The sequence below is a fragment of the Chionomys nivalis genome, chromosome 24, assembly GCF_950005125.1.
Source record: "Chionomys nivalis chromosome 24, mChiNiv1.1, whole genome shotgun sequence".
NCBI lineage: Eukaryota > Metazoa > Chordata > Mammalia > Rodentia > Cricetidae > Chionomys > Chionomys nivalis.
The window spans coordinates 6,200,657-6,489,014 of NC_080109.1; the positions used below are offsets into that span (position 1 = coordinate 6,200,657).

Sequence of the window (288,358 nt, forward strand, 5' to 3'; positions counted from 1 at the left end):
ACATTTATAAAAATGCAGTAACACATGAATGACTAAAATAATAACTTGAATAATATTTTACAAAGCCCTTTCTTACCCATTATCTCTACAGTCTTACACAAAGTAAAATACTGGTCTACAAATGGCTAGTAATACCTTTAATTTGCCTTTTCACTTGGATTTTAAGATAATCATTACTACAAAGATGTAGAGTTTTAAAACGCGTCTAAGTACAAATGTCATGGGGGGAACTACTTTGCGGCATAATACACCTTGAAGTGGGCTCCGCGTGCGTGAGCGTTTATTCTCTAAGATCAGAAGTCAGGGCTGAACTCATGTCATTTGTCCAGAAAGTAAAATTCCTAACCATCAATGGGAATCTAGGTGTGATAAAAACCCGGGGTCCCAAAATTTTCACTTATGGCAGCCACCATTAAAAGAAAAGGCCATGAGTCTTGTGGCACCCTCTAAGTGGTACTAGGAGGGATGGCGTCTGAGCAGGGGAGGGAGATGGTCAGGGTTAGAGGATGGGGCTGGCAGGCTGGTTTCTAGCAGACAGAAGGAAAGACTCACACGGTCTCTTTGTGGTTGATTGTAGATGTTCAAGGCATGGTGCTTGACTCCAGGGACTGACTTTAGAGGCTCTCTGGGGTCAGACAATGGGTGGGAGACATGCCAGACAGTGGTTTTAGTCACAGTGAGGCCTGTGGAGACCCACAGTTAAATAGCAGGGATTCATCCAGGTGCCCAGGGCATGTCACAATCCTGCCTCAGGTAATATCCAGATTCCCGCAGCCCTGACTGTGGGGAAAAAAAGCAGGCTTTTCTAAAATTCTAGTAATGTTTGTACTTTTCTGAGAGGGGCCAAGATAGATTTCAAGTTTTATCAGCTAGGACAGATAAGAGGATGGACTCAGAGTCCATAGTGATATCTATCTCTCAGCTCCTCAGGAGGCTTGTGAGGACCAAAGTCAGACTGGAGTATATAGCATATCCACCCCCAACCCACCCCCAAAGCAGAAAAAACAAATACATAGAAAAGGGAGAGGCAAAGAAAGAAAAGGTATTCAGGAATTGCAACTTTAGTGAGGCCTTCAACTGCCAGGATGGGGAAAAGCAGGGTGTAGATTCAGAGACCCTAGATCACTGTAGAGGGATGCTTCTCAGCTGGTCTAATGATTACAGCTAACACTGGAGTCTAGTAGAAATCTTTGTCCTTGCTGTCAAACCTGAGGAGTTAAAGCACAGCTGAGATCAGAGCGTTTCTGTAGACTCAATTGTTCTAGCAGTGAATCCACTTTCAAGAGAACCTGGTCCAGAAGTGGGAGGGTTAGCACTGGGAAGCAAAGGGTTAATCATACAGCTCACAACGCTTGCCAAGCATGTGCTGGACTCCCAGTTCTATCATCAGTACTGGGTAGGGAAGAAGTCTTGTGGAACAAATAGGAAAAAAAATGATTATTTTCCTAGACAATGGGATGAAGTCAGTGCTTATAATAATCCCTTAGATAATACCTTAGAGGCCCAAGTCAGTTAAAGGCTTGTTCCCTAGCATGGGACTATTAGGTAATGTAAATGAGACTCACTCCCATCAGCTCACATATTTGAATGCTTGATTGCCAGTTGATGGAACTGTTTAAGAAGGATTAGGAGGTGTGTGTCACTGGGTGGGCTCTGAGGCTTTAAAAGCTCAGCCATTCCCATTTAGCCTTGTCTTATGTTTGTGGCTCAAGATGCAAGCTCTCTACTACTGTTCCAGCACCATGCCTGCCTGCCTGCTGCCATGCTCCCTGCCATGATAGCCACGGACTCAGTCTCTGAAACTGTCAGCCTCAATAAACTCTCTCTTCTGTACGTTTCCTTGGTCATGGTGTCTTCACAGCAACAGAAAGGCAACTAAGGCGGGGGGGGGGGGGCAAAGAACACTTCCTGAGCCGGGCCTTAGCAGGTGTTGATTCCTCTGGGAAGCTAGGACTCTTGTATTTTCCTCACTTCCTGGATGCCATGATACTTCCGAGATGGCAAGCTGCTTAGCACAGACCCAACTGAGCATGGACAAAACTCCACAGCTAAGAGCCAAAGTAAAGTTTTCTTCTTCATAATCTTCGTAAATTGATTGTATCAGTATGGGGGATATATAAAGCAGAAACAGTGTGTGTGTGTGTGCGTGTGTGTGTGTCTGTAGTGTCATGGCCAAATATTCTGTGTTGCACATCACTGTGTTTGCTCTACTCAAATCTGAGCAGTAAGCACTTAAATCCATTTACAACTACATCATCCTAAGCAGGTCATACTTTGAGGTAAGACAGCATTATGACTCAGCTATGATGTGATAGGTGATAGGAATTTTTCAGCTCCTTACAGCCTTAGGGGACCACCACAGTAGGTACAGGCTATGACTGATGGAGAAGTCACTAATATGCATATCACTAACTATCTCTTCCCTTGGTGCCGGGAATAGTACCCAGGACCTTGTGTATGCTCAGTATACACTCTTCCACTGACCAGTCCCGGCCCCATAATTGCTACTGCTTCGTCCTCACCAGAATCCTATGGCCTAGAAAGCAGCACTGATATAGATTTCAAACTAAGATAATTGGCTCTGGTTACCATATCAATTGTTGCAGTGTTTTTCCTTCCTTAGTACTTGGAGCCACTGTGTTAAGACTCCCATCATGTGACAGCCGTTATGGTGGGACGGAAACTTGACTTACAGGGTCCTGATTGCTACCTCCCTTGTTCAGTTAATAAATTTGGCCATTGGATTTTTTTTTTTCAAGAGACTCACCCAGGTTTGGTTCCTAATTTCAAAGCCCATGCTTTCGACATGTTCATTTTACTGCTTACCAAGCTGAGTCAAGGGTAGTGTCTCAACTCTTAGCCACCCAGTCATGACTGGTTTCAGAGACGACTTGTGACATGGTGTTTCTGTGTCTCTGCATTTGCTCTTAGTTCATTTGGGACAATTGCAGTTTTAGTGGTCTGTACCCTTTAAAAAGTTGGCAAAAATGTATCAAGGCATTACCATTTGGTTTAAGTTTAGCTCTCTCTCTCTCTGACTCAGCCCACAAAGATAATTACAGAATAAAATTTTAGGGTGGCTTTGTAATGCAAGTTTCAGTGCTTTCGTTTTAGAGACCAACAAAAGGATGATAGAGAGCAAAAATAGGAGGCTCGCATGATGTAATGAAGACTCTCCTGACTCAGGAGATGAGTTAGTTTGGTTGTGATCCAAAAATAAACAAACTGACTTTACGAGTGGTATTTTCCTTGTCTTTTGCCACTGAAGTTTGTTCCGTAAGCCTTAGTTTTCATCTACTTATTTAAGTAGCCAGAGTGTTAACTCTGATACCTGTAATTCATCAGAATGTGTTAGCAATGAGTTGATAAATAAGAAATGAATAGCGAGATGAACAAAGAAATGAATAAGTGTTGAATCAGCTAATTATTTTGAGCAGGGATTTTGAACAATGGCCGATGCTCAGAGCACGAAACTCTTTTTTTGTATTTTTTCTATATTACTAGAGCAAAAGGACCAGGTGATGCTATCACACTACCAGAAAGCTTTAACACATGTCAGATAAATTATCCATAACAAATAAATATCTCTAAGAAAGAAGCGAAGCTAGCATGGCAGAACATGACTGGAACCCCAGCATTCCAGAGACTGGGGTAAGAGCCAGGAAAGCCCCAGGTCAACCTAGGCTACAAAGCAAGCTCTTATCTCAAAAAATAACAAACAGCAATAAAACAAAATCCTTCACCACCAGCAAGAAGTTTGTAAGGAAATTGAGGTTGTGTGCTACAAGCTTCACTGTGGTTCTGTCTCAGTGCCCACGTCAGTGTTTCAAAGGACCGTGTCAATTTCTTCTATGTCTATTTTCATTAGAAAAAGATAGCAGGTGCTGGGTGTTGGTGGCACATGCCTTTAATCCCAGCACTCGGGAGGCAGAGGCAGGTGGATCTCTGTGAGTTCAAGACCAGCCTGGTCTATAAGAGCTAGTTTCAGGACAGCCAGAGCTGTTACACAGAGAAAAAAAAAAAAACAAAAACAAAAAAGAAAAACAGCAGGCCAAGCAGGCTCAACAAAAATTACTTGAGAAAATCACATTTTTGTGTTAGTGATTTGTGGTGATTTGAAAGAAAATGGCCCCCAAAGGGAATGGCACTATTAGTGGGTGTGACCTTCTTAGAGGAAGTGTATCACCATGGAGACAGGCATTGAGGTCTCATAGATCCTCAAGCCAAGCTCAGTGTCTCAAACCAATTTCTGTTGCCTGTGGGTCAAGCAGTAGAACTCACAGTTCCATCTCCAGCACCATGTCTGCCTGCATGCCACCATGTCCCACCGTGATGATAATGGACTAAACCTCTGAAAATGTAAGCCACAACACCTAAATATTTTCCTTTATAAGAGTTGCTGTGGTCATGGTCTCCTTACAGCAAACAGAAACCCTACCTAACACCGTCATTTTCTTGGAATTCTACACTGTGTCCTGTTTGAAACACTGAAAAACAATTATTTTTCTTAGTTTACTAACAGTGAAGATTGAAGTATTTATTTTAAAAAACATTACATGCTTTTTTGTGTTAATGCTTCCCTATTACTAACATGATATGATATATAACATCTCTTTCTCTAAATTCTATTTTAATGTTTGAAAAATAATGAATAACCCCAAATTTATAAAAGTTGCAATAGATATTTATATATTATATATACATAATATATTAAGAGTATTCATATATATGTGTGTATGTGCACACACGTGCCTTGTATATCTTCATGAAAAGGTCTTTGTCTATCTCTTGTAAAGTTGTATAGATTTTTTTAAATCAAGTTTCTGGAGAAGATACACATGTGCACTGAAATGATAAAGGAGGCATTGATTAGCCCTGCAGTCACATTAATGTAACACAGCCTTGGGATCCTACTTGCTTCCACGCCTTTGCATTAATAATGCATGCACATATTTGCAAACAGAAGTTTTGCAATCCCGGGCTGCAGGGTTCTTGGCAGAGACATTTTGGTTAGGACCTTTCACCGTGTTTCACATAATACCAAAATTGTATATAAATTTGGACTTTTATTTTGGTCAAAGGTGCCTTGCCAGGTCTTTTCTAAACAAATTTTCTAATAGAACTCACAGCTAGGCAGTATGTGTGTATGCACACGTGTGTGCTTGTGTGTGGGTGCATGCGCACACGGAAGCCAGAGGTCAGCAGCTGGTGTCCTCCTCTGTGGTCACCTCTATCACTCAGCATCATTTCATTATTTCTGTGTAGGGGATGTCCTTTCCACGTTGTGCGTGTGGAGGTCCGAAGACAACATTCCTGAGTTGGTCTCTCCTTCTACATTTATTTATTTTATATAGGTTCTCAGGCCCCCTTGCTTGTACAGTGGCTTTCCTGACTGGACCAGCTCCCTAGCCACCCCCCCCCCAACTCTTATGTTTCGGAAATAAGTATCCTGGACATCTATAAAAACATTTTTTTGTTCGTGTCTCATATCACACGGAAAAGTATCTTTCTTTTCATCAGTCTTGTTATTAAGTAAAATTGAGATGTTACAGTGTTTCTTCATTTAGCTGACTTTAAAAGACAAATTTCTGTACAGAATGGGAGATTTTGCTCTGTTTGCTGATCATGAAGATGCAGACAAGCATCCTGCACCTCCATCTCCAGCCTCTCGCCTTCTCCATCATGAGGGATCATGCCTTGGCCTCATGAGCTGAAACAGATCTTTCTCCTCCTCAAAGAAAAGCTTCATAATGAAAGTTTTATATGAGAGTATTTGTCCTTTAGAGACAGAAAATATTCAAGCGCCAAACTGTTTCCCTTTTTCTTTTCATCTACTTGAAGTGAATTATGACACATTGATATATGTTTAGAAATAATGTAAATTCTCAGCCAAAGAGTGCTTTTATTTGTATATTCATTGTAATTCAGTGTTTCAATTGAAAACAGCTTCAAAAGTCTACAACATTAGGGAAAAAAAAACAAGTATTTGCTGGGGACTTGTGCTGTCTTCTGTCTTTCACAACAGACGATGAAAAAATCTATCAGCAAAGATTTTTTTTTGAACCAGCTCTGGTGACACTGGCCTTTAATCCCAGCACTCAGGAGCCAGAGAGAGGCACATAGATTTCTGTGAGTTCAAGGCCAGTCTGGTCTGTATAGGCAGTTAGTTCCAGGACAGCCAGAGCTACATACTGATACTCTATCTAAAAAAAAAAAAATGCTTGAAAAGACTGGTTTCCGGGTTTTATAAAGTCAGAGGATCACTTCTTGTATGGCACAGGCAAAGCTCTACATGCCCCGGGGAAGGGGAGTGTGCATGAGAACAGCCTTCTGAAGTGGGGCCTCTCCTTCCACCATGTGGGTTCTGGGGATCAAATTCAGGTTTTCAGGTTTGGTAACAAGTGCCTGTACTCGCTGGGTCGTCTCTCTGACCCTTCTTCAGCGTGGAGAAAAATGTTCCTTCTGAGTAGAAAAGACGGCAATGAGCCCCAACAGCATTGACCTGCCTCATTCCGATGGCAGTTTTCTGAGCTGCTCCAGCTTGTTGCTTCCTGGAGGCTGCACAGACCCGGAGAATAACCAACAACATCCTGCCTGCTTCTCCCAGCAAGAACCTCTCACATCCTATACTCTAGCTTTTGTTTGTTTGTTTGTTTTTGGTTTTGTTGTTGTTGTTGTTTTTGTAACGTCTCCCTAATGAGCATCCTCGGATCAACTCCTTGCAGCCGTCTGATAGGCTATGAAAGATAATTGCGTTTGAAAATGAGGCCAGATTGTTAAGCAATTAAACATTGCTTTCCCAAATAAGATGGTGCATAAAGAGTTCACGTCTCTGCTCCCCCGTGTTGGAGCAAACTCCTTCCCTCATCACCCGGAGAGTTACCCAGACTATCTCAAACAAGTGACCACAAATCGCGTACAGAATCTCTTTATGTTTTGTCCCTTTCCTCAGAGCAAGGGGTTGCCATGGAAACGGGGACTGGCTAAGTTTGGCTAGGAATATCTGCTGCTCCATGTGCCTCACATTAAGCACAGAGCTTTCCTTCCTTCACAGAAGGAGCGGTGACCTGAAGACAATATGCTTGCACCTATGTTTACTGTTTGCTTGTTTCTGTCCCGCTCCCTCTCTTTGTCCTTTGTTACATTTTTATTGCCCCAGCTGGGCTCTAACTCATGGTCTTCCTGTCTCACTCTCGAAAGCACTAGGATTACAATGTGGCCCCACTCCTAATCCATTCTTAAAACATCATTTTAGATTTACAGCAATTACTTTTAAAATAATCTTATAAACTTTATTGTTTAATTAAATCGTTGCAGATGAACAAAAGCATCACTCACCAAAAATAGCCAGACCCTCGGTCTGCACACTGCCTTGAACTCCTAGACAGCATAGGCATTCGGCCCAGAAGCTGCGGAGGTTCATGTTAAATTTTATACTTTCAATATCAAATATGTCTTATGCATGCACCATCCGCCACCAATAACAAAACAAAAATTTATGACAGAATTAGAACTAGAAAAAAATAGCTTTATATTCCTTTCATAACCAGTGTCCATCCTTGCATCTGTCCAGCACAATTACAAGGGTCTTAGATTGAGATTTTCCTATATTGGATGTCATTCCATCTTACAGATACGGAGATAGACTGTCAGATGTTAAATGATGTTTCAAGACCACTGATGTGCTAACATCAAATTAAATGGAGAGAAACTCAAAGCTATTCCACTAAAATCAGGAACACGACAAGGTTGTCCACTCTCTCCATACCTCTTTAATATAGTGCTTGAAATTCTAGCAATAGCAATAAGACAACATAAGGGGATCAAAGGGATTCAAATCGGAAAGGAAGAAGTTAAACTTTCATTATTTGCAGACGATATGATAGTGTACATAAGCGACCCCAAAAACTCCAGCAAAGAACTCCTTCAGCTGATAAACGCCTTTAGTAGCGTTGCAGGATACAAGATCAATTCCAAAAAATCAGTTGCCCTCCTATACACAAAGGATAAGGAAGCAGAGATGGAAATCAGAGAAGCATCACCCTTCACGATAGCCACAAATAGCATAAAATATCTTGGGGTAACCCTAACCAAGGAAGTAAAGGATCTATTTGACAAGAACTTTAAGTCAATGAAGAAAGAAATTGAGGAGGATACCAGAAAATGGAAGGATCTCCCTTGCTCTTGGATAGGGAGGATCAACATAGTAAAAATGGCAATTCTACCAAGGGCAATTTATAGATTCAATGCAATCCCCATTAAAATCCCATCAAAATTCTTCACAGATCTTGAGAGGACAATAATCAACTTTATATGGAGAAACAAAAAACCCAGGATAGCCAAAACAATCTTATATAATAAAGGATCGTCTGGAGGCATTACCATCCCTGACTTCAAACTCTATTACAGAGCCTCAGTATTGAAAACAGTTTGGTATTGGCATAAAAACAGAGAAGTCGACCAATGGAACCGAGTAGAAGACCCTGATTTTAACCCACAAACTTATGAACACCTAATTTTTGATAAAGGAGCTAAAAGTATTCAATGGAAAAAAGAGAGCATCTTCAACAAATGGTGCTGGCAGAACTGGTTGTCAACGTGTAGAAGAATGAAAATAGATCCATATCTATCACCATGCACAAAACTCAAGTCCAAATGGATTAAAGACCTCAATATTAGTCTGAACACACTGAACCTCATAGAAGAAAAAGTTGGAAGTACTCTACAACATATGGGTACAGGAGATCACTTCCTACGTTTATCCCCAGCAGCACAGACATTAAGGGCAACATTGAATAAATGGGACCTCCTGAAACTGAGTAGCTTCTGTAAAGCAAAGGACACTGTCACTAAGACAAAAAGGCAACCCACTGACTGGGAGAAGATCTTCACCAACCCTGCAACAGACAAAGGTCTGATCACCAAAATATATAAAGAACTCAAGAAACTAAACTTTAAAATGCTAATGAACCCAATAACAAAATGGGGCACTGATCTGAACAGAGAATTCTCAACAGAAGAAATTCAAATGGCCAAAAGACACCTAAGGTCATGCTCAACCTCCTTAGCGATAAGGGAAATGCAAATTAAAACAACTTTGAGATACCATCTTACACCTGTCAGAATGGCTAAAATCAAGAACACCAATGATAGCCTTTGCTGGAGAGGTTGTGGAGAAAGAGGCACACTCATTCATTGCTGGTGGGAATGCAAACTTGTGCAACCACTTTGGAAATCAGTGTGGCGATTTCTCAGGAAATTTGGGATCAACCTACCCCAAGATCCAGTAATACCACTATTGGGAATATACCCAAGAGATGCCACATCAAATGACAAAAGTATCTGTTCAACTATGTTCATAGCAGCATTGTTTGTAATAGCCAAAACCTGGAAACAACCTAGATGCCCTTCAGTGGAGGAATGGATGAAGAAAGTGTGGAATATATACATATTAGAGTACTACTCAGCAGTAAAAAACAATGACTTCTCGAATTTTGCGTGCAAATGGATGGAAATAGAAAACACTATCCTGAGTGAGGTATCCCAGACTCAAAAAGAGGAACATGGGATGTACTCACTCATAATCGGTTTCTAACCATAAAATAAAAGACATTAAGCATATAATGTGTGATCCTATAGAAGCTAAATAAGAAAGTGAACCCAAAGAAAATCATATAGTCATCCGCATGGAGAGGGGGAAGTAGACAAGATTCCAGGGCAAAAACTGGGAACTTGCGGGTGAGGTGGCATGGGGCAAAGGGGAAATGGGATGAGAAATATGAGAAGGGGAGGATGGGAGGAGCTCGGAGGATTGGGATGGTTGGGATATAGGAAGGATGGATACGGGAGCAGCGAAGTATATATCCTATCTAAGGGAGCCATCTTAGGGTTGGCAAGAGACTTGACTCTTGAGGGGTTCGCAGGTGTCCAGGAATATGTCCCCAGCTGGTACCTTGGGCAACTAAGGAGAGGGAACCTGAAATGACCCTATCCTATACTGATGAATATCTTGCATATCACCTTAGAACCTTCATCTGGCGATGGATTGAGGTAGAGACAGAGTCTCAATTTGGAGCAACGGTCTGAGCTCTTAAGGTCCAAATGAGGAGCAGAAGGAGGGAGAACATGAGCAAAAAATCAGGACCACGAGGGATGCACCCACCCACTGTGACAGTGGAACTGATTTATTGGGAGCCCACCAAGGCCAGCTGGTCTGGGACTGAATAAGCATGGGTTGATTCCGGACTCTCTGAGCATGGCGGTCAATGAAGACTGATGAGAAGCCAAGGACAATGGCACTAGGTTTCGATCCTAATACATGAACTGGCTTTGTGGGAGCTTAGCCTGTTTGGACGCTCACCTTTCTGGACGTAGATAGAAGGACCTTGGTCTTCCCGCAGGGCAGGGAATTTGGACTGCTCTTCAGTAACGAGAGGGAGGGGGAATGGAGTGGGGGGAGGAGAAGAGGAGTGGGGATAGGGGGAGGGAAGTGGGGGGAGGGCAATATTTGGGAGGAGGGGAGGGAAATGGGAAATGGGGAGCAGGTGGAAATTTTAATTAAAAAAGAATAAAAATAAATAAATAAGTAAAAAAAAAAAAAAAAGACCACTGATGTGGTTTGGACATTGCTTGAATGAATTCCTCGATGGTGTATGTGTGGAAATTTAATTTCTTTTTTGAGATGAGATATTACTACCCTGTCCACAGGCACTGAAACTTTTTCACCCAAGACATTTTCCCAGTTAGTTTTCCAAGTGTCTGGGGGCAACTATGTTATGCATTGAAATTTAATTCTCATTGAGAGATGTTACGAAGGCAAACTGACTATGATGGTTAGAGGTGGCTTTTCGGGGTGACTGGGATTGGATGAGGTCGCAGTGTGGCGTTCCCTGACAGAGGAGACACTGACTCATGCAAGCATCTCCATCTCTTCCCGTGGCACTCATTGCAGTAATCCAGGGCTCTGCCAGCAGGAAGGGCACCACCAGAGGCAGCCTCTTGCCCTTCATCCTGCAAGGCTGTGAGCTAAAATAGACAAAACTCTTTTCTCTAAGACTTGCCTGGACTCTGGAAGCTATTAGCAAGAGAATCAGACAAACACAGTTACTGAGCAAGGACTCAGGTACAGGTAAGGCTGATACCAGAATGTTCTGCATTCTGTGGCTACCAACCATTCAGGCTGCACACATGTCTTCACTACCTTCATGGTCCACTCCCCTCTCCATTTTTCTAGGCAGCTTTTATCTTTATAGTTCTACAGAAGTTGACTTATTCAAGAGTCTAAAATTGTTTTTGCAAAATTGAAAACTTTTCAGTCTTCCAAAATTGTGGTGATATTTTACATAACGTTCAATTCCCAGAAATGTTGCAGATTACATAACTTGAACAATATTTTGCTACAAAATGCCTGTCAATAGAGGGAAAATAATTGATGTAAGGCTGATTTCATAAGTGTCATCAGCAGGAGACAGGAATGCAGGGCCACGCATATGGGGGTTACAGGGACCGAGTTCTATGCAGAAGTGGCTGGTACAGGGGAAAGTCCAGTAATATGAATTTAAGTGTCTCCAGGAAGTGAAGCTTTGTACAAGACAATGATCCCAAATCAATCCCTAGCATGAATTCGGAATGGTCAAAAGGCAATGGCTATGCTGGACATAGTGGCAGATGCCAGGGCTGGGTAGGTGGAGGCAGAACAACGAGATATATGGCTACATGGTGAGTTTGAGGCCATGCTGGGTTAGTAAGACCCTGCCTCAACCAAACAGAACACAAACAAACAAAGCAACGGCCTCAGTGAAATTGTAGACTAGTAAATGCAAACACTCTGTCACTAGTTACACCCTCAGCCTCAGGAGCAAGCATGAAGGTCGCTTTTGACAGCCCAGGCTAGCCTGGAACATGTTCGTGGCCTCGTCTGGCCTCAAGTTCATAATTCTGCCCGAGTCTCACATGTGCTGGAATCAGAGTGTGAGTCACCATACCCTGCCCGACAAATGCTTACTGACTTCCATCTTTTACAGCAATACCAGGCCTGGTCTATTCGCCACACAGTCAACCAGGTGTGCTTGTGGTTTGTCCCTCTCAGAACTTGCCGGTGCTGTCTTTGCCTCTTTTGCACATCTGATACGAAGTCATTCTGTTTGTCTCATTTCATGTCTTGTCCTTTACTAACATAGAGCCTTGTTTTAGGTGACAGTAAAGCCAAGATAAAATATTTTATAACTGTATGGGCACCTTTAAACACTGAGAACTTTGTAAGAGCTGGGTGTGTACGTCACGCATCTGACACACACTTGTACATATACACACACATTGCACTTTTACATGAAGATAAAACCTGTCCTGGTTGAATGGATTTGTCAAGGAAGATAAAGGAAAAATTGGTAGATAAAGACAAGGGAACAAAAAATGGTTTCGAATCCCAACACCAGAGGCTGCTTCTCTTTGTTCATTTGTTGTTCTGGGTTTTATCTTACTTTCCTAACTGTGTTAAATGTCCTTTGTGATTAAAAAAAAAAAATGAACTAATACCTTCTGTCACGTTTGCCACCTCCTCTGATTACATACAAGGTAAACATCTCCAGGAATTTTCCTCTTGTCTAAAGTAGATCATTTTGGGAGCTACCTCTTTAAAGATTATAATGGTTCATCTCTAAGATCTTTCATTTCCTATGTACCCTCCAAATCAGTTCGTTGTAGGTTTTTTTTTTTTTTTTTTTTTCCCTATTCTGGTCCCTTTCTCTTTCTCTTGAAATGATTTTGATTTTAGTGTTGTATTGCTAAAATAAACACTGAAGTGCTTTTGAAATTGTGATGGCAGAAGTCTCTAAGGAATATGAATTATGCTTTTAACTTACTTCCTATCACACTAAAAGTAATATACCTGGCTGAAATATCAGCATTTTCCTCACACATTAGAAAGTTATAATCAGTGGAAATGTGATATGTTGGTCTTTTCATGAGTTTTCTTTTTCTTAATTCCTTTAGATGCAGACATCTGAGAGGCATATTGACCAGTGGAGCATTCTTGACTAACCACTTAAGTGACACCTCCATTCTGTTGGACTTAGACCTGAACAGGCCTGGCTACCCCTTGTCATAAAGCCTGTGGCAAGGGTTTAAAGCCCCCAGAACAGAGACTGTGTACTTAGTACAGAGAACTCAGCATGCCATGTTCTAAGCATGTCAGTTTTCATAACCCTCATAGAACACTGGCAAGAAGGTGGTAGACGTGTGTGAGTGTGTGTGTGTGTGTGTGTGTGAGAGAGAGAGAGAGAGAGAGAGAGAGAGAGAGAGAGAGAACAATTAATCACAACAGAAGGACTCAGAGGCAGAAAAGAACAGATGACTCTTGTTCCATTCTACCCCTAACTACAATTCCCATTCCTTACCAGAAATAGGACAGGGTACCAAATGACCTAAGATAAAGATCCATACTATGTTTATGTCGCCGAATTTTTTAAAATCACAATGTAATGAATACGGTGAGAACACAGAGAACGAAAGCAGAAAGAGACCTGATAAACCAACGGTCACCGTGGATCTAAGCCGAGGGTCTCAGCAGAAATACAGATGACTAGGAAATATTTTAGAAAGGGTTCACCATCTTTAGGCATCAGGGAAATGGAAATGAAACCTGCTCTGCGATTGTATCCTACCCCAGTTAGAATGGCTAAGGTTGAGAAAACAAAAGATAACAGATGCTGGCGGGGACTCTGGGCATGAGGATCCTCCTGCACTGTCTGTAGGAAAACAAACTGGCGCGGCCACTCGAAAAATCAGAGTGGTGGCTCCTCTGGAAACCAGAAGTAGATCTAGCGTATAACTCAGCCAGACCACTCTGGGGCACATGACCACAGGGCTCTGTTTTCTGCTGCAGAGACCCATGCTCATCCATGTTCATGGATGCGCTGTTCACACAGCAACCTAGATGTCCATCAGCTGATTAATAGATAATGAAAAAGGTACACACAAGATGAGGGGATTTTATGCAGCTGTAAATGAAAGCGAATTTTCGGATCGACGGCTGGAACTTGAAAACATGCCAAACATGAACACGAGACAACCCAAACCCAAGGAGACACATGCTACGTGTTCTCACTCACATGTGAACCATAGAATCAAATCTCTAGATCTGTATGTCTAACCTGGAGTACCGGTAGATTTAGGGAACTGGAAAGGGACCATTGGTGGGAGAAGAAAGAAAGATCTTAATACGGAGGAAATCTTAATAAGGAGGAGAAAGGGGGAATAATAGGGAGGAAGGATTAAGTAGAGAGAGAGAAGGGAGAGGCAGGATGGGAGGGGATGAAGAAAGGGATAACTCACCCTAAGGGTGTTTGAAAAAGCCATATATGGAAACTTAGTATTTCAAAAATATACACACACAAGGGGAGGGGGAGTTAGTTTTCTTTAAGAGTAGGGCCACCAGTAGGTCAACCAGACTCCGGAGGATGCCCTCATGCCCAGGAGAATATCATGTAGCACAAATTAGACTCTGTGGTATTCTTAAGAAAAGAAGATATAAAGCCGAGCTGGTAAGTTGGAGTGGATAGGGAGCTGGGGGTGGATCTAGGGGAAGCTAGGGAAGGAAGGGGGTGAAAGTGTTCTAAACAAACTATATAAAATCCTCAAATTAATGAAGTACTTTAAATTAAAAAAATTAATAGCCACCAAGTAAGTGATTCACAGGTGATGCAGAGGTGGCAAGTGACCATTCTGGACAATTGTTATCTTAAGGGACTCGAAGGTATGGCTGCCACATTGTTTAGCACCATCTTGACAGTTCCACCGTGAATGCTAACGACTGCTTTAAAGTTCATGCAACTCTGACCCACACATGGCAAGCTTTTCCTAATGATTAGACTTCACGCTTCTCTTTCTAATCTATCCCCCAGAGATTTGCCGATGTAAAGGCACGTGTGTGGTTTAGAAAAACCTAAATCATTAATAGCAACCAGGCGTGGATGCGGCGAAGACGTTGGTATTTTGCAGACATTTCTCACCTTCTTCTTGTGTAAGGTCTCTAAATTTGACTGGTACAAACATAAAACTACTTATATATGGTAGGAGGGGAACGTGTGATATTTTGACACACGTATGTGTTATGCAACATTTGAACATACTTCTCCTCAAGTGTTATTGTTTCTCTATGGTAAAGGCAAAGTCCTTTCTTGCGGATTTTTTTGGATGTATAATGAATTGCTGCGTGCTATTTATAGCTACTTCTTGCTCTTATCTAACTGTAAATATACAGATTGCACTGGGTTATGTTTAGGCATTATATAACTCATTTGGCATATATGGAATGGTGCTTTAACATCTAAACTGAAGGTGGAGAGATGGCTCAGCTGGTCGAGGCACCTGCCGCCAAGTCTGGTGCCCTGAGTTCGAGACCCAGGCCTAACTTCTGAACATTGTCCTTTGACCTCCACCCATGCTCTGTGAAATGTGTGTGCCCCCAAAGAATGAGACATAATAAAAATAAAACTTCAATATAATCATTTTTAAAATTCTAAACACAATGCTTACTTGTGTGTGTGTGTCAATACACTCAGAATTTCCAGAACACGGAGAGACGAGAATGGTAACCATGTCAGAGAACATACACTTGGGAGGCAAATATTGTTATTTATGAATGCTTTAGGTGGAGAAGATTGCTAAGAGAAGTCCCATCTTCTGAGAGGTCTTGGCTCGCTAGCCAACTCTGATGACAAGTCCTACCAGCACTGTGGTTTTCAGGAAGAACGGTCTAAACAGATTCCGTTTGTTATCCTGTGGATTGATTCCAGGGAACATTTCCGTCTTTGGATGCTCAAAGCATAGTTTGATAGACTAAGAATGCAATAATTGTAATAACTAGCTGATAATTTTGCAGGAAAGAAAAAAGTCATTAGTTCCTATTAATTTCTCTGCGTGCTAATGATTCGGGGGCATGGGGAGGTGGGGAGGAGGGAGAGGAACTTCAGAAACTTGTTTAAAAATGCATTTCAGTGTTCCCTGTAGCTTTGGTTGCTGGAAGTTGTATGTTAGTTACATTGTTCAAGTCCTGGGACCCTGCAGCTGCTGGACCTGCTTATGGTGGCCAACGTGGCCATTGGGGCCACTTAAAGTGAACCTGCCCTTGAGGATAAAGGACAGATTCTTCCGTCTTTCAACAAGAAAGAAAAGTCCAAACACTCACCATCTCTCACAGAAGAGCAACACAGCTATGTCTCTCAAACTAAATGAAACACAGGGCGAATAGGTCAGCATTCAGTTGCTGTGATAAGACAAGATGACCAAGGCAACTCCTATAAGAGAAAGCATTTAATTGGGACTTGCTTACAGTTTCAGAGGTTTAGTTCATTATCATCATGGCGGGGAGCCTGGCTGCACACAGGCAGACACGATGCTGGAGAAGTAACAGGCAGCAGGAAGAGAAAAAGATACTGGGCCTGACTCTGGCTTTTGAAACCTAAAAGGGTGCCCCCACAACTCTCCTCCCCGCCCCCCTGCCTGCCCAGAAACACTTCTTCCAACAAGGCTATACCTACTCCAACAAAGCCAGACCTTCTAGTCCCTCTCTAGTGCAACTCCCTGATAACTAAATACTCAAATATAGGGCCATTTTTATTCAAACCACCACAGTATGCCATTGGAGAACTTAGGCACCTCTTTTGGAAGTTCTTGGTCTCATACATGAGATACTTTACAGACACAGAAAACAAATTTCCTTGACTAAGGCCAAGTCAATGAGCTCTGGGTATAGTGAGAGGCTATGCCTCAGTATATAACATGGAATGATTGGGCTAGACTCAGTGGCAACCTCTGGCCTCCACATCCATGTGTGCACATGCACCTGCACACACATGCATGCAGACATACCAGGAACATGCCTAGATACATGCATATCACAGGCATACACACATAATTTTTTTTTTTAAAAAAAGAAATTAGATGCTTGCTCTTCAGGGAGACTTTGGATTCTTTGTCATCAGAGCAATGCAAATATCGAGGTCAGAGGTTATGTCTGGTATTTTCTTAAATCACTCTTTACCATATTTTGTTGAGACAGGGTTCTCGGTACACCTGGAACTCAACATTTGGCTACATTTCTTGACCAGTCCCCATGTGCCTAGCACAGTTGTTACAAGTATGTGCTGTGACACCTGCCTACTTAAAGGGGTTCCAGGGATTCAAATCGTGTCTCTTGTGCAGCAAGCACTGTACCCACTGAGATGTCTCCCCAGCCCTTCTTTTCCTGGGCTAATGGGACTACAGACCTTCTCATGTACACATGCACAGGCTGATCTGGAACTGGCTATGTAATCCAAATCTGCCTCGAACTCCTGATCCTCCTGTCTCTACCTCCCACTTGTTGGAAAATAGGTGCTTGCTGCCGTTCCTGAGACATGGGGCTTTCATGGCTGTATGAAGCTGGAAATTACCTATATAATTGAATAGGGTTTCATTTGAGCTTCTGCTTCAATGGATGTCCCAAGCGCTGTCTGTATTGGTGGTTTGAAAATTGTTACTAATAACATCCACTTTTTAAAAATCTTTTTTTTTTGGTTTGGTTTTATTCCTTTTTGTTTTTAGATATTTAGACATGATTTGGAGGACACTGTTTTAAAAATAGTCCTTCTCTAGCATTTAAATTCCACCTACAGTCTCAAAAATAATCATTTGTTCTTAACACTATGTCTCATAATTATCAAAGTAGCAACTATCAGTTATATGTTATTATATCAAGATCTGTGAAGAGCTTGAGTCAAATTCCTTTTGACTGCTAGACACATTCCATCCAAAAAGGTGCACAAGGCACAGACTGAATGGACTCCCAGACTGATTTACGAATGGGCAGTAAACTATCCTAATATTTGGATTGATGGTAACTAGAGATTGGAGTAGTGTTGTAAGGAGGGCCCACTTGTTCTTCCCAGCCACCCGACTAGCTTAGCCCTGAAATAACCACACAGAAATTGTATTAATTAAATCATTGCTTGACCCATTAGTTATAGCTTCTTATTGGCTAACTCTCACATCTTGATTTAACCCATTTCTATTAATCTGTGTATCACCATGTGTCAGTGGCTTACCAGGAAAGATTTGGCATATCTGTCTCTGGCAGCTCCATGGTGTCTCTCTCCTACTGTCTTTCTTCCTCCCAGCATTCAGTTCTGTTTTCCCCGCCTACCTAAGTTCCACCCTATCAACTAGGCCAAGGCAGTTTCATTATTCATTAACCAATGAAAGCAACACATAAACAGAAGGACCTCCCATACCATTGGGTGCCAACTGATGATGTAAGTCGCAAAACAATCCCACATCTGTTCAGAATTATGGATAATAAAAGGGTTATTTATTTAGGGGAAAACTTACAGATCACTGTCCTAGACAACAGTCCTCTGAGCAAACAGGAACAGAGTCTAGCAGCTGGAAGCAGGAGCTGGAAGGAAGAGAGAGCAGGTGTGTGTTTACAGCTGCTTTTTACAGTATAACCCAAGTGGGCTGTTATCTTAAAGGCTATTGGCTGAAGGAGCAGAACGTGCGCTCACAGTACTTCCCCCTTTTGTTTAAATAAGAGAGTTCCAAACCCAATACAAAACTATATACACTAGGAACAGATATCAAATATAATTAGAATTACAACCAGCATAAACAATATTAAGCAAGGAACATATGCCAAATGTTTTAATAAACATTCTACCCTATGAAGTCCAAGTCTTGTATAGGAAATGGGGCTTGGCTAGATCATAAGAGTACAGTAACTATGACTATCTAATCTTCAACCCCATCGAAGGCCTGAAAAGGGAGATAATATTATTTGAGCAGACAGGAAATACAATCAAGTAGCTTCCAAAGTGAGCAACAAATGACAGAGACAATTAGCTACCTGAGCAATCACCCAAAGTCTCGTTTTGCAACGTTGAGGCAACTTTGATTAAGGCCTAGTGTAACTGACAGGCCATTTTAAGAGGCAGGAAAATTTTCAAAACTGTCTTACCTTGTCTTGGCAAGATTTGACAGTCCTGATTATCCATTTCTGGATACTATGTAACTTGTCAGTGGTTGAGGCATTGTCAGTTCCCTGCCCAAAGACCAGTTTTGGCAAGAAGAAAACAAACTCCAAGTGGAGTGTCTTCAGTGCTCAACATTCTCTTAGGAATAGATTGGTGCTGTCAGAAGCAGATGTGTCTCACTGTCATGAAAAGTTCTAAGTTCCTAAAACATTTTAAGCACCATATTTTGAAGGACTCTGAAAGATTTGAAGAATACCCATCTAACTGAAATATATCTCTATACATCTAGAAAATCTAACTAACATGGATAGAAGCTTAATTATTATAGATGACTATCTATTAACCTATATTTATTAATTATATATTACATTTTATAAACAAGCTACACAAACATAATACCTTAATCAAGATCAGAAATATATATATATATATACACATATAATAAGCAGACCTTAAATTTGTATCAATAAACCAAGATTCATACCAATGCAAATTATTCATATCTATATCAGGGTAGGGAAAACCAGCAGACTGAAAAGGGACAAGAAAGTCCCAGAGACCTGAAAGCTATTCTGAGATCCTTTCAAGTAAGCAGGATTTTATTAACATCAGCTCAAGTAGCCACAAACACACAAATGCAGAGTTACATACATGCATACAAACTTCAAAAAAGATTAATAAAGCAAAGGCAGCCACTGCCTGTTAACACCTGGATATTTCCTTATGATGAGAGTCCTTTGCGCTCTTCCTCCTATTTCTCTCCCCCCTTCCCTCCCTCTTTCTTTTCTTCCCTTCTCCCATCTCTTTTTGTGTCTCTTCCAGCTTAGGGCTCATCACTAGCACTCACAAATGCTAGGCAAACACTTTACTAGGTTTATCATTGTAAACTTAGGTTTGGACTCCCTCCCTCTCTATACTAAATACAATGTAACCAGGTAGTGTTATTGTTAAATGAGCTTGAAAATGTGATTTGGGTAGTTCTGTAGTATTCCATTGTTTCGGAATTGTTTGTTTATTTATTTTGTTGTTTGGGAAGTAGGATCTCACTACGTAGCTCTGACTGTCCTGGGAATCACTACATAAACCAGGCTGGCCTTGAACTCACAGAGATCCGCCCGCCTCTAATTCCCAAGTGCTGGAATTAATGGCGTGCACCACAGTGGCAATACAAATTATTTAGTTAAGGCTTTAATTATTGATTTTTTTTAAATTGTTACCACTTTTGTACTTCTGTAAGCGTTATCTTCAGCTCTTATTTATCGTCAGTATGTAGAAGTATATGGAAAGTCAAGAAGGACTTGGAATTCCATCTTCTCTCATCCAGTCTCAGCAGAAGACAACAGTCGTTTACTGAACCAGGTCCTCGGAAGCACTCCCTAAAAGCTGTGCTTCTAGTTTAATTAAGAGATAAAACGGCAGAGAAAAAGTAGAGCAGAACAAAGAATGCCCTTCCTTGTCTCCCTCTGTGTTTTAGATCTGAGGATGAGGACTGACCACACAGGAGCATAGCAAAGATGAACTCAAGGCTGGGGTTGGGCAGAGGTGTGCCTGTTAGAAAAGTCCAAAGTTGAGCTGAGAGTACCAAAATGGTAGCTTCACATAAATTTGGACAACTTTTAAAATGACTTAATTACTTTTTTCTTGCTTTCTTTCTTAAATTATGAGACAGGTTCTCCTGTATTCCAGATTAGTGTCAAATTCCACAAGTGGTTGAGGCTGACCTTGACCTTGTAGTTTTCCTGTCTCTGCCTCCCTAATGGTGGGTGTGCAGCTAAGCATTCTGTACCCTATATGCCTGCAGGGGATTCAAGCCAGGCCTTGATGCCTGCCAGGCAAGCACACTCCCAACTTTGCTACGTGTCCAACCTCAGCCAGACTCATTTCCGAAATGTAATTAATCTGACAATAAATGGTTACAAAGTTTCAGAAATCCTCCTGGCTACATAGGGGAAGATAAGGCATTGATTGAACAAGGGAAGTGCTTATCACACGTGGACTCAGACTTTGGGCTTCCCTCACTCTTCTGTAGTTTGTTTGACTGCCTGACAGCATAATTGGAACTTAATTTTTTTGACTCCTGGTATTTTAAGTTAGACTTCTCTTTAAGTGCAGCTTTTGATGTTTATTAATCATTTGGGAGATGGATTCACAATGGTAATTTCCTCCCTAAATTGATGCTTAGCAGTCATCATGGAGAACAGCATCGCTATGTGTGCATATCAAAGTCAGACTCCAGATAGGCCATGTCTTGGGGGATGAGACACTGCTGATTTCTCTCTGGCAGAAACTACCTAATGCTTTCAGATTTCAGTGATGCAGCAGAGTCCCCAGTGTAGCCTAAGTATAAATTACCGTGTAATTTTTGAGATAAAAATTGTCTTTTCTCAATATTCATTAGACTCTGAAGCCGTAGCAGAGCTGGCATATTTTGAAAACATGTCAGTTTTTGCTGTGCTCTCCACCCTTCTCAATTCTGAGAAGTCAAACTCTGGAAAGTAGGACAAGTCGACTTTAATTAAATCCTCATAATTCTCTCCAGAGTACATTGTGATTTTCCATTACTTTAAAGGTGCTTCTGCAGTCACGGGGGACTCCCCACTCTAACTGCATAGTTCCAAAGGGGTACAATAAATATTGTTGATGCTGACTTTGATATGCACACATAGCGAAGCTGTTGTTGAAAACATAGGCACAGGGTCCTTTGCAATTGCGTCAGAGAGCCTTATGTCAAGTTGACACAAGCTAACATCATCTGTGAGAAGGAACCTCAGTTAAGAAACTGCTTCCAGGCTGGAAAGTGGTGGCACAAGCCTTTAATTCCAACACTAGGGAGGCAGAGGCAGGTGGATCTCGGTGAGTTCAAGACCAGCTTGGTTTACAGAACAAGTTCCAGGGCAGTCAGGACTGTTATATAGAGAAAACTTGTTTCAGAAAACAAAGACAAACAACAACACAAAAAAAGAAAGAACGAAAGAAAGAGAAAAGAAAGAAAGAAAGAAAGAAAAGAAAAAGAAACTTCTTACATAAAATTGGGCCATAGGCAAGTCTGTAAGGTATTTTCTGAATCAGTGATTGATGGGGGAGGGCCTAGACCACTGTGGGTGGTGCCATCCCTTGGCAAGTGGTCTTGGGATCTAGAAGAAAGCAGGCTGAGCAAGCCACAATGAGCAAGCCAGTAAGCAGCACTCCTTCATGACCTCTGCATCAGCTTCTGCCTCTGGGCTCCTGCCTTGCTTGAATTCCTGTCCTGACTTCATCCACTGATGGACTGAGATGTGGAAGCATAAGCCAAATCAACCCTTTCCTTTCCAACTTATTTTTGGTCATGGTGTTTCATTGAAGCAACAGAAGCCATAACTAAAACAGAAATATAATGTTTTTATGAATGTATTACGTATCTTCATGCTTTAAGAATATAGATGAAAATGAATTCTCTGTATGAAATAAGGAAGTGTAACATATTTAGGGGGGAGGTATAATTATAAAAGTTAGTGGACTGCATATAGTGCAATCATTTAGTTTTGATAATATGAGGCTAAGTCACCACAAGAATTCTGTCTTCAAGTTCCTGCATCCTAGAACCAGAACACGGCTTGACACTGGGTGACATGACTTCATCACCATGGATGTGCTAGACACATTGCAGCAGCCTTTCTATTGCACTAGGACTGCGGCTTCCCTGTTTAAAAAGTGTACATTTAACCTTACATACTGTTCTGGCTGCTAGTTCTCTCCCATTGCGGCTCTCAAAAAAGAAAACATGACTCCAATCACAGTTGATAGAGAACAGCCCTGTCTGCTTTTTAATCTCTGGCAAATTGTCTCTCTGTAAGTTCCTGCCACAGCCAACTAGCATTAATTGCTGGCTCGGAAATCTTATACACACCACTCTTCTCACTGTGACAGGACTGCTTTGTAAGACGGCGTCCAACAGCTTCTGATTACTTTTTTCGTGTATGTGTTCTTCCGAGATAGGGTGTCTTAGGGTTTCTATTGCTGCGATGAAATCCCACGACCAAAAAGCAGGGTGGGGAGGAAAGGGTTTATTAGGCTCACACTTCAGCATTGCTGTTCATCACTGAAGGAAGCCAGGACAGGAACTCAAACAGGGCAGCGTCCTGGAGGCAGGAGCTGATGCAGAGGCCATGGAGGAGTGCTGCTTACTGACTTGCTTCCCATGGCTTGCTCAACCCACCTTCTTATAGAACCCAGGACCAGCAGCCCCAGGAGGGGCCACCCACTGTGGTCTGAGCCCTCCTGCATTGATCACTAAGTGAGAAGATGCCTTACAGCTGGATTTCAGGGAGGCGTTTTCTCAACGGAGGTTCCTTCTCTGACTTTAGCTTGTGTCAAGTTGACATACAAAACCAGCCAATACACTATGTTTCTTTATGTAGCCTTGGCTGTCCTAGAACTATTTTTGTAGACCAGGCTGGCCTCAGACTCACAGAGATCCACCTGCCTCTGCCTCCCAACTGCTGGTATTAAAGGTTTGTGTCATTAGCATTCGGCTTCTGATTACCTTTTAATGTATCCTTTGGTGTGCTTATTCTTTTTCTTCTTTTACATTCTTTTACTTCTCTTTCATCTATTTTTGCTTCTTTCTTTCCTTTGGACTATCTCACTATTTTTAAAATAACTTGTTTAGCACGGTGGCTCATAGCCCCGCAATCCTAGCACTAGGTAAGCAGCACAGGAGTTCAGTCAAGGCCAATCTGAGCTCCACAGCAAGACCCTGGCTCTACTCACCTGTCTCCCCCCAACATGTGGCCCAGAGGCTTCCAGGAGGTATGCAATTTGCCTCTAGATAAGCAGCTGCGCTGTGGGAAAAGCTCTAGGTGAGAGGTCTTTTCTTGCAACATGGCAAGGGAGCAGACTCCCAGCTACAGCAGGCAGAGTCAGGACAGGACAGCCATGTGGAAAATTGCTTTTGGTGTTTGACAGAGTATCATTTGAGAAGGATGCAATTACAGTTGTAACCAAAGGTGGCATTGTGCTTCCAGAAAACTCTCAAGGAACAGTATCGTAGGCAACAATTGTTCTGTGGGGTTGGGCTCTAAAGGAAGGGATGGAGAGATTCAAACAATGGCTGTGAAAGGTGGAGATGAAGTTTTTCTTCCAAAATGTAGAGGCCCCAAAGCAACGCTAGGCAACAAAGATTCACTCTTACTTAGAGATGGAGCTACTCTTGGAAAGCATGTGATTGAAGTTACTTGGTGGTGTCACAGGAAGCTTCCCATTCTGCTGAAGTTCTAATGTTTCATCAGGTAAATACTTTCCATGCCTCCCTTTTGCAATCAATGATGCCATCTAAACTAATGACCAAAGCAAACAAAACAGGCAGAAAACCCTCTTAGGAGACCCCTTTGATTAGGTAAGTCTTGCACCCAGGAGAAAACCATGGGCAGGAAGTGCATCAACAAGACATTTAGGAATTAGGGAATTTGGCAGATCCTCAGAGGCCCAATTATATAGAATAATTGGAGTAGAAAATTATGTGGGTGGCAAGTGCTGGGGAGAAACCTAGATAGGGGTCCCTGCAGCGAAGAGGCGCTGGCTTCTTTATTTTAATTTTTGGTTTACTGGAGTCAGTGTTGGGAAGCCACTGAAGGACTTTCGGCCTTAGAAATATACACAATCATAACTGCCTTTTAGAGAGAGGCCTCTGTAGAAACAGATGCAAACAAGACTGTGCTTGCCAAAGCAGATACTGACGAGAGCAGAGCCAAGGCCAAGGGCCAGTCAGGGGTGGCATCTGTGTTTGGGCCGGAGGCAGCTGATGGAATAAAGGGTCTTCCTTCTTATTTGTGATCTCTCAATAATTTATGGGTCTCCTTCTGACAGGATAATTGCAACCACATCTTCTGATGGTAAACACACAACCCATCTAGCCAAGATGTTTTAAAGAATGTTAAAAACATGCCAGTTGGACAAGTGGTACCCAGACCAATGGTTTCCTCTGATACTCTGGTCTCACGTCTCAGGTGTTACTTTGGGTGGACTGAGCACCGGAAATGAAACTCCAGGAAAGAGGGTTGAGCTAGGTCAGTGGTAGGAGAGGCGGGGCCGGGGGAGGGCTGGCCACGTGAATCAACATAATGTCACCAATTGAACTCAAGAACTGAAAGTGAGACAATGAGTCAGAGGTGACGGCCATGGCTGGAATAAACGAGTGGGTGGTGGTGTCACATTCTTGCACTGGGGAGATTGTCCCCCTTAGACGGTTTCACTCTGAAACACTGGCTGGTCGAGAACTCATTATGTAGAACAGGCTGGTCTCAGGGGTCTCCTGGTCTCAGGAGGGCTGGGATTAAACATCTACACCACCCGGGGTGCATCAGAGGTGTCAAAATTCTTAGAGCAACATTTGTTGAAAAAAACTGTTCTTATCCAATAGCAACTTTGTCAAAAATCACTTAACACCCCCCCCCAAGTCTAGATCTTATACTTCTTTTGGGATGTCTGTTAAGCCGTAAATTCATAGGTACTGGGCTCCTGTCCCTGAACTTTTCCCTCACTGTATTTCTCTAGAGGACAAAGCCGGACTTCAGTTAAACACAGGCTCTTTTATGTTTGACTTCCTTCTTGCTACCTGTTTTTCTTTCTTTCTTTCTTTCTTTCTTTCTTTCTTTCTTTCTTTCTTTCTTTCTTTCTTTCTCTTTCTTTTTCTTTTTTTCTCTGTGGTTTTGGAGCCTGTCCTGGAACTAGCTCTTGTAGACCATGTTGGCCTCGAACTCACAGAGATCCACCTGCCTCTGCCTCCTGAATGCTGGGATTAAAGGCGTACGCCACCACCGCCCGGACTGCTCTACCTGTTTTTCTTTCCCTGTTTCAGAAGCCACCTCATTTCTCAGGGGACTCGACATGCTCAGGACAGACTTTAGTTCTCCGGGAAGAACTTTGCCTTTGACCTGCTTGTTGTCAACCATACCAACAGCATGTTGAGTGACAAGGGGATCTCCCATTTTGTCATGGTAACATTAAGTAAGTCTTAACTTAATTAAGAGTGGGTTTTAACAGAACCTAGTGCCGTGATTTCTTTGGTATCATATATACATAGGTTTGCATATCTGTGGCCAAGGGAACAGCCCTCTGTTTCCTAAAGGTCTAGAGAACATACATCTGCTGCCTTGCCTCTTTCCCTTCGTTTTTGTCTGTTTGGCCAGCGTTGGAAGACAGCAGATGAGCATATTTTTATGGCCTTTCTATTTTGTCCACTTTTCTGCCAAGGTCAAACTGTTTTGATGAATGTAGCTGCATAGAAAGTCATAAAAAGGGTAGTGCGAGATCTTTAATTTTGAAGAAATGAGTCTTATTAACTTTCTCTCTCAGTAGTTTGTTCTTTTTCATGAACTCAAACAATTTTTTTTGTGCTGTCAACAAAGGCAGAGATGCCTTCAGATCTCAGATACCAGAGCTCTTCATCCGGCCCGTGGAACATCTGCGGCTTGCTGAGGAAAGCCAGCTCTGTCCCGCTGTGATAGTGCTCAGTGTTGTGAAATACGAATCACCCAAGCTTGGAACTACGGGTCCAGACAGAGAATTATTTACACTTGAGACTGAGTCATTTACCATAAATGAACTTGCATGCTTTGGTTCACTAAATTCAATGTTCCATAAGGCTAATTAGATAGGCTGATAATATTTTTAGCCTAAAAATTTTCCTAGAAACATTCAGGGCTGGGTGAATTGGGCCACATTGATTCTCCATGACTAAGGCAGCTCCTGTGTGGGGAGAAGAGAGAGATGAGAAAGAACACTCACGGTTGTTAATCCCAGTTCCAGTCATCACCTAGCAATCTAGCCACAAAGATACTGTCAGTCACACTGACAAAAGTGTGGAGACTAAGGCTCACAGAGTTTAGTTCCTTGCTCAGGATTCCAGAGATAGTAATGGGCTTCTTCATTCAAACCTGTCTGGTTCAAGAGACCTCCAGTTTATCAGCATGGATTTGTTTATGCCCATGGAAAGAAGAGTTAAGCCCACTAATAATGCGGATTTGCTCTCCGGTAGCAACGTGACAAACCTCTGTAACTACAGCCACTTTACCACTACGGCCTTTGTGCCAACAGGACCATCAGTGGGCATGCAGCCAGGTTGGGTGTGGAGCGCTCTGAGTTTTTATTGGTCTGTAATTTGGTTTAATTATCTCTGGATTCTTACAGAAAGGATGTGATGACACAGACCCATTCCTTGTAGGTGAGATAAGCATCAGGTGAAACCAAACTCTGTTTTAAATGTCTTACCAGCTCTTGACCATATTTATTTTATGTGGTAATTACCATGCCAGTATACGAAAAATCTCAAAGAGAGTTAGTCCCCATCATGTCTGCCTCTGATGGGCTGGGACTACTGTATTCTTCTGATTCCAGTCTAGGGTGTTGTCTTGACTTAGTTACAGTATTATCTCCTGCTTGTCTACTTGACCACAATGTAGAATTGCCTGGGAAGTGAGTCACAAAGAGGGACTCTGTAGGTCAGATTGGCCGGTGGGCAGGTCTGTAGGGGGTTGTCTTGATTGTCTTAATTGTTGTGAAATTAACTTGAAAGCATGTGGTACCGTTCCTGGGTTTGGGACCCAGCCTGTGCACGTGTAGAGGAAGACTGAGCATCGAGCATGGGGGCATTTATTTCCTCCTGCTCTTAGTTATGATGTGACTAGCTGCTTCAAGGTTCCACCGACTCCCCTGCAGTGACAAACTGTAGCCTGGAATGTGCACCCTTCTTCTCTTAAAGATGCTTTTGTCAAGTCTTTTATCACAGCAACAGAGGTGAAGCTAGGACATCTGCCCACTGAGCAGCTTGTCCCTTTCCGTCACTTGCTCCTGCTCTCCTCCTTTCATGGAGTGACGTTTAAGAGTTCCTCTTTCCATCTCCGGAAAGGCCAAGCTCTTTCCTCCTTCGACTATCTTCTTTTAAGATTTTGTGTTGCAACATAATGGATCTTCTGTTAGTTAAGACTAAAATAGCAATACAAATAAAACAGCCTCGTTTTCTAAGCAGGCCCTCAGCGCTGTTCCCCATGCCCTTGTTTGCCCTTCACTTCCTTTGCCTAACTTTGATTTGTAAGCTCAACGCGTAGGCTCTTTTTCTTTATTTATATACATATGGTGCCTAGCACTAGCCCCGGATTTAACAAATATTAAACAAGCATGACTCCAGGGTGATTATTAGTACCGCCAGTTGAAAATTCACAGCTGGCCAAGAATACATTGTTTTTTGTTGTTGTCATTGTTGTTGTTGCTGCTCAAACGACTTTGATTTTGAACCACTTCGGGTAGGCAGCTGTACTACAGCGCATCGCGTTTTCCCTTGAACACCACCTGGAGACCAGAGCTGGCAATAGATGAGGTGATCTTCTTCTTTGGAACTCATACAGATCCTTGCTCTACATTCTTTGCCCTGCATTGCCCGGTTTGCACAATTTCACTGTGTCTCTTCACCTTCACACAACTTGTAAACCTAGACATGACCTTACACAATGTTTAATTATGAAATGATTGCTTCTAACTTTGCATGCTACAGATGGAAGGATTATTTTTCCTTTCTGAATTACCAATTTGTACATGCTCAATCGTGGCTGTCAAGATGGCTCAGTGGATAAAGGCACCCGCTGCTGAGCCTGATATGAATTCATCTTGAGTCCTATGTGGTGAAAGGAGAGAACAATTTCTGTAAGCTGTCCTCTAACCTCTACATACAAAACATAAATAAATAAATAATGCAATACATTTTTAATGTACTCACTCATCGCTTCAATTTATTATTCTGTGGCATTTATGCTAGATTTTTAACACTATCCCAATTTTACTTATTTTCAGGCTTGAAAAGACTTCAGTTTGCACATCTTGCTTTTGTTTGTGGTTTATTTATTTACTTTTTCTTATTTGAGACAGGGTTTCTCTCTGTAACAGCTCTGACTGTCCTGGAACTTGCTTTATAGACCAGGCTGACCTCGAACTCACAGAGATCCGCCTGCCTCTGCCTCCCAAGTGCTGCGATTAAAGGTGTGCACTACCACATCCGACTCACTTTGTTTATCTTAACTAAAGCATTTATTAGTTCCTTTAAAATTGGCAAAGTGATTTTGCTATACATTATTTGTGTGTGTGTGTGTTTATGCATGTGCGTGTGTGCATGCATGCATGCACATGCATGCTTGTGTACGTGAGTGTGTATGTGCATGTGTGCATGTGTGTGCATGTGTGTGCATGTGTACTTGAGTGTGTGTATGTCCGTGTGCATGTGTTGTGTGTGTGTGCATGTGCGTGCATGTGTGTGCGTGAGTGTGTGTGTGTGTGTGTCTGTGTGTGTGTGTGGAGGTGTGACTATAATATGGAGAGTGGCTGAAAATCAGAGGATTAAACCCTAAGGAGAGAGTTCTTCCTTCTGCTGTAGATTCTAGGATGGGAACTTCCTTTCTGTTGAGGCAGGGTCTTACATAAGCAAGGCTGGCCTCAAAGGTATTATGTAGTCAAGGGTCACCATGGACTTCTGATCTCCCACGTGCTGAGATTACATGAGATTATAATGCTCTATGGTGTCCAGTTGGTTTCTGTAGTCCCGAGGATCAAACCCCCAGCTTCAGGCATATTAGGCAAACACTGCCAAATAAGTCATGCCCCAGGCCCAACAGACTGATTTGGAACCGCAATTCCATGAGCACTTTATAAAAATCGATGCTAAACACACGGCCATCAATAGAAGGCATGGCTTGTGGTCAGAAGTATAGCCCTCCTGAAATGTTAGCCCCCACCCTCCAGCTCTCTTACAGTAGAAAGAACCAAGTTTTTCCGCCTCAGTGCTCCGATATTTCAGATCCAAAGAAAGCTAGGACGGAAAGCAGTTGTGTCAGCATGAGGGATTTAACAGTGTGACCGAGCAGAGTGCTTTTGCTAGTTTGTATGTTGTTTGATTTATATTTTTAATTAATTTTATGTGCAGGTAGAGCCATGATAAAACATTGATGAGTCAGGGGAAAATGTATCTATGTGACATGTTATTCTGATCCGTGGGACAGCCATCCTTCACTCTGAACTAATGACACTTCTAAAATCAAACCCAGGATTCCGACTCTGATTGTGCCTTGATATACTGTATCCAACCCCTCTCAAGGCCTCTAGCCTGAGACCAGCCTTACTTCCCCGGCTGTCAGTCACTGCGTTCCCCATGGAGACCCTCTGGATGCTGCTGGCAAGTGCATTCAGTGTTTGCTGGTGGAGCACACAGACTGAGAATGACTCAGGCTCTAAATTAGCTTCTGCTCTCCTGAGATCCTACTCATCTGACCTTAACGGTTAAAGGAATTGGAAAAGTGCATATTTCTGAGGAAGGAGAAAGTTTGAAGAATCAAGCTCTCAGACAGAAACCTGGCCTTATGAGGGTTACACAGCTGGGCAAAGGTGGAAGGCAGAGGAAGCTCTATTCTAGTAGAGCAAGGCAGCTTTCTGGATCTTTCCATCACCTCACCTCCTCCGTGGAAAGGCAAGTTATTTAAAATAGTGCCTGGCATATGACACAAGCAGCTACTCATCTGTCTGTCTCTTTGAAGGAACGAGACAGTGTGCAGTCTGTAGCAAACAGGCAATGAATAAATATTGAACTGAGCACTAGGTTCTGAGAAGGTTTTAATGAGAATCTCTCCCAATCTTCTGTTGTATGTAACCAGACTCCTAGAAGCCTAAAAAAGCAAAACCCCAAATGACTCAGAACACCTAGCCTATACAACATGCTTAGGGATGTATTAGAAAAAAACCATTAAGGCTATAAGTAGATATTATCTTCAAGCCAGATCTTGAAATACTTCTCTGGACCTATCATCACATTTTCTAGATGGATGAATGAGCACAGGACAGAAAGCCCCTCATTTTTACACCTGCCAGTCGGAGGCAGCATAAGAGATGACGTGCTTCGATTATGGGTTGCTTGGTGTAGGAGTACTAGCTGGCATGTTGTCAGACCCGTGCTTGATTCTGGCTAGTTACACCCAGCACAGCCCTGATGCTCACACGTTAGAGCAGCATTGCACTGCAAGGATCGGGTGTCCTGGATTCCGAGTGGTTATAGCTTTGTTGACATATGTAGATAAGTAGATTATAAATAGCGAGGATATTGTCTTTAATTGATGTTAAATGATGGTTTAGAAGTTGAACCCGAGTTAGTCATTTTGTTGGTGCATAAGGCATACTATTAGGCCTTACCTAAAAGGTCATTGGTACAGTTCAGTATCATAGTGGAGTACCAAGAAGGGAGGGGAGGGGAAAGACAGAGGGGGGGGAGGGAGAGAGAGAGAGAGAGAGAAGAGGAGAGGAGAGGAGAGAGGAGAAGAGAGGAGAGGAGATGACGTTTGGAGGTGGGATTCACAATATTCTGACTGAGATTTGGCTGAGGATGTTGCAGCCCAGGGGGTATGTTTTGCAGGTCCCTCTTTGCATATCATCCTTTCCCATGAGACAAGAAATTCACCAACTCTCAACTCCTGCCTTGCTACTTTCTGTCCTTACCAACCATAGCTACGGAGTGTCCCAGGGAGAGGCTGTGGGTGACGTTTGTGAGGCAGGTGGGATGGTTTAACTGCACACTTGGCTGACTTCAAATGTGTGAGTCCTGGTGAAGGGGAAGACGCAGGAGAGGCAGACTGAAGAGGAGTACGGTGTGCAGGCCAGCAGTCAACGCTCCCTAAACCCAGACTTACCTGGTTCAGTTGTGGCTTTCAGAGTTTACAATAGGGAATAGGAGGCCCCTGTGTTAGCTTGCTCCAGATCACTCCAAGGCTAAAGGCAGGTCAGGAACTAGGGCAAATCACAGCCCATTTTATTGCCAGTTTCCCCATCTGTAAACAGGATGATAATAACTGTCCACAAACCTCAAAGGGTGGGGATGACGAAAATGATCTTAAGAATAACAACCCTCTGTTGATCATACTATGGCTCAAACACCAGGCAAGATACTTTGCATGCGTTGTATTTGATACTCATAAATCTTCAGGGCATGTAAATGCTTTCTTTTTGTAGAACAGAAAACAGTCTCAGGGGGGTTCGTTTCCTCTTGCATTCTCTACTTCATGTATCTGATAATATTAGTTGATATAGTAAGAATATAGCAGTCAACAACATAAGTAAAAATTATTGACTTTCACAGCTGACATTACAATGGAGGGGGTCAAAAATAATAAATATAATATGTGGGATGTGAGGTGGTAAATAAAGCCAGGAACATAGGCTATCCAACTATGGGGAAAATGACATTTGACTAAAGATATTTGAGAGGAGAATAAAGGAGGTGAGAAACAACATTCTGACTGTTATGTATGTTTTCTTTTTCTCTGGGTGGAGGGGGTAAAATGGAGAAGGTAGAGAGAACATGGCGGTAGAAGGAACAGCAGATGGGAGTCCCGGAGACCAGAGCTTACTCACGTCTCGAGAAACAGCATGCAAGCCAGGAAGCGAATGCACCCAAGGAAGTGCGTGGGGAACATGGTAGCTGTTCTGCAAGGCCAGAGAGAAGTCAGGACAGGGGACTATGCTGAGGGTCCACTCATGATCACAGGGGCTTAGGCTTTTGGGGTGAATGCCATGGAAGATAAGCAAAGACTCAAGTGGGGTGAGGACAATCACTTTGGCCGCTGTGTTGAAAATGGCTCTTTGGAGGAAGAAGAAGAACAACACCAACAACAAAAATGGGTACAAGACGTGACTATTGCAAAGTGTCCTCGGAGGATAATACTGCTTTGGACCAGGATCGTGGTAGGAAAGGTGGTAGAGATTAGAACATCTATTAGCATTTTGAAAGTTGAGCTAGCAGGTTTAACCCAACTTTGTCGCATAGAGGAGAAAGGAATCAAGAAGACTCTAGGGTGACCCCCCACACCAGGATGGTGATAATAGCACAGGTAATAATAGTGTGTTATTAGTTGGGAAGGTGAAGGCTATGGCTGGGGTATGTTTGGGGAAAGAGAAGTGGAACCAGATTTGCACACACTCTCTGCAATGAATGACTCCAGGTGGGGATGTCAGGTCTATTTTTTCACATCATTGTGTCTGAATTCTTTTTCTGTTTCGTTGCCTTTTGTTTGTTTGCTTATTTTTTTTCAAGACAGGGTTTCTCTGTAGCTTGGGAGCCTGTCCTGGAACTAGTTCTTGTAGACCAGGCTGGCCTCGAACTCACAGGGATCCCCCTGCCTCTGCCTTCTGAGTGCTGGGATTAAAGGCGTGCGCCACCACTGTCTGGCTGTTGACCTGGCTGACTCTGCTGAACAATGTTTGTTGGTGATCTACTACCACAAAGTAGGAAGCAATTGTAGCAAAAGCAATACAAAAGGATCTGTTAGATACACTTTGCAACTTAGACTCAGTTCTCTAAGATTCGCACGTAGGTCCTTTCTTTTAGAAGCTATGCAACTTGCTTAGGGCAGTGTAGGTGACTAAGGACCCCCCTCCCCACCCTGGTATCTGACAGCCTGTCCCAATTGGTTACAATAAATTGGGTGCTGAAAAAGCATGCTTTTTTTTTTTTTTAAGTTCAATGTAGTAGCTCCCAAGTAAAAATAACAATCGTCTTTAGTCTCCGTGCAGATTTCAAAACACAGCAATCTGACTTCAGGCTGACGCTGCACACTTCAGCCTGGACCCAGAAGGATGAACCCGCAAGAACAGGGAGATCTTACCACACTAATATAGGCTTTGTACAGGGCAAGTCCGGATCGGAAACTCGAGATCCTGAGAAGGTGCTCTGCCCAGTGGGAGGCAAAGTCCAGTCTAGTAATAGACATTCCTGATTATGTTAGAGAACTTGCCATCGTGGCCTCTCGCTCACGACGGGCTAACCTGTTTGCCAGTCCGAAGTGGTATCAGCTCTGGGGTCGGAAAGCAGCATTCCTGTCTACCTAACGCAGGGGTCATTTAAGGGCTTAGGTGTCAGTGAGCGCGGAAGGCGGGAGGGAGGGCAGCACTGTCCTTGCAGTCATAACAAATAAACAGACTCCAAGGAGGGTTTTTTTTTTTTTTTTTTTTTTTCCACCGAAGCAAAAGCCCAGTCCAGTCCTAGGCTCAGGAAAACCCGCCACTGCAGTAGAGTCGCCGCGGGGACCTCTCCCGGGTGGGGTCAGCTTCCAGTGCCGGGCGGGGAGGGAGAGAGGCCACGCAGAGGGTGGGCAGGGTGCATCGGGACCAGGGCGGCGGGGTGCGGCTGCTCAGCTACGGGATCGGCGGTCGCAGCAGCCTCGGCTGCCACGGCGCCGGTCGCACCTGGCCCCGGCCGAGAGCGGCTCGCAGCGAGGGCGCGGCCCCGCCAGGCCAGCGAGGAGGGCGGGCCGGCGCCACGGGGCGCTCCGCCCCCGATGATGCGGCGGCCTCCGACTGGCCTCCGGCCCGTCACTCACTCCTCACCATGGTTGCAGCACAAAGCAACAAGCCCCGGAGGCCGCTTCCTCCCTGAAGAGCGGCTCGGGCGGCCGCGGAGGCGCTGGAGAAGGAAGAGGCGGGGAAGAGGAGGGCGGTCGCGGCTCGGCAGACGCTCGGCGGGGCTGCGCGCTCCGCTCTCGGCCTCGCGCCCGCCGGGGACCCGCGCCCGGCCCGCCGCGCCCGCCGCGCCCGCCCGCTTGCACGGACGACGCAGAAAGTTGCCAAGAGCGCGGGGGCCGCACGGGGAGCAGCCGCGCTCGGGCGCCGATGGGGGCGGGCGGCCGGAGCTGCGCGGCCCGCGGGGATGCAGCAGCAGTCGGGAGGCGCGGCCGACAGTAGACGGAGGCGCGGCGCGGCCGTGGCCGAGGCCAGCGGGCTCGGTGGCGCCCGGACCTGAGGCTCAGCGCGCGGCCCTCCCGGGACGCGTCAGAACGAGCGCGGCCGGAGCGCGTCGAGCTAGGGCCCCGCCGGAGAGGCCCCGCCCGCCGTTGCTGCTTGCACCTCCCTAAAAATAACTCGGCCCGCCGGGGCCAGCGCGAACGGCGACGGTTCCCCAGCGCAGCCCGGCCGTCGCCGAGTCCGGCTCCACGGACAGCGGGCCGCGAGGAGGAGAGCAGCTCGGGGCTGCACGGACCCTCGTGCTGTCTGCGCCCCGGCCCCGCGCCTGGGCTGCTTTCCCTCGGGCAGTGGCGCTCGGCCGGGAGGCCGGCGAGTGTGTGGAGCGGTCCCGGTGCGTCCCGCAGGGGGAGATGGCGTCCTACGTGGATAATAGCTTCCGCCAAGCGGTGATGAAGAACCCCGCCGAGAGGACCCCCCAGGTGAGACGCGCGGCTAGCCGCCGAGGGTTGGTGTCTGCAGACTGCGCCCTTCCAAGGACCCTGGCACCGCTGGGCTGGGGAAGCAGCCCATTTCCCCATCCAGGACTTCCCCTGCCCCAACTTCCAAGGGCATTCTTTTCAGACCGTCCTGCGATTGTTGCCCTCTCCTTTGCTGTCCTTTACGCTGCGCTCCCTGTGACTGACCTTGCCCATGGGTCTGCGGGGACGAGGTGCTGACTCTAGGGCTTGTTTCTCTCGGGTCCCACTCTCCCGGGCCTCTGAGTCTTGGGGTCCGGTCTTACCTCCTCGGCCACTCAGGTACTGTTTCTCTGTCTGCAGGCTCAGTTATTCCCTTGCATCTCTCCCATCTTTAGAGTTTAGGTGTGTTTCAGGAGCGGTTAGAAGGAACTGTGGTGCAAAAGTCTGATCGTTGTGAGCCTTATAAAGCGAGACACCGAGGCTCCTGTCTTTCTTTCCCACTTTTACTTTCTTGAAAGAGGGATGCTGCTTTCCACCGAAGGGAAGAAGTTGACAGCTAGGCTAGCGCTTTAAATTCCATTTGTAGACATAACTGCAGAACGGGCGTATTCAGTTCTCTCTTCCTCTCAGTGCAGATTCTTTGGATTTACACAACCTTGCCAAAATTAGATAAGTGGTTAAGCTTTATACATTTGTTGATCCTCAGGTTTCTTTTATTTTTAAACGGAGACATTGCTGGTGGGTTGGACTTGATTTTCTTAGGTTTGGATTAGCGAGGGAGGAGCGTTATAAAAATGTGGTTTGATTTCTTTTGCTTACTGAATAATGTTGGGGTGGTGACTTCAGGGGATCCTGCTTGCCAGCCCTGTAGGCAAATAAATAAGGTCTACAGATCCTTGGGGCCAGCAGTAAATACAAGGAAGATCTAAGAGTTGAAAAAAGTTGCTTTGCTGTGAGGCGTTGGATGCCATCTGTCAAAAAAAAAAAAAAAACCTGTCTGTTTCTAATGATGATTATTTTAATGGGTGAGGGAATAGAATAAAGTAGAATCTTCCACTGGCTGCCTTTGGACCAGCACCAAGAATGGCACCTGGTCCTGTTTTGGTGGTTCTCTTTTTGCTGGATGGAGGTGTCATGTGTGGGAAATGTGTCTAGATTACATATTTGCCAAACCCGTGGAAGATGGGCTGTAATTTGACAAGAACGTTCATTTACGTGTCTTTAGAAGTGCCTCTGCTAAAGGGCAGTTTTTATCCAGCACTGGGCATGCCCTCCTTTGATTCTGGTGGCGGTGCCGCTGCCCTTTTTGCGCTTCCGTCATCAGTGTTGGTGGAAACCATCGGTTGTACCCGTTTTCTACTCTGGAAAAGGCACTCCCAGTTGACTGTGTAGACAGAGCTATTTTCCTGAGATCTCCCAGTTCCTTTCAAGAACAGAGTTTGAAGTGCCAAGTGAAATTACACACGCAGAGGACCTTAGAGCCCAGCAAGGCTGGTCAGAAAGTGATGTCACAGGCCTGGAGTAGGAATTAGAAGGGGGCATGGTGTGCATGGTTGACTTAAAATAATAACAGCGAAACCTCTTATCAGGTGTGTCCCTGTGGAGGGCAGGGAGGTGGGGGAAGAGGGGCAGTCACCAGAGCAGTCTGGAAGAGACAACATTTGCTCTCCTTTGACAGCCTGTGGTTTGGCCAAGTAAATGGGCGGTTGTTAGGTTTCCTTGCTGCTCTGCCAGTGCTGTGGAATATAGAAACCAACCCAGCAGAGGACTCCTGGCCCAGCGAGAAAGTGGGCGGTTACCTGCAAGCTGAAAGCGCCATTGAAGACCTGGGAGCTCCACAGGTCTTTCCCCACCAACCTCAGGAGAAGCAGAGAGAGAATCCTGCCAACTCAGCAGTGAACATTCTCAGTCGTCAGCCTGCTAACTTGGGTGTTCATTTTTACTAGTGCAAACCCGCACCTTTGTTTATCGTCTTCAAGAGAAATTAGTTAGAAATATGGGTGCTTTCCCGTCCTTACCCAAGTTGTCAGAGATAGTTTCTCTAGAATTGGCGATCTCCTTGAGTAGAAAACATGCTGTGTTGGCACACCAGTGGAAGGTGTTCCTTGTGCAGTGCGTTCTCATGGAGGCTTGTCTTTGTAATATAACTAAGACAGCCTCGTGGCATAGCTTGAGATGACCGGAAGAGCAAGAACTAGGGAAACTTGGCTGTGGACTCTTGTGCTTCTGAGGGCTGACTTGATAAATGTGTCAGGCAAAAGCAGAAGGTGCTTGAAAAGAATGAAAGAAAACATTACTTATTCATACTTGCTGGAGTTCGCTCCCCTCCCTTGCCTCCTTAGCCCTTTACCAGACTCTGAAGACAAGTTCTGTATGTGGGTCAGTCAGTTGCTTCAGAGTCTTTTTGACAGCTACACCTGTGCAGTTAAGCAGTCGGTGCCTGGCGCATCTGGGGCTGGAGAGTCGTGGGGATTTGACACGTAAGAACTCTTTGCATGTATCCGTGAGGTGGCGAGCCACTCTAGGCATGGCCCTGGAAAGCAGGGAATGGGAAGGAGAAAAAAAAATGATCACCTGAGATTTTAGCCAAGAGGCTTCCACTGTTTCACCTGATATTCTTAGAAGAGGAAAAGTCTTTAGTCCAGTGTTTACTCTGTATTGTGTGTCTGGAAACTTGTCCTCCTTCTTCTCAATGGGGCACTGTGTTCTAAAATAATGTGCTCCCTTGAAAAGAATGAGCCATAAGCATTCTATTGATACCAGTCAATGCACCTCTGTTGAAAACCCGGATTGCTAAGTAACTGTGTTAGCCAATGATTTGGGTTTATGTCTTTAATCACCTAAACGAGAATTTTGGTCACCAAGGCAATTTAGAAAAGTTTAAAAGGTATAAATAAATTACAAACAGCATTATACCCCAAGGCTTCATACAGTAAATTTTTTTTGGTTAAACTACTTTTATTAACTTGTTGAATTCAGACCCTTTGAAATTGCTTCTGTGGTGTGTTTAAATATTTACTTTCAAAATGGTATGTGTAAAATAATTCTCATCCCATCTCCTCCTAGATATTAATATTTATTTTTCAGTATTAAACTTTTTTTTTGTTGCAAAGTGACTCAGTGGAATTCACTGTGTCTTAATGACAGCTGAAACAAAATAAAGTAGGCCATCTTGGTAAATTGAAAGTGTATTGAATATACCCATCCCCACAACCCACTACTGCCGAGTATCTGCTGTTTACCTTCAGATGGCTGCGGCCTGGGAGCTTCCCAGTTGGAAGAATAACGTAATGTATACTGTGGTTCAGGAAAGGTCGAAATTCAAAACCTACTCAATAATTTGTAATTGTAAGTAAAATAAATAAACAAACAAATAAACCCCCCAAAGCCCAAAGAAGACAAAACCCAAAACAACAAATCTTATTGAACCCCGAAAGTCGGGGGCCATCCGCATCTGACTTATAGTTATGCCACGTATAGTAGTATTTCTTGAAGTGGTTTCTAGACAGCACTGTTGGGAGAGGTGGGGGTGTACTGAAGCTTATGAGGTGGAAGCCTACTGACTGCCGGTGATACAGTGTAATAGTCTACTGACTGCCGGTGATACAGTGTAATAGTGACTGAAGCTAGTGTTGGAGAACAGTTGTTACACTCTTCCTTTATAAAGAGAACGCTCAGCTGAAGAAGTACATGATTAGGTAGGCCTGCTGCTTTTTAGGGCCCTGGTGGGCTTCAGATGGTGATACAGGGACACATACCCATCTTTTGGTCAGGAAGGAGCTGGTGACCTTGGAGACCTCCCGTTGGATCCCCAGCTCTTGCGCCTGCTACCACCTCCCAGTTGTGCTTCACTGGAACAAGCCTTCAGCAGGCCTTGAGGGACCACTCAGCATCCACGCTATAGCTGTAGCACGCCACAGTGCCATGTGTTGCTTAGCTAATGTTGGCACAGTAGGAGGGACAGGAGGGATTCGTAGCACAGGTATCACCCTTTGGTTGCTCTATCCTAGCTAGAGGTTAGTGCGCTGTAGCCGGCCAGCATATGCTACTGTGTACATCCCTCCCCTTTGTGGGTAGAAATGAGGCCTGCCATGTTAATTGTGACGGTTTTTATATTTTTGAGGGGAAAGGAAAACTTTTTTTTTTTCTGCGCTGACACGATAATCATGTGCTGACCTGGGTGAATGTGCCACTTGCTGCCGGCTGTCAGGTCTGTCTGTTTTCTCCGTCCGTCTTTGAAAAGTTATGCTTAGCGCAGTGTTGGTGGGCTTTGTGGAGAGGCAGGTTGGGATGTCCAGTGTTCTGAGAGTGAGGCCAGTGTGTCATCTGCAAATGTGTTGGGCTGCATTCTTACTTATCTTGGGGTGCATGGGACCTGCTGCTGGCTGCAGGTTGGTTTTGTCTATTATTACATCATGGGTTTCTGTTTTTTGTTCTTGAGGCCAGGGCTTTACTGTGTAGCTCAAGCTGGCCTATAACTCTTGATGCTTCTGTTTCCACTTGTGAGTTGAGTGTTGGATGTGCCTCCATGTCTGGCTTCATCTTTATATTAAACTTCTTACTTGGGATGGTTGTACAGTGTAGAGTGCTGTGTGGCCGTTTGTGAGTGGCGTCTGGTGAAGCTATAGTGCGGTGTCACCCCTAGGATTGTGGTGTGATTCAGTGACCATACAGAGCGATATCTTCATGACAGAGGAAACAAAGGATCTCCTCTTGTCATTTGTTATGGTTTTTTATTTTTTGAGACAGGGTCTTGTGTAGACCACGCCGATCTCAAGATCACTACATAGCTGAGGGTGAGCTTGCCATGCTGATGTTACAGGCATGCACTGCCGTCCTGCGATTTCTTCATGTTTATAATAACTGCCTACTTCTGGTAACCAGTAATCTGCTTTTTTTTCTATAATTTTGTTGTTTCAAAACATTACATAGATGAAATCATTCAGTGTGGGACTTTCTGGGACGGACTTCAAATTGCTGCGATTGCCACTCAGTGATTTGGCCTTAAGTTCCTAACGTACCAGTGATGTCTGGGAGATGGATTTAAATCGAAGGGGGAATTATAAAATGTTCACGAAACAGAGACCTAAGGTCATGTCTTGGGTGAGCCATAGTTCTCATCACGTGAGGATGTGGGATGGCTATAGAATGCCATGATTTATTTTGGTAGCAATGCAAGTAGTAAAAGTAGCCTTAGTCATTATGGGTCTCTCATTCAGGAAATCACTGGGTGTACATCAATTGGACTTTAGAAGAATCAGAAGGAAGTCCTGTGGATATAGTGTAGGCCTTATTTTTCTATTCAAGACCCGAGAGGATGATTAGAACCATGGATAGTGCCTCACCTTTATGTTCCCCTATACCTTCACACCTATAATAAAACTTAATTTATAAACTGGGTCCAGAACGAGATCCACAATGATAATTGTGATAAAACAAAGCAGTTATAGCAATATGCTGTGATAAAATTGCCAACATGGCTACTCCTGTGCTATGGGACTGCTATTAAGAAAAGCAAGGTTTCCTGAGGTCAGATGCACTGACTCTCACCCATGGTGTGCCTGAAGGAAGAGCTTTGTGACTACAAACCCTGCATTCGGCAGCTGATCTGGTTATCCAGTGGGTGCAGGAACAGGTATACCCAACAAATGGTTACTGTGTGTGATTCCTTCTGGTGGTCGGAATTGAGAGGCTCTAGCAATGAGCTCTGTGTCCACTGTTGCCTTCCTGATGAGATGCACGGCGTTGGACACTCACGACCCTGAAGAGGCTGAGTGAGGCTGGGACGTTCCCCCCAGACTAGATGCCAGCCTGTTAACACGCAGCAGCCAGCCAGGACTCCTGAATGACGATTCTGTCTCAGAAATCCCATGAAACTAAAGAAGACTCAATTTCCAGAGGCTCAAGCGATGGTTCAGAGTACTTACTGCTCTTGCAGAGGGCCAGGGTTCAATTCCTAGCACCTACGTGGTAGCTCCCAGCCATCTGTAACTCCAGCTTCAGGGAATCTAGTGCCCCCTTTCCACCACCATGGGCACCAGACTTGGTTGCACAGTTACTTACAAGCAGGCAAAACACTTATATGCATAAAAATAAAATAAAAATCTTAAAAAAAAAGAAAAAACCCTTTCAATTTCAGAAAACATTAGGTAGATCCACATTTGATGTGAAACATTTGGGCACTACTTTCTGGAAGTGCTGGAGGTGTGGATACTGAAGAAATGCACAAGGTGTCATAGTTTGGAAAAGAATAGAATATCATGTATAACCAAATGCAGTATGGAATTATGGATTTTGGACCACAAACACAAAAAATACTGAATGCTATCAGATGGAATCTCAATATTTAATATTTAGTTAATAATTAAATTTTCTTACGTTTGTTTTAGATGTTACCCTAAGGCAACGGTTCTCAACCCTTTAACAAAATTTTTCATGTTGTGACCTCCAACCATAAGATTATTTTGTTGCTACTTCATAACTTTAATTTTGCTACTCTTATGAATTGTAACTGCAGAAAATTTTGATATTTGACCCCCAAACGAATTATGACCCAAGGTTGAGAACCACTGCCCCAAGGGGACCTCTGTGTGGTGCGCATGGGATCCCTGAACTATTTTATAGAACTTTTTCTTTGGTTTTAGTTTGTGTGTGTGTGAGTACTTGTGTGTGTGTGTGTGTCCATGAGTACACATGACTATGCAGGAGTGTTTGTGAGGAGGTCAAAGGATCACTCCAGGAGTAGCCTGTCCTTCTCTCTCACCCCGTTTGAGGCAGGGTCTTGTCCTCAAGCCTCTGGTTATTCTCCTGTACTCCTCTCATCTCTCTATGGAAGCAGCTGGTTTATCATGGGCTCCCGTGGCTTTCTTTACTTAGCTTTACGTGGCTTCTGGAGATCTGAACTCAGGTCCTCACACGTACCCTCCTTCTAGCCCTTATAAAGCTTTTTTAGACTAAGCTTTTCAAAAACTGAAAGTTAGAGAAAGGATGTAAAATGTTTGGAGCACCTTTGTGACCCTGGAAAGGAACTACCAAGTTTCAAATAATCTTTTTCCTGATGGGTGATTTACTCTTAATGAGGAATCCAGGATCTTTCATCTGGATTTTTATTTTTCTGTTTCTGTAGTGCGGGGAATTGAGTCTTCTAATTTGGTACCTTGTGTCTACAGTGCAAACACTTTACTACTGAGCTGTGTTCTGTATTCCTACCTCTGTGTGTTTTGTTTGTTTGTTTTGTATTTTTGAAACAAGGTTTTACTGTTCAGGCTGGCCTTAAAGTCACTGCTGTTGCCCAGGCAAATATTCAATTTATAGTCTTCCTGCCTCAGCCTTTGGAGTAGCTAGGATTCATAGGCCAGGGCCCGCAGGCCTGACTAGTTACAGTTACTGTTGTTGTTTTTTAGGTTTTGTTTTATTATGTTTCGTATGTGTTTGTCTGCATGTATGCATGTGTGCCATGTTCATGCCTGATGCTCATGTATGCCAGAAGAGAGTGTTTGATTGCTTGGAACTGGAGTCACAGTTTTTAGTCATCTGAGTACAGGGTGTGAGACACCATGCTAGGCTCAAGTATATATATATTTTAAATATTTTTTGTTTCGTTTATACTTGATAGTTCTAATAATTACATTTGAGAGAAGAAATGAAAAAGAAAATTTCAGGTCAGGTTTTGAAGTGATTAAAATCTTACAAAAACTGAAAACTGTTATAAACATCGAGCTATGACCTAAATCTATTTAACATGTGATTATTTTGGTATAATTATTTGGATTCTACCAAGCAAAACATTTTGCGGTGTTCCCCCTGCCTCTATGCTACATTACACAGGTTTGCAAACTTCATTTGTAGGTATACAGTCTCACTGTGTAGCTCATACTGGCCGTGAACTTGTAATCCTCAGCTCAGCCTCCATCCACAATGCTGCAATTACTGGCCTGTATGACTGCAGTAGTTTTACCCTTGTGAGTAGTATTGGGAATTGAGCACAGGGCTTCTCCCTTATTTAATTTAATTTTATTTATTCTTTATAGTCTACATAGCAGAGATGGGCCTCAAATTGATCATCTCCCTCTCAAGCTCTGGGATTCCCAGCATATACCCCATGCCCATTTTTTTTAAAAAAAAAAAAAAAAACACATTCAAATTTATTAGGAAATGAATGTAAAAAGTATTCGAGTGGTATTCTTGATTACATTTTTTAGATACTGTATTTGAAACCGCTTGATTGTATTTAAACATTTCCAAACAAGTAGAAGCGAGTATTGAAACACTGGTGAGTGGAGAAACTGAAGCACAGTATAGTAAATACCAAGAGTTGAGGTAAGGGAGACTGCGGCCCTGATGTTCCACTTACTGGTATCTGATCCCCCACAGTACTTTGCGTGGAGCTGAAAGAAACCGATGCTCTAGCTCTGGAGACAAACATCTTATGCATGCTTATTCCTTGGACTTGGGATACCACAGACTTCGTTTAGACGTAGCCAGTGTACTCTGAGAACCCCAAATTCCTTATTCCTGAATGTGAACCTCCAATCCTAATCTTCCTCAGAGACTTTGGATTGGGGTGGGTGGGAATTCCTGTCTCGATTCCATTTTCTCTGGTGTGGTTTCAATCTATAGCACAGTTAAGAAAACTGGCAGGCGTCGGAGTCAAACCGTTTCACTTTGAAAGTCCTCGCTCTTAGCTGTGAACTGGCACGGCTGCTTTCCCTTGTAATTAGAAGCTTATATCTTTAATTTGGTTCGTGGGATTGTTGCAGTGTATTTCTTCCTGTCGCAGGGCGGTTTGATTCTGGACCTGTCAGCATCCGGGTTTATGGCTCCAGCCAGCCAGTCACTTGGCCTTGGTGGGGCTCAGGCTTTGGCACTGCAGGAACTCTAGTCTCCTAACACAGTGTGGCCCTGACCTTGGCTGGCCGCGTGCGTGCTTTGCCATCTAAGCCTGTCGGAGTAAGTGTAAGCTTGAGAGTCTTTATTTTCATTTTACTTTCAGGCTTTATAAAAGCAGATGATAACCTCAGAGTACCTTGTTAGCTTTGTCTCACCTTGCTAGCTGTGTTTTTGTCAAAGGCTTTTAGTCTTAAATACTGCATGCATGCATGCATGTGTGTGGCATGTTGCACGTGAGTGAGAAGAGAGTGTTGTCTCCTCTGAAGCTGGAATTACAGGCATTGCGAGAGTCTGACGTGGGTGCTGGGAACTGAATTCCACTAAGTGTTCTTTCTAGCCCTTTGTTAAAGATGAGGAAAAATTTACAGTGGACAGAAATAACGATGTCACAGACTCCATATTGTTGTCTCCGGAGTGGAGCGTGTCAAACGTGTTTGCCCTTATTTCTGTTCCTCAGCATTTGGCACTTAGCACTCTGGCCATGCTTTTTCATAGATGACCTCTTACTGTCATTTTATCATAGTTTATCCTCCTGAGTGGTTTATAGTAAGTTGGTTAGGTAGGCTGGAGCATAGCCTTGATTACATTAGAATTATATTAGTCTACAAATTACCCAACACTGACCATACAGTGGCTGGTGGCCTGATAAGAAATCTAAAGCTCAGTAGTGCTAGGCTAGGCTTAGGGTGTTGCTGAGGATCACAGGGTGACTTAGTCCTCAAAGGCGCAGGTTCAAGTTTGCACTACCGACTGGGAAAGGGAAGGGGTGAGGATGCTTTTGGCAAAGGTTCTGTTCCATCATCCTCCATATTCTCATGGATACCCTGCCCCCATGCATGGCCTCTCTTACCACTGAGGCGGACCCCTAGCCCTGTTTTTATTTTGCAAGGGTTTGTGTAAGTTTTTGTTGCTGGCCAGAGCTTTGCCTGATGCTCTTGTCTTGCAAAGGTTGTTGGATATTTGAGTGTTTTAGAGCCTCTCAATACAGAGCGGCAGGGAAGAAAGAGAATGAGATTAATGGCCACTGTGAGCAGATAGTATTTGTCTAATTTACTTTGCATAAGAAATAGATGATTGTAGAACATTTATGTAGCGATTCTCTGGAGACTGCTCTGAAAGTCTTATTGGATTAAAGAGCCGCATTAATGTAGCTCAGTAACAGAATCGTGTGGATGTATTCAACTACTTGATTCTCATAGGTATACGCTTGCTTTCAGAATTTCAGCCTCTTCTTTAAAGATATGAATACATACACTAGTAGATGATCAATATCTGTAAACATTTACTTATAAATCATGGCCTGTAACTATAATTTCTGTGATAATTGGGCTTTAAACATTTCATATATTGTTTTAAAAAATACAAAATACAGATTTAGGGCTGGAGTAATGACTCAGTCAGTAAAATGTATACACATGAGGATCTGAGTTAGGATCCCCAGCACCCACATTAAAAAAAAAAAAGCCAGGTTTGGTAACATGTATTTCTAACCCCAGTATTGGGGAGGCAGAGACAGGCAGTTCCCTGAAACTCATTGGCCAGCCATTTTAATTGAGTAGATGACTCAAAAAATAAGGTGGAGAATGGTCAAGGGGTGTGCCTGAAGTCAGACTCCGGTCTCCACACACATGCGCACATACTCATGTGAACATGTACATGCACTGTACATGAACACCCAGTGTGTAAGCTGTAAGCTTGTTTGTTACAGCTGCCCAGACCTGAAATAATCACACAGAAACTATATTAATTACAACACTGCTTGGCCAATCACGTAAGCATATCGCTAGCTAGCTCTTATATCTTAAATTAACCCATTATCATTATTTTATATTTTACTACAAGGCTCGTGGCTTACCGGTAAGGATCCAGGTCTCCCTGACTCTGCCTTCTTTTTTCCTCTATCTCTGCTTGGAATTCCTGCCTTACTCTATTCTGCCCTGCCGTAGGTCAAAGCAGCTTTATTCATTAGCCAATAAAAGCAACACATATACAGAAGGACTTCCCACACCAGCTATACATGAACACACAGAGAAAATACGGGCTTATGGTATTTCTAAAGCAATTCCTTTTGTTTCAAATTTATTCTCTTTTTAAAAATTGCTACTCCCATCTTGTTCTCTCCCTATTCTGTCTCTATGTCTCCCTGTCTTTATCCTTGTCTTCTGCTATGGTTGGCCCTGAGGTTTCACACATGGTGGGTAAACGTTCTACTTAGTATATCGTCAGCCACCTTTTTACCTTTTATTTTGGGACAATTTCACTGCGTTTGCCCATGCTGGCTTACCCTCTAGCCCAGTCATCCCTAGAACTCACCATCTGCCTGCCTCAGGTTCTGAAGAACCCTGTTCTACTCAGCCTGAACTACTTCCCCCTCCTTCATCTGTGTGTGTGTGTGTGCGTGCGTGTGTGCGTGTGTGTGTGCTCCTGTAGTGCATCCTGCCATAAAGGTTTTCCTGACATATAGATAAACTGCTCTTGGCAGTTTGTAGTGGGATTAATTTGCTATCAGAAGCCAATGGCTAGGAAGGGCTACTGGTAAGAATAGAAGCCTTAGTCTTCACGAAATGTTTGTCTAAACAAGGACCATGTTTCTAGCATATCCTAAGCCCTACCAAAACACAGTCTTTGCAAACAGAGTATGTAAAGAGGATAAATGGCCTCTACTCTTCCCTAGCATGTCTTGTCTTTAGCAGATTAATTTGAAGCTCACCAATTAGCTTTACTAGACTGGCGCTTATTGGGCCGGGATTAGCATTCATCCCTAAGGCTCGGTGCTGAGCACCTCTTAGGCGCAACTGGAGCTAATACATGCGTAAGGACTCAGTCTTGCTTTTCTTGAGAGCTGATGGATGCAAGGAAGATACTATTATAGACTTATTTATTAATAGCAACTTAAAAAAGAGCCAAGAAGGAACAGTAATTTTTGGTTCAACTTCTATTGAAGTACTCTCCCCTAGAAACAGATGGCAGCAGGGACCGAGGAGATGGATTAATAGTACAGTGTGAAACATAGACAAACATTACCTAGAATACATTCATTAAGATTCATTTTTAAATACATTTTAAAAAATAATACAAACCAGTAAATAACCTAAAACTTCTTTGGGACATAATCAGTATATTTCTGATAACCCTCCCATTCATAATACATGTAAATCAATCTACAATTTAAAGGGTCTTCAGTAGAAAATGAACCAAAGCAAGCATGAGAGCCTGGGTTCAGGTCTCCATCACCCCTGTACACAGATGGGTATTGCTGTGATCCCACAGCTGATTAGGTAGAGGCAGGGCTATTGGGCAGCTAGTCTAGCCCAGGTGGCAAGCTTCAGGTTCAATGAGAGACTCTTAGGAAATAAAGTTAAAAGAGTGAAATTAGTACTAAGTATCACACTAAGTTGTTTCTCACTAAAATTGGTAAAAAATAAAAATTACCTAGAATACATTTTATTAGGATTCACATCTTTACAAATAAGTATAATATATATTTTATGTATTATATAATATGTAGTATGTATCAAGACATTTGGGGCATGGCATTATGTTTCTGATTAACCCCCCATTAATTTAAAAGGCCCTCAATATCGAAATGAACCTTGCAAGGCTTCATTCTTTAAAAACCAACTAGAAAGCTGAATCTAGAAACGAAAACTAAATTTTCTAATTTAGTTATGTTATTAATTTAAAATATTCTTTGTAGCAATCAAAATATAAAAATAGTTTTGCAATTCTGAAAGATAAAACAGAAGGGTCACAGGAGGCCAGAACTCCCTTTTCATTAGATGCTGGTGGAACTACCCTGTGCAGGACAGTTTCGAAATATCTGCACCAAGTTACTTTCAAGGAGGTAACTCCTTAACAAGTAACATCCTTTTGGTCCACAGTTATTTATTCTTGTGTCCACATGTTCATGTATGTGCGCACGTTTCTGTAGGTGCAAGTACATGCGGAGGCCAAAGGTTGGAGTTGACTCTCTTCCTCTGGCGTGCTTCCACAGTTTACTGTTACTAGAACAGAGACATTCATCACTAAAAACAGATCTGAAATCCCAAATCTAGTTTGGAGTCCTGAGGAAAGGAAATAAATACCAAAGGTAGATTAAGGGAATTTCTCCTTGTCTTTGGAAAGCCGTCAGGTGTTGGAGAATGAATTAACCCCTTTGATGGAGTGGGCAAACCCCGAAGCGCTGTCTGTGTGCAGTGTGGTTAGGATTCTTTCTCCAGTGGCTGCTCTCCCGCTGCAGAGACTGAACTGAGCGGTGGACGAGCCACGCTTGCCTCTGATGTCCCAGGGAATTGTGGCTTGGGGGTTACTCCTGAGCAGTGTTTCCAGTCCTGCACCCAACGTGGAAAATTCCTTCATGTAATTGATGGGGTGAGGAGTGGGCATGCCCCAGTTGAGGGTGGCTGGCTGGTGACTGGACTATCAGAACAAAGCCTTTCTTTGTCTTCATTTCTGAGTGTAGTCTCCATAGTGTAAATTTGTTCTTGGTGCAATCTGCTTATTTCCGTCCCTTAGTTATCTCAGGGCGGCTTAACATGATAGAAGAGTTTTTGTTTGTTTTTCATTTCACTGAAAACAAATTTGTTGCCTTAGAAATAGACACTTGTTGACTGGTTAATGTGATATATTCAGTAGTAGGAAATAAAATTCTGTGCATACATTAGCTTTGTTTTCTTAAATGCCTTAAAAAAGAAATAAGTAATTTTAGTCCTTCATGTTCCCAATAATAACAGTAAAGGCTTATGAAACATTTGAGTATGCAGAAGTTACCTGTTTAAAGGAAGGGAATTCGTGTGTGTGTGTGTGTGTGTGTGTGTTTGTTTTTTGAGACAGGGTTTCTCTGTAGCTTTGGAGCCTGTCCCAGAACTAGCTCTGTAGACCAGGCTGGCCTCAAACTCACAGAGATCCGCCTGTGTCTGCCTCCCGAGTGCTGGGATTAAAGGCGTGCGCCACCACCACCCTGCAAGGGAGGGAATTCTTAGCAAGATCCATGTTGCCTTGCTGACAATGTCATTTCCCACATACAGTAATTTTAATCAAAATACAGATTTGGGAGGGAGAGGAACCAGCAGTGGCTCAGGTTGTTCTCATTTTGTGATTGTGAGCGAGCTGTGAGGGAAGGATGGGCACTTGGGCATCTTTGTGCTTGTTACAAGTGAGATAGTCATGTTGTAAGAGACTGGTTGGGGCCAGTGAGGCGGGAGTGAGTGAGGAAGACACGGGGCCGAGGATAGGAGGATAGTTGTGGATTGCTACAGTCTTGTTTTGGCTGTTGTTTTGTTATCTTGCTGCTTTGACTGATGCGGCGCTCTGGTATGTAGCCATCTTCTAAACTAGAAGCTTGAAATCTGAGCTGAGGAGCTCTCGGACAGGATAGAGGGTCATGACAGAATCTCACTGTTGTTTAGACACAGCAGAGGTGAAGCTCTTTTGTCTTCTTCAGTTACTTTTCTTCCCAGATATGGCCAAGGAACCACCAAAGCTTTCATAACTCTAATGAGTATCTCTTGATCCATATTGTAGATATATTGCGGGGAAGGGGGAATTGATTTCCAAACTAGCATCATATTGCCTTTATTATTATTATTGTTAGTATTTATTTATTTACTTATTTATTTATTTATATACATAGTCTAGGTAGCCCAGACTGGCTGGAATTCTTCATCCTCCTGCCTCGGTTTTCTGAATGCTGGGAGTACAGGTGTGTACCAAAACTCAGATTCCTCAATCTTTTTATGAACAAAACTGTAAAAGCTTCTTAATGACATCAGGTGTCGATCTATCTATCTGTCCATCTATCCATCCGTCTATCATCTCTGTATCTATGTATTGTATCTTTTGTGTCTATTTATCTACCTGTATATCTAGTCGACAGCCAGTGTGGTTTTTTCTGGCTCATATACTTTTATTCATAGAAAGGAAACGTTTTTGTCTAGGTTATTTGCTGCTTTCTAGTCTTTCTTAAACTTATCTAGGTTTTCAAGAAATTTAAAAATAAGTGAATGGTTTAATACAGTTTCCTGAATTAGGCTTTCCTTAATAAACAAACAAACAAACAACAATGAGTTGTTTAAATCCACCCCATAAACCAGGCTCCGTAAATCTGGCATATACCAGTTGTTCTCTGCTCAAGATCAATACTGTGCTGTACTCTGCAACCCTCTAATTTTCGTTTCTCCCGTGTTCAGGTATTTTATAGCTGCTCAGTTATAAAGATTGTAGGTATATTGTCAAGACCTTGAAATTGAACTCGGAGGTGAGAATTTGCTTTTTATTGCATTGTTTGCATTTCTCTGTCTTTTTTCCAAGACAGAGCCCCCCTGAGTTTATCCTCTGTTGTCGTGTGCCGAGGAAGCGTGCCGTCATTATGTGCCGTGAGGTCTGCACAGTGCTACTTCTTGGCAGCCACAGTGATGTCCTTTAAATCATTAGCATTGTAATTTGCGCAGCCGTGCCAATTAATTCTATCAGTAGATGTCAAGATGAGAGACAGTTCTGGTGGGATTCGGAGACTAGAAGTGAAGTGGCTTAGTTGAGAGGATGGGCTTCGTGATGGCTGGGGAGAAACACTGATAGATTGGCAGCCACAGAGACCAGCCATGGCGAGTCCACCCCACGGCAGACGCCAGGGAACTCGCTGCGGTGTCCGGAGTAAAAAGCCAGCATCCGTAAACATATGTTCCAGCGTTTACCTTCCTTCCAGCCTGTCTGGGTACGGCTCATCAGCCTTCATGGACAGCACTGAAAACTGTTCTGGCTTATGCCTCACCTCAAGTGTGCGGTGGCTTTTTGTGCATTTCTGCTAATTCCTTTTAAAGGCTAGTAATAAATATTAAACACCAAATAAGTTTTCAGGAAGTTGAGTGAAATAATACAAAATGGCCTCTAGAGAGAGGAACCCCCCTAGCTTTTCTAGTAAGTGAGGTATGAGACTGCCTGCCACTCTCATCAAGCTGAGTGGAAATTCTTAGGAGAGATAAGGAGGTCTCGGTCATGTCACCTCTAATCTTGCCACTCACTTTCCTGCCCCTCTTCTCCACTGCCACCATAGTACTTTGCTTAGTTTTGTGGTACCTGGGTTTGAACTCGGCAAATCCTCTACCTCTGTAAGCCAGTCAGTCAGGCCTTAAACTTGGACTCTCCTGTCCCAGACAGCTGGGATTACAGGCCTCTGCCATGCAGTTCTTGTAGTTTCCATAATAGATGGGATATTTTAAATGATTTTGATTTCACCCTTTTATTGTCTGCTTCAGAAGGTTATCAGAATTTCTCCACGTTTTCTTTTTAACTTAATGGATAAACAGCTGTTCCTCCACTGCTGATTAAAAATAGGAGTCTACATGTATTCTCCTTCCTCGCTAACTATACTTTCAGGTAAGACAACGGTTTCTGTTTTGCTTTTCCGAGTTGATTAGATAGATGACTGTAGTTGCACCAACAAATGTTTTTTCAGATCAGTGGGGACGTTGTGTTAGAGACAGAAATTCCAAAGCTGTGTTTCTCATTGTCAGATGAGCCCCATTCATGTGGCTGGGAATTACTAAGAGTCACACTTGTGGCTGAGGACAGTGGTCCCGCATTGCCTTCTGGGCACGCTGCTGCTGGGGTCGCTTTGATTTCTGAAGGGATGACTGGAGTTGGTGAGAGATGGTGTTAGCTTACTGTCCATTCGCCACGCTAATGCCGGCTCTCCTGGGTCTCTAGTGCCAGCTAACCTCAGCAACTTTTAAACCGTTACTATCCTTAGTGCAGCCCTCTCTCCTCACTCTGTGTTTCTTTTTATCTTACTTATTTCCAGACAGGATCTCACTATGTAACTTTAGTTGTTCTGGAACTTGCTATGCAGACCAGGCTGGCCTCGGATTCACAGAGATCCTCCTGTCTCTTGACACCACAGTGCTGGGATTGAAGGTTTGTGCCACCGTTGCCCAGCTGATTTGCTCCTTCTTAAAGAGTTGGCATACCTTCTGCAGGAAGCATTCTGGTCGTTTGGCTTCGGGGTTTGTTGCTAGATGTTTCTGTCCCACCCGGTCCTGCAGCCGTTTAGTTCCAAATAAACAGTTTATTAATTATAAACTGATTGGCCTAGTAGCTCTGGCTTCTTACTAATTTTTATAACTTATATTAGCCTAGCCGGGCGGTGGTGGTGCACGCCTTTAATCCCAGCACTTGGGAGGCAGAGGCAGGCGGATCTCGGTGAGTTCGAGACCAGCCTGGTCTACAAGAGCTAGTTCCAGGACAGGAACCAAAAAGCTACAGAGAAACCCTGTCTCGAAAAACCAAAAAAAAAAAAAAAAAAAAAAAAAAAAAAACCAACTTATATTAGCCCATAATTCCTGTCTGTGTTAACCACGTGGCTTGGTACCTTTTTTGGTAGGCAATCACATCTTGCTTGCTCTGTGTCTGGCTTTGTCAGTGTCTGGGTGATAACTGCAGACTGAAACTTTCTGCCTATACTTCCTGCCTGATTGTCCCACCTATACTTCCTGCCTGGCTACTGGCCAATCAGCGTTTATTTAAAATATAAGTGACAGGGTACAGACCATTGTCCCACAGCAGGGGTTGAATTTCATTTACGAGATTCTCCTATACTATTGTTTTGTGTTTGTGTTCATGTGTGTGTGCTGGTGAACTCACCCATGTGCATGTAGAGGCTAAAAGGTCTGTATTGTGTATTCCCCTATTAATTTTTAGTCTCTACTGTGTTTTTTGAGAGAGTGTCTCTTTCTGAAAGCACTCCCTGTTTTGGGTAGTCTGCCTGATGGGGTTCCAGACCGTGCCACCATGCCCAGCTCTTTTTATGTGGGGCCTCAGCTTTATGTTACCAGTTGGGGTTTCAGCTGGTGATTTCCAGGTTTTTTGGGTGTCTGCTGAAGAATGAAATAGGCACACACAGAGTGTAAATTTGCAAGGAAACTTTATTCAGTTCAGAATATATTGCCACAATGACAGCAGCCACGTGAATGAAAGTACTCAAGGATCTCGATTTTTATTTGGCGGGGGTTTCCTTTTACAGTGCTCAAGAGGACAGGGACGTGGTTGTGAAGGGGTGTGTCATGGTGGCTCTCCGTCGTCACTGGCAGACTTAAATTACATAAGCCATTGTTTCCTACTTCCCATGGTGCATCTGATTTTAATCATATACGTTCCTAACTATGCATAGGCATAAGATGGTAAATAGTGGGTTTCCCTAAATGTTCGCTCAGCGGACAAAGCTTCTCTTTCTCTGCACTGAAAACTAGTCTAGGCTGGATTGGCTCCCTGCTTTTTACAAATCAACGCCCACGAAAGGCGAATTTTTGATGGCTTCAAAAGGAGGAGAAGCACTATATGGCTTGGAGTAGGGCTTACACACACCATAGCCTGGGCACAGACAGGGATCCTAGGTTGCCAACAGTGTGCTGCTGTTCACTGTTTGCCCGTTTCACTCACGTTTTCCCGGCAGCATCTTACCCATCTCCCCATTCTGCTTATGGGATTCGTATGTTTTAGTTTGCATTTATCTCCTGGTTAGTGATTCATAATTATTAGATGTACACATTTAAAAAATTTCTTTTTAATTTACTGGCCTTCCACATCTTCCACTAAAAGTTAGTATGTGACCCTCAGAAGTCTTTCCCTGGTCCCCTAGTCCCTCAAACTGTCCTATTTCCAACCCACTCCTGGCTCTGTCCCTCTCATCCCTGGAACTTACGAGTCCAGCTCCAGGGTGCTGCCCATCTGTGCTTCCTCAAGTGACTGTATTTGCGTGTGCCATGGAAATGGTCCCTGCCCTTGGGGACGGTCCTCTGCATCTCCGTCTTAGTTACTACCCCTTGCGTGGCATTTCTTGACAATATAATGGCCTTCCTGGCCTCTGTGAGCTTGAACGAATGTTCTTGACTCATTTCCGGAGTCTCTTATCAGTTTCTCATAGCAGGACCTCCTTGCTGTGAAGAAAATGTTGACCTTCTCTTTGTAGCGTATTTGGACTGGGTATAGTCTCCTGGCTGCTCCTTTAAGCAGCAAAATTTCTTGAGGGGAAAACCATGTTATTAATTTTGTGTTTCCATGACTTGCTATAACGCTAGAGCAGTATGTAAACATTTAAGTGCATGCAGTGTGCGTTAGAGGTTGGTATGAGCAATACTGATAGTGTTCAGAGTCGTTTTCTGCAATGTAAAGAATGTAACTCTTAGGAGATCGAGCCAGGGCTTGGTGCAGGCTATGTGAGTGGCTCTGCCACTGGGTTATATCTGGAGCCCCGTGATCACATGGACCTAGTATTCGTGGTTCTGATTATCTTAAAAGTGAGTCAAAACTGATTTGTAGAATTGCCTTGTTAGTGATAGTGATTCAGATTTTACTTAGTTATCATGGCTCTTGTAAGTCGCAACTCTGGTGATGCTCCTGACTAGAGCTTGTCCTATGGGTTATATTTAGGTGTGCTGTCATTGGCTTTTATTTGACTCTGACACCTACATTGTAACCTCCCCTCAGACACAGCACCGAAGTTGGGAGATACTAGGTTGTATAATTCACTTTCCTCTAAGATCTTGGGAGAAAATCTAATTGAGATTAATAACGCCTTGATTTCCTTTTGCCCCCATTTTGTAGTTCATTTCGTCTCCAATTCTACCCAGGAAAATCTGCCCGAAGGAGAGACTGGCGGCCTATCCCAGACTCTGTCTGATCATGACAGAGTTCACTAGGTCTTAGTTTTCTCAACTGCAAAAGGAGTTGTATCAACTTTTCAGGTGGTCATGAAGTAGATCGAGCATTTGTCTGCGAAAGTGTTTTGCAAGGGGAAGAGTCTACGTGAGTGTAGTCAGGTCTCCCCATCATTGACACGAGAGCCTTAGTGCAGGTGGGGATCGCGGGAGACGCTTAGAGCAGTGTGCCGAGTGTTTTGGCGATCCTAGTAGCTTTAGGCAAGTGCGAAGCAGTAAAACTGTTTTAAAATGATTTATTTGGGCGGTTGGTTTAATACTTACCAGGATTAGTTTTAGCATAGGTTTCCTGTGGAGTATTGTTAAGAGCTTTAGTGTTTTCAGGCTTCAAAGAACCATCTTATTTAAACATCTACACTAGTGTATTTCAAGTAGGTTGGGTCATTTTGTCATGAAGCTGGCTCTAAAGTTTCCCATCTTCATGAGTGGCTGGATCTCTTCATACGTGTAGCATGCATTTGTGTTCGATTTTAAGTGTGTTCTTTGGAAGACATATTTCTAGGATAAAATATTTGTAATTGTGTGGTTTGAAAGGATATAGTTTTCATCTGATTGTTGCGATCTCTCAGGTTTCTGTATTCAGATTTGAATGTTGTTCTTAGCCATGGAGCAAGAAAGGATCAGCAAAGCTGGGTGTGGCAGCTCATGCCTTTGATCCCCGGAGAGGCAGGTTGACCTCTGGGAATTAGAGGCCAGCCTGGCTACATAGTGAGTTCCAGGATAGACAGCACTACAGAGATGCTGTTTCGAAAAAAGAAAAAAGGATGTCAGCAATCCAATATGGGATAGGCTTCTTTGTGTGCATGTCTGCGTGCTGTACATGCCTGTGTGCTGTGCATGCCTGCGTGCTTTGCATGTCTGCGTGCTGTGCATGTCTGCGTGCTGTGCATGTCTGTGTGCTGTGCATGCCTGTGTGCTGTGCATGCCTGCGTGCTGTGCATGCCTGTGTGCTGTGCCTATGCACTGGCTGGAACTCAGGGCCTCATGTGCTCCAGACAGATGCTTAGCACTCAGTCACAGCCCCAAACCTGAGGAATCTGGTAAGGACCTGAAATTGCTTTCATACTGTCTGTTCGCCAGCAGTGCTTAGATCTGTACCTTGGGTGTCAGGTGGTCTTAAAGCTACCTTAAGATATAGTTCTTTTGAGACTGTCTGCTGGCTTTGTCGGGTTGATGCTCCTGTAACAGTGTGTACTGCTTTGATTTGTCCGATTCTTCTTCCGTGTTTGGTAGCATATAATTCAGGAAGAGAAGTCAAGGAACGATGGAGAAAAGTGATTGACATTAAGCTTTTGTTCTGTGCCAGGAAATTGGTAGCATGTTTCTTTACAATTGAATGGTTATTTTTGTAGCATTAATTCCACCATTAGGGGTTTTGGCCTGTTGAAGAGAAATCTAAAGTCCAGTTGAGTTGTTCAGGCTTTGGTTCCTCGGGCTGGATTGTTGGTCACTTTTTTGGTTGTTCTCTGTATGTGGTAGACAACCAGTTTTTCCTGCAGGTCAGCTAGCCAGGAGTCTGGGATTATGGGGAACACAGAACTGGCAGGCTTCTTATTTCCATTCCTTGTGAGGTGTCAGTGTGGACTTCCCTAACGCTCTTGGTGTAGGGATTTAGCTGGGGTTCTCGGCTTTCAATCCCAGACTAAAAATGCCTCGGGGAAGCCTCTCTCACCCAGGAGCCCGCTGCTTTCTGGCTTGACGTCACAGCAGGAAACTGGTTGGCCTGGGAGAGTGAAACATTCCTGGCATTCCTGACCTTTGCCTGGAGGACAGTGACTTCACTCGTGAGCTAGTCTGTTGTCTGACAGGCTCTTCTTTCAGAGAGTGGGATTAGAATTTGACCAGGATTGAGAAACATTTACTCGGTATCCTGAGTTGCTCTAGAAGATTGCACCTCACAGAGGAACACTGTTCAGATTCTCTCAAGTTATGTGACTTGAGTGACACTGTGGTTCCCTCCCTCCCTCTCTCCCTTCCTGCGCCCTTCCCTTCCCTCCTCTCCCCTCCCTTCTCTTCTCCCTCCCCTTCCCTCTCCTCTCCTTCCCTCTCTTCTCCCTCCCCTTCCCTCTTTTTACACAAAGCATTGCTCTGTAACTCACTGTGTTGCCCTTGCTCTTACCCTCTTGCTTCCACCTTCTGAGCACTGGGATTACAGGTGTGTGTGCATCACCACGCGACTCCAACATCCCTTTGTGATTGTTCCTCACAGTCTGAAGAACAAAAGGAAAGACAGATTTAACTTGGCATGTTTTGGAATGTGAGATTTTAAGGAGTTCCAGACGCTTCTGAAATACTAAAATAATCCATTCTGATGTTTGATTGTAATGGGTGTGTATGTTTAAATATGTTGTCGAGTCTTAGGCTTGCAGAATATTTGTGCCTGTCTGCGCTAAAATGTCTTGATTTGTTTCTCTGGTTCTTCTGGTAGCAGTCAGCACTTTCACCACTTTGAGAGAGACTGTCACAGCACCTCCGGGTGGAGATCTTTCAAAGGTGTAGTGAGTTCTTGCCTTTTCTGTGTGATATTTCTTATTTGTACTACCCCCTCCACTTAAATTATAGCTTCTCTTTTCAAACGGTTCTTTGTTCTCCATTTCCCACACTCCTTATTTTCTTCTATTTTTGTGGGATGCTGGGTCAGAAAGGAAGGTTAAGTACACAGTCTGCTACGTGGGTGCCTGTTTTCTTCTGGTAATTGACAGTTAGCTTGCATTCTGAGTGCACATGGTCATGATTTCTGTCTCTGGAATGTTTTCAGGGCTTGAGAAGTGCTAATCACTTGTACCTCCACTATATATTTTTAAAATTAATATGTTAAGTAAGTTTTTTGTGTTTCTTTATTTTGTTTGGTTATTATTATTTTTTTGGTGTGGTTCACACGTAAAGAATATAAAGGGTGCATGATAGAAGGTTTGCTCTGTCTCCTGGAGGCACCTGCTCTGTTTCCAGTCCCCTTGTGTTGATGGCACTTTCAGTGCTTGTTTATTCTTCTGGAGATGTCCTTACCAGCCAGATTATGTCTACATAGCACTCCAAATGTACCTTGCTCGTGTAACAGAACATGCAGTCTGAGCTTCAGAGAAAGCACATTCTAGATTTCTCATAGTGCTGCGATGAGAACCCTCATGCACATCCTGTTTCTGCAGGCCACAGGGCCTTTCTCGTTTTCTGTGTTTACAATGCTACCATTGAATTGGGGGCATTTTCTTTTTTCTTTCTTTCTTTCTTTCTTTCTTTCTTTCTTTCTTTCTTTCTTTCTTCTTCTTCTTCTTCTTCTTCTTCTTCTTCTTCTTCTTCTTCTTCTTCTTCTTCTTCTTCTTCTTTTTCTTCCTCTTCCTCTTCCTCTTCCTCCTCCTCCTCCTCCTCCTCCTCTTCTTCTTCTAAATATAACATTTCAGCTAAATTGGTTGCAGTTTGTGGAAAAATCTGATGTAGTTTACATGTGTTAAGATTCATTGTGGTGTGTGTGTCCTGAGGTTGAACCCCAGTACCTCATATGTGCTGGGAAAACATTTTGCATCAGAACCATATCCCCAACCTCTTACACGTTTAAAAGTCTATTTAATGTTTGGTCTTGGGAGAGGGTTTGAGGTAGGCCAGACTAGCCTTGAACTCACTATGTAGCTGGTAGTGGTTTTGAATTTCGGACTCTCCTTTCTCCCCACCAAAGCAATAGAATTATCGCATGTACACTGGGATTGAACCCAGGGCTCCATACTTTCTAGGCAAGCATTGTAAAGCGAGCTACATTCATGGTCATCTGTGTTGTGTTCTAGCAGCTCAGCAACCATATAAAGACACCTGTCATAGCTGAAGACATTCACATTGTCCTGAAAAATCTCCAGTGCAGCTATATATATATTTTTTTTAACTTAATCTTGCCAAGCCCTGCCTGATAACCATTGATCTGATTTCTGTCCCTAGAGTTCTGCCTTTTAAAAAGTGTCATGTATGCCAGGCTGGGGAGATGGATAAGTCAGTAAAGTGTCTACTGCACAGGCTTGAGCACCTGAGCAGCCTGGTGCCCTGTGTGGCCCTAGCCCAGCCCTGGGGACCTATGTACAGAAGGCTCCTGGAGCTCCTTGGCCAGCCAGTGAGCTCTAGGTGCAGCAGGATCCCCTGCCTTGGAACAGTAAGCCCGAGAGCACCCAGTGACCGCTGATAGTTGGTTTTCAGTATATTTGCAGAAACACAACTATTGCAGAGGCCAGTTTAAGAACATATTTCATCGCTGTGAAAGGAAACCAGCCATCAGTAAATAGTTCTGTCTGCAAATTTTTTCCTATTTCTGGACATTCCTGTAAATGGAATGATTTACCACAATGTTTTATGAAATAACCAGCATTTGCTCATGACGTATTGACTGTGGAGAACATAGCAGCAGCAGCTCACTCCCTTTAAAGGCCCAATGATATTTTAGTATGTGAATATACTATATTTTATTTATATACACACCAGTTGATGGACATTTTGGGTTGTTGCTGCCTTTTGGTTTATAGGAATAATGCTGCTATGAACATTCGTGTCTGAATTTGCGTTTTCTTAATGATTAGTGATTAGTCTGGCCGGGAGAGTATAGAGGCTAGTGGTAGAAGGTGTGCTTAGCATATATGAACCTCTGCACCAGAAAAACGGGTGGTAGAAGGTGTGCTTAGCATACATGAACCTCTGCACCAGAAAAACGGGGAGGTTAATGGCTGATGGCAAGAAGCTCCTGTGGACTTAATTATGTATCCATATTTCATTGGTAAATGTCATTTCAAATGTTTTGGTCTCTTAATTTCTTATTTTGAAGTACGTTTTGGGTTGCAGAGAAGAGTTGCCAAGGTGATGCGGATGCCTCTTGCATGGTTTTTCTGCTGTTATTACTGCAGAGCATAATTACCAAAAGAAAGAGATGAATATTGGACTGGTAGTGCTGTTCTGCTGAGTTGTAGACTTTATTTGGTATTTAACAGTTCTTCTGGTGAGCGTTTGGGAGCTGGTCACTGTCTTTTGGGGATGTGGCTGCTGCTAGGTTGCGTGCACCCCAGAGGATAGTCCCACACCCCATGTCAATGTGGGGAGCACTAATTGGACTCAAGGGGCTGTAGTCACCACAAGAAAGAAGACAAGGAGCTGGGAGGGTGGCAGTGTAGGGGACACTGGGGGGGTCGGAGATGTTTTTGATCAAAATACATCATGTACGTATATGTGAATTTTCAACAAATAGATAAAATGCTACCTTAAAAATTTTGGGAGCTGGGTATGCCTATAATCTTTGCACAGAGGCAGGGGATTGATAGTTTCAATGAAGCCAACCTGAAATACATGGTGATGTTTCATGTAAAAAGTCAGAACAAAAATGTTGGGTGGTTTTCCTTGATTTTGAATTTTTTTTTAAATTCTTGATGCAGTATGTTATTAGATGAAAGGCTACTCTTAAAAACAGAATTTAATTTTATTTTATACGTATATGTGCATGTATATTTGCATGTCTTTGTGTTTGCCACATGTGTGTGCATGCCTGAGGAGGCCAGAAGAGGAGCTGGGGTTACAGGTGATTGTGAGTCACCTGACATGGGTGCTGGGAACTGAACTCAGGTCCTGGTCCTCTGGAAGAGCAGCAAGTGCTCTTAACCACTGAGCCATCTCTTCAGCCCCCAAAGGCCAGTTTTTAATTAAAAAATATTTATTACTATTATTTAATTTGTATGGGTGTTTTTCCTACACGTTTGTCTGAAGCATGACTAATAAAAACCTAGAGACAGATACTGGGGTTCAAGCTGAAGATCAGAAAAGCGAAGCAGCTAAGCCAATAGAGAATTCTTACCTCTACCAAGGCTCAGACAACTAAAGAGGTGATCCTGTCCTCAATGTTACCGCAGACTGCAATGTTCTCCACCTGCCTTATTTACCTCCCTCTGCCCGGCCATATCACTCCTGTCTCCATCTCCCTAGTGCTGGGAACACCTTTGTGTGAGTTCTATTTCTCTTTTTAGGTAGAGTCAATTTCCTGTAACCCAGGGTGGCTTTGAGTCCTGGGGTTAAAGGTGTGGCCACCACTCCCTGACCTCTAGTGGCTTAGTTCTGCACTCTGATTTTCAGGCAAGCTTTATTTATTAAAACACAAATAAAATATCACTGCATGTGTATGGGTACAACACATGCATGCATAGTGCCCTTGGAGGCCAGGAGACAGTATCAGCCTTCAGAACTGGAGTTACAGATGCGCTGCCATGTGGGTGCTGGGAATAGAATCTGGGTCCTCTGAAAGAACAGTCAGTGCCCCTAACTGCGGAGCCTTGTATCTCCCCCCAATAAAGGCTACTTTTCAACTTGGAAAAGTCTGGAAAGATTTTTATTTGTATAGATTATAATGTTTTGAGTCAAAACAAAAGAAATCTATACTTTACATGTTGACTTATGTTACTTAATATTAAAGGTGCACAGTTTTCTTCATGGTGCAGTAAATGAATTATGTTTTGAAAGTTGTAAAAGGAAACCCTTCCTCTCATTTACCTCTTTTTTTTTTTGCCAGTGTATTCCTAAGAAAACATTTTCTCATGTAAATGTTGTTTGATGTGATTTGTTGACAACATAGAAGATCCATGGAAACCACGAGGCTGGGATGCACATTGAAGCACCTAAGGCTTGGGAGTGCAGCTCAGTAGTACATGTGTATACCATGCATGAGGACATGTGCTCAGCCCCCAGCACACATATATAAACTCTGTAAGATTGCTGTGGGGAAGGCATCTCGTCTAGAATATTGGTACGTTTCTAATTTTTTTCTTTTACTGTGAATGTCACTACAGAAATGTTTGTACCTTGGCAGATGATAGTAAATACTTGCTACTCCTATGAGTTATTGTAACAGAATGGTCACAGGGGTTTTCTGTGTGCCATGGTGTGTTGTGGCTGCTGAGGATACAGATGTGAATAGCAGAGGCCCTCATGTAGTGAGTGCATGGAACCTAGTGAGGAAGCCACACCTGCGTGAGCTGTGTAGCCTGACTGATGGACCTGCAAATCCCTTTGAATGTCTTGTTTAGTGCTGCTTTAGGACGTACGTTGGTTTAATAAGTGTACTGTGTTGTTTTGTTTGGGTCAGCATTACAAAAGTGCCGTGAGGTGGTTGGCTTAAACAAAAGAAACTATTTTTTCCCGGGTCTTTGGAGACTGGACTCCCCGTGCAGGAACCATGTTGTAGAGAGGGCCTTTGGCCTGGCCTGGGGATCACTTCCTTTTGTGTGGTTACATACCTTCTCCTTTGCTTGCAGGTCGATGGAGGGAGGAAGTGAATGAAGGAGTTTTCCAGTGTCTCTCAAAAAGAATAATCCCACTGAATGATTGTTCTGCTATTATGACCTCAAATTACTCTCCCCCACCCTGGCTCCTGCCTCCACATGTGATCACTTCAAATATGATTATGCAGTTAGGACTTCAAAGAAATGGGAATTTGAGAGGAGTACAACACAATTTATAAATACCGTGGTGGCAGTTTTAAATATTGGGATTCCTTAGCATTTCTTGTGTGTAAAGTGAACCAGTGGCATCGATGGCATTCTTTTTAGAGGTTCATACTTAGGTGCTCTTATAAGAGTTAGTGAAAAGCGATGGGTCATGGGTAGGCGCCCTAAATTCCTGACATGCTCACAGTGAAGACTATTTGAGAAGTGTTGGCAATTCATTACCTATAGACACAGAGAACATTAATTCCTAACATTTCTTTATTCTGATTGAGCTGATTCAATGAATTAAGAAATTGTTCACTTGTAATTAGTGTTCAGCTAACGTCTTATATTCTTGAGTAGGGTAAAGATACCCATGTACAGATTCATCTGTGCTATTAATTTGCACAGCATTTTTATGCTGTAATTGGCTTTCACGCACACTGGATTACTAATTAGTGTAATGATGATGACTATAGTTCAGTTTTATCACAAAATGTGGCTTGTTACATCAACTATGTTTCCTCTGGGGAGATAACCCCCCTTTTATTGAAAACAGATTTTTTTTCTCATATAATGTATCCTGATTACGTTTCCCCTCCCTTACTCCTTGGGAGATACTTGAATAGGAGGTGTTGTTCTTAGAGCTTTTATTATTGTTTCATACTACTCAATACCCTGCTGATCTGGGATGGATGGTGATAGGTACACCCCACTATGCATGCACATAGGTATGAAGTGCGTACGTGTGCATTAGAACATCTGAAAACAGGTGTACAAAGGATCTCCTCTATTTGCTTTTATTTTTGAGACAATAATTTACGTAGCCCAGACTGGCATTGAACTTTGTGTGTTGCTGAGGATGACCTTGAACTTCTGACCCTCTTGCCTCCACCTCCCAAGTGCTGGGATTATAGGTACCTGCTGCTGCACTGGTTTAACGTTTGTAAACTTGTCTTTCTTTTGTTGTGGGGGGGCAGAGGGTGTTTCTCTGTGTAGCCTTGGCTGTCCTAGAACTAGCTTTATAGACCTGGCTGGTTTGAACTCGCAGAGATCCACCTGCCTCTGTGGATTACACAGTAATCGAGCGCTGGGATTACAGGCATGTGCCACCACCACCACCACCTATTTTATTCCACTGTTCAGAGTGTAGGAAGGGAAACTTTTCAGAGTGTAGTTTCCCAAGTTATACAGCTGAAGTTGTGAGCGCTGGTCTGTTTAGTTTGGTTATAGTTTTTTGTGCCACACTGAATATATTTTCATCTTTCATCATTTGAAATTCAAGCAGGTATATGGAGAAGGAGTAAGGATGGTGAACCTGCTCAAATTCCCCTGTGTAGTCTCTGAGTAACGGACCTTCTGCTTTAGCCATAAGAATGATTTCCCTGGCAGCGAGTCAGCTGACAGTGTTAGGAAATGGGCTTCCATGGAGGAGTAGAATTTCTAGGTCCATATGTGTGCCCCATGGGCATATGAAGTTGGCTAAGATCACTCAACCACAGATAGCAGGGTGAATGTACCCGTCATGCAGTCCTTCATTAGAGTTCATTCATATGCATTTCAAGAATACCTACTCAATCACCACAAAAAGGAAATTTCCAAAATCAAAAGAGGGCAGGATACTGTAAAATTTCCATGAAATAAAAGTCCTAAGCCACTTGATGCATCTGATTAAGCGGCAGGTCTTAGTGAACCAGCATTAAGTCTCAGCATAGCGATCTAGGAAGTGTACATCCGAGACCCCTGCCACTTGCCAAGCACTCGTGCATGTACCTGTGTGGTAGGCAGTATTGCTGAGAGCATAGCTTGGTGCCAGGAGCCTGTAGCCCAGGACTCTGCTTGCAGGATCGTACCTGCAGCAGTGAGTGGTGCAGTGGTGCTCTTGCAGGATCATACAGTGTGGGGGTGCAGTGGACTGTTGCAGGACTGTGCCTGCAGCAGTGTGGGGTGCAGTGGTGCTGTTGCAGGACTGTGCCTGCAGCAGTGTGGGGTGCAGTGGACTGTTGCAGGACCGTACCTGCAATAGTGTGGGGGTGCAGTTGTTCTGTTTCAGGACCACGCCTGCCACAGTGTGGGGGTGCAGTGGTGCTGTTGCCGAAAAAAATAGTGCCTCAGAATGTAGTTTTTGACACCAAGAAACTGGGTCTGTGAAATGAATCGTTGCCCTGGTCTCTGGACTTGGTACAGTCTTATTTCAGATGACTCTGTAACAGTATTGTGAAGAGCAGAAAACACGTTTAAAGGTTGACCGGCAAAAGAAGATGCTAGAGAAGTTTGTGCAACATTTCCTTTACTAACAAACATTTATGCCTTACCCCCCTTTTCTCTTATCGTGCTTGTGACCTAACCCAGGGCACTGAACTACATTGTACCCCACGTGGTGGAACACTTCACTTTTTTTTCCCTTAAAGATTTTACCTTGGTAATTCCAAGTCCTTAAGTTGCAAGGACATTGAGCTCAATAGTTATCTGTTGGTGTTAGTGAGTGGACCCGAACAAAGCTGCAGGTCCCTGCCAGCTGTGAACAACTCGGCATCCTGTTGATTGAACAGAAATTCCTCAGTGAATGTGTGTGTGTGCTGAAAATAGATTCCTTCAGGTTTTTGGTTTTGTCCAAATAGGGTGGAGTCATTGAACAGGAAGAAAGAAATCCGGTAAACAGGAATCTCTGCTGAGAGACGGATCGAAAGGGAAACGGGAGCTCATGTGCCCCGAATTTAGCCTTGTGAGAATGCTTCACCAGAGCTCTTCCATCACCGCCGTGGGAGGAACGCGATGTTCGCCGGTGCTGCCAGTTGCAGCTGACAGGATTGGGAAGTTAGTGTAACCGGTCTTCACCGTCAGGCCGTTGTGTTTAGTTTGAATAGTCTCGGCATTTGCACTGTCGAGAGATACTGTTCATCTTCTTAGCTTTTGAATAATTTCTTTTATTACTTTTTTTGGTGTGTGTGTGTGTGTGCACGTGTGTATGTATGGTTGTATGAGGCTCTCGTGGAGGTCAGAGGAGAACTTGCAGGGTTGGTTCTTTGCTTTTCCCACAGGATGGACTCTGGTCGCCAGACTTGGTGATTAGTGCCATCAGGTGCTGAGCTTTGAAACATTGTCTTGTTATGTAACTTCCTGCTGCAGCCTTCCAAGTGTGCCTCTATGCTTGGCAACTTCATGTTTTAGTAAAGATACTTTTAGTTTGGTATGGTTACTACAGTTTCAGTAGTGAGGTAGCCATTTTTTTTTTAAATGTTTACATTCATGTGTTCAAGGTTGGGAAAGTGGCCTGTAAGATAGTTAAAAAGTAATTTCTCTTCCCAGAAACCAAGCAGACAAATGGTGTAAAAACACCAAGAATTCAGGGTTTGCTGCAGGCTGGGGAACACCTGGATAACCGAGGTGGTGCTGTAGGACTGTTGCCATTATGGTGAGGTGCCACCGGAGTCCGCTACAGTAGATGGGGTGGAAAACCCTGCTAAGAAAGCCCTGTTAGTATCGGAGATATGAGAGGAGAGAAGAAAGCATTGATGATGTCATCTCGTCGGTTAAGGAAATCTGCCAGCGTTGATGTTGAGTCAGTGCGCACATACGCACATACGTATTCTCACCGTCCAACAGAGGTCTATCCAGGAGTATTCAGACCCATTCTAAAGCTAGCTGAAGAATGGCTCCCTACTGCGCACCCATTCCAAAGTCTCTTGCGGACACGCCTCCTGATGCTAGTTAGTTACTGGTTTTAAGTAAACAGGATCGCTCTATATCAGTCTAGATCAGGGAGCTCTCACCTTTACTTCCCTGTTTCTGTCAGCTGATTTGAGTCAGAGGTCAGCCTCGTGCTCACAGGGCATTCCAACCATTGTAGATAGGATCCGCTGCCAGCACACACCCGCCACTTTTCACCAGCACACTCCTAGACAAATATCAGCCAGTCAGTAAGTCCTGAGCCTTAGAAATCCCTCAGCCCTACCTTTGCTACTATAAAAACCCAACCGCAACTGAGCTCGGGGCTCTCCAAACACCCCAATACACTGGACACATGGAGAGACTGCGTTTGCAAACTTGTGTAAGAATACATACAGGACTCGATCTCCTAGTTGGTTCTGGGGGGACTCCGTGATCTGGATGTACCATATGCATGTTGTTTTGGCAGTCCTTAAGGTTACGGTGTGCAGACTCCGTGTCTCCTTACACATAATGCGGTGTTGTGAATACCGCCATGCACATTTGTAGATTGCCTTGGTCACTGTTTTCTGTTGCTCTCAAGAAACACCATGGCCAAGGTCACTCTTAGGAAACAAAGAATTTCCCTGAGGACTTGCTTATAGTTTCAGAGATGGGTCCATGATGTTCATGGGAGGGAGCATGGCAGTATACAGACAGGTGCTACAGCAGTGTCTGAGACCTGCGCATCCTGGTCTGCAAGCAGACAGACAGAGACAGAGAGACCTGCATATCCTGGTCTGCAAGCAGACAGACAGACAGAGGCAGAGAGACCTGTGCATCCTGATCCTGGTCTGCAAGCAGAGAGAGAGAGACAGAGGCAGAGAGACCTGTGCATCCTGATCCTGGTCTGCAAGCAGAGAGACAGACAGGTAGAGAGACCTGCACATCCTGGTCTGCAAGCAGAGAGACAGAGGCAGACAGAAGTAGAGACCAAGACCAAGTGAATGACTGGGCCTGACGTGGGCTTTTGAAACCTCGAAGCCTACCCCAAGTGACACTTTCTTCAACTGTTCAATCCTTTTAATCCTTTCAAACAGTTCTATTCCCTGGTGACCAGGCATTCAAACACATCAGCCTAAGGGGACCGTTCTCATTCAAAGCACCACATAGATCGCTTGTGTGAGATGATTATGGATTCAGTTCCTGGTAGTGGAGTTAGTGAATGTGTGTGTACATATTTAATATTTCAGTAGATATTGCCAAACGGCTCATGGAAGAAGCAGTACCTATTTATATTTTTACTGACAGTTCGTAAGAATCCATTCCTGCAATGAATTTTTATTAAACTGCGAATTTGGCTGATCCGAGAAATATGTTAGTGTTTGGTAGCATTTCCTTGGTTATGAGTTTGAATGTGTTTTCCTATTTACACTGACTGGTATTAAAGGTAGTTTGAACAGTTTTGTTTATTTCACTCAAAAATACTGAATATTAACTGGAGGGACAGACTGAAGAACAGTGGCGTCCTGCAGCCTAGGCTGTATACAGAGACTGCTGTACGGACAGTTTTAAAAAATGACTCAATGTGGATATTTATTTATTTTTCTTTGCTATCATGTTGCTTAGAATCCCACAGGTCATAGTAATATCCTGCTTTATTCTTTTCTTTTTGTTATTGTCATAAGACAATGGATTTGGGGACTGGAGAGATGGCTCTGTGGTTAAGAGCGCTGGCTGTTCTTCCAGAAGACCCGGGTTCAATTCCCAGCACCCACATGGCAGCTCACAACTGTCTGTTACTATAAGATATGACACCCTCACACAGAGATATACATACAGGCTAAACACCAATGCACATAAAAGTAAATGAATTATTCAAAAAAGATAATGGATTTGTAAAGTTTGTCAAGTATACCCGAGAGGCCCGTTTTCTCAGGTATACTGGATCTTCATAGATTTCTGATGAAACCAATAAGCAATTTATTTTGGAAATAAATTAAGGATGGAAAATCCTACAGGCGTACTGGCAAGTGGTTTGGGACAGATGATCAAATATTTCAGTCCTGTGTCTACATTTCGTGAGTCAGTTTCACACAGCAGCTGCTGTGGGGAAGGGCTGACTTAATAGAGTATGATTTGTTCAAAAAGTCAGACAGAAGTGCATTTGGATCCTTAGAGATGAAGTATATTGCTTAATAAATAAGAGATCATTTAAGATGTGTCCATAATTTTGTTTTTTATTTTCACTGTGTTAAAATAGTTTTCTATGTTACAAACGGCATTCCTTGACAGCTGTATGAGCTACTGGCTTCTGTCGTGCCAGGCCCTGTGGGTGGGGTCACCTGTGCTGTGTGAGGGGGCCTTGCCACCGTTCAGAAGCATGGAGGGCAGTCAGGCCGAGTGCAGTGTGCAGAGGTGGAGCTGGTGGTGTAGGCCAGGTGTGGTGGTGCCCCTCTTGACCGAGCATCTGGATGGTTGAGGCGGGGGGCTAGTCTGAGCTCCATGGTGAGACCTTGTCTCAAAGAACAAACCAACAAATAATCAAAACCACAAACCAAAATGGCACAAGCATTGTGAGAATTGCTCCAAGTGATAGGAAAGGATGTGCATTGTTTGTCTTTTGAGCCTATTTTATTAACGTAAATATTTATCTTAAAGCAAAAATCCTTCTGCACTTTTCAGTAATTCAGGAGGAATTTTTTTTCTTCCTATAGTTAATCCCCATTTCCCTTAATGTTGTTTACGGAAAATGTTGGTGTCTGTTCTCAGTGTAAGCCTTTCTGTGTCATGTTGGGGATCTGTTCAGTACTGTAGATTACGGTTTGTGTGAGTGGCTGGGGAGTTGGCTCACTGGAGAGTGGCTTAGATGACCCCTGATGTGCATTTCAGAGCCCTAGACCCTACATAAAAAGCTTGGCGTGTGTGCTGCCTTCCTCTATCCTGGCACTTGGGTAGAAGAGACAGGGGACCCTTGGGACTTGCTGAGTGGGCGAGCTGCAGCTTTAGTGAGATACTGTGGCTTCAGTGTGAAAAGCGGCAGATTGCTGTGAGTTCCAGACCAGTGTGGTCTGCAGAGTGAGTTCCAGAACAGGCTCCAAAGCTACAGCAAAAATCCCGAAACACACACACACACACACACACACACACACACACACACAAACAAAACCAACCAACCAAACAAAAAAAACCAAAGAAACAGCAACAAAAACCCCAAATTGTATGCTACTCCCTAACTTTTATGAGTTCACATTTGGTACAGAATGCAAAATGTTAAAAAATAAACAAAATGACCATTGACAGATTTTTGTTAACCAAGCTCCTGATGGTATTTATTGAATTCCATTGCTTTTTAAAGTAGTTCATCCTTGTGCTCTGTGCCCTTCAAAATGCCACATGTCTTCAGTGCCTGTCTCCTAAGACGTCCCTTCTGACCTGTGCTTTCCTCGACAATTTGAGGATTAGTGGTCAGCCATTTCGTAGATAGCCATCATTTGGCATTTCTCGGATGTTTTTCTCCCGGTTGGCCTGTGGTCATGGGTGCTCCTGAGATCACGGATACAAAAAAACCACTTCCGTTACACCGTTGATGTAGACCTTGCTGGCCAGGCTGAGTTAGCTCTTGTCAGGTCTCTTTCTGAACATGCCCTTACTGGAGCCTCTGTTGTGTGCACCCAAGGGGTGGGGAGCTAGGCTTCCTTCCGGAGGGAGGGAGGAGCACCTATCTATACAGAGGCAGCAGGTATTTGAATTCTGTGAACCAGATTTTTTCATTCCTACCAGTATGGATTCTTTTAGTTTCTGTGTCTCAGCTATTCCCTGCACTACAGGCTCTTTTCCTCACCCACCCCTGTAAGCAGGCAGTTCTTGAAGAACCCAGGGTCTCTCGAACTGCCCTGAGAATCCAGTGCCTGGGCTGACTTGCTGCTGCGTCTGGGATGTTTCTCTTGGCACCCTCAAGAGCAAGAGCAAATGTGTGTCTTCTGACACACGTTAAGTGGAGCCACTTGTGCTGTCAAGACACACACGCCACTTCCTTATTTTTAGTTCTGTGGTGACAGGTATCCAGTTCAGGACCTCACCCGGTGGCAAGGACTTGTCAGTGAACTGTAGCCCCAGACACTGACCAGACTGGTGAAAAGCTTCCCCAGGTGAGGATTGTTGTATTGGATGCCGGAATAACCTTAGCCTCTCATGAGATGGTGAAGTTTTTTGTTGTTGTTTATTGGAATTATACATAGATGAGAAGAAGCTGAGAAGCTTAGCATTTGAAGCCCAGTATAAACTCCTTCTAGTTCATCCAGTACACTCAGGCGAATGTGATGCTTTGTGTACGTGGCTGTTGGCACCTCAGGGAAATCAGTGAATTATCTGTTTGGTATGTACTGCTCCAAATAGCAAAACAGATTAATACAAAGAGATGCTATATAAAACAGACATTTTTTTTGTTTGTTTTGGTCTTTTGGTTATGAACCCAACCTTTAACAACTGAACCATCTCTCCACTCCCCCAAACCAGACATTATCTAAAAAAAAAAAAAAAGACTTTCAGTGAATGTCCTCCCTCTCCTACTCAACATCATGGTGGTCCTAGGACCTCGTTTGAGAAGCAGAGGTCAGAAGAAGGATTCAGAAGTTTCACTTGGCACCAGTGGCTGAGTGTCGGAATTAAGCGTAACCCAGAGCTTTGGCAGAAGGGTGCGAAGCAAGTTCCAGGGCCAAATCCTGGGGCTTCGTCTTGGTTATAGAACGAAAAGAAAACGGCGCTTGCTGGCTGCTCTGGGGCCTCTGGAAGCTGCTGATCTACAGAGCCAAGGAGCTGTAACCACTCTTGACATGTAGCCTTACTGTTCTCAAATCACACAGATTTCCTCCAAGACCATGGAGGCCTGGAAAGAGCAGCTGGGCCAGGCATCGGTCACCAAGCCCAGTGTCTAGCTGCATGGTAAATGCAGTGAGTAGATGTCTCAAACACCATTGTCTTTCTGCCTCAAATCACAAGAACTCCTGAAGGCATAGCAGAGGAGAAGTCCATCCAGTGGATTTAATCTTACATCTTGGTCGAGAGTCAGCTGCTTACTCATTTCTCTATTTCCTTTTCCTTGTTTTGTGAAGGTCTAGGAAAATGAATGTTTTGGCATTTCTTCTGTTTGGCCTTGAACAAAGATGGGAATGCCTGCCAACGTCAGCTTGTCTTGAGCAGAGTTAATGGAAAGGGGGATAATGGGCGTCTTTGTAAGACATTTCCAGGTAGGGAAGCACAGGCGATGCTATCTGTGTCTCTGGAGGAACCGTCACAGGACATTATTTTATTGTCCCCTACCAAGTCAAGTCTTTATTAAGGTCAGAGAAGTTCCTGGAATCTGTTCGTGTGATACTGCAGAAGGCAGGAAAGTTCCCCGTGCATCTTCCATAGTTTTCAGGGAACCAAACCACGGTGACTGTCTCCTGGCAGATCTGGACCCCAGTTACTTAGTAAGGACCTCTGCTGCACAGGTGACCCCGTAAAGAGCAGTGTGTGATTTTGGTGAAAAACAATGTATTTGATTCGTCAGGTGTAGTGGATGTAAAGAACAGCTTCGGAAGCATTACCTTGGTAAAGGCGTTGCTCTGGAAATGTGAGCAGTGCTCATAGGTAATACGAGGATTTTATTTTTCTTAGGAAGCCAACAGTTTACGTTATTGAGTAGAATCACTGTCGTTCATTATTTCTCCTTCCTTGCTCTCCCAAGATTTGAACCTAAATGCACCCATTATTACCACGTGAGTTTTTGCACTCAGCCAAGCAACAGGAACTTGCATTTTTAGTGTGCTGGAGCAGCAGCAAGCAGAGGCAGGCCAACTGCCAACGCTTGCTCCTAGGTCACCGTCCTCTCGGTGAAGAGCAGTGGTATGCTGTGCCCTGCCAGACGATGAGTACATGTGCGATTATGTTGACTAGAAATACAGTTGTCAATAATAAGGATAGGTGCCATAGGCAGAAAGCATTCTAAGCCTGGCGGTTGAATTTAGAAAAAAACTTTACATAGAATTGAAAAAAAAAATAAGTGTGTTGGCTAGACAGAGCGGGATATCTGTGAGCTATCAGATAGAATGGATGGGTGGCTCAAAGAGGCAGTTCTGTGATTTGGACTGAACAGGACCTAACGTGTAAGACCTAATTGAAATTTGTTCTTAATATAGAGAATCCCAAGTTACAGAGTCTGGAAGGAAAGGAGTGAATTTCATTCTGGGTATTTGTGTGCAGGAAAGACCCAGTTTATGGTAGTGGTTCAGAATGCTATAGTTTCTCCATCTCTAATGGTGGCTCTCAGCCTTCTTCGTGCTGGAATCCTTTAACGCGGCTCCTCATGTTGTGCTGACCCCAAGCATAAAATTATTTCATTGTTACTTCATAACTGTGATTTTGTTACTCCTATGAATTTTAATATAAGTAAATGATATGTGACCCCCAAAGGGGTTTGCAACCCACAGGTTGAGAACCTGTGTGATTTGGGGCAAATTTATCTATCTGAAGTTACATATTTACCTGCAAAATGGGGCACTGAAAGAACCTACCTCATAAGCTGCCTCCACCAAGATCAGCAAGGCTTCTTTTCAAAGAGGTGGTGTTTGAGTTCAGCACCATTGAAACTGTTCACCCACGGTGGCCTCTGCATTGACACCACACAGTGTACTAACGATAGGCCTATGGCTGTAGTTTAGGGGAGAATCTTGAGAAGAGTTGTGTGCAAGAAGGAAAAATCCTCAGCAAATCTACTTGATCATGCAAATTTTTTTTTTTTTTTTTTAATTTTTCGAGACAGGGTTTCTCCGTAGCTTTTGGTTCCTATCCTGGAACTAGCTCTTGTAGTCCAGGCTGGCCTCGAACTCACAGAGATCCGACTGCCTCTGCCTCCCGAGTGCTGGGATTAAAGGCGTGCGCCGCCACCGCCCGGCCTGCAAATTTTTGATAGAAAGGGAAAATGCTTACATGTGTTAATTTTCTCTTGTTATTGGTGCGATAGCCACTCCCTTTCTTTATGTGGTTCTGGGCATCGCACCCAGGGCCCTGTGCAAAGCGGGCAAACGTGTTAAAACTATTCTCAGTTCGTTTCTCCTTTACGCGTAGCGAAGAAACCATGAAGACATTACTCATTTTTATACAGTGCAACCCAGCAGCCACACTTTGAAATCCTTACGTCGGTTACTGCCAGTGTGCCTCATGTAAACAATGTCTGCTCTCCTAAAATGAGTAACAGACACTAAAGCGCATTTATTAGCACACGCATTGATCTCAGCTGCTAGGCTATGAAAATTCCTTATCTCAGCATTTCCCTGTAACTGGTTTATGGCAGCCTTGCACACTTATGCTGCCTGGAATAGCTATAGAGTTAACCTGTTGTAACAAGGGGGTGGGACGAAGGGTCTTGCTTATTAGTAAGTAGCCCTGGCTGTCCTGGAACTCAGAGATCCACCCATTTCTACCTCCCGAGGGCTGGGATTAAAGGTGAGTACCATTAAGCCAGGAATTCTTTTTTTTAAAATGTCTGATCTGAAGAAGGAAAAGTCTCAGATCATGAGACCACATCACAGAATTAGCAAACACATCGGGAAGGCAGAACCTTTGCCAGGCCACCCACTTGAACCCTTCAGGAATTCAGTGATTTCCTTCAAAGGTTCCTTATTTTTGTTTCCTAAAGGAGGAGAGTTCGTAATGTATACAGATTCCAGGGCTGAAGATCACTGGTTTAGTAGAGAAGGGTGAGGATCTGTGTAACGAAGAGGCTGCACGGATGGCCACAGTGCTCAGTTGCCTGAGGAGGCGTCAAGCCCCCTTGGCATGCAGCTTGGTTCATGGCTGTTCACTTTGAGTCTTCCAGACTCTCCTGCTTATCTGTCCCTCATTCCAAGACACTTGGAGATCTGTAAGTGCCGAGAAATTCACAGACACCATTAATCACGAGGCCAGGACTGCTTCTCTGCCCTTTCCTTGTAAGAGTCTCAGTTTCATATGGCTAAGTGGTGTGTGTGTGTGTGGTGTGTGAATAAAATTGCTGTGTCACACTGGTGGAAAAGCTGGATTGTTGAGTAGCAGCTGAAACAAAGCAAGAAAGCCATCTCCCTGGGTTGTTAGCAAGGAAGTGGAGAGAGCCCCCGGTGCCATCCGCGGCTGAGGACACACCCCTGCTGCCTGTTCATTGTGCTCTTTCCCTTTTCTGGCTGGGAGTCGGAAGCTGACAATGTCCTTACAGGTGCCAGAGCCACGCCTTTGGTTTGACCACGTCTGGGAGCCTGAATGAGTAAATAGCTTTGGAAAAGAAAGTGTTTTTACAAGACCACACGTGTTGCATGTGACTTCTGTTATCTGTTTGTGGAAAGGAATTCTTCACTAGTCCTGTCATCGGAGGGGGGAGAACTCCGGAGACAGCAGTCGCCATCTCTCTCTTGCCAGACTTTTCCTCCAAATGGCAACTTCCTTGTTTGACTTTCTCAGACATCGCAGTATTTGTGCTGCTAGAGGTGTGTTGTCTAAGGAGGGAAGTTCACTGAGTGATGGGTGCAGTTCTAGCGTTTCTCACGGTGGCAGCCGTGTGTGCACTGGGCGGTGACCTGGCTTGGAATGTGACGGTGAAGCAGGACCGTCTAGAGAGGCCTGGCTCACACCTGTAGCGCGGTGTTTGCGAGCCAGAGGCAGGAAGCTGCCAGAAAGTGTGTGAGGGGGAGTAAGGCAGGCAGGGAGGGAGGGAGGCAGGTGGGGGCGGGGAGGGTGTGATGGGGTGGAGAGGAGCCATAGGAGGGGAGGAAGAGTGTACTAGTTAGTTATTTTGTCAACATGACTCAAGTTGGGGTCACCTGGTAGAGGGAACTTCCACTGAGGAATTGGCCTCCCTCAGACCTGTGCATTTGTCTGGGGCTTTTTTTTTTTTTTTTTTTTTTTTTTTTTTTTTTTTTTTTTTTTTTTTTATTGATGTGGATGGGCCCAGGCCATTGAGGGTAGTGCCAGCTGGTGGTCCAGTTCACAGAAGTATGCTGAGCAAGTCGTGGAGAGCAAGCTGGGGAGGAGGAAGAGGAAGGAGGGGGGAAGGGAAGGGAAGTTTGCCCTTGATCCATTCCCAAAGTTCAGTTACCTCAGTTGGGTTGTTTGAAAGACAAGCATTTGCCAGTTCTGAGTCACGTGGAAAGCTAATAGTGTTCTCTTTTCCCAGTAGATAAACATTTACCAAAATTTTAAAATAATTTTTATTCTTTATCATGTCTGTGCTGCATTTTTGGCAAAGGGGGTGGACAAGGAAATATCTCCTTCCTCCACAGGAGTGAGTCCTGGGAACTGGAGTGTGAGAGTCTTCTGTTTCTGTCCCTTACGTAGGTCCTGGGGTGAATGTTGACTGTCTGGGACAGACGTGCATGCCTGCTTCTTTGAGGCTTCAGGCGTAACTGGCTAACTTGTCTTCCTAAGTTTCTGCCTGAACCATCTTTGTTGAGAGCAGCGAATCTTAGAAATCATGCAACAGCCTCCCAAGTCTTCTGCTATCATTTACAAAGTTCTTTCTGGAATGCTCTGTTTTGGAGGAGTAAGAAGTAATTAGGAAGAATTTCCTGGTCACGAATGAAACAATAGAACAGTTGAGTGGACTGTAGCCCCCTCTTCAGGACAGGGCCCAGAATGTCTTGAAAAGCAGGGTCAGGTTGTGGCTTCTGAAAGTAATTTTCCTCCCTCTCTCCCTCCTTTGAATCCCAGGCCTCCGTATTAGATGAGCTTGTTAGTTAGTTTTTTTGATAACTTGATAGGAGCAAGAATCTTCAAGGAGTGGGGAAGGCTGAGAAAAAGGCTTCCACAGGATTGGCCTGCCGGCAATTCTTTGGGGATATTTTCTAGATTACTGATCGATGTGGGAGGTCCTAGTCCATGGTGGATGGTACCATCTGGGTAGGTGGTCCATAGTCGTTAAAAAAAAGCAAGCTGAGTGAGCCATGAAGAAACAAGCCAGTAAGCCCATTTCTCCATGGTCTCTGCTTTAGTTCCTGCCTCCAAGTTCCTGCCTTCAGTACCTGCCTTGGCTTCCCTCATTGATGCATAAGCTAAGTAGAGCCTTTCTTCTTTCATGAAAGTTGCTTTTCATGAGTGTTTTATCCCAGCAAGAGAGAAGCAAACTAGAGAATGAGGCAAGTGCTATAATACTGCTTTTTATTTGGCTGAATTTGTGCAATAATACCTCATTATTACTGACAAGAATGAAATTTTACCAACAGTGTTTTCTAAATTGGATCTGACAGCTTGAAAGAAACAGAAATTGTCCTCGACTGTTTTAGCTCAGGTTTCCAGGTGTTTTTGTTTGCTTTTTGTCTTTGTGTTTGAATCTGGCTAATGGCCCCTTTAGTAGTACAGTAGCTGTAATTGGCCAATCCTACATGCTTCATGGATCTCAGTTCTCTGGGTCTTCACAGCAATGTTATATAGCAGGCTAGTTATCACCCTTATGTATCCACAGCTGGATGTAGGGATGGAAGTGGGAGAAAGCTCTCCCTGAGATTCTGGGCAGTTGTCAGAATTTCACTGAGCATCTGTGCAGTGTGTTTCCTCCCAGCTCCTTCCTGCCACCTCTGCTGTTTGGTGTGCACGAGTGTAGTACTTTGCTTACACACACACACGGTGTGCACGAGTGTAATATCTTGCTTACACACACACACGCACACACACACACATATGTATATATGGGTGTTGGTGCGCTTGTTCTGTGGAACCCTTGTGGAGGTCGGAGGCAGAGGAGTTGTTCTTTCCTTCTCCCACATGAGTGGGTCCTGGGGAACAAACTCAGATGGTCAGGCTTGGTGTCAAGTAGTTTTATGCATCTAGACACCTCTCCAGCCCTTTCCTTCATCCTTTTCTCTGGATCATGCAGCTGTTTACATCATGAGATCTGTATTTAGTAAATTCACAAGCTCAGATTATTACACTATATGGCAGATATGTCTGGGCATAAGTATCTTCTTGGGAAGATTTCTTTTGATGGGGTTGTTCATAGTAGTGTCTACTTACAGATGTTCCCACAGAGACTGCCCACAGTGGCATTTGTTGTCCGAGACATATAATGCACACATAGATATACGCATATGTATGAAATTGGCTTGTTTCCAGTGCTGGGCACCAGGCACAGTACCTTATACATTACAGGCTAGTCAATCTACCACCAAGCCCCAGCTCAGTCTAGCCCATGAGCTCTAGTAAAACATATTTTGAATTGGTTTTAACCACTGAAAAATTGCCCATGTAAATACAAGAGATTAAATTTCAGCAGCATTGTTTTCTAGTCGTTTACAATTACAACAGTCTGTTTCAAAAGGATTATGCATTGGCTCTGTGGATCTGCCTATTTATTTTTCAGCCCATTCATCAGTTTCTGTGGTTTATTTTGCTTATCCTAAGGCACTTGCTTGTGGCCTGGCCAGTTTTTTTTTCTTTCCTTCCAATTGTTAGGATTCAAAAATTGTACAACTTGATCACTTCCTAGAAGTGAAGTACTGCCAGGTGGTGGTGGCTCACGTCTTTGATCCCAGCACTTGGGAGGCAGAGACAGGTGGATCTCTGTAAGTTCGAGGTCAACCTGGTCTACAGATCAAGTTTCTGGACAGCGAGGGCTACACAGAGAAACCCTGTCTGGGGAGAGGAGGGGCGGGGCAAAGGTGGCGGTGTGATGGATGAAGAGGCTCTCAGCTTACAGACCAGCGTGCTGTGTCCTTTCTTTCCGCTTAGGACGAGCTTCTTTGTTCCAGAGCATCAGGAGGATGCTCCTGCAGGAAAGTAGGAGCCGATTATTACCATCCCTCTCCCTCCGGCCAGCGGGGCTTTATTCATCCAGGAGGGGCCCTCCAGTGCTAGCATCTAAATCTGAATGTGGCAGAGAATTTATTGGTCATGCACGACTTTTGTTTTTCTGTCCAGTCAAATGGGATCTCACCTAGGATATCAGATATACAGTTAACTACAGAGATGTCTTATTTGAAGTCATATTTTGTGAAGTTTACCTTTTATATATTAGTCTCTCCGTTCCCATTAACAGCTGAAAATTGTGCTTTTATGGAAAATGTCAGGAGTAGCTAATATTTAGGGAAAGACAGACAGACATCATGCTTCTTACGTCACATTTTTATCTTAGTTCTCTGCCAAACCCAAGAACCTCAGTGACTCATTTTACAGAGCAGGGAGTTGACATAATTGCCCAGGGCTAAACACTGATAAATCCTGGGACGAAATCCCGCCTCACACCACAGGGATACCCTTGTTAGTGTTGACAGTGGCCGGAGATTCATTTATTTTCATTAGCAAGCACGAAAAAAGTGTACTTCAGGCTTTTCCTTGACCAGGGCTGAGTCAGGTACATGTTCCTAATGTGATGTCCAGTTTATCCTTCTCTCCGTGTAGCGGGTTTGTGAGTGGATGTCTGTGTAGCGTGTGTTCTACAGTAGTGATTTCAGAAGGTGGAGGACACAGCTTCGTGGTTTGCCCTGTCGTATTTTTGTTGTGCTAATTCCGTGTGATCAGGCTTGGAACTAGTGGATGTGAAAGCTGTTTGGGGTGACAGCTTCTGACCGCTTTCGATGGCAGGTGTTGGGAGTGGAAGGAGAGCTGAAATATGAGAGAAGAGGACAGGTAACTGCAAGGACCTTGCTTTATGTTTGATGTACTCTGGGTACGGTGTGAACCAGTCGTGTGTTACGCTGAATTCTAAATATTCTGAGATGTTTGTATGAATTTGTTTTCAGGAACTGGATGTTCAATAAGAATTAAAAATTGTTAGTAAAACTCAACGTTAGTGAGTTTTCTGTGGTGCTGGTTTTAGGAAGCCTGTGAGCAACACAGGTCTTCACTGTGTTTGGAATTCATTTTCGTCAAGGATAGTTTAGTTATATTTGAAGGTTTGTACCATAGGTAATTTGTAGTCCCCTGTGGTTTCTTTCTGTGAAAGTGTTCTCAGAATTAGAGAGAGAGTTCTGCCTGTGATGGCAGTTGTAATAATTTGTTAACTAGAGCCATATGTAATTGCTTATCTTCATATGTATTAAATTTGGCTTGATGTGGTTGGCTTGAGAAACAAGAACGGTGTCTTTGAAGGGCCTTAATTTTGCTTTTAATAGAGTTCAAACTGTTTCTTTCTGTTGAGAGCTGTGGCCCTTTGGACTCTCCCCGGGATCCAGTCTAAGCTCTATGTCTTCTACAGCACAGGCTGGGAAATTCTGAAAAGAAGGAGCTGCAGAGCACAGCATAGAAACAGCGAGGCATGCTGCGTTCCGCTCCTTCGTAGGGCAGCTTGAACAATTCTGTATTTTCATTTTATTTTCTTGTGACCCGATGGTTCTCATTAGGGTTGTTTTCGGTAACACACACAGCTCACCAGTGCCTACACGGCTGAAGAAAATGTCTGTCCCTTGCCCATCAACCATTGTCTGCATGGCAGTCTTCAGGGAGAGTGGGTCCCTTGAGTCCCTGCACCCTCCACAGCAGGAGCAGCCCGGTGCAGATAATCCTAGCTGGAGCGACTGAACGAGTGCCACAGCTACATCATGCCATCCCTAACACGTTTTTCAGTGCTCATGAAAAATTATAGGCAATCTTAATACACAGTTACCGTATTGATGCTCACAGTTAAAATTGTTATGAAAATATTTTCTAATTTCCAGGGAAACATGTTTCATGTTAAAGTTCTGAGCTTTATGGTTTCTTGGGCACATTGATGAGCATGATTTTGGAGCCCACCAGAATGCCAGCCACAGCCACTGCCACATCTATCAGAATCGCATCTGAGGTTCTGGCTGGCTTTCTCATTTAATTCTCCTGAGGACCGTGTTTAGTGAGCATTAGATTTACCACCGTGTTTCAGCAGAACTCTTGCTAGTCAGTAATACAAAGCATGTGAGAGGCAGCGCTTTGGGCTGTACTCAGCTGGCTCCAAAACTCAGCCTTATTGATGTGGAACGTGGACCAGATACGCTTCCAGGAGTCTCTTTAGTCTGTTCGTCCATCCATCCTTACTTCTCTGTCTGTCCGCCTGTCTGTTCTTCCATCCGCCCTTCCCTCCCTCCACCCCCACTTTACTGTGTGTAAATGCACGCACACATGCACACTGGGCCATCTCTCTGGCCCACTTTGTTACCTCTTGCAATGTTTCCTCGTATATGGACAGTAGGGCTGGGAAGTCCTAAGTGTGCACTCAGTCTTCCTTCTGTTTCTTGCTCCTCTCTTCCTCCCAGGCATTTGTTCCAAATAGAAATTGTTTCTGATAGACATTGGGTCTCATGCTGGGCTGTGTAAAGGACTTCATTGTAATTAAAACTTCTGTTTTCTATCATACTATTTCAGAAAAGATTACGGCAGGGTAATCGTACCTCCAAAAGTTGTGAGAGTTTGAGATAAGTAGCTATTTTATTTATGGATTTAAATGCAAATTGTTCTAAAATTTTGCATATTCTTTATTTTACAGCTCTCTAAAATTATGACAGTTATCCAGTTGTAGTGTTTGGGGCCAGGATCCAGTCCCATTCTGTTAGTTTTTCACATGGCGACAGACGATCCTGGTGATATTCTACTGTGAGAAGTGTGTGTGAGCTGTGAACATTGGAGCATCGGGTTACATGTGGATGCCGTGTGGGGGACCAGTGATGCTGAGGGCATAAAGCAAACAAGAAAGAAGTAAACCGTAGGGAAATATAGGAGAATATTAAAAATTTAAGTCTATTTTTAAAAGCTTTATTGGGGAAAATAATTTAGACTTAAATAAGAAAAATAAAAGATATGATTTAAAAGTGATGTTTACCCGCAAGTCAAATCAATTTGGTAGGCTAGGGCATGTTAAGAAAACTTAGTACTCTGTTAATCTGTTCAAGCAATTTGGTGATAATCATAAACAGACCATTTTCAGTGAATTAGAAGGCCTGGTTATTCGTCGATTCAGCACATTTGACTTGAGGGCTTACTATGTGCTAGCGGGTGTGTGGTTTGAAACACTGCCGGGAAGACTTCAACTGAAAGAGGACCTAAAAACCTGAAAAGCCAGTGGACACACACAGCCAGCAACATCACACGAGGAACGGGCTGGTGGGGGCCATGTCCTCGCACCGAGGAGATGGGTGAAACTTTATCTTAGGCCGTTGTAGTTGTCACTTAGCTTGTTTCAGGGTCTGCGGTCGTTCATGCAGGATTTCGGCCATTTCTAAAAATGATATGCCGCCACTGAACTGGTCATTCTTCCTAAACTGCTGCTTCTGAGCATGGCCTTCATCTTTGTTCTCTGCGGAAGTGACAGTTAAGATTGTGTCGTAGTCAGAGCAGCAAATTGTAACCTGTGTCACAGGTTTTTTTTTTTTTTTTGTCTTTCTCTTTGCTAAGGGGGAGGGGAGGGGTTGACTGTGAATGATACAAAGTATAAAGACTGTAAGTGGGAAGTACGCAGGAGAATACCGTGCTTGGAAACTTCCCGTAGCAGATACCAAGTAACTATCATGCTTATTGTGGAGGGAGGTGTGTGTGTGTGTGTATGTGTGTGTGTGTATGAGAGAGAGAGGGAGAGGGAGAAGCGGGGAAGGGAGAGAGAGAGGGAGAGAACTGTCTTAGAGACCTTTCTTTTTAGTGAAATTTACCATTGATTGTAAATTACATAATAAGGATATTTTCTTACGGAAAAATATCTCTAATCCAGTAGGTGTGTGGTATGTATTATGTAGGTTTTTAAAATTTAAATAGATAAGTGACTTTGCATGTAACCTCAGGATATGATACATTAAATAGCTTACATAATTACTTGAAGCATGGGTTTGAAACAATTATTCCCGTTGTTAGATTGTGCTATTCCTATAAAAACAGCTGAGCAAAATATCAAGGCATAGGAATAGTAAACTTGACACCAGAATTGTAAACATGCGTGTGGCCAGGGTGTGCTCCGGTGTAGTGCAGCTGGCTGTTCTTGCATTAGTTTAAAGCCTTTCATGTACACAGAAGACTGCAGAAGCCTTAGTATCTTGCTGCTGAAACCTTCAGTGTTGGAGTTGACTCAGCAAACTGGAAAAGCTCACATAAAGAGCTGTCTGTGTTTCTTGAAGGGGTTTTTCCTTTTCTGTGGGGGAGGGGGAGGGTGTGCGGGGCAAATTTATTTAATATGATGTCAGTTGCGTAAAGTCAGCTGTGAATAATTATCTTGATATTTGACTTTTAGTCGTTTTCTTGAACTGATACTGGTTCTAAGGTCTTTGGCTACTACTGAGATAATTCGTTGTAAAGGGTTCTGTTTAATATAAAGCATTTGCATACATCGCTTGCTGCATAGTTTTTCCCCCACCCTAAGGTAACAAAGTTGGTAGATTTTGAACACAGGAAAACATATTGATATGATTGCTGGTAACTTTCTATGTATTTTATCTCTGTGTAATCATAGGTTCAAATTTATCTTTCTTTTCTAAGTGTTTTATTGATTTTAATTAAAAATTGACACAGAATAACAATATGTATTTATGGGGTTTTGCCTAAAGGTTTTTTATTTATTGCTTTTGAAAAACTTTTTCATAAAGTTTATTTTGATCATATTCTTTCCCCTTCCCCGATTGCACCCAGATTCTCCCATCCCCTATACACACAACTTACGTTCTTTTATTAAGAGAAATAAATAAACAAATCACCCCAAATCAAACAAAAGAGAAAACACCAAGCTGAAGCAAAACAGTGACAGCCAAAGTGCCCCACAAACTGTGGAGTCTGCGATGTGTTGGTCGTCAGCATGACCGGAGTTTGGTTCACACTGCATTGGAGGAAAGCGATTGCCTCTTGGTTAGCGGGTGGGACTTTGTGTCTTCCTTCTCTTCTTCCTGAGACCTCCGGCTTGGGGTTGTCCAGGCCCCGAGGATGCTGCCTAGTCTGTGAGTTCATTTGTGCACCTACCCTGTTGTGTCTGGAAGGTGCTGTTTCCCCGGGGTCATCTACCATGCCTGGCTCTTAGAATTGCAGCTTGGTGATGGTTATGATTACCTTTCTCTTCTGGTAGTGTGTGTAGTACCTCCTAGTACCAGGAAAGCTAGACAGTAGGGGTGAAGCCTCTGGGTGGATATCAGCTCTGCCTGAAAGTTTTTGATCAGATTATTCATGAAGAATTTTATGTTGAATTGAGTACGGAAGCAGGTGTTTTCGTTGCAGCATGTTGATATTGAACATCAGTCATCCCTCAGCGGATAATTTGGAAAATAAAACAAACAAACAAACAAAAAAAAAAACGAAAGCTGAAAAGAAGAAAAAAAGCAGTTGAAGTTTGTAATGTGTAGTAGGGGTTGCTGAGGCGATGGGTTAGTCAGTTGCTTGTCCTGAAGTCTTGAGTTGGCTCCCCAGCGCTGTGCTAAGTCAGACCTGGTGCCTCACTCTGGGTGAGGGGAGGCATGCAAGGGGATGGTGGCACAAACAACTGGAGACCAGCCTGTCTTGCCAAATTGGTGGCCTTCAGGAGGTTCAGGATGCTCAGGCTGCTAGAGGGAAGCTGTATTTGTTTTGCAGATAATAAACATTGGCCCAGTGCGTATTATCTCTGCCTTGGGACAACTTTACTGTGTCCCTGTTCTCCTGGGGGCTCATCGTTTGCTCCGGAGCTGCCCAAGTTATAGGATGCAGCACTTTTAGACGTTTTCTAGGGCATTGGGAAGTAGAGATACAAACCATAGCTCCCGCAGGATCACTGTCAAATAGTGTCTGTCTTGTCTTAGTTCTAGTATATTTCATATATACGTTAAAATGCTATAAAATTTTGAAGTATGATGCACAAATAAATAAGGAGAGTAGAGGAGCATTGACCCTGATAGGGCTCAGAGGCTCAGTTCTGTCAGGGTGGACTAGGGGCTGGGGAGGGGCTCTGGGAGAGCCTGAGACTGGTGCATGCTTGTTCACTAACACACATTTAGTAGCACAAAATTCCAGGATATTCAGGGAGGGAGGAAAGAGCCCAGAATGCTATGTTGGGTTTCTTATTTTGTTGTTGTATACGATAGAAAATAAGACATCTTGAAACTGTCTATGCCACCAAGAATGCCACAGGAAGTGCATGAGATTAAAAAGACCTGACGCGTGCTCAAGCAACAGCTGGGAGGGACATTTGGCTGTGTTGAGAAAGTAGGAGACGTCAGGGATGTGACTGTTTGTTGGTGTTTGGAAATTCAGTGTGGGTTTTCATTGAAGAGACCCTGGGGAAGGTGGAAGGGCAGAATGGTCGGGCTGGTGTTCCTGCACAGCTGCACATTCCTTCCTCTTGCGATTGCATTTTTTTTCTTCTTCTTTCCTAGTAGATTATCATAGCCAAACAGTGAGTTTTGTCTTTGTGTGGTAATAGATTCTGACAGCTACAGTTTAATAAGTACAGAGAATAGCACCGCTACATTAAAAACATTATTATGTAATTTCATGTGCGATCCCTGTGCATTTCATACAAAACATACAAAAGAGATAGAAGAGGAAAAAAATCACTCTTTCTGGCTTTCATATTTTTTTGATTTGTAAAGATTTAATTTTTATACAGAGTACTAATAGCGCAGCACCATCCTATGTGTTTGGGGAAGGGGACTGTAAAATTGATGGCCAGGATAACTTTCCCTCTTGCACTTCAGATTTTTATATTTTTTACTCCCATGATAGTTGTTTTGGAGTAAAATATGTATATTTGATAGAATTTTCACTATCAAAGTTACATGTATATTAATGTATACGGTATAGTTCTTTCATTTCATAAAAATAAGAAATGAAGCAGTATTTGCTTTATATTTAAATAGATAATAGATGACACACCAATGCAAGTCGTGTAGTGTATTTAATTAGTGATGGCTGTGTTTTCATTTGGATCCCCATCGTGAAGTGAAGTTTAAAATTATGACTGTGCATGTGTGTTACCCCTCAAATCTGTCATGTTACTCCAAAGTCTGTAAAGCCCTGTGTGGTGCTTTGAAAGAAAATGGTCCCCAAAGGGAGTGACACTGGTAGGAGGTGTGGCTTTATTGGAGTGGGTGTGGCTTTGTTGGAGTAGGTGTGGCTTTGTTTGGAGGACGTGTGTCACCGTGGAGGCGGGCTTTGAGGTCTCAAGCTTCCCTCGTTGTGATATCTGGACCACTTCTTGTTTGTTGCCTACAAGATGTAGGACTTTCAGTTACTTCTCCAGCGCCATGTCTGCCTGCATGCCATCATCTTGTCCCACCATGATGATACTGAACTGAACCTCTGAACTGTAAGCCAGCCACCCTGATGAAATGTTTTCCTTTGTAAGTTGCTGTGGTCACGGTATCTCTTCACAGCCATAGAGACCCTAATTAAGAGCCTGATGCCATTGGTTAAGACACTTGGAGAACTGCTTTGGGGTCATTAGTGGAGCTGCACAGTTCCAAGTGGAGTTATCTTTTTATATCATTGTGTGGTGTTTTGGGAGCTGCATGAATTTAAAATAAACAGCTCCTCATGAAGCCAAGATCCTGATGAGTGTTGGGCATTTTCACATGCCAGATTTCCTAGGAAGGGAAAAGGATTGCTACCAATGAAAATATCCAAAAGAATGTGCTGTGGTGTCCAAAAGCCCACACATGCTTTCTGTACACATTTAATTCACATGCATTCAATACCTTGGGCAACCAGTGTTTCAGGGACCCAGTACTGTACACATCTAGTACCACACTCAGTTAGTACACATGCGGTCAGCGCTGTACACAGTCAACACTAGAACATCATTGTGGGTGACCAGTGAGTAGGGAGAGCCAGTCCCGTTCTTTCCTGTTCCTTTTTCTCCTTCGAGTGTCGTTTGCTCTTGGTCCTGCAGACAAGTGTGCTTGAGGCACAGGGCACTGGAAGTAAAGGTCTCCCACATGTTCAGTGCAGTCTGGTTTTACAAGCTGTGTTTCATGTCCAAGGCCGTGCAAATTTATTAGTACCGTATTAGTATTATTTTATCAGTATCATAGTTTTTATTCCTAACCATGTAAATAACACAATAAAAACACACATCGGAAACTACCTTACTTCTGTAAGGACCTGGTGCTAAATGCTGGCTGGGTCTGATCCCACTTCTTAATTTGCGGTAGGTAATCAGTAACGAGTTGTTAAGTAAAGGGAAGGAGAGCTTTTGGTTGCTTCCTGCCTTGGCTGTTGTGATAATGCATCAGAGAGCAGGAGGTGCATTGTCCCCTCAACTTGCTAACTTCAGTTCCTTCGTGTGCAGGCACAGTACTGGGTCTTGTAGTCGTGTTCTGTTTCTGGTCTTCACCCTGCCTTCCATAGGCCGTGCTAATTTATCTCCTCCCCCTTCTCCAGAGCCTCCCTGTTCTTCCCCAGCTCTTGTTAGCATTTGATTTTTTGCTGACAGCCACCCTGACAGCTCTCCTCTGATGACCAGTGATGCCAGACACATCCGTTAAATACCCATCAACTAATTGTATATCTTTTAAGGAATGTCTTAAATTCAGGTTCCTTGCCCCTCCCCCATTTTCCTTTTGACTTGAGTTTCTTAAATATTTGGAATACTAACACTGATGTGAACGATGTATCTGATTCTGCAGTGGGCTGCTTCCTGTGTTTGATGGCTGGGTTCTAATCTAATGCTATCCCATTTTTTCTCTTTTTCTTTTTGCTGTTGTTTTTGTGACCTGTGCTTGTAGGGGAGACCCATGGTGTCATGTTCAGGTCTTAGAATCTTTTGTTTGTTTGGAGTTGTTTTCTTTAGAAGGGTCTAATTTCACGACTCCCGTTATTTTGGTGCATCTTGGGATTGATCCAGGGTCTCTCAAGTGCTAAATGCTAAGCAGGCCTCCTGTTACCGTTCTCGGCCTCTCTTTCCGTTTCCTGCTGGTGGACATTACTTTCCCCAGCATGGTTTACGGGTGCTGGTCTCCTTTCTCCCCCTTCTGGGTTCGAATACGCTTGAACTAAGTCAGTCGGTCATGTATGTGTAGGTCCATCTCTAGCCCCCTTTTCTGTTCAGCTAGATCTCTGCCTCCTAAACTTTTCACGAGTGTATTTTACTGTGAAATACCAGAAATTAGCAAAACACAAGCACCATGCTGTTAGAAGCAGTGTTCTTGAAGTACTTTGCAAATCTTAACTCGGACCCTGTTATCGCTAGTTTATATCTAAAGAGATGGAGTCTCATGCAAGATTGAGGGACATTTAAGGACAGGCAGTAACAAGCAGAGTTAAGGACAATACAGTGGCTGGGTGGTAGAGTGCACCCTGGCACGGCTTATTCAGTCTGAATACCTACCCTGCCTGAAATATTGCCCCACATACTCTGTTCCAAACCTCAGAATCCTGCCTCTAGTTTCCACATGTTAGAGGGTTCTCAGCGTTAAAGAAGGAAAGGAAGTCTCCAGATCTCTCTAGGCAAGAGTCTACCGTGGATGCTCTTTCTCCATAGTTGTTATGTAGAAAGTAAGAGGTGAATATTCTCGCATCTCCTCAGCCTTTCTACTCCTGCATCAATAGGATTGCCTGGCTGGGAACAGACATCATAGTTTGGGGATTTCACTAAGCAAGACTGGTACCTTTTGGATATCACTCAGAAATCAGGATACCAATGTAAAAACGGCCATTAAGGCTATCAGACAGGCTGTGGACTACCTGGTACTAATAACCTCAGGTGAGGGCATTGTAGGAACACCAGCAGCAGAAAGAAGTTTATGAGCCCCAGATAAAGGTGCGCTTTTAAACCCGAATACAATTTTAGCCTCTCAAGATCTTGCCACGTCGTCCTGTCTTCTCAGTTTGCCGCACTACAGTGAAAATCTCCCCCTAGATCCACACGTGGAGCTCCTGCCCTAGTCTCCTTTGAAATTGTTCTTTAGTAGGAAAAGATTTTCCGTTTTCTACTTCCTCCTTCCTGCGTGGATCCCGAGGTTCCAGCAGCGACCGCTGAACAAACTCGGCCACACTTTAGAACCCTGATTCCAGAGCAGCCCACACCTTCCCCTGCTTGAGAATTCTAGGCCCCGTGGAGCAGGGCCATCTTCCCTCCTCCTCTCCTCCCTCTGCGCCATCCTCTCTGCAGTGAAGGCCTTCCCAGGATGGGGCTCTCCGCTCCCAGGGCTCTCTGCTGACTTCTGGAGACGCCTGGTAATGGTCACCTTCAGAGGTGGGGGAGGGGGAGGCTAGGATTCGGAAGGGTTTATTTGTGAATGGGGTGAGATCTGTTATGTAGAAGGGCACACTGGATCTCCTGAGTGGGGGATAGCCGTTTCCAGTACTGTGGTGGTAAGGGTTAGACTTGTGCTTCAAGGCACAAAGTCATGACTGTGAAGGAGGGATTCTTCAGAACCAGCTTATCTGTCATGTCAGTGCAGTTCTTAGTTTAAAAAGTGATGGTTCTTTTAAAGGTCTCCCGTTCTCCCAAGATCCAGTGGTGATTCCCCCCATCTGCCCCCACCTGCTCTCTAGATCTGCATGTGCGGTTCTGCTAACCCTCTCATTGCTGCTCGCTTTCATGGGTCAGTCTGAAAGAGACCAGACTGAACAGTGTCTGTTTCTGTGGTCCACAGCCTCTTTCCGAGATCCACTTGAGAAATAAAATGTTCGGGGATAAATAATACTATTGGTACTTGAGACCTTGCAAATCACTCAAGATGGGAGAAACAGATGTTGAATTATTTTTGTCTTTTGTCCTAGAAAAATGGCAGCAGTGAAGATTTCTATATTTAAAATCTGCTTTCTTCGGAGAGCGCGCACTTTTATTTGCTGAGAGGCGGTGAGGAGCTGAGTCGTCCTCAATGACCTGCTCTGCTCTGCCTTCATTAAGACCCCTGTCTGCATGGCACCGCTGTGGGGCTCTTGAGTAAACCTCTGGAGTTAGGTGGTGTCCTAGGGGTGCTGGGTGGACCACACGATTTTTGGGGGAGAGATGGAAACTCAGTGGCGGGATGTGTGACCCCTGTGGTCCACTTGAGCTCAGAGAGGTCTTACAGGTGTAACCAAGGGCCTGAGCAGACTGTGAAAGGAACTTGCTATGTGGATGGAGGCCAGTGTTCGGTTGACTGTTAAAAATCAAAAGTTAAGGTTGTCTTGGAATCAGTTTATTACAGTGGTGTGTGTGTGTGTGTGTGTGTGTGTGTGTGCATGCATGCATACTTGCATAGTGGAGTAACCTTTTTGGAGGTTTGTGTGTGTGTGTGTGCATGCGTGCATGCTTGCATAGTGGACTAACCTTTTTGGAGGTTGGTGTGTGTGTGTGCATGCGTGCATGCTTGCATAGTGGACTAACCTTTTTGGAGGTTGGTGTGTGTGTGCATGCGTGCATGCTTGCATAGTGGACTAACCTTTTTGGAGGTTGGTGTGTGTGTATGTGTGTGTGCATGCGTGCATGCTTGCATAGTGGACTAACCTTTTTGGAGGTTGGTGTGTGTTTGTGTGTGTGCATGCTTGCATGCTTGCATAGTGGAGTAAGTAACCTTTTTGGAGGTTGGTGCTTGCTCAGATGTTTAAATGTTAACCAAAAGATCATTGTTCATCAATCACCCATAAAGATGGAGAGAGCACACAGTTGAATGCAGGTAGATTTACTGGTGTGTTAATTTATTCTCGTGGCATTAAAATTTGAATACTTTAAAATGAAGGCATCTTTCGTGAAGCTTGTTTTCTTCACGAGGGAGAGATTGGGGCTTCTGGGAAGCAGTGGGTTTGTGGTGTTCAAGGCACGGTGCTGAAGAGATTCTTACCAGCAGGAACTGTAAACTGATTTGAACACGCTTCTTGTTTGTCCAGAGGATGAGTTTTTGGTTAAATATAAATCGTTGATTTTTTTTTTTCTGGAGAGAAATTTTAAATCAGTGAAAGTAACTTGCTCACGTGATGCCCCCATGGGCACAGCGGTGCACATTGAGTGAACATAACTGCCTGTGGCTTCTGGGACAGCGCATCACTTAGCTCCCGAATCCTCCGGCCTTGGAGAGTGACACTGTCATGTCTCTTTCCCTTCTTGCTAATGCATGACTGCTCTCAGATCCCAGATACCAGCTTCGAGTAGAACGGGGCAAGGGTGAATTTTGTTGTAGTTCTGAGGTTTCTAGTCTCCATGTTAAGGAGGTAATTGTTGCGTTAGGGTGACTTTAAAGACACTTCATTATTGTTGAGTGAGTAGGTTCAGGCACGTGGGATAACAGGACAACTTTGGGGAGTAGGTTCTCCAGTCTCTATGGGGTCTTGGGGAATGAACTCAGGCACCGGACCTTTGTGGAGAGTGCCTTACTCACGGGGGGGGGGGGGGGGCATCTCACTAGCCCTGGATACTCCTGTCTCCTTTCAAACCTGTTTTTTTTTTAAAAGACAAAAAAAAATATAAATGTTGCCCTTCTCTGTGGGAAATATCCAATTGAACATTGATCTCCATTCCCTGAGTCTCATACAAACCCAAGGTTTGAGGTAAGCCTTAGGCTTAGGAGCCATAGCAGGGCCTCGGGCAGGTGACCAGCGGCACAGTTAGCAGGCTTCCCTGGGCTTCGGGTGAAATCACCACCCTGGAGGATTGATTTCCTTTATGTGTTAATTAACAACCTTGAAAAAACAGTATTTTGCTTTCACATGATGTAGAGTTAAAATAGCTATTCAGGAATTTTATTGACGATCCTGTGCTGTGGATTTCTTTGCTGCCTTTTCATTTTAGGCATGTGCTCTTGTCTTAAGGACGTGAGTGACTGGGTGGCTCTCGTAGGCTGGTGACCTTAGCTTTGGTTCTCATTGCTCTGGGCTGTGTCAGCTCCGTAGGTAGAGAGGCGGGTTAATATACTTCATCGCCTTATCACCCAGCAGGGGTGCTGGGAATTAAGACACAGGGGGCCCAGTGGAAGTGTTTCCCCCATCGGCAGCATGACAAAGGAGCCATTATCCTCTCCTTGATTCAGCCCGCCCCAACTTTTGCCATCCCAAGTAAGGGCTGTTGGCCTATTCTGCCACCATGTGGCCATTTCGAGGATCGTCCCAGCCCATTACGGGGCCTTTTCTTCTAATGCTCTGAAGATTCTGAAGGGCCGTTTCTTCTGTCTTCTCAGGAGTGCTAGGGGAGCTCATGGCACGCCTGTGGAGATGGCACCTTCTTCTTTCTTTGTATTTCCTTTGCTCACCGGTCAGCTGGTAACCTGTAGATTATGGGAAGGTTGAAGAAGGAACAGGGGTGTCTTGTTTAAGGTGACTGTGCCCTGATGGAGATAAAATACAACCTCTTGGGAGTGACTGCACAGAGCTCCCCTGCAGGCTAAAGGCAGGGTAGCCGTGTCCAATGTCATAAAACGTGGCTCAGGAAGGAGATTGTGTCTGTGGGTAAGTGGGGGCTTTCCACTGGGGAGAAGCAGCTTGTGTTTTCTAGACTTTATTAGGTTCGCCCAAAGGTCCCTGGTCACGGCATAGAAAGAGTGAAAGAGGTTGCTGGTGTTCTAGATGAAGGGGGGAATCCATCCGGTGTGGGCCGGCTTGGAAGTGAGCTTGACTGCTTTGTAGAGACAGTGCGAAGACATACTGCCAGGTGGAGGCACCCTTACCCGATCCAGACAGCAGGGTTGCTTCCCAGCTGTGGTGATGGCTCTGGACGCTTCCTGTATGACTTCCATGTCGCAGTGGTCTGTGAACCTCAGGCATCGTGCGTGCAGTAGTGTACTAGCTTCTGTGAGCCACGTTTTGGCAAATACTGCCAGCAGGGTGTTGACGGAGTAGCCGTCTGTGGAGCGCAGCTGCTGTGCTGATTGAACCACGCAGGGCAGTAGCTTCCTCAGTGTCTTGAAACCGCGTTGTTCAGAGAAGAGAATTTCAGAAGAAACCGTATACCACCCTGAATTTCCAGTGTCATCCTCAGATGAGGAAATATCCAGGAATGGCAGTAAAGGGGACTGCGTCTTCAGGCACAGTTTCAGTGTTTGCAGTGTAGATTTTAAACATCTAAAAGATTAAAATGTAAATATTTTAAAAGGTTTTTTTTTTTTGTGTGTGTGTGTGTGTGTATGTGTAAAAGTCTGGGTTCAAGTATAAATTAATGGCATTCGTGCAGGATTTAAGAAAGACTTGTGAGAGTTTGTATTTTGATGCCAGGATGGGACCGTGGGTCCCGGAGCCGAATGCTGAGCAGCAGAAATGAATTCTGTCTTTCGTGTTGTGCGACACTCTTAAGCTGCCAGAGACGCAGCCTTGCTGTGTGCTGTTTAGCTCTGCCAGCCTGAAATATGTTCCTAGCTGCTCCACATTGGAGGAGAAATTAGGTAGCTGTTTTGAGAAATCAAGAATTTCCTTCTCCTCCTCTTTCAGACCTCATCATTCGGAGCTATAGTAGTTATGGATATAGTAAACTGTGCGCTGGTCACATTTCACTTTAAGCCTGAGGATACAAAACTGCGTTAGGGTTAGGGAATTTACCTCAGTGGTAGACTTCATGCTTATTGTATATGGGGCTCTGAGTTTAGTCCTGAACCAAAATACGGCAGCAGCCTGAACAAAACAGAACAGACAACTCTGAGTCCGGTGTAGTGGCGCACACCTTAATCCCAGCACTCAGGAGGCAGAAGCAGGTGGATCTCTGTGAGTTCAAGGCCAGCCTGGTTCACAGAGTGAGTTCCAGGACAGCCAGAGCTACATAGTGAGATCCTGTCTCCAACCAAAACAGCAAAACAAAATAAAAAACAGAAAACTCTAGGGACCCTTTGTAAGTTTTGTAAATATTTCATTTGACTTTTTGGGGCCTAGAGATAGTTGCCGACGAAAAGAGTATATTGTAAAAGTTCCGGTGGACATGCATGTTTAATAAGTATTTGGGATTTTCCACCAGGAGTGTCATCGCCCTGATCTCTTAGGTGATAAACTCAGGAACTGTGCTCTTTTGATGAGGCACACACTGTATGTGCCCTGCATTGCGAGGGAATTATGTGTAGTTGTGGCCACACAGGCTGTCTTGTGCGTTTATTACTTTGCTCCACAGAAGTGATTTCTCTCACATTCCAGGGTCACAAACTCCTGGGAAAGGAGAAGGAGGACTTGGTTCGACCCCAAAGATTCATATTCATATTCCTTTCCCTCCTCCCCCTCCCTTTCTCCCTTTCTCCCTTCCTTTTTCCTTTTTTTTTTTTTTTTTTTTTTTTGAGAAAGTGTTTCTCTGTGTAGCTTTGGAGCCTGTGCCTGGAACTCTCTTTGTAGACCAGGCTGGCCTCGAACTCAGAGATCCTCCCACCTCTGCCTTCCGCTCACCACCACCACGTGACTTCCCGTTTCTTCATTCTTAGCTGAACTGTTGCATATGTTGTAGTGTGGAATAGAGCTATCTTGTAAAGAAAACTTGGAAACCGAGCTGTCATCTTGGGTGACAGAGGCATTTGCGCTGCTTGATTCGTTACTTCTTTTCTCATTTGATGTGAGCCTGGGCCTTGAAAGTGTAACTCTTATGCTCCTGATGATGCTGGAGACATAGCTCTCTAAATCGCTGCTTGTGAGCATTTGCGCAGAAGGATAATTACATTTTTGCCCGAAAGCTACCCAATGGAGAATATGTTGTCATCAGTATAATTTCTGGCCCGTGACCACTGCCTCAACAAGGGGATACTCCCCTCTCCTTCCCCTCTCCTTCTCCTTATGCCCGAGTTGGTAGACATTCATCGCTTAGGTCTAAATTGGCACAGGTTTGTTAAGTGTTACACCATCTTGGCCTTCGTTCCCTTGAGTTGGTCCTCAAAGGAGCCAACTTACTACTCCTAAATATGTTAAAGCACACAATAAATATGTTAATATATTACTAAACATATTAAAGCTAAACCCCTTTAAAGGAAAAACATTTTTTCTTAGTAATGTAGGTAAAATAATTCTCTTCATTTTAATCATCATTATTTTTCTTTGAGGCCCAGGGAGTTAAGAATGCGCACCAGTCCCTGGTGGAGCACGAGGTGGAGGAGATCCCCTTCCTTAGTGGTCCCAAGGTCATATTACACTGTACTGTATGCTGTTGCTGCAGTCTTGATGCTAGTGTACAGAAGACATTAGAAACCAGCTTTAAGTGAATTGGACGTTTGCTGTGCTGGCCTGTTGCATTAAGATGAGTCTTTGGAGCAGTGAGTGCAGACCCCTGGGCGTGGAGACGCTGGCCTCTGTTCCTGTGGGGATGCCCTGTGCTTGCAGGCATTGAACCATAGCTTTTAAGGATGCCTTTGTCTTTAAAAAAGGGACTTTGTTTGTCATGGGAAAACTTCATCCCAATTGCCCTGTCAGTCTCATTGTCTGCTTGGTTGCAGTGGTTTTAGGGCTTTACTCTCCTTTGAAATGGTGTCTATTTTTGTAAAACGGATGTCCTTCATAGGGTCGAAGGAAAGGCTTATTGTTCTAAAAAAAAAAAAAAAGGTTTGCTTCCTGGTTACTGCAACATGTTTCTGTTTATGCTCAGAGGCCAGAGCATTTTGGGGAAAATAGCTTATGCCTCTAAAAGGGTCTTTAGTGAGGGTCTTGTGGATTTTGTCTTAGGAATACAGTCCAGGAGGTTAGCAGTGTCTCAGGTGGCATCAGTTTCCTGAGAAAATGGCAAATGGTGATTTAGTGCCTCTGCATTTTGTTTTCTACAGAAAAAGTTTGTTGAAGTAGAACTTCACCCGCTGACTCTAAGTAGAGAAAATGAACATTATAACCCAAAAGTATACTTTCCAGAAATCCGTCCATTCTCTTCTGTGCCTTGGATAAAGTCTTACTGTGGAATGCTGCAGGCATGCTCCAGCTGCTGATATAGGTTCCACTGCTGATTGCATCCTCCTGTTGCTGGCTGCAGGCTCCACCTGCTGGCTGCACGCTTCTGCGATTGCTGGCTGCAGGCTCCAGCTGCTGTGAGGAACTGGGGTGCTCAGTCCCTCATCTATTCTACCTGCCTCTTTCCCTTTTCTTCCTGGCTAGTTCTGGAGATGAAACCTTGGTCAAACAGTATCTACTGGATTTTAGCAAAGGCTGTCAGCTAAGAGGAAGTAAATGGTGAGAACTCGGCGAGAAGCAGTTAGGGCGGCAGATGGGCAGGACTTCCACCGAACAGCTCTCTTTCTAGGGCAGTTTGAGTTTTCTTTCATCCTCCTGGAAGCCTCAGACCATTTAGAGGTTGTCTTGGACTGTGGCGGTGCAGGGGGATCACGGCCAGTTCCTGCCCCTCAGTTATCTCAGCTGCAGTCCTTAATTGGTAGATGTAGCATTTGAGAAACTCAAACCTGAATTGCTCCTTCCTCTGATTTGTGTTCTCTAGCTCACCTGCAGCCACGTTTCTCTCGTTTTCCTTGGGTGACAGAGCTACGGTCCCTGATGTGCATCAAGTTGTGTTTAGGGTCCAGGACACATTGCTTGCTGGTTGGCAGCTAGGGAGGCACTCATTTCTTCCACACAGTCAGGAAGCTTCAGGTTCATAGAGAAACTACTTGGTAAAGAATCTAGTTAAAGCTCGACAGCGTCACCTTCTATGTAGGAGAATGTAGACTAGCTCTGCCATCTTCTTATAAGCTCCTTGAGCACAGACCCTTTAAACACATTTCTTTTGAGACAGTTGCTCTAAGAGTAATAGAAGAAACTAGATGTGCAGGTTGAATTGATTAAAGGTTTGTGATCCGTAAGATACACAAGACAGCTGGTGAGATGGCTCCGCAGGTAAGGCACTGGTTGTCCTTGCAGAGGACCTGGGTTCGATTCCTAACACCCACGAGGTGTCTCAAACCATTCATAACGTATCACCCCCCACCTCCGGCCGCTCTGGACAGTGCGTGATTGTAGTCTCCATAAATACATGCAGGCAGAACACTCATGCACATAAAATACAACACATACATCTAAAAACAAAAAACCCCAGAAGTACATGAAGCAGTTATACAGGATTTTATGGTCATGTGTTGCTTGAGTGGTGTTCATTTAAAACTACCCCCCCACAAACATCATGATTACATGTGGTATTTAATTTGTACAGTTCTATACGTTAGAAGGGAATTCTGCTTTAAGAACTAATGCCAGTTGTGAGTAGTGTAAAGCCTTCGGCCCATCACTTCTTTCCTGTAGCCTCTGTTTTGTGTGGCAGCCTCAGTGACAGCTGTCAGCACATTCTCTTACGTCACGGGACTATATCCCGTGGTTCTCTATGTATAAGCTATGCATATTGTCTCAAATAAATACTGGTGGTAATTATTCGTAGGTTAGATACTCTACGTCTCACGCACGGGCACTCAAACTTTTAAAGTCCGTGTATATCATGCAAACATACATAGTACATATGACCCCGGAACAGCTGTGGCGTTTGGTCCCTGAACTGACTTTTTCTATGGGTTCACAGCGTTTAGGTGAGGGAGTGCTGCACAGGCCTGTGCTCTGCCAGTGCGCTGCAGTTGCCGTCTTTGATTCTGTCTGAGATCCCAGTTCTTGCTTCTGTTATGTGTCTTCCAGGCTTCTCTTTCCTAGACGTGATCCTTTCTTACACTTGTTTGGGCACTGAGTGTGAACTTCCTGCTTGATCATGCAGGTGGGTAGTTTTGTGTGCTTTCCTTGACAAAAGCAGTACAGGTCTTCAGGCATATTGTCAGAGGTGACTCAGTGGGAAAAAGTGATGGTGTTTGCACTACTTACCGGCCGGTCCGTGTCTTGTTCACTTGAGAAGGGTCAGCAGCGGGACTGAGGGGTTGTCCCTTGTTAATTTACAAATGCCTTGCAATCCCTTTACGCTACGTTTTGACAGATTTAGAGGAGAAATTCTCATTCATCCTTCTTCCCATCCCCTCTGTATCCTCGGTGTTCACTGGAGCCCTGTAATGCTGGTTCCTTTCTGGCTAGAAACAGGACTGCGCATCTTTACCTATCTTCAACTTTTTTTTTCCCCAAAGGCAGGGTTTCTCTGTGTAGTTTTGGAGCCTGTCTTGGAACTAGCTTTGTAGACCAGGCTGGTCTTGAACTCACAGAGACCTGCCTGCTTCTGTCTCCCGAGTACTGGAATTAATGGCGTGCACCACTACCGCCTGGCCTATTTTGAACTTTTATGAATGACTTTGAATCTTTTTTATTGTGACCTAGAGAAAAAGAAAGAACTTTAAAACTAAATATAAGACACTTTTTTAAGTATGGAAAGTTAAATTTATACTTGATTATTAAGTGATTATAAAATAACATGCATTAATATTGAGAAAATAATTTGAATAATCATCCTACTGGTAATTATCCATGACTTGAAAGAAAATACTTTGCTTGCTATTTTGATGTAAGTAGCAGAAAATACGTAGCAAAGAACTGCTGGTGAAGAGTTTGCTTTTATGAGGTGATGAGTTTAAGTAAGTTTATTTTATTATTCGAAAGCTTTTGTGCGTGTTCTGAAGGTAGTCATAAAGAAAAGCCTTTGCACATGCTAGATTTCCTTTGAAAATGTTAATTTTTAATATCCAAGAAGAAACATATTTTTAAAAAGTACAGTTTAATTTATAACATGTTATTTTAGAAAAACTTTTTTCCCTGACAAGCCTAACAATTCTATTTTTTTCTTTGGAACAGGACCTGGAAATAGTGTATTCCTATTTACACGGGATGGAAGCCTTATCAAACCTGAGGGAGCACCAGCTAAGGTGTGTATCGATTTTAATAATTTCATAGTGATAAAGTGCGTTTCTGTGTCCTTCTGTTAGTAAGAGTTGAGCTTAAAGGATGTTTAACACATGGATATTCTGCTTGGTGTAACCCCTGCACTTGCTGTGATATGTTCTGCAAGGTTGAATTCAGTTGTATCGGTATACATTTTAATATTTCTGTACAGTAATATATTGTACTTCCACCCAGCGTCTGCCTCCACTTCCTAGCAGTAACAAGCTTCTGTTGGTACAAACACTTAAGGGGGTGTTGTTTGCAATTCCTCTTCTTTTAGATACACGTCTATGCCTATGGACAGCTCATCACTCAGATGTATTTTAAAATATTCAGCTGGTGACTAGGCACATTGCTCTGGCATGTCTAGGTCTCTGTAGGGATATGCTTACTACGTTAAGTATATCGCTGGCCCCTCTGTGGCCGGTACAGTGTTTATCACACTGGCTCCAGCGCAGTGTGCTCTTATAAACATATTCCTGCTTCTGTTGTGCAATGTGCTAGCTTCATTTGTAGTTACGCAAATTTCATAAAACAGAAGTGACTTGGTCTTCACTGCAATAGGAAATATAAAGGACCCTGAGAAGATTGATGCCAAGATATAATGAGGTCTTACTTCTTTCTATTCTGTCTAGTTGTGATGCCAACCATTTTTAATTATGAAAGGAATACCCTTTATGCACTAATTAATTTGTGAGCATGTCAGTTTCATATTTGTCTGTTAATTGAAAAGAAGTATCAAGAGGGTTGAATGTTTCTGAAATTAATTTTTTAATGAAAATCATTTAAGTTAAACTCAATTGTAGACTAAGTGTGTAAAAACCCAGACAGTTTTTATTAGAAAGGGCAGAGCTGGGGATTTTGGAGATGACTGAAATTGTAACGAGCCATAGCAGTTTTTAAATTGTATGACTTTTATTTGACATTTTGTGATGCCAGTCTTCCTAAGGAAAAAATTCAGAAGTATGAATAATGCAAAACAGACCACAAACCTGTCCACAGACCCAACAGCCAGCTTTAGAATTACCTACTTCTTGCCATTCCCGGGGTGATGTTGAGGTGGAAATGCCTGATTAATTCAAGAGTATAGCTGAGTCCATCCTTAGAAAGCATTCTAAGCTTCGTGTAGACTGTCTGTTGGCAGCATTGCAGGGGCGGGCCCTTCGCATGTCCAGCTGTTTCTGCATGTGCTGAGCCGTCTCATTCACAGCCAACAGCCTAGACTGAGTTTATCTTTAGAGCAGGATCATAGCTGAATTACACACAGAAGTAAGGTTCGTGTAAACTACTGACTGACTGGAGTAAACTGCTTTTATAATACTCCCATTTCTGGGAAAACACACATTTCCTCTAGGTGGGTTATTTTCTTTACATTTTCTTAAGTTTTTTTGTTTGTTTGTTTGTTTTTGTTTTTGTTTTTGTTTTTTGTTCTGGTGATTTTTAAGGAAGAGCCAACTGACACTTGTTTTTAACTCAACTTTCCAAGTGTACAGGATAAAAGGCTCCAAGGGAGATTTGCTTTATTTGCTGTAGCATCACTTGCGCTGACACCTGTGACATGGAGGTGCCCTGGCCTCTCAGCAGGTGGCTCTGTCTTGCTGTCAGAGCCAACACTTTGTGCCCTGGCCCTGCAAGTCTTCAGGTTTTTTTCCCCCAATACAACTTTAGTTTTTCTGACGTTCCATCCATATAGACCAGAGTAGAATATTTGTCGAGAGGAAATGGCAGTGAGAGCTCTGAACTCAGAAACTTAAGAACAGAATCACCACTTGAAGATACTTAGTACTGTTCATCCCCTCCTCTCGCTGTGCTAGGACTCAAACTCTGGGCCTTGTGTGTAATAGGCAAACTCTACCCCGGAGGTATATGCCCAGCCACGTTTAGTGTTGGAAACAAACATACAGTTGAAATACATTTATAATGCTCTTCCTTAGCATTATAAATTACCGATTATTATTTTGGAAACAAACAGATCATGGTTGTTACACTGGTTCTCAGGGAGATCATTGCGCTTTTGCTTAATCTCTTCTCTTTAGCCTCTGCTTCCACATCTGTAAAATGCAGTAATGGCGATGACCAAGTTGTTTCCTTCTTGCCCATTTGGTGTTTGTTAGAAGCTTGCAAATGAAATTTGGTAGAACTCTATCCTATTGCATAAAATAGCCCTATTTATGGCAGTGCTGTAAACATTAATTTTTTTTCCCACTACTTCGTGGAAGGAATCCAATCACATTCTGAGAACAATGTGAAAGACCCATTTCAAGGAAATCTGTGACGATCCTTTGGTGAAGCAGATAGTCTTTATAGTACAGATGTTAAAAGTTGAACACGTACAGAGAAGATAAAAAGAAGAAAAAATCATAACCCAGTCTATTAAAAGCATTGATTCTGCTTCTGAATTAAGTGGCTTCAGGAGATCTAGTTCCAAGGAAGAATAACGTCCATGATAGAACTGTAGTCCTGGTGGCAGCAAGCCTCGTGGGCCTGGGAGAATTAGGTCAGAAGTAGGGGACTCACAGCGTTTGGGACAAAAGTGACTTCATTCCGGTTAGACTGGACTTGATTTTCCTTAAGCTAACACCCAACTCTCTGTCACTTAGCTGACTCTAATGTCATCTGGGTCAGTGTTGTGCAATTCCATATCCCACTCAAGTGGTTTTGAATGTTTGAAGTACGTTGAGATATTGCATCCGGCGAAGCAGAGCAGCCAGGGTTACTTAAAGGCAGTCATGGCCATTTCGATTCAAGATGGCTGTAAACCTGTCAAGCTGAATCCCTACATGGGGGGTGGAAGGAAGACCAAGGTGAGTGAGCATCCAAGAGTTTTTGTTGGGTCAGCAAACGGAAGCTCAGTGTTCTCTGGTCAGGGAAGAGCACTTGTCCACAATGAGGGTGCTGTTAGGGTGTCATGCTGCGGCAGCTTTTCATGATAGGAAACTGTCACAAAATACATCCCCGTGTATTTTGGAAAAATTGATTGGTATTCATATAATAAGATGTTTCTCCATGCTGCTGCTTTTGAGATAATTTTGAATATTTAAACATTATTCATATTTTCACAACTTTTTTCATCAGGGCTGTATCAGCTGAAATAACAAACCCTTCAGTTCTTAAGTCTCCATTTGTCATTCCTCATAAAATAGTGCGTCAGTAAAAGCCTACATTGGCTTGAGATTCCGTCCTGCTCAGTGACGGTTAGTGCTGAGCTCTGCACAGTGTTACCACCTCTTAAATTCATAGGGTTTCCTTTCTGACTTTTGGGTTCCTGTTCCTCCTTGAGTGTGTTTATTCCGGGGAACACACTTTGTCTGTCACTTACAAAGTGTGGAGCAACCTCTCCGTAAAGTCCACGTGGCAAAGCTTGGCTTCTCGTAGATGCTTTGTGTTCTAGCACACAGGTGGGACAGATTTTAATTTGTTGTATCCAGTTGTAACTCTAGCGCCATCAACATCCAGTTGAAAATAAATAATTTAGATAAGCCTGTGAGCATATGAAGTCATAAACTTGGAATTCCACCCCATGGCTCATTCAAGTGTCTTAGCTGTGTTCTTCTAATGGCGAGTGTTGAACTTACTGTTGTTCTCTTTTACAGGTTAATGTGTGAAACCGTGAGATACGAAAGACATGAAGCAAACGAAGTTTTATACTAGTAGGTATTCCTTTCTGTTTGTTTGTTTTTTTTTTTTTTTGGTTTTTCGAGACAGGGTTTCTCTGTGGTTTTGGAGCCTGTCCTGGAACTAGCTCTTGTAGACCAGGCTGGTCTCGAACTCACAGAGATCCGCCTGCCTCTGCCTCCCAAGTGCTGGGATTAAAGGCATGCACCACCACCGCCCGGCTGTATTCCTTTCTGGTTGTATGTTGTATGATGCAGTGGCCAGCTCCTTCTGCTATCACTGAGTGCTAGCAGCAGCTGGCTCAGTTAACTTGGCCCTTTGGGAGGACGGGACTTGGGGAGGTTAACTTACTTCCCATGGTTTAGAAGTTTGAGATGTTTGAACTGTTTGCAATTTTAAAATGGCCAATTCACGTCTGTATTTTTACCTATGGTATTTTCCTATGGTAGAGATGTGACTTTGGGTTGTCAGGTGTTCGCTGTTCTTGTCTTTGTGAAATATGAAGTAGCTCACAATCGTCTGGGCTTAACAAACAACAAACAGACCTTCCTACAGCCACAAAAGGTGAGCTGCCTACAGTAGCCCAGGTACGAAGCTCAGTCTAGGAACAGCAAAATGAGCTTCTAGATCTTAGGTAAAGTTTAATCTTAAAATTGTATAATGCCGCTTTAAAGATGTGGTCTCTTAAAAACTAACATCTGACTGTTAAAGAATGCGATAAATCCAGAGGAAACCAATGCTGGGATTCTGAGTATGTGAGCCGCTTTGCAGTATACACCAGTAGATAATGTTTACTACGATGATCGCCGCCCTGACTCCGTCTAGTTTTTCAGGCATATTATGGGTAGGTAGTACTTACTGAAAGAGAAAAAAGACAGCTGCTCTCTGAAGGAGTTTGTCATTTTTAGAGGGATGAAGCAATGAAATAACAGGAAAAATGACGCAATTGGGATACTTGGGAGCATAAAGATGGTTGAGGAAGAGAGAGGGATCCTGAGAGATATTGGTAATCTACAGAAACCTTAGAGGGGCATTATAAACAGCATGTCAGAGATGCAGGTGGAACAGACAGAGGGTTTAGGGGTGCAGCTGGAAGGCCTCACTCGACACTTGGATGCTGTGGCAGTTGTGAGCCACTGTGTGGGTGCTGGAAAGTGAAGCCTGAGGTCCCCGCAGCTCCTGAGCTCTCTCTCCAGCCCCTGTAGGTCTCATTTAATATGTAGCATGGTGGCTGGTTTTCAGGCAAGAAAGCAAGTTTGACCAAATGCCCCCAGCCCTTCCTGTACCCACAAAGGCAATACACGTGGATGCATGGAAGCAAGCAGGTTCTGTCAGGGTGAATAGTTGTGAAGGGAAATAGCTGAGGAGCCAGCCGCAGGACTGTGAAGGAGGAAGAGCCTAGACATGTCAGCAGGGTTAGGGTTTGGAGAAGCTGGCGGGTGGGAGTTGGCGGAATTCTGAGGCCATTGCATGTGAAGCTGATTGTTGTTCATCCAGCTGCTGTAGATGTTCCAGCGAGAACTGACCCCAGAAAGAAGATGCTTTTAGTGGAGTTCTGGAGAAACTGAGGCGGGAGGAACTGCAGCCCTTGCCTCCTTTTTGAACCCATGGAGCAGGTGTGCAAACGCCCAGGTGGAAACCCCTGTGAATGCTACTGAAGTGGTTCCATGAAGGGCGGCACTAGCTTTCTGTCAGTTTGTCCTTCCCCTCAGACACGTGATTGGACAGGCAGTTCGTGCATGCCCCAGTAAGAGCTTGACGGGCATTGATTTCTTTACTGTTTGGAGATGTGTCTTGGTCAGCTGTTCCCATCACACCGGTTCTCCATTCAGGAATGGAGCTTCAGGAAGATCAGGCGTTCATCTAGCACCTGCCGCTTGGAGTAGCATCAGGACTTGAGCACAGATCTTGGGGTTTTGCAGCTTCTCCTCTTGCCTCAGTCGCCAATATTTTTTGCCCCTTTTATCCTAAAAATAATATTGCATATGATGGTGAACACTTAATCAGCACCTATCGCCGTCCTCCCGAAGGTCTGATGGTAGCCACTGGAACCCACCAGCACTCCTGCCTGCACAACCGTAGTTCACTAGCAGTGATTAGTTATTACCCTTTTTATTAGAGGTGTGTCGGTGCCTTTTCATGTTCCGGGTATTAGTTTTTAAACACCTGCTGACAATGCCCAATACATATCCTAGTTGTCTTGAATGGCGTGTGTTTAGAACTAGGAGCCAGTGGCAGTGAGCAGTGAAAAGTCTGGATGTAGACTCTGTAAATCTTGATTTCACAAGAATAAAAATTCATAGAGTCTAACTGCAGATCCACATAGTTAGGCTGCTGGTATTTTGCTGATGTACTTACAAAATGTGAATGAGGTATTTTCTTCTGTGGTCCTGCAGCAGGCACATGTTTGCCAGTTTGTGTAAAGCGTATTTTGAAACCTAAAGAACAGCTGTGTTTGTAGTTTATGTAAATCCATGATACCTTAATAATACCCCCTTTTGGGAAGCTGCTCTGAGGACCTTGGAGTCCCGTTCTTCCCGGAGCTTGGTCTGAAGACTAGTGTAATAGAATATCGATGACTTTCAGACTCTTGGTTTTTTGAGACAGGGTTTCTCTGTGAAGCTTTGGTTCCTGTCCTGGAACTAGCTCTGTAAACCAGGCTGGCCTCAGCCTCACAGAACTGGCCTCTGCCTCCCGAGCTCTGGGATTAAAGGCATGCACTACCATTGCCTGGCCAGATTTTGCTTTTATGAGCAAGGGATGACTAACCGTTTCCCTTACTATGTCTGTGTGCTATACTTTTAGTAATTTTCACCAGGTAAATACGGTATTCTTTTGATGTAACACTATACTACGTCTTCCTCATCTACAGAATGGAAACAGCAATGTCATTTCTTCAAAGTGCAATAGATGTACGTAGTTTTTTGACCAACGTGTCTACTCAGGGTGCATGCACCTCTACTGAGGGCATGGCTACCCTTTCTGAGGGCTCTTGCATCCCTCCTGAGAATGTGTGCACCCCTACCGAACCTAGAGACATCCCTTTTGAGGAGGTGTGCCCTTCTGATGCTTTAACCCTAGTGCTCAGGAAGGAGGCTGATCTGGGGAGGAGCTAGGAGGCTGCTAGCCTGATTACAGAGTGGCGCCCTCTCTGGCAAACAAAATAGAGAGCAATGAGGATCAATATACCGTCACATAAGGGGAGGGTCATCAACTGAGAATTTGCTGATAAATTCTCTGACCGGGCTGTTTTCCCAGCACAACGCTATGACCGAGTTCTTAGTCAGTGTGCTCTGGCTTCTCCTAACTGGCACCAGCCTCGTCATTTGCGTTCACTGGACAAAGTGTTAAAAACCTGTATCAGGAAGTCGGTGTACACACACATTCTTACCTATACCCTTAAAATACCCAGCTATGCCTCTGTGAGCCTTTCCCACATGCAGACCTGGTTGAATGCTTTGGTTTCCGGAAGAGTTTCCATAGCACCTGAAGGGTTTATCTCTTTATTTCAGGAGAGGAATTTGTTCCTCTGTGAAACAGCTGCTTTGAGACTCTTCAGTTTTGCCAAATCTGTAAATGCACATTTTAGCGAGACTAGCTGGGCGTTATCTGCTTTTAGCAGTTTCCCTGGTGGCTTGACTTGACTTTCTGGTTGTAGGGCAGACACCTCCCATTGCTACCCTTTTTAGTCTACTGCTTCTGGTGGCCTGGGGCATTACTTTCTTCTTTTCTCCAGCACTTGCTATCTCTGTCTCTATGGCCTCTGTCTCTCTCCTGCCCCCAGCAGGAAGAGAGGTCCATCTCTGACACCTCCCTCCCCTGCTCTTCTTACAGATCAGGGTCTCCCGTCATGGACAGATTTCTCCTTTGACCTCTTTAATAATTGCATAATATAGTTTTTCTTCTCTGGACTGGCTGACCTTTTATTTTACCTTACAGTCTGTAAATTACAAAGTTCTTTGTGTGCCATTTGTTTTGTGTTGCTTTACGTCTCTTGCAAGGCTTTGTTTCCTTTCTTACCCAGAGATACGTAACTGCTATTTGAAATAATCTCTCTCCACGTTTTAAGTGTTTTAACGTGTGTTTATGTGCATACAAACAAAATGCCAAAACAGGTTTTATTTGGTAAAAAAAAAAAGTCACTGTTTAGCCTTCAAGTAGATGAGGCTGTTCTTCTGCAAGTCAGCATGTTTACTGAAGGTATTTTTGTTTCTAGTTTCCTATGAAACCGCCTGGTCAATACCAACCATTCTTTAATGCTCTTCGATTGATGAGGCTTACTCTGTATGCATTCTGGTTGTGTGGACCGGGAATGCTCCAAGCTAGTGTGCAGAGACAGATTGGGCTTTGAGTTAGAGCTCTCCGGGTGTATGTAGGTTCTCCTTAACCTTTCAGAGAGCCAAGTTCCTCTCTTACAATTATAGTGTGTAAATCATGACTCTTAGCAGCTTCCAAGTCATTCAGGTTTGACTGCTTGTCTAAATTTGATTGTTCCTCGAGCCCTTGGATGTATCCGTCTGTGCTGACTGTAACTGAGTCATTGATTTGATTTATTGTAATGCATATGCAGTTCGTATCATCTTTCTTGAAAAGAACGTTCACTGAATAACTCCATAACTCCTAGTGCAATGCTCCATTTCATTTTCAGGTGAGTTCTGTTAACTTAAGAACGGCAGCATCAAGAGCCCATGGAATGTTTGGCTTTGCCAGTTCCTTCCTGTGTGTGTTCACGCTGCTGCTTAAGTGAATTGTTACTCGATGTCCCCATTGTCTTCTGCATTTTCAGCATAAGGCTGAAAATCTTAGTGCTGCCCTCAGTTTCTCACTTCCCCTGAATGTTACTGACTTTGTCGTTTTTGAACCTTTCAAATGGTGCTGCTTCTGTTCCTTTGGTTAGTCAGATTGATTTATTCATTTACTTTGGAGACAAGGTGTCATTCTGCAGCTTGAGTTGTACTAGAACTCCAGGTTGATCTCAAAACTGCAGTGATCCCCTGCCTCAACCTCTTGAGTGCTGGAAACACAGGTGTGCCACTCCCAACTTCTACACCAGCTTTTAAAAGTGAAGTAGTTTCCTTGCTGGTTAGGACTTTGGGGAAACAGGAATTGCCTTCTACCTTTTAAATGTTATTTGTTTTCATATCATGGGCACTGACATTTTTACATTTATTTTTGTATAATGAGCTGTATTATTTTATGATTAAACACTGCTGTTCTGAAGGTGGAAAGTGAAAATGCTGAAGTTTTTTTTTTAATTATTTCGCTTTATTAGAGTTCCTTCTGAAATACATAAATGGCTGTAATGAAGTGATGTTCGGCTTGCTCAGTTGCTCCGCTGTGTGGCAGGAGATTTCTCTAATGAGCTCTAGCCTGTCTCATTAACTACATAAAAGTAATTGATAGAAATTTTATCTTTGGGTTTATAGCTCAACATCTTATCAAAGGAGCAAAAGAAACACAGTTATCAAACTTGGTAATAAACAGTAATAGACGTCCTATGGTGAGAAAGACTGAAATTACTGTGTATCTGGAAAGCCATCTGCATGCTGGCAGGCAGCCAGGACCAGAACTTTTGAAAGTGTTGGAACAGTGTGTTCACAGGAAGCCCTGCCCAGCTCCAGCAGTAGCCTGTGCGGTTGGAAAAGCTGCCAGGGCTCTTGGTCTTGGAAACCTCTGACTGGAGCAGTCTCAGGATGATTTTTCATACATAAATGAAGTTATTTTCACTGCAGTTCCTCCCCCCACCCCCGCCCCCTTTACAATCATGTATTTGAGTGTACAAGTCTAAGCCGGTCAGAAGACCAGAATCACAAAATGAGCAAAATGCCATCTCCCTGCTTTCTTTAGGGCTTCAATTAAGGGGACCTGTCTGTGGGGATCCCTCAGTGTGTGGGTGTGGCCCTGGGCAGTGGAGCTTTCTATTTGGCTGATGTCACCTATGGAGCAGACAGTCAAGGAAACAGGTGCTTTTCTGGTTTTGGTGGCTGTTGTCTCCACTTGCTGTGGGGCCCTTTAGATTTCTGTTGACTTATATATGAGTACGTTATGGTCGTATATTCAGGGGAGCACAGTGCATGCTTGCTTTCCAGTATCCCCCACATTGATAGGCGGTCACAGTTGTACCATGTGACGGGCGAACATGGTACATGTTCCTACCTGCTCTGACCCCCAAATGTGGCACACTCTCAGGCTTCACTTTCTGCTGCTCTGGTCCAGCTGTTCAAATGCCCACTGAAGTACAGAGAGGTACTTCTTGGATCGCTCTCGCTGATGCCAGACAGTGTGAGTCTTACCTCAGAGAACTCTGGGTTCCGTTTGACTCCTGTGATTCTAGCCTGTCCCTTTCTCTGGCTGGCAGTGTTGAGCTGAAGGCCCTGTGAGCCGCACTTCCCTGTTCTCACAGGCCACTCCTGCTCCCCTCTTCTCAGCCTGTGTGTTGTTGCTGAGCCGCCTCTCCTTAGACTGTCACTTTGTATTAGCTGGTCAGTAGACTTTTCAGAAATTATCTTCTGGCCTGATAGTGATCCCTCCCCAACTTGATCAGTTTTTTTTTAATTAGCATTATTATGTCAAGATACTGCCCCTCAGCATGAACACTTTGGGTGGGATGGCTTCCTGCTCTAGCAATGTGCAAGGTTCTCTCCTGTGGAGACACTGCCACCATGTGGACCCGGAGGGTATTGCCAGGAACTTTGAGCTTCACTGTAAGATCGAAACTGTCAGCTTTGATGAGGAGTTGCTTGGTCTTGTTCTGTTCAGAAAGAACACACCTAAATAAATGACCTGCAAGATGGTGTAGTTAGTGAAAGCGTTTGCCCCCTAGGCTGATAGAACCTGAGTGATTCTCCGGGTCCCACGCAGCAGAAGGAGAGAATCTGCTACTGTAAGATGCCTTCTGACCTCCATACACTTCAAAATACTTTAAAAAAAATGAGACCTGTTAAAAAAAAAAAAAACCAGCCAGTCTAACCAGCAAGCGGGCATCATAGTGTGTGCTTTGGCAGTACTGATGCGTTAGAGACGCTAGTGGGGGAAAGCCTGAGTAATCACTACCTTGGTGGCTGTGCCACATGAACTCAGGGAAGCCCGGAAGATGAATCACTCTACCAGAGGAGCTCAGAGAAGCTTGAGTGTCTGAAAACTAAGTCTAACAGAAAATCTGCTGCCAAAAGCGGGGACATCAGGTTATTTTCAAACCCTGAGGTATGGGTAGGAAAAGAGCATTTTGTGTTCGGTGAGTGTCAGCTGGCAGGACAGAGGTATGAAAAGGATTAGTGCTCTTTTTCAGTCTGCTGGCAAAGGAGCTGTTGTTTAAGACTGAAGTAATGTTGTGGAGAAGCTGATTGAGGACCCAGAGCGGTGTTTCTCAGTTCCTCATGTGGTGGTGGCCCCAGACATAGAATTACTTTCATTGCTATTTGTAACTGCAAATTTGCTACTGTTATGGATCATAATGTAAATATCCGTGTTTTCCCATAGTCTTAGGTGACCCCCGAGAAAGGGTCATCGGACTCCAGGTTGAGAACCTCTGACCTAGAACCTTATTATTTAACTTCATTAGGATCGTGTGACCAACAGGAGGGCGATCACCAATCTGAGCTTCCTGCATGTGGTCTGATCAGGATATTGAACCCTGTTTCATCAAAAAAGCTGTGACGATAATACAAACATGTCATGGTCTTGATTACCTGAACTTTGATACTGACTAGATATTAGATGTTGCTAGGTGAGGCACACAGTTCTGCTCAGTGGGAGGGGCCATGTGTTAGTCAGACTTTCTATTGCTATGCTGAAACACCATGACCAAAAAGCTAGCTCGGGAGGAGACGGTTTGTTTGGCTAATACTTTAGCATTGCTATTCGTCACTGAAGGAAGTCAGGACAGGAACTAAAACGGGGAAGGAAACTAGAGGCAGGAGCTGATGCAGAGGTCATGGAGGGGTGCTGCTTACCTATTTGCTCCCCATGGCTTGCTCAGTCTGCTTTCTTGTAGAACCCAGGACCACCAGCCCAAAAAGGGCATCACCCACAATGGGCTGTCCCGCCCCCCCTTAGTCACTATTTAGCAAATGACTTACAGCTGGATTTTCTGAAGACATTTTCTCAATTGAGCTTCCTACCTTTCTGATGAATCTAACTTCTGTCAAGTTGATATAAGATAAGCCAGCACAGGCCATGTTAGTGCAGCTCGGGGAAGAGACAAAGCTGGAATGGGTATCATAGAGAGACTTGTATCAGCGTGACACTGGATGGCATAGGTGCTTTGGTGTTCACAGGTCCCAGCCACTCAGTAAGGTAACAGAAATCTGGGAGGCGGGACAAGCAGCAGGCTTTGCAGCAGAGTGGCGGAGTTGTAACGGAGCAGACTGGGAAGCAGCCAACACACTGTGGCTTATATTAGCACAGTAGAGAATGACGTAATGCCATTCCTATTGTGGGCTTACCACTGCAGTTTGACTGAGCATGAGGCAAGACAGGTCATCTGCAATGGATTTCTGTCTGATTATTCTGGAAGGTGACACGATCGCTTTGTGATCTGCTTACATTTCATTTTGCTGGACTTTATTATAATTTCCCTACCTGTTGATGACAAATGAATCCAGGAAGCTTTTAGAATGTCTTGTCAACCTCCAGACTTCGGCAGCTTTTATTTTGTCCATTGCAGGATGGGTTGTGTTGGAATCAAATAGGGGATCGGCGTAGTTCTTGTTCTTAGACCCCTCTGTAAATTGTGAGTCTTCCCAGCATGTGCTCTTGGCTGACATTTGAAACTAGTGACAACAGCTTTGCTATTTGGTGTCCTTAGTTTTCCTGTCTTTCTTTTCTGCCCATCACTGTTGGTAACATCCGCAGTTATTCAAAAATGGTCGGACTATCTTCCATGGCAGTCTGTGACTCTTCCACAGCCCTTCAATGTGCCTCTCAGCTCATCATTTTAAACACAAAACAAAAAATTAAAATGACACTGATGGTATTTAGTACACACCTGTGTGACTGCAGGATACCGACAGCAGGCTAGGTTTCTTTTGCTTCTTTGCTATGGGGGTTCAGTACTGAGATCTTTGGTGAAGGGCCTGTTTATAGCTATCTTCTAGTATATTTGTTTAAAAGTCACTTCAATCAACTGTTAAATAAATGATCAGATATGAAGGAATTGAGTGGGATTGGTAATCTGGAAAATTAGCATCGTGGATAATTCATGAAATTTAAGAGCAACTGGGTTAGTCCTAAAAACAGTGACGTCATTGTTGCTACTGCTACTACTGCTGGTACTGTCAATATTCTGTTAACTAGATTCATTGCCAGTGTGTGCAGGAGAGATCTCAATTTTCTTTTGTATATCTGTCTGTTTATCTATGGAGGCAATGTCTCTCTGTGCAGCCTTGCTGGCCTAGACTCTCCTGCCTCAGCCTCCTGGAGTGCACCCGCATATGTGCCTTGATACTTTGTAAACCAACCACGGTGTGCACGGGCATGCGTGCCTTGATACTTTGTAAACCACGGTGTGCATCGGCATGAGTGCCTTGATACTGTGCAAGCCCAGAACTGTTTCCTGCTCCTTCTGCAGTACTGCATTGTTCTTACAGCTCCGGTTTCATTTTAAAAGACAGACTTCCACTCGACACATGTCAAAGTCAGATCCTCTGGTAATAGCTGTTCTAGGCATTGACTGTAAGACCGGAGACTCAGAATGACTGGTGTCGTGGTTTGTAAAAGTCGGGAGGATTGAACAGAAACAGATTTTTGAACATGGTGTTTTGCAACAGGGAATTTTCACAGTGGAAAGTGAACCCATTCTGTAGAGGGTGGATAGCGAACAAAGCGGAGGGTTTGTGTTTTGCTCACACTTTCTAGCACATCATTAAAATAGGATTACTCATTTGTATTCTTAGCTATTATGAGTTTACTGTAGTAAAACCTCACATCTTAAGGAGGCAGTGCAACATTAAAGAGGTCGTGTCTGTCCTGGAGCAAAGTATGTGGTTAGTATACTCAGGAAGTACTTGTTGTTGGAATGATCTGTGGTGCTTTCTCAGAAAGCATGACTTCTGCAGGTTAGCCCTGGAGTCTCGTGGGAAGAGAACAACTCGTCCTTATTACCTTTATTTCATCTGCAATGGACCCTGCAGTTTGATGCCTTTGAGTTCCGTCAGAGATAATTAGCAAGAAGAAGGCTTGTTTTGTCTCACATTTGCTCACAGTCACTGCCTATGGACCATGGTGAGCTATTCCCCTTGGTGGCAAGAAACAAAGAGAGACCAAGTCCCACAGCCCTTTAGGGACACAACTCTGGTGACCTAATATCCTCTTTCTAGACCACAAATATTAAAAGTTTCATCACCCCAGCCGCACCAGGGTCTCAGGACAAAACCTTCAACATACGGGCCTTTGAAGGATACTTTATCCAAACCTGTCAGACAGATGCAAGTTGGTGATAGTGATGGAGACCCATTCCTGACTTTCATACCCTTAAATCTGCCCCACAGAGTTCCTGATAGGAAGAGTCAAGCCTAATTACAGGGTAATCAGTGGCTATTCAGGGTGCTTGAATACTCGCTGTCGAGGTATATCTTCCGTTTTGAACACAAGTTGCCTGTCAGTTGGTATGTGTGTTTTATGACAGGTGACAGGAAGACCGTGTTGATAAACGTCACAGATACTTTGTATTAATTTGCCTTTAGAGGTGACAGATGTGAAATCACTGAGAAGCCCATCACGACTTCAGTGTCTGTGTCACTACAGACCTTGGTGTCATATGTTGTGCTTTTCAAAGATGGAATAATTATTGTTTGTACGCAGTTGTCATGATCCATTTGGTCCTGTTAGCTTGCACAAGGCTATGTACTTGACAATAAACCTTAATGTCTTATGTTTTTAAGATTGGATTTCCCTGGGGGCTGGGTGAGATGGCTCAGTGGTTAAGAGCACTGCCTACTCTGCCAAAGGTCACAGGTTCAGTTTCCAACACCCACAGCTGTCTGTGCCTCCAGTGCCAGGAGATCCAACACCCTCATCAGGCTTCTGCGGGCACCAAGCTTACATGTGGCTCATGGACATTCATGCAGGCAAAAGACCTGTACACATAAAATCATTAAAAAATTTTTTTTAAGCTTAAAACAAAGATTTTATTTTTCTGTATCAACCTGTTTGTGATCAAGGTAACATTGTGAGAACAGATTAAGGTATATTTACAAATCTTCCTTGTTTCTCTTTTCTAATACAGTGCTTTTATCTTTTGTTATCAGAAAAAGTTGTAGCTAGTTTTGAGCCTAGTAACTGGTAGTCTTTTTACTTGGCACAGACTAGAAGATAATAATAACGCAGTTGCCGTCTATTGCGGAAGATGTCATGATTAATATTGCCACCTTGACAGATGCTACCTACGTGGTCAGGATGATTTAACAACCCCCACCCCAACTGCGTATGGTTAAACTGAAATGACCACCACTAGGGGTGGCTTGTGTCGGGCAGAGACACAGGCACAGTGGAGTCTTTCCATCGGAAAGATTCTTTCCACTAAGGAAAGGACGTTCATAAGATTAGCCTACTTTTTTTTTCTATGACGGAGTAAATAGGCATCTAATTATGTATGCACGTATTCATATACGTGACGGTACTCAAAATACTGTGTGTGATGGAGAAGTGTGAGGAAAAGGTAGACAGGGAAGGGCTTCATTGCACTGAGTTCCATGCAAGTGTGTGTTCTTTGTTTCACTGAAGCAAGGGAAGGTATTTCTTACTCAAAAAATTAGACAGAAAAACCAAACCTGGAATGTCAGGTGCTGATAGATCTAAGGAAAATTAAAAATATTTAAATAATCCAGTGGGTGTCTTTAGCTATGTTTTGGTGATGATAGTGTTTAAGAACACCTCTGATACGTAAGGTAATGTGCTCCACCTGTGCTGTATGCTGGCGCCTTTTGTGACTCTGTGTGTAGCAGCACGGATTGCTGTACCATCTGCACTGTACATACATACATACATACATATGTACATACATACATACATATGTACATATATTGTTGCTGTGGATTATCATCTGATTTCTGTTTTCTTTTTCTTTTTCCAGTCCTGATGATATTGGCACCTGCTGGTATATACTCCTTTCTGGTTCCGTGTTCATTAAGGAATCCATGTTTCTTCCGAGGAGCAGGTATGTTGTAGACAAGCAATGCAATGATCTTGAAGTTCTTTCTGCAGAATTGAATTACTTTACCGAATTAGTCTGCTGATATGAAGCAAAGCAGTGCTTTGGAGTTGTTACACATAACGTTTTTGTTTTCTGTTTTTTTTTTTTTTTAAATGCTTGTTTTATGTCACAGATACCATTCTAATTTCCTTAGCAAGGGATGGGTGAAAACATGCTGGTGACATGAAAATTTGTTAAACGGCTATGTCGGCTGTGTTTTGGGACATTTTTGTTCATAGCAATTGAGATTAGTTTCAGGATGACTTTGGTAAAGAAGAACTAACCTATGGGATGCAGTGATATAAACATCTGAGGACAGCTGAGAATGTTCTTTGAGATCACAAGGGACTGGAAATGAAGCCAGGAACTGATGTTGACTCCACTGCCCCTATGGACCATATGGCCTCTTGGTTTTGCATCTGTCTGTAGATTGGCTTTGTGCTTCCTCTCCCCGTGACTTTGGCGTGTGTGTGTTGACTGTTGATTTATGACCTTGTGTTGCTAAGACTTATGCTGTTTGACTGTTTTCCTTGGATACTTTAGGATATAATATGATTGGCTCAGCCGGGGCAGGTATGCACCTCTGGTCCAATTAATTGTGGCTGGAAAGGCTCATCTCCTGAGACATGCCCACTTGTGTTAAGGTTAGTTACTGTGTTTCAGGAGAGATTTCATTCTGTTTTTTCCTTACTATGAATTTATCACAAGTACCCTTTTATTTGGTTTTAACCAAGTATTTTATGTTATTAAATGTTTAAATTGGTTAAAATATAACCTCATCTTTCTATCACCTAACCTCTCTCCATTTTGAAAGGATGAGGGTAATGTTAAGAATTTACTTTAGAGGCTGGAGAGAACACATGCTGCTCTTTCAGAGGACCAGGTTCGATTTTTAGCACCCATGTCAGGTGTTCCCAGTCACCTGTAACTCTATCTCCAGGCGATCCAACACCCTCTTCTGGCATCCATGGGCTCCTCTACTCAGGTGCACATGTGTGCACACTGTGTCCTGTATGGCCTGGTCCTCAAAGTCTGACTGGGGTGACCAGGGAATGAACACAACAACCTGGAAATCGTAGCGTGTGTATTATGTACAGCCTGGGAGTGAGTCGCTGTTGGGGAAGAGGGCCACGTTGCAGTCATCTGTGAGGAGAAAACTGCTGTTACTAATTTTTGCACACACTGGTCAATTGTTTTCACTTTTACATGGATCCGAAGGCTTTGACAGTTCCACTAAGTCTGAGGCATTGGTTCATTCAGTGCATCATCCACTCCTGACATGTTACATACTCTCTCAAGGCTTCCTTTGCTCTCCACACTTTGACAGAGATAGGCATACACATTCACATAAATAAATACTACATGAGTCTTGAAACATTTACTTTACTTTCCTCTCATGAGAAGTCAGATCCAGTAAAATCCTGGAGATAGGTGGTTTTACACTATAGATTAGGGCTGGCCTGGGTGAGGTGCCAGAAAGGGGTGGGATGAGCCTCGGAGGTCAAAGGGCAAATAAAAGAAAGTGAGGTGCGTGTGTGCCTCTTTTCCTTCTGCTTCCTAAGGTCAGACAGTCAAGCTTGCTCCTTTGAGAAAATGATCCAGTGGAGGTGGGAAGCCTGTTTGTTGCTGTTCTTCTAATAGCGAGAGTCATAATAATGAGGCTGGCATTGGTAGTACAGTACTGCTTGTAACAATAATGTCATGGTAATAAAATGATTTTAAAAGAGCCAAATAGGAAGAGTTTTATACTGAACCTGATTTGCTAGGAACCATTTAAAACACTTGGCTCTGTGAGGTCGTTGGATCTTGCCGTTGTCCTTCAGGTAGCATTGTACAGGCGGGGGGTGCTTTGGTTAGTGGGGCTTTACACCTTCTAGGAGTTAGCCTAGAATGCGTGTGGGCTCCAGGAGCAACTCTAGGAATTCTCCTCCCAGAGGAAGGGCAGATAGCACAGGACATGACATTTTATTCCTCAGAGGATCTGCTTGCCTGACATTTCTAGACTAGTCCAGGAATACCCCAGTTAAGGGTATTTGTAAAAATTATGTGATTTTGGTATAGAAAGAAATTACAAAATGAATAGCCCTACATTTCCAAACGAAGGGAGTCTGTTCCTTGAACTCTCATCCAAGGTTATTCTTTCATGTTGTGATGTTTTCCATTCTAAACCTCTTTGTGGGTATGTGGGGTTATATGTGCACAGGTGGGCCCATAAGCAAGAGCAGTCTTGACATACAACCATCTTTTCTATCTTGTTGGCATTGGTTAAAAAATGTCTATGCACACAAATACACACACACACAAATACATACACACATCCTTATGAAGGGTTTTTCTTGATAACTTTCAGTTTCCACAGTGTAGTTCAGTAACTGTAAAGGGTAACTTGTAAATTTTCATCCCGAGTCCCACTGCGATGAGTGGGCTTTGGAAGGGCACCAATTAGAGGCTGCACCGTTGCAATCATCACGGTGCAATTGCCACTGCACAAATGAAGCTTGTAGACGACGCTCTGGAGCCCGGGGGAGCCTCTGATGGCGTCTTCCCAACCGCCATCAGTCAAGTGACAGCTTGTTCCCACTCCTGGAAGGAACCCAGTGTTCAGAAAGGCTCCTGCTCTGCAAGAACGGGGACTTGCAGTTCAGACCTGTTCTGTGAGCACATTGGACCTGGAGTCTTCCAACGCATGGCATAAGTTACTCTCTGGCTGGCTGCATGTCAAACGCTTGTGAGTCAGGATTTTAATGGGACGAAGGAACAGTCTTTCAGACCGAGTGACAGGCTGGAGCTATATATAGGCTGTTCCTTCATGTTGCACCTGGTGGCATTTGCTCTGCCCGAGTTGTTTGTTTCCTTGGGTGGTGTTGCCTTAGGAATAGTCCCGAGGTGGTTTTAATAGGAAAGCGGCCGTGTGCCGGTGCTGTAATGAAGTTGCCGTAGCTTCGTGTGTAGTTCTCTCCCTGGAAAGGGTCAGTGTGGGAGAGACGCTGACCGCCCAGTTTTTATGAACCTGGTTTTCAGTCAGCTCTTTTCACGTACACATCTTTTTTCCTGTTTCAAATATGTTTATCTTTTCTGGGGGTAAAATTATTAGAAAGGTCGAGTCAAAATAATTTCAACGATAGCGACACATGCAGCATACAGACTTTATACAAAAGTAACAGGTAGAGTAAAGCAGATACTTGTAGGAAGGAAAAAACTACAAGAAAATGCATCTTGCCGGGCGGTGGTGGCGCACGCCTTTAATCCCAGCACTCGGGAGGCAGAGGCAGGCGGATCTCTGTGAGTTCGAGACCAGCCTGGTCTACAAGAGCTAGTTCCAGGACAGGCTCCAAAGCCACAGAGAAACCCTGTCTCGAAAAACTAAAAAAAAAAAAAAGAAAATGCATCTTTAACAACTTAAAATAACCGACTTGTGTTGTACTTAGCTGAGCTCTGCTGCTGTGAAGAGTACAGCTCACGCACAGGTATGGAGGAAGGATTTGTACATTTAAGTGATACCAGCTGCACTTCATTTTCGTTGTTCTTTTGGAAGAGGTTGTCCAAAGAGAAGGATGTGACTCTGGCTCGCAAATCATGTAATTAGCGCATCCCAGACCATTAGACACCCAGTCTCCCTGCTCTTCTTCAGACATCACATGAGTTTTTGGTGCTTGTTTGGAGAGTCCTCTGCATAACATGACACGCTGGTACTTGTCGTGCTCTTTGAAGTACCTGTCCGAGTGATAGATCTTCTCTGGGCCTCTTGCTGGTGCGTGGAGGAAAAAAACAGGAGCAGGAAATGCGCAAGTATGGCCAGTGTGACGACTCCTCCTACACGTCTTTTAGGGTCATATCCATTGGTATATAGTCTCTTTCCTTTCCTGCTTATGCTATGGTCAGAGTAGAAGCTGTAAGCTTGGTGGAAGAAAAGAAGCCCATTAATGACATTAACCTTAGATCTTGGGTGTTGCCAAAATGATTGCAATGAAAGTGAGGAACAAGAGTGTCTCAGGGTTTCTGTTGCTGCGAAGAAACTCATGACCATGGTAACTCTCACAAAGGAAAACATTTGGTTGGGGTGGCTTGCTTACAGTTCAGAGATTCAGTCCAGTCTCATCATGGTGGGGAGCATGACTGTGTGTAGGCGGATGTGGTCCTGGAGGAGTAGCTTTGAGTCCTACACATTGCAGGCAACAGGAAGTCAGCTGAGACACTGGGTGGTATCCTGAGCATAGGAAACCACAAAGCCCAACCCCACAGTGACACACTCCCTCCAGGGCAACCCCCACTCCAGCAAAGCCATGTGTGTGTGCATGAGCGCACACACGTGGAAGCCAAAGGGTGATTGTTGGCTGTCTTTCTCATCACCTTGTATTTTGAGGCAGGGTCTCTGCTGGCTATGGCTACTTTGCTTCAGTCCTCTTGTCTCCCCACCCCCAGCCCTGAGGTTATGGGATCTGCTGCAGCAGGCTAGGTGAACAATCCGTGCAGGTCCTCCTGCTGATGCGGCACACACTTTACTACAGAGCCATCTCCCCAGGTCTGACAGTTGAACAAATCCTTCTCTGGAACAGACTGCCTCTGTGGTGGCAGAATCTAGGCTGGGTAGAATGCTGATTTCAGACATTATGCCACCCAGTTCATTGTCACACATTTTCGCTGGAGCAAGTGATTCCAGCTCGTAGTTCAAGCTAATGATAATGATAATGCAGTCAGTTAATGATAATAGTGGGGGAGGTGAGAGGATTTTATTTTTAACTTAAAAATGGTCAGTTTGATCTCTGTCTCTAAGAGTATGTATAAGTGAGTCTGTAATAGAATCAAAGTCTCATGTGCGTATATAAACCAGTTGTTAGTGTGAGTTTTTGTGTCGGTTGGCCCCCAGGTCAGAGCTGTTATTTTATTCCTCCCTCAGTGGCAAGTTTTGAAAACCGGCCTGCTTGCCTTGCATTTTATACAGCATTAGACTTTGTAGGTGAAGAATTAGGTTTAGCAGATAGTTGTTAAGAATCTGTGTTGCATCTATTGTCCTTCTGAAATAACAGCAACACCCGCACACATGAAGTGTTCGCCTTCTTTTTCAGGCTTCAATTGAGTGAGTAGGTATGCGATTTTACATTTGGGGTTCACCATTTGGAAGTTCTGAAAAGGGGCGGGGCCGAAAATCGAGCAGTCACCTAAAAATAAAGCTTGCTGAGTCCTCTGGATTCAGAACTAGGTCGTAAACTGTTCTGTCCCCTCCCTCCAGATTACTTTAAAAATATTTAAAGCAGTATCATGGTAACATTGCCTTTCGGGGTGGGGGAGACACATTTCAATGACCTATGTTTGTTGACGCCAGAGTTACATGGAGAACAAGCAGCAAGAGCGAGAGGGAGAGGGAGGGAAGGAAGAGGGCTGGTGAGAGCTGAGCCGCTGGGGTGGGGGAAGCCCTCTAGCTCCTGCTCAGTCCCCTTTAGACACGTGGAGTAATAATGAAGTAGCAAAGTGGAAGAGAACTGGGGGATCTCACAGGAAGTGGTTGGCTTTGTCTTGCGCTGAGTATCCTACCAAGCGTCAGGTAGTTTCCTGTGTTGGTTACAGTGTTGTTACATAAATAGGGCATGGGGACTGTTTTCTCTTGGGTCAGAACCCCGGCATGTAGATCCAGGGTAGTTTTGTAGTGACAGCATAAACAAGAAAGCATCAGGCTGTTTTCTTCCCGGGCTGTTGTTAGCCTGTGGGTTCTAAAGAGGCCAGAGCTTTGGTTTCATGTCTTTACTCAAATCTCTAAGCAAGAAGAAAGGGGAAAAAAAAACCCAAGAAATTTACTTTTCCCATGGTGGTGCCCAAGCTAAATGCCTTAAGTAGACTACAGTCACATGGCCTTCAGGCCACCCAGGACCCCAGGATTCTGGGATATGTAGTCGGTTACTCTGCAGTGACACATGGCTAAGGAGTAGGTGACCGTGTCTCCTGTATGCGTGTTAGGGTTTCTCTGTCTTGGGTATTCTCTTCACTGTCTTCTCTACTACACTCAGTCCGTGTCCATGCTTCTTGTCAGCTTAGCACACTCTCCTAGGTCTTGCCTCATCCCAGAGTCCTCTGGGTCCTGCCTAAAGTTGACCAACTCCTGGTGTTCCCATGGCAGGCACATGGTCAAGGTATATGCTGAAGGTTTCAAAGAACTTCAGGGAGGGAGTTCCTGATGAGGTCAAGATAACAATGAAGCACACGTAAATGTGGTTTGAGAAGAGTTAACTTAATCCCAGTTGTGGTGTATCTAAAATTAGAAATCAGATTCATTTCTACATCAAGATGTCAAGCAAATACATAGAGACTCCAGTGCATGCATATATTACAACAATCCTTTGGATATTAGTGTACTTTTTTGCTTTAGTATTAAAAAGTCCTGAAATGTTCAGAAATATTTCACATTATTTGAACTGTTCTTTCTCCTTTGAATTGTATTCTGAGGTGATACCCAAGGCACGGAGCAAAGCTCTCCTCTAGGGACAGAGTTCAGTTGCTGGATCATCAGGCTGGGAATTGGGTTGCTATAACTACAGCATACGGATGTGCTGTACATATAGATACAGGCTTTTGTGGTAGTTGAATCCTGGCTTTGGTAGTTTCAAGAAAGTGGCATTAAAGAACAGGACTCTCAGGTCTGTGTGTGTGGTGGGTGCTGTGCCAGTTGTTATCACATGCTTGAGGCCAGGGGATTGCTCCTGCTCACCCTTGATGGAAACGTGTGAGGATTCATCTTGTCACAGCCGTATTTCTCTTACAGAAAAGTATTATGGTATTTATGAAGGTCGTAAGGTCTGAGATATATAGTGAAACACAGTATCGATTTCCTCCGCTAAATGTTTGAATCTTGTGTCCGCTACTACTTGCAGAGGGGTTCACAGCTCTGCTTTGTGTTGGCTGCTTTCAGAGGCATGATAGAGGGATGGTCAGGTCCTGTGTGACTTGTTTGAGTTTAAGGTATGTCTAATATGTATGTAGAAACTAATTTTGTTTTTAAGGAAACAGGTACTTTTTACTAGATATTCTAATAGGAAATAGCATTAGTTAAGGATTTTGCTAAATTCCATGAAGTTGGAATATCTTTCATAAAATAAAATTTCCAGTTAAGTGATAGTTCTGGGAACAATATCTTTCATTGTTTTATGAATTAAAGGATGTGTTAAAGTGTCTGTAATATATGCCCCACTCAATTTTCTAATATGCTGTGAATTGTCTGAAAGCACCAGTTGGAATGAGTAAAGAGAAGCAATGGCTTAGATGTATAAGTGCTTTCTATATACAAATTTAAATATCGTGGGTTCTTAATGTGCTCAGGTATCAATTAGAACTGTGTGCTCACTGTATTAGCACCATTGCCCTGGTTGTTTCTTAATTTGTTATGATGATAGGATTTATTTTTTACAGTTAAATGTAAAATAGCAGAAATGCTATTTAGTGTTCATAAATCCTTTTTTAAATTATATTTTTGTATTAATAAGGGTTCTTTAGAGGAGCAGAACTGATAGAGACAAAAGATAGAAATAGATATTCATTCTGTCTGTCTGTCTGTCTGTCTATGGAATATTTTAGGGTGGCTTACAGTCTATAGTTTAGCTAGTCCAACAATGGTTGTCTACCAATGGAAAGCCCAAGAATACAGTAGTTGATTAGTCCATGAGACTGGATGCCTCAGCTGATCTTCCATATATGCTACAATCTTTCTTTTTTTCCTTCAAAACAGGCTTTGGAACCTACTGTGGAACTAGCTCTTATAGACCAGGCTGGTCTTGAACTCACAGAGATCTGCCTACTTCTGCTTCCCAAGTGCTGGGGTTAAAGGCGTGCGCCACAGCCAGGCTATGCTCCAATCTTGAAGAAGTAGATTTTAATGCCAGTGAAGGAATGAACTTGCCAGCAAGAGTGAAGGCAAGCATCAAAGAGAAAGCTTCCTTCTTTTATATAGGCTGCCACCACCAGAAGGTGTGGCCCAGATTTTGCTGGATCTTCCCATCACAAAAGATCTGGATTAAAAGTGGGTCTTTGTTGCAAGGAGAGGGCCCGCTTGTTTGTCTCGGCCGCCCGGCTAGATTACACCCGAAATAACCACACAGAAACTATTAGTTTAAACACTGCTTGGCCATTAGCTCTAACCTCTTATTGGCTAACTCTTACATATTAGTTTAACCCATTTCTATTAATCTATGTATCACCACCTGACTGGTTTTTACCGGCAAGATTGTAACCAGCATCCGTTTCAGGCAGAAGATCCATAGCGTCTCTCACTCTGCCCTTCTTCCCAGCATTCAGTTCTGTCTTCTCCGCCTAAGTTCTGCCCTATCAGGCCCAAAGCAGTTTCTTTATTCATTAACCAATGAAAGTAACATATGAACAGAAGAACCTCCTACATCAGGTCTTCCCATTTCAAATGATTTGGTTAAGATAAAATCCCTCACAGGTATACCAAGCCACTTTGGTTTTAACTAATTCTAGATATTGTCAACTTAACAACCAAAAATAGCCATTGCAGGTTTTATCTTAAGTTTTTAAGTCAGATATTTTGGAATACATTTTAATTTTTTACCTTATTTATGTTTTTATAATGATAAACTACTGAGTTTCTTTAATGTGTAATTTCATTTAGATAACATTTTTTGTTTATGCATTCTTTATTTGTGCGTTTTGAGATACGGTTTTGTTAGGTAGCCCTGGCTGGCTTGGAACTTGCTATGTAGACTAGATTGACCTTGAATTCAGAGTTCCTTCTGCCCATGCTTCTGCCTCTTGAGTGCTGGGATAAAGACATTTGCATTTAAAAATGGGAGCAGTGATCAAATTCTGTAAAAACATTTTCCTTTGCTTTATTGTATTATTTATGGCTCATAAAGATGAACTTAATAAATATGTTACTGAAATTAATTTGGTTTACAAATAGAAAAATAACAGATTAAGATTATTCCATTTTGTTACTTTAAACTAGCTGTGTATCTCAGGTTGAATGGGAAATGATACATAGAGTCTTGTGTTTTCTTGTCACAGTGGTATAGGAGCATCTAAGGAAACAGTTGACTGTAATTCAGAATCTCGTTACAGGTTTTTTTTTTATTGTCACTTGATTGTGAATTTAACTTATATAATTTTTGGAGTCTCAGCTCTAAGAGTTATTGTGAAAAAGGTCTTTTACTTAGGTTTCATACCAGTCCTTAGCTCATGTAAGTTACATGTGTGTGAAAGCATCCTTGTGTCTAAAGCAGATTTCTCACCGAATACTGTGTCAGTATGAAGTAACCATAGTCTTGAGACATTGTAGAGGGGAGGTATCTGCTAACCACTCCCACCAGCAAGTGACTTTTGAAGAATGCCTGAGGGCCATTAAGTCATTGGAATGAGGGTTTCTGGGAGGTTGGGTTAGTTGACACGAGATAGCATGCTCACAGCAGAGGGTGCTGTAGTGATGGCCCCAGCTGGCATTCTTTGAGGACAGAGATAGATGGGCCCTTGTGGCAGACAGAGTAACTTATCGGATGCCAACTGATTGCTTTGAAAAACAGTCATTCACTGTCACAGACGAGAAGGACTTAGAGATGGTTCTGACATGTTTAACATGGTTGTCTGGAGAGCTATGGTGCCTTCAGCAGCTCTAACAAATATGGAGAAAGTGAGGTACGTAGAATGAGCACAATTTGTTTTAGGTATATCGAGTGACGCATGCTGACAAATAACAGAACCAAGCATGTGAATAGACAACTTGGTACTGGTTCACTTTAAGCCAGGTAGAGGGAAGTTAGGTAAACATAGAGACAGCTGTCATATGTGGAGGAAGAGGGATCGATATAGTTCTGTCTGAAGGCCACAGGCCAGACTTGGGCAGCTTTAAAACCCTGCCTTCCAGTCCATCCCAGTGCAGAATTCCCTCCCTGCCTATCTCAGCAGGCCAGTGCCAACCCGAGGGCCAGATTCCCTGAGCACATTAAATTTCATAAACGAGGTAGTACAGATCTCCCACAAAGCACTGATGTACAAATAGTAGATTGGATCGCTTCTGCTTTCATCTTCTGTGAATGTTCGTGAATATGTGTCCGTGTGGACAGTCTGTTTTTGTTGCTTCTTGGTTGCTTTGGGGTGGAACTGCTGTGTTTCGTGATGTTTATTGAACTGTGTTGTGAACAACCGCGCTGTTTCCCACAGCGGCTGTAGTTGTTTGTGTCCATGATGGCCACTGAGATGTCCGGTCGCTTCCTATTGTCTCTACTGCTGTACTGTCAGACATTTTTATATCAGCCATTGTTGTCGTGGTTTGTTTCAGAGCTTCTGCTCAAAAAAAAAAAAAAAGTATTGGATATTTATTTTTGACTTGTAAGCATTTTGTGTATTCTGGATACAATTCTTTTGTTAAATATATTTTAGAAAAATATTCTCTCAATCATTGTCATATTGGCCTGCATTTTTCTTAGCTAAAAGCCAAGGCTTTAAATTAAAAAGACAGTATTTATGTGTGTGTGTGTGTGTGTGTGAGTGAGAGAGAGAGAGAGAGAGAGAGAGAGAGAGAGAGAGAGAGAGAGAGAGATTTGCATGTGCAAAGGTACAAGGAAGTTATAGAACAGCCTGTGGGAATCAATTCTCATCTTCCACTATGTAGGACCCAGTGACTGAACTCAGGTTTTTTAACTTGGTGGTAAACATCTTTATCTCCAGCCGTATTGCTGGCCCTAAATAGGAGGCTTTTAGTTTATTAAAATCTTTTAAAATCAAAAATCATACTTTGGGTGTCCTGTTTATGACCTCTTAACCTGGATGTCGTAAGTTTTCGCAGGCCTTTTCCCCCTAGGAATTTAATATTGTCAAGTTTTCCACTAGTGTCTGAGATTCATTTTGAGTTAATTTTTCTGAATGGTTTGAGGCTTACTGTTTTCGCCTGTGGAATGCAATAGCTTTAGGAAAATTCATTGAAAGAATGTAATCTTTTCATGTCTGTATGTATGCGAGGTCATATGTGCCATGAAGCGTGTGTGTTTAGTCAGAAATATGACTTTGTGGAGTGGGGTTTCTCCTACTTTTCTGTGTGTTCCGGACATGGAACTCAGGTTACCAAACTTGCATGGCTCCTGTCTGAGCCATCTTGCCTGCCCCGAAGGAATATTTCTTAATTTATTGAATTATCTTAACATGTTTTAAAAAACTCACTGAATTCATTGTAAAACATTTACTTAAAATGCTTAATTAAAAATAAGAAAATCAAAAACAAACCTGAAAACCATTTACTCAGATCTGGAGTCCCTCTGTGTGTTTGTCTGTGTGCACAATTGCACATTCGTGACAAACACCAATTTTGTTTTTTGTCAGAATCATTTCTATAGCTCCACCTTCCCATATCGATTTAAATCCGCTTATCAGTGTCAAGAATGCTATTTAGGATCGGATTGGATTGCCTGGACTGCTGCCAGACATCAGCTCTCCAGACCATGAGCATGGGTATCTTTTTATTCCAACCCTTAGAAAGTTTCCCTTCAAACATGTCTCATATTAATATAATGCTTAACTTTTAAATGGTAAGCCACAGGATTTTATTATTCAGTCTATCAGGGAGACTCTGAAACAGATTTAAACAGTATCATCAGTGTTGCCTTTTGGTAGAATTGGAAGGAACAGTCAGTTTACTCATGCCACAAGCATGTGATTCATGAGAGAAACCTCCATTTCCCTCAGCTGAGTTAAACAAATTGGCATTTTATTACTCACTCACTTTGTAGTAAATTATATGTATGTGTGAATATTCTTTACCTTGTTTCAGACAAGTTTTGCTTAGGTCCTGACTTCCAAAGACATTTTACCTCCTGAAATGAGCTAGCTTTGCTAGTTGGCTGTGATTTGAAACCGTTCATGTAAATGTGTTTCTAGACTGAGATGTTTGGTTCTCATTCCTGAAATGATATTAGGTTCTTATTGCTTTATGGCCAATCTGAGTCACCCACCGACTCAACTGCCCCTTTTAATTAGTGAACCATATAGTTCTTAATGTATTTTTCTCTTTGTTTCTTCAGGCACTTTTATAAATACTAGTGTGTAGATAGGTACAACAGCTGAGTTGCCTTCTCTATTCGACTCGATGTGCCCAGCTTTGCACAGTGAAATGCTGAGCAGTAAAAAGCCATTTTCGTTACGGGATGCTGAGGGGGTGTCCGCTATGGACCATAACTTTTAAAGAACCTGTCGACTGGCGGCTGTGCCGAAGCGCAGCCATCAGCAGAGACCTGTCTGTGCCACTGTGTGGACTGAAAGCAGCAGATAATTTAGCTGAGCTGTCTGTCGAGACGGGTCACGAGGACATAGACACTACCAAAGTGTAGCTCTTATGCCACTGTCCCGGGCTGGGTTAGATTGGGGCAAGACAGGAATCTGCTCTGTACAGCCTAGCACGGCTGAGGTAAGGACATCTTTATCTCTGGAAGAGGGAAAGCAAGAGCCAAACAGCCTCCTCCTCCAGCTCTGCCCATCGGTAATGATGTAAATGTATGTCAGTCTTTACCACACTAGTCCCTCAGGCCGGTGTGCATACAGTTCAGCTTCTTTCTGGTGGAGAGCAATCAGTTCTTAGCACTGCTTTCGTCCACGGTAATAACAGAAATTGCAGCTGCTGGTGCATGTTAGCATTTGACCTTGAAGACTCAAAGGAGAACAGACGCTGCCGATTTCCTTACTTGTCCTTGATTTGCAGGAGTAGATAATGAATTAATAGAAATTGATAAAGAGTGTCTGTCAGGCAGCTGCTGAGGTCATGAGGCTGGTATGCGGAAAGAGTGTGCCCATACAACATGCGTAATACAGAATGCAGCCCCGAGAGGTGGGTGGGTCATGGAAGCAGGAAACGAGCCTCAGAAGGAATGTTGGCTCAGCTAGAGCCACAAGCCAGGAGCACATAGGCTCGCCGCCCGCAGCTAACAGGAACATGGGAGCGCTTGCTGCTGCCGGGACGTCTCCCATAGACGGCGGCAGCGCTCTTGCCGTACTGGGGCTTCAAAGACATTGAAGACAGTGCAGGTTAGATTTTTAGAAATTGAAATGTTCATATTGCAGATACCAAATGCTTAATATTTCTCCTTAAGTTGATAAGACAGCTGAGGGACTCACCAGAGGGTGGGACAGTACGGGGAGCACAGTCAAGAGCCCTTCCTTGTTATTTTTGTATGTGCTGCATTTGTAAGTAAGGGCTAATGCTGGGCTTCCCTCTGCCATTGAGTGCTTGGAGTGGAGTGTTTCTAAGTTAGCCTTGGGAGGTTTCTAGGATGCTGTAATGTATGTCTAGTTTCACACCCCCCCTACAGTTTATATGTTACTTGATGGATGGTTTCATTTTTAAGTACTTGTTATTTTTGAGTAAAGCTAAACACTAAAAAGATAAAGTGAATTTTTATGGCAAGTTTTTAACCTACTTTCCTGAGTTTTCTTGTGATAAAATTAAATTTCTTGAGGATAAAATTAATGGCTTCACCTGTTGCTTAGGGGCTGACTACTTGCTACCGTGCTTTGTACAGATGATGGGATATACTGCTCCCCGCCCCAGTCATCAGTAGATAAATTGATTTTGGTTTAGAGGCATCAGTTGATTATTTACATTTTGTTTACAGTTAGTTAGATTTTTAAGGAGAATAATGAAATTTAGCAATTATTTCCAGAACTGAAGAGATTAAAAAAAAAGTCTGTCTCATAGCCTGACAGTTTTGATCCCTTGGTGAGCGTGGTGTGCCGGTTTCACCACCGTCTGTGATCTCCTGGTCATATACCCCGACATGAGCAAGTTTACATTCCGTGCAGAACTTGCATTCCGCCAAGCAGTTCTGACGCACACGAGAATGTGGAGGCCCATACACAGGGCAAGGTTAGGGACACTGGTAGAGGAGGCTCTGTACCTAGCTGCCGCCTTTTCTAGGACACTCAACGCTATTAGAAAGTGCTCTTGACTCAAGTTGGGAAAGAGCGGGCTGACAGAAACCCAGGGTCGGCTGCCTGGAACAACTCCCGCTGTCGCCTGTCCCGTGCCTTGCTGCCTGTGGGAGTTCACACAAACTAGGTAAGACTGACTTTCTCAGACGTGTGCTTTCTGGTTATAAACTTGAATACTAGATCTAGCAGGCTGTCACTGACAGTGATTTTTGGTTACCTCTTTTGGATGCTAGGATGTCGTGTTATTTGTACCTGTAAAAACATTTCCCATTGGTGTATTTTGGTTTGAAGAACTGACTTAATTTGTAATTCTTAATTTTTAAATTGTTCTGTGCAAAAAATATTCAGGCGGGCTGAAACTGTGGACTGCTGTACCATGCACTGTTGTGCAGGTGGTCTCTCTGTGGACGGCTGGTGGGGTGGACTGTTGTACCATGTGTTGTGCAGGTGGTCTCTCTGTGGACGGCTGGTGGGGTGGACTGTTGTACCGTGTGTTGTGCAGGTGGTCTCTCTGTGGACGGCTGGTGGGGTGGACTGCTGTATGGTGTGTTGTGCAGGTGGTCTCTCTGTGGACGGCTGGTGGGGTGGACTGTTGTACCATGTGTTGTGCAGGTGGTCTCTCTGTGGACGGCTGGTGGGGTGGACTGTTGTACCGTGTGTTGTGCAGGTGGTCTCTCTGTGGACGGCTAGTGGGCTGGACTGCTGTATGGTGTGTTGTGCAGGTGGTCTCTCTGTGGACTGTTGTACCGTTTGTTGTTGTGCAGGTGGTCTCTCTGTGGACGGCTGGTGGGGTGGACTGTTGTACCGTGTGTTGTGCAGGTGGTCTCTCTGTGGACGGCTGGTGGGGTGGACTGTTGTACCGTTTGTTGTTGTGCAGGTGGTCTTTCTGTGGACGGCTGGTGGTGGGGTGGACTGTTGTACCGTGTGTTGTGCAGGTGGTCTCTCTGTGGACGGCTGGTGGTGGGGCTTACATGTTTTATTTTCAGAAGGAAGAGAGAACCCAAATGTGGACCTGTGTAGCTTTTATCTGTCATCTCGTGGCTGTTTAATACTAAAGATGATAAGGATGTTCTAGAATTACATGAGGTGAAGAGTTGGCAGCAAAGTTGTGCAGTGTATTTATATAGAACAACCTAGAAGGATTTAAACAGGTTCTAGTGATTTCATGAGCATTCTTTAAACACACACACAAACACACCATACTTTTTTTCATTCTGATATTTCTCTTTACAGTCACCTGTCAAAAGCCAGTGTCTATGAAGGAAAAGGGCCAACAGGTTTTTTTGAATGTTAAAGCCAAGGCTTATCAGCAACTTAACTGACTGTGTACACCCCCCCCACACACACACACACTGATTTTTTTAGTTTTGTTTTACACACAGGCGCATATAAATACTGAAACCATTACAGGACTGGTATGACTTTTAAAGTATTTTAATTCAAATTTAAATAAAACAACCCAATATCTTCACAATTCAAAGCAACAGCAGTCAGCCCTCCTGAAGGCTGAAGCCCTGGCAGTGGCTGCCCAAGGACACTTGGCCTGCATGGATTTGACATTCAGATCCTTGAGTGTTTCCGTATAACCTAAGGCTCTTACTGCATGTGTGATTTTGCTGAATTTGAATTGCTCCATCAATTACAAATGCTGAGTGGTCTTTTTCCCGCTCAGCCAGCTGGTAAGTGGGCCTGGCCATTGATACCTCGCTCTCACTGAAAGCCAGTTCTGACTGCTATTGGGTTGCAGCTGTTTGAATACTCATCTTCCATTGACTGTAAAGTACCTAATAGTGGTCATGTTTTAGGAATATATTGTAAATTCTTACGTTTAAAGGGCCTGTGCTGGTAATACTGATTTGTGTTACATGTCCAGTGAACACCCTAAGAGGAATGGATAGCAAAGTACTACACATGTAAGAAATAACACGGGAGAGTCTTAGGTATTGGCCATGGACAAAAGGGAAATGGGGTTACGCCAAGTTAAAGAAAACACAGGTATAATTGATTGCTCAGAGTGCTGAGTGTTTGTCCTGTGTGTGTTTGCCCATTTCTTCCCGTTTCTTGCACTTCCGGGTGCTGTCACTCGGCATTATGTGACGGGTGGAAAGAGGTGGCTTCAGAAACTGAGTCCTAGCTGGTAAGAGGATTTGCAGTATAGGATAGGACATGGGGGCATGGGCACAAGGACAGTGCATACCAGTGCCGATGGTGTGCTCTGCTGACATCACAGATGGGGCTCCACCGTCACTCGCTGAAGTTCGAACAGTTTTGTGGCGGCATGCTTTGATTTCTCTTATCAAGTATTTTTTTTCCTTATCAAGTATTATAGGAACATTGTCTGCACCACAAATATTTATGATTTCTTTACTGTGCTGCATTTTTGAAAGAAGCAATCGGGTTTATACAATTGTCCAGGCCTGAAATGGAATAAAATCCGACAACTGAGAGTCTCACAGTTGTGCTTTGGCTGGCTTGTTTATTTTGAGGTGCTGGCAGTCAAACCTGGGAGTTGCTCGTGCTAATTACATACACCGTTCTGAGCTGTACAACAGCCGCTCTCATCCACTTTCAGATTTTAATGTCACACAACTTAGTAACAAACCTTAAACAGACAATATACATTTACCTCATCATGTAACAAACCTTAAACAGACAATAAACATTTCCCTTGTCATGTAGTAGGATCAAAATGATGATATGGTAAAATATCCAGGTTATTTTTTCACGTGGTCGAATGCTATGAAGCCCTGAGACTGGTGGCTAGAATTACTTTATTCTTTGAGAGACTGTGCCTCTAAGTCAGTCTCAGAACTCTTAAATGATGGCTACTCTCTACTAGCCAGCCAGCTCTATGTATCCTGTGACCCTGCTTTCACCAGCATACCCATGCAGCATTTCTAGTGGATCCTGGGATTTGAACTCTAGTCCTTTTCCTTGCAAGACTTTAACCACTAAGCCAACTTGCCAGCTCATTGGCAGAATTTTTCTACTTCATAAGACACACTGCACTGCATATCTTCTAGTATGTCTGAATGCATGTTCAAGTGTTTTTAAAAAGTATGATTCAATGGTGTTACCCATGATCCTGGTTTTGATCTCCCATAAAGCCAGTCTGAAGCCCAGAAGAACATAAGTGATGACTCCATGTGAATGAGTCAACAGATGAAGTGGTTGGAGCGACTACTGATCACACAGAATGCTTTCCTGCTTTCTTCATTCTCATAGCTTAGTTCCTAGTATATGAAACACTATGTGTCATGGTATAAGGACCTTATAATAGGAGCAAGAGTTTCCATAGAAATAACTCCGAATGCTTAATTAACCCGGGGGTGGAGTGGGGAGGTGTTCATTTAAAATTAGTTATTGGTTAGAATCCTCCCCCCTTAGAAGGATGTTGTGTGTGCACTGTGGACTTTTCATTGTAAGAAAAATAGATGTTGATCATTTGAACAAAGGCTGGAGAACTGGAGATTGTTGTGTTGAGTGCAATAAACCAGTCTCAGGCAGGTGCCACATATTTTCTCTCAGATGCAGAATCTGTATTCAAAGAACAAAACACAAGAAAGTGGGAGGGGGACAAGAGGAAGCAGATCAGAGGGAACAGGGAAACCAAGGGCGATAGGAGGACAAACAGATAAAAGTCATAGATGTGTGTGTAGCGGTATAGTGAAGCCTAGCTGGCTTGTTTGTTTTGTTTTATAGTTACTTTGTGTACTAGGCAAACTTTATAAATAAAAAGATTACTAAAACACATACATGTAACATGGTGAGCTGTACATTTAGTCTACACGGAAGCTTTTGAGAAATTGTCTGTGTTAGAGGGAAAGTAGTTTTTGGTGTAGGTGGGTAGAGACAGGCAGTTCGTGGATGGAGAAGGCGGGTCCGAATCGCCACGACACACCAGAGTTCTAGTTTGTAAACAGAATGTCAAGAAAACAAAACAATTTAAAAAACAAAAAGCAGTCCTCTCTGGAGTTAAAGGGGAGTTCACGGGATGGGGCAGAGGAACCTGTCTGAGTTCCCAGGTAGAGCTTTCAGGAAGATAGTCTTGCACACGTCTGTGCACACCATTTGGAACTCACAGAAGAGCAATCCTGTGGTGTTGGCATCTTTTTCTTAAAACGTTTGGAATAAATTGATCAGGAAAATTAGAAAATAAGTACATTCCCATATAAAAGTAATATTGAGTCCAAGCATGTTGACTTAGAAAAGGGGATTGACTTTAACATATACTTCCTTTATAAACATGTTTGTAGTTCACAGTTAGACCATTTCTATCTATATTGAAATATTCCACAACTTCACCTCATTAGGAATGGTTTTAAACAGTCCATCACAGAATGTGTTTATATCAGTTCTTCTTTACTTTCATGATTAACTTGCAAACAAATTTCCAGAAAAACACGATTGGAATTTAGGAATTTAAATTATTTTGTTGTTTTTCTTTGTATAATAGTGACTAAAGACATCTTTAATGTGCAGCTTTTATAATTAAAATTTTTTCTGTGGTTGGAGGTTAGCTTGAATTCCTAATTCATGATTCTTGGTGTCTGAATCTGTTGTTGTTGTGTTTTTTTTTTTTTTTTACCCCTTTCTAGTTTTGGCAAGCGTTCTGCAGGAAGCTTTAGGCGTGGCTGTGAATGCATTGTGTTAGAGCCTTCTGAAATGATTGTGGTAAGAATATGTCTTCCTGAACCTTTTATTTTCATAAAGTATTTTTTAAAAATAAGAGCTCTTTCACAAACTATTCTTAATAAAGTATTGTGTTTTTGTAACATATTTGTCTAATAATTATGAATTTGAGTTCATAATTGTAATTATTTACGAAACTCAAAAATAGGAGATAGAAGATTGACAAGAGACAGTATGTGGTGTTTGAACTTTATAATTCAATCAGTGGTTATGTCTTTTAACTGAAATTTGGGGGACTTTGGGACTGCAGAAGCTTACCTCTGAGTAGCCTTTGAACAAGTTCCTTGAAGTGAATTCCATTGATGTATTCAGGGAGCAGTTAACATGAGGCAATCCTGGAAATTCCTTTAATTGAATGAAAAATTAGAGAACCACCTTGTGAATTTAAAGCCCCTGACACCTCAATCTCACAGTGGTGTGATTTAAGATACGTTAAGATAAGGCATTGCATGGAATGGAAACAGCGATTTTAGCAACCTAACTATTTTCATTAAAGCATTAAAGGAAAAGTGTCTGTGGTACTTAGTCCTTACTACTTAAAAATGATTTTAGGAGAGGATATTGGGCACTCTTTAAAAATAACAAAAGCAAAGACGTGGGTGGGGAGGGTAAGGTACCCAGCCCTGGTACCCACTTTTTGTGTGTCCCCATCTCCCGTCCTCTCCAGGAATGAAACTTGTAAGATAAATGATGGCCATGAGTGGTAATGGTGGAACTTTTTTGATCACATTTGATTAAATATTTGATGGGCAACTCCAAGTCATTTTTTTTCAGAGACTGGATTTTCCCCATGATACTGGAGAGGAATTTTGTCAGCAGTAAGAACTTCCTCTCTAGACTTAGTAAAAAGTTGGGGCCAAATCTCAGAAAGTAAGAAAATAGGATGGTAGCGGTAAAAATTTAGGATTATGGAAAGTATGGATGGACTATAGAGCTTTCCAGTGTTTCAAATTGGGATTTTTTTGCCCCTCATAATATTGTTTTGGGATTTTGCAGAACTTTCTTTTTTAAGCTCCTGGAGTTTCATACTTTGACAGTAATAAAAGAAGTAGTGAGTTTGCTCCTGTGAGTGGAGTCTGAGATTGCCTCTGTGTGAGCTACCCTGAAGAGTATAATTGATGAATCAACTGACTATTCTCTGTCGGTGTATTCATGAGAAGTTTTTACAATGTTTAAAAGGAGGATTTTTTTTTTTTAATTACTAATAAGCAAAAAAGGAAGCCGAAAGAGGAACCTTGACTTCCTAGCGTGGTTCTGCTGGCAGAACTGAATCATTCAGGCTGAAATGGCTGACTGAATCATTCAGGATTACAGGGGATTTTTACAGATTTTCTTAAATGGATTTGATTGTGTGTGTGTGTGTGTGTGCACGTGTGTGTGTGTGCACTAAAGTTACCAGCAGCGGCTGCATTCATAGAATGTGGCAACATATCCCATGACCTCTCTGACTCATAAGTCAGCACAAAGACTCCTTGAAGTTTCTTCCCCTGAAACCACAGGGACTTGAAGAGTAACCCAGATTCTCCTACGTGGAACTGAGAAAGCCTCTTCACAGAAGAGTGGCTGAAAGCCAGTTAGCTTCAGAGAGGTGCAGACTCGGTTAAAGTTTGTCTGGAGAGACCCGCAAAGTGTGTGGATGTAGACGGTGTGTGAGTTTATTTTTGCACCTACTGTTGATGTACCGCGTCCTGACTGGAGAAATGAATGACCTGCGGGGTTTGCTTTCAGGTGGACTATATGGATGAAAATGAAGAATATTTCCAGCGTCAAGCCTCCCACAGACAGTCTCGAAGAAGGTTTAGAAAAATCAACCAGAAAGGTGAAAGACAAACCATTATTGACACCGTGGATCCCTACCCCGTGGGAAAGCCCCCTTTACCTAGAGGCTACCATACGGTAAGTTACAAAGAATTGTTGCTTGTCATAATTCTGTTTGTGGGTATGGGTGTATAAAAACATGGTTAAAATGCCCAGTTTGATTATTTTTGCATTACTTACTTACTTGCTTATTTTGAGACTGGTCTCCCTGGGTAGCCCTGGCTGACCTGGAATTCACTGTGTGTAGACCAGGCTCTCCTGGAACTCGTAGAGCTCCACCTGCTCTCTTTTCTTTTCTTTTCTTTTCTTTTCTTTTCTTTTCTTTTCTTTTCTTTTCTTTTCTTTTCTTTTCCTCTCTCTCTCTCTCTCTCTCTCCTTTCTTTTTTTGAGTTTTGCTTTTTCTTTTGGTGGAAGCATACATCATGTCATCTAAATAGATTTCAGAAAGTATTGAAACAAGAAGAGACATTGCTTAGCTCTTTTTTTTTTCCTTAAACTTTTCTCTGAGATAAGCATGTCACATTTGATTAGGTATTTTTTTAAGTTTTGTTCCCTTAATTCAAGGAATTAGTTTCCTGCGCTGCACCCCTCTCTTGCCTGTATCATACCTGCGTTTATTTAAGAAGTAGATATGCGTAAAGCTTCCCCATTACTTTTGTGGGTTTTTGCTCTATTGTGATGCTGTTACCTCAGCTTCCTCAGTGCGGAAAACGGAGACGAGAATGACTCTAAACAGTCTCAATGAGAAGATGCTCTGCAGTTCTTCTGCTAACCAGGTTTAAAGACCTTTTCAGTGCTGGGACCCATTTTGTAGACATTTGATAAGCAAATTGTCTTTCACATTTGAAGAAGCCATGGCGCAGATGGTGGCTCCTTCGCTATAAACTTGTATGGTCCGTCCAGAGCCTCAGTTTTCTTTCTTTCCTTGGTTTTCAAAACGAAAGGACCCCGAATTCTAATGCACAGGTCATAACAGAGAAAGGGTTTAAATGTGCATGGATACAGAATGTGGCCATTATATGAAATTAGCCTATAGCTTGGTTACCTACTTTGTACTTCCCAGTGTTCCTTTCTGCAGGCAAGCGCCATGGAAAATGTGTGTAGACCAGACCATTTACTCAGTGTTAGTTAACTGTAGGTTGAGCACCTTTTATGCCTGCCTGTCCACACACTTGTTTCTTAGAGAGCTCATTGTAGTTAAGTCTTTAACAGGGTTTTGAACACCTGTGGTCGCCTGTTCCATGCACTTTTTCAGTATATCATGGAGAATCCTTTGCTTGAGTTCTCGGTGAAGAACTGAGTTTTGTTTACTATAAAGGCAGCTCCATTTGTCTGTTGTAGAGACTTGGGTATCAGAAAGAAACTGGGAATGGTGGTGCCTGCCTGTTATTTTAGCACTGGGAGGAAGCCAGAGGCAGGAGGATTGCTGCAGGCTGGAAGTGCACCTGTTCTACATAGCAAATTCCAGGCCAGCCAGGGCTTTAGACCAAGACCTTGAGTAAAAAAAATAAAAAGAAGGCTGAGAGAGGGAGGGAAGGAGGGAGAGAAGGAGGGAAAGAAGTTACAAATTGTTTTTCTAAATTCCTTTCCACCCTAAGAAAGTCAGGCAAGTGCAGATTTCCCTGCTCAGTGTTCACCTTGACTGGATTACCCTAATGGGCATGTGTGGGGTGCTTAAGTCAGAGGGTCCTATTATAGCGGTTTATCTTGTCTGCTGTGTCTTGTCTTTTATGAAATATTTCATTACCCTTCCATATGTCATTTCCCTTCCTTGGCCTGTTTTTTTAAAATACAGTTTTTTGTGTTGCTGTGAGATTTTTTTAAAAAAAGTATTTTTAAACAATATATTACTTTTAGAAACAATTCAATATTAAAATAAAAGTTTTTTATCAATATGTGACCAATTGGTATAAATTTTACTAAATGAATTAAGAGTGGCAATGTCATGTTTATAATTCAAAATACTAGGTCTTTTTGAAGTATAAGTTGTATTTTAGTTTTATATGTATATGTATATGTATATATATGTATATATAAAATTTATTTGACCTAAACAGATTTTAACAAGGAAAACAAAATTTGTTTTATATGTTTGATAGACACGGTAGAAAAAGATCTAAATGGAAATGATCGTTCTTCATTTGCTGTGAGTCATATTGTTCGTAACAGAATCTCTCAGAAAGAAGTTGAGTAGTGGTGGGCTAGGGCGGAAAGCTGGTCTCAGAGAGTTGGGTTGCATGAGTGTTCTTGGGGCGACTCACAATAACTGTACAGTGCATGGCTAAAGAACACAGCGCAGTACATGCGGCCGGCCCTACGCTGTCAACCACACTGATAGAAACGTGATCTTCATTTTGGCAGATGCAATGTGTAGCATGTCTGACTTTGTTCCTCTTTTCCTTCCCTCTTTTTATGGCACTCATTTCATTCTGGCTCAAAGGAATGCACTAAATCCCAGGTATTGTAATCCGTGTGGTTTCTTAACACTAACCGCAGTCTGTACGTGAGTTTGCAATGTTACTAATGAATTGTAGTGCCGATGTCGTTTGCTCGGTCTTGTCCTGCCGTGTTTCGCCTGTTGGGGTGAAACTCGTGCACACCTTCGGAGTGTTGGTTTAGGTGGAAGAAGCGCAGGAGGCTTCACTTGTGCTATCTACAGATGTGCTGGTCCTTACCTGAAAAACACAGTGCCATTGATTTTTAAAAATGAATGGAACATTGTTTTCTGTTAACTAGTTTTGCAAATAAGAAAAGACATAATTGGGAGTACCTTGCTTTTTTTTTTTGTGGGAAAATTCATGGGAAATTCCTTAGAAACTTACGTTTTAATTGTTCAAGAGATGAAAAAGCAAGTTTAGAAACCCCAGTATGAGAGCATTTGGGGAATATACTGGGGAAATTTCAGTTTCATTAAGAAACAAAAACAGGCTTTGTTAAAAAAAAAAAAAGAAACTGGAACTTAAAATGTTTTATTGTGTTTTCTTATTTGCACCTTAATTATAACCAGATTTCATGCTTTGGTTTGCCTACATTTTAATTAAGAGTCTGTAATACCTATCTTGTTTCTCAGTGCCTGTGATAACTAATCTGATTTGGTCTTCTGAAGGTGTAGGTCATGGTTGGCTTAGGGAATTTGTAATTATGGAAGAAAAACTGATGAGTCTCTGGGAGATGGTTGAGTGATAGTAACACTTATGGCTGTGTTACTGTACAGGACAGCGGTCGTGACTAATGAATTGTATTTACTTTGAGGATATCCACCATTAATATACTTGGGTACTGTCGCAGCTTTACTTCAAATTACAGGCTATATGAACTTTCAGATTAAATGAGACAACTCCTTTATATTCCCTGCAAGGGGATACATGTCTGTGTTCTACAGGTGGCATGGTTGGTGTAGTATTGTTTAGAAACACTGCTAATTTGTATGTGCTTTGGTGGCATGGTATATGTACACATGTGTACGTGGGTGTATGAGTGTGTGGAGCCCAAATATGATATTCTTTATGACTCTCTGCTTTGTTCCTTTGAGGTAGGGGTCTTGCTAAACCTGGAGCCTGCTTTTATCAGTTGGGCTGTCAGCCAGCAATCTCCTCTGGTCTGTGCCCTGAACAGTGCTAGGGCAGAGGTGTGCTTCAAACCTGCTTTAAAATTATTTTGGATGATTTTATTTTAGGTGTATGAGTGTTTTGCCTGCATGTATGTAGGATTATTACCTGGTGCCTGGAGAGTTCAAAAAAGGGTTGTCAGATACCTTGTAACTGGAGTTAAAGAACAGTTTTGAGCTACCGCATGGGTATTTGGGTATTGGGAGCTAATCATGGGCTCTCTACAAGAACAGCAAATGCTCTTAACTGTTGAACCATCTCTCCAGCTCATACACATGCACACATGCACGCACACACTCACGCACGCACACACAGACACTCTGCTGTTTCTTTGGGTGCTGGGGTCTGAATTCTTGTCCTTGTTTTTGCTCAGCAAGCATTCTTAACCTTCGAGCCATCTATCCAGCCCTGACCCTGCTGATTTTGAATGATGTGATAAATCTCAAACTTTTATCCGACTTTTAAGCCTGATGGCTGTATAATTTCTTAGTCATATGACATTTAAAGACCATTAGTGTCTTCAGGTTTTACCTGGAAAGACAGTACTTCAAAAATACACAATTTAATAGCTAAAAAATAATCCACAATGTAATTTTTTCCTTTTAATCCACAATGTAATTTCTCTTCTTCTGGCATGAGAAATTAAGAACCTAATTTTTATTTAGAACTTGAATTTCAAGCACATGCCGTGATGTATACTTTATGTTCTCTTTTAAAATTAGATGTGTTGTAATGGTTTAGAATAGACTCTGATGATTTCCTCAGTCATGAAGACCGAGTCCACGTGGGGCGTTTTCAGGATGCTTCGCAAGGCGAGTGTGCGAGGTTTGCAGAGAGAAGGAGCGCTTTAATATGCAGTGCGAAGAGAACGCTCACTAGCGTTTTCTAACATTTTTATGAGTGGAACTCATCGCTGCTGTTAAGGTCACCGAAAAGTCTTGAACGTTCAGCCTCACCGCGTGTAGGAGATTATGGAATCGAGTAACATTGTTCTTGGTGGAGCCTGGTAATTTGGAGTCAGCTCCTATAAAGGCTTTCTTGGGACGCAAACCAGCATTGGTTTACCTTGAAGAGTGGGGTAGGAAAGAGAACTTTGCCCTTCATTGCTTCGGGCCGTTTCTGGATATTCCTGTGGCAGGGATACTCCAGGTCCATGGTGAAGATGGAGAGTACAGGTGGCAGAGTGGATCTCAGGAAGCCTGGTTGGAGTGATGTTGAAAGTTGGCACGCACCTCTTCTTCTGTGTTTTATTCTCTTACTGTAATGTGCGAAAAAGGGAGCTCTTTATTCTTTCCAGGTTGGAAAGGACAAAAATGGTGCAGAAAGAAATCAGACTGGAGACCAAAGAAAGCATCTCTTACATATGGATGCTATGTATTCCCGCCGAAGCTTGAGGGGCCTCTAGCTTCCAAGGCTGGTTAGAACATTAAAATGTTCTCAACTCTTGACGTCCTCATTGACACTCTTCCACTACAGTTGGCTCTCTGAAACATACCCCTCCTTCTCACGACTGTGAATATAGGTGCAAGACAAGGCATTCAGATTCTCAGCGAAGAACATTGAGACGATGAGAACCTGTCAGCCATGGGGAAAGATGTTTCACATGCATTCTGGTGGCTTTGGTTTTCTACAAGCATTGTAGGTATGGAGCTTTTTAATAGGTCAGGTTTAATTTCTTGATTGTGGGTGTGCGAGAGTAATAGGAAATATTACATCGTATTAGTGTGTTGACTACAATGTGACCTTAATGCTTTTTATTGCCAGCACCTGTAAAGTGTGATGTCAGTATAATAAGATGGCACATGTATGAGACTTTGGAAGACCAGCCCCCCACCCCTTTTGAGATCATTGATCTGCCTGTCTCATTGATTTTTTTTTTTTTTTTTTTTTTTTGGTTTTTCGAGACAGGGTTTCTCTGTGGTTTTGGAGCCTGTCCTGGAACTAGCTCTGTAGACCAGGCTGGTCTCGAACTCACAGAGATCCACCTGCCTCTGCCTCCCAAGTGCTGGGATTAAAGGCGTGCGCCACCACCGCCCGGCCTCATTGATTTATTTAGAGACAGGAGCTCACTGGCTAGTTTGGAACTCAGCGTGGTAGATCAGGCTGGCTTCACCTCACAGAGATCTGGCTGCCTTTGTCTTTTGAGTACTGAGATTAAAGGTATATGCTACCATGCCTGGCTATGAGTATTTTTATTTGTTTTTTTCTTTCTTTTGTGTGTGTGTGTCAGTTAAGTCCTACTTTTTAAATGACCATTTACGATATCACTGTTCTAGCATATATCTTGCATATTTCTAAATGATATTAAAAATCTTTTCCATGTTTTAAAAGTTAAATTTATTTTTAATCCACACACAAAATTGACAATTAGACATGCTCATGAATACTTTATAATTTTTAACATGTGTATTCATTGTATGATGTCTGAATAGGAGAAATATGACAGTGTTCTTAAACATACGTCATCATTTTATGGTTTTTTTTTTTTTTTTTTTTTTTTTTCGAGATAGAGTTTCTCTGTGGCTTTAGAGCCTGTCCTGGAACTAGCTCTTGTAGACCAGGCTGGTCTCGAACTCACAGAGATCCGCCTACCTCTGCCTCCCAAGTGCTGGGATTAAAGGCGTGCGCCACCACCGCCCGGCTTTTATGGTATTTTTTAAAAAATAGATTTCCATAAGAATTTCTTGGTTGGTTTAGTTTTAAAAGTTATTACTTATTGAAATAAAAAGTTGCTTATAGCAGTCATTTTTATACACATTTTCTATTTGGGATGAGTTTTTTGAATGAGCTACTCTTAAATTAGACATCCAGGTGTTTTCACCTATTTCATGGCTTTGCTTTCTCACTTCCTAGCTTTTCAATGCTTCCTTAGTTTGATGTAGTGTCTGTCTCCTGCTTAACTGTATGAAAATGCATTCTAAGTTAGATGTCAGTGACTTCTATTTTTAGTAAATTTCTTGGAATATTAAGAACTTCATAGTTTACCTTAGCTCATGTCTCTCCTGACTATAATTAATTATATATTTAAAATGATTTTTAACACACATAAAGTTATGTAAATGTAGGGTCAGTGTTATAACTATTTCTTTAAACATTTATCCCCTTATTGATCCCCCAGCATCCATTTGCTCGAATGAAGCAAAAGCGTCTGTTCTTACTGCTGATGTCACTGTCTTTCTGTGGGCGCAGTAGGGTAGGGCTTCAGAAAACTGATAGACTTTATTTCCTTTGTCATCCAGGAAAAAAGTCAGTTGTTGGATGCCCGTTTTTCAGATCTGTGTCAGAATCTAGTGATTCGTCCCCTTGACCTAGCAATTTCACAGAGAAATACAGGTAATAAAAATATAGGAAAATATAGGGTGGAGGGATATGCACTGGGCACATTGAAGAATCAGGAGTGGTCTTCATGTCTATCAGTCGTAATGTTGTAGCCAAAGGAGAAATAGTTCACGTGAAGAATTTCATTTGCTCAAAGACTAAGGCTGTGGGGAGAGTCTCCCCTCCCCCCAAAAGAAGTGGATTCACTTTGGGGAAGCCATGTTGAGAAATGAATATTAGAGTGGCCAGAGAAGAGGCTTTGACACCCTAGTGCTTACTTTTTATTTATTTGTTTGTTTGTCTCAAGACAGGGTTACTCTGTGCAGCCCTGGCTATCCTTGAACTTGCTCTATAGACTGGGCTGGCCTTGAACTCACAGAGATCTACTTGCCTCTGCCTCCTGAGTGCTAGGACTAAAGGCGTGCCACCCTACCTAGAAGTTCAGTTCTTGATAAACTTACCTGCTCCAAGCTGGAATAGGGATGACCCTAAGGACCTGCTTGAGCTGTAGTAGTGGAAATAGTATTTGAACTTGACAACTGAGTTAAGAACTAAGGGTGAGGATTCGAACTGAAAAAAGTAGAAATAGGGGCTGGAGAGCATAGTAGTTTCTCATCGGACCACCAGCCCACAAATAATGACACTGAGACTTATTATTAATTATGAAAGCTTGACCTTAGCTTAGACTTGTCCCCAAGCAGCTTTTATATCTCAAATTCACTCATTTATATTAATCTATATTTTCTTGTGGCTACTTCTCTTCCATCTTGTATCTCCTGTAGTAGGGCTTACACTGGGCTCCATTCATGTAAGCTAGGCATTCCAACAACTGACCACATCCTTAGCCCAAAGCAAATACAAATATCAAATCGTGAAGAAGGATCAAAAAGGGTGTGGAGTGGGAGTTAGTGAGGAGGAGCATGTACAACACTACCTTGCTAAAGCTGTGCATTTTAGGCATGTGGATGCTTTGGGTTTCACTGGTGAAGTACCCTTTGCATGCTCCATGCCAGCAAATTGACTGATTCCTCTTCACTCAGGTCACGTTGCATTTTAAATCCCCTAGAGAGGTCCTGATGGAAGGGTCTCTAAACAATCGGTGGAGGAAACCTTACCCTACAATCTCTGGCAAGCTGCAGACAGTTAGAGCTGCTGGGTTGCTGTCACTCTCCTGTTTTTTAGGGAGGGACCTTTTCTCTTTTTGCAGTTGAAATCAGGTATTTGTGCTGATTTCATTAGTATGGATTAAGAAATTAAGCTATAGAGCATAGATAGTGAAATGTAAATCACAAAATAATTTAAAGCATAAAATGATTTCTCACGCTATTAACAGCCTGCATTGCAAACTCACGCAAGGCAGTTGAGAATAGCCTGCAGTGTGCTGTTTATCCAAGTTCCAGCTTCTGCTGGAGGATTTCTATTTTTGTGTATTACATCATCTCTGCTAGAGAACTCCGGTGTCCACTGGGATTTACTGTTCTTTCATTGCATTCGGAAAGGGAGCTTGTATTGATGTCATAATTGGACCTATCTTTCGGTTGAAAGTAATAGCAGTGTTGTGTAGCAAGTCATGCAATATTTCAAGCAATTTGTTTGTCAAAAGAGATCAGTGGCACTTTGTCCTGCCTCTCGCTGTGACCATGGGTAGCTCCCTCTCTCTGCCCGTGTGTGTTTTAAATAGAATTGACTAAAAATCCGCTTTGCGTTACCACAGCAAAATTTCCTTTCATCTCTGCCAGCTTCAATTTTCATCGTGTGCCCCTCACCCCGCCCTCTTTCTGGCCTTGGGTTTTATAAGCTGATTGGAAAGCTCTGCACTTTGGACATGCCAGCTTTGGTATCTTCTGTCAGTTCTCAGTTGGTCTTGTTCTAATGGCTATCAGTTGCAAGGAGTCTGTTTTCAGTGTAGAGAATAGTGAATAATTAGAACTGTTCTGAGTTTGGAATCCAGTGTTAAAACAATAGTGACAGCCAGATGATATTGTTACCCTCTGGGTGATACTAGCTAGCATTTAATGGAAAGTGCACATGCTAGTTTTTTAAGACAGTTGTGAAATGAAATAGTTTAATTATTTATATAACCATGATTTTAAACCATTGGATGATCTGCATACCAGTGTAATGAATATGTATATAAATATGTATCTCTATATAAAATTTCTCCCTTATTCTCAAATGATTTAGTATCTGTCAGTTACATCTATTTGTGATTTTAACTGATTAGGAATAAGCCTCTGATACATTATTTTTAATAATGACTTTATTGAGGTGTGTTTTACATACTACAGTCATCTGTTTTGAAGTCTTTTTCAGTGGTCTTTCTCACTTAAAATAAGCATCATGTGACATTACATTTGTCACCTTACTGGCTTTAAACAGATGTCGTGATAAAGTAAGTCAGTAGTGGATTGGGAACTGGTTTTGACTTACCCATTTCTTTGCTCTGTTTCCTGATCATAAAATTTCACATAGGCTGAAGAGCAGGAGGTCTGGGGAGAGATGGTTGTAGGAGGTATTGGGGTACTTGCTATAGCAGTACTGTGTGGCTCAGGTCGAAGGCAGGTGATGCCTGGGTGTGATGTGTGTGGCCTTAACTAGAAGTGAAGGTCAAGTGGCCCTGAAATGGGAATTTCGGGTTTGGTTGAGGAGAGGAATAACTCAGATGCGGAAGACTGGAGAGTGTGGGAGAAAACCTCCGAGGACAGCGGTGGTAAACATGTTAGTTCCGGAACAGTCTAGAAGGTATTTTGAGTATTTAAGAAACAGTTAAACCTCAAAATGTAGCATTTCCTTTTCATTAATTATAAACATATTTGCATTTTCTGTAGGAAGTTTAAAACCAAACCTTTAAGAAATTCTGCAAATTATCAGGACTTTGGTAACTACCAAGGGGAGGTTTTAGAGAAAGGGTGATTTTTGCTTGCCATTTGTTGCTCTGTGCAGTGAATATGTCACCAGCCCACCTTCCTGTCCCTGGCATTGGCTTTCCTGAACTGGGGAGCACTTGCAGCTTCAGTTTGTTTTTCTCTGGAGTGACCTTTGACCTGACACTTAGCATGCATGTACCAGCTTCCATTAGACCAGCTAACCTTTCATCCGCTGGTCAGCCTGAGGGTTCTGAGCCCAGCGCCCTCCATTCCAGAGATCCACAGAAACTGTTACTGTGGGTTGTTTCAGGGGGCCAAGAGGCTGCTTGTTGTCTGGCCATAGCCCTTCTTAAGCTGCTTTCATTTCAGACTCTTCTGCCCTTGAGTCTTACTCAGGCCTCCCAGGAGCTTTTGATAACACTGGTCTCTCCATGTCATCCTCCATCTCATTGGAAATTTAAAACAAGGGGAAAAATAAAAGCCTGGCAGTGGTAGCATGTGCCAGTCACACCTTAAATCCCAATGCTCTGAGGCTGAGTCAGGCGGATCCCTGTGCTTGAGATTAACCTGGTTTACAGAGCAAGTTCCAAAGTCACCCCGAAAAACCCTGTCTCTAAAGACAAGCAAACACAAATATGAGTATATAGTTACTCATTGTAAATGGAGACTGCTCTTCTGTTCCTGGCCACCCTGACTCTAATAATCACACAGAAACTATGTTAATTACAACATTGTTTGGCCAATAGCTTAGTTGCATTCCTAGCTAGCTCTTACATCTTTACTTAGCCTATTTCTGTTAATCTGTGTATCACCACAAGGTTGTGGCCTACCAGCAAGATAAGGTTCCAACAGGCGTTTTTCTTCTTCAGTAGCTGTATGGTGTCTCCTTGACTCCGCCTGCTGTCTCTCTGTCTCTCCCAGCCTCTCTATATTCTGCCCTGCCATAGGCCAAAGCGGCTTTATTTATTCAGAAGGACATCCCCCATCAACTCATCAGTTTAAAAAAGAATATTAAGGGGACTGGAGACACGGCTCAGCAGCTAAGAGGGCCAAGGTTCAGTTCCTAGCACCCACCTGGCACCTCACAGCCACCCTTACTTCCCCTTCCAGGGAATCGAGTGACCCCTTGACCTCCTCAGGCACTGAATGCATGTGGTGCACAGACACACCCGCAGGCAGAACACTCACACAAATGAGTAAGAAAAATCAACAAATCTAAAAGCAGTGTCTAAGGGGAAATACGCTGTCAGTTGTCAGCATCATTGTTCTTCTAAGAGATACATAAGTACTTTATAAAACAAAAATAAGAGCAGTGATATATATTACTAATATGTCCTAGCCCAGAAAAACTTGCAATCACTATAGATGAAGAAAGTAAAGAGAGTTGATGATAAAACCAAAGAACAATCCCAGACCAGCAAATAAAAAGAGGACACATACACAGACTTCCCACAACAGCAAAAGAACAGGAGTCAACAAACACTGTCATTGGTATCTCTCAGCATCAGTTGTCTCAATTTCCCAGTTAAAAGAGACAGACTAACAGAATGGATACAGGCGGGATCCATCTTTCTGCTGCATCTAAGAAACACACCTTAATACCAAGGATATACATCACTTCAGAGTCAAAGAATGGAAAGATATTCCAAAGAAATGGTCCTAAGAAGCAAGCTGGTGTGGCCATTTTAATATCTGACAAAATAGACTTCCAAACCAAAACTAATTGGTAGAGATAGAGAAGGACACTACCATGAGGAATTTTAATTCTTATGCAAGTGTATCCAAATTCATGAAAGAAACACTACTATAGCCAAAATCACATACTGAACCTCACAATTGATAGTGGGTCATCTAGACAAAAACTAAACAGAGGAATGTGGTAGCTGACACATAATTAACCAAATGGACCTAACATATTTATAGAGCATTTCACCCAAACACGAAAGGATATATCTTCTCACCAGTTCATGGAATTTCCTCCAAAATTAACCACATACAGACACAAAGCAAGTCTCTACAGATATAAGAAAATTGAAATAACACCCTGCATTCTGTCTGATGATGAGGGATTAAAGCTGGATATCAACAGCAACAGAAACAACAGAAGGCTTACACACTCGTAGAAACTGAATAGCTCAATACTAAATGAAATACAGTTCAAGACAAATGAATAAAGAAAGTAAAGGCTTCCTAGAATTGAATGAAAATGAATATACAGCATACCCAAACTTATGGAAGATAATGAATACAGTTCTAAAAGATGAGTTTATGGTATTAAGTGCCTACATTAAAATATTGTAGAGATCTTATACTAGTAACTTAATAGCACACCTGTAAGCTCTAGAACAAAAAGAAGAAATCATATCCAAAAGGAGCAGACAGCAAAAGATAATCAAAATCAGAGCTGCAATCAATAGAATAGAGACAAAGAACAAAAAGCAAAGTTCTTTATGATATAAAGTATATTATAAGGATATACTTTAAAAACCTGTGCTCTGCCAGTTTGGAAAATTCAAAAGAAATGGATTATTTTCTTGAAGCATACCACTTTAAAAAGTTAAATCAAGATCAGAGAAGCAATTTAAACAGGCCTCTAACCTTAATGAAGTAGAAGGAGCTATTTAAAATTTCCCAACTAAAAAAGCCCAAGGCCAGATGATTTTAGTGCAGAATTTTACTAGACTTTGAAATAAGAGCTAATGCCAATACTCCTCAAATTGTTCCATAAAATGGAAGCTTTAGTAGTGTTTACCAATTTGTTTTATGAGACCCTAATGCCCAAACCTCATAAAAACCCAACAAAGGATGAAAACTAGACTCATTTCCCCCATGAACACAGATGCAAAAGTACTCAGAATACTTGTAAACCAAATCCAAGAACACATCAAAACGATCATCCACCACCATCAAGTATGCTTCATACCAGAGATGCAGAGGTGGTTCACCATCCATAAACTGATAAATGTTATCCATCATATAAACAAGCTTAAAAAGAGTTTACAGCAAGCCCAATGGAGAGAAACTCAAAGCAATCCCACTGAAATCAGGAACCATACAGAGTTGTCCATTCCCATATATCTATTCAATATAGTACTTAAAGTCTTAGAGCAGTTCGACTACTGAAGGAGATTAAGGGAATACAAATTGGACATGAAGAAGTCAAAGTATTCTTATTTTTAGATGATATGGTTGTGTGTGTGTGTGTGTGTGTGTGAGAGAGAGAGAGAGAGAGAGAGAGAGAGAGAGAGAGAGAGAGAGAGAGAGACTGGCTAAATATTCATTCACTGGGGAACTCCTATAGCAGATAAACACTTTCATCAATGCTGCCTGCTACAAAATTAACTCACAAGAATCAGTAGTCCTTCTATATACAAACAACAAATGGACAGAAAAAGAAATCAGTGAAATAACACCTTTCACAGTAGCCTTAAATAATATAAAATACCTTGGGGGTAACCAAGCAAGGGAAAGACTTGTAAGATTGAAACTTAAGACACTAAAGAAAGTAATTGAAGAAGATATCAGAAGATGAGAAGATCTGCCATGCTCATGAGTCAGTAGGATTAACATAGATAACATTAGCATCGTACCAAAAGCAATCAGCCCACTCAATGCTGTCCCCATCAAAATTCCAACACATTTCATCACAGATCTTGAAAAGACAACTTTCATATGGAAAAAACAAAAAACCCAGGATAGCGAAAGCAATCCTGAATAATAAACAAACTGTGGAGGTATCACTATTCCAGATTTCAAGTTGTCTTACAGAGCTATAGGAATACAAATAATGTGGTATTGGCACAAAACCTGACATCTTGATCAATGGAATTGAAGATCCAGACATAAATCCACATATCCGTAGACACGATTTTTGATAATGAAGCCAGAAACACTCACTGGACACAGGACAAATGGTGCTGGTCAAACTTGATTCAGCTGCATGTAGAAGAATCCAAATGAATCCATACTTATCACCCTCCACAAAACTCAACTCCAAATGAGCAAAGATCCCAATATACCTTGAGACAACCAAACCATGACACCTCTGAGTGTGACCAAAGCCCTCTGTGGGTGTTTTCCATTGTTTCATACAGAAGGAAAATCGTGACTGTTACTACTGCTTTATCAGGGACACGTTGCATGATCTAGTTTTTGTTCTTTCTTTGTCTTTTGTTTTTGCTGTGAATATGGATGACAGCAGGGCAATGGCCATAGTAGGGCGGTACTATAGTCCCTGCAGATGCCACTGCTTTGACACATCAGCTTAAATATCAGCATAATAAAAAACGGCAGGTAATGTGTGAGTCATGGTCAAAATGGTTTGACCTCACACTCTGTGGGTAAGGTACTGCCTGGATTCTTTGAGAACCACTTTTTTTTTTTAGACTGTTTGCTCATGAGTTCCTTCCTTTTTATTTGCATGGTGTACTTAAGTTCTCCAGAAAGAGGAAACAGAGAGAGGTGGGGAGAAGAGGAAAGAGAAAGAAAAGAGACTATCTGGTTGTCTTAAGGAAATTGACTCATGGACTGGAAAGATGATTCAGAGGATAAAAATACTTCTTGCAGAGGATACAGGTTCGATTCCCAGCACTGACATGGCAGCTCACAGCTGTCCATAACTCCAGTTCCAGGGCATTTAAAGTTCTCCGCTGACTGCTGCGGGCTCCAAGCTTGCACGTGGCATGCAGGCGTACATGCAAGCAAAACACTCACAAAATAAATCTGAAAATTCAAGAGGAAAACTGGTGCATTCTTCTGTGGAGACTGGCAAGTCACAAATCTGCACCTCTGGGAGCATGACTCAGTGTAGTGTGCTGCAGCCATGCACCTGTCGGGATACACACGCAGTCTGTGTCTCTCCCTTCATCATAAAGATAAACTTAGGAGGTACTGCATAGTTGTAAAGCCCAATGAAAACACAGACATGGCGCCCCATGATAACGTCTTGAAGATGGTGTCAGAGCATTGTACCAGGCTGTTCCTGCAACCCATGCTTTGGGCCTTTGCTGTTTGGTTTTGAATGAATTATCCCCTTCCTTATTTTTTTTTTCTTTAAAAATTTCTCCTTAATTTCCTTACACATTGTAGGAGGCACAAATAGGAAGATCCCGAGCTAAATATGAATGGGATTAAAATTTTACAATTCTTTAATGTTGACTAATGTTCATGCTGGTTAAGCTTTGGCAAAACTTGACCCAAATTGGAATCACCTAAGAAGATGGAACCTCAGTTGAGAAATTGCTTCCATCAGATTGGCCTGTGTCCATATCTATAATGTATTTTCTTGAATATTGACTAAAGTCTCAAATAAACCCTTTCCTCCCCAAGTTGCTGTTTTGGTTAGTGTTTTATGGCAGTAGCAGAAACTAAAGTAGATCAAGGTTTTGCATACATTAGTTTTATTTGTTATCAAAAGTCTTCTGCAATTATTACAAGTTTTAATTACCTTATTTGGCATTTCTTATTTAGAGCCTTTTCTCCTTTAGGGATCTGTTTTTGATCTCCCTTTCTTCCTGAAAAGCCTAAACTCAAGCTATCCATTAAGGTGATGAGTATGACCTGTGTGGTATCTGTTGAGTGTACTAGGACTCTTTTTTTCCACCTGCCAGTTCCCACGCAACCAACACAGGCTTCATATTAATTATAAATGTTTGGCCGATAAACATTAATTATAAATGGTTGTAATTAGCTAACTCTTACATTTTAATTTAACCCACTTTTTTTTGTCTACCCTTTAACACTTGGCAATACTTTCTTTCAACATGGCATGTTCATCTCTTTTCCCTGCATCTACTCCTCAGACTTTACCCTTCTTCTTCCCGGCATTCTCTCTGCCCCGAATATCCTATCCTGCCTAGCCATCGACCAATCAGCTTTTTATTAATAATGAAAGCAACACATATTTATATATACAAAGATTGTACCACAGCAGTTGCGTAAGCTTTAAAGCTGGGCTTTGCTTCCAGGTGTGGTTGTATATTGCTGTGATCCCAGCACCTGGAGGCGGTGGTAAGGGGTGCTATGGATGTGAGGACAGACCTCTCTCTACAGAGTGAGTTCCAAGCCAGCAAGGGCTAAGTGTCAGCATGGTGAAACTAGTTTTAATCCGCTCTTCCATACACCACCTCTTACTATAAATAGTTTAAACAATGTTCTCTAACAGTTCAGGATAGTCTGGTTAATTACAGATGTGTCTAGTTGAATAAATAAAGTAATTTATGTATTATATATTTATTATAAAGTAAAACTCAGAATTGTGGTTTTAACTGACTTTTTTGTCTTTCTTGCCCTCTGTTTTGAATATGTCATCATGCTTTCTTCATGGGCCCCTGTTGTTCTGTTGTATGAAGATGCTAACGTCAGTCTTTTTCTTCTCGTCTTAAGACATGGTGGCTGATTTCCTTTGTCATCTCCAAGTGTGTCTAACTGCTTGTGCTGTGCCCTCAAGTCCACACTGATTCAGAATCAGCTTTGAAAGCAAAATAAACCGTGAGAGAACAGAGCCGCTCTTGGAGGGGGCTGGAGGCGCTCTCTGTGCCTCGCCTCGGGAGCCGGGGTCTCCCTGTGCACACACCCTTTCTCATTGGGAAATATTTCTGCTTTAACTCTGCTCTTCCACATGCTTTGGCTTCCTTGTAAATAATGCATTTTTCTAGGAGTTTGATCTTAGTATTGCTATCTTGTTAGTGTTTGGCTTTGTTTTTATTATTACCATTGGACTGAAGGGCAAATATTTTAAATTTTCGATCCAGTGTGTTTTTCTTTTGCTTTATAGCCTAGAAGGAACCATTTATTTCCTATTAGACACAACCTGACAAGAAAATAGATTTGATTACGTTTCCTCTAAAGTAACTCTTCAGTAAACCTCTCCTATAAGGAGCAGACTCTGATTGATATCTGGAACATTGTTGAGCTGGCCAGGAAACTTCTGAAGTTCTCTTGTGGCCTCTTCTTACATTTTAGGGGTCAGTTGTGGACTCAGTAATTTGTAGCATTCTAACCAATGTATCGTTATAGATGTATGTTTGCGTGTAATGCTCCATGGGAGAGGTTATGTATTGTATCTCCATTGAGTCCGATTCACATGTGCACTTACTTGTTAGCAATTCTTAATTGTAACTGACAGATGCATAGAATTAAATGTTCTAGCTTCACCCTTCGTCTTTAAAGACCAGCACTGTGGTAGAGGATAGTTTCATTTCAAAGTATAGCTGACTCTGCATGAATAATTACATGGCAGTTTAAAATGTACTATTTGAGCAGTTGAGGGAGGGAGAGACGAGGTGTGTGATCTGGGCTCTGTTCATTTATTTATGTGTGGGAAGATTGAACGTTGTCTTAAACATGAGATCATTTTTCAAAAACATTTAAAATTCTATAGCATGTAAAAGGTTTTCTACTTAGAGATAGTCTCTGTTTTAAATTATTCTTCTGTCATTTTTTTTTTAAACATTATGCCAGGAGGGCCAGGACAGCTCTGTTACGGTGGCGAAGTCCACTGATTAGTGCTCCTATTTAAAGTCGCTGTCATTGTCTTTAAATGAAAGCCACTGAACCATGTCTGAAAAGTACTTGGATTCTTATTTATAAATATTAAGTTCTTTAGGAATAAAAAGAATTGTTAGTAATCAGTTTCTAGGCTAGAGGGGGTAGGTCAGAGTTAGATTGTTTGTTGGTATTCATGAAATCCTGGAGTTTGAATAGTAATATGGAAAGACGTAAAAATTTTACGTCAGTAAGCTCTTTGAGAACGGAATCTTGTATCCCATAGTTTATGCTTTTTTTTTTTTTTTTTTTTTTTTGCAACATGAGGTCTCTTGGGTTCTGTGTGGATGCCTGGGATCAGACCTGCAGAACTAGTTATTTCTTTTAAGAGTTGTAGTATCCGTCTGCCTGCACCTAGGGTTCTGTATGAGGAGATCTGCACGAGGATATTGTTTCCAGCCGACTTAACTGCTGAGCTGGCCAAACCTTCAGTACCTTGAGACATTTAGAATTATTTTGGAAGGGAGAAAATGGCCTTCCTTAGTGTTGATTGTGTACGGATCTGCTAGGTTTTTGTCAGTTAAGCCTTCAGTTCAACCCACTTGGCAAAATAGCCCTCTCTGGGAGGTAAGCTCACAGAGGGCAGTGAGGTAAAGTGACATGCCCATTGTCCACGGTTTCTCACATGTAATGAAGGTTTAGTCATAAAGTCGCACATACATCTTTTCCTTTCCCACTCCATTGGATTAGTTCTTTTTTAAAAAATGATTTTTACAGCCACTGTTTCTTAATACCATTTAAACTTAGGATTTGAGATAAAGATCAATTAATTCAATGAGGTTAGATGCCTACTATTTAAGTATCTTTTAAAGAAATAGACTCTATCATTTAATTGTCCAGCTTGCAGAAACAGTTATTTTTGTGCAGTGAAAGACTTTGACTCACTTGCTGGTTTTTTTGTTACATTTTCCCCACTCTTAGGACCATCCATAAAATACTTTCTTCCCTCACTTATACCCTTTCTAATTTGTTCCATCATAGGAATGAGCTCTTACTAGTAAGTAGTACCGCTCTTATAGCAAAGGGATGACTTAAATTAGCATATTTTAAAATGTAGATACCAACACTGTAATAGGGGAAGTTTAAAATCTTGACAAAAGTTCTCTCATAGATATATTCTTATTGTGTGAGTGTTTGTGGATGAGTACATATGTGTTAAGTGTGCAAGCGTGTGTGTGTGTGTATATACAGAAGTTAAGATAACCATGGTTGCCCCTCTTTAGGCACCATCTTCATTATCCACCCATCCATTTATCCATCCATCCATCCATCCATCCATCCATCCATCCATCCATCCATCCATCCTCCATCCATCATTTCTGAGGGAAAGTCGAGCTCTCCTGGATCTGGTGCTTGCCAAGTAGACTAGGCTTGCTTGGTAGAAAGCTTCAGGCATTTCCCTGCCTCCAGCTTCCATACACACAGATTATAAGCTTAACTTTTTATATGGATTCTGGGAATCAAACTCAAGCCTTCATGCTTGTATAGCAAGTACTTGGCCAACTGAACTATGCCCCCACTTCTGTATATGCGTTTATTTTTAAATATTATATATAGTTGTCTAAAATTAGTCATTGCTTTTAGAGATCTCTCATAAAATTGCTTGCTTCTCTATAAGAAAATATTAGAAGTGTTTAGGTAATTTAAGACTATTAAAGGAGCACATATAGTGTAGGGAGCTAAAAGCCTTCTATAACTAGGCTAAGTCATGCAGGCCTGTTATTCCAGCTAATCAGGCATTTGAGTCAGGGTGACAAGTCCATGAACTGTATGGGTTGCAGAGTGAGTTCAAGGCCAGACTAAGCAATGCAATGAGAATGTTTCAAAGTGAAAGTGAGGAGAGGGGTATTGGTGTATTGATATTGTACACTATGCACAAGGCTTGAGGATCAGTCTCAGTGTTATTAAAAATTACCTAATTTGCATCAATAAGATCTTTTCTTCTAACCTGTCTCATATTGCTCTTTCTTCCTCCCTCCCTCCCTCCCTCCCTTTCTCCCTCCCTCCCTCCCTCCCTTTCTCCCTCCCTCCCTCCCTTTCTCCCTCCCTCCCTCCCTCCCTCCCTCCCTCCCTCCCTCCCTCCCTCCCTTCCTTCCTTCTTTCCTCCCTTCCTTTATGGTTTTTCAAGACAGGGTGTCTCTGTAGCTTTGGAACCTGTCCTGGAACTAGTTCTTGTAGACCAGGCTGGCCTCGAACTCACAGAGATCCTCCTGCCTCTGCCTTCTGAATGCTGAGATTAAAGGTGTGTGCCACTACCGCCCAGCTCTTTCCTTCTCATTTGCTACTACTTGGTGTTGGGTAGCAGCCATGTTATGTAAGAATATGACTTTGAAGACTCTCACATCTGAACCATTTAAATAGTATACTTCATACATTGCCTTTCTACATAACCACCGTCATTTATACTCTAAGACAGCAAATCTCAACCTGTGGGTTATGACTCCTCGTGTGTCAATATCAGATATTTACATTATAATTCATAACTGCAGCAAATTAAAATTATGAAGTAGTAATGGAATAACTCACAGCAACATGAGGAACTGTACTAAAAGTCACGGCATTAGGAAGACTGAGAACCACTGCTCTAATGAGTTCTGGTGTCTGAGAGATGGTCCTTTAGGTGATGTGTGTCAGACTTGCATCTTTCTGTATGCTACAGAGTGAGAACACTTACTGTTTCTTATAGGAAAGAGCTAAATATGAAGCTCTTATATAAACTGGGCATGTTAACTTATGCTGTCCTGTAATCCTTGATACTCAAGGGGCTACAGAAGGATCATTTGACTTGAGCCCATGGTTTCAATAGCAGCCTGGCCAACATAGTGAAACATCTTAAAAAAAAAAATCCAGCAGAAACCCTTCCTATTGTTTAGCTGTAACTTGCCTGCACATAATCTTAGCTCAAATTCTAGATCTCTTTTAAAAGCAATACAAATGGATTTCCTTATTTTTCTATTTAAACAAAATTTTATTTGAAATTTCAACATGAGTTTTTAAAAAGTATTTCCGTTTTATTGTTCTTTATTGAAAATAGATTTTTTTTTTAAATACAATATATTCTGAGTACGGTTTCTTCTTCTCCAACTCCTCCCAGTTCCTCCCCACCTCCCTTCCTGTCTGGAACCATGCCCTTTCTGTCTCTCATTAGAAAACACAACCAGGCATCCAAGGAATAATAATAAAATAAAATAAAACAAAAACAAGTCAGGATAGGACAAAACAGATAGAAAAAGAACCAAAGCAAAGGCAAGAGAAACACGTACAGATGCAGAGACAATTTTGTTCATACACACAGAAGCCCCCTGAAAACATAAAACCAGAATCCGTAATGCATACACAAAAGAGCTGTCAGGTTAAAATTCCCTGACTCAGTGTTATGAGACATAGAACCTCCAAAGATACCATTGAGTTTGTTTTGTGTTGGCCGTGTGCTACTGGGGATGGGGCTAGAGGGATTGGAGGACATGGAGGAGACAAGCCTTCTAGACACAGATGGCCGAGACACACATGATCTCACAGGGAACGGGGCAGCGTGCACAGGTCCTAAACAGGTCTGCACCAGATGAGGCCTTGGAGTTAAGTGAAGTAGACACAGACCTACCTCCACCCCTAGCCAAAGTTGATGATTCCATTCTAATTCAATAGAGCCACGATGAGGTCTCTGAACAGAGGCTTCTCCTCTAAGTGCCTTCTCCTCCAACCAGCTCAGCTCCTTCCATTTGTCCTGTGGTGTTTCTGCCTTGAGGAGAACACATTTTACATCCCGTGTTTCCTAGGATAGCAGAGCTAGAATGGGTTGCTGTCATTGTCGCCGCTCTTCAACCCAGATCACAGCAGAAGGTCTTCCTGGCTGTGGATGCCATGCTTTTGATGACAGAACCCGTAATTATTATATTAGCTTCCTGGGAATCACGCTTGACACATACAGAACCTTTTGGCTAGATCAGTTTTGTAAGATAATCCCTGGCCACCTCCTAACCCTTTCCTTCTCTAAGTGCAGATCTCTATGTTCATCTCTGTGTAATTTGGATTCCATACGCTTTTTACCTATCAGGGTATAAAGCCCCTAACTTTGTCAAAAAAATGTTATGTTTACCCTTACTGATTTATGCTGATTTTTCCTCGTGTTGAAGACTGTGCTAACTTCACATGTTAGTGGAAGTGGAATCGTTAGGTGTTTATGCTGTGTTTGAGCAGCTACCATGCATCATGTTTTAGGGTGATTGTGACATTATCAGTAACAAAATCATCCGATGGCCCGGGACCACAGCTAACCTATATGACAGTTCATAGTGCAGTATTTCCTGATTTTGGTAAATAAACAGAGGGGGCATTAGCAGCTCATGGTCTTCATGCAGATGTATCAGTCACAGAGGAGCACATAACAAACTAGCGATGGAGCTGTAGTTCTGCGTGTTTGGAGTGCTGGCCTTATTAGGAACTCTAGCAGGAAGCCCTGTGTGAAACCTTCGCTTGAGGAAAGGCACTCAGTGTTCAAGGACTCTACCCCCGAAACCTTGACCACTGCAAGGTTGAGGTCTGGCCCTTTTCTTAAAATAGGCTCAAGGAAATGAAGTAAGCCTTATTTAATCTGCTATTGAGGTCCGCTCGCTTTTCAAACAAGTGCGTTTCTGGAAGTCAGTGTCGGAATCTCTAGTGACTCTCCACACCTTGTCGTCTTCTAATCTTTTTCTTCTCAGAACGAAGCAGCTACACTTTGGCTAGCACATTAATTTCTCAGTTATGAGTCACTTGCAACGTAAATCATTTATTGTCAGGAAGTTTTATTTATTGAAGAGAGAATCCACCTCAAGTAAAGATTCCTTCATTGTATGACTCTGGAGAGTATTGGACCATCGTGATGTGTCCTCCATTAGATAACTCTACCATAACAGGAGTTTTAAAGCTTGCCGTTAATTTAGATCCAATCAGGATATTAGTTAACATTTTCTAGGTGTCAGGAAATGTGTCTACTTCTTTTGTATTTTATATCATAATTTTTAATAATGAATTGGAAGCACCCTTTTGTAGATGAACCTGTGACCCCTTCCAGTGGGATGTATGGAAGACTAATCTCAAGTGTACTCAAGGAGGAAGTAGGTTATGCGACCGTGTGAAGTGTCACGCACCGCGCCCCCGTGTCTGCGCTCGGTGCACTATTACCCAGTTCATGAGCTTCGGGCAAGGGAGCTGGAGATTAAAATACACAAACACACACAGACAGAGACAGTGACACGGGTCATCCTTGAATTCCCCAAGAATGCCCCCTTTATTGTGTTCAGGGGCAGATTAGAGATAGCCACGTCCCAGCCAAACCCACCAGAAACCACTCTCCTGCCATCAGGAACTCCTGAAGGTCTCGTGCTCAGAGCAGCTGTAGGCACTCAGAGCAGGGGATTACAAGAAATTCAGGATCTGGTTCCCAACCACTGCTCCCAACAGTTAAGATTTAAAGGGCTAGCCAGGCGGTGGTGGCACATGCCTTTAACCCCAGCCCTCGGGAGGTAGAGGCAGGCGAATCTCTGTGAGTTTGAGGCCAGCCTGGTCTACAGAGTGAGTTCCAAGACTGACTCCATAGCTACTGAGAAACCCTGTCTTGAAAAACAAAAGAAAATTGTTAGGTGGGACCTGGTGGATCAATCCTGTAATCTCAATTACTTAGGAGTCTAAGGCAGGAGGATCACAAATCAAAGTTTTTCTGAAATGCAGAATAAGTCCATGTTCAGCCTGAGGATCTTCAGACCATGTCTCAAGATGAAAGTAAAGCCTGGGGTGTGGCAGAGTGTGTGCCTAGTATGTGCAGAGTGTGAGGCTCAAGTCCTACCTTCCACCAACTTTTCCCTTTTGAAAGATGTATGTGAAGGGGAGGGAAGTTTGAGAATGCATGTGTGAGCCTGCCTGCATGAGTTTATGTTTACAGTGGGAGTGCAGGTGTCTGCAGCCTGAGGAGAGCATCAGGACCCCTGGAACTGGAGTTAGAGATGGTTGTGAGACCCTGATGCTGGGGCCTGAATCAGCATCCTCCACAAGAACAGTGAGTGCTCTTAAGCACTGAGCAATTTGTCCAGCCCCAGTTTTCTTTTTTGACAACTTACGGTAGCAACAGTTGTGACAGGGTCTTTTACTGACGCTGATACTGCAGGAAGGCTAACTAGCACCTGGTTGCCTGGGTTCTGCTGGTCTTCAGGTATGAATGTTGTGGGTATGGAGCCAGTCCCTGAAGCAGCCATGCCGAGTCTCAGCACAGAGGAGCTTTGGAGCTTGAGGATGTGTGATGTTCTTACTTCATCTCTCAGGTTTCCCAGTTAGGTTAGTTCCTTCTTGAGAGAAGTGACACATTTTTCCAGAGAGAGGGAACAATAAGCGGGAAACCTTCCCGTTATAAGGCAAGACACCATCAATATGAGGCTCTGGAAACTTGGAGAACTGTTGGCACACAGATGTACTAGGACATGAGCTAGGTGAAAAATGTGGAGTTTGATTGTCTAGGCCTTGAGTCAACCACTTCTGTGTTGTGATAAGTGTGTGTGCCAATTAACTTTGCCATTTTAAGTATATAGTTCCGCAATTCCCATTGTTCAGCATGACCACCTTCAGAACTTTTCATCTTCCAAACTCAGACTAATCAGTAACTGATCAATACCCACCCCTCACCTGGACCTGGAAACACCTGTCCTGGCTGTTCCAAAGACTTCGGTTAGCTTAGACACTCAGAATGTTTATAACGGGCTTATCCCATTTAGTCCACTGTCTTCCAAGTTTACTCTGCGGCTGTGTGTACTCCCTTGGAAGACTGAATCGTGTCCTATTGGATGTAGATACCACTCTTAATCTGTGTATTTGTGTGTTGATTTTGGTTGGATTACTTGTTTTGGTGCCATTTGCTTTTGAATTACATCGGTTACAGAACTCTATTTGAAATTTTGACAGGTCGTGGTTTGAAGGGTAAACATGGTCTTGCCAGTGTGTATTTCCAGTCAATAAAAATTTGGTGCATCCATTAACACAATTGTGGGTGCCCGTGTTGTGCGTCATGCTTGGGGCTCTGAATGCAGTCGTACGTGACAGACACGGTAGCAGCCATCGTGGACTGAGAGCATGTATAGGGAAGTAGAGTACTGCTTACGTAGTATCGTGACAGCATGTGAGATCACGGCTGTACTGATGAGCTGCTGTTGGGATAGCCCTGGGGTCATTCTGAAATGGAGGGAGATACTAAAGGAGAGAGCTTTGATGGAGAAAGTCACCTAACAAAGGCTTTTTTTTAACTATCCAGGAAGCAAGAGAAACCCAAGAGCCCTAGACTGGGTGTGAGCACGTAAATACTTTAAAAAAAGTATTTATGTATTTCTGTACTGTGTGTGGGTGCACGCATTTGTATGTATGTGCCGTAACTCATGGATCGAGCGAAGAGGGGTTGTTCTCTCCCTCTACCATGTAGGTCTAGGAATTAGACTTGTTGGTCAGGTTTGGGCCACAGGTGTCTTACCCACTGGGCTGTCTCGCCAGCCCAAAGTGTGTAGGTCTTGGAAGCAATTTTTGGTACAGTGTCCCATTTTAACCTGTACAAGGAGCAGAGAAGATGGAAGATGGATGTGAAACCATCAGGCTTTAGCTTTTAAAGATCCTTGCAAAGAATTTCACAAATGGGTTGAATGCATAGCATTGCAGTGGATCCAGACTGTTGATTTTTGTGACTTTGAAGAAAAAAAGTAATTCCTGGAAGGGATGATGGCAGAGACAAAGAGAAACCTACAGCGGAGAAAAATCAGATAGTTCAATGAAGCAGTATGGTGGGTGCAGGTGCTGAAGATGACCCAAACACATGTGAACCTGTGTCAGTTCAAAGTAGACTTTTATCTGAAGCACACATGGGACAGGAAAACAATGCAAGCAGAAATGAACTTTTGCAAGATTTGGTTGTGAAGTGCAAGGAGAGACTAAGACTGTAGACATGGAGAACATGGGGTCTGAGGAAGAGTCTGGTTTAATTCTGTGTTTGAGGTAGGAGCGCCATGGGCGTTTACAGGTTGATGGGGCAGACCTTGGGTTAGGTGCAGTATATTCAAATCTGTGGAGATTAGATGAGTAATTTAAGAAGTCTCAGAAGGGGGCGGGAGGAAAGGAGAAGAATCCGCCATCGCTGGGAAAGAAAAATTGCCTTTTGTTATGAAGAGGAAGGAAGAAGAGGACGAATGCAGGCTTCAGATAGACCAGGGACCCAGTAGGGAGCACTGAGAACGCCAAAGGCCACTTTTAAAGATGGCATATTTTCTGTAACTGTTTTCTGTCCTCTCTGCCGTTCAAAAGTAGAACTGATTGTGAGGGCTGATGGGAGTGTCCTTTTTCCTTGTCGCCTAGGTAAACCCGTGTGCCTGGGTGAAATCTAGAGTCTGTGAGAGAATAAGGCGTCTTCTTTTAATTTCAGCTCCACCTATAGAAGTTTGCTTTGTTAAAAAAAAAAAACAAAAAAAAACACCAGGTGGTTTATTATAATATTATTGACAAGACCATATTTGCATCTGTGTGTATGTGTGTGCTCGTGTGTGTGTGTGTGTGAAGATTTCATCTTCTAAATTTAACAAGGCTTGCTAAACATGCATTTTATTAATTCTTAAGACATTCTAATTTACTATGGCACAGTAATACCTGAGGGTGGGGTAGAGGTCACATTGATTTCTTTCTCCCCACCTTGGTGGAAAAAGAAATCATATTTTAGTTCAAAGCTGTTCAAGTAAGTCCTTGCTCCGTTTTCCCACCCTGTCTTCAGTGATATTATTTGGAGTCAGCAATCAATGGATTCCATCCCTCTGAGACTTGCTTAACCTACAGCCGCTGATATAATCCAGGCAAGAGCTTGTTACTTTATCTGAATTGTCCATCGCTACCTTAATGAGTGAAATGGTTAAGTAGAGGAGGGGGCGAGCCTTAAGGAATGTGTGTACCGTTTGAGCTGAATATTTCAGCGTATATGGGGAGAGGGAGGGTGAGAGAGAAACCCACTTACATCACTAGAACCACATCGAGTGTGAGCCTTGCAGGTTAAGAGACAGACTACAGTGTCTTGCTTTCTGCGGGAAGCAGCAATGCCGTTTGTTTCCTAAGAGGGATTTTTTTTTATTTAGAAAAGGAAGCTTTCTCTACCCAGGAAATGGCTTTCCTTGTGCGTTGCTATGCCAACTGCCTGCAGCCATGGTCCTCCAAAGTAAGCACAATAATGTAATTATATTGGTGTATTGCATTCAGACTCATGCTTCTTGAGATTGTGTGTGTGTGTATGTGTGTGTGTGTGCATGTGCTGTGTTTCTGTCAGTGACTCCGGCTAGCAGGCATGCTTGTGTTGAGTGTGAGGGACAGACATCATTACATTAAATGTCCATCAGTGTCATACCACGGAGATTAATTGTGAAAACTTGGTTAGTGGAGTGGGACAGAGATCACTGGTCACCACTGTCAGCATCATTAGCAGCTAGGGAGGAGGTCCTGATTCACATGCTCTGCCCTGATTTTTTTTCCTCTTCCTCTCTCTCTCTCTGTCTTTTTTTCCCCCTTTTTCCTTGTTTGGAGGGGTCTGTACGTGTGATTGCAAATGAAACAAGAGTGTTAACAATGCTTGGCTGAATGCTAGAGACTGGCTTTTCATCACCCTGGCTAGTATAATTCTGTATTAAGCCTTTTGGAGGGGAATCTGTGTGCAGTCAGCCATTTTAGCTTTTTTTCCCCCCTTTTCTTTTGCCTCTTGTTCTTCAGCCTCAGAAATGATCTTGTTCTCTCAGAAGCCTGAAGGCCGGGTGAGGTTCCCTCAGCCTTGTCAGAGACTCGGAGGGTTAGAGTTTCAGCGTGATAAAAATGGAGCCGAGCCCTGTCGTTCTGATTCCGTTTCTGTCTCCAAGTGTGAAGGGTTTTTAAGCTCAGCAGTAGTGACACTTTAAGCTGCAGCCCGGTTTTTTTCCCTCCTCCCTCTTTTTTTTTCTCCCCCTTTTCCTTTTAATTTCATGCTGTAGAGGGTGACTTGCCGTCGTGAGAGGTTGGTTCATGATGTATAAATTCAGTTCAACATATGTTTCTTCATTATGAAACCGCTGGCCGCGCCTGCTAGCCATGGAGTTCTGGGCCAGCAGGAGAAGCAGTCCGTAAGTATCCAGGCGCTGCCGGCCGGCATCACAGGCTGCCCGGCTGGTCGGCAAGCAGTGTGGGAAGCAGGCAGGGAGCCGCTCCATGGAGCGTTGCTCTTCTCCAGGGGAAGCGGTGCTTTAGAGGGGAGTGAGAGTCTGCTCAGAGGAGGGAGGGGGGTGAGCTTCAGCTCGCTTGCTCTTCCAATTTTGTTGTGATTTCTAAAAATCATAAGCAAGACCGACAGTTTATTTAAGGAAGACCAATAGCATTGGGAAATACTGGACAACTGATTTTTCTCATTAGAAAATAATGTCGCTCTCACTAAACGTCCAAGCAGTTTGTCTGAGAAACCTTTCTTTGGTTGAATTCAGTGAAACATCATGAGAGGTTCCGGCCCCTGGGAACCTGGCACGGAATGCACGTGGAGGTGGGTGGGAGGGTGGGGGACTCTGGCTATTGATTTGGCAATAAAACCATCAGTGGTACACTTCTGACTTGCTAACATCTGTTAATCGGTGATGTAAGTACACTAGATTGTTTTAATGCCACAGGAAAAAAAAATTACTGCTCCTTTGTAATTGGTCCCATGAGTCAGCTATGTGATTGTCTTGCCGAAATCCCACAGGCAGCAACTGCTGCTTGTGAGAAACAGATTTCTGTGTCTAACTCTAGGTCAGAGCCTCCTGTTCCAGGAATATGTGCACGCCTGTGGTGCTACTTTTGTGTCAGCATGTCACAAGGTTTTTTTTTTTTCCATTTTGCCAGCTTATGACATTGATGTATATGTGTGTGTGGTGTATGCATACATACACATTACACATATGTACGCACACACATATAATATTTCAATTAAAGTGCTCGAGTTTAGGCAGATCCACAAGCATTTTATAACTGTTTCCTTACATATCCTAGGCCTGTACAGAAGGATATAGGAGTTAGTTTTAATGTATTCTAAGAAGTGATGCAATGGTGTCAAATCCCAAAAATACATATAAACCACTAAAGCCTTGAAAATGAGCAAGCAGGATGCCGACTTAGTGTTTAGGTTTAGGGTCACGTGTGGAATCTGATTTTGTCATCACGAAATGAGCATTTTAGGTGGGCGCAGGAAAGTTCCTTAGGTGCAGTGACTCTGAGGTGGCGCCTCACCTGGTGTGTAAGCCTCTTGTTCTTCAGCTGGAGCTGCTTACTGGCAGATTTCAGTGCTTTGTTCTGTCCTGACTCTGTCCTGCTGGGTTCTAGGCATGCTTCCGTGGTTTGAAATCTCTAGAAAAGCACAACTCTTTACCTCACTTCACGGAAGAAAGTCCGTCAGAGAGTTTCCGCTGGAGGTTGACTTCAGTGTAGGTCTTTGGCCTGTAGGTCCTTGTACTTAGGCGTCCAGGTAAAGAATGCCTGTCATCCCGCACTTGAGGCTCACTGGAAGACTCCCATTGTAGGCTCACTGTGTGCCTTTCTCATGTAACCTTTCCCAGATGGGAAGGGGTGGCATGCTTCCTAACGTACAGAAAATTATTAAAACCATTGATTGGCCAGGAAACAAAATCTCTTAAAATTTTGTGGAAACAAGAGCTGTTGGAACATTGAACACCGGATATCCGCTCACTAACAGGAAGCTATGGTGTGTTCCACACCCAGATTTGCCTCCCATTAAGTACTTTATAGCTCACTAAAGGAAATGGTAGGATTTGCACCCAGAGCACAGAGTGCAGGGCGCTGGCAGCTTGTGTTTCTGAGGTCCTGCTGTCAACTATTCTCTCATCCATTCAGATTGCTGTGCTGTCACTTGGCAGCCAGGCTTCAGGGTACATGGGGAGCTGGATAAGAGAAAACAACTCTGGTCCTCAAGCAATGGTGGTTCAGTTCATAGTGATGAGCAGAACAGAGGAGAAAACCCTCTTTGTGCTCCTACAGTGCTGTACCAGCAACATGTCACAGCTGACTTTAATTGAGTCATTCACTAAATTCAAAAGTATCTCAGGTTTTGCTTCTCTGCACTGTGGCTCTTTAAATGCCATCTTCTTGGATTACAGAAGGAAGTACGTTAGTGCAGCAATGAAATGGGGGACTCGGTTACCATGTTTTGTGAAGTTCTGCCACACCACACAGAGCGATCATCTCATTGCTGGGCACTATGTATAGTACATATTCTTAAGTGTTCTCATTTAATTGGATCTTTGGATTAGTGGAATCTTATTGAACCTCTTGAGATTTTAAAATGTTTGAATTCTGTGTATTTTCTCATCTCTGTTCCATTGCTGTGGGGCCCATTGGTAACAAGAAGACAATCACAGACATGCACCAGAACAGGGCTGCTTTCATTTTGTGTAAGGCGTTTTAGTTGTCCCTTGTGGGGATGTTGCCGTTTTGTAAATATAGATACCTCATGAGATTGTAAAAATAAAGCGTTGTTCACATTTCAGAGTTGTGTTATAAAGCTGCATTTCCGGAAAACAAACAAACCACAGTTGTAATAATTACAAATCAGTGTTGTATGGGAAAAGCTTCCACACTCTCTGGAAGTCAGAGAAAATATTAGGGTAGCATTAAAAGTCTCCCCTTAAGCCAAGTGTGGTGGTGCACAGCTGTAATGGTACTGGGAAGCTAAGCCAGGAGAGTTGCAAGTTCAAGGCCAGCTTGGATGTATAGGGAGCCCTGTACCTAAAAGTCAACGACAGAAAATGTCTTCTTTACTCAGGGATATCAGCTTCTAAAACTTCTGCAGTTTGAGGCAATTGTAAAAATCCTTCAAATTGGCCACTTTTTCATGGACTTGCTGCCTTTCAAACTGATGACCTGTGTTCTGTTTGAAAATCTTACAGAAATTATTGATTTATGCAGCGTTTTGTCTTTACCTTACATTATTCTTAACTAGTAGGACAAGGCACCTACTGTTGAGCACTGTTTTCATGTCAGGTACCATATTTCACATTTTCTTCCTAAATTCCTACAGCAGAGCGCTGAAGGAAGGTGTGGGATGGCCTTTAGAAGTGAAGAAACGGAAGTTAAAGACACATAGTATCTTTGCAGTCCAGGCTAACTTAGGTCTAAAATGTCCCACTCATGCAGCCAAATCTCCTGTAATCTATGCATCTGTGTAAAATATTTAATCTTGGCAGCAGTATTAACAAATGGACCACAAAACTTAAAATAGTGCTGGCCTTTTATCTCCTCTTTATTCCTGGCACACCCGACATTGCAGTCACCATTCTTACACAGGTAGCGATACTGTGATGAAGAGTGTTTACTGCACTGCGTGTTGCTTGGCGTTCTCAAGGTTGCACCTTTCATCTTTGAAATGAATTGCCTTGAGGCTGGAGTGGGAGGGCCTTTTAATGCACTTTCTTCCTCCTGACCTTTGTGCCTCTGCGAGCCCCTCAACCCCCAGCATTCTGGTCCTGTTGATCGGTCTTTGGTTTAAGTCATAGGTATGGAGCCTAACTATCACTGAAGTCATCCTCTTGCCTCAGGTTCCTGAGTAGCTGAGATGGGGTGGGGGCCTCCTGTCCTTTCCTGCTGCTTAACACTTTAAACATAAGCTTCGTGTCTTAGTTTCCTTAGCCATTCCGTTATAACGTCTAATAAATAACCTTACCATAGTCTCTTGGCGCCACAGAAAGCATAAAAATTTTCCTGTTCCTACCTCCTGTGAGTGCTGACGTGACCCCGCATCTGCCTCAGACCCAACTTTTCCACTTGACCACCTCCCTCCATCTATAGTAGCTGTGACTTGTGTGAACCCTAGGACCCATTTGATCACCCTCTTCTCCTCCCCTCCCTCTCCTCCCCTCCCCTCCCGTCATCTCCATGTCCCTTCTGTCCTCCTTTCCTCTTTTTCTTCTTACTTTGAATCCTGATTTATCTCCTTTATCTCAGGCTATCAGAAGATAATTTTCGAACTTGCTGATCCTCCTGTGTGCTGGATTTATAGGCGTGCACTACTATGCCTAGTACACATGCTGCTGGAGAGTGACCCTGGGGCGTCATGGGTGCTAGGCAAGCACTTCAACACCTGGGCTACACCTCATCCATAGGCTCTTCTCTCTCTGCCTTTGTCGGGGGTGGGGTGGAGGCCCTCTTTCCTTAGTCTCTGAACTGCTTGAATTCCATTGACATTTTATATGTGCCTTGGCCAAGAAGATAAAAGATCCCTTAGCTTATATTGTCCAAATTCCTAAGGCCCTTTAAGAAGGTATTTTTTCCCTTTATGGATGATTTTCCTCTATGCTTTTTAAATTCCAGGCGAGCCAATCTGACATCAGGCATTTGGTCCCTGTGCTTTCCAGTTTCTCGGCTTGCACTCGCTACACTTTGCTTGACCTGACTTCTTCCACCTCTCTGCAGCTTTGTACTCTGTCTCAGCAGCAGGAGTTCAGGAGCACACACTAAGTAACATGTTCATTCAGTCCTCGTACTTCTTCTAATTGGTGCTCAGAAATAGGCGTGGCCGTCGTGGAGACACCAGAAGTACCACCTTGACTGAGTTCTTCCCCCTGTGCACCGTGCGTTATGAGTATGGTTGGAATTTAGAACTCTTTGTCGGCTGTTGAGAATACAGAATAAAGAAGACGTTTCAAGGCTGGCAGAATAACATGTGGGACTCAAAGCTGGGGCTGCACACGGTGCGGATGCAGAGGGATCCAAGGACAGCAGACTCATATCTCTGCCTGCATGGCCTGTGTTCCAGAGGAGTGCGAGGTCCAATTGCTGGTAGCTTTGATGAAGGGCTAATCTGAGGATCTAGAGTGAGTATGATGTATGCTAACTAGAGCAGGTTTAGGAAAACTGCATAGAGAAAGCAAACACAGAACAAACTGCTTCTCACCTCAGCAGTTTGACCTTGTCAGTTTGCGTTGGTTAGGGTAGCTCTTTAACATGTGATTGATGCCGCGCCCTTAACAATGAAAAACAGCTTCAGCAGTAACTACACACAGAAAGTCAGGGTTCTTCTCAGAGGTCGAAACTCCTCCTTCTCTTATCTGATCTCTGTTTTGTCCGTTATGACAGATCTCTTTCCTGAGATGAAATAAACTTATCTCTCGGGAAGATTTTCCTCAGTACTTGCTCACAGGGAGGCCCAGAGGAAGCGAGATCCTATTGTATTGTTCAAGGACAAGGTCATCTTGCCTTGGATTTGGGCCAAGAAACGCTGGCAACAAATTAGATCTTTTTAGCCTTGTTAGAAGTGAAGAAATATATTTAGAAACTTGCCAAGGCATTACATGTGCTGTTTACACGTGTGCAGTTTTGAAAAAAAAAAAAAAAGGTCTTTTTCATTGTAGTGCACACACCAACTTCACCATTAGCCAGAGTGAGCAGTGTCCTTCATAGCCCGGCTGTTAAATATTGTTCAGGAATGATCCATTTGAAACTACCTGAGGAGAAAGTCAATTGATTAATGAAAAAGAGAATGTTCAAGTGCCCCTCCTCCCATTTAACTGTTTAACTATGACAAGACCACTGATAATAATATCAATATCTTTTCTTAGGCCTTTGAAGTACTGATATATGATTTTCACCAAGTTAAATGATCCAGAGGTTTAATATTAAAGTTATGATTATTCATTAAATACAGTTTTCCATATTGTTAGTTCCCCTTGGGTTTAGATTGGACTACAGTCTTAAATATTCTATTCAGGTAAACTGTTAAGAATTCTTTTTGGGGTATAGCTCAGCAGTATGACATTACTTAGCATGGACGAGGCCTTGATTGATCCCCAGCTTGATTAAAGAAAAGAGAATATCTCACAGCTGTTGTGTCTGTAGTTTCCTTGTGTTTTTGTAGCTTTCCTGTTCAGATCAGTAGTCATTATCCTCAAATTTCATTTGGATTTTTGGTTTGGTTATGAACTTAAAAATATTTTGAAAGCAAAATAAGTTATATGTGTGTTGTAGATATAACCATGTGAGTATATATACATATATGTGTATATATATATATATACACACGTGCATGTAATTTAATTGAATTTTTATAAATGTGCCTTCAAGGTCCTGTTACTTTTCTTGTTCTAAGACCTTTGCTCTGTCTTCTTAATTGTTAGGTGTTTGTTCTGGGGGTTGGGGGGAGACAGGGTCTCTCTACATAGCCCTGGCTGTTCTGAAACTCACTATATCAATCAGGCTGACCTGAACTCACAGATTTTTCCTATCTCTGCCCCTTGCTTGCGCTTTGGGATTAGCTTGCATCACCATGCCTTCTTCATTGAGAAATGGTCTTTACTTTTGGAATCATGACACATGTGTGTGATTATCTGAATTTACAGTACCAGTGCTTTGCGTTATACAAAGTGTGTTAAAGAGAGCAGTGCCTGGTGTTTAGAATATAGACTCTGAAGATAATGCACAAGTTGATCATAGAATAAATGCATATTTGCTGCTCGACTCACATAAATAGGTGATGTCACAGAGCACTCACAAAAGTGGCTTTCTGCACCTTGCAGGGCATCCTTGTGAGTTTACAGCCTTTGCCCAGTCTTTCTTGTTGGTAGTAAAATATGCATGCCATACAGAATTGGACTGTTTTACACTTTGCCATTCCTGTATATTAAATGAACCTCAACACCTCAAATCATAGGTCTTGTACATAGTCATGTCATATTCTCTCTCTCTCTCTCTCTCTCTCTCTCTCTCTCGTGTGTAGATTAGGTAGATGACAGACAGAATCTTACTCGATCCCACAGTGTATGTTATATGCTGTGCTCCTTTTTCAGTCTTCAGTAATCATGTAAATACCCTGCTCATACATCACATGACTTCATTCCATATCAGTGCACCAGATCCTACTGTTCATCAGAAAAACTAATCACAGAAGCATGTGGGGCCCATGTCAGTCTTGGGACAAAGTGCCGGGATGAAAATTTTATGATTAAGAGTATGTTCTCTAGTAGAGAAAGATAGGGAGATGCATTATTGTTCACGCTGACTTGGTTTGATGCTCGAATGAAGCGTGCCCCACCATTTATGTCTGCGTACACATTCATATTTCACACACAAGTGTCTTTGTAAATATAAACAGCCCATAATCTCAATTCTAATTTTGGTATTTAGTAAAAGCTAAAATTTTGCACAGGTTACTTTTAGTAGAAGTAACTGCTTAAATTATTTTTAGTAGATGTAATTTGTAGGGGGTGGGAAATGTGTACTGACTCTTGGGATAAAAGTGTCTATTTTCATACTGCTTTTATTAGAGGTCTTAAAAATACAGATTTCAGTGAGCACCTTATTATGGACCATTTTCAGTGGGTCAACCTGTCACTGAGTTTTATTAAAGTGCCAGACATGGCATCATAGTTTTCATAATAAAGGAAGGCAACATAATATGATCATTTGTTGTTGTTTGTATTTTAAAGGCTGTGGAGTTGTGATTTGATTATCTCTTCTACAGACATTCTTAACCTCTGGTTACAGTATTTGTCATCCACGTAGGTCCTGGAGGCGCTCTTTTTCTGTTGGCTTTGTTTTGTCCCCCTCAGTTATTCAGCAGTGCTGGAGTGAGGGGGAATGTCGTGGCATACGGATTTTGTGAATGTTGTGTGTTGGGAGTTGTGTACCTTTGGTAGCAGCGAAACAGAAGAGCCTTAAAGTCTGGGGTCTCTGGTGCAGAGCCTGGGTTGGCAGCTGTGGGGCAAGGCCAGCAGAAGTAGAGATGAGCACAGTTTATACCCATGTTTCCAGCTACTGAGAACGAGAAGGATGAAATCACCTTTAATATGTGTCTAAAGAATTTATGCTTTGCTTTTAAAGGACTCTCTTGATCCTTCCATTATCTAAAATATGAATGTAAAAGGCTTTCTATTGAAACAAACACCAGATTTGGAAATATAAAATCATATTACTTTATAGGTAACACTTGCCATAATTACCTAAGTTTTTGCTATTTCACATTTATTTACTTGTCTGTGTACACACGTGTGCAAATGTATCCTATGTGGGGTGAACAGAGGACAACTTATGGGAGTCAGTTCGCTCCTTCACCATGGGAGGTGTGGAGGTCAGACTCAGGTTTGCTGGCACATGCCTTTACTCATAGAACCGTCACACTGGCCCACCAAAACATCCTTATTCAAAAGAGATATAGCTGGAATAGCTATGCTGATTTACTCGTGCTTTGTGTTATGATGATTTAGGCAGAGGTATCTCAGTGACCCTATTGCCGGTTCTGTGCCTAATTGATAATTTTTACAAATAGGACTGTTGAGATGGATCAGTGGATAAAGCACTTGCTGCACAATCAAGAAGGCCATAGTTTAGGTCCCCAGAAGTCACGTGGATGCCTAATGGGCATAGCTGCCACCTTTAATTCTAGCTTCAGAAAGTAGACTTGGGATCTCTGAACAAACTACCCTTTAAAGCAAGCTCTGGCTTGAATGAGACCCTGCCTAGAGAGTAAGGTAGAAGAGCAATTGAGGAATATTCCTGACACCTGCGGTCAACTTTGTTCTCCCCCAACACCCATACATATGCATATAATATACACCTGATGTGGCATACGCTCGCGCGCGTGAGCGCACACACACACACACACACGAAAAGAAGAAAAGACAAATTTAGTGTGTATGTATTTAAGAAAAGAAAGAAAACATTGGAAACAAGGAATGAAAAAGAATTCTGAGTTTATTATCTAGATTGTTGGCATTGTTATAGTATTGGTATAGGGGCTAGGGAGGTGGCCCAGCAGTTAAGAGCACTTGCTACTCTTCCAGAGGACCTGAGTTTGGTTTTTAGAATCCGTATCAGGCAGCTTTGGACTTCCTGAGGCTTTCTGTAACTTTAGTTCCAGGGGATGCAACGCACCTTTTCTGCTCTCCCTAAACACCAACACACATATGATAGCAAATAGAGCATGCCTACACATACATAACATAAAAATAAATCTTAATAAGCATACTGGCATCTAGATTCTTTTATTTTGAAAATGTTTTATAGCACAGCATTAAAAAAATCCAATAATGATTTTCCTTCTAGACATTTTCCCAAAAATATATGTAAAAGATTTATTTAAGGGCAAGTAATTTAATGTATTTATAATTAAATATATTAAATATATTTGAGGCTTGTATAGCAGCCTTTGTCTTTAACATTTTTTAAAGTTAGCCAGAGTAACTTATATATAACATAATTTATATGGCTTAAACTGAAAGACAAACTTAGTTAAGAAGTTCATTTAGTGTGAGAAGCCAGGCATGATGGTGTACTTTTAATCCTAGCACTTGGGAAGCAGAGTTATGAGGGTTTCCGTGGGTTCGAGGCCAGCCAGCTACATGGTGAAACCTTACCTCAAAAGCTCTGTCCTTCTTAAAGGAAAGAATACCGCTTGATTTTAATCACTCTTACTATAGTTATACGTTTGTGTTTTTCTTGAAGCTTGAGCAAATATTTAAGGTTTGGGAAGTGAACAGTAGCAGAAGAAAGAGAAATGAAATTGCAGATGTCCCCTAAGGAAAATGTAAGCAATTGTGAGCAGTACCCCCTCCCCCAACCATGTGCCTTTCTCGGTGCTGCCGGGCATGGGCCCAGATTCCCTTCCCTTGCATTATTCTTACTTCCTTCCCACTTTGAAAGAAGCAATGACCTAATGTAAGTAGGAGTTGAAGCAGCTCTCTGTTGAACAATACACCTCAAAAGTGGATGGTGATGATAGCCAGTGAAGTTTGTTTTGCTTTAGAAAAAGGAATATGGTTCATTGAAATGTTCTTTGTGTTTCCCCAGCAGGAGAACATAGATGAGATCATAGTTCTCATTCAGTAAAAGCGCTTTCATTGTTAGCTGAATAGCATTTTAAAAGCTGACATGTAGCTAGGCATAGTGATGAACACCTTTAAACTCATGCAGAGGCAGGTGGATCTCTGTGAGTTCAAGGCCAGCTTGGTCTACATAGTGAGTTCTGGGACAGGCAGAGCTAGTGAGACCCAGTCTAGGAGTCAGGAATGGGGGTAGGGGGAAAACATGTAAATCAGGTGTGGTTGTATACACCTGTAATCCCAGCACTCTGGAAGGCTAAGATGGGAGGAGTGCATGCCCAATGCCAACCTGGGCTACATAGTGAGACCTTGTGCCAATGAAATGAAAAGTTTACTGCTCTTGAGTACTTTAAATGTATGGGTAATCCTCTGTTGACTGGGGATTCTGTCCCACCAGGTCCCACACCTGTTTAGTCCATAATAAACACACAGAGGCCTACATTAATTGTAAACTGGCCTATAAGCTCAGGCTTCTTATTAACTCTTATAACTTATTTTAGCCCATAATTCATGTCTGTGTTAGCCATGTGGCTTGGTACCTTTTTCAGCGAGGCAGTCACATCTTGCTTCCTCTGTGCCTGGCTGACTACTGCAGGCTGAATCTTTTCTCTTCCCAGAATTCTCCTGTTCGTGTCACCCTGCCTGTACTTCTTGCCTGGCTACTGGTCAATCAGCGTTTTATTAAAATACAATCGACAGGGTACAGATCATTATCCCATAGCAATCCTTGAAGAAGAAAATCTATTGACAATATGATTTCCATATAGGTAAAAACAATATGTGTTCACCCAACAGCTTTTCTTGTACAACACTGAGATTATGAAAAATGGAAAGAAATTGCATTTTATGACCATTTGTGAGGAATTAGATTTTTGCTTTCTTTATTTTGAAATTAAACTTTTGGATATTTGTATTATTAAGTAAAGAATATTAATAATGAAACAACTCATTTGTTACTTCAGAGTTCTAGAAGAAAAGTTAAATATAGTTTTACTTTTTCACCTCTGATGGAGTAGGTTATCTCTGAGTGCTGGGCACAATGTGGCAGGAAGCACATCCCAGTACAGAGGCAGGGACACCGTGTGTCATCGAGCTGTGCACAGGAAGTGAGTCTGGAGACTTAATAAAAATGAAGGAGAGCAGCACATGAAAAAGATGTGAAGAAAAAAATGACGTGGGGTTTAGGGAGGCAGGAAATGAGCTGAAAATCGCATGAAATGGCACGATTCTAACACAAGACCCGTGCTGTGTCCACGGTTCTGCTGCTGTTAGAGTGCTCATGAGTAGACGCCAGACATCCGTGTTGACCTGGGCATGCTAAGTTACTTCTCTAACTATATTACGTGAGCAGATGGAAGAATCAAACATTTGTTAGCGTTATTGTTCTTCACCTTTTGACTATATGTATTTTAATGATAATTTCTTTTGGGGGTTATTAAGATGCCATTTCTTCCTCTTTCTTTTATGGCCCAGCAATACTTTGCATTACTAATTTCAAACATACTAAAAAATAAAGCAAAATATTAGACTCAATTAAATGAAATGTTAGCCATTAATATAATTGTTGGTTTAGTTTAATGTATAATCCTAAGCAACCTTCTAGTTACAAATCAGTATTAAGGTGAGAGGTTAGCAGTCACGCTGTCACTAACTAAAATGAAGGCTTTCTGTGTTTTAAACATCTCCAGCTGTGCAACAGTGTAAGTTTTCTGTAGCTTTGTTGCACATGATTAAATAATTTCTTCAAAAGTTGCACAACTGATACCACTGGCCACTTTGTCTTCCTCGTGGGTGTCGTGTGCAGATACAGATAGATCTGTAGCCGCACACATGCATGCAGGCATGCACATGCATCTGTGTTGAGAAGCCGTGTGAAATGCCTCTAACTTTTCCTGTAGGCACACAATCGCAGTGTGGACAATTTCTTGTGCTTTCTGAGCAAGGTCATTCCTCTATTTCAGAACTGATTTTCTTAAGTATTGGTTTCAAAGCAATTTCATGTGTGTGCAACAGTAGCTATTACCTTGCCTTCTTTCTGATGTGGTATTCTGAAGAATTTTCAGATTCTTTACATGAAGGTTTTCTCTCATCAGTTTAACCTTTTAGGAAGTCCCTGTGATTACCCGAGCTTGCACACACCACAGGGGCTTCCGCAGTACTCAAATTTAGGGAATTCTACTCTTGCTTACATTTTGAATGATGTAGTTGCTTTCTTATTTTGTTTCCAGTTAAGGAAGATATTCAAAGGGGCCAATTTTAGTTATCTAGAGGAAAGTTTTGTGAGCTTACTTGACCTAGACACATATCCTAGCTGTGTAAAATACAAGTCAATAAATAATTATATCCATCTTGGTTACAGTTGCATCATTTCTTTAACTCCCTTCAACTATAGCACTTATTCTCTGGACACCTTTAACGAAAACAAAACAAAAACTGTATTATCCCAAATCCAGCAAAGATAGCTGTTCCCACCCTGGCTTGGCAGTGCCGTTGCTCTGGGTTCAGTCTCCATGGGTTGGTGGTTGGTAGGGCTTTGCGCTAGGCAGCATTAGAACACTCTCTCTCTCACTGTAGTAAGTGCTGACTTTGTTCGTGCATCTGCTCTCACTCTTGTTCCATACTTCAAGTGTCATCTAGGCTGCCACAAAAAAGACGTCACCTTCTGTTGTGATTGGAAATGAGGTGTCTTCCAGAAGACTCATTCTTTGAGCTCTGTCTCCAGCTGGTGAGACTGTTAGGTAATTGGCAATGGGACTCTTACTCCATCAATGGATGAATAATTTCTCTGAATCAGTCCAGGGCTTAGTGGACAGTAAGGAGGTGGGGCGGGTTAGAGGAGCTGGGTCACTGGGGGCATTCCTTTGACAGGTTTCTCTAGCCCGACGCTTCCTCCAGTCTCCGTCCAGCTGTGCAGCGTTGCACAGTGTCCTGTTGTGGAGCTCTGCGTCCCTGTGCCCAGGCCCAGCGGTAGTGGAGCCAAGTGGCCGTGGGCTGACATCTCCAAAACGGTGAACCAAAATGCATCCTTACTCCCATAAGTTGTTTTCTCAGAGATTTTGTCACAGAAATAAACAACGAACACAGCTTTAGGTGATTTATATAAAGCTAATGAGTGCATTTGGTGCACTACCTACACCTGAGAGGAGTTGAGCTTCCTACTGACACATCACAGTTGAGCAAACTCCATGAAGTGTTTGTGGCACGTCATTTCCAAGTGAGGATCTTCAAAAGAGAATGCTCATGTGGCCCTTCCCACACAGCGATGGGAAGGAACTAGTACAACTGTGGTTGGGGGGTTGTTGTTGCTCTTGGCTGATTTTTGGTGTGTGTGGGGGAATAAAACAATATTACATAGAAATAATAATAAAACAATAAAACATTATGCATGCGTTTATGTGCATATGTATGTGTGTGTGCCCACACCCTGGGCTGGGGATATAGCTAATTAATAGAACATCTGACTGGCATAGGCAAGACCCAGGGTTGAGTTCCTACTACTACTTCTCCTGGGTATTGAGGGAACCTCAAAGCTCTTTATTCTTTATTCTGATACTGACTAGTTTGCTCAGGCCTCTTTTGATATTTACTAGCTATGATTACTGTGCAGTGATTAGACAAGCCACTTGTTTTGTTTGCTCTACAAAATGGAGACGGTGATTATACTTCTCTACCTCACAAGTGTTTTGAAAATTAATATAGTCATCACTCCTTTTAAGTGCTTCATGTCTGATTCCTAAACAATATTAAAGTAAAAGTGAGAATCTTTGTGTTTTATTGATGACAGCTTGCTTTAAATATGGAAAATATTTTAAAATTGATGCTTTTAGAAGTTCATGTTCTCAGGATTTTCTTGCAAACTTATGCATGGCTCGGCTCATGGTTGCTAGTTTTCTACCTCGATGGTCATCCTCTCCTGCTACTGTCCTTCATGTGTGGACCACAGTCTTCCTCTCCTTCATGGCTGTGTGATGCTCAGAGATTGTTAACATGTTTGGGACTGTTTTCCATGGTCTCTGTCATGTCATCAGTGGCACCCATGTCTCACAGGGAAGGGTGGCATCCGGTGTTATTTATGGATTCCTTTTGCTTCTTCAGCTAGAAATGTTTCTTTTTCTTGATTTTTAATGTGAACATTGATCCACAAGTTTGGTGGGTCTTTTTAACCCCCCCCCCCTTTTTTTCTTTGTTTTGTTTTATTTTGAGACAGGTTCTCACTAACTGTGTAGCCCTAGGTGGCCTTGAACGTCCTGTGTAAAAGAAGCTGACATTGAGCTATGGAAGTTCTTCTGCCTCATCCCCTCCAAATGCCAGAATTACAGGCCTGGGCCATCACTCCTTTCAAAACCACTGTTATTATTTTTATTTATTTATTTTGTTGTTGTTCTTGTTGTTTTGTGGATTTTTTGGTCTGGTTTTGAGTGTAGGATATGATTATCTGTTGGCCATCTTAGATCAGCTAAAATTCATTTTACAGATCCTTCATTAACTGTATTCTGCAAATTGGAATTGGTTGCAAAATAGCTCATAAAAGAATCACAGTTGATGTGAAAAAAATCGCATTAATTTTTACCTTAGTACTTCCCCATTTTCCTCACTTATTAAGTGATTTTGTGCAAGTCGAGCTGCTTAGTAAGACCTGTCTTTGTAGTCATTCCGTGTGTGTTTGCAAGGAGGTATTTTTAGATAGTTTAGCTGAGCAGCAATCTGACGTCTTTAGAGGAGACATCAGTTCATTATGTGGATACAAATTCTATGCTTTCAGCTTTTATACACCAAGTCTTAATTTAAACCCCTTCTTCTTGCCTTTTCTAACGAAAGAGACTATATCATGGTATGTATTCTATTTCTTCCTAAGGCCGATCTTTCTAGTTTACCTTCTTTACATAAATGATCTAGGTAGAACGTTTTTATTTGTTCTCAACTTAATATAGATTACAGAAGCATGAAATTCAGCGTCATATTTAATTGTGCCATTTTGTATTGTGCTCTACTGTGCTTTGCTATTGCGATATGATTCGGGGATTTAAAATAGTTATGAAGCTCATAAGTGCTGTTTTCTTTGAAGAAGAAAAAAATGTAAAGGACAGGATGTGGGAGTTGTAGTCTTCTTAATTGTGCATATTGCATGTTCCCTTAAAAAACAAACCTCTTGTTTGGGAAAGATAATTTAAATTTAATGCCGAGCATATAAGAAAGAACACATGGTTATTTGCTTTCTTGTTCTAAACCCTGTGTTTGAGTGAAGTTATGATATCTTCTGATTTCTCTCCTCCCATTCCAGTGCTGAGAGGAAGTTCTTTCGGCTTCTGCCTATCTGTGCGTGTTGTTTGTGACACTGGTTCTCTTAGGACGAGAGCCATAAGGATTCTCGTCATTTACCATAAACATAGAATTTCCTACCCTAATTTTACTCCACCTAGTTTCAGGAAATAATTCAAATGGATGTGCAAAAAAATGAATTAATTTTCAAGTTAATGTTCTTTCATTTTTGCAAATGTAAAGGTTGAGCCTGCTGTGTGTCAGATCGTCAGAGCTCAAGTGAAAACTTCTGCTGTTGGTTCTGATGTGCTGTCTGCGTGGTGGGAAGACCCGGGCTTAAAGAATGGGTCGATATTTTTAACACAGTTGTTATGTGAATTCAGTGATATTTTGATTACATAATGGAATCCATCCTATTTTACCATACATTGCAAATATAAATCACTATCACCAAGAAATAGATGAGTTACTTAACATCAAAGAAGGATATTGCTTGGGGAATCTGATTAATAATGGGCTTCAGTCTAAAGTGTGAGTTTTCAGTCTAGAGAAAAAGCAAAGACATTTTATATATGTGATACACATTTTATTGTATGAAAGAATCTGGCTTAACAACTTCATAGTATGAAAAGCGGAAAAGAAGTACTGCATCCGTGACTTTTATTTTTTAAAAAAGCAAACCTTTCTTGTTCTTAAAAATTAGTGTTGTTATATAACCATTTAAGACTTTAGCCGAAGCCTGATATTAAGTGACTCAGATCCCTAGCTTCTTAATGCTTCTTTACCGTGGAATTTAGGGGCTTGCCAGATTCTTGAGCTGTGACTTCATTCTCCACCCCCTCCCCAAATTTGCATGCAGTAAAAAACTGAGAAACTGTACAGAAGAGTTAGCTAATGCCCACATCCTCACGTGCCAAGAGTAACATGGCTGGCTTCCGGCTGTGTTGTGCTGAAACCGTCTGTAGTTTAGTGACCAACTTCTGGTTAAAGTTTCTTTATCAGAAAAGTCACCCGAAGTCTCCAAAATCCACCCCCACCCGCCAGCACCTATGACACCCCATAGCTCTGCTGTGGCTTCCCCATTCACTTTCTCCAGATCACCAGTTCTTCCTTTCGAACTTGTCCCAACATCAGCCAACCAAGAATGGCGCCTGCCTGTGTCTTCTGGTCCTCTGACCCCGCCCGTCAGCACTGTCCTAGAGGAAGAAGCTTATTATCACGTCAGCTTCCTTTCGCTCACACACCCTAAGGAATCCTTTGGGAATTGAGAACTTGATCATCTCAAAAGATAAATACGTAATAAATATTAATAATAAATAAAATTTATGGCCCTGGTGACTGATCGCCTGGAGAGAAGTCACATGGTAATGTGAGGTTGCTGCTTGGCCCTTTCATTTTACAGGGATAAGTGACACTGTCGTGGAGGAATTTGGAGGTGTCTGTCCCACTAGCCACCTGTCCCTTCGTCCCCACTTAAATATGGCTGGGCATTCGCATCTTTTCCATTTATTTTAAAATTCCTCATAGATTTGGACTGTTTTCATGGGACATACAAACTCCTGAAAGTCAGATAATGTATTGCCTTCTCCCTCCTTCTGAGGTATACATTGATTGTTCACCTTGTAATTAAGTGTCCTCCTTAATTAACTCTCTTCCTTTCCCCAGAGACCGCTTTCCATCCCTGTGGCTTCTCCCGCTGCTCTCCAGTTTTCCACAGCTATAGAAACGGCAGACCAGGGCTTGTGTGGTTGAGCATCTGTCGGATTTGTTTGGCACTTTGTATTTGGTGTGTGGCTCGGTTTTTCTCGGCTCGACTCTCCAGTGAGAGAGATAAGGAAGGTTCTCTATCTCAGGCATCTTGTCCGTCCTGTTGGTACCATTGGAAGCACTGAAGAGCGGGGTTCTTTTGGGCTCGGTGACCCAAACAGTAGCATCTAGCTGCATTCATACTTCACGGACTTTGACTGTATTTCTGCAGTGGGGGACAGTACACATTCCCCAACTTCTTTAGAAGATTCTGGGAGCAGATTAGGTGTTTAACCAAACTTTAACAGTATAAGGGAACTCTTGTTTTATATTTCTGTTACCTTTTATATTTTTTACTGGCATGTATACACTCACATATACAACTTAAAATTAGTCCCTTACCTCAAAAGGAAAACAGCTTGAGATGCTTGTTTCCCCTTAGCTTTACTTAATTATTGAATTTTTTTCTTTCTTTCACTTTTCACTTTTTCTTTCACTTACATAATTTTTCTCTTCCTTCCCTTTTAACCCTACTACGTACTATTCCTTGCTGTCTTTCAAATTCATGGCCTCTTTTTCATGAATTGTTGAACATGTGAATATGTATATGCATGTTTCTGTTGAGTTGAGACTTCATGGGCTTTCTCCTGCCCACACGGGCATATCTGTTGGTGTCATATCTGTTCAACGCTTGTTCAGGCCGTCATGTTGCTGAGACTTTATAGGTATAGCGTCTGACATTAGCAGAAGATACAACCTCACAGGAAATTACTTGATCCTCTAGCTCTTAGCAACCTTTCTACCCCAAAGAATATATCCCTTACAGTATCAAAATGCCGTTTTCACCATAAGTTGTCTTGATCATTATTTTATTATTATTATTATTATGATGATGATGATGATGATGATGATGATGATGATGATGGCCCGGGAGTTCCAACAGACGAGATAAGGCTATCCATGTCAGTGAATGTCAGTCATGTCTATCAGTGGTTAGGAAAGGGGGCCCAAGGAGCTTAAGTTTGTTTTTAGTGGGCTGCATGAGCTCTAGATCGAAACAGAGAAGGAAGTGGGGTAGGGGGCAAGTGGTATACATAGTTAAGCAGCCCTGATCAAGTGTGGTCTGGTTGATTATGATCTCAGTTCTGGTTTCACTGTCATAACTTGAAAGCAGTGTGGCTGTCCAGGGTATAGCCTCACCATCATAGATAAGTGTCCTCATGGATGGGCAGAGTCTGTCCTAGGAAGCTTTGCTGTTCCTGGACTCTAAGGTAACTTTCGATTTAGCACAATGGCTCTTGCCTTCTTCTCCTTTGAAGGGAGATGAGATAGGCTAGGTAGATAGATTCTCCTTGAGTTACTAATATGCCTGTATAGAGTAAAGGAACAGATTGACCCCAGAGCAACGGAGTCAGGCACAGTGGGAGCAGAGGAGCTAGGCCTTCTTTGTGCTTAGAGTTGCAGTGTGGGCTCCAGGATGGTGCAGTACTTTTAGCAAAGACAGTGTGTGAATGCCTGTTGCTGTGCCACCCACTCTGTCCCTGTTCCTTGGCCTTTGTCTGCTTCACTGAGCAGGTAAAGCCTTGGAGGCAACCTGTTAAATGTGTGGTCTTTACATCGCTGACAGCCTACACTGAGATTTCTACTCTTGGCGCTATCCTGGTGGGTCGATCCCAAATAGTCTGTTGTTTCTGTTACCCTTGAATTCATGACTTCTCAGCCAAACATGTTACTTCAGTTTCTTTGCGGAGCATGTTTTTACTCCATATTTATAATTGTTATCCCTCTTGGAATATCAGCTTCATGTGAGTGGGGCCCTCAACTGTTAGATTAATCTCTCTATCTTGAATGTCTAGATCAGTGGTTCTAACCTATGGGTCACAAGCCCTTTGGGGTTGAACAACCCTTTCACAGGGGTCTTCTAAGACCACAGGAAAACACAGGTGTTTACATTACGATTCATAACAGTAGCAAAGTTACAATCATGAAGTAGCAACAGAAATCATTTTATAGTTGGGGTCTCCACTACATGAGGAACTGTGTTAAAGAATAGCAGCATTAGGAAGGTTGAGAACCACAGCTCTAGAGTGTAAAGCCATGGCATAGAGATCTATGGAAGTTTGAGAGATGAATTAATAGAAGTATAAAAATTGAGGTATGGGCAGATGGTGATGATTTAGAATTTACAGATACTTGTTTGTAAGTATGTTTTCCCTTCCCCTTTGTGACTAAATGTAAATAGACATGAAGGCTCAAGGCAGAAGCAGCCAGCAGTGTCAGCAACTGACCAGTGCACGTTTGCAGCAGTGACGGCAAGTGAGGTTAGGAGTGTTCCAGGATTTTGTCATGAGGTTAGGAGTGTTCCAGGATTTTGTTCCAAGTTCTAGATACTCTGAAAAGTGGAAATGAGCACTGCCTACCTTAGGGGCAAACATTTTCTGTGTATAAGCTACTTGGGAATTTTAGATAAATGAAATTTTAGAGATCAGACAATTCTACTTAGGGAGACTGTAAGTATGGGTTATTATGACAGGGGTGATGGTGAGATAGGAAACTCGGGAATTTGTTGATTAGTTGGTTGGTTGGTGTTAGCTGGGGACACTCAGGAGTTTATTTTATCAAGTCCAACTGTCATCTTAAGTAAAATGATCAGGACATTACAGTGTTAAGCCATGAGTGCGTATGTGATAAAATTATGTTTAAAACACTATGTTAATTTTTGTACTATTTTAACTAATGCCATTAATAATGACTTGCAAGTTACTGCTCCTTTTTAGTATTTTTTAAAGTAGTACTGCTTCCAAAGGTAATCATTTGTTCCAAATGTTATCATTTATAATGTACAAATGTTGGGTGCTATGTAAGTTGGTTTTTCTATTATATGAAAGTATAGCCTGAACTCTTGTGTTAGCAGTGCTGTGCATTGGTGATAGATATCCTAGTATCCCTTCCATAGGCTCAACTGAAGAAGGAGATTGTGCTGAATGAACCCTTAAACCCTAGCGGGCCTGGCCTTGTGCTTGAATACAACTCACATTTGCTTAGTGTTTCACGACTCTGGAATCCTCCCACTGCAGCCTTCTCTGTGTTCTCACAACTCTCTGGTTGGGTGTGTAGGGCTGATCTCTTGTCTGGTCCACACTAGTGGGTAAGATGAGCCACCGAGCAGGAAAGTGATTTTCCCGCCAATGTGGAGCTGACCATGTCTTCTACAGCCAGTGTCGTCTGAGAGTTCCCAGTGCAGACTGGTGATGCTAGGTGCTGATTGAAAATAGCATTCTGTAGTCATTGAGAATTCTAACTGGGTCAAGAGCTTGTGCTTAAGAAACTTGGTTATCTGTTTGTGTAACATCACTGAATTTTAAGATTTAGTGGTGACCCTTGCCATCCCTTTACGGTGCTTTCAACAGACAGAATTTTTATTTTTTGAAAAAGTTGAATAGTGGAATACCGAGGCTCCTCCAGATTGTTGTCAGCTTTGAGAGGCTTGCTGCAGGTGTGTGTGTGTGTGTGTCTGTGTCTCTGTGTGTGTGTGGTGGTGGTGGTTTGCTTGGCACCTTGCACTCCAGGTGGACTTGTTTCTCACTTTCCTTTTCCTCCAGCCCCTTTCTGGATGATCTTAGAAATCATAAGTGGATATTATCAACCACTTGTTCAAAGAGCACGTCTCTATTTAGCTCCTAAGAAGACTGCTATAGTGACTCTTGTCCCTGCTGCCCACATTCTACCTTCCTGGCTGCAAACTGTGGGCTGTCACAGCTTTGAGTGCGCAACCCCTGCCCTGGCCAGCCCCCATGGCTCGCCCAGCTCAGCTGTGGCTTTACTCTCTGTCCTTTCCCTGGGTTACCACTTCCCGCCGTCCTCTGCTTTTCCTGTAGGTCTTGGTTTGACTGGCTCCTTTGTGTTCAGTCCCTTCTCATTCTCGGTGTCAAGCCGCCTTCCCAGTTCCCGGGCCACCCACTCTGTCCCCAGCCCTCGCTGCAGCCACACATGCAGTTTTGGTTGTGCTTTTTAACATCTCTTGTTACTCTTGCTCAGGCTCCTTCCTCCAGGAGTGTGCAGTTTAGCTGGTCCTGATCACTCTAGCTCCTGAGCCATGGTGGGCTCATTGAGGATGGCAGTAAATCAGTGTGCCTGTTGAATAATTAAGTGAAAGAATGAGCCTTGAAGCTGTGAGTGGAGTTGTGCCCCTCTGCCAGGCTTCTCTGTCGCAATCCAAGAATCAGGAAGTTGAAAATTTTTAAGTTCAAGAAGTTTCATTCTTAACTCCTCTGTCCTGGCTTTATGGGAAATTTGTTGCTTAACTTCATTTCGGAAAGAAGAGAATTTCATTCCTCTGTGTAGTAAAAATCACTTAGCTGTATTCTGATAGTGCTACATATAATAGCTGATAGAGGGGGCGGTGACAGATCTGGCAGAGAGAACGGTGGGGTCAGGCTGCTACCCCATTCTGCTTCGTTCAAGTGCAGGGTCTCCGGCTCCACTCTGGGCTGAGAATTCGTGGAGGGGAGGTGTTCGCTATCTGCTGTGCTTGTGTTTGGGAAAGTGTGAGGGTGGCAACAGATGTGTTCCCTGCAGACACATCTAGCAAGAGAACTGCTCGTTACATCAGCAGCTACTGTACAAGGTATGTTAAGTTCTGTGGCAGGCAGTTTTCTAGAAGTCATAGTGGAGAGGGCAGGGGAGACTTCCAGAAGAAGCGGGCAGTGTGGACACCTGGGAGAGACACTAGAGCATAACAGTTGAAATTACCTAAACTGTGTGTGTGCCCAGCACAGAAACTGACAGGAAATGACGGGGGAAGTGATTGGAAGTGCTCTCTCTGTATATATGAAAAACTATTCATGGACTCATAGGTTATGGGAGCATAGTCTCCATGGCTGTGAGGTCACTGTCTGTCCCTTCAGTTACTTTTCATCGTTGCTGAAGGCTGTTCTTACCACTGAGTGATACTTTTCTCCCTTAATTATCGGTTTCCATCTACTAGTAGGTAGGTGCATTAAATCTTGGAGTCAGCTTTCCTTTTTGCTCTAGCTAGCAAGCCTGGAATTCAGTAAATATTTGACCGCGTAATTAACTGAATAAGTAAATGGACTTTAGTGTTTGTTTGATCTAGATTGAGCCTGATCCTGTGGAGTGAGAGGTCTGAGTGTTAATCACACCTTTCTCCGTAAGGACGTTAAAGATTTTTTATAGATTTTACTGTGTTAAATTTCCCATAGGTAGTTCATGAGAATAAGTATAGTTTTTTTGAGTTCATATTTGCTATTTTACAAAACCAAACAAAATACGGTAGTTTTAATACAATTGAAGTCTATTATCCTTTGTGTAAGGTCCTGTGTTCTTGATTGATGGGCATTTCCTGCCTTAAGTACAGAGTGGAAGTTCCTGGCCTCCTTCAAAGCATGTAGCTCTGTTGTATTGTTTTCAGCAGTGGCTCTCGCTAAAGGAAGGGGATAGATTCCAGAGAGTCTTTGGGGAAATTGTCATCAGTACGATATAGAAGTGGCACATAATCACTTCTGATTATTCCCACCCGATAGACTTCGATTCATTGCATGGTATCTATATAACTGTAAGAGAAGATGGGAAATGTCTTATGGGTGTCTATCGAAAGACGGTCATTGCATTCATTGTATGTGGGCTTAAGTACATCTGTGCATGTGTGTTTAAGAGCGTGCTACAGCTTTAAAGTAGCTCAAAATTGCCTACTAGTTAAGGCTTTTGATTCTGCGTGATGCTTTCTTCTCAAACAAACTGCAGTTAGTTGGCTCTCCCTATCAGCCATGGCTCAGAAATACCTGAAGTGAAAAACTGCAGCTACACGGAATATTTAAGTATCTTGAGGCTTTTGTTTCAGAAGCAATGCATTGTGAACGTGCATAGCATCTGTGTTCCGTTAGTTACGAGTGATCTAGAGATGATGTAAGGTCTAGGAGAGGCTGCACATAGGTCACATGCAAACCGTATGCCATCTCATACAGGGATTTGAGATATCAGAGGAACCCCTATATTTATTTTCGTTCACAGGGAGGACAGCTTAGAATCCTCCATAGATCCCTTACCAATCTTTCTCTTTGATTTTTACTCTTTCTTTTCCCGAACTCCATACTCTAGTGAGTATTTTTTTCGTCTAGGATAACTAAGTACCATTCCTCGGAGGCTCATCAAGCTTGACTGTAGTTGGTTCTAGAAGCGCCCTGCTGTTATTGCCAGCAACTCCCCCTCTTCAGGGATTTCTGCTTCCATGGCAGCTATCGTGGGAGCACTGGAAAACAAGAGGCAGAGAACTCAGTCTTGGTCTTTGTAGAATGTTATTGAATGTATTGTCTTTTTGAGTTCAAAGCCAGCTTGTTTTACATGTCAAGTTTCAGCATAGCCAGAACTACTTAGTAAGACCCTGTCTCAAAAAACAAAAACAAACAAAACAAAACATAAAAACAAAATCACAAACAACAACAATAACAACAGAAACCCATCAAAATCCAAAAAAACCAGAAAGGCAGGTGCATCTCAATGAGTTCCATTCTAGCCTGGTCTACAGAGCAGGTTCCAGGACAGCCAGGGCTGTACAGAGAAACCCTGTCTTAAAAGAACCAAAACAAAACAGCATCAACAAAACACTCATCCTAACAAACAAAAATTTGTGGTCTACCAGTAATATATTTTTAGGACTGTATGGATCCGTGAACAATTTGAGCAGTAATATATCCATATGTGTTACTGTAATATATAATGGATTCCTTTTAATTATATTACTAGTGAATTTCTAGTTAAGTATATTGGTCTTCTGATTGAAATGCTGGGCCATCGAGATATCTCAGTAGGTAAAGGTGTTTGATTCTAACCTGACAGAGCCTGAGTTTGGTCCCTGGGAACTACATGGTTGAAGAGGAGAGCCAACCGATACAAATTGCCCTGTCTTCCAGGGTGCTACGGCACAGACACAGACATAAATATGCACAAACAATTAAAAATTTTAAAGATCAGAGTGTTTAAAATTTGTTAGTTTTTCTTTATTTGCTTTAGTAAGATAATTATTGGGTATAGTCCCAGGTTCATAAAACTTCCTTATTTATTTATTTTAACAGATTTAGGGCTGAAGTCGTGAGGCAATTCCTGTTTCGATACTGTGCACTAACAGTATAAGTCAGCACTGGGTCAAGCTGGGGCAGAGCAAAATACTGACTCTTGCTTGTACAGTGTGCCTGTTTAGAAGATGTTAATCTAGACTCCCAGTAAGTCTCCCCAGCGTTCTCCGTTAGTGGGAAGCCTGGTTGGAGCATGGGGCTTGCACCTGTCAGCCTCAGCACTTCCAACACCCACACTTTGTTGTTTTGTTTGACTCTCAAGAGCTCTTATTATCCCAGCAGCCTCTGGCTGTTTCTCCATCAGACCTGGTAGGACCAAACCAGTGCACATCCCACTGCACCTCACAGGGATGCCTTTTATAGCCTTTGCTTCCTGCGACCTTGATCCATACCCATACTCAATAAAATTTACATCTGTGTTGCTATTCCCATTTATGGCAAAAGATTTTTTTGTGTGTGTCCTATACAGTACATCTGTATTTCTGTTTCTAATTTTAGGAAGTATTTAATTACCATTTACTCTGAGTTTAGTACGTCATTATTTTGTGCTCTCACCCATGGAACACAGATGGTGGGAAGGGAGTTCAAACTGGTATGGGGACTCGGGGCATGGGTCAGTAGTGGGGGCGGGGGAGAGCTTGCCTCACATAGCACAGGCTCGAGTTTGATCTCCAGCAGTTAAAAATAACACTTTGAAAAAATAGATTTAATTTCCTCTTCTGCTGCTCATTAACACTTGTCTGTGAGTTCTGGGTTAGCAGAGGTTGCATTTGCGATTGGAGACATCTTACTCATCTTTGTAGTCCCTGCTACTAGCTGAGCATCTGTCACAGTAGGGAGACAGCAAACACATGATAAATGGAACTGAATTGTTAAGAGTAAAACCGGTTCTCTTTTAGTCTGCAGTTCTTGACTTAGGGAACCATTTCGCTGTAGCAGCCATGGGCTAGTCCACATTAGTGTATGAGAGCTGGGCGGGATTCAAGCTCTGACCACTCGAGCCTTCTCCACAAAGTGAAGGCAGGCAGGAAGGGTGTCCCGGGAGTAGATCTTGAAGAGAGGATTCCTGCGAGCTTTGAGTAAATAATCATTGAGTGAGGAGAAATTCACTAGGTATTTGTTTGTTAGTTCATTCAACATGTTTAATTAAAAAATTCCATGTGGCACATGTCGATCTCAGTCATATTTATGAGTGATAATCACTAGGTTTCGGTTACTTATTTTGTAGTTATAGGCATAGATTCTGAATGTAGGCATGCTGATACACCTGTCTAGCACCTATGGAGAGTTAGTTGCTATTCTCCTAAGTTGTATGTATCTCACAGCATCTTCAGTGAGCACACATGGGAGATAGGTAATGTTTGTGGCATGTTTACCGGCCACTTCTCTGATATCTGTGAACATAGGAGTTTTTATCTATTGGCCATCTAATTGCACGCTGTATAATAAATTCATGTTTAAGACTTATGTACTTTGTGTGTCATAAAGTTGACAGTAGCATTTAGCAACCGACTTGTAACTACCGGGAAACATGTATACGTAGGATGGAGAGTGTTGGCATCTAGGCAGGTCTGAATGTATGTAGGGTGGAAATCCATTTTTCTTAAGGCATCAGAACTTATGGATTAAAGCCTAAGCATCTCCTTGGAAGTCTTATTTCTAACTATGTGGTAGCACTGCATTTTTGAAGAGGCGATGAGGGTATAAGGAGTGACTGGAAGATCTCTGAGGCAAGCCCTTACTAGATTTTACTAGCTAAAGAGGATCAGTATGCAGCAGCAAACAGAAGTATGATCGGTGTCTTACCATTCCAACTAGCGTATGCTTTCTAATGTATTACTAGTCAGTGCTATTGGGATGATGCATTTAACCTAGTGGGTAAACAAGGAGGGGGGTATGTGTATAGAAAAGTGAATGTTGTCTGTAGATGCTTAAATGTCAAGTTCTTAGGTGTTTTATCACTTTTCATATAACCTAGTAAGTGGCAATATGATTCATTGCTTCCAGGATGCTTGCTTAAAAAAAAGTTTTAAATATTATTTGAACATGAGTGACCCAGAAGTCTGTTTCCTTAGCTAGCTATCTAAACTGTTGTTACAAAGTTGCATTGGTTGGCAATTGCTAACAAATAGAGTTAGGGTAATTTGTTCACTTATTTGTTACTTGGAAATTGTACTTTACCAAAATAAATGTTCATCCATGTGTCTTAATCGCTTAACCCACCTATTTAGACATCTAGTTTAACACTATTAAGGTTCATTGTATGCTCATAGACTTTAACATTTTGTGAATTTGGTTAATAGGACAGTATTGAGTAGTTTTGAGTCTGTGGACGGAAGTATCTTTCCTAGTGCTCAGTGCTTTGCAGTGGGGGCAGCATCATAGTTTTAAGTGCCTTCTTGAAGTTCTCAATTCAAATTGTAAGCCCATTCTTTTTTCTTTTTCTTCTGCTGCTTCTGTAGCTCCCTGCAGATTTCACAAAGCTCCACCTCACTGACAGCCTCCACCCACAGGTGACCCACGTGTCCTCCAGCCATTCAGGATGTAGCATCACCAGTGACTCTGGCAGCAGCAGTCTTTCTGATATTTACCAGGTAAGAAGGACTCCTCAGTCTCCTCTGCTTGGGGGCGTTTTGGAATTTTTAGAGACAAAAGCTCTAAAGTAGATGTCTGTGCACACATTATGGATGCATGTTTTATATATGAGGCATTGTTTGTGTTTCACAGACTTTGCTGTGCTGTGCATAGTTGAGGAAGCAACTCTACCACTGGGTTGTCACCAGTTGGCAGAGTGTTGGATGATCACGGAATTCGTTCTTGTTACTCTAAGTGTCTCATTCATTTGTCTACAGACAGAACTCGGTATATAAGTCTGACTCAACTAAAAAGCAGCAATATTATCATCTTATGGTCACATCAACACATAAAAAGTCTTTTCCCTTAAAAAATAGTTTACTTTGGAGCCAAACATGAATGACCATGGCATGGGAGCACAGATTCAGTTTGCCAAGTCGTTACTATGTAAAGGATGTGGAAATCTGAGCTCATGCAGACAGTACCCAGGCACACATAGTTTTGCAGAAAAGAAGATATTGAAAGGTATCCAAGATCATACAACTTTTTGTTTTGTTTTGTTTTTAGAGACAGGGTTTCCCTGTGTAGCCCTGGCTAACCTGAAACTCAGTATATAGACCAGGCTGGCCTTAGACTCAGAGATTTCTTCAGCTGCCTCTCTCTCCTTCCTGAGTGCTAGGAATAAAGCCATGTGCCACCATGCCTGGCTTCTAAGAATATTTCTGGATGGAAAAATGCATTGTTTCTTGCATTATCCATTTACTATTACATAAATGAATAGAATTTTAATTGTTTTTTTTTTTCTTTAGAATCTGTTTTGGAAGGAAATTCTTACCAAAGTCTATATGACCTTGAATTTTATTATAGCTTAAAGAAACTTTTATCTTACAATTCCAGTGAGTGCTGTTTATATAAACAAATAGCATTTTAAAGTTTTAAGAAACAGTTTATGGACCCAAAGTTTTTTTTTTCATTAGTTTTAAAGAAATTCAGAGTATTTAAATTTCTAACTCAGTATACATCTTTCAGACCTTTTTATATATCACAAAACACTTAAATTTCCATATGGGAATTTTCATTAGCATACCAAAAATACTTATTTTAGTGTGCAAAAAAATGAGTGAAAAAAAAAATGGAAGTGGCCACAGGTTTTATTGCATAGTTCATCTTTGGACCCCTCCCTCCCTCAAGGAGAAAAAAAAACATGAAAAAATTATCAGAGACTCACATGATAGAGTTACAAAAAAAAAATTCAGGTGTACTTGGGGGTGAGGAAGATGCTTTAGGGTCTGTAGCAGCAAAGATTGAAAGGTGATGTTTGTCATATAAACTGAAGACAGTGTCTTCTGGTATTGTTAACAACTATGATTTTTTCAATGTTTTAATTTATATTGAGGTTAAAACTATATGTCCCATAGTGTGTGTGTGTGTGTGTGTGTGTGTGTGTGTGTGTGTGTGTGTGTGTGAAGGTCAGGTATAGTAGTACAAATCTTTAGTCCCAGCAGAGGCAGGTGGATCTCCGTGGATTCAAGACCAGCCTGGTCTATGTACTGAGCTCTAGGCCAGCTAAGGCCATACAGTGAGACCCTGTCTCAAGGAAAAGAGAAAAGGAAAGAAAGGAAATACAGGTTCTTGGGTCAGGAACCGTCTGCCTGACCAGTGACAGTCTAGGATATGGCTCTTTTCCTCAACCAGGCAGTGGTGGCCTGTCCTTTACCCTTACCCCACACAGCCGGTTCTCAGAATCTGTCCCTCAGCACTGCTTGAGCGGCTGCTCTTCCTCTGGTCATCCACAAGTTCCTTTCCCTTGTAGCCTCAGGCTAACCTCTTGGAGGCAGGAGAGTGGCTTAGTATATCTGGGGGATTAGCTGGCCTGATGATGTCCTCTGAAATGGCACGTATTGTCCCGTCTGACCCAGGAGTGGGGCATCGATAAGTCCAAGATTTCTGTCCTTTGTGCTAGCACACTTACCAAACGTGAGGTGGATCTTCTGGTCAGAAAAGCAGAAGCAAAGGAACCACAGATGTAAAGAACAAGCCATGCTCAGCAGACAGACCAGACAAGTGGCAGGCAAACTCACCAGTAAATGCTTCAGGGTGGACCCTGGCAAGAGCCCCAGGAATGCCCATGGTGAGGGGACAGGGGCATAGCTCCACACTGTTATCTAAGCAGCCTGAGGAGTTAGCCTCCATACCAAAATAAGTTTTAGACCTAGCTGGTAAAAAAAAAAAAAAAAAAAAAAAATTAAAAGTCTTGAGCACAGGGTTAAGAGAAAGGTTTATCTAAGAAGAAAATAAGACATACCCAAATGAGGGTATGGGCTTATCAAGGAAAAGTAGTCTTTATAGATGGGAATTTTTAATATAGCAAGGAATCTCTTTTCTCTCCAACAGGCCATAATAATTTTCCCTTTGTTAAAGAATTTTGCTCTCTTGGGAGATAAGGAGCCTTAAAGAGGCAAGTTCAGAGAAGGATGGATTACAGTGTGGGGCTGTCCTCAGACTTTACCTTTAGTTCAGATACAACCTCTAAATGTTGGCTGTTGATTTTCTGTTTTCAAAATATGTGTATGGGTGTTTTGCGTGTGTGTGTGTGTGTGTGTGTGTGTGTGTATGCACATCATGTGCGTGCAGTGCCTACAGAGGCCAGAAGAGGGAACCAGATACCCAGGGACTGACTCTTAGTTGTCTTGTGGGTTCAGGGAACTGAACCCAGGTTCTGTGGAAGAGCAGCCAAATGCTCTTAACTGCTGAGCCATCTCCCCAGGTCCTCTATTTCTAACATCTTCTTTTAACTTAGCTGTAGTTTTTATACTCCTGTTAAATTTGTAAATTACTGAGTTTATTAATTCTTTTTTAAATGTTTTTAAATTCCAATTAAAGTAGACTAGCTAATTATGATTTGAAAAAACCTCTGTTTCCTAGGATTAACAGTTAAGTGCACATAGTGAAACAGTTTACAGAGAGTAAATGTCCCCTAGGAAACATAAAGCCCAAGTTGCTTTTAGATTTTTTTCATTTTTAAAAAATATTTGCAATTTGAATTAACGTACTTACCAAATGTAAAATTAGCTGTAGTTTAAAAAAAAAAACAAACCCTGCCCTCACAAATACTTCCTCTCTCCCTGTCCTAGTTAAAATTAACTTCAATTTGATATAGCCAATAATTGAGCGTCAATCGAGTAATTATCTTTATCAGGGCAGTGGGCCTGTCTGTGAGGGATTGCCTTGGTTCTTCATGGGTGGAGGAGGGCTCATCCCATTGTGGGCAGCACCATTCCTAGGGCACATGGCTCTCCTTCCCTGTCAGAAACTCACTGTAGTGGACAACGATGCACACAAACACCATACTTTCTATGAGGCATGCATGGCCGCAGAAGGTCCCAGAAGCGGCTGCTGATGCTCTGGGTAAAGAGAGAAAGGACTGCGGTCTTGGTTTGGGGACAAAGACCAAGGTCTGTGTGGTCTCAGTGTGGGGACAAAAACCAAGGTTTCCCCATTAAGCAGGCTCCCTTCTACCTGTGACGGACCGTACCTGCTGTTGAATAAGGGGCATTCTTTTTAAACTGGATAGAGGAAGTCCGTTCAGGATCATTTTGGTTTCCAGTCTGAGAGTTCTCAACGTGGTTATCGTTTATAAAAAATAAAAAGATATTCCTGGACTGATAGATACTACTGAACCTTGGCAGTGGGTCCCAAAAAAGTCGGCAGAATCCAAAAGCGTTTCAGACTCCCATCAAGATGATGGCCTCTACTATGTTGTCAGAAATCCCTTAAACAAAGAATGTAAGAGGTGCAGGACCAGAACACACGTGCTCCTCGTGTCCAGCGCACAAATGGTGACATATTGATCTGAAGAAACAATGCACTAAGAAAAATAAGGAGGCTGCAGAATAATATGCCAGAAGAGAATGAAGGCACCAAGGAAAAGCTGCAGGAGCAGATTGCTAAGAGATGCAAGCTGTCCTCGCTGAGAGCTTCTAAGTCTGGGCCCAGCCAAAAGTCTGAGTAATAAAGCAATGGCCAGACTGAAAAAAAAGATTCAGCATGTAGTTCAGCAGCAGATACTCAGCTAGCTGGACACATCCCGACACCTGCAGTGGGGAGTGGAACAAAACAAAACAAAAAAACAAAACAAAATGTAGATATATTTCATTTAAATGATAATAATTTCTTCAGTATAAAATATATTTAATATTTTAACATGTATTTTCTGTTTTTAAATCAACACATAGCCTTTAGTCACGTAAGTTATTATTTAAAGAAAAGGCTTTTCGTTCGCTTCCGTTCCTTTCATCCTAGTACCCCTTCACAGAGTGCTGGTAGCGAAGACGCTGACTAGAGAGGCCGGGTGTGGCTCCGAACTGACAGGGTGATGATGGGTCTTGGTAATCTTCAGTGGGATGGGGAACTGGGAGAAAACATACAGGGACTAGCCGATCGTCTCAGTCTAGCTTCTGTAGTCGGGGGGGGGGGTAGTTATGTCTTCTGTGACCACACCCTTGGCTTGCAGCAGCATCCCCATGGTATCCACAGGAGACTCGTGAATTCCAATTTTGCATCGTATTTTTCAGTGTGACAGATTCTTCTGTCTGGAGCAGTTTTACTTACAGCGGTTGCAAGTGTCGTGACCCTTGTTTCTGGAGCTTTGGAGATATTAGATTTTCTGTTTTCAGTTATTTTCCTGTTAGATTTTTCTTATAATGTACTTCCTTTGGTTTGGAATCTATACCCCAAACCGAAAATGAGATTGAAACTGCTACTCTAGAGAAATTGTAATAGTTGTTTGTGGATTGCGTCAAGATGCTAGATTAGGTGTCATGCACCCTGGTGTGGACCGGGAAGTCAGAAAGGAAGTTCCTCAGGGTTGGAGCTGTAGCCCAGTGGTGAGCGCTTCACTGCACATACCAAGGTCCCGAGTTCAGTCCCCAGAACGGTAAAAATAAAAACTCTGTCATTCATTCTTTAAATACTGAATTAAATTACAAGAAAATGATTAAGACTCTGAAGTTAAAATTCCTGGGTTCTCAGCTCATGTCGCAGCATGACCCTGGCCTTGGGGAAAAGACGTTTACCTGAAGGTTAGAAAATAGTGAAAGGTATCCATATGCTTGTTGTAAGGGTTAAATAAGGTCAGAGCTTGTAGAGTTCACAGCATTGCCTGGCATATTAAAGGATTCAGTGCTAGTCTGTTACTAATTTATTTTTGTTTTTTAATTTTATATTTATCTCTATCTGTCTGTCTGTCTATCATCTATCTATCTATCTATCTATCTATCTATCTATCTATCTATCTATCTATCTATCTATCTATCTATCTATCATCTCTCTGTCTTATCTGTTTATTTATTTACTTTGTTTATTGATTGGTTGATTGGTTGGTTTTTCAGAGCAGGGTTTCTATGGGTACCCTGGAATGCTCTCTGGAGACCAGGCTGGCCTTGAAATCAGAAGATCCACCTGCCTCTGCCTCCCAAGTGCTGGGATTAAAGGCATGCTAAATTTAATTACACTTAGAATTTAATTTTTTTCCCAGTGGCCAATTCTGAAATATCTCTGTTACCTTTGAAAATCATGTGAGCTATGATTTTAAGTTAGTAAACTGTATAATAACTTGTTTTTGCAAAGTTAATTTTACACATCATCTGAGTTCAGTTTTTCAGGAGGAAAAAGATGTTTATGATGTTCAAGGTTGATGTAGTTAGTATATATTTAAATTCCTCCTTAGGATGCAGAAGCAGTTAGCGAATTCCATGACTACCGTGTCAAATAAGACCACTTTGATGGATACTCTGGAACAACAAGTCATTAAAGACTAGATTGACTTGAAGGATGGCAGTTTCTATGTATTCAGATTAGACTAAAAGCCATCTTGAAATTAGTGATTCTGGTAACTAAGAAAATGTTCAGTTATAATTTAGCTACGTGCTAATGGAATAGAGGAGTATATGCTTTTAGGTGTATATGTGTTGTAGAATATTAGTCTAAGATATGTTACATTCATTTATGCTGTGGGATATTCCTTTAATGATGCAAAGATGTGTTTCATTCTTTTATACTGCATTTGTTTAACTCTGAAAAGATGTGTTACTTTGCCTGCCTAAGATGAAACAGCTGATTGGTCTAATAAAGAGCTGGCTGACCAGTAGGAAGGCAGGAGAGAGAAATAGGTGGGGCTGGTGGACAGAGAGACTATAGAAGGAGAAATCTAGATGGAGGTGTGAGAAAAGGGGAAGGAGAGGAGGATGCCAGCGGTCAGCCACCCAGCCACACGGGCAGTCATGGAGTAGGGAGGAAAGAAAGATAGAATAAAGAAGGTAAAAATCCCAGAGGTAAAACGTAGTTAAAGAGAAACAGGATAACTTAAGTTAGAGAAGCTGGCTAGAAACAAGGCAAGCTAAAGCCTGACATTCATAAGAAAGAATAAGTCATAAGTCTCCATGTGTTTATTTGGGAGCTGGGTTTGGGCCCCCAATGAGTAAAAAAATAAAAATTAAAATATAAACTACATATATGTCTAGCCTTCTGCCCTGTTTCATGGTTTAAGGTTCCAGTGTCCATTGGAATAATTCAGATGGTGGTGATGCTTGGTGGCCGTGGTGCTCAAGCTACCTTCAGTTTATGGCTCTTTCTCCCAAGACCAGCGGGGAAACGGTTCTGTCAGCTTTAACAATCCTCCTGTGAGAGAGATCACTGAAGATAGCGAATCGTTAAACTCAGCAGAAGTCATTCCTTCTTAAAACTGAAAACAAGTGCTACTTTTTTACTTCATGTTTTTATCTGCTTTTCTTATCATAAATTCTAGTTTTTGAGGCAAAATTTATTTTGTCCATAATTTTAACTGGAAATACAGCTACTCAACTTTCGAGATTTCTCTTTGCTTGTACACAGCTCCCTGTTGGGTGCTGACTCCCAACTAGCTGTAGAAGAATAAATGCCACAAATTATTTTGCGCTGTAATTGTTCTTACCTCTTAGGTGCCCTGTGACTGACTGAATTAAAAGAGTTTTTAAAATCTGTTTCTCATCCGATGCAAGGCCACGGAGAGCGAGGCTGGTGACATGGACCTGAGCGGACTGCCGGAGACGGCCGTGGATTCTGAGGACGATGACGATGAAGAAGACATCGAGAGGGCTTCGGACCCCCTGATGAGCAGGGACATCGTGAGGGACTGCCTGGAGAAGGACCCGATAGACAGGACTGACGACGACATCGGTGAGTGCCTGAGGAGTGGGCCCTTCAAGCGGGTAGAAATATTGAGAGGTACATGCTGGTGCGATGTAGTCCAAGTCCAGCATCTCCAAACTCCCTTAGTATCAGTAGTGTTACCAAAGCTTTTCCTTGGTATTTAAAAAAAACAAAAACAAAAAAACTTGTTGAAAAGAGTTTTACTCAGCCAGTATCTGCAAATAGTTCTATGAATGAATCTTCTAATAGCCCCATCCACATAATGTTTATCTTAGCTTAATTTCCAACTCCTCCCAAGTAAGTTAAAAGTCTTAATGCAGCATTACTTACAGTAATTTTCTTGCACGTATTATTCTGGGATTAAACATTAGGTAAGTGCTCGTTGACAATGTGGTTCTGTAAATGACTGCTTTATGTTTATGTCTGAGAATGCAATTAGGGGAAAGAAAATAGCAAAATGAGGTAGTGAGTAGCCTGTGGGTTGTAGAGTTCAGATTTTATTCTTTCTATCTAGTATATCATTCTATTATTATTATTATTTAGTGGGATTTGTTTACTTCACTGTTTTATTTTAGGCCAGGTTTTCTTGCATGGCCCACATTGACATCAAACCCACTGTCCTCCTGCCTTAGCCTTCCCAGTATAGGGGCTGTAGATAGTGTGTTGCTTGGTTTTTTGTTCACTTGACACAACCTGGACACACCTGGGAAGAGGAAATCATAACTGAGAAGATTCATCTGTCAGTCTGGCCTGTAGACAAGCCTGTGGGTGTTTTATTCATTGATGATGGATGTAGAAGGGCCCAGCCCACTGCGACAGTGCCACCCCTGGATTGGTGGTCCTGCATGGGGTAAGAGAGCTGGCCGAGTAAGCTTTGGGGAGCAAGCCAAGAAGTAGCATTCCTCCATGGCTTCCCTTCAGGTCTTGAGTTCCTGCCCTGATTTCCTCAGTGATAGACTGTTACCTGGAGGTGTAGGCTGAAACACCCATTCTCTTGCTTTATTACTGTAATTGACAACAAAAGACAGATTTGTGTCAGAAGTGGGATATTACTGTGACAGATCTGACCATGCGGTTTTGGGAGAATTGTGGTATTTGAACTTTAGGCTATAAAAGCCATTGAGTTCTCCTAGTTCAGTGGGCTCTTCTGGGGGAAGGTGGAAGTTAAGCATATTGAGAATAAGCCAGTAAGCATTGTTTCTCCATGGCTTCTGCCTCCAGGTATCTGCCCTGCCTTGTGTCCCTGCTCCAACTTTCCCCACTGATGAATGCGACCTGAGAGGTGTAGGAAATGAGCCCTTTCTTCCCCAAGTTGTTTCTGGTCATAATGTTTTATCCCAGCAAGAGAAACCCTGACTAAGACAGATATGTACTGGTGGAGGTGCAGTACACCTTGAAGTTAAAAACATTTGCAGGCTTTAAGTCTCCCTTTCCACAGGAGCTGACTTGTTTGCTTCATAATAGCTTTGCATTTGAATACACACCCAGCTCTGGCTCTTTTTGCTTAAAGTGCCAAGTGATAACTAGATGTATTTCCCACCAGCATTCTAGAATCTGTAACTACCCCAACAGTCCCAGGTGATTGTTTATTATACCACTTCTCTAACTCTTTAAGCCAGTACATGTTTGAAGAAGAATTCAATGAACTCATCAGTGAAATTAGATATAGGGAGGTGTGAGGAACTTGCCTGTCTTTCAACTAGACAAACATACTTATGGAAAAACTGTGACAGTCAAGCTGTTTACATATGGTGGAAAATGGAAAACCAGCCCCTCAGATTACATGTGTCTAATTAAAGTCATTTACAGGAACTGCAAACCATTTAGCAATGAAAGGCATGTGCTGGTAATCATTCATTCATTTAGCACATGTATCGGGCGCCTTCTCGTTCAGGGTGAAGAAGGAGATGAGGCCCTGCCCTGCTGCAGCCTAGGGAAGCTGCATTGTGCCATGGGGAGCCATGACAGATTGCCTAAGCTCTGTGAGGACAATGAGCAAGGGCTGGGCTGACAAGAGCACTCGCACCAAAATCTAATTGATGACCAGAGTTTTCATTGGTCTTAGAAAGTTGGTGAGGGTTACTTCCAGGAGCGTGGGTACTCAGCCGTATCCCTGGAAAACCCACCCTAGCACGGGCTACAACTAGTGAAAGCTGCAAGCCTTGCAGGAAGCTGGCCAGAGCAGAGACTCTGCTCCGCTATTTGGGGCCAGTCCTCTTCCCCCATCAGTTGTTTACAGCATCCTCAACCCTGGAGAGGAATCTTGGTGACGCTGAGTTTAGGTTTCCTAGACTTGTATGCCTGCTGGGTCTCAGATGCCCCCCACTCTCTCCTGTAGGGAGTGTTTCTCTTCACAGGTAACCCCCCTACAAAGAGGCATAAACTTGGACCCAGGGGAATGGTGATTATGTGGTTTGGCTTCCTTGGGTCAGACACTTCATCTGTTTCCAATGGCTAGAATTAGTTTCCACTCTCTCTTCTTGTCCTAGGCCAACATTTATCAACAAACCTACCTATTACAGTTTTTAGTAAAAGTATATGTGTTCAACATCCCATCTTATTCTAGAGTGGTTTCCATGAGCATTTAAAAAATCTTAAATACTGCTTATACATGGATCAGTTTGAAGCTATCCTTTTCTGTAAACTGACTGATGTATCTTCTCTTACATCCCATCTTATTCTAGAGTGGTTTCCATGAGCATTTAAAAAATCTTAAATACTGCTTATACATGGATCAGTTTGAAGCTATCCTTTTTTGTAAACTGACTGATGTATCTTCTCTTTTTAATGTGTTAATTTGAGAGTGGTTGTGAGAGAGATTTAAAAAGTATGCACAGACATGTCTATTGTTCCTAGAAATGTAGTACTTACTTTGTATCTGAACAGCCTTCTTTCTCAGAATTCCTGGAAAGCAGGACCGCCCAAGCTCCTACAAATAAACACAGAACTGGCTGGCTTGCTTTCCAGTGTGCGTCTGTGTGATGGCTAACCTTCATTTGATACCATTACTAATGGAAAGCAGGAGCTGCCCATGCTCCTACAAAAAAACACAGAGCTGGCCGACTGCTTTCCAGTGTGTGCGTCTGTGCGATGGCTAACCTTCATTTGGTGCCATTAGTCAGCCGTGGCATGACAGACTGATGAGTGTGCGCATGTGCTCATTTAAGTTAGAGTAGATGAAACTGCTAATGTTTTTTAACAACTGCAAAAAGAAAAAAAAATCCATTTGGGTTCCCAAAGATCCCCGGAGGTGTGCCCTTGTCTCAGTACTTTGAAGAAAAAGAGTTTCTCATAGTCAGTTTTCTTCCAGGAACATGAGTTTGTAGGTGCTCCGTTACTGGACCGTGGCAGCTTTTCTTAGGAGGGAACTGAGCTCAGGTCTTTTATAAGAGCAGGACACACATGTGTTTGACTCCTGTCTCTCCAGCCTGATTTTGGTATTTCATCTGAATCTGAGAAATGGTATATATTCATTATTAGACCTTCTCTCTTTTATCATCTTTATTCTTACATATGACACAGGCATTTTCTAAAAAACTAGGATTTTTTAATCCTAGTCTCTGTTCTCTAATTGGTTTAAGCATTAATTTAATAGGACCCTTATCAAGAAGCAAATGAATATACCTGTACAGAGCAGTTTAAAGTCGTTCTGATGGTGACTGGTGATGTTGCCCAGGAGTAGAGTATTTGCCCAGTGTGTGCAAAGCCTTAATAAAGAAGACATAACCCATTAAAAGTAATATTTACTAGTAAAAGGTATTTTACAGTGTATTTCATTTCTAGTCATATGTAAAGTAATGCTTGATTTCTGTTATTGTCTAAGTACATATTAAACTCCAAATGTTTTTTAAGAAGTATTTATTGTCTCATTTTTTTTATACCTGTTGGACTTTGCAAGAAAATGTAGCAACTTCCATAGACAGAAAGGGGTAAAATGTGTGGTCCGTAGGATGAGGGGTGTTAGCTAAAGAACACTCTAAAAAGAGCAGGGATACTCAGTGATGTGGTAGGAGAGGACCATGACTTCTTCGTTGCCCTCTGTGTTTCAAATCAGAGGGCCCTTGCATTTACGATTGTAGCTACTCCTGCCTTTTAAGTGATTTGCTGTGGATCATCTATTGCAGAGTTATTTTATTGCTATGCACAAGATTATATAGATGAGATCTGGCACAGATATGCCTGCTCATTCCAGAAGACAGAACACTTATTCTTTCTGTAAAATATACTTTGAGTTGGGCAGTGGTGGCACATGCCTTTAATCCTATTACTTGGAAGGCAGAAGTAGGAGGATCTCTGTAAGTTCAAGGCCAGCCTGGTCTACAGAGCTAGTTCCAGGACAGGCTCCAAAGCTACACAGAGAAACCTCTCTTGAAAAACCAAATCAAAACAAAAGGAAACAAAAGAAATTTCTCAGAAGATTGTCGTATCCGACAGAATCTCTGGGTACCACCCACCTTCTTTACTCCCCTGATTACCAGAGCCAACTGTGTACTGAAGAGCTCTGCAGAGGACTTGAGATGCAGAGTCTAGTCATAGCATGGCATTACCTAGCCAGGGCAGAAGAAGACCTTCAGTGTGTGCGCTGGGGTATTTTGCTTCTCTACTTGTTTTTAGCAGAAATGATGGTTTTACTTTTCAGAACAACTCCTGGAGTTTATGCACCAGCTGCCTGCCTTTGCCAACATGACGATGTCGGTGCGACGGGAGCTCTGTGCCGTGATGGTATTTGCCGTGGTGGAAAGAGCTGGGACCATCGTGTTAAACGATGGAGAGGAGGTCAGTGGGTGTTTTCACCATTTACAAAGCTCAAGGGTCATTGGTACCCTGACGAAACCGTGTTCTTGTTTAGCCTTGTGGAACCTCAACAGTAATAAGTTTGAATAGATGGAAACTGATGGCCTCTCATTTACTTATAGCATTGAAAAGCCATCCCATTTCCCATTTCACAAAGGCTTTCACTAGAGGCTTTGGTTTGGTTTCATTGCTGGGAACCAAACTCAGGGCCCTTCACGTGCTAAGCAGGACTTCGCCACTCAGGTCGTCTGCTATCCCAAGATGTTGTGCTTTTTAGTTTTTGCCTCTCATCAAAACAAAAATGATGTTTTATTGAGACTTTGATGAGCATTTTATCTTCTTTACATTCCCTTTGATATATAGAGGAATTTTTTTTTTCCTGTGTCATTTTGAGAATATTCAAAATGTTGGGTTTTCAAGACAGAGTTACTCTGTGTTCTGGAACTAGCTCTATAGACCAGGCTGACCTTGAACTCCCTGAGATCCACCTGCCTCTGCCTCCCAAATGCTAGGATTAAAGGCGTGCACCACCGCTGCCAGGTGAGACTATTTAAATTTTTAAATAGTCATACTCTTGTGCAAGGCCTAACAAGTGTGTAGATGTTTTGCTACATCTTACTGCTTGCTCGGTAAGCAGTTAAGATTTTTTTTGGTAATTTATTCCGTCTTGAAGACAGAAGACCCGGGAGGCTAGTTTGGGACCGTTGTAGCATTTAAACCAGGCGATGACGTGCTATCTTCTGCTCAGCTGGATTCCTGGTCAGTGATTCTCAACGGTTCCGTGGAAGTGACCTATCCAGACGGGAAGGCAGAAATCCTGTGCATGGGAAACAGCTTCGGTGTGTCGCCTACCATGGACAGAGAATACATGAAAGGGGTGATGCGGACCAAGGTGGACGACTGCCAGGTATGAGGCGCATGACAGCGTAGACCGGACTCCTCGTAGACAAAAACACTGTGTTAGCAGGCATTGCTCATCATGGCCTTGGCTTCACGACCTCTTGGGCTTCCGCATTCGTTTTAAGACTTGGTCTATTTCTGCAAAGAGCATCACTGGAATCTTGAATGGAGTTGCAGTGCATCTGCAAATTGATTGCCTTTGGTAGGTGGTCATAGCACCAATGCTTCCAGTCCAAGAGCACAGGTCTTTTCATCTTCAGGGTCTTCTATCTATTTCCTTGGTTAAAAGTTTTCATTAGAGAGATCTTTTATATCCTTGGTTAGGTTTAAAAGCTGTCCTTTTTTTTCTTGTCTGTGTGTGTTTGGGGTTATTTGTTAGTGTTTTTGCTTTTGTTTCTTTTCTTGCTTTTTGACCCCATGAATGTGATTATTTCTCAGGTTTCTTTTTCGGGTAGTTTGCCACTGGTATAGGAAGGCTTGTTCATTTCTGTCTATTAATTTTGTATCCTACCATTTTACTGAGAGTGTTGATTACTCTCAGTAGTTTTCTAGTAGAATCTTTAGGGCCCTGAACGTATAAAATTGTATCATCACAGATAGATACTTCTTTTTTTGCTGTTTATATCCCTTTGATTTGCTTTACTTGTTTTATTGCTTTAGCTAAGACTTCCAGTACTATATATTAAAAAAATCAGAGAAAGTAGGCACTGTTGTCTTGTCTATGATTTTAGTGGTGATGCTTGTCTTTCTGTCATTGAATGTAATGTTGACTGTAAGTGTGTCATATACAATTTTTATTATGTTGAGATTTGTTGCTTCTATCTGAACTTTTTTAAAATATATACTTTTTATTGAAAATAAATTTTTTCATACAGTGTATTCTGATCACTGTTTCCTCTTCCCATGCTTCCCCCAGATCCCCCCAGCCTCTCTCCACTCCCAACTCTGTGTCCCATCTTTCTCTCTCTTTAGAAAACAAATAAGTAAACAAGCCAGAATATAAACAAAGGAAAAAAATCACACACACACACACAAATCCCAAACCCCTAAAAACAGAAATCATGATATACAAGCAAGCAAAAGACCAGTAAGACTACCAACCCCCGTAAAAGGCCACAGTAAGTCTTTTTACATGAAGGGCTTTGTCAAAAGGCTTCTCCATCTATCCAGATGACCATTGGAGTTTTGGGGTCCTTTTATTTAATTTGTAACATTTATTTATCTGTGTACATTGAACTATCATGCATGAACATTTAAAATAATACTGACTCGATCATGGCGAATGATTTTTTTTTTTTTTTTTTTTTTTGCTGTTTTTGAATTTGGTTTCTAAGAGTTCTCCTGAGAACTTTTTTGTCTCTCTGTCTGGGTTTGGTATGTGCGCAAAAGTTTGATAGGGTTCCTTCCTTTTGTGTTTCGTGAACTAGTTTGAGCAGCTGAAGTGTTGTTCCTTCCTTGAAATCTGGTAGAACTCAGCAATGAATCCACCTGGGCCTGAGCCCTTTTCTTAATCAGGTGGGTTTTATTTTGTCTGCTACTCCATCAGTCCGGTTGTTTGTTATAGATCTGTTTAGATCACTCATCCCATCTTGGCCTAGTTTTTGTATATCTTACACATGTAAAAATTATTTCTTTTTAGATTTTTTTCAATTTTATGTTTTCCGATATTATGTTTTCAAAGTATATTTTGTTTATTTTCTAAATTTCCTTAGATGTGCTCTAATAGCTCTTTCACTTATTTTTATTAATTAGTGTTACATGAGGAGGGACCACTTGTTTGTCCTGGCCACCCAGCTAGCTTACAACTAGCAGAAACTGTATTAATTAAAACACTGCTTGGCCATTAGCTCTAACTTCTTATTGGCTAACTCCTACATATTAATTGAACCCATCTCCATTAATCTGTGTATCACCATGTAGCAATGGCTTACCAGAGATTCTAACCAATGTCCATCCGTGGTGGCGGAGGATCTGTGGCTTATCTTGAATCTGCTTTCTTACTCCCAGCATTCAGTTCTGTCTTCCCCGCTTACCTAAGTTCTGCCCTATCAAAAGGCCAAAACAGTTTCTTTATTCATTAACCAATAAAAGCAGCACACAAACAGAAGGACCTCCTACACCAAATTTGGTCTTCTATGGCTACAGGTATATCTTGTTTATCTTGTCAAAGAACCAAATCTTGTTGGTTTTAGTTTTGTTTTTGTTTGTTTCTATTTTGTTAATTTCTTCCTAGATCTTAAGTATGTCTTTCCATCTGCTGGTTTTGTGTTTAGCCCGTTACCATTTGTCCAAGGCTCTGTAGTGTGCCATTAAGTTATTTATTTAGGTCTGATTTCCTAATGCAGACACTTAGAGGTGTAAACCTCCCTCCTAGAAAAGCTTTTGCTGTATCCCATAGGCTTCAGTTTTTTTTTTTTTTAAATTCATTTTTAGGACTTTCTGATTCCCTTCTTGGTTTTTGCAGTTACCCACAAGTTGTCCAACCGTCTGTTATTTAGTTTCCACGACATTGTGAATGTTCCAGAGTTCCTCGCACTTCTGATTTGTAGTTTTATCCATTGTGATCGGATAGAGTTATTTTACCTGTACTGCTTGTTAAGACTCACTTTGTCCTGCAGTGTATGCCCTGTTTTAGAGAATGCTCACGGACTGCTGTAGTGTTGCATGGAATGTCCTTTGTCTGTCAGATTCCTGTGACCCATGACTTCATTTAACTCCGATGTTTGCCTATTTTCTGCCTGGGTGATTTGTCAATTGATGACACTGTTTTATTAAAAATCTGCCTCTTATTTCACTGGGGTTAATCTATAACTTCTTCCTGCAAGTAGTATTTGTTTTGTGAAATTAATGTCCAAGGTTCTATGAGTTTTATGTTTAAGATTGCAACATCCTCTTAATGGATTGCTGCCTTAGCGGGTAAGAAAGGCCTTTATCTCTTCTACCTAGTTGTGGTTTAAAGTTTGTTTTGTCAGATAGGAGAATAGCAGCTCCCGCCTGTTTTCTGGTTCCATTGCTAGGAATTCATGTTTCTATGTTTTTACCCATCTAAAACCGTTCCCATCTTTTACAATTAGGTGAGTTTCCTGGAAACAACAAACAGTTGCCTCCTGCCTTTGAGTCCATGGTGTTGGTCTGTGTCTTTGGGTGAGACATTAAGACCCATAGTTATTCGGAGTTGCTGGAAGGTGTGTGTTATGTCCTGCCGTTTTGTTGACTGTTTAGCATTTAGTGTTTTCTTGTTCTTCTCTTGTCTAAACATCCCTGGAGTGCTTCATTCTCCTCTCCAGCCCCAAGGATGTGTTTGTCTTTCTCTTCATTCTGAAGAATTCCTTCATTATCTTCTGTAGAGCTCGCTCAGTGGCCATTAACTCATTAAAGCCTGTTTTTATCGTGCTAAGTTTTCCTTTCCCCATCAGTTGGCACTGATAGCTTTGGTGGGTAGAATAGCCTAGATGGACAGTTGGCTTCTCAACTTCTGTGGAGAAACCTGCTGTTTCTCTGACGGGCCTGGCTTTCTTTTTGCTGCTATGTATCTATATCCACATTCATATATTTGTTCTGAGTATTTGGTGGATTGATCATAGCATGATGAGGGCAAGGTTTATTTATTTATTGCTCTTCTCTGGTGTTCTGAATAGTTTCTGTACCTGGAGAAACAGTTCTTTGCCCAAGTTAGGAAAAATGTTTTCTATGCTTTTGTAAAGGAATTCATTGCCTTCTTTTATACTCATGACTATTACATTTGATCTTGTCATGGTATCCTAAATTCTTGAAAATCAAGCTCTAATGTGTTTTCATTTATCTTTGTCCTTGTAGAGATTCTCTCACGCTTCTACTTCGTCGGGTTTAGAGGGTGGTCGGCCTTTACTCAGAGGCTTTGTATTTGACTTCTTAATGTTTTCACTTTCTCATCGCCAGTAGTTTTTGTATTTCTGTCTCCTTACTGGATTCCTCTTTCATATTGTAGATTGACTTACGTTTCTATGTAGGTTCTCTTGAGTTCTTTTAAGAATTTGTTTGCTTCTGTGAGGTCCTTGAGCTTAAAATTCTAAATTCTTTTGTTGCGGTTCATCTAGTTGTTCACTGCAGGCTTTACTGTAGGAGTCAGATCGCCTGGCTTTCTGCACTGCTTGTGGTTTGAGTGGAAATTGTGCATCTGGAGCTAATCACGGGCTGAATTGATTTACTCTTTATCTCAGCTTACCCTATCAAAGTGAGTATTTACATGTTCAGTAGACACTAGCTTGTTATCGTTAGCAGGACAGCAACAGGGCTAGGGCATACTGGCTATACAGGCCTCACCAAGACAGCAGGTGGAACTGGAGCCTCCCAGGCGCACTGTGCTCACCAGGGGAGTGGACAGGCTTGGATTCCTCCCCCTTCATGACCATCCTCCGCCCGGGTGTCCAGGCTTCACCTTGGTAACGGGCAGGGCTGGAGTCTCCCGAGGGTGCTGCTGTCCACTGACTGTGAGCAGGGCTATGTTTATAACTTCTTAATGCAAAACTCAGTAACTAGGAAAGAAGATTCTAAAAAGAAATCCATTCTTTTTAGAAACCAGTTCTATATGTCCATATTAGAAATTCAGTTCAAGTTATTTTTGTCTTCATTTTGGATCTTATTTTAATTTGCTACTGAAGAAATGCCAAATGTCTGTCTAGATAATAAGAATTTCAAATCAGACTTATTCTAATTTCCTTTAATCTTTAGTGAAGATTAATTTTTAGTATATTTATCTTCAAAAAGCATTTTCCTTCATACATCTACCTATTTATTTTAGCTTACCCATGTATTTTTAGAACATAAATGGGAAAAATGATTTAATTATGTTTTTCAAAACTAAATTTAAAAATGACTATGTAAGATTATTTGAAGACAAAAACCTTTCTTAATATTCTGTAGAAATTCAGGAAACATTGTTACTCTATTTTAAAAAGAAATGAAAATGCCTTTAAGAGAACATGTATGACCTATTAAAAAAAACATGCACATACCTATTATGGTCAGCATTGTAAAAATGAGGTTATTATTGCTGTTTTGGTTTGTATTTCACAATCTGGTTGAACTGGTAATATTTCCTGTAGCTTTGGAATTTGTAACTTTGGTTTCTAAATGCTTCGTAGAAGAGTTAGTGAGCTGAAAGAGGAGGCACTGGGCTCTCCCTACATTATCTGCTTCTCTAGCTGAGCAATGTTGAACATACTGAAATACAGAGCACCGTGTTAAAGAGAATGAACATCATCCATGGTTTGCATTGCTCAGAAATAATAATTGTATCTTATCCTGGTTTTCTCCAGGGTTTTAATGTGCATGTATATACATGAGACAGGGAGCTGTTTGCCCTCTCCTTTGGGGTAGGGAGTATGCATGATTAGGATACTAAGCTGAGAAATGTCTAAGATGACTCTGTCATGATCATGATGTCACATGACTGTTCTCATTAGGATTATTAGTGCCATATTTAGTATCACAGTTTTAGACAATTGATGTAGTCGTGAATATTAACCAGAATGCTGACTGTCCCATTGTGGAACACTGTCCTGGGCTAGTGTCCTCTTGGGCCCTCTCTCACACTTACAGAAGTCCTGGGTCTGTAGGCAGAGACTGCTCATTCATTTCCTGGCTGCTCAGACCCGAATAATCACACAGAAACTGTATTAATTACAACACTTTCTTGGCCAATGACTTAGGTGTATTCATAGCTAGCTCCTACATCTTGAATTAACCCATTTCTGTTCATCTGTGAATTGCCACAACTCTGTGGCTTACCTGGCAAGGTTCCAGCATCTGTCTCCTTGAGCAACTGCATGGTGTCTTTATGACTCTTCCTACTCTCTCTATATAGCTCTTCTGGCCTGGCTATACTCTGCTAAACCATTGGCACAAACACCTTCTTTATTAACCAATGGTAATAAAACATTCACAGCATACAGTAAGGAATTCCACATCATGGGCCCATCAATGTTAGACTGTGGGTTGGGAGTGGCTCATAAGGCCCTACCCCTTCTTAAAGATTCATAAGCTAGTAACTGTTGCTAGGGAAAGAAAACTTTTTCTCCAGTAGTGTAGCAGCTGGTAAGCCACTCATCTTTCTATATGTAACCCCTCGTTCATACTTCTAAGTAACCCAAATCTATATAGTCAGTATTTTGTTAAACTAGATTTGAGGGAATTACTTTCTTTGGTCTGTTGTTGTTACCCTATCTGGGAAAAATAGACATTTCTTCTCATCTCCTCAGGAACACACCTTTAAAATATAATTTTCAATAATTGAATATTTTATCTAGTATGCATGTAAATGTAATGACCACATTTTCATCTTTATCATATTAAAAGAGAAACAGAAATTTCATACATCCACTTATGTAAACCAGTGGAAATTAAAACTAAAAGTTTCCAGTTTTAACTACTGAAACTTTAAGGATAATGGTGGTTTTTTTTTTTATTTCTTTATTATGTATACAACATTCTGCCTCCATGTATGCCCACACACCAGAGGAGGGCGCCAGATCTCATTGCAGATGGTTGTGAGCCACCATGTGGTTGCTGGGATTTGAACTTAGGACCTCTGGAAGAGCAGCCAGTGCTCTTAACCACTGAGCCATCTCTCCAGCCCCTAAATGGTGGTTTTTATATGCTGGAATACCTGCTCTTGTCTCCATACCAAGCTTTGGTTATTTTGTGTAGCAAGTGATTTCTATAATGTACTTTTAGCCATAAAATAAACTTCTAATTGATCCAGGTTATGGTAGCCTGTATCTTTAATTTTAACACTTGGAATGCTAAGGAATTTGAGAGCAACATGCTCTGCAGAGTGAGATCCTAACTCAAAGAATTAATATATATTTATTAATATGTTATATATAATACATACATACATACATACACACATACAGGGGCTGGGTCATTGGCTCATTGTGGAAGAGCACTTGCCGTGCAGACATGAGTTTGTCATTCTGTCACCCGTGTAATAAGTTGGGTGTGGCCATGGGTACCTATAACCCCAGCATAGAAAGGTGGTCTGGAAACAGGAGAATCCCTGGCACTTGCTGGCCACCCACCTAGCAGAAAAACTGCAAGCCCCAGGTTCATTCATTGAGAGACCTTGTTTCAGTGGAGTAAGGTAGAGGGTGATAGAGGAGCACACATGTCCTCCTTGTCTTCTACAGCACACCTGCATATGCACACATAACCCTGACCTCTGCCTGTGCACGAGCCATGGAGTTATTACCGTGAGATAATATCCCACTGTTAAATTTTCCTTTTAAGAGCAAGGATTACCTGTAATACAAGCTACAAGTAGCAATCTGAAATACAATAAGTACATGGCTTCGTCTCCGACCTTCTTCAAAGCATGATGGTTACTAAAATTGTTGTCCATGTAAGCAATTGGCACAGTTACATGTTTACCCCAATATACAGACATTTGAGTGTCTTAATCTCTAATCAAAACCACCAATTTTGTCCTCTTTTGACATGTTCATAGTGTATAGAGCCACATGGCAGTTGTTTTACCATGTTTGCCCTAGGATTGTCTTCCTCTCTACCAGTGTTTCCTAACTGAAAATGAAAGAGGGCTTTTGAGTTTTTAGATTGTTATATTTTTAAAAAATAAAATATGAACTTAAAAAAAAAATAAACCAAGAGGGAAATGCATTAAAAGCAGAGAAGTCTGATTAAGGTTCATTCCTGCATTGATTTAGAAAGTAGGAGAAAGACAGGGGAAATGTCAGTATTAAATAATTAAAACTGAGTTATTAGGCAGGTAGCTCTTTTGCAAGCGCTTTATCATTGACACACGACTTCCATTTTATTCTAGTTTGTCTGCATCGCCCAGCAAGATTACTGCCGTATTTTGAACCAAGTAGAAAAGAACATGCAGAAAGTTGAGGAGGAAGGAGAGATTGTAATGGTGAAGGAGCACCGAGAACTGGATCGGACCGGAACAAGGAAGGGCCACATCGTCATCAAGGTAGGGTAAAGAGGCGGTCCTGCCAAAGGGGAGAGAGCTCTGCTGTTTAGTTTCTTGTGACTTCTTTCTTTCTTTCTTTTTTTTTCTTTCTTGTCCTAATTTTTTTAGGTTGCCAAACAAAGTAATGGTTTTCATTGTGGCATTTGCATAATATGTGGCATTAAACTTTGTTCATATCCATTCCCCTCCCTGCTTCCTTTGCCAACAAGCTTAAAATCCTCTTACTAGTTATTGGTTGGTTAATGGCAGCTGATTAGTTACCCATCTTGCGACCTATCTTATTTGATGTGAATGGTTTGAAATCAGGTGCCATATCAGTGATCCATTCATACTGGTAACTAGACTTTATTGGTTGCAGGGGACCTCGGAAAGGCTGACCATGCATTTGGTGGAAGAGCATTCCGTAGTGGATCCAACGTTCATAGAAGACTTCCTGTTGACATACCGCACTTTCCTTTCCAGCCCGATGGAAGTGGGAAAGAAGTTATTGGAGTGGTTCAATGACCCGAGCCTCAGGGATAAGGTTGGAAGTGCCTTCTGTTTTAGTGTCTAAATGTCAACTATTAAAGATAAAATCTGGAACATCAGTTATGTTCAAATTAATTTAATGAAATACACGGATATTTTTTAAGAAAAATAAAAGGGATTAATCAAATGATGCAGATATTAATTCTTACAGATTTCTAAGCTCTCAGTCTCGGTAATATCTTTTTACTTTAAATGCAAGGGCAGTGTGTCATTCACTTGGTAATGTGGTAAGACAAAACCAGTGTCTTCATGCCACAGGCTCTGCCGCTGGTGTGGTGGGCAGTGTCTACCTGGTGGACGGTAGAGGTTTGCTGGGGCTCTGGAGCAGTCCATCCTCCTGTGCTGCTGAAGGCCTTGGGAGGCCTTGGGACCTCCTTCTGAACTCACTGTCCAGCAGGGCCATACTGAGCGATACATTGCACATAGTAGTGTTGGCTCCTTTCTTGACAGCTCTTCCCCACACAAATCCGTCTAGGTTATTACTGTTTGTTTTTCTTATCTGTCTAGTCTGCCGCTTATACTTTTTCCTTTCTATCTAATTTTGTATTAAGGTATTTTGGTGTAATTACATTTGTTATTACTTAGACTTCTTTTCAATATGTTTTGAAAATAGAACAATGTAGGATAAATATCTCTAAAAGGTGCAGAGATCCAGGGCAAAGCAACTTCCTCTATTATCCTCTACCTTATTTTTTGAGACAGGATCTCTCACTAAATCTGGAGCTCACTGATGTGAGCTAGATTGACTGGCCAGTGAGCCCCTAGGGTCCTCCTGCTGCCCAGGCACACACTGCAACACCTAGCTTCTTAAGTGTTTACTGTGGATCCGAACTTGGGAACTCACACTTGCATAGCAAGCTGCTTTATCAGCTGAGCGTCTCCCCACTTCCTGAGGTCATTTTTTAACATGTGTAAAATCCATGTTTAAGGCTTTTAATTTTTGTGTTCAATATTATTTGGTAAATTGTTTAAAGTTGTGTATTTTTAAATCTTCAGCACTAAAACTAACACGTCCTGGACTCCATTGCTTTTGTAGGTGACACGTGTAGTGTTACTATGGGTGAATAATCACTTCAATGACTTCGAAGGAGATCCCGCAATGACTCGATTTCTAGAAGAATTTGAAAATAATCTGGAAAGAGAGGTAACATTTGTGTTTTTATGAATAGTGTGAAGTGTATCTTCCTCTGCTTGTCCCCGAGTTGATGCGCCTCTCCCTGAACTCTTGCAGAAAATGGGTGGCCATCTAAGGCTGTTGAACATTGCGTGTGCTGCGAAAGCAAAGCGCAGGTTGATGACGCTGACAAAGCCGTCCCGGGAAGCCCCTCTGCCCTTCATCTTACTGGGAGGCTCAGAAAAGGGCTTCGGCATCTTCGTGGACAGCGTTGACTCGGGTAGCAAAGCAACTGAAGCTGGCTTGAAGCGTGGGGATCAGGTGAGCGGACTCACCTCTGGGTGTAAGTGGGAATGAATTTCAGAGCCTTTTTTTTAATCAGTCAGTGATATACTGACGTTAATTTTATGACTTCATTTTAGATATTAGAAGTAAATGGTCAAAATTTTGAAAATATCCAGCTTTCAAAGGCAATGGAAATTCTTAGAAATAACACACACCTGTCCATCACTGTGAAAACCAACTTATTTGGTAAGTATTCTGCAAACGAAGACTGCTTTTGCTTTTGCTTTTGTTTTGTTTTTACATTTAGATCTTAATCCCAGAAGAAGTAATTTCTATAAATAGTAAGCCAGTAAGGATTCTAGTATTTCTAGGTCCATGCTAAAGTACATAATACAGAATTCTTTTTGTAAGTATATAATTACATTTAGATAAAAATGTATCAACTTGAGGACCAGGTATTGACCCATCACCTGTCTTCTGTTGAAGAATACAGTCACCTCACAGATGGAAGGGTGTCTTCCTTTCTTAGACTCGTTTGGATAGAGACTAGTGTTTCTATAGTGTTTTAGTTTTTAGAGCTAGTCTGTGCTCCTTCTGTATTTGCAGACACCACCATTAGCCCAGTATCGTTTCCGTTTTTGTGACTGATATCTTGTGCTGTTTCCATTTTAGTATTTAAAGAACTTCTGACAAGATTATCTGAAGAGAAAAGAAACGGTGCCCCTCACCTCCCTAAAATCGGAGACATCAAGAAGGCCAGCCGCTACTCCATACCAGACCTTGCCGTCGACGTGGAGCAGGTGATCGGTCTTGAAAAAGTCAACAAGAAAAGTAAAGCCAACACTGTGGGAGGGAGAAACAAGCTAAAGAAAATACTCGACAAGACTCGGATCAGCATCTTACCTCAGAAACCGTACAAGTATGTTGAGTTGTTCTCGGCACTGTGCTTGATTGCGTTCCATAGAGAGATACACAGAAGCGTTGATGGACTGTGTGTTTGCCTAAGAGTTTAGTAAACATCTCTTCAGCGGAGGGTCTTAGAAACAATAGGAGACAGTTGAGTTTGCTTAATTCTGCTTTGCCACTTGCCTGCCCACTCCCAGTTTTTCAGAGTCAGGTGAACATGTCTTCATTTGAACTTCTTATAGGGGTTGTTGACGTCCTGCCTGCCCCACGACTTAAGTGTACATGCTGTTGGCTTCCATGTTTCTTGGTGTCCCCTCTACACTCTCTCCTCTTTATTCGTCAGTCATTGTATCTTCCAGTCGTCCCTGTTCATCGCTGCTGTTTCCCTCACTTCAGTTATTTCACTGCGGGAAGACCTTGGCAGCCAAACACAGGCCTCTTCCTTCCCCCTCAGCAGCCTCTAGAGTTAGCACGCCAGGCTGCAGTCATGAGTTCCTTCTTGGATGTGTGTGCCTGTCAGGAGCTGAGGCCACACAAGCTTCGGGTGTCCCTACTCTTTGCTTAACTTTGCTTGTTTGCTGCCTGTTTTCTTCTTCTTAGTTTTGGGGTCTCATGCTCTTTTATGAAGCTCAATTACCATCAGTCAATTTTTTAATGATCTATTCCTCAAGCTACAAATTGAAAAGCTACTGGCTTATTTGTTTGATAATTTAATAGGTCTAAAGAGAAACAATCAATACAGACATTCAGAGGCTAAAAGAGGGGCTCAGTGGTCAGAGAGCCTGCCCACAACCTTAAAATTCAGATTCCAATGCTAAGCTAGGTAGTACAGACTCTTGCCTGTAACCTTGGCATCGAGAAGGGCAAACAATAGTGGATTATGGGACTTGCTGGTGACAGCCTGGGGAGTAAGGGTGAGCTCCCGGTTCACAGGGAGACCCTGTCTGAAAGGAATAAGGTGGAAAGTGATAAAAGAGACCAGGGAACACCATCCTCTGGCATCCCCGTGCACACCCCTACACATGTGCATACATGTATACACACAGTATACACCCCACACACGTGCATACACATACACACAGAGACTACATCAAGTCTTTTCTTCCTTATTTTCTTCTTAATTACAAACATTTTAATCACAGACTAGAGGCAAATGATTTAAAACCTTATTGGTAATTGCCAGACTTACATTATCCTCGTTAAACTATGAATAATGATTTGTGGTTTCTAAATTCTGAGTTCTAAAAGATAAGCATGGTTGTATGAGGGTCTATAAATATTGGTTTTAAGAGTGTGTTTATCCTGAGTAAGTTTCTTAGAGACAGTGGATTAGGATAGTAGCATTTACAAAAATTATAATAATAAAAGGTTCTTCAAGTTTAAATTCAAACCTCTAAAAAATTCAAAAATCATTGTGTCCCTTCAAGTATTGCAGGAAATGGGACGCAGAAGAACTGGGCTGCAATCCATCCACAGCTCAGGGTATTGACTAGGAGTGCAGTGTGAGGTTGTGTATGTTGTGGTGGCAGTGTGTGCTTACAAAGATGCTCAAACACTAGACAAGGGAAATTTTAAAGGTCACTAATTAGCTATACTGATTTTAAAACACCAGGGAACTGTTGTGGCAAATATGTGGCTCATTTGAGTATTTTCTCAGGAAAACAATGTTGGAGGGAGGTCACTTGTTGGTTCGCAGCCACCCGGCTAGCTTAGACCCAAAATAATCACACAGAAACTGTATTATTTAAATCACTGCTTGGCCCATAACCCTAGCTTCTTATTGGCTAACTCTTATATTGATTTAACCCATTTCTATTAATCTGTATATTGCCACGTGGCTGTGGCTTACCAGGTAAAGTTCCCAGTGTCTGTCTCTGGCAGCTCCATGTCTTCTCTCTGACTCCACCCTTCTTCCTCCCAGCATTCAGCTTAGTTTCCCTGCCTTGTTCTGCTCTGCCCTATCAACAGGCCGAGGCAGGTCTTTATTCATTAACCAATAAAAGCAACACACAGACAGAAGAACCTCCTACGCCAAAACAGTTTGAGAAATCAATGCTCAAGGAAGAGTCTAGTTAAATGCAGGCTCAGAAAGCTGGAGATCTGCCATGATGTAATCGCCTTGATTTAGTGCTGACTACTGCTTCCTACTGCTTCATCTTGTCTGGACATCAGCACCTGTGTATAAAATTCTGGGGAAACATGCCTTGAGCATGTTAAACACTCCACCTCCGAGCCAGGTGCCCCCTTTGTTACTGTGTTCAGCAAAGTAATAACCTAGTAGGTTAGTGAAATCTTCTAGTAGTATACTTGATCTACCTCTACCCTCATGTTGCCCTCATTACAGAAGCTGAGGTGCTAGAGACTGGTGAATTGTCAAGGGTGAGCGTGAATTACTGTGTATCGGGGGTGCATATGTGATGTATATAGAGCAAGAAGCAGGTTGTAAGCATGGTAGAATTCAAACTGGGATGTCAAGTAAGTTGAGCAAGAAAGCCCAATGAACCCAAAGGAAGAAAGGATTAGTCAGCAGACTTGTTTCAGTAACAGTGAGCCAGCTGGAGAGGCTAGACAAGAGGATGTGCCCAAGGAGGGGTTTTTCTCAATTAGATTTTGCATCAAACATGCAAAATTTAAGCCCAAGAATAGCCTTGTGTCTGTGAGTATTAGGGTATATAGGTGAGGCATCAGGAAGCAGGGAAGCAGGGCAAGTGTCAGCAATTTATTGCAGGAGGTGTTGGAAAGCATGGTGAGGAATGTCTTAAAGGGTGTGCTGGCGAGTCCTGATGATCACGGCCATTTCTACCATGAGTGACCTGGCCAGGCAACCTTTTTGTACCCACAGTAATTGTGTTGTGTCATATATCCTCATATTTTTAACAAGGACATTTATGGGACAAAAAAATAAAATTCCACCAATGTAAAGACTTTTTATCATGCACAGAACATTAGTATTTCAGGACTTTATATGCCCAACTATGCATGTCTAAATAGAGTTTTTATTTCTGTCCTGAGCTTTCCTATTTGTGAAGGAGAATTTACACTAAAATTTCTTTATTTATGATAACTTAATTTATATCCCAATTTTATTAGATTTTTTTTGTCTCAGGGTATTCATGCAATTATAACTATAGACATTTAAATGCATATGATCTAGTTATTCTTTTGCTGTATACTTGTTTTATTGTATGCTTCCTTTTGGAAACGGTTGATCTTTCAATCAAGAAATAATTTTGTAGGCTGCCAAGTCATATTTGAATCATTACCTACAAGTGAGGTGTGGCAGTGCACACTTGTAATCCCCGCTCAAGAGGCACGAGCAGGAGGCTCCAGCCCCACAGCCCTCCCCAAGCTGTGGTGCAAGGCATTGCACAAACACACAAGTGACCACAGAGCTATCTTTCTATAAATAGAAAGGGGTCTGTAGCCATCAGTACTGCTCGTAGTTTTCTGGAGAATTTAAACGTGTAACTAAAACCTTTGAGCAATGAATTAGACATCACTGCATGTGCACTGCAAGTGCCCCGCAGCCAGAAAGTGTGTCCCTGCCTGCTGCACACTCATGCTCCGTTATCAAGAGCTGAGGTCTGTGTCAGGGTTTCCTCACGCTGGGACTCCATGGTGATCTTGCTGTCTACCTAAAACCTGAAGTAGGGCAGTTTGAGGTTTCTTTCCCCTCAGTTCCTTCATCTTGAAGATCAGATCTTAAAAGCATCTGTGTCCACTGTTGCTGAGCTCTTGGTGGAGTGAACTCAAGTGGGCTCTTTCCCACGGGGCTTGTCTTGGACTCATCTTCATTCATTCATCAGACATGGGGCATGTCTTCTCTACTGTTATTATTCTAAGAAAAATAAATACTGGTTATGGTCATGGCTCGTTAAAAAGACAGGTTTAGAGAAACCTACTGTATGTTTAAGAGAGTGAATTGGGCTGAGTGTATTTCACCATTTTTCACATTTTTACATTAATTGCAAGTTTAAATGGAAACAACTTATTTCATGATCCGTGATGACTTAGAGCCTTTATCTTGATTGTAATTTATGTTTTAAAATCCACTCTTCTCAGTGATATTGGGATTGGTCAGTCTCAGGATGACAGCATCGTGGGTCTGAGGCAGACCAAACACATCCCAGCTGCCCTGCCTGTCAGTGGAACGCTGTCTTCCAGCAACCCCGACTTGCTGCAGTCACATCACCGGATTCTGGACTTCAGCACGACTCCCGGTGAGCCCCAGAGACGTGCAGCTTTCTCGGTGACCTCCCTTTCTACTGTAGTAGTGGCACAGTATGCATGTTTGGTTTGGCATGGATGGTATCATTCACCCGGAGTCAGAATGAAGCTCAAACTCCGAACATTGGGACCAGTCCGTCGGAAAATCTTTTTGGTGTGACTAAACCTGTTTTGTATGTGATAAAATGAATAGCATACTATGCATTTATTATTAAGTTATATCAAGTAAATAAATTAGGAGTGTGTTTACATAAACTTAATGGGCTTTTCCTTATAATAAATGCTAACTTGAGCTGTACATTTTTTTTGATGCTCACATGGCATCTTGTGTATGTGCTCCCTGTTTGAATTTGTCTGTTAGCCACACAGCTGTCAGGGAAGACATGTTTTGCAGTTAGCATGTCACAACTCTGTCCAGGATGGGTGGGGTGTGTTACTCAGATTGTGTTGCTGTGTGCTAACACCGTGTGCCTTTTCCTGCCCCAGACTTGCCAGATCAGGTGCTCAGAGTTTTCAAGGCTGACCAGCAAAGCCGGTACATCATGATCAGTAAGGACACCACGGCCAAGGAAGTGGTCATCCAGGCCATCCGAGAGTTTGCCGTCACTGCCACCCCAGACCAGTATTCTCTGTGCGAGGTCTCTGTCACACCAGAGGGAGTTATCAAACAACGGCGACTCCCAGACCAGCTCTCCAAGCTTGCCGACAGGATACAGCTGAGTGGAAGGTACTGTCTCTCAAGACACCCTTTACTCTCTGAGCCTACATCCAGGGTGAAAGACAACACATTTGCTGTTGTTGCTTTGTTTTTACAGTGGTGAAACTTGAACCCAAGGCTTTGCCAAGCACTCTCCCACTCAAGGAAATTAGTAAGATGAATAGCTTGGTTTTTGTTTCTTTTTTTCCTCTCTAGTTTTCTGTGTGATGTCATTGTTCTTGAGTCTTTCATGGTATGGGTCTAAACCATGACGTTCAGATCTCCTGTTTTTTTTTGTTTTTTTTTTTTTTTATCAGTGATGGTCACTTCCTTGCCCTTTGTCACTTTTATTTCTCGCCCCAACACTGATAAATACTGTTTTGGAGGTCAGAGGTCAGGCATCCTCTGCCTGTAGATCTGTAGCTGCACAAATCTTCACTGAGTTTCAGCTTCATGGTTCCCGTTACTCGGGCTGTCAGGGTAACCACAGTGGAGAACACTAACCTGTACACGTCAAGCAACGAAGTATTAAAAGACGGATTGGGAGCCCCACTGTACTTGTTCTGTGTCTTCATTTATAGTTTCACTTGGAGAAGGCATTTGCCTGCCAAAACCGGGGCAGAAGCCACAGAGCAAACTGTTTTTAGTGAAAGGGTCACAGTACTGTCCATATTGACCAGCCACGAGGCTTCAGATGCCTACTTTCTGTTGTGACAAGTTGGGGTGATGCCTCCCACTTCCCTGGATGAGTTTCATGAAAATCTAAATATTTGATAATTAAAATCTTGGAGCAGGAGAGATGACTCAGCAGTCAGGGGCACTTGCTGGTCTTGCAGAGGAGCTGGGTTCTGTTTCTAACACCCACATGATGACTTACAACCACCCAGTCCCAGGAGAGCCTATGCCTTCTGACTTCTGAGGGCCCTAGGCACATGTGTGGTACATACATGCAGGGAAAACACTCACACATGTAAAAGAAATTTTAAAAAACTAAAAAATCTGATTTCAGGTTACAGAGGAAAATAAATTGCGTTAGGTCACTCCCCTCCCAATATTGCATAATGGCATATGTGAGGTCAGAAGACAACTTTGTGGGTCCCTGGGTTTCCATGACAAGTCCCTATGCCCATTTAACCATTTTGCCAGCTCAGCTAGTAAGTTCCTAATCATTAAATGAGAGAATAAACTTGAGCTAGTATGGACCTAGCAATTGTCAGATTCCCGCTTCTCTGGAAACTGACTTATGCCCTTGAGCTGATGTTTATATCTAGTGTGGAATATCTTTTGTCACCTTTGATAAACAAGCTAACAGTATTTCGATGGCAGGAAAAACAAACAGAACTACAACACCGGCACAGAGGAAGTCCCCATGGTTTGTTCAGTTCCACTCACCTGCTGAGTAGGTGGCCGTCACCAGGTGGTGCGAGCTGGTACAGTGACCTGGTGACTGGAGAGGCATCTACACCCCCAGGCTGGATGAAAAGAACCCTTACATCGTTCTCTTAATTCTTCCTCACCCCCTTCATCCCCCCCAGGAACTAGCAGTGTTCCCGGAAGGAAGACCACAGACTCCCTGCTCAGCCTGGCGTCTAAGGGGTTTCTGTTTCTTTCAGGTACTATCTGAAAAACAACATGGAAACGGAAACGCTGTGCTCAGATGAGGACGCCCAGGAGCTGTTGCGCGAGAGCCACATCTCTCTCCTTCAGCTCAGCACTGTAGAGGTCGCCACGCAGCTCTCCATGAGGAACTTTGAGCTCTTCCGCAACATTGAGCCTACTGAATACATAGATGATTTATTTAAACTCAAGTCAAAAACCAGCTGTGCCAACCTGAAGAAATTTGAGGAAGTCATTAACCAGGAAACATTTTGGGTGGCTTCCGAAATCCTGCGAGAGACGAACCAGCTGAAGAGAATGAAGATCATTAAGCATTTCATCAAGATCGCCCTACACTGTAGGGAATGCAAGAATTTTAACTCCATGTTTGCGATCATCAGGTAAGAGTATCTGTTCTCGGTACAGTTGATTCTGCAGATTTTTTTTTTTTAAGATCTGTCTTGGAGCACCATGTAATTACAGAAATAATAGCAGTCCATAATTCATAATTGACACTGTGTGTGTATTGCTGGTATGTAACATAAGGCCTCATATATACTAGGTTATAATTGATTCATTAAGCAGCTCTTTCTTTCTGATTCTAAATCTTTTCTTTCCCTCCAGAGCTTGGGGGGCAGGGGAGTGTCTGTCCCTATAAGTAACCCAGACTGGCATGGAACCCATGATCCTGTTTCCTAAGTGCTGGGATTATCGGTGTGTGCCACTATGCCCGCCTCTATTTCTTATACCTTACTTTAAACTCTCTTGGTGGCTAGGGAGATGGCTCAGTGAGCGAAGCGTGCAAGCTTACAGACCTGAGTTCAGATCCCCAGCACCCACATAGAAGCCAAGCACAGTGTGGTTTTCACCCCAGCTTTGGGGAGGCCGAGACGCTAGATCCTGAGGGCTTGCTAGCCAGTCAGTCTAGGGGAAATGGTGCCCTTGGAATACAGCGAGAGAAATAAGATGGAGAGCGGTAGGGAAAGACATCAGATAGTGACTTCTAGTCTCCATATGTAGGCATATATACTCCCCATGCAACACAGGTACACATATAATCAAAGTTTAAAAAATGTCTAAAACTGTCTCAGGATTTGGAGACAAGGTCTGTATGTACCATTTGTGTATTGATTTATTCAACCTTGTTTACTCTGACTTCTGACAAATCATTTGAATTTCTCTGAACACCACTCATTTTCTATGTAAAATAACAGTACTCCCCCCAAAATATCAAGAGGATTAGGTAATATAATAATATCTAAGGGATTCCATTGCAGCATTATCACAGATGTTCCAGGTTAACTTTCTTCCCTTTTAAAAGTGCTTATGGTGGGGCATGAGAGATGCAGATGGATAGTTTCCTGGATGCTAAAGATGATTATTAATCATTTTATCTGTCTGGAGTCTTCATACTTGTGGCTTAGTATAATTTTTGTAATGGAATATTTACCCAATCTTTTTTTTAAATCAAATACTTGTTATGAACCAAATGCTGCTCTACATATGTGTGAGACTGTTGCAGAAGGGATTGTTGAGGGTTGAATCTTACAGCTAGACTCAGACATCTTTAGTAATCAAAATAGGACCCATTGCAGTCAAAGTATTTTTGCCAATGAGAAATAGATTTGTCTTCTTCTGTATTATAAAAATCCATGTTTTAGGTTTTAACTAAGTCTTAGTGTGCTATTCAGCTGTCTGTTACTGTAACAAAAAACCTGAGATAATCATTTTCTAAAGAAGAAAGGTTTACTTTGGCTAGTTGTTTTGAAGGCTTATGCCCACAGTTCCTTGGCCCTATTGTGCCTGGGCTTGTGGTAAGGTAGTAGTATATCACAGAAGGAGCATTTGGTGGAACTGAGCTGTTTGTAGCTGGAACATAAAATTAAGGAAGAGATGGGAGAGGGGTGGCCTTACCCTAGTTCCGTAGGAGGACCTCCCACCACTCACTTTCCCCACCCCTGTTTTGGAGCCAGGGTCTTGCTTTGCAGATCAATCTGCCTCAAATATGTGACCCTCCAACCTCCCCAGGGCTAGGATTACAGGCTTTGCCCCCATTCCCACCTTAGCTTCCCTTCACAGCCTCCCAGTACTGAATGCACTGGGGGCACCTGAGCCACACAAGGACCCCTGGAGGCCAGTTCAGATCCATGCTATAGCAGAGGGTGAACAGATCAAGAGAGCATAGAGAAGAGCTAGCCAGCTGACTGTGGAGGTAAGCCTTTAAGCCCCACACCTCAGGAGGCAGAGTCCGGCAGATAACTGAGTCTGGGACCAACCTGGTCAGAAGAGCCAGCCAGGGCTACAAGCAAGAACCTGTCTCTATAGAAGACAAACAAAACAGAAGGGCCAGCCAGTAAAGAGGTGCCAGCTGCCAGTCTTGGTCACGTAAATCGAACCCCTGGACCCACATGTTATCAGGGGATACCTGACTTCTGCAAGTTATCCCCTCACCTTCACAGCTCTCTGGGGACCCCCCCCCCCACACACACACAAGGCAAATGAATGAATGGCTATAGAAATGTCATGAGAGCATAAAGGGAAGCAGTATAAAGGCAAATGGTTTGGCTCTGAGCCTGCTTTTAGCTGCCCCTCACCACCCAGGCAGGATGGGCATGACCTTAGGGATTCTGTGGATTTCCATGCATGTAAAGTTCACACACTCAAGTGATTCATTCCATGTCTTCCTTTGTTTCCAGAGGGATGATTTACTCATGTCTCCCTTCTCTTCTCTCCCCGCTTAGTGGCCTGAACCTGGCACCAGTGGCAAGACTACGGACGACCTGGGAAAAGCTTCCCAATAAGTATGAAAAGCTGTTTCAGGACCTCCAAGACCTGTTTGATCCTTCCAGAAACATGGCGAAGTACCGCAACGTCCTGAGCGGCCAGAACCTACAGCCTCCGGTCATCCCCCTGTTCCCTGTCATCAAGAAAGACCTCACGTTCCTCCATGAGGGTGAGCGCAGGTGGGCCCGCTCTGTCCTGGTGGGAGCCCAGGATGAACACCGTGTGACTTCTTGTTCCTCCTTTGTTAATCTCAGGAAATGACTCGAAAGTGGATGGACTGGTCAACTTTGAGAAGCTGAGGATGATTGCCAAAGAAATCCGTCACGTCGGCCGAATGGCCTCGGTCAACATGGACCCTGCCCTTATGTTCCGGACTCGGTACGTGCGTCGTAGGCCATGGCATTTGTGGAGTTGGGACTGTTAGAGTGAGTGTGCCCACAGCAGGAAAATCTGAATGCTTAAATTCAGGAGTTACATTAGGATGTACTGAGGGAATCACCCTCAAGGTTCAATTTGTAATGATGTCTCTCATTTCCATCCAGGGCACACATGCTGGAAATGCAAAGAGCTTGTCCTTAGGACAATTTTAACTGATGTTAGGTGCAAGTATTTACATTTTATTTTTCACAACACTGTGTTGTGAAACTTACAGTCAGCAGTGTGAACTAGAGCAGAATTGTCATAATGTCTATACAACCTGTTTATCTGTCGGTAAGAAGCGATGGTTAAATCAATGGAGGGACTGAGCAGAATGCAGGCAGCAGCCTCCGAAGCCAGAGAGACGTTTGTAGTGGGTGTGTGTGAGGTGACTCTGCAGTTAATGTCTGTGGGCTTCTAGAACTGCTTGTCCAGAAATCTGGTCCTTTCCTTCTGAGCTTGTGATCTCTCTGTCTCTTTCCACACCCATGCTTCAATCTCCGTGGCTCTCACTTGCAGGAAGAAGAAGTGGCGGAGTCTGGGGTAAGTGGCAGAGCATTTGCACACTCGCGTCTTGCTCAGCCTGTGGCCTTGTTTTCTTACCTGCTCTCTTTTCTGACGCTTTGCTATGTTTTGTTTTCTCCTAACCCTCTTGCTCTATCAGAATTTCAGATGCAAACTGACTTCAGATTTAATCTGTGGGGCTTTGCTGAAGTCATGTCCACAGGAGCTGTGAAATGATTGACGATTATTCTGGGAAAATGTAGACCAGACATTTGTCTTGGCTGTCAGAACGATTATATTTTAATATCATTTATATGCTTTCAAATGAAAAAGCCAAAGAAGTGGGGAAGGGAAGCATGCTTGTAGAAGGAAGAATTCGTGTAACTCAAACAAGGATTGCACAGATCCAGAAGTCAGTGTGGTGGTGCCAGGTGCCCCACACCCTAAAACCAAACTTTCCACGGCTCAACTAACTACTGTTTTCATTCTATACAAATCAGCCCCCTCTAAAAGTAATTCTTAACAATTCACGTACTAAATAGTTTCCATCCATATATTTACGTTTGCATGACCGTTGTATTAACAGATTTACTGGTTTAAAAACTCACATTCAACCCACAGAGTAAGAACGTGATTGTGAACAGGGTAGTTGAGCTTCATTAAGTTCATATAAACTAACTCCCATTAGAAGAAGCAAATTGAATTTCGAGATTGTCTCTAGAATCACTCAGTGTCCTTGCACAAGCTTTTATGTGCGGTTACGTTTGCTGGCTTCTGTGAGAGAACGGAGTTTGAATGCTCTGTGAGATGAAAAGTCGAGTTTACTGGTAGGATCAGAATGTATGCCAAACACATTTGTGTATATGTGTTATGTATAATTCCTTTTTAACTGAACCTTATGTAATCTCTTTTTCCACATTGTCCCGTAGCAGTTTACTCACTAGAAAGGGGCATGTGACCTTTCAAGCGTAGTCTTTACACAGGTCTGGTAGACCAGCCAATGCCGTGCTCCAGAGTTGCATTCTTGGTTTTCATCTTCCAGGTCTCTGAGTCAGGGCAGTGCAAACGCCACAGTGCTGGATGTTGCTCAGACAGGCGGGCATAAAAAGCGGGTACGCCGTAGTTCCTTCCTCAATGCCAAAAAGCTGTATGAAGATGCCCAGATGGCTCGCAAAGTGAAGCAGTACCTGTCCAACCTGGAGCTGGAGATGGATGAGGAGAGCCTTCAGACACTGTCGCTGCAGTGTGAGCCAGCCACCAGCACATGTGAGTGCCTCCCTAAATCAGCTCAGGTGCGAGTGGAAGGCGGCTTCCAGCCAAGAGGCACACGGTAGTCCCGGGATGCACCGTCCTTGTGCTTCACTGGGTCATCGTGTTCAGTTAAGTTAGTGCAGTAGGGGACACTGGGCTCAAACCTCCTTCCTTTGGTTTCATCTGACACAGCCAAGCACATAAGCAAGGGACATGGAGGTGATTGTGGCCCCAGGTGGCGTGCGTTTTTTTTCTCACAGGGGGACTTCCAGAATGATGGACAGCCTGGTTAGGGGTTGCCAGGTCAGAGGAGTATAGACTGGGTGTGCTGGCTCTTGGGTCTCCCTCAGCTCAGACAGCATCCAGCACCTGCCCACTAAAGCAGTAATCCTGCTACACAGCACACCACATCTTAGCCGGATGTGTAGGTGTCCAGCCTTGAAATAACTGGCCAGGCTGTGAGCCAGGTATGGTAGCACACGTCTGCAGTTCCAGCTTCTAGGGAGGTGAAGGTTGAAGGGTCACGTGAGCCTGGACAACACAGTGACACATTACTGTTAAAATGAAAATGTGGCCAGTCTTTACACAGGGCATCTTCCATTGTGTCTGTTCCTATATGATAGGATTTAAGCATTTTTCGTTTAGGACACTTTGGGAATTTTAATGGGCAAACTTGAATTATAGCTTCTTGACAGTTGAAATGTGAGGCAGATAACTTGAGGAGATCACATGATTCAGTCTACCCAGGACATAGGATTGGAGAGGTGACTTAGCGGCTAAGAGCACTCACAGTTCTTGCAGAGGACCCTTGTTCAATTCCCAGAATACACGGTGGCTCATAACCATTGAAAATTCCAGTTTCGGGGGCTCCCATGCCCTTTCCTGGCCTCTGTACGTTCTCAGTGCACATCTGTACCCACGACACTCTTTAAGTTCCATGTGACATGGCTAAGAGCTTGAGCAGTTTGAGTTTCCTAGCAGCTGTTCTCTGAGTGTCGGAGAGCTCTGCCTATGAGGTTTCCATAGCAGGTAGTGTTCCAGTAAACCACCTCCCACCACACAGTGCTAAGCAGCATTGGCCGCTGTCTGCTCAAGGATAATGCTCCATCCTAGGAAGATTTGATACTAAGTCGAATGCAGTTAATAGCATTATCTCGGATGGGGCAAAGTTCTGGATGCTATTTTAAAACAATTCTTGATTTTCTTATTTTGATTTTTATCATGTATTTTTTATTTACTTGTTTGCTTGTTTATAAAACGTAGATGGTTGACACCACAGGCTGTGTTGTACCTGTAGGGGTTAGAGGTCAGCTTGTGGGAGCTGGTTCTCTCCTTCCATATGGTTCCAGGGGTCAAGTTCTGATGGTTAGGCTTGGCAGCAGCATCCTCTACCTGCAGAGCTGTCTTGCTGGCCCATATGTTTGTGTTTTTAACATCCAATCAGCACTGAACCATCCTCATTGTTTTTACTTTTCTTTGGCGCTGCCAGTACAGTCCTCTTCACTATCGCTCGTTCAGAAGGCATACCCCTTGTTCTGCTGCTCGTTCAGAAGGCGTACCCCTTGTTCTGGTGCTGCTCTCATTTTCAGTATCCGGGGTTTCCTTTCCCTCTCTGACCTTGCTGAGATGGTGCACATACTCTGTGGCCCTGACCTTGTCTCCACGTGATCCTGACACCTGTGCCCTGTTTTCACCCTAACAATTACCAGTGCCCAAGAATCCTGCAGACAAAAAGCCTGTCAAGTCTGAGACCTCCCCTGTGGCTCCACGTGCAGGGCCCCAGCAGAAAGTGCAGCCACAGCAGCCACTGCCACAGCCACAGCCACCACATAAAGCCAGCCAGGGACTGCAGGTGCCCGCTGTGTCCCTCTACCCTTCACGAAAGAAGGTGCCGGTGAAGGATTTACCACCTTTTGGTAAGTTTCTGAACTCATGCTTTTCGGGTGATATTTACTGACGTGTTTCTCAGGTTAGGAAATAATGTTTGTCTTGGATAACTTGGCCTGCATTTTATTTCTCTGTGACCATCTTCTAATAAGATAAGCAGTCATAAACAATTTCATTTTTTCTTAGCATCTATTAGTTGTACAAATAATGGGTTTCGCTATTATACTTGTCATAAATATAATACACTGTGATCACAGTGACCTCTGTCACCCTCTCCTGTTCTACTTCTCCTTCCGTTAGCCTCTCCCAGCAGCCCTCATTCTGCTGTCATGTCTTCTCCTTCCCCTGTCTTCTGCTAGACTCTACATAGTTGTATATCTGCATATTTCACTTACCATGATATCTAATAGCCACCCATTTTTCTACAAATGACATCATTTCATTCTTTTGTATGCCCCACAACATGTGTGTCCATAGTTTATCCATGTGTTGATAGGTGTCTGTATTGGGTCCATCCCTCTGCTGTTGTGAAGAGTGCAGTGGAAACTATGCTAGCTAGCGCAGGTGGTATAGGTGGGTTGTAGGCTAGTGCTTGATTAGTTTTCAGAGACCTTCCATGCTGACCTCACAGAGGCTGCCGGGATGGTCCACCTGGGTGTGCAAGGGTTCTCCAAGCCCGTCACTAGCACTTGTTTTCTTGATGGTGGTTTTTCTGACTAGGGTGAGGTGGAGTCTCGGTGTTAGTTTTCATATGCATTTCCTTAATGGCTAGGGATTTTGAAAGGTTCCATGTATTTACTGGTCCTTTGCGTTTCTTCTTTGAAGAACTATCTCTTCAATTTATTCGTCTTTTTATGGAATTTTTATAGTGTTCAATATTCTTTATATATTCTGAATATTAACCCCTGTAGTTGGCTAGTTGGCAAAAATAGTCTTCCATTCTATGAGAGCATTTGGAATTAGTGTCAGGTCATCTGTCATGCATGACAATAACAGTTTACTAGGTGACAAAGGAGACTTTGCACACTTGCTGACTTAAACTTTAATGGGTACAGGAGTTGCCTCATTTACATAAACAAATGTTGCCATGTGACCCATAGTCTATGGAAGTTTAGGCAAAATATCTTGACATTCAGTTATTTGTCTGAAGTGATTGTTTTTTCTTTTTCCTATTTTTGTGGTGCTAGGGATCAAACCAATGCACATGCCAGACATGAAGGTGGATTGATGATCACTAATCTGTGACTTAGGAGGCAGAGGATACAGCTTACTGTCTGAGTAATCAGGAAATCTGGCATCTTCTTCCCACGAGGGAAGTGCCCTGCTCTCTGGTTCTCTGTGTGAATGCACAGTGGAAAGACTCTCCAGACAACTGTCCTGGCTTCTGAGTGTGTGTAGAGCAGGCAGTCAGATGAGAGTAGAGCAGACCTTCAAGCTGGCTCATGAGCTTGGAGTTGGAAACTCGTTCCCACTTCACGAGTTCACGCGGAGCACCGTGTCCCACCTGCATTCTCCTGATCAATGAGCATTTCATGTGCCAAGTGTGGGGGGAAAACAGGAATCTTTACCTGACTTGCTTTCCCTTTCAAACTTGTGTTCATCTTATGACAAACAATTTGAATTACATGTTTTTTTCTATTACCTGTGTTCTGAATCTACATGTATTCCCAAACCTTCCACTGTGTGAGTCTGTCTCCTCTTCTGTATTGAACTTTGCATATGGAAGACTGTCTTTCTTCTTTTCATCTAGAAACCCCCATTAGCTATATTTAACGTGAGGTAGGCGTTCCTGAATATAAAGCTGTCTCCCATTTTCTCAAAGAGAATGTCTCTCAAAATATCTTCTAGGTTCATTTGAATTTATGAGCCTTATAATGTGGATGAAATGTCATCTGTCATCCAAAGATATTAAGTTTAATGTATTTAAAGTCACATTAAAAATATTAATTTAAAGATAATAAGGGATTTTCTTTCCCATCCTTTTTCATGAAATAGTTTCATTTTAAACACGTTCAGCATCTTGTCCCTTAAAAGATAACACCTGTGGGGTGTGGTCATCCGTGCCTGTAATCCCAGCATTTAGCAGGACTGTAACTTTGCCACCTGTCTGGGCTGCATTAGTTTAAGGCCAGCTGGGGATATTTAGTGGGAGCCCTTAAAGGCAGCAAACATGGCTGCTAAGGTGTAGCATTTTTATCTGCAGCCCCTGAGAGCTAAGGGGAGTCTTTGTAGTATGTGTGGGGCACCTGTCATGGAACCAGTTTCATATCAAAACTACCCATTCATAGGCTAGTAAAATGGCTCAGGGCATAAAGGTTCTTTCCGCCAAACCTAATAACCTGAGTTCCAATCCCTGGGACCCACACTGTGGAAAGAGGGAACAACTTCAAGTCGTCCACTGACCTCCATCGGTGTGCTGCTCTCACACACCAAATAGTGGGAGATGGCTGGGAGGACAAAGCAAGTCTCACACGATGGAGGAGGGAGCCGACACCTGCAGGCTGTCCTCTGATCTCCACATGTGTGCCATGGTACACACATACACACACTAAGTAAAAGAAAATATAAAAAGCCAAGTGCGCTTGTATAGAGACACAAACACACATATACGTGAGTAAATAGTCTGCTTGGTTTTAGGGTTTTTTTTGTTTGTTTTTGTTTTTGAGTCAGGGTCTCACTATGTGGGCCAGGCTAGTTTCAAAGTTCAAGAGAACCACCTGCGACTACCCGCTAAAAGGGTGTGCCTCCAGACTCAGCTTAATATAGTGCTTTAAGAGAGAAGACCTACCCATTTATGTAGTGGATCTATTTATGCATACAGTGTATGTTAGAACCTGCTACATTTAATCAGAACTACTTTAAGAATGGTTTTTTTTTTAAAAAAAAAAAAAAACATAGAATTGTACTAAAACAGCATCAAGGGGGTTGTTGATGGACTCAGTTTGTAGAATGCCTGCCCAGCATGTATGGTTGCTATTGCCAGTAATCTTAGAACTCAGGAAGTGGAGGCAAGAGATCAGAAGTTCTAGGTCATCCTCGGCTACGTGGAGAGTAAGCCAGCCTGAGATATATGAGCCCCTGTTTAAAAAAAAAAAAAAAACTAAAAAAGAATAAATAAAATAAGTACAGCCTCAAACCACTAATAGAAGGTACATTAAATTCTGTTTGGCTCCTTTTTAATGGCCTGTCAAGTCTGTAGCCACTAAAACCAGCCCTTCCTTGAAGTAATTTCAGACCATCAAGACTTTGCAGAAATTTCTTTCTCCTTCAAAGGCAGTCTCAGAATATTGAATCGGTGAAGCATTTTAACGTGACTTTCTTCGCTGCCCTGTCATGCGAGTCTGTTGTCTCCATCTTTTGTGCCGTGTCACTGCTGGCTCCATTCTCCCTCGGAAACCTCCCCTGGGCTTCTGAAGTGCACCACAGAAACCAGGCTGCCTCCTGCCTTCTGCTCTCTTTATTTGATCAAATATTAATGACGCGGCACTCTTCAGAGCCCTTTTTATTGACTTCCCTTGGTTAGTTCCTGTTAACTCTTGACCCTTTACTTTGCCCCACCCCTACCAATTCCTTCTTCCTCAGAGATGATATTTCCAAAATACCAAAATGTCTTGTTCTTAATCCAGACTTGAGGGCCATCTGGAATTGGAGTGGGGAGTGCTGCCTTCATTCTTAATTCAAATGTTGTCCAGTCGTCGTCCCCCGCACACACACTGATACTTAACAAATTGAACAAATACAATGCCTGGGGTTCAGAATCCAAGCAACATCAAAAGCAGTCTGTTTCATGTACTCCTGACAGATACTCAGCCAGAAACCAAGCCGTGCATGCCCCCTGCCTTGCTCTGTATACCAGAAGGGCACATAGAACGTTTAGATTGTAAATAGGTTGAAACTGATACAAAGAAAGCTTTTAATATTTAATATTTTCCTTCAGCATTTGTTACTCTTCGTCTTCTTATTTGTTTGTTTGTTTGATGCTAGAGTAGAAGCTAGGGCCTGTGCATGCTGGGCAAGCTGCCCTGCCACCATGCCCTTAGCTCCTTTCAGTCTCTAAAACGGGTACCTGAATGATTTCCTTCTTCTCTGTAGGCATAAACTCTCCCCAAGCTTTAAAGAAAATCCTGTCCTTGTCTGAGGAAGGGAGTTTGGAACGTCATCGGAAGCAAGCAGAGGACACCATATCAAATGCGTCTTCACAGCTGTCGTCACCTCCCACCTCGCCTCAGAGCTCCCCCAGGAAAGGTAGGGCTCGGTGACTCCTGCCCCCGTTCAAGCTCACACATTCAGTCTGGCTGCTTCCAGAGACACACACCAGAGAAGTCTGGGTTTGGTGTGTAAATAATCCGATGCGACGTGACGATGGATTTTCCCATCCATTTGTAAATTTGGAAGAATGCTGGCATTTTTAAATTTATGGATTCTCTTCACCTGCTGGCAAACACAGGTGCTAATATTACAAGTATTGGCCGAATGAGACTACAGATACCTCACGAAAGCTCAGATTACCCATTTCCTGTTCTAGCCAAACCCAAGAGATCAGAACTTAGAGTCGGGGATCCACACGCTAGAAGAAATGCGTGTTTGTCTTTCTGAACTTGGGTTATATCACCGAGTGTACATACATACGTACATTCATACATACATACATACACACACTTAAAGGGTGTTTATTACCATTGCCTGGTCTGGAAGGATGACCAGTGGCGCTGTTTTACTCTCTGATCTTCAGGCAAGCTTTATTTATTAAAATACAATTGAAATGCCACTACAGTTTTAGGTATTGAGTTAAGGTGTTTGATCTACTTTGGGTAGACTATCATTCCAGTGCCTTAAAGTTTTCATTGTAGGAGTCTTTCATCTCTTCTGTTATGTCTGTTTGTAGCTTGTTTCATTGTCTCTTGATGCTATTATTATAAGGAATATTGTTCCTAATTTTTATACTTAGAAATAGGTAGCATTTACTTTTGTAACATTTTAAAACTTGAGGGGGAGGATATTTTGTGGTTTTTGATTAAAATCTTATTTTGAGCACTGTCTGGCCCAGTAGCTGCTGACCATGTAGACCAGTCTGGTCTCAGATTTGCAGCAATTATCCTGCCTCTGCCTTCTGAGTTCTGGATTAACGCAAACATTTTTTTTTTTAAAAATTTCTAATTCATTGTAAGTGTAGGGAGAATTATTTTTATATTAAAATTGTTCTAATTAAATTGAAAATTATGCAGCAGTAATATAGAAGTGCCCAGCCTGGTCTGTAGGTCAAGCTGCAGACAGCCAGGGCTACACAGAGAAACCCTGTCTTGAAAAGCAAACAACAAAAGAAAATAAGACACCCACTGACAGTTTGAGGATTGGGTTTGTACTTCTAGGAGTAGTGGGGTTTCGTTGTGGGGGTTTTGGAGGGCCACTTTTGTTTTTGTCTTGTTTTATGCTGCTAAGATTGGAGCTGGTGCCTCAGGCATGCGAGACAAAAATGTTTTTTCTCTTTGAGCTTTGTTCTCTGGCTCTGGTAGCAGTGCTATGGGTTGTAGCTAAGGAAGCAAGAATAGTCAAGGCGTGCCATAGTTTCTTCATCTTTACCTAGGACGAATAACAACAGATAGTTTTCCCTGACCATTGAATAGGCAATTTTTACTTTATTAGAGTGAAATTTTAATCTTCTTAGTCACCTGGTATTTGTAAGCTTTTGAGTAAACTCCCACCTCATTGTCAACATTTAATTTTTGCTTGTTTTGTGGGCCAGTTTTAGAAGCCTAAAACGTTTCATTACTGAATTTGCATTTCTCATTCAGGTTATATGTTGGCTCCCAGTGGTACCGTGGATAATTTTTCAGATTCTGGGCACAGTGAAATTTCTTCACGATCCAGTATTGTCAGCAATTCTTCTTTTGACTCGGTGCCAGTCCCTCTGCATGATGAACGGCGTCAGAGGCATTCTGTCAGCATCGTGGAGACCAACCTGAGTGTGGGCAGGATGGAGCGACGGACCCTGATCGAGCCTGATCAATACAGCTTAGGGTAAGTCTGATCCTTGCGTTCTTTCCTCTTCCCATGGGTCTGTCATTGTGTGTCATGCTATTTGCATTATGCAGACTGCTTTTGCAGCTGGCTTTCCCCTCTGGTGGCGCACTAATGCTCTGTGCTGGAAGAAGACTGTACCAGTAGGACACATCCCAGTCTCTGTCTGTGCTGCCTTCCCTAGGGAACCACAGTGTATTCAGCTGTCCAGAGCCTTTTAAGGAAAGTGCTCCTTTTTTTGTAGCAAGTTGTTGGTCTCTTTCCTAAAGCATTAAAAACTCAGAGTAAGAAATTGGGGTTCAACCTGAAGACCCGAAAAGCAAAGCAGCCAGCCACTGGCTTTTACCTCAACCTCAGTCTGAAAATATCACATGAACCCGCCTCCAAGAGTTTCAGAATGAGACTAAGAGCTGTCTCCTCCCGTTTTATAATCCTCTCTAGGGCTGGGAATAAAGGCGTGCACCACTGGGATTAAAGGCACTGCCCAGTTTCTATGGCAACTAGTATGGCTACTAGGATTAAAGTTGTGAGTCACCACCGCCTGGTCTGTAAGGCTGACCAGTGTGGCTGTTTTACTCGCTGATCTTCAGGCACTTTATTAAAATATAATTGAAACGCTACTGCACTTCCCTGTGTTTGCTTTGTGAAAAGAGGAATGAGTGCTATGAGAAACTAGCCACTCTGATCCCATGCAGCAGTACTCTCCTCTTGCTGGGATGAAAGGAAGCTGCTTTTCTAGGGAAAAGATACTTTATAGGCGGCGTGACTTATGCCTCTTCCCCTAGCACTTAGACTGAGGTAGGAGGTGAATGAGTTCAAGGCCCTCCTAGGCTACAAACCAAGAGCCTGTCTCAAAGCAGCAAAACAGTTTGTCAGTAAAGGGTTATTTAACCATCTGACATCTTCCCTTCCTCTGTTTTGATGGCAGGTCGTATGCCCCGGTGTCTGAAAGCCGAGGCCTGTATGCCGCGGCCACTGTCATCTCTTCTCCCAGCACAGAGGAGCTTTCCCATGACCAAGGGGACCGTGCTTCCCTGGATGCTGCTGACAGCGGTCGTGGAAGCTGGACCTCATGTTCAAGTGGTTCCCATGACAACATCCAGACCATCCAGCACCAGAGGAGCTGGGAAACCTTGCCGTTTGGGCACACTCACTTTGACTATTCAGGGGATGCTGCAGGCATATGGGCCTCCGGGAGCCATATGGACCAAATCATGTTTTCTGATCATAGCACAAAATATAGTAGACAAAATCAAAATAGAGAGAGTCTTGAACAAGCTCAATCCCGGGCAAGCTGGGCATCTTCCACGGGCTACTGGGGAGAAGACTCAGAAGGTGACACGGGCACTATCAAGCGAAGGGGCGGCAAGGATGTCTCCATCGAGGCAGAAAGCAGCAGCATGGTACCTGTGACCACAGAGGAAGCCAAACCTGTCCCCATGCCTGCCCACATAGCTGTGACGCCGACTACTCCAAAGGGGCTCATCGGTACGTATGGAAGTGGACTGCTGGGGCGCACCTGGACGTGGGTGGAAGTCGGCTTCCCCTCAGTTTGTCCATCACCCGCCCAGTTCCAGATCAGCAATATGGTCAGTGAGTGAACTGACCAGGGCTTAAGAGCCAAGTTTGTGGGGTCAGAGACGCGTGCTTCGGCAGTCAGTAGCGTTTAGCCTGCAGGATCAATGGGCTGTGATCCTACTGGGAAATTATTAGAATAGGTGCCTTTTCCTCACAGAGGAGCCGTCCCCTCTCACTGAAACGCAGAAAAACGGTTCATCGTTCTCCCGTCCCCTTGAATTGTATCAATATCCTTTGTATATTGATTTTTTATTGGTTTTTGTTATGCAGACACATTGTTACTAAGGACTGGTAAAGAACTCAGGGATTGGTAAAGCGCAGGAGGGAGTCAGGCAGAGCTAGGAACCCATCTTGACACCACAGACACTCAGCTGTGCCTGCTCCTTTCTAAAGTGAGCTTCATAATTTTATCTTTTTTTAAAAAATGATTTATTTTCATTTTACATGCACTCACGTGCACACATGTATGTCTGTGTGAGAGTATAAGATCCCTTGAAGCTAGAGTTGTACAGAAAGTTGTGAGCTGCCATGTGGGTGCTGGGAATTGAACCCAGGTCCTCTGGAAGAGCAGCCAGTGGTCTTAACCACTGAGCCATCTCTCCAGCCCCAGCCATGCTATCTTAATATGATTAGCGTGAGGATGGAAGAGGTCTTGGCAAAGGACAGTGCCAATGCATCAGGAGCACCTAAAAGATGCTGGTGCCCTTTCTGGTGTAAAGATAGGTGTGTTCCCTCAGTTACAGGCTTATGTTCTCTGTAACTTGAATGGTGAATGTCTGTCTGAGAGAATGCAGGGTAGATTGTGAGGTGCAGAGAGAAACCCCTAGAGTATAGCCTTTACGAGCATCGCTTCTATTGATGAGGGAACAGTTATGTGACCACATGAAAAGTGATGCAGGGATGTCAGACTTAGTACCCCATATTGGTGAGTGAGGAGGCGGCAGCTCAGAGTTCTTAGGTTGGTTATTCTGAACCATTTTCTGTTAACAAACTAATTCTCAGAACTTTTATTGCTGAAGAGAAAAGTGATTTCTAGTTCCTGACAAAGTCAAGAAAAATAAGCTTGAGTCTTACTCAGTTTTACAAATCTCACGTTTCAGGTCACAGAGACGAATGGGTTTACCTTCATGAAGTCGTGGACTGCCTTTATGGTCTGCAGGGCTTTTAAAGTTGGCGTCCTGTGCCATTTTTCTAATCTTATTTTAATTTATTGTTTTCCAAAGAGAAACCTAGAGAATTGGAGGGATGTGAACCTGATTCTCCATTTGATAATATTGGGAAATGCCTAAGAAACCTCCGCTGTTACCCCCATCCGGGTACAGAAAGGAGAGAGGGGATTTTTACCCCTCACTGATGTGACCCAGGCATGTCCCTGCCGATGTGACCCAGGAATGTCCCTGGTTCCTCTTGTACCTTGTTTTGTGAGGTTAGTTTTTAGTTGAACTCCCCTGTTTAGGCTTTGCTTAGCGGTTATACCACTAGGCAGAAGTGACCTGGTGAGTATTAGCTGAGGACAGCCTGATGCCCTGGCTTGTCCGAAGGGTGCTTGTATCTGCACCTTATATGAAGTAAGAGGCCTTGAACCTGACACCCTGCCTTCTCTCTGCAGCTCGGAAGGAGGGCAGGTACCGGGAACCACCGCCCACACCTCCAGGGTACGTGGGCATCCCCATCGCCGATTTTCCTGAAGGACCTTGCCACCCGGCCCGGAAGCCCCCAGACTACAACGTGGCCCTGCAGCGGTCGCGGATGGTGGCACGGCCCACGGAGGCCCCAGCTCCAGTGCAGACGCCTCCTGCAGCCAGCAGGCCGGGAAGCAAGCCGCAGTGGCACAAGCCCAGCGATGCAGACCCGCGCCTTGCACCCTTCCAACCGCAGGGCTTCGCTGGCGCTGAGGAGGACGGTAAGCTCCCCACTCCCACCCCAGCTCCTGGGGTGACCTGCTGCCAGTTCCAGGTCCCACTTACTTGGGAGGGTCAGAGCAGTGGCTCCAGGATCTTTAACTGCTTGCTGTGGAGGATTTCCCCCCTCCCCTCACACACACTTTGGCAGGAGAAAGATCCTTTCTTTAAACGGTTTAAGAAGTGCCAGCAATTGCAGAACGGTCGCTTGTAAGGAAGCGTGCACATGACTGGAATTGTAGTCTTTTTCTGTGCTAGGGTTAGAGACCAGGACCTGCAGGGTGCTAAGCAGGTTCTACCTGAGACACAGCTTAGTCTGAATTTCCAAGACAATACTTAGTAAAACTGAAGTTCTTTTGTGGCTCTATTTTAAGGATAAAAGTGAAAACCTCTGGTTGTTACTCATTTTAGAAATTTGGAGAAGCATCTTGACCTGTTGAAACGCAGCTGGTTAATGTTTTCAGTGGAAGCTTTGCAGTTGGACATTTAATGAGCAGAAAGTGGCTTGGAAATGAAGGCTACGGAAAGCTATGCTCTCCTTGGGCTCTCTGCCTCTCTCTGGATGTTCCTGCTAACAGTGGGCTGAGGGCGAGGAGGAATCCTGTCCTTCGCTTTTTAAGTGTTCAGTGTAGTGTGTTTTATTACACAACTGTTATAGCAAAGTCCAAGACATAATCATGAGAATTATAATTTTTTAATTATAGATTAATGAATAGTAACATTTTTTTCTATCCTCAAGTTTTTTAAAGATTTTTTTAAAAATTGTTTGATATATATACATATATATGTATGTGTGTGTATATATATGTATATGTATGTACACACACACACACACGCACACATGCACATATATAGTATGTGTGTGCTTGTTGCCTGTGGAGGCCAGAAGAGGATAATGGATCCCTTGGAACTGTTACAGAAGGTTGTAACCTGCCATGTGTGTGCTGGGAAGCAAACCCCAGTCCTCGGGAAGAGGACTCCTTCTTCTAGACTTCTTAATGTGTAACTGTGCTGTTAAAAACAAGGAGCTCGGGTCTGGAGAGATAGTTCAGTAGCTAAGCACTCTGGTTGCTCTACCAGAAGACCAGAGTTCAGTTCCTAACACCCTGTGGGCGGCTTCCAGTAGCCTGGAACTCCAGATGCCGAGAGACCGACACACTCTGCTGGCCTCTGTGACAACTGCACTCATATATTCATTCTCTCTCTCTCTCTCTCTCTCTCTCTCTCTCTCTCTCTCTCTCTCTCAAAATTAAAATTAGAGGAAGGCCTGGAGAGACAGCTGTGTGTTTAAATGTGTATACTGCTCTTGCGGTGAAGTTCAGTTTCTAGTGCCCAGGTAGAAACTCACATCTGCCTAAAACTCTTCTACCAGGGGATCTGATCATCTCTTCTGACTTCCGCACACAGAAACCGGCATGCATATGGTTAAAAGTCTGTCTTAGAAAAATACCTATTATTTTAGAACTTCAGTTATTAGTAACTGCTCAACCAGTAAGCTTACAATGTATTTGATTTTATTGATTTATTGTCATCTCAGTTTGGTTTCTTTTGCTGTTATAAAGACATTCTGAGCAGAAGCCATTTGGGGAGGAAAGAGTTTCTGGGAAGTTGGACCTGAAACTGAAGCAGAGACCGCGGGGAAACACCGCTCACTCCCAAGCTCACATTCAGCCATATTTCATACACAGTCAAGGCCCACTTACCTAGGCATGGCGTCGCCCACGGTGGGCTCAGCCCTCCTGCATCAACTAGCAACCAAGAAAATGCCTTCCAGTCCACTCTGATGGAGGCAGTTCCTCCAACTTTTCTCTTTACAGATTTGTCAAGGTGACAACCTAGCCTGGCCATCACAATTGTAACTGGTTTTTAAGACAATGGGCCAGACTGGCTTGCTCCTGGCTCAGCTTCCTGGGCACTGGAATTATAGACCTGAATGACCACACACAGCTGTCTTTTTCCTAGGATGTATAAGCCTGATATGATGGTGCACAGCTTTAATCCCAGCACTTGCAGAGCAGAGGCAGGAGGATCTCTGTATGTTCAATGCCACCCCTCCCTACATAGGAAGTTCCAGAACAGCCAGGCTACATAGAGAAACCCTGTCTCAACCCCCCAATATATACAGATATAGTGTGTATATGTGTTTAAAGATTTGCATGATGTACCCGTTTTTAAACTTTTAAAATTATGACTAACAGCTTGCCAAAAATGCAAGGGTTTTAAGTGAGCTACATTAAATATGTCTTTTTTTTTAACCTAAGTGAACATGATAGCACAGAAAATTGTCTACTTGTTGACTTTTTATTTATTTTGTTTTCTCCGCTGCTGTATGTGCAGAAGATGAGCAGGTGTCTGCGGTTTGAGGCTCAGAGCAATCCACCGACAGGAGCACAAGAAGACGTCCGAAGCAATGGAGCCTTGGCACACACATCCTGAGGATGGTGGACCAGTTTGCCTCCTTCCCTGCCTTAAAGCAGCATGGGGCTTCTTTTCCCCTTCTTCCTTTCCCCTTTGCATGTGAAATACTGTGAAGAAATTGCCGTGGCACTTTGCAGACCTTATTGCTTGAGATGCACAGCCCAGCAGTCTCCGAGCTGCTGCCTGCCACATCACGCAGTATCATTCCAGACTCCAAGATCATCAAAAGGTGATCCCCTCTGGCCGTGCTTCTCTGCGCCTGGAAGGAGATCATCAAAAGGTGATCCCCTCTGGCTGCGCTTCTCCGCGCCTGGAAGGAGTTTGCAATCTTCCTCTTAGATTTCAATCCAACCCTAGCCCTCGGTCTCATTTGGAAGATGAGAGAAACTAGCCTTTGAACTACGTGGGGTCTTGAACCCACCAAGGAAGACAAAGACAGACATGAAATCCTTTGAGTACAGTGCTTGCCCACTTGTTTACAATAGCCTTTTAAAAATGAGTTTAAAGATTGTGTTCAGAGAGTAAATATATCCATTTAATGATTACAGTATTATTTTGAACCTTAAGTAGGATTGCCAGCCTGGGTTTCTGAAAAACCAAATATGCCGGACAGGGTATGGCCACACCAAGGGAAGACCTGGCAGCGATGCTGTTTTCCCATGTCCTTCTGGCCTTGCCCGTGAAGTGCCCTATCCCAGAAGCATCAAATGTTAGCCAATTACTTAAATACGAGGACTCCTCACCCGCTCCTTCCCCAGTGGGTGAGCCTCTAATGTAAAACTCTTTGCACATGGCCAGGGGAGGGAACGAGGACTTGGGTGTCCTGTCTGAGCCTTTGGAGGCGGGACAGTGTTATTTGAGAGGGTGTCCTGCTCAATTACAATGGATGGCAACCCCTGTTTTTAAGTTATGGTTTTTTAAATTTTTTTTTAATTTTTATTTTTTGAGTTTTGTTAATTTAGAGTTTCAGAGCTTTTTGTTTCTATTTTTTAAAAGAAAGAAGCATAACTGGATGGCATCGCAGGGAAGCAGCTTGGGGTGTTGGGGTGAATGCCAGCTGTTCGTACTGCTCTTTCAAGACAGCCCCCTCCCCTTGTTGAAACGGCCCCAGAGAGTATGTCTTTAAACATGATTAAAGGTCGCACGGTTAGATACGCTAGCCTCTGCAAGGTGGGTCAGTCACCAAAGACTGCCCTGTACGTGGCTTCGTGACGCTGCCTCTAGAGAAGTCCTAAGTGTAGCGCCCATCTGCTCACAGCTGCTATGAACCCTAGAAGGACTGAAAATGACCCCGTCGTCCTCTTTTTGTGTTGTTTTTTGCACAGACTCCGGAAAAGTGAAGGCTGCCAATCCGAGTAGTACTCAGATGTGAGGGGCTGCTGGTCTTGGATTTTTCCATTAAATTCAACTGATCATATTGATCAGTCAGATAAACGTAAATAGCTTCCAATTCTAAAGGTCGAATTGCAGTGTTTTTTCACTGTGTCAAACGATGTCAGTGCTTTATTTAATAATTCTCTTCTATGTCATGGCATTTGTCTACTTATGTATCACATCGTGTCTCACGCATTTGTAATTTTACATGTAACAAGCATTATTGCCAGTTTTACTATATAGGCTATGGACCTCATGTGCATATAGAAAGACAAAAATCTAGCTCTATCACAAATTGCACAAATGTTATCTAAACATTAAGTAATTGTAGAACATAGGACTGCTAATCTCAGTTCGCTCTGTGATGTCGAGTGCAGAATGTACTATTAACTGGTGATTTCCTCATACTTTTGATACTACTTGTACCTGTATGTCTTTTAGAAAGACATTGGTGCGGTCTGTATCCTTTTGTATTTTTAATACAATAATTGTACATATTGGTTATATTTTTGTTGAAGATGGTAGAAATGTACTATGTTTATGCTTCTACATCCAGTTTGTACAAGCTGGAGAATAAATAAATAGAACATAAAGCCTTGTCTAAATTTTTAATGCTTTTTATTACTGAAACGAAGCAAAGGTTACACGACAGGATCGGGCCTCAGGAGGCTGAAGAGTTGGCCTCTAGCTTGGCAGAAACTGAGTGACAGCTCATTTCTTTCTTGTGGTTCTTTATTGAGTCAAAGAAATTAATACCATTAATGTTAGCACCAACTAGACTAGGTTCAAATTCTTCCGTGTTTTGTTTTTTGAGGCTCGTTGTAGCATTTGCCTCCTCTATGGTACATAGCATTGTTTATTTCCTGAAATACAGAAAACTCAGAGTGACATTGAAAGTCACGATCAGCAAGAGAACTATTTGACTATTTGTTGTAGGCCTCCAGCTAGCACGTAAAACTCTTTGGTCTGTGAGCTTATTTGGTTTTCCTGCTGGGGTTGAACCCAGAGCCTTGTTGCCCACTAAGAAAGCTTTGTCTAACTGAGTAAGAACATTTGGTCCCTAAAAGGAGCGTTTATATTTTAATAGATAAAATCAGCTAAGTACTGCCTGCTTAAATACATTTGAGATCAAAGATTCTTCCCTCAAGCCAGGTGGTGGTGGCGCACGCCTTTAATCCCAGCACTCGGGAGGCAGAGGCAGGTGATTCTCTGTGAGTTCGAGGCCAACCTGATCTACAAGAGCTAGTTCCAGGACAGGAACTAAAAGCTATGGAGAAACCCTGTCTCGAAAATTTAAAAAAAAAAAAAAAAAGATTCTTCCCTCAGGGAGATGTAAATAAAGATCTGAGAAGCTAGGAAGCTAGACTGAATGCACAGAAATGGGAGACCAGGAAATGGAAAGAGAAGTGAGAAGATAGCCCTCCCAACCACCAACTTTTTCAAAGTCTGTCTATCAAAATGGTTAGGGGATTTGAAGAAAAAAGAAAGATTGCTGTTGTAGCAGCTTCACCAGTTTTAAAGAATATCCTCCCCATCACTTTTTGTTTGCTGCAAGAAGGGTGATGACAAGTTAGCCGTGGTTGCTATCCTTCTGTCTTACTGCCCTTCTACACCCCAGTCAGCAACCTTCAGAGCCAAAGAGCTGTCTCTAGGACTTCAAGCAGTGTCTTCCAGATACAATTAGTAGAGGGGACAGTTTCCATCTCTGTGTTAATAGAACCCTGCTGATTACCGTTCTAGGTGGCGGCGTGAACCTTGGAGAGTGGGGCCTAAAAATGAGGCAGACTAAAGTCTCATGCAATAGCCAACTTTATTCAGAGCATCAGACAGTTTATACTTCGAGGGTTTAAAAGAATCACGTGAGTAAGGCCCAGGGATAAGGACCTGTTAGGCAAGTACTCGGCCATTCAGCAAGTGGTAGGGGTGCTGTGGAAAGTCTGGATAAGCATCTTACTTTCTCCCTACCACAAACACTCGGTCTGTGTTTTCATTTCCTTCTATCCACGGAAGCATTTATATCTTCAACTATACTTACTTTTGTTACTATTATTTTATGTGTATGGGTGCATGCACCTTCGTCCTCTGGAGCAGGAGTGACAGGTAAAGATTGTAAACCACTGTGTAGGTGCTGGGCATCAAACCTGGGTCCTCTGGAAGAGCAGCTAGTGCTCAATCCTTGAGCCAGCTCTCCGGTCTCCACCTAAACTTAGTTTTATATCTACTACACTCAAAATATTCATTTAAGTGGTTCAGGCTTTTGAGGGTATATGCATTAGCATGTCAGATATGCTTCTGTGTTACTCAAACCATTAGCACACCTTTTTTTTTTGTAAAAGCAAAGAGCCTTTATTTTAATCAAGTTTGCAAACTCGGTCTCTCTGCATGTCCAATGTATTGGAATCTTAGCACACCTTCTTGCTAAAGAAATAGAAACTCTAGAGCCCTTAATTCTGTAATATTCTTTTTGAAAAATTAACTGATTCAGGGTGTTGGGGAAGTAGTGCAATACATACTTGCCGAGCAAGCATGAGGACATAAGTTAGGGACCTTGGCACCCACTTAGATGCCATGGGCAGTGACTTGTGCTTGTAATCTCAGTTCTGAAAAGGCGGAGACAGGAGGATCAAAGGGGCTTACTGACCGACCAAACTAGCTGAATCTGTTATCTCCATGTTCATCAAGAGACAGTCCCAAAACTAAGGTGGCAAGTGACTGAGGAAGACACCTGAAATCAACTTCTGGCCCACATACATGTGTGAACAGTTAGAAACATATTCATGCACCATACAATATAGCTGATTCAGGTCTGGGGATGTAGCTCAGCTGAGTGCTTGCTTAATATACATGAACGAGGTTCCATCCTAGCATCCCATAAACTGGATGTGCTAGTGAACCCCTGTAATTCCAGCATTCAGGGAATTGAGACAGAAGAACTAGAAGTTCAAAGTCGTTGGTGCAGTTTGAGGCTCGCCTGCACTACATGAAACCCTGTCTCAAACGACAAAAGCCATCCTGATTTGGAGACTCAAGATCATGCAGTCCCCACGGAGCCTGGTTGTCTGGAGATTGTGAAGATTAGAATCAGCGGCAGAGATGATGCGATTTCCCAGGGTTGGAGAATGCTCTTCTAGAGGACCCACGTACTGTTCCCAGACTCAGGCCAGGCAGCTTACCACTGCTTGTCAGCTCCTGTGCCAGGGAATCTGATGCCATCGTCTGGCATCCGTGGGCATCTGTGAAATGTGACATACACAAAACAAATGGCTTCAAGACCATGTATAGAGAAATACATATCAGAGAGAGATGGGAGACTTTAAACAGATGAGCACCATCATAGGTTTCTACTGCTGTGAAGACACACCATGACTACAGCAACTCTTATAAAGGAAAACATTACAGTTTCAGAGGGTTAGTCCATTGCCATCATGAGGGGACATGGCAGTGTGCAGGCAGACATGGTGCTGGACAGGTAGCTGAGAGTTCTACATCTTTCAGGCAACAGGAAGTGAACAGTTTTTTTGAACATATATAAGACCTCAAAGCCCACCTCCACGGTGACACCCTTCCTCCAACAAGATCACACATCCTGATAGCGCCACTCCCTTTGGGTGCCATTTTCTTTCAAACCACCACAGGCATTACCTAGTTGAGAGAGTGAGTCAAGCACTTAGCAGATATGAAAACTCATTTGTGAATTATGCCTTTTTAAACATTCACATTTTAGCGAGTACTAGGAAGATGCAATAAAATGTCTACCTGTGCTTGAGATCGACCCATATTGCCCACTTGCCTTTCACCATGCTGTGACTGCTTAGCAGCAAAACTTTCAATCTTTGGGCTCCATTCCTTGAGCAATATAGATTACAGCAGTCTTGGTTTGAGAGAAAATATCAAAATCTACATTGAAATACCTAAGAGCCATTAAATAGAGGAGAAAGTGAAATTTATTGCCTTAAGTTTTCCCCCCTTTTTTTTCAGTTAGCTTGTCAAATTTAAACTACAACTATCTGATTTCATCAAGGTGCCAATGAAAGCAATGTGGGCAGGTGGGAGTCAGTGAATCACAGAAGGTTGCATGTTTTCCCTAACTGACATAGATCAAGACTTCTCCCCCCAAACCTATAGAATCGATTTAGGATCATGTAAATACCATATTTGTCTCTAAAGAGGGCAATGTGGACGGTGTGTTAGATACCGTTGCATTTGCCTGGATGTCATGTGTACAGGTTTTGCATGAGTGAACTGAGGAACTGTGAGAGCCAAAGTTACATTTTAAGTTTTAATTACTATGCCTAAGAGATCCATGAAACAAAGACGCCCCTGATCTCCAAGTCATTTGCACGAGCACAGATAGTTCCTGAGGTGCTGGAGACTAGTGTTTATGCACGATAACAAGTCATTTGCACGAACACAGATAGTTCCTGAGGTGCTGGAGACTAGTGTTTATGCGCGATAACAAGTCATTTGCACGAGCACAGATAGTTCCTGAGGTGCTGGAGACTAGTGTTTATGCGCGATAACAAGCCACGTGTTTTCACTCCCCTAAACAAGTTTCTTTGACTCATCTACACCAGATGTGCTTGATCACATGTGGGCGGGAGGTGCACGGGCAGAAAATATGTCAGGATGTACACTTGCCCCTGATTGGATGGAGGCCAGAGATACTTAGGCAGGAAGTACGTCAGGGTGTATATTTGCCCTGATTGAACCTCATGGGAAATACCTTAAGCCCCTGAAAACTGTGGCTTGGGAGCCATTTCCTAGGAACCTGGGTATGGACCTGGACAGAGCCCAATGCCTGCCCAGCATTAAAGTTTCCTTTTGGCTTTAAACCATGGTAGGTCTTATTTTCTACCCGTGGGATTAACATATTTGGTGGTCCCAGAGAGATTCAGATCACCTACCCAAATTCTAAAGCTGAACCTTCGCCCTGGAACTTGGGCAGAGGGGCTGCTTCAGGAAGGTGTGCACCTTGAGATGTTCCAAGACTCCAAGGCTTCCTTCAGTTCGTGGACTATAGCGAGAACTGCCATGCTGAGAAATGCAGCAAGCATCTATGAAGGCCTCCTGGTAAGTCATAATCTGGTTCTGTTTGTGCAATCCCTAGTTGGGACATGGAGGGGATTCAGCAGGCCCCTAATATTTTCCCAACCAGGGCGAATATTGAGGTGTCACCTGCCCACTGGTTCTGGTTGGTTGGGAAGTTTTGCCTGTCTTTGTTTTCTGGCCTTGATTAAAGGTGACCACGTAGAGTGAAAAAGGCGCCAACGGGTCTCTAAAATATTTTGGATTAGGATGGATTTTTGTACCATAGTTCCTGTCCTGAGAACAAGGTTTAGGAAAGACAGAGTTTACAAACAAGGCCTGTTTAATCACGGGTTAGAGCTGCACCTCCGTGTTTTCACGTGCAGGAGTGTACCTTGTGCTGGCAGCCAAACGTGCTAACTTAAGAGTTGCCCAGGTGATGGTGGGCTTAAAGATGAGTCACGGGGAACAGCTGAGGCTTGTAGATGTGTGGCAGGGCTGGAGTCCAGAAAGAGAGCCCTGTTGCAAGGGGGGCCTTAGCAGTTTCATAAATGCCCGTGTCATGTGAGTTGGTGCCATGTGTCACAGTCACTAGAAGCACCAGCCATGAAGAAATGGAACAGGCTGGAATCTAGAAGCCAGGCTACGTGTGTGTGTGGAATGAATATATATATATATATATAGCCAAGGATAGAGCCAAAGGGGTGGTCCATGGCCTTTCAGAAAACCCAAAGGATTGTGAATGAGTCCCAGATATTGAACTCTGAATTGTTTGTACTGTTAGAGCTTGGTTTTACCTTATCTTCCCCATATTTTCCCTCTTGAAGGAAAAGAGGGACACTTTATTTTTGATATTATAGGAGCACATAGTTGAGACATTTTAAACTTTTGTTTTTCTTTGTTTTTTTCAAGACAGGGTTTCTCTGTAGCTTTGGAGCCTGTCCTGGAACTAGCTCTTGTAGACCAGGATGGCCTCGAACTCACAGTAATCACCTGCCTCTGCCTCTCAAGTTCTGGGATTTAAAGGCGTGTGCCAACCACCACTGCCTGACCAAGATTTTAAACTTTTTAAAGAGGAAATTGTGGAGTTTTACAGAAAATTTGAATTTAAAAACTAGATATGTTTTAAGAAATAGTTTTTAAAATATTTAAATGTATAAGACTATGTCACATTTTAAGTTTATAAAATGTTTTATTAATATTTGAATTTAAAAATAAATAAAAAGGTTCAGGATTAAGACTACAGTTAAGAGTATCAAATACTAAACACCAGAAACTGGAATGCTCCTAACTTATGCTGCAATGAGGCAAGAGCTGAAGCAGTATGGCAAGGGGTTTGATGCACCTTCTCAGCCTGTGGGTCCTGACCCATTGAGGACTGAAAGACCTTTTTCCAGGGGAGGGGGAACCTGAGACTACTTGCATGCTGGATGTTTGCATTGTGATTCATAATTGCGGCAAAATTGCAGTTGTGAAATAGCAATGGGAATGATTTTGTGGCTGGGGGATCCCCACACTATGGGGAGCTGCGTTGAAGGGTCACATCATTAGGAAGGTTGAGAATCACTGGCTTAGAGACTGTCTCTCCTTACCTAAGGTCTGTTAATACTGAAGGCTGTGTGTTTAATCTCCTTGTCTTTGCTCACTTTGTTATGATTAAGCTATTTTGATAAATTGAGTAATACTGGAAACTGTTATACCCTATAATGGTGTGCTATAAAAGGGGCAGGTAACTTCCAAGTCTCTCTGTGGACTCTGTTGATGATGAGTTAAGTTTTATTTTGATACTAAAAGGAGCTTCAATTCAGAAATTGTTGTTTTTTTAAGACTCTGAATTAACTCGTATAATTCTTATAACTGTAAACTTTTAAAGATAATTAAGATATGCAAATTAATAGTCACCACATAAAGGATCAGATTCTTTAATGTGTTTAGAACTATCCTTGTAGCCATGCTAAGTTCTAGCATAATTAATTGCAGGAGAAAATTTACTTAGCTTCCTATATGTATTTTCAAGATTGAGCCTAGGTTTGTTTAGCTCAGAAATACTTAATAGATAATGGTCGTCAAACCTGTCAGTGATTCGGTGAATATGGTATTTAAAATGTTCACTAGAGAAAATTTTGACCGAGACTTTAGGCTCCTAACAGTGACTCCAGGGTCTCCAAAGATGGTGATGAGGTACCTCCACTAGATTGTTCCACAAAAGAACACATGGTTGTTAATGTAATACAAAAATCTGGGACTGGGAGATCACAGGCTCCTGGAGTAGCTACTGCTGTTGCTTTGCTAAATCATCATTCTCCATCTGTCAAATTGCCCAACATCTAGGTTTATGCCCATAGATTATTGATCTACCAGAAAACTCTTAGTTCTTATAAGCACCATCAGTAAAACAGTAGGAGGCAAAATCAACTAAAAACAGTAGCTTTTATATGTACCAATTATGAACTTGTTGAGAAATAAATCAGAAAAAGTTCCATTAATAATAGCCAAAAAATAAAAAAAAAAGTCTTAAGGAAAAATGTCAAAGAAAAGATCTCAGTGCTTCCATGCAAGCTTTAACATACTGAAGAAAGATGTGAAGACATTAGAAGATAAAAGATAACCTGGGTTCATGAACTGCTATATTATTAAAATTTAAATAGCGTTAATGCAATCCCCATCAAATTTCCAATGATACTCTTCACAGAGCTTGAAAGAATGTTTGCATTGAAGGCTCTGGACGACTAAGGCAATCCTAAGGTGGAGAAGCGATGATACTACATAGAACAGTACTTGATCTTAAATGTTGAGCAGAACCATAGTAACAAGATCCACAGGGCAGCAACAGAGTGAGATGCGAGACTAATGAGATAGAGGACCCAGAAATAAGCCATGCAATATTGCTACCTGGTTTATAAAGAGTTTTTAGTAATGTGAAGTAATTGTCTTTTACTCTTGTTCGAAATGAGACTGGCTTCTCTCAGATTGAACCCCACAGTGATATACCTTACCCACCACTCACATAGCCCAATCCCCTGAAGTCTTCCCAGTTTGGGGCTTTAAGTCTCTAAAACTATAAACTAAACCACAAAATATTTCTTTCGACAATTTATTCTTGCTTTATTAAGGAGATAATAGTCCTATTGCGTTGTCGGTAAAGTGCTATTATTTATGATGCAAATGGCTCACATAGAATATCCATGAGTCAGTTAAATGACTACCAACCACCATGGCATACATTTCTCTGTATGGTATTTTATCAACTTTTATTTTTTTACTGTATAATTGTTCTTTCCTGTCATGCTCCTCTTTGATTCATTACTTTTCTGTCCCATCATTCCTCCTTCAAAATCCTTACCTTATTTCTTGTTTGTAGCAACATTTGCTTATCTTCTTCTGCCTTGCTTTGTTTTGGCTGAAGCAGACTTTCAGCACGTAGCTTAGGCTGTCTCTGTAGTTCATGCTGGTCTTGAACACTTGATCCTCCTGCACCATTCAGCTGAGTGTTCTGTGTGTGTGCCACTATGTTTGGTGAGTTGGTTATATTCCCAATGACACATTGCTAGTCAGCTCCAAGACACTCTAAGGAAATGTGCCAGACAGCGGGTGTAAAGAAAAGATGACTGTTCAACTCAGCTGTCTGTAACCTGGACTCATAAATCAACGAAATCCTTTCCTTTTGTAAGCTCTCCTTTGTCAAGATATTTTATCCCACCTACAGAAATGAGACTGGGACAGATTGGTTCTCTCAGGGGAGAGAGCTTGCTCTCCAGTAGTTAGCTTTGAAAAAAGGAAACAACTCTTTACTGTCATTTACCTTTGAGCTTTGTGGCCGGCAAAGTACACAAATGTCCCACTTGTTTTCAAAGTGTAGAATGACAAAAAGTTTCAGCTTAGGGAACAAGAGAAAACTGGCCAACAATGTATCAAATGGCAAAGGATGCTGTGTGTCCATACACAATATCCACACACACCAGCTCTCTGTTTCGATGTCCATACACAGTATCCACACACACCAGCCTCTCTGTTTCCATGTCCATACACAGTATCCGCACACACCAGTCTCTCTGTTTCAATGTACATACACAGCATCCACACACACCAGCCTCTCTGTTTCCACTGGTGCTTGCTTGCAGGAGACAGAGTTACTACAACTTGTTTTTGTTTAAATAACAGTTTTTACGAACCCCAAGTTGCGCAGAATTAGGGGCATTGCCGTTTATGGTGACCCTATGTAGTCAAACAAAGCTATAGCAGGAACTCAGTTATACCACTTCCAGGGTCTACTCTTAATTGTAGATTAAATTGCAAGTGTGAACGGCTCAGTCCGGAAAGATCACACAAATAGGCTTCCTTGAAATTGCCTTGACACCCAACAGGGAACACGAAAGACCTGTTTAATTCATTAGTTAACCAATCAATTAATTAATTTAGCAGTGCTGGAGACTGAGCCAGCACATCAAGTAGGTGCCAGGCAAGTGCTCTACCACAAGGCCCCTCTTCCCAACCCTACAGAAGACTTTGTATGTCAAACCCACGTTGCTAAAAAGCAGCTGCCCAGATAAACTCTTCTATGTAGGAGCCACACAGGCTTGAAGCAGACACAATAGCCAGAGTGCAGAAACTAATGCAGCAACTGAATGTTCTAGAAACTCAAGGGGCAAGCTGCAGTATCTACTTCTCTCCCCCATATTCACCACTCTCTGACTTCAGAGAAATTCGATTTTGCTTACATGGAAGTTACCTTTCTGAATTGTTTTGATTTGACATGCTAGCTTTTCCAGGCTCCAGGGTCACAGTCAGGAGACTGATTACACGGGCTCCAAATTCGTGCCAGCACAGAGGCTGTCAGGAGGGGAAAGGGTTAGCGGGGACAAGGAGATGCCCCAGCAGGGGCTTCACTGGGAGCTTGGCCTTTGCCATGCAGATCTTAAGTAGCTACAAGGAGGGAAAAGTTATTGGTGTGATAATAGTTAAGAAGAATTTCATTTTTTTTAATGTTAAAGTATTAAAGCTTTATTCCTAATTCTTCCACGTAAAACAATTTTTTATTGTTTTTATTGAGTATATATTTTTCTCTGCTCCTCTCCTGTCCTTCCCCATTCACTTTAACCCTCTCCCATGATCCCCACACTCCCAATTTACTCAAGAGATCTTGTCTTTTTCTACTTCCAGGGTAGATTAGATCCATGTATGTCTCTCTTAGGGTCCTCATTGTTGTCTAGGTTCTCTGGGATTGTGATTGTAGGCTGCTTTTTCTTTGCTTTACTCCTAAAAGCCACTTATGAGTGAGTACGTATTATATTTGTCTTTCTGGATCTAGCTTACACTTACACAGTAGAAAAAAATGGCATTTTGAAATTTGCAGGCAAATGGATGGATATACTCCTCTGTGTAAATGTACCACATTTTCTTTATCCATTCTTCAGCCGAGGGACATCTCCAGGTTCTGGTTATGACAAACAATACTGCTATGAACATAGTTGAGCACATGTCCTTGTAGTATTATTGACCATCCTTTGGGTATATACCCCAAAGTGATATTGCTGGGTCTTGAGGTAGATTATTTCTTAATTATCTGAGAAATCACTGTACTGATTTTCAAAGTGGTTGTACCAGTTTGCACTCCCACCAGCAATGAAGGAGTGTTCCCTTTACCCTACAACCTCTCCAGCATAAGCTGTCATCAGTGTTTTTGATCTTGGCAATTCTTACAGGTGTAAGATGGAATCTCAGAGTTGTTTTGATTTGCATTTCTCTGATGGCTAAGGATGTTGTGTGTTTCCTTAAATGTCTTTCAGCCATTTTAGATTCTTCTGTTGAGAGTTCTCTCTGTTTGGGTCTGTACCCCATTTTTTAATTGGATTATTTGTTCTTTGGATGACCAATTTCTTGAATTTTTTGTGTATTTTGTAGATCAGCTTTCTGTTTGATATGGGGTTGGTGAAGATCTTTTTCCATTCTGTAGGTTGCCGTTTTGTCTTAATTAATCTTAATTAATTAATCAGCAGGACCCTGAGAAAATTCAAGATAATGGTTATACCTACGTATATACTTATATATTCTATGAGACTGGATCATCTCAGACAGAAGTCTTGATGCTGTTCTGGATGCTGATTCACCTGGGCCATCCATCTTTATTGGTATCTGGTCCCCTTGTTCTGAAAATACATAAACTTTTAATGGTAACATACATATTTGCATTAATACAAGTCTAGACTGTGCATTGTACACAAGTCCATCAAAGATGATATTTTGATTTATGTTTGAGCAGGCAAAATACACATCTTGTGTCTTGTAGAACTTCTAGGTTTAATTCTTTATGTCTGTAGTTAGGATTTTTTTGGGGGGAGGTCTTTCTTCATCAAACCTGATCCATATCAACCTGGAATGGATCCATAGCCTCTTATTTACTGTAGAAATAAAAGAACCCCCCAAAAAACTAGAACATCTTTGACTTCCATTTTGATGTCAAGACAGTTTTAAAAAATATATAGGAGGTTTAATCCAACATTTTTCATAATCCAATGTTTCTTAGCAGTTTTTATTAACTGTTTCTTTAGCAATGTTTATTAACTGTCAAAAAATTAGAGACAACACAATAACATGCAGAATGCAGAATCCAGACTGCATTTTTCATATTTACATGGTCTTTTATATGGACTTTATTATTTTAAATATATATATATATATGATTGTCGATAGCCTTTTTCTTTTCTCTCTCAAGCCTTTGTACACTTTTAAACCCAGTGTAACCTGTTTAGAGTTTCCCCCCTCTGAATGTGTCCTTACTGAGCATCTGTACCCTTTTATGTCTGCATGAATATGGACCAGCTAATGATCATCTAATTTATTATGTAAATGTAGCCATCTCTAACTTTTCAGTTGTTTATGAAATGTCTGGATTTAACCAGCTGCTGTTGCTATTCCCTCCCTTGTGTGGGTGAAGTGGATCCCATCAAGCACTGATGTTACTCCATGTGGCTGGCACTTGCTGGTGGCCACGGCAGCTCAGGAGTCTAGGCAGATCACTTGCATCCAGGAGTCAGCCTGGACAACACAATAAGATGCTGTTTCTTAAAAATAGATAAAATTCTGTTGGGCTGGAGAGATGGCTAAGAGGGTAAGAGCATTGCCTGCTCTTCCAAAGGTCCTGAGTTCAATTCCCAGCAGCCACATGGTGCCTCACAACCATCTGTAATGAGGTCTGGTGCCCTCTTCTGGCCTGCAGGCATACACACAAACAGAATATTGTATACATAATAAATAAATAAATAAATAAATAAATAAATAAATAAATAAATAAATATTTAAAAAAATTCTGTCACCTGAAATAGGAAAAGTAGGCAAGCTTCCATGACTGCTGCTCAGTTTCTGAACACATCATTTTTCTGTGTCATTATAGTACACATTAAAGATTATACTTTCTGGAGGGCTGAAGTAAAGGCTTAGGAGATCAAGTGTTTGTGCTGAAAGTGTAAGGGCCTGAGTTCAAATCCCCAGAACTCATATGAAGCTGGGCACTGTGGCAAATGTCTGTAATCTCAGTGTACTGATAGCAAGACAGGAGGCAGAGAGAGGAGAGTCCCTGGAATTCTTCAGGCTAACAACAGCAGCAGCAGCAGCAATAATAAAAGATCCTGCTTCAAAAGATAAGATGGAAACTGAGGACCAACGCCTGAGACTGCTGTGGAGTGTGCATCCCTCCCCCATTTTAAACTAAAGACCAAAAAAAAAAAAAACACATAGTTCTTTAAAAAATATAAAAAGCTACATGAAACACTAAAAGCCCTGGATGTTGCAGGTTTCTTTATTCATATCATCTCTCCCAATATTGCTAAGTTTATTTTTCCGGAAAAAAAAAAAAGTGAAAAGAAGACACAGAAAATGTATCTAATCTTGGGAGAAGAGTGAGCACCCTGCTGAGAAATAGAAGTTGAAATTTCACAGAAAGAGTCTGGGAGAATAACTCACGAGGTCTCCGGAGTGAAGAAGGTTCAGCAGTTCCTTCTCATCCATCCAGCCGGGAGTTTGGAAAGCAAGAATCTCTATCTGTGGCACTTCCTGCTTCACTGGGAGAGAGCAGAGCCGGAATACCACACTTTCATCATGGTCTTTATTATTGAACTGCCCGACCCTGCCTTTTCTCTTCATTCCCTCCAGTTCAACAAATCTAGTGAGACTTTACAGGTCTGGGTCAAGACTTCTGGGCTGTGGTTTTCTTACTCCTAGAATACCTAGGTCATTTTAATAAGAAAACAATTCTTCCATGATCCTGCCTTAGGCTTGAGAAAAGATCATTTATCAGTTTCTGTGTGATCTAAGAATCCAAAAAGAACCAATTAGCATTGTGTGGCTCAAGGACCAAGGGAGCGATCTAGCTGTAAGAAAGCATTGCGTTGGCCTTCTGAAATTGACACCTGTCATATAATCCACAGGAAATACATAACCCCTGATGCCTGAGAATGGAGCAAGATATGTTGGTTTTGTTTGACCAGCATGCATTTTTGCTAATTTCACTTTTATTTGGCCTGGATCAAGTGCTCACTCTTGGTTTCAGAATTTCAGATTTTGAAGGGTGGAAAGCCCTTCCACTGCCTTCCGGAAAGGACAAGTGTTTCCATAGATCACTTTACAGGAGGCTGGAGAGATGGCTCAGTGATTAGGAGCACTTGTTACTCCTGAAGAACACCTGAGTCTGATTCTCAGCATCTTCATGGTGGTTCACAACCACCTGTAACTCCAGTTCTGAGGGTCCCATGCTCTGTTCTGACTTCTGATGGGTAACAAGCACAGGCAAGGTACACGAACACACAAACATACGCTCCACATAAAATAAAATAAAAAAAATAATTAAAAACTACTTTATAGTTTTGACCATCAGAACTCCTGGAATGAATTTACACTGTAACTAAATTTGTGGTATTTTGTTATAGCAGCAATGGGAAGCTAATACACCACAAGAAATTAAATAGCAGTTATGAAATACCGAGACTTATTTTTCCTTTTGAACTTGTAACATCTGGAAGGGGCAAAACCATCTGCTAATATATCTGAGTCTTGTGTCTGATTTAATTAAAGGAAGATTTCTAGTCAGAGGTACCCCTGAGGATTTCTTAGTGACTTGGGGTACTTAAAAGGGTCATTGGGTTCCACTGGGTTCTGGTGGTGCCCATGCAATTCATGACTAGAGCACCCAGTTAACAAGATGGATGATCAGGCAGCTTGCCAGGAAGTCAGGCAGATGGGTTCCCCAGCCGGCTTAACATGTTGATGGCCAAGAAGCTAAACTTCCCTCTGGAGACATGGGTCAGGCAGAACACTACTTCCTGTCTGTTGAAACATCTTTTTATAGCTGGGAAAATGAGAGAGTCAACTGAGGAGCTCCGGAGAAAGGTTTCTTTGTTTATTTACTTTGGCTTTCAGGAATGTTCTTGGACTTGATCCGCCATTTTGACCTCGGGGAAACAGACCTGAGATCCAGTGAAGATGTCCTGGATGGACCCAGAGGCAAATCACATTGTCTGTCCCAGCATCTGAGAGACGGTCTAAGACGGGACAAGAAGAAAGGAGCATGGGTGAGCTCCTGGGGCCTAACCTAGCAAAGACCACTGGATTATTGCTACGCCTTTGTGAAGCCAGGGCCTTTGCCTGAAACCTTTTGAGGAAGGCAGAAGACGCTTTTAGCATGACTTTAACCCAGAGACCATAATCTATCTTACTACAGTACATCATGTTAAGGTAACATGAACCCATGCAGCCCAGAACACAGACCAGACTTCCATTAGGACCTCGGCTGTTAGCCACATCTAAGAAGGCCTCTCTCAGCTTGCAGAACTTCTGGAGAGACAATGATGGTTTGGTTGGAAATTAGCCTCAGCTCAAAATTCTTGGGTTAATTTGGACAAAACCTTCTCCTTAAGCCCTCATGCTGTGAGCCACCAGGGGCAGATGCTAACCCTCAGAGGAGCTGCTGCATTGTCCTGATTTGTTCATGGAGCCCACAATGGAGGGGAAGTATATGGTTTTAGATATTTAACTTTCTAATATCATTGGAGACTTTCTTTCCTCCGATTGAGACATTTTCAAGGGAACGGAGTAATAAAGATGGCAGGAAGGGCAGGACTGAAGGATGTGGTTTATGCAGTCAAATGAAGGAGGTTCACAGTACAGGGAAAATAGATTTAGATTTAAAAACAAACATCTGGGGCTGGGGAGATGACTCGGTGGTAAAGAGTACTTGCTACTCTTGCAGAGGATACAGGTTCAATTCCCAGCACCAACGTGGTGGCTCATAAACATCCGTAACTCCAGTTCAAGGGGATCTGATGCATACATCATGGCAAACGGGGAGGTAGGGTTCCAATATCCCTTGTAAGTTTCTACTCCCAAAGACCTCACTTCCTCCTATTAGATCTTATCTCCTAAGCCTTCTATTACCTCCCAATGAAGCTGCAGGCTGAGAACCAAGCCTTCAAAGGCAGGCTTTAGTGGTCTTTTTTTTTACTCTCTCTTTTTAAGACAGGGCTTTTCTATGTAAAACCTAGGCTGATCTCTAACTTATAGCCATTCTTCTGCCTCAACCTCTCAAATGCTAAGATCCAAAGTGTGCGCTACCAATTTCGGAGGATAATCAAGATTCAAACTCTGTGATAGCAAATATCAAATATTTCTCATTAAAAACAGCCAGTTTGGGATTGGGGCGTTGGCTCTGTGTGAAAAGCACTTCTGTAAGTGTGAAGACCTGACTTTAAATCTCCAGAATGCAAGAAAAAGCTAGGCATGGGAATGAATATCAGAAATCCCAGTGCTTCAAAGGCAAGATGGGAGGTGGAAGTGGGAGAATCCCCAGAAACTGACAGGCAGCTAGCCCAGGACAATCAAAGGCAATGACAAAGAGAGACTCAAACAGGGGCAAGGCAGGGACCACAACTTGATGTGGTCTTTTGACCTACACATATGGTCATGTACTCAGGTGAATAGACACAGATATGTGTATAGAAAGACATATCACATAGATAGACATATCATACACACACACACAGATAGAGAGACAGAGAAAGGCAGAGGAAGAGAGAGGGGAGGCAAAGAGAGAGGGGGAGGTAGGGAAGGAGACTCTGTTGGGTGCTCAGTTGGAAAAGGAGATAGTCTCTTTGACACTTTGAACGGTTTACCTATATAGCAACACAAAGACAGAAATGTGTTACTGTCATCGCCGTTTGTTAGAGGGAAGCAGAGATTTGAGAAGCCCAAGCCCTCCTGGCTGATTACACACTTGCAGGATCAGTTTAGAGCCACAAGGAACAAAGGAGAGAGGCGACATTACTAGAATCTAGCAAGAGAGGTGGCCTGCTGTGACGTTTTTACTTCTAAAGGACTGTCTGCAGTGGAGTGTAGGCACAGACAGGGCAGGGTGAGGGCTATGCTTGGAGCATGGTGCTGGATACCCTAGCCTCAAGCTTCGTGGGATCTGTCCTGCAACAAGGGGGAGCTTGCTGTGAGATGGCATCCTGAGGTTAGAGACAGGGCAGATGACCATGACTTCCAGGGCTTAATCTCAGTGTAGACTCCAATCCTCCTTCCTGCCGGAGATGAAATTGCCTGAGTCCCTGTGGGAATTAAATTCTGTTTGCAGTCAAACCAATTTGAATTAATTTAGCGAGTGTCAATTTTTCCCTCTGAACTGTGTAGAATGCAATTCTAAAATTAGACCACCGAATGCAGCCTCTCACAGGCTTTTTCCAGTCTTTGCAGATGGAGATAATGTTTCCTGCAGAGATGCTGCATGGTGCTTCCAAATCACAGTCAAGTTCACCCTGGGGACCTGGCTACAGGGAGAGCCATCCTGGGGTGGTTCACACGGACCACTGGCCTGCTTCTCTCCCACCCTGGCTTCCTCGTATCCTGCAGGGCTGCTGGTGGGCATCAGCTGCAGTTATTCTGCAGGGCTGCCAGAGATTTCTACTCCCTGGCCTCCTGGAAAACAGATCGGAGTGAAGAGCAGCATTTGGATACCCCGAAGTTGATGCTGTTCACCCTCTGAGAGCGTTTCTGAGGCAGGCAGCCCTGCCACATCCCCAGATCTCTTAGAAGTCACTCCTTTCCCTTTTTGCTTCCTACAAAGGAACCAACACAGTTCCCAAAGGAGGCTGTAATTAGAACTGCTTATCCCCCTGAAGCAGACCACCAGGATCAGTCTCCCAGCCTGCAACCTCTGTGACCACTGAAGTCCAAACCTTCAAGGTCAACCCGCACCAGTCTGATTCCTGTTGTCCTGTGCTTCAGAACCTTCCGCGTTGTCTCCTGTCCTCATGTCACTGACTCCGGGGCCCTTCTTTAGCTTATGCTGGGCCTGTGAAGCGGTACCTCAGGCAGGAATGCACGTTCTCTCTCCAAACACTTCTCTTCAAACTCAGTGATACCCAGCTGCTGCCAGCACCGGCAGACATGTTGGCACATCTCCTAATGTCTACTTCCCACTCTTCGTGTTTGAACTTTTATCAACATCTGATTGGCCTACTTGCTCCTTGTTTGGATGCTGTTCTTTTGTCTCTGCTTTCCTGGTGCGGGACAATTGTCTATATTCTGTCAATTATGTTTTAAATAAATGCTGATTGGCCAGTATCCAGGCAGAAATATAGGTGGGACAACCAGACAGGAAGTAGAGGTGGGTCAATGAGAACAGGAGAATTCTGGGATGAGGGAAGCTCCCTCTACAGTTGTGAGCCTGCCACAGAAGAAGAAGCAAGATGTGACTGCCCCACTGCAAAAAGGTACTGAGCCATGTGGCTAACATAGATGAGAATAATGGGCTAATATTAGTTATAAGAGTTAATAAGAAACGTGAGCTAATAGACCAATCAGTTTATAGTTAATGTAGACCTCTGTGTGATTTCTTTGGGACTTAACTGCTGTGGGAACCAGGCAGGACAGAAAACCCAATACTTTCCCAGTTTGTTTTTCCCCTCTTGGGGTGACTGACTCCCTCTTAGCCTCTTTCAATTGACTCCTCCCCTAATTTCTCACCTTTAAATGTCAAAGGGCTCCTGGGCTTTAGACATTTCCCCTTTACACTTCTTTCCTCCTACAGAATCATATTTAGTTCTATGGCTTTTTTAAAGACCACATATATGCAGAAAAACTAACCAAATAAACAGAGAACTCGGGTTTACTGCCTCAACTTAGGAGATGCCTTGGAACTCAAAATCAGTTATGCCCTTTCTGTGTGGCTACTTGATTACTAATGGGAATTCCATTCCCAACTTTAATAAACTATGGTTGGCCAATGTACAAGATGCTGCTTTTGCTTATACATGTGCTATCAAATAATTCAGTTGTGTGAATTAATTCTAATGTGGACCTGATTATCACACACCCCACAGTCAACTCATTTAACTTCCCAAATTTCCTTCCCTTATAGTTGCCCATACATGAGTGATTTTTTTCATGACATAACAACAACCACAACAAAATTACAAGTATATGAGACACTTGTCTTGAGCATCTACGTTACAGCTCTGAAACCTGAACAATGAAATGCTCCTCAGAGCGGCAGCTGAATGTGTTTGAGATGGCTTGTCTCACAAAGAGAGAGAGCCTGTGCAATGATGACATTAAGAAACATCTCCATCTACAGAGGGAAGTAAACTATAGGATACAGCAACGGCGCTTGAGGTACTTGGGCCATGTTATGAGAATGAATGATGACATACACAAGATAGCACTGCTTGGAGGAGGGCATGGGATAAGGCAAAGAGGAACGTGCCCCCCCCCAAAAAAAAGTTGGATAGACAGCCTAGGGGAAGACTGAGGAACTGTTATGGCAATAACACAAGAATCTAGAACTACCATGGATAGGAACAACCGGAGAACCATAAGACATTAGTGAATGGCATTATTATTTACTTTGCTTTTTCCACCAATTACAAAACCTCAGATTGGAGCTTGGCTGTGCTCAAGGGTCAAATACTTGCCTCGTATGTGGATTCTGTCACCTGTACCACCAACCAAGCCAAATCAGCCACTAGAATGGACTTCTTTTCCTAAAGACGTCCACATATCCCATTCCCACATCTGGCGGGCTGTCCATTCCATTGACTTTCCCTGAACTGGGAGTTCAAGCCTCAGTTCAGGGGAATCTCCTGGGATTTATTCCTGCTCTCCTCTGGCCTAGTCACACAACCGCCCCATCATTGAGACTGAAATGCCACCAGATTGTGCACATCCTTGCTGTGGCGGTAAATTTTAGGTCAAGTTGACTGGGTCACAGGATGCTCAGACATTTGGGGAAACTGTTCCACGCAGCACTGCTTCTGATCCTGGAACCCCTTCACACTGCATGACGTGGGACAATGGACTCATGTCCACAAAAAGAAGTAAAAGGCTAATTCTTGGGGGTGGGAGGGAATTCCTGGCTGCCTCCACACTCTCACCTTACCTTCCTACCCTTGGCCTCCGGATGAAACAGTGGGCCATGCTGGGGATCAAGGCTGCTGGTCCCAGAGCTGCAGCCACAGCCTGGCTCCTCTTTTCTTGGCTTTTGTTACCAGCTTTTTGAGGGCTACGGCTTAGAAATTGTCAGCCTCCATAACTGCGTGTTCCAAATTCTTAGTTTGTGTATGTGTGTGTGTGTGTGTGTGTGAGAGAGAGAGAGAGAGAGAGAGAGAGAGAGAGAGAGAGAGAGATCCTGTCCATTCTTTTTCTGAAGAACTCTAAGTGACTTGTGTAATGAAGTGATGTTCATCACCACCAGAACATTCCGTAACCCTATCTTCACACACTTCTCCAGCCAGCACCTCACTTATTTGGCAGCTTTACGCTTGCCTCCCTATCTCTTAAGCATGACAAGGACTCTCCTGCTCAGTATGTTTGTGTTTCTCCTCCCTGCAGTCTTGAATAGACCTCCTCCATATTTTCCTAGAACTTTTTCAAACACATACTGTTTCAAAGAAGTCTCTCCTTCTGAGAAGCTTCCCGAATGCTCTATACAAAATGCAGTTGGTACTACATTTTGTCCACAGTGCTTTTCTTTTTACCACTTAGCATGTTCATACACATGTATAGCATGTATATGCACCTATATATTTACATATATATAAATGAACAAATACATAGTGGCCAAGGAGGAAAGTCCTGGTTTCTCTATTTTTCTTGGTTGGAATTCAAATGACTCCTTTGGGGAAGCTGTGTGATACTTGCCGACTCCCCTTCTGCTGGCCACTAGCTAATGATGTTCTGAAAACTCCATAGGAGCCAATCACATTCGATTCTTTCAAGCAGTAGCTACCTAGCTAATTCTAGCTAATCCAGTTAAAATATTTAAACATCATCATTGTCTCTTTGCACTGGGTTTGTAAAAGAGCTGTTTAAATCTGTGTGGGGTGGTGCACACCTGTGGTCAGGAGGTTGCAAAGTTCAAGATCACCCAAGGCTATGCAGTGAGAACTTGTCTCAAAATCAAACAAATGAAAAACAAAGCAAGCTAAATAAATACTTACACAGTTCTCTGTCTCTTGTGTCCAGAATTAGCTCTGTTTTAATTTATGAAGGTATATGAGGATGCTTGTCCGGCATCTCTCGTGGGCAAAGCTGCTTGAGAAAGATAAAGTACCACAGCAAGGCCCCCTGCTGTTGGTGTGTGGTGAGCACGGGCCACAACAGGGGCTGGAAATGGTTTCTGAGAGATGGACGGGTGAAGCCACAGTCGTTTTCTCTAGAAGACATGTAGGTGATGGTGTGAAGGACCGACGCGGAACTAACCAAGGAGATACTGAATGATTTTATTCAAGGACTCCTTTTATTTCTGTTTTCATTTATTGTTTTTTACTGCTGTTCCACTCCATGGTGCCATTTAAAATTGTCCAGAGTTTATATGCGGATAAAGTGATATAAGATCTGGATTTTCTAGGTAAAATAGAAAGAACAAAATGAAACACAGCATGCATACACATGCGCGCGCGAGCACACACACACCCCTAGACGAAACTTAACTCTGTACTGACTAGAACAGCAAGGCTCCCCAAACACCACATTCGGCCCTTTCTGACTTACTCTACAAAGAGTCTCTTTGAAGTGGAAGGAGAGACTATTTAAAGTTTTCCTCATCGTCCTGGTAAGTGTCCGCAGTGACAGAAGATCAAACTTCAAACTGTTGAGGTGGACGAGATGAGGACTCCAGCATGGCCTCCACCCGGATGCCCCGCAGAGGTGGAACAGGCTCAGCAGGATGCAGACCGCTGATCTTTTTATGGCCCGGTGAATTATTAAAGCCACGTGGCGCCTCTAGTCTTGCTATTGATCTGGAAATGATAGCATGGATTGTAAGAACCTGGGAATTCTGACTTGCCCAGCGACGGTTTGACCCACCGTTCAAAACGTAACTTTAAGAGAGGAGCTAGCCAGACTCCGAGGGTACTGAGGAGGGCAGCGTGTGGGCCCGGCTTCACTCTGCTCTTAGGCGTGATATATTTTCTGAAGAAGAGAAAAGGCAGGCTCTAATCCTGAGGGGAATGAGGCTTCCTCTCTCGGCTGTGTGTAGGAGGCCTAAAACGCCATTTGTTGGTACTGATAAATCTCTGGAAATATCTTAAGACACCCCTGGAAAACGTGGTGAATGTTCTTTGCCTCTAAGGTTCCCCAATTACATAATTGTTCATCTTAGGAGCCATATATAGAGTGTGCATGTTAAAAAAAAAAAAAAAGCAGAGAGTGAACGGAGGGCCTTAACTTCAGAATCTTGCAGAACTCGTCAAATGTCGCCAGCACATGCTGTCCTCCTCGGGATAGAAGCGCTAGAGAGGAGGCAGCCATCTGGTCCCTGTGAGCACAGCAGATGAAAACAGAGCACTCTGCACACAGCTATGCCATCCTTCTAATCCTCTGAGGGATGAATGTGGCCTTTCTCCTGCTTGATAGACAAGCTAAGATGTGGGCTTAGACCTGCATGTGGTGGTACCTGCAATCCCAGTCCTTGGAAGCTGAGGCAGACAGACTGCCACTGTTGAGGGAGCCTAGAGGCTATCAAATGAGGTCCAGGTTAGCTGGAGTTACACTGTAAAACTGGGTTTAAAAATCAAAGGGATAGCCGGGCGGTGGTGGTGCACACCTTTAATCCCAGCACTCGGGAGGCAGAGGCAGGCGGATCTCTGTGAGTTCGAGACCAGCCTGGTCTATAAGAGCTAGTTCCAGGACAGGCTTCAAAACCACAGAGAAACCCTGTCTTGAAAAAAACAAAACAAAACAAAAAAAACCAACAAAAAACAAAAAAAAAAAAAAACAAAAAATAATCAAAGGGATGGGGATGGGGGGATCTGGGTTAGCTAGATGTGACGGCAAGTGTTCCAACAACTGAAACACACTTTCATTAAAGTGGCTGGATACAAGATTAATAAAATCAGTAGCCCTCGTGTGGTGTGTGTGTGGTGTGTGTGTGTGTGTGTGTGATAAATGGACTGAGAAAGTAATATGGGAAACATCACCTTTCACAATAGCCTCAAATAATACAAAATATCTTGGGGCAACACTAACCAAGCAAGTAAAATGTCTTCTACCCTGTAAAGATTTGTCGCTTGCATTGCTTTAATAAAATGCTGATTGGCTAGTAGCCAGGCAGGAAGTATAGGTGGGGCAACCAGAACAGAATTCTGGGAAGAGGAAAGGCTTAGTCTGCAGTTGTTACCCAGACACAGAGGAAGCAAGATAAGAATGCCTCATTAATAAAAGGTACTAAGCCGCATGGCTAACACAGACAAGGATTATGGGTTAATGTAGGATGTAAGAGTTAATAAGAAGCCTGAGCTACTAGGACATTCAGTTTATAATTAATGTAGACATGTGGAAACCAAGTACAGTGGAAACTTCCTGTAACTTATGAGGGTGACCCTAGTGAGGATCCCTGGTAATGGAGGTTACAGATTCTGAACAGCCCATCATTTACAGACAGGCAAGTCTTCCAGTGGTGGGCCAGTGCTGTGTTTGGTAGAGTTGTAGGCCCCCAGGGGCCCATGGGCCTCAAACAACCTAAGCTGTTGTTAGGACAGAGGGTCTCTCTCACTGAAAACTGACAGCAGGGGCTTCCCATTGCCCAGGACAACATCCGCACAGCTTGCTGTGCCCAGGACAACATCCGCACAGCTTACTGAATGTAGAAAGATGGAGCTGGTATCTGCATGGAGCCTTCATCTCTACACTCTAGTCTCTTTGGGGAGGGAAGGTACTCTGCAGGCCACTTAAAGAGAAACATGGACACAAGCCCAGCCACGAAACCTTCAACCTACAATCTGTCTCCACGGCAAGATGTACTGGGGCAATCCTGGAGCAGAACTTGAGGGAGTGGCCAACGTCTGGATTCACTTGAGTCTCATGCCTATGCCTCATGAGGGAGCCCATGCCCCACACTGCCTGCATGGCTAGGAACAGGAGACTGGGTACCCCAAAGATTTAGGGTGGAACCCAACAGGCCTGGCAAAAACCGAACATGGTTGGAGACTGAATGCAGGTCTTTGTGCGCAATAAGCGTGTTCTGTGACAGAGCTACCGTTTTCAGAATGATGAGGAGTGGAGACCAACAGAGAAAAGTCACGAGAATGCCTCGTCCATCTCTCCCATTTCTCCCATTTGCTATCTGCTTGTTGTCTGGGGTTCTGTGGCTTCTGTCTCACTCATTCTTTACAACGAATTTTATAATGAATGTGTCAATTGCATATTCATGCTCCACTTTCTAAGCAGAAGCTACTCTTCTCTCATTTCCTCGGTTTCCAGAGATGAAATTGTGCAGATGGGTTCAGGTGGCTCATAGAATACGATGTTGGGGGGACCATGAGTATTTGATGTCTCTGTCGGCCAGAAAGATTTGCAAAGGGACATGATTAGCAATCACCAGTTTGGCAGAAATTAAGAAGACGGATTCAGAATTTAAAATAAGAATTTGTCATTCGCTATGAACTGCAGTGCAGGCAGGAGAGGGAAGAAAGCTCACTAGGCCAGTAGCTGAGCAACCATCCTCCCTAGGGGCTATAAAAGAAGGCAGTCCTTTTGTGTCCCAACAGCATGGTACCAAATAATCACACAGAAACTTATATTAACTGCAAACTGGCCAGGAGCTAACTGAAGATAGTGAGTAGTTCTGAGAGATTTGCCACGCAGATCACTGATCACCCTCACTCTCAGAGGATAGGGGTTTGGGAAGAAGGAACTTAAGTAAGGAACTGACTCCATTAGAATAGGCTGTGGACATATCTAGGGACATTTTCTTGACTGCTAATTATGTAACGGCCCAGCCCACTCTATGTGGTCCCATCCCCAGGCAGGTGGACCTGCACTGTATAAAAGAGGTCACTGAGTTCATGCCTAGAAGCCATGGGTAAGCCGTGTTCCTCCATAGTTTCTGCTGAGTTCCTGCCTTGAGTTCCTGGGTTGGCTTCCCCTGATGATGGAGTTGGTTTCTCCCTTCATCTCCAAGTTGCTTTGGTCATGGCGTTTATCACAGAAACAGGGAAACCAACCAGAACAAGGGTGAAAATGGAGGCTGGGGATTGGGGAACACCTTTGTGACACTCAGGCCCCAGTCTTAGGCAAATGACAGAGAGTGGAGTATTTATTTTATATCTGCTTCTTTTCAAGTTTGAGTTTTCAGCTTAAAATAATTCTTCAGCCAAAGTGCCACAGTTGAGGGTGGCGTTGTCCTTGTTGGCTTTTGGCAACAGTGTAGCAGTGCGGCAACAGTGTAACAGTGCCTTGATGGCCTTTGGCAACAGTGTAGCAGTGCCTTGCTGACCTTCGGCAACAGTGGCAACAGTGTAACAGTGCCTTGCTTTTGGCAACAGTGTAACAGTGCCTTGCTTTTGGCAACAGTGTAACAGTGCCTTGCTGGCCATTGGCAACAGTGTAACAGTGCTTTGCTGGCCTTTGGCAACAGTGTAACAGTGACAATGTAACCAGCACAGGCTGAAAAGCAGCGATGTTGCGTCCATCATGGTGCGTTTGTTAAGACTTGATTTGGATCCCAGGCTATCTGATCCAAGGGAAGACGTCTACAAGATCGGAACGTGAGAATGTGAGCTCACCTCTTCTTTGAAGATTTTACCACAATCCAGCCAAGGTTTGCCCTGCAAAGAAGCAGCCGTTTATAAACACGGAAACTGAAGTGAGCCCAGGGATCTGAAGCTTTATGCGGCAGGAAGGCCAACTATTTCTGAACATCCAAAGTTTTTCTTAAAGGTCCATTATGACTTTGAAAAGATTTCGGCAAAGATCAGATTAAGGGTGTGGCTCTCTTAGTCAAATCTATTACTTCAGATAGACTTGGGGTGTGATGGTTAATTGCAACTGCCTTTTGGCAGGACTCTAATTACGTAGGGAGATACATAGTTTTTTATGTCTAGACTAGACTGGCCTGTGGGCATGTCTGTGAGGGCTTTTAATTGTGTTGAGGTAAGAAGACCCACCCTCAAATGTGGATGGCACCATTCACAGGCTGGCCCTACAGGGGAGAGAAGGGAGGGAGTTGAATACAAGCCTTCTTGTTCTCTCCCGCTGGCTGTGGAGGGGGGTCAGCATGGGCTTCAAGCGCCTGCCTGTGCAGACTTCTCCACGGCACTGTGCTTTGAACTGAGCACTAACCACAAGCTTTCTTCTTTAAAGTTGCTTGCGTTTGAGTGTTTACACAGGGTAAGTATATAAAATGAAGGAAAGTGGCTAAGGTTGGACTCAGTGGCTGAGCGTAAACTGGGTTAAAGAAACATGACTGGGGAAAAGAAGCTGAGCATGGATACCGGAGCTGGCAGAAAGAATGCAAGACCCTACGCAGATTTTGAGAACATTCTGTTGACAAAGAACTGCCAAACTGGGAAGAAGAGAAATGTATTTCCACCCCCTCAAATCCCATAACTATGTATCTGAGACATGCTGTTAGGTAGCTTTTCATGACCTCAGCAAATTCCTACAATAAGCCAACATTGAAAGAGAAAACTTGATTTGGTCATAATTTTTTCAGTTCCAGTCTGATTGGTGCTTGGTTGGTTGGTGCTTTGGCTCTGGGCTTGGAGTAAGAAGCAACGATGGCAGATGCAGGCGGCAGGGCACTACTATTCATGTCATCATCAGAGGTTGAAACTGGAAAAGATGAATGAGCCAAGGTCCCACCCTCCTCATCTTCAAGCACTTGCCCTTAGTGACCTATGCCCCAGTGACCTATGCCCCCAGTGACCTTGTGACCTCATCATTCAAAGTTTCCATTGCCTCCCAGCAAAGCCACTCTGCAGTCCAATTCTTTAGCACATGGGTTTTTAGGGGGACACGTAAGTTCCAAATATTAGCACTGACTTCTTTAATAAAAGACAGATGGACAAGAGATAAAGAAGCAGGTTTATGTGCTCAAGGCACATCTGGAAGAAGAGTCATCTTTAACGACATAGGGACACAACAAGATAGAAAACTAAATTTTAGAGGAGTGACCTGCTAAAGAAAAAGGGTTCACTCTGGGAGGGGGAATTCATGGGAAGAGATTCTGCTTGCAGATTCTTCTGTGGCCATTTCTTGAGAGCTGGTGCACAGCAGTGTGAAGAATCCATACTCAGTTTTCAGGTGGGAGAAGAGTGGAGGTGACGGCGGGGACTATTTTTTTTTTGTTTTGTTTTGTTTTTGGACTTCTCACCTGCTTTCAGGTAAACAGAGAGAACGCAAGAACTCTGCACTGGATTGTCTCCAGCTCAACAGTTTTTTATATTTTGGAGAGAAATATTTTGTTGCCTTCCCTAGCCTGCCACAGCTCCATTATTCAACCCCGAGCAAGTACCAAAGTTCTCACCTTTACCTCAGATGTGGCCCTGGTGGCAATAGACATGTACATTACCTTCTCCTGTGCAAATCTGGACCTGCGGAGAATACAAGAGCTATCTATTTCCATGGAGCAAATCCTGGCAGCTAAGTTTCTTACTGACAGAATATCTATACAATGTCTTGCCTAGCAGGACTGGTGATCCCCTTGCATTAGCAATCTCTGTGCTTTCCATGTTTAGGTTTTCTAAATGGAGTCTCACGGTGCACATCTTATCCCTGCTCCATCACTGCACAAAGGTATGGTGTGAAGTAAAGCAGGGCGACCGGGCAATTTTAAGTAACCTTCAGTTTGCTGCACACCTGAATCACAAATCTCCCCAAAGAATGTTTTTTTTTTATAACTTCTGCAATTTGGGTCGCATTGAGTTGTTGTGTGGGATTTTCCATTTCTTTTTTGAAGGGAGGTGGTATTTTCCTTGGGGATAGAAAAGGCACAGGAATGCGAGCTGTCCAAAGAGGGGAGCTCTGGTGGAGATGACCGTTGTCTGCTGCATTTCTGTTATCTATCACACCAGAGTAAAGTATGGTGTAGTCCCATCTGGCCTATAAGATCTTCCCAGCCTTCTTTTCAAACATAACAATAACCCAACAGCTCTTATAACCCAGGGGATGTGAACTTTTGGGGCCTGTCTACTCCATCATTCTGTTTCTCTTTCCAAGCTATTCGAATCTGATCGACTCAGCATTGCTTTGAAGAGTGTTAATGGCATAAGGGATTATGTTGCAAGATGATTAAATGTACCTACTACATTCATGAGTGCTATGTCCAAACTGGGATGCTCACACTGGGACTGTTATTTGATATGTGTTACTTTTCTCATTGCTGTGATAAAATGCTCCACCAAAAAATAACATAAAAGAAGAAGGCTTTATTTTGGCTAAAGGTTTGAGGTTATAATTCATCATTGCAGCAGGAATGTGAGGTGACTGGTCACTGTGTCTAAAATCAGAAACCAGAGACACAAATGCTGACTTTCTCTTTTGCTCAGTTTAGCACTCTGGTCTACAGGATGCTCTTGTCCACATGTAGGGCTGGCCTGAATGATCCCCGTAGGCACATATATTTCTATGCTTAGGAATATATGTATTTCTGACCTTAGAGTATGTTGGCCTTGTTAGAGGAAGTGTGCTACTGGGGGGTAGGGTGGGCTTTGTGGTTTCAAAAGTTCAATTCAGTCTCAGAGTCTCTCTCTTCCTGCTGTCTGCAGCTCTAGATATAGAACTCTCAAAACTCTCAACTGATTCTCCAGCATCATGTGTACTTATGTGTCACCGTGCTCCCTGCCGTGATGACAATGGACCAAACCTCTGGAATTGTAAGCAAGTCCCAATTAAATGGTTTCTTTTATAGGATTGCTGTGGTCATGGTGTCTCTTCACAGCAATAGGACAGTGACTAAGACAGAGTTATCAGTGAGCAGGATATTGTTATTACAGGTCTGACCATGCTGCTTGTTGGTAGAATATGGACTTCCATACTTTGGATTAAGAAAACAGTTGAGTGCTCTAAATGGGACTTAATGCTCTATCTTGTGGAAGCATAGAAGACAGTGCTGAGGGCAATTTGAACTATGGGGACCCAGCTCAAGAAGTTTCAGTGGGGACAAATATTAGTAAGTGGCTTAGAGACCATTCTTGTGATATTTTTGCAAAGAATGTGGCGGATTTGTCTTTGTCCTAAAGACCCATCTGAGGCTAAATTAAAGAGGTTTGGATTAGCGGCATTAGCAGAGGAGATTTCAAGACAGCCTAGTATTGATTGTGTTGTGTAGTCATTAGTGCCCAGTCCTATGAAGATCTATAGTGAAAAAAGAGAAAACTGAGCTAGAAAAAAAAATACAAAATGTACAGTTTGAGGAGAAAAGGAGCACCAGAAAGTGTAATGGAGCTAAGTCTTGTGTTCAAGGAGATAAAAAAAAATTGAAAGAAAAAGTTTATGTTAAATGGAATAAAGGGGAGGTGGCCTCAGGGGAAGGCCCCACCCAGCTAAGCTTCCACCTTGTGAAAAGAAACTCTACAAAAGCTTAAGCAGTGAAGGAAACCATCAAAAACAGAAAGCCGATGAAAATGTAACTGAATGAGGGGCTAAGTTCCAGCTCCCATAAGGAGCAGAACTCAGCAGCTTCAGCCGCATGCTTCTTGTATCAAGGATAGAAGAAAGGGTTTGCAGAATCTCCCTGCACGGGTGTCCGTGCATGGAGCCCCAGCCAGGCTATTGCATGAAGCTGTGAAAGTGAAGCCCGAATTGTGGTGGATTCTCCAAGATGCTGGAGACATCGGAGTCATGGGATAGCTGCCCTGAAAAGCTGTAGACCTGACGTGGAGTCATCCCAGGAGAAAGAAGCATGCTTCAGTCAGGAAAACTGGGAGGTATTGGAGATCTGACAAGCACAGTAGAGATGGAGATTCAATTTGGAGTTTGCCTTGCTGGTTTTTGGTCTTGCTTTGGTCCTGTATTTATTACCATAGTCCCTTTTCCCCTTTTGGAATGGAAATATATGTCCTGTGCCATTGTATGCTGGAAGGATGCCATCTGCCTTTTGATTTTGATTTTACATGGAGTTACAGTTAAGAGATTGCCTTGAGTCTCAGAAGAGACTTTGAACTTTGGACTTTTAGTGTTGAGACTGTTAAAGACTATGGAGCCTTTTGAAGTTGGACTGAATGTGTTTTTGCATTAAGATATGACTATAAGCCTATGGGAGCCAGTGGCTGGAATGTGGGGGTTTGAATAAGAATGGCCCTTCATAGGCTCATAAATATAAATATTAAAGGCGAGCGCCACCACCGCCTGGCTATAGGCTCATATTTTTGACCTCATTGGAATACCTATAGCCTTGTTAGAAGAAGTGTGTCACAGAGGTTTGTGGGCTTGGTGGTTTCAAAAGCTTAAAACAAGAAAGTTTTGCCGGGCGATGGTGGCGCTCACCTTTAATCCCAGCACTCGGGAGGCAGAGGCAGGCGGATCTCTGTGAGTTTGAGACCAGCCTGGTCTACAAGAGCTAGTTCCAGGACAGGCTCCAAAACCACAGAGAAACCCTGTCTCGAAAAGCCAAAAAAAAAAAAAAAAAAAAAAAAAAAAAAAAAAAAACAGAAAGTTTTAAAAAAACAGAATCATTCTCTTCCTGATGGCTGACGAAGAACTCTCAGCTACGTTTACAGCACCATGACTGCTCCTGTGCTACCACGCTCCCTGCCATGATGACAATGGACTAAACCTGTGAAACTGTAAACCAGCCCCAATTAAGTGCTTTCCTTTATAAGAGTTGCAGTGGTCATGGTGTCTCTTTGCAGCAATAGAGCATTGACTAAAACATAAAGGCATGTCACAGAAACATGCAGCTGTGTATGTTAAATAGAGTCAAGCTGACAATGAAGATTTGTACTAGTAACTTGTCTTACGGCCTTAACAAACAACCTACCAGGAGCATCTTGAGAGAGGAAGGGTTTGTTTTGGCTCACAGTTGGAGGAATCATGGCTGAGGTCACGGGTAAAGTGCTTGCTGCACAAACCTGAAGATGGGAATCTTGATCCTCAGTATCCACATACATGCTGGGCATGGTGATGTAAGTCTGCAGTTCAGAGTTGGGGAGAGAAGAAAAGGCAGTTCCCAGAGAGTTCCTGGGCCAGCTAACCTGTGCAAAATGGTAAGGTCCAGATTCACGGAGAGACCCTGTCTCAAAAAATAAATCAAGTTGAGAGCAATAGTGGAAGACCAATGTTGACCTATATCTGACCTTCAGGTGCACATGTTTAGGCAGACACACCCACACCCACTAGCCTGCACACATACACACATATGATTAAATAGCCAATATAAAATTTTGTAATACAACACATTTTTATCTTATGAATTCAGAGAATGTTGTTTTATATAAATTAACTGTGTTTTCAGTAAGCATTTTATATGTTTATGATCCCTTTAAAACATTTGCTTTAGAAGCTGAGCTATCTTTTAATCCTGTATTTAAAATGTTTTAATGTTTTATGAATAATATTTAATACAGTGAAAATATCATTTCTAATAAGTTTTGAAAGATTGAAATACCTACATTTATAAGACATAAAGCTTTATATAAGATTTATCAGCTCCTTTAACACATAGTGGAAGTGACACTGTATGCCTGACAAATTAACCTTTTAGATTTTTGTTGCAAATCATTTTATATCTTAGAAATCCTATAGCAAGGTTTTTTTTTTTCTCAGCCTCAGCTTCCAGAATTAACAATTGAAAGTGTCAGAGCCAAACCATCCCACCAGTTGCCATTCATAAACACCAGCTCTAATCCATTCTACCAGGGCACTCAAAATTAGCATTTCTGTATATTTACATTCTAATTAGGCATGATTGAGATAGAGTTCTTGCATAAGCAATTTTTCTTCAGACCCAAATTTATAGTCAATGCTTGAATTTTAGTTAACATTTCAAAGGAAGAGAGAAAAAACAGAGGCAATATCTCATATATATTCATGTCGTCTGAAAGCTGCCTCCCAACACTCACAGTTATCATCACACGCACACACACACATACACACACACACACATACACACACACACACACGTTCTGTATGCCAATGAAATGGCAAGAGGTTTGCTATTCAGTAATAAACCCAAGGGGCATATTAACTTTTGCCTAATGCTCTCTAGATACAAAATGATACAAAAACAATTACATTAATTCAGAATATACTTAGATAAGTTACAGTAAATTTATAAAAGACAAGTCAGCCAGAATTTCTCTAGGGGACAGCAAAATGTCACATACAGCATTTTTGTTGGCTAAGCAATTTACAGTAGAAACGTTAATGCCTTTCCCTATCCATGTCTCAAATGGTCACCAGAACCCCATGGCTCAGGCTTCCTTGTCATATAGCGAGTAACAAAATGCTAAACTTGGTCAAAAGGTCTTCCACATCGACAAGGCTTGTCATATAAATGTGTAATGGTGTAAATATTTTGCCAAGCCCAAACAGCTCAAAACTGTCTCCAAACAAACAGGGGGAACTCTGAAGTGCACCATTTGTACAATTGCCAGAAGTCATACTTCAGGGCCTGAGGAATACAGCAACTGGCTTCTCTATTCAACAAATAGAGATTGGAATGTGCCACTGCACGTCCTGGGGGTTTCCCAACACCTCCACCTTGCTGTGCTGGAGAAAAAAGCATCTCTTTGGCATCTTCATGATCTGTTGCTCACAGAATTTCTAAACTAAAAGGGACAGGGTTGCAATTCACGTGGGAGGTCACAGACAGAAATTCATAATTAGATCTGGGGGAGATGATTGAAGAAAAGAGTTACATGTTATCAAATAAACTTTTGCAATGACCTAATGCTTGGAGAGCAATGTTCTGGAAAAAATGAGAACATATCCACCAGCCATCTTACAGTACCATGACTGGATTGTTGACCAGACCAAAGTGAGGTCCAAGCCCAGAAAGAACCTGCCAACCAGAGGAGACAGCATTGACTGTTTTACACAAAGGGCCCATACTGTCACATGGCATCAACCAGTGACTCATCTCACAAAATATAGCTCTCGCCTCAAGGGGGATAAGGGATAATCTGTCTTGAGATTGATCGCACAAATCATATTCCTATATAGAAGTGGTTATGTGAACTTTTATAGGCCCAGGACAAAAGGAAGTCATAAATCTAGGCATTTTTCAAGTGCATTCACAAGAGCACTGAGTAGGTGGATTGCAGCAGAGCAAGGAAACCCCTGACGCAGGTGTCGGATGTTTCCGAATGGCATTCTAAGCTCTTGGGCTGGTGGACGCTACCGGCTTGCTGACATATCCCAAAGGTTTACAGATGGGAAGAACGGTAGGCCAGACAAACCTGCCAAAGGTTTTTCCTGATAGTGGGAAGGATGGTCTGCCAGACACAGGGAGGCCAATACATGGCTATGAAGGTGATTAAAGAGAGAGCACCATAGCTCGGCTCTGGATCTGCAGTATCCCAACTCCTCAGAATCATCAGCTTTAATTAATCAACTAACCTTGTGGAATCTTTATTAGAGGTGTGGCTTGTTCTGGAAACTTCAGCTCACAGTTGGGTTCTTTGTTAGAACAGCTTGGCCCTCACCTTAAAAGACACAGTTCATGTCTCTCATACTGGAACTTTTATTATGTCCTACTGAAGGGGGTGTGAGAGGAAAGTCAAGTTCAGCTATGTAGCAAAAGATTAGCCTGGTACATGGCTTTGACACTTCTTTATTTTCTCTAATTTGTTAAACAAAATCTCACTATGTAGCCCTGGCTAGCCTGGAACTTACTACATAGACCGGGCTGGTTTTGAATTTGAAGAAATCCACCTGCTTCTGCCTTCCAATTGCTGAGGTTTCAGGCATGTGCCACCATCACTGGCTTCCATTGTCCGTTTAACCAGATCCCCGTGGGATTCTTTCCACGGACACTATGTGCTTCGTCCCACTCCTAGTATTAAGGCTAGTCTTCTAACTCTCAAATTCAGTGCCTCGGAGCTCGTGTTTTCTGTCTCCTCTTAATTTCTGACGTCTCTTTTCAGAAAAATTTTCATTCTTGCTCTGCGAATACAAACTCTTTCAGTGAAGAGGTTTCTCTGGTTCAGTTCTGGAATCCTTTCTGCTCTTTCTCCACACTTTCCCAGGGAATGGTCTTCATTTCTCTTTCCTCTACAGTGAGATCTTTGAGGAAGATCCCCACATCCTGACTTCTCTCTCTTGCATTTCAGTCTTTCCAATACAATTGCAGTATGTTTAGACAACAGACCAAACGTAAACACTTACTCATTTGAAAGATTTTTTAAGGCATCTATGTAGTATTAGATCCCATGCTTGACACAACAGCACATTGAATTATGATGGGTAAGGCCCCGGTTTACTGAAGATTTTATCCTGTCAATCAGGGACTAACCTTTTTGCAAGGAGGCCCTAACCAGAGAAACCATCAGAAATGATTTATGCAGACATGATCATACAGGTCTTGGAGAGATCATTGTGGCTCCGGGGAGGGACTCAAGTATTTGAGAGGAGCAGTGGTAGATTAAAACCAAGGGTTGAGGCTTTGTTTGGTTTGATTTAGTAAAGTAAGATTTGGTGGGAAACTGAATATGGGGGAGGGGAGGAGGTTATCACAACTTTAAGCCTTCCGGGCCTGGATCCTTGGGTGGGCAGTGACACCAACTAACGAGACGGGCCGTAGCAAGAGGAACAGGCCCAACAGGTAAAATGGGTGCTAAATAGTAGTTGCATACGTGTGTATTTAGCTTGAAGTAGGAGATTTGAACTTGAGATTTAACTTTTGCACAAGGAAAAAAAATCTTAAGATTCATAAGGAAGCACAGAAGACCACTGATAGCCAAAAACAGTCCTGACTAAAATGAATAATGCTGGAGATATCCCCATATCTGAAGTGGTAGTTTGAATGAAATCTGACTCCCATAAGCTCATAGGGAGTGTCACTGTTAGGAAGTGTGGCTTTGTTGGAGTACGTGTGGCCTTGTTGGAGGAAGTGTGTTGCTATGGAAATAGGCTTTGAGGTCTCCTATGCTCAAGCTGTACCCAGTGACACACTTTACTTCCTGTTGCCCACAGATAAAGATGTAGAACTCTCAGTTACTACTCAAGCACCGTGTCTACCTGCATCTGTGATGGGATTTTGACCCAATGACTTTTGGGGCAGCAAGTCCTAGGGCATAGTCTTCTTTGCCTACAGCACAGTTTAAAAGTTGGGGGAGAGGGTCATGTGCTCTCTTTTGTTCTTGTGCTCTCTTGGGTGCTTGGAGCAGAACAGACAACAAAGAGACAGCTTGCTGTTGCTCCTGTTTTCCACTGGGAAGAATGACTGGATGAAGGTCCTTTCTATGAAAGTCCTTTATGAAGATAAGGATTTTCTTCATAGACTTCAGTGACTCATGAAACATAATAACTGGAAAATAAGGCCTTGTAAAATTAGAAATCTTTTACATAGCAAAGGGAACAATCAATTCAGTAAAGATACAGACTATAGAATGGGAGAGAATCCTTGCTAGTTGTAAATCTGACAGAGATTTGGCATCTATAATATAAAAAAAATGTAGCAAGTCTTTCTCTGTCTTGCCTGTTCCCAAATCATGACACCAAGACTTATTATGAATTATAAAATCATAAAAAGTCAATAGCTTAGGCTTGTTTTTTTAGCTAGTTCTTATAACTTAAATTAACCCATTTCTACTAATCTGTGTGCGACTGAGAGGCTCATTTACCTGTCCATCCTGCCTTCCTGCTTCCTTCATGCCTTCTCACATCCCCACCTTCCTTCTTCCCAGCATCCTCTCTGCCCTGAAAATACTGCCTACCTATTGGCCATTCAGCTTTTTATTAAACCAATCACAGCGTGAAAAAGAAAAAGATCATTCCACAACACAAAGGCATATGAAAAAATGTTCAACTTCAGTAGCCATTACAGAAAAAAAATGGAAATTAAAACTACACTGAGATTCCAACTTATCCCAATCGCCACGGCAGTCTTAAGAAAACAAATGACCGTGGATGCTGTAGAGGTTGGGGACAAAAGGGAACATTTATATACTGTTGGTGGTAATGTAATCTAGTCCAGTCATCTGTGCTCATTAAAACACTTTTATATCTCAACTTACACACCATCACTAACATGATGCTTTAACTGATTGGTGGTGCTGCCTTCACTGCTCCCTGAACCCTTGGTTTGAATTCTTAAGTACTTAGGATGATTGTTACCAATTGTGTATGCAACATATACTCAGCTGTCTGTCATTTAAGGAATATACAGGAATATATATATATATATACATACATATGTATATGTATATATACATATATACAGGGAGACACAGATACCCACTGAACAATACCTATGGAGTATACAGTGATCAACCATTATTTAATCAATAATTGATTGATGTATTTTTGTAAATACATCTTTAGTCTCATTAAATGCTCAAGTGCTCCCGTGGCTTGACTGTCCCCCTGAAATCAGGAGACTCTTGCTGTCATGGCTATAGGATTAAGGAGGTGAGGCTTTGAAGAGATGACTGGATAGAGACTCTTCACGAATGGATTAACACCTCATCACAGATGGGGCTGTCACTCAAGAGTGGCTTCCTGACAAAGACAATGGGTTTGACGTCATTTTCTTCCCTTGTGAAATATATACTTTTGCTACTGCCCTATTAGGGCCAAGTATGAAGACCCCAGGTGCCAGTGCAGAGAAAGCACCCAGGCTCCAGGACTGTCTTAGGGTTTCTGTTGCTGCGACAAAACACCATGACCAAAGAGCAAGTTGGGGAGGAAAGGGTTTATTTGGTTTTCCAGGACAGGATCAGACAGGTCAGGAACCTGGAGGCAGCAACTGATAAACAGGCCGTGGAGGAACAGTGCTCACTGGCTTGCTCCTTTGGCTTGTTAGCCTGCTTTCTTATAGAACCCAGAACCGTCTGCCCAGAGTTGGCCTCACCACTGTAGGCTGGGCCCTCCCACATCAATCACTGATTAAGAAAATGCCCTGCAGGCCTGCCTACAGCCCGATATTATTGAGGTATTTTCTCAGTTGAGGCTCCAGTGGTTCTAGCTTGTGTCAAGTTGACGTAAAGCCAGTCAGCCCAAGGACCACGGACCAAATAAATGTGTGCTCGTGGAAGGGAGGCAGTGACTGAGAGGAAAAGCCGCTGGTCTACTGTGGAGCGATGGAGACAAGCATAGCCAATCCAAACAAACTCGGGCCCATTCCGCAGAGGCGCTCTTGCGTGAACAGCCTTAAATTTGCGTAGCAGAGATCTACAGGATTTGAAATAGAAATTGTCCCATCGGCTCCTGTGGGTGGTTCTTCACCACAGCTGCTGTGTAGGAATCAAACTTACCTTTCTTCCCTCTGCCCTAAGCGGGGTGAATTCTTCCTCAACCCTGAAATTCTAACCCCCCTCTCCTGTATGAGTTGCAATTCGTGGGTGCTAGGACAGTGGTGGAAACGGAACTAAAATCAGCCTTCGAGGCCACAGCCCTGTTTTTGTTTCAGCATGCAGAGTCCCCAGCAAATGGAATGTGTTCTGGGGGTCACTGATCTCCGGAGATAATACTAGTAGGTCTTTCTCTTTTTAAATCTTCATCAGGTGTCCCGGAATTCTGTTCTTTTCCCCACCTAGCCGCTGAGGCCCGCCTATCACAAGCAATGATGACAATCATGTGTACATAGGATAGATTTGCAGGTTAGTAAAAGCCTACGAGGTCGGCTGTCAAGCCTCTTGCATTTCTGTGAACTCTTTTGTAGTTAGGGAAGCACATTTGAAAGTGATACAGAACGTTCTTTACCTGTGGGTGAGGTACACAGAATTCCTTCTGGTTGTGCTGCTGTGCCCTGGATTTTTTCCACCTTTTTGGTATGGTTGCATAGTAGTTAATGCTGTGCCAATTCAACCAGTTGAGAAGTGCCTAGGTTAGTGATGCACAGCCCTGGGTGTGTCTGGAATGGCATTGCCAGAGCTAATTAGATCATAAGGCTTCTTTGCACTAATTAGCGGATTAATCCTTTGATGCATTCATAACATGATGGCAGTATTGGATGGTAAAAGGGAGGGAGGGAGTGGGCCTGTTGTGAGGAAGGAGTTTGCTAGGACGCAGTTGGGTTCTGTGAACGAGTCTTTGTATTATTTCTTCTCCCCTCTGAGGACAGATGACCCCCACCCCATTTCCTCCGCAAGGCTGCTGAGCAGTTAGTTAGCATGCAAGGTTCCCAAGTCCCGGGCAGAGCAAATGCCAACAATTGCATCCAGCCGCGGGGACAGGAAGTCTGAGGGAGTGGGTACCAGAGCAAACACTTCCAGTGGAAAATGTCATGGTTCAGGGAAGGAGCCGCAAAAATCCTTTAAAAAGACATTGCTGGAGAGATCAACGTGTAGCATCAGACGAAAGGGATGCAGAGAACGGTGATGCAGGCAAGCATAGAAGAGCTTAGCAACCTGGGATGCCGTTTGGTTGGGGCTTCATATATATATATATATATGTCATCCTTCCAACTGCACGTGGCAGACTAGACTCGGGCTAGAATTAACCCCGAAGGCACACACTCTTCCCTTAACAATGCACCTAGCGACCGAGGACTTCCACTGCAACAAGTTGCACACACCCAACTCTGAACAGTGCAATAAGCTTCTCCCCAAATAACCAGCAGGCATTGGCATTTTTCACTCAATTGTACTCTAATTACATCTGGGTTCAAGGAATGCAGGGGAGGGTGTTACCCATTCAGTCTGAACTAGCTGGGGATGCAGGTGCTGACAGGGCCTCGAAGATCAAGAAAGGAATGCCTGCTGGGTCAGCCTGTCTAGCCTTTAGCAGAGGCTGCAGGAGGGACACAGGGTCTAGGTGCCCACATGCCCCTCACCCACCACCTATAAAGGGTCGCAGACATCTTTTTTCTCTGGGTGACTGGTATGTTGAAGGTCGGGCTCCTGTCTCTTTTCTGCCTCCAGTTGCTTTTGAGTTGCCTCAGAAATCTAGCAGCCTAAATAAGGCAAACTGTCCTCGGAGGGAATTTTAAAGAAAACCCCGTTTGTCATTGTTCTATTATTTAAGGTTCTATTATTTATTATTAAGCTGCGAAGAGACGGAGGGTGGAAAGAGAGGCTTGGTCTCACTTCAGGTGGGATCATGTTTACTCAGAGCAAGGGAGCGTTTTGCATCTACGTGTGCAGATGGTTAAGAAGCCTACGGAAGAAGAAGATGGGTGGGTTGAAGCTCCTTATAGGGGTGGAGATGACTTCAGCAGTCCGCAAGGGAAGCTGGGAATTGTAGTCTTTCAGGAGAAAACTGCCATGCCTGACTGACTCTAAAGATATATATATATATATAAATGCAGGGCAGGGTTTTCTAGTTGTTTTCTGCTGAGGAGAGTCGTTGTTGGAAGGGCTAGTTCTGGGACCACTGAAGAAGGGCTCCTCGGGGAGAGATTTACTTGATCCGCCGAGCTGAATTGGGAGATGGTCCTCCTGCTGTCCTGAAGAGACTTGGAAAACAGTTGTAAGAGGGCCGAAGGCAGATGGTTAGGGGACAGAGTTAAACTGAGAGCTATTTCGGGAGGGAAAGCTGAGAGACGGAGGAACAGAGGTTGGAGAGACAGAGGGGCCGGCGAGAGAGAATGATCTAGACTTGAGTTAGGTCCCTTTGTTGGGACTGCTGTACCGAAATGAGCAGCAGAAGTATCGGGCAGCATCAGGAGAAAGGATAAGAGGAAAACAGAGGACTGATGTAAAGAATTTTATCCAGTCTCGGGTGGAAGGGATGAAGGTCCCCTTTAGCCAGCGTTTCTCCACAGCAGCAAAAAGGTCTTTTCACAATTAACAGGGACAAATTGAACAAATGGAGCTGTTGTTGTAGGGTGTGAGCTATGGGGAGGGTTTTCGTGGGGCATTTTGTTGGGGGTAAAGGGTGAAAGTTCAGCAAGTGAAACATTTGGGTACGAGGATGAGGAAAGAGGAGCCAGAGTCGGAGGGAACCAGAAGGAATTTGTGACTGGTCCCCAGTTCAAACAAATTGGCATTTGTGTGAAGCACAATTAATAAAAACTCAGAAATAGAAACTCGGCTTCAATCTAAAGGCCAGAAAGGCAAAGCAGCCAGCCATTGGCTCTTACCTTGACCTCAATCTGAAAATGACAATCCTGCCTCCAGGAATCTCATAATGAGACTGAGAGTTGTGTCCTCCCATTTCATAATCCTCTCTAGTTCTGGGATTAAGGGTAGGCACCACTACCGCCTGGTTTCTATGGCAAGCTAGTGTGGCTACTGGGATTAAAGGCGTGTCAATGCTGCCTGGTCTGTAAGGCTGACCAGTGTGGCTGTTTTACTTTTCTGATTCTCAGGCAAGCTTTATATATTAAAATACAAATGAAATGCCACTGCCTTTCCCCTCTTTTTTTTGGTCTAAAATAAAAAAGGCTATAACTAATGTAAGAAAAATTATATATAATAATTATAATAGCTATAATAACTATATACAATATATTCAGGCAATAATTACATCAACAATGTCTAGTCCATTTGCATTTAACAAGTTCTCCATATCCATCCTATCTTGGTGAGTTCAAAGTCTTCTACCTAATTTATTTTCTATCATAACTTGCTTTCTATATCAGGTAAACAATAACTATAACTATCTAGTTTTCAACTCCCTCAGGGACCTAAGAAGGAAATAATATTAAATGAATAAGCAGAAAGTGCAAGCAAATAAATTCCAAAAAATATGAGTCATTACAGAAACAGCTGTCTGCCTGGACAGTCACCCAAAGTTCCTCTGCAACATTGGGCATCCATCTTTGGCCTACGAGCCTAGCATATCCAACAGACTTTTCTGTAAAGCAGGATATTCTGAAGGGCTGTCCCTCCTTACCTTGCCAATATTTGTGTCCTGCTTGTCCAATTATGACAGCATACTGTCAGCAGTTCAGACAAGCACATCTTCGTGCCCAGCTGTGTACTTTTGACATGAAGAAAGTAAACTCCACGTGGAGTTTCTTTGATGCCCATTATCTTCTCTGAAGTAGATTGGTGTTGCCAGGAGCAGACATGTCTCATTGAATAAAAAAGAAGAACATTATTAAATTAAAACATCTTAAATGCCATATTCTATAGATCTCCAAAGTACTTGAAGATGAACTGTCTTTCTAATATATCTTTGTTTGACCTTGAAAACAATGTGACTACAAGTTATAATAGGTGACTAATTATTAACTTGCATTTCTTTATTATCCTAAACAGTTGGCAATAATAATTTTCAAGGACTAGAAATTTGCATTACATTGTTAAATAAGTTGCATATGTAAATACCTTGAACAAGATTAGAAATGTATTTTTTTAACAAAACTAATCTCAAATTTGTATTGATATACCAAATTTGTATACAATATACAAAAATCCAATACAAGGTAAAACATTTAAAACTAGTAGTTGCTTTTAAAGAGGAGATTCAATAATCTACTTTTTTATCTTATCATATTCTCCCTTATTTTATCGAGGTCTTTTTATCTTATCTTTCTCTTCCCTGTTTCTTTTCAGAGTAAATTCAATAACCTACCCTTTTTCCGTGTACATCCCCCCCCCCTTTCTCTTTTCAAAACAAGAATCTTGAACCTAATTTCTTTTGTTTAGCTTTTTTCCTGACCATTATCCCGCACACAAACATCCATAATCCAGTTTTTGGGAATGTGGGCATAGTTTTCTAGGCTACTTCTTGATGATTGGGGGTGCTGATAATCTTATGGGGCCCCAAAGAAAATTTAGGATTATGGTCAAATCCTGACTGGAATATTCTGTAAGGCTGGCCAGTGTGGCTGTGGCTGTTTTACATTTCTGACCCTCAGGCAAGTTTTATTTATTAGAATACAAATGAAAAGCCACTACAGTTGAGTGTGTGTGTGTGTGTGTGTGTGTGTGTAAGCAGCATCATTTTCAGGGGAGGGGGTACACATTGCATTGCGTTTGTAGTAGAGGTCATATCTAGTTCTTTTTGTACTGCAGGAGTTAAAGAATCTGGCTGGTCCGGAAGGATGTGAAGCTGATCTGGACTGGTGAGACAGAGAGGGCAATTGATGTAAAGAAGGCTTCGGTTCTGCTGTTTTAGTTTTAAGTGGCTCTGCTTCATGGCTGACAAAAGGGTGTTAGGGATGCCACAGTTGGAGGGAGACTTGACTTCTGATGACTAGGGTTGCCTGTGGATGAACAGGGTTTTTTTTTACCCATGTTGGGGGCTGGAGTTCTGGTGGCTTGTGTGGCCTTTGATCTAACTGGGGGTCCTCCTCTAGAGTTGATAGCTGGGATATGGTGATGGGGAGGAGTGGGGCATTCACTGAGTGAAGAAAGTCTGTGGGCAGGTAGCTTGTCTAGAATTCTGGTGGTCATCTTGGCCTCTGGTTAAGCATGTGTTCGTCTGGGGTTGGAATACCACAACAAAGGGAGAGAGGTAGTGAGGAGAAGGGTGTGTGGACACTGAGAGATTGGAGGCAGTCAGTGGGCAGGCAGCCATCCAGGAGTTCTGGTGATCAGTGTGGCCTCTGGTAGAGCACTGGGTTTCCACCAGAATTGTGAGGTGGAATATGGTGGTAAGGAGGGGCAGTTAGGTGATAGGCTGGACAGGGACTGAGGGAGTGCGGGTGGTCTATAGGTGGGCAGGGGCTTACCTGAATTTCTGGTGGCCAGCATGGCCTCTGGGGGAGGAGGAGGCTTCCACCAGAATTGTGGCAAGAAATGATTATCAATTTCCAGTTTACAAAGTAGACTCCCAGAAAACAGTCATTGAATTATCAAGAGTAAATGATTCATTTTACAAAGTTTTCTAAAATTAACCCTATTAATTTTTCATTCCATACACTCAAGGAACAGATGGGAGATGAAAACAGTCGGCAGGGAAAGTAAACGAGAACCATCTTGAGGCCTAATGTTGCCTCCTGAGTCTAGAAAAGGAGAAGAAAGTCATAAACAGAGGGTTGCATAGGACTAAGAAGTTTTTATTTAATTTTACATTTTTAAAATTGATTTTATTTTCAGGATATTTTGTGTTAAGCTCTTGTTAGATTTAATGTTTTCTTTGACTGATGAGTCTATTTCTTCTGTTGTACTTTTAGCACTTGAGATTATCTCTTCCATCTCTTGTATTCTGGTGTTTCTGCTTGCATTTGTGCTTCCTAATTGTTTTCTCATGATTTCCGTTTCTATAATTCCCTTGGCTTGTGTTTTCTTTATTGTCTCTATTTCAGTTTTTAAATCTTGAATAGTTTCTTTCATATCTTTGATTTATTTTTCTTGTTTTTTAAAGGGATTTTTTGATGTCTTCCAATATTTTTGTTTGTCTTTTCTGCCATTTCTTTGAGGGATTTTTTTCATTTCCTCTTTAAGGGCCTCGAACATTCTCCTAAAGTTATTTTTTAGGTCATTTTCTTCTGCTTCTTCTACATTTGGTTGTTCAAGTCTTACTGCTGTAGGGCCACTAGTTTTTACTGGTGTTGGGTTGCTCTTTGTGGTGTTGAATGTGTTCTTACCTTGTCTACCCATCTTTTCCTCTGATTGGCGTAGTTTGGGCTGTCTGTGACTCTGGTGACCAATCGTCCACGTGCCAATGGATCCAAGGCTCAGACAGTTGCTCCTCATGGTGCAGTAAGGGCCATGGTTCCAGTCATCCTGTTGGTCACTCCGTGTTCCTGGAGGTTGCTCAGTGCTCCTGGGGTTTGCTCTGCAATACCAGGGGTCATTCAGGCCTGCTCCCACAGAGATTGCTTGCTTGGGTTCTTTCTGCTGAGGTTTCTTCCCTGGGCCTGCCCTGGCTCAGGCCTATTCCCTAGGAGGTTCTGAATTCATGCCCAGGACCCGCAGAGGTCTCTGGTTCCCGCTTACTCCCTCAGTGGTCTCAGTCTTGTGTCAGGACTAAGAAGTTTTATGGATGCTATAGTTGGTTTATACCATGTAATCACCTTAACCAAGATAGTGGTGAAAACACACGGCATGTTCTCTGTTTAACCTCAGTATAGATGGCTGCCAGCCATATGGTTGCTTTTATCCCAATGAGATCATCAGACAAGAAGGTGGCAAGGCACGTGTTTGCTAGGTCATCAGCCAAGATGGCGATCAGCCACATGGTACTCCAAAGTGAGTCCACCACGTATGCACCATTTTCCTAAACAAGCGCGTAACCCAAGTTACATACATTGTATGCTATAGTCAAATAAGATGGTCTATACATAGACATTTTAACGATTAACCCCCTTTTTTTCACAGATTTTAAGCTAACCTTTAATTTTACAGATCATTTTAAAATCAAACTCAATTAAATTTTACAGATTCCAAAGTTTCAATGAAAGATGTAAAGTAAATAAAATCAAGGGAAAGGAGTATGAGATAAGCAACAGTAATACCTATTGAGAATAGTTTTTTTTTTTTTTGCTATTTATAAGCATATTGTGCCTTTTTCTGTGTCGTTATTTTTTTTTTTTTCTTCTCCCTATCTGAATCAGGTGGCCCGCCTGACCCACAGCAGAGACATTGGAGGAAACTTTTTTTTTTTTTTTTTTTGCTTTTTCAAGACAGGGTTTCTCTGTGGTTTTGGAGCCTGTCCTGGAACTAGCTCTTGTAGACCAAGCTGGTCTCGAACTCACAGAGATCCGCCTGCCTCTGCCTCCCAAGTGCTGGGATTAAAGGCGTGTGCCACCACCGCCCAGCCTGGAGGAAACTTTTAAACAAGCATGGTTGGCTCTGCAGGTGGACCTAATTTCAACTCCAAAGCCTTTTCAGTAGAGTAGAGAGGCATGAAACAATCTTTCAATATTATCCATACTCAAAAGACAGCTGAATCTGTAAAAGACTGAACCCAGTGATCTACATATCCATAACTAGTTTGTGTGTGTCTGCAAATAGGCCAGACAATCTGAAATGCATACAAGCAGGATTTCCAAACTTGGAGAGGAAGAAACACAAGTAGGCCAAAAGCATAAGGCAAAAGCATGTGGCAAAAATTTTATGCTATCTTAGTTAGGAATAGGTACAAGTTTGGAGACCCAAAGCAACGGTGCCAGTCATTCTAGCTCTGGGTGACTTTGTAGGTCAGAGCCACGGAAAGGGTTAAAGTGAACTGTGAGCTCTATGGGGTGGGGGAATCTCAAGCAATACTACCATTCTGTCTCATGGAGTTAGGTTGTAGAATATTAGTTAAAGATGTGGTCCATTTGTTTAAGCTATGAAACTTTTTTTAATGATGCAAAGATGTGTTGCATTCTTTTATGTTACATTTGCTTAACTCTATGAAGCTGTGTTCCTTTGCCTACCTTAAACATCCGATTGGCCTAAGAAAGAGTTGAATGACTGATTAGCAAGGCAAGAGAAAGGATAGGTGGGGCTGGCAGGCAGAGAGAATAAATAGAAGGCGAAAAAGAGAAGAAAAGAGAAAAAAGGAGAGGAGGACTCCAGGGGTCAGCCACCCAGCCACGCAGCTGAACATGGAATAAGAAGGAAAGAAAAGATATACAGAAATAAGAGGAAGGGAAAAGTCTAGAGGCAAAAGGTAGATGGGATCATTTTAGTTAAGAAAAGCTGGCTAGAAATAAGTCAAGCTAAGGCCGGGCATTTATAAGAAAAAATAAGACTCCATGTGTGATTTATTTGGGAGGTGGGTGGCAGAACCCCTAAAATAGACAAAGGGTCAAATAAAACAGCCAACAGCAGTGTTGCCTAATTAAGTTTAAGTATCAGAAATAATCCAAAGTTCTGAATTTAGGGCAGCACTAATCATTTTTCCGAAGTATACTAAGGCCAGATTTGGACCAAGAGCTGAACAAGTGAACTTGATACGAGGTTGAGGTCTCTCAACAGGAGCTTTTCAGATTAGCCTTCAGCCAGACTAAGAATGTATACTTTGGAATGGAGAACTTGGAACCCATGACGGGGACCAGGATCAAGGTAAAAACAGGGGTTACTATTCAGTTACCATGTCCTCTAAGTGTAGAACTCATCAAATGTTTTTGAAGAGTAATGAGATTTCCCCAACCTCTTCAATTCCAAGGTTAAGAAACTTCAGGGCCAGCGGGAGGCTCTCGGGGCTTTAGGCTAATCCGGTGGTAAACCGTTAGAGTATTCCCACAATTACAATTCTCAGCCAAGCTTTCTTGCTTGCTGTGGAAAAAGTCTCTTGTGGCTTTGACAGGGCAGGTTTTAAGGCAGAAGAAAACTCCAGTGGCCTCCCAGACTTAACTAGGGTGCCTCTGAGTTAGGTCTGACGGATTGCCTTGTCCCAGCATTTTTCTACGTTGCGTGTACGCTCTAGTGAAATATAGTGTCGCCTCCCACCTAGAAGGTCAGACCGTGTCAGAGCAAGACAGTAAGGGGAGAGAGAAAGGGAGGAGATAGCGAGTGAAAAAATAAAAAGTCTGCATGAGAGAAACAGGCTTATTGGGCCCTGACTGGGAACTGTATGAGAACCAGGAAAGTCTGTCCGCGGGTGGGCTTAAGCCACAAGTTTACCCATCCCAGGATTCAGTATCACATATAATATTAAAGGCAGCTGTAGAGAGAAGGAAGGGGGAAAGGCTTGTTCTGACCCTATTCACAATAAGGTTATACTTTTATTACCCATGTGTGCTGATGGCCAAAATGCCTACGAAAGGTGAGTTATGACCCATTATAGGGATGGAAATGACCTCCACAGTCCTCAAGGCAGGCTGGGAAGTGAAGTCGTTCAGCAGGTAACTGTCAGTTATCTTATGCCTATTCATAAGTGGATGTGCACATGATTATAACCAGATGCATCATGTACTTGGTGAACCAATGTTTACATAATCAAAACCTATATCTATCTATCTATCTATCTATCTATCTATCTATCTATCTATCTATCTATCTATCTATCTATCTATCTCTATCTGTCTATCTATCTCTATCTATCTATCTATCTATCTATCTATCTATCTATCTATCTATCTATCTATCTATCATCTATAAAATCTGTTACCTTCTTTCTGTTTCAAAAATGTCCTGCATGTTGTAGCAAGGCGAGGGTGTCCAGCTCCAGCCACCTCCTATTTGTAAAGCAGGGAGAAATCAATGTGCTGGCTTGTCATGACTAAACTGATCAGTTCAACTAGGCATTGCAGCCTTATCTATTGGAATGAAAAAGGTCTGAGGAGTGAGGAGGGAATTTTTCAGTGGTGGAACAGAAGATAATTTCCTCTCTTGCCTCCTGAAAACTGACTCACCCACATGTTCCTGGGGGTCAGTGTCTGTACCGCAGGAGGGGCAGGAACAGGAGATGGGAACTGTGTGGTGCTGGGGAGCTGCTGGGAGTGGTGACATATGCCTATAGGCCTAGCACTTGGGAAACTGAGGCAGGGGAACAATGAGTTCCAAGGGAGCCTGGGCTACATGGTGAAATCTTGAATCAAACCATAACCAGACCAACCCATCCATGTCAAACCATGGTGTGACAGTCATTAGGGTACAGCTCTTTGACGGAGTTTGCATGTGTGAGGCCAGATATAGAAAAACATGTGTTAATGCAGCATAAAGTGCCCCGCCATGCTGGAGAGGGCCTGTGTCATGGCAGCTCTCTCTTTCTCCCCTTACAGTGCCCGAGGACATTGTTTTCAGTTTTATTCTTGGCACTTTCCAAGTGTTAACCTGTTAAGAGAAATCCACATGCATCTGTTTCAGGGGTATCAAGGATTTTTTAAAATATGAAAGGTGAAATACATTCATGGATATAGGATGTGGTAACTCCAGTAGCAGAGTCCCTGGGAGGCTGGGGACTGATCATACGCTGCTTCACGGTGCCTGAATCGATCTTCACCACCTAAGAGAATGACCCCCATCCTCTCTCCTTGCTTATAAAAGTTCACTGGGCAGACAAAAAGCACCATCTCTCTGGACCAGATATCCCAAGCTCATGGGCAGAGTGAAGACCCACTACAGTTAACCAATCACTCAGCGTTTGGTTTTGTTTTCTCAAGTGAGTTTCGTCATTGGCACTGTGGTGTTTATTATGTAGACAGAAGCCCTTACTTGTTGCCTGTTCCAGTTCAAAATGCCATTTCTTTATCATTCCTACAGTTTTCTTGGAAACTTCCCCAGGAAGTCAACTTAGCTCTGTTCCCCACAGGTAGAATTTTCTCAGTGGAAGCTGTTTATCCACTGAACGAATTTGGGGACAAAGGTTTTACGGATGTGCTCACACACAGGCGACACACTTTTCTGGTCAGTCATTCAGATGCTCAGACTCGTAAGTAGTGGACACTCCAATTCGGATCTGCTTTTATAAAGCTTTTCCTGCTGGGTCAAAGGGATGTGGTCAGTAAATGGGGAGAGGAAAGGTCCAAACTGACCCTGTGGCCCCTGGTGTGGTCTAAGTGGAAACTGAGTCTCCTTTCTCACGGTTCCTTTCTCGGGTCCGCAGAGGCTCTCCTCATGACGTCTCACGGGACTCTCACCAGCTGTTCCCACGACCCAGGGCTGTGGCTCTCCACTGCAGCAGATCATTTCATGCCGGATACTTGAGCGCTCTTCCCCTGATGTCTTCACTAAGGTCACGTTACACAACGCGCCTCTACCGTCTCTGTCTCACCAGTGTGTTCTCCAAGTCGGCCATTCTCATTAGTATCTTAAATGACATCCATCCCCCTTCCTTGGAGATCATATTTCCCTAGAGAGTCCGCTTACTCTACACAGTACGCATGGTGACCTAGTTCATGTCTCTATTGCTGTGATGCGCACCATGAGCAAAGAGACTTGGGGAGGAAAGGATTTATTTTACATAATAGATTTTAGTCCATCATTACAAGAAGCCAGGACAGGACCTCCAGGTAGGAACTCGGAGGCAGGAACTGAAGAAGAGACCATCAGTAACATGCCGTTTACTGGCTTGCTCAGTTACCTTCCTTATACAACTCATGTCTACCTGCCTAAGGGCGAGAGTGACCTGGGCCCTCCTACACCAGTAAGCAAACAGAAAATGCTCACAGTCATTCTAAAGGTCAATTAGTTGGAGGCAAGTCCTCAATTTTAATGACCTCTTCCTTGGTATGTCTAGGTTTGTATCAAGTTGATAAAGACTATGTGTGACTCCTGCATTTTCATTGTCTCTAAAAATCTATCTCGAATATCTTTAAGATAATATTTAATTTTTTCATGTTTGATGGTCCAAAAGCTTATAGCTTATGAAAGACTGTAATTTTCTGTAAGTTAAAGTTCTCTATCTAGAGAAGCAGAACTGATAGAATAAATAAGAACACACACACACGATTTATTACTGTGGCTTACGGGCTATGGTTCAGTTAGTTCAATAATGCCTATCTATCATTGGAAAGGTCGGGAATCCAGTGGTTGTGCAGTCCACGAGGCTGGATTCTCACCTGTTCTTCAGTACACACAAGAATCCCAAAGAAGTAGGCTCTGAGGCCAGTGAAGGAATGGACTTGCCAGCTAGAGCAAAAGAGCAGAAACGTCCTTCTCTATGTCCTTTATCTAGGCTGCCAGTCGAAGGTGTGGCCCAGATTAAAGGTGGGTCATCCCACCTCAAATGATTGAACTAAGAGAAATCCCTCACAGGTGTGTGCTGCCACTTGGGTTTCAGTTCATTCCAGATGTAGTCAACTTGGCAAGCAAGAATGCCTCTCAGTCACCTTACCAGGCACCGGCTTACTGAGGGAGTGATTGTCACTATTCTGCTGTTGTTACAAGTCATGTTTCTGCGTTTGTGCCTTAGCCTATTCCTGCTACTGAATGTATCTCCAGGTAAATTACAAGTAGACAGGGATGTGATTTTAAATTTTGCTAGATATTTTTTTAAAATCAGCCTTCATAGAAATTATACTGACTGAACTGCCTCTTGTAATGGATGAGAATGCCTGTTTTCCATAATCTCGCTCACACAGCATATTTTCCCATCAGACAAGGTACACGTGGGTTCTCCCTTGGCCTCTAGTTTGCATTCCTGAACCATGTAAAGCTTTCTTTTGTCGCGGAACAAATTGCCACCCACGAGGCAGGCTGTTGGTTCGTTGTTTTTCTAGAGGCAGGACTTGCAGTCCGGCTTAAGCATGCCTGCTTCATGTCACAGTTTAAATAATGCCCATTTATATTTCTCTTTCTGGGGACGGCAAACCCAGGCAGGTTAGCTGTGGAGGGGTGGAGGGGTGCTGGGGTGGGGGTGGGGAGAAGGCTTCCTCCCTTTGGGTCATGTTTGTGAAGTTCAGCTGTGAAGTGTGTCTACTTCCTGGCCCATTTCAAGAGCGGGCAGAATTCCCTTCCATGCAGTGGCTTCAGTGAAGTCTTTGAAAACTTTACTTCCCAGATCAAGGAGCTTCCCTGCAGGATAGAGTGTTTCACCTTCTCTTGAAACATCCCACATCTTAACAAGTTTCCCTCCAAGACACAGGGTTTTATCTCAGAGGAAACTGCTATACAACACTGGCTAAGAAAATAAATTTGGCTTTTAGTGGGCTCAAGTGCAAACTGATGATTCATTTGAGACTATATATTCCATCACACTGCATTTTCAAAATCAATGATCAATTAACAGACCAATAAATGTATTTACTTTAAAATAAGTATTTACCAATAAATAAGTAAATACATTTATTGGTCTGTTCATGTTGGCGTTAGTCGTGGTTGCTGGTAGTACTCTTCAGATGGCTAGAGTGAATATATAGCAGTTTCACTCTTCAGAAATAACGGTTCTTCCTGGAGTCTCACTTGAGGCTTCACTTTACTGTCTGCTAGGATGCAGAGCATATGAACTCTCTGACCCTCAGTCCCTTGTTTTAAACAATAGCCACATCCCAGGATGAGGCTGAGTGTGAAAGTGTCTGTAGCATGTGTCTAGTTTCGTGTCTTTGGCTGTGTGCACATCTGAACATCCCTGTGTTTACTTATTGAAGTGGGCATTGTTTGTTTTGTGTGTTCATATACATATATGGCAATGGTGTAGAGTTGTGTATTGTGTTAGTGATTTGCTTTGACCTGGATGCTCATGGTACATCTTGTTTCTGTGATTTCTGGTGAGAAAGCCCATGGTTCCTGGCTAAGCATTTCGGATAGAAATGCACAGAGCACCCCCTCGTGTTCAACAGGAGACATTGCCCGACCTCAGTGAAGTGGTCTGAATTGCTTTTTT

At 42.8% G+C, this 288,358-nt stretch overlaps 1 protein-coding gene and 1 pseudogene across 6 annotated transcripts; one reads left to right on the forward strand and one right to left on the reverse strand.

Moving 5' to 3' along the window:
- Positions 1 to 34,496: 34,496 nt before the first annotated feature.
- Positions 34,497 to 238,464, forward strand: Rapgef2 (Rap guanine nucleotide exchange factor 2). 6 transcript variants are annotated; one of them, XM_057756812.1, is made up of 30 exons: positions 34,499 to 35,227; positions 97,359 to 97,429; positions 101,039 to 101,095; positions 113,131 to 113,214; positions 131,760 to 131,835; positions 133,582 to 133,749; positions 136,112 to 136,129; positions 187,427 to 187,558; positions 194,576 to 194,753; positions 199,366 to 199,502; positions 200,269 to 200,427; positions 208,240 to 208,392; positions 208,751 to 208,915; positions 209,957 to 210,064; positions 210,152 to 210,355; positions 210,457 to 210,565; positions 210,992 to 211,238; positions 215,288 to 215,445; positions 215,939 to 216,179; positions 217,763 to 218,146; positions 220,487 to 220,698; positions 220,784 to 220,907; positions 221,466 to 221,489; positions 222,493 to 222,716; positions 224,411 to 224,617; positions 228,681 to 228,833; positions 230,381 to 230,606; positions 231,535 to 232,094; positions 233,794 to 234,087; positions 236,423 to 238,464. In XM_057756812.1, the coding sequence occupies exons 1-30, from the start codon at positions 35,159 to 35,161 to the stop codon at positions 236,446 to 236,448; spliced, it is 4,968 nt and encodes a 1,655-aa protein (XP_057612795.1). In that variant the 5' UTR covers positions 34,499 to 35,158; the 3' UTR covers positions 236,449 to 238,464. The 6 variants fall into 6 exon arrangements, with proteins under 6 accessions (XP_057612797.1, XP_057612796.1, XP_057612795.1 ...); XM_057756814.1 differs by lacking the exon at positions 221,466 to 221,489 and having other exon boundaries at positions 34,497 to 35,227; XM_057756813.1 differs by lacking the exon at positions 136,112 to 136,129 and having other exon boundaries at positions 34,498 to 35,227.
- On the reverse strand, positions 116,762 to 121,494 carry LOC130865740 (cyclin-dependent kinases regulatory subunit 2-like; annotated as a pseudogene).
- Positions 238,465 to 288,358: the final 49,894 nt, after the last annotated feature.

What these genes read in the sequence shown, in the direction of transcription:
- Rapgef2 (XM_057756812.1), top strand. Translation starts at nt 35,159, where the DNA reads ATGGCGTCCTACGTGGATAATAGCTTCCGCCAAGCGGTGATGAAGAAC. An exon ending in TTACCTCAGAAACCGTACAA is followed by an intron (nt 211,239 to 215,287) that starts GTATGTTGAGTT and finishes CACTCTTCTCAG; the next exon opens with TGATATTGGGATTGGTCAGT. An exon ending in TGAGCCAGCCACCAGCACAT is followed by an intron (nt 222,717 to 224,410) that starts GTGAGTGCCTCC and finishes AACAATTACCAG; the next exon opens with TGCCCAAGAATCCTGCAGAC.